The 280,574-nt window shown below is 54.1% G+C and overlaps 5 protein-coding genes across 10 annotated transcripts in view; 3 read left to right on the top strand and 2 right to left on the bottom strand.

Annotated features, from left to right (window-relative positions):
• Mpped1 (metallophosphoesterase domain containing 1) overlaps positions 1 to 13,189 on the bottom strand; it is a 73,853-nt gene extending 60,664 nt beyond the window's left edge. The window contains exons 1-2 of one of the 4 annotated variants that reach the window (XM_046429714.2): positions 13,167 to 13,189; positions 1,445 to 1,749 (exon numbers count right to left, since the gene is read on the bottom strand). In XM_046429714.2, the coding sequence (XP_046285670.1) occupies positions 1,445 to 1,668 (224 nt within the window). In that variant the 5' untranslated portion in view covers positions 1,669 to 1,749; positions 13,167 to 13,189. Of the gene's footprint in view, positions 1 to 1,444; positions 1,750 to 8,480; positions 11,453 to 12,702; positions 12,983 to 13,166 lie in introns of those variants that run through there. The other 3 variants (XM_058574258.1, XM_058574257.1, XM_046429715.2) reach the window with 3 other exon arrangements.
• Positions 13,190 to 67,389: 54,200 nt separating this feature from the next.
• Positions 67,390 to 202,046, top strand: Scube1 (signal peptide, CUB domain and EGF like domain containing 1). Of its 2 annotated transcripts, XM_046429591.2 has the most exons (23): positions 67,390 to 67,523; positions 70,717 to 70,848; positions 88,257 to 88,385; positions 119,210 to 119,344; positions 142,818 to 142,943; positions 146,724 to 146,840; positions 149,283 to 149,372; positions 163,967 to 164,083; positions 169,197 to 169,319; positions 171,511 to 171,627; positions 172,884 to 173,006; positions 184,221 to 184,340; positions 184,666 to 184,770; positions 185,712 to 185,828; positions 186,502 to 186,639; positions 187,945 to 188,148; positions 191,003 to 191,164; positions 192,427 to 192,594; positions 193,488 to 193,649; positions 195,266 to 195,463; positions 196,473 to 196,625; positions 196,975 to 197,054; positions 199,571 to 202,046. In XM_046429591.2, exons 1-23 carry the CDS (start codon positions 67,436 to 67,438, stop codon positions 199,721 to 199,723), a joined length of 3,057 nt encoding a protein of 1,018 aa, XP_046285547.1. In that variant the 5' UTR covers positions 67,390 to 67,435; the 3' UTR covers positions 199,724 to 202,046. The 2 variants fall into 2 exon arrangements, with proteins under 2 accessions (XP_046285547.1, XP_046285548.1); XM_046429592.2 differs by lacking the exon at positions 149,283 to 149,372.
• Positions 202,047 to 216,536: 14,490 nt separating this feature from the next.
• Ttll12 (tubulin tyrosine ligase like 12) lies at positions 216,537 to 233,656 on the top strand. The gene is made up of 14 exons (XM_046429193.2): positions 216,537 to 216,759; positions 220,046 to 220,215; positions 222,286 to 222,484; positions 223,354 to 223,513; positions 223,600 to 223,733; positions 225,988 to 226,064; positions 227,377 to 227,493; positions 227,592 to 227,786; positions 228,096 to 228,207; positions 228,989 to 229,140; positions 229,477 to 229,558; positions 231,005 to 231,073; positions 231,578 to 231,716; positions 232,078 to 233,656. The coding sequence occupies exons 1-14, from the start codon at positions 216,598 to 216,600 to the stop codon at positions 232,227 to 232,229; spliced, it is 1,920 nt and encodes a 639-aa protein (XP_046285149.1). The 5' UTR covers positions 216,537 to 216,597; the 3' UTR covers positions 232,230 to 233,656.
• Positions 233,657 to 235,256: 1,600 nt separating this feature from the next.
• Positions 235,257 to 243,524, bottom strand: Tspo (translocator protein). The gene is made up of 4 exons (XM_046429194.1): positions 243,400 to 243,524; positions 237,897 to 238,101; positions 236,369 to 236,507; positions 235,257 to 235,664 (listed from the first exon to the last, which is right to left on the bottom strand). Exons 2-4 carry the CDS (start codon positions 238,076 to 238,078, stop codon positions 235,476 to 235,478), a joined length of 510 nt encoding a protein of 169 aa, XP_046285150.1. The 5' UTR covers positions 238,079 to 238,101; positions 243,400 to 243,524; the 3' UTR covers positions 235,257 to 235,475.
• Positions 243,525 to 251,919: 8,395 nt separating this feature from the next.
• Mcat (malonyl-CoA-acyl carrier protein transacylase) lies at positions 251,920 to 259,981 on the top strand. 2 transcript variants are annotated; one of them, XM_046429192.2, is made up of 4 exons: positions 251,924 to 252,397; positions 253,570 to 253,657; positions 256,752 to 256,969; positions 258,827 to 259,981. In XM_046429192.2, the coding sequence occupies exons 1-4, from the start codon at positions 251,978 to 251,980 to the stop codon at positions 259,274 to 259,276; spliced, it is 1,176 nt and encodes a 391-aa protein (XP_046285148.1). In that variant the 5' UTR covers positions 251,924 to 251,977; the 3' UTR covers positions 259,277 to 259,981. The 2 variants fall into 2 exon arrangements, with proteins under 2 accessions (XP_058430284.1, XP_046285148.1); XM_058574301.1 differs by lacking the exon at positions 256,752 to 256,969 and having other exon boundaries at positions 251,920 to 252,397; positions 258,827 to 259,137.
• The last annotated feature ends 20,593 nt before the right edge of the window (positions 259,982 to 280,574 follow it).

The following is a 280,574-nucleotide window of genomic DNA, read 5'->3' as shown; positions in this document are numbered from 1 at the left end:
CCTAGACCCTGGGTGTCCACCAGGCCAAGACAGAGGTGCAGTCAGTGACAGCTCTGCGTGGTGTCATCCCTGGCCCAGGGCTCCTCAGAGGGGTGACACGGGCACAGACACACACCAACGTGGCCTGCTCTGTCCGAAGGCTGGTGTTCTCCCACGTCACACCGGCAGGGCTTCCAGGACCTCAGGCACAGTCACCTCAACCTCCCGGCTGGAGAACCCGCCTCACCCACCCTGGGGCAGACACCTCGCGGCAGCCGGGTCAGGCCTCAAGGAGCAGGGAGCCTCAGCCCAGCCTCCGTACTGTCCAAATCCACCAACCTGGCCCCAAAACACAGTCAGAGACAGTTGCCCAAATCCACCAAAAAATACAGCAGGCAGCCTCCAACCACAGGCCCTGTGCCCCCACGGAATGAGCACACCCAGAGCCAGCGCCACAGGTGACAATGACAGCCTGCCTGTGCCCACCTTCAACAGAGGCCAGGGCCTGAGGGAAGGAAACCACGTGAGAAGGAGCAGAAGCCCCCACCGCACCCGGCCAGGTGGGGACCCGCGGCGCCTTCTCAGGAGGTTCTCGTGATGGCTTTTCCAGTCTCCCCAGGGGACGGCAGCTGGGACCCCCACATGAACACTCTGCCCAGAAACGGTGCCACCCCATAGTGGAGGCTTGGGGCCTGTGTCCCAGGGGTCATCGGATGCAGAGGTGCTCAGGAGGCTTCCACGGGGACCCATGGCCCTCACCCTCTGTGCTCTCCTCCACGAGGGCTCAGCTGGGCCCAGACCAGCACAAGGACAGGAGCCCAAGGTCCCTCTACAGACACCATGCTTAGCCCTGCAGAGGGGCAGGGGTGGGGGCCTGCGGTCAGGCAGCCCTGGTGCAAGGCCAGCATGGGCCCGGGTGGGGCTGGGCGGGTCACCTCACCTGGGCCCCTGGTTCCTCATCAGGTAGGGCCTGCAGCCCAGGGCAGATGGGAGGGGTGACAGGGGTAAAGAAACCCCGGGAGGGGCCCAGAGCAGGGGTAGGAGTTCATCCACCTCTTCCAGGTCCTCAGAGAAGAGCCAGGGAGGGACAGAGCCCAAGGGCAGTGTTTGGTGCTGGGGCAGGGTCTGGCTGGAGAAGGTCGGACTGGCAGAACCCGCCGGCCCTTGGGGTAAGGCACCTCTGCTTTCCCACAGCAGCACAACCGGACGGATGGCCGGAACCCCACGCCCAGATGCTGCCCCAGGACCTGTGGCCCAGCTGCCAGGCCTTTCAGTGTTGCCCAGCGAGGCCCGAAGCCTGGGATTCTATGACCAACTGCCCAGTTTTTAAATATTTGCAGAACATGGTCCAGGTCAAATAGAGCAGGACTCAGAGCCAGCACCGGCCCCCAAGCCACCCATCTGCCACTTCCCTCGGCCCCCCAAGTCCCCCGACCCGGTGCCCGCCCCCCTGCCGCCCACTTACATCTGCACGTGGGGCGGCTGGAAGCGGCCCTGGTTGATGTTGTAGAAGGTGAAGGCCTGCGTGGGGTTGGAGCTGTACTCGTCCACCTCGACCATGAGCCGGCTGTGCTGGTGCCGCCGCGCGGCCATCACGTGGGACTGGGAGAACGCCATGCCCAGGCCGCAGGGCAGGAGGGCCAGGGCCTCGGCCTTCAGGACACCGGCATCCCACCTAGAGCGCCACATGGACCTCCGCGGGCCACCCGGGCATCTCCCGCTGCCACCGCCGCCGCCGCCGCCCGGCCCCCCGCCAGACCTGCAGACAGACTGAGGAGACGGAGCAGAACCGTGCGACAGTTAATCTGTTTGGGATTTGCTTTATTTAATGTCAGATGAAGATTTAGAAAGAGGGAGAGGGCGGGGGGAGAGGGAAAAAACACAGTCGTACGCCTCAAAAACTCATTACAAATCTTTCCAACTCAGCAGTTTGATGAATATACTTTGGTCAAAAGAAAAGGGAAGGGAGGGAAAGAAAACAAACAAGCCGGGCGGCAAGGCCGCACCCCCAGACCCCGCCACCGGGACCGGACAATGGCTGGTATTTTGTAAACAGGGAAGTGAAGTTTTACTTTCCACAATGGGGGGACAGGAAGGATTCCCCTGCGGCCACACCCCTCCCCTCAAACCCCCAAACCCACCCACCGGGCCCCACACGGCACCTGGCAAGCCCGGACAGGTGCAGAAATTCCTTCCTCCCTGTCAGTTGTCAGTTCTGCCTCAAGAGCCTTTAGCAGCTCGGCAGGCGGGGAAGGGATTTTCCCAGGGACAAGTGCCACTCACCTCCGCAGCACAGGGCTGCCGCAGGGTGAGGGATCACTTGAAAATAACCCTTCCTGCCCCAGCCCAAGGCCCCACCACCCACTGCCCATCCGATCGCGGGAATCCTGAGGTTCCGTCAATCCTGGATTCCTCTGAAATCGCGGTTTGCAATGCTATGATTTCTAGATTTTTTTCCCTCTCCTTGGAAAACACAGTTTGCATTTATATTTACTGGGCTAAAAGGCCCCTCTGGCAGATTCCAGGTGGACTTCAGGAAAGGAGCCCGGTGAGACCCCTCCTACCCCGACACACCCAACGGTCTGGCCGATGCCTGGGCACTCACACCACCAATTTCCCTCTTTCTTTTCATAATTATATATATTTTTAACTGCGTATGTAGGAGATGCTTTGAAGATTTTTTTGTCGTTGTTGTTTTTCAGGTTTTGGTCGTTAAGACCCTCTGACAATTCCATTTACACTGTATTTAACCAAGGAGAAAATAATGTAATTTAAACTAGTCCTGGACAGTCGGATCCCAATCACGTTGAAGAAGGAAAAATCCCCCTTGCTTTGCGCTTGGTAGAAGAATCGACACACTCGGAAAACAAATTAGATAAGGAAAACGACAAAAATTAGAGACTGGAGAACATTTTAATTATGCGCAAAGGAGAAATGGGTTATTAATTTTTTTTTAAATCTCGGCCATCCTCATACAAGGTAAAAATGAAATGATGTTGTCCTCCCCCTCTCCAACCCAGCCCCCCAAAACCCACCCCAACTCACACCACCCCCTTCCCACTCAGGAAGTCCAGGAGAAAAAATAAATGTGTTTCCCCGATGAATTTGCTCCTTCTCTTTGTCACTAATTGTCCCTAAGTGGACGCGTGCATTGAAGGCGGGGGAGCCAGGTCTCCTGACCGTGGTGCTCACAGAGGCAGCCTGTGCCTGTCCGTCTGTCCGTCTGGAAATGCTGCCAGGCACCAAGAAGCTGGGGGAGAGGCCAAAGATGCCAGAAGTGAGGATCTACCTACTCTGAGCCAGTCCCACCTGGGTGTGATGGGTCTTGAGCCCCAGCATTGTGCTGGCTTGCTGTGTGCCTTGGGCCAACTTGCTGACCTCGCTGAGCCTCAGCTTCCTGTTCTAGAAAATGGATTTGATAATAATAATGCCACCATCCAAGGTGGGTGTGCCAGTTAAAGAGGAATTCAGCCAGACTCCTGAGCACAATGCCTGGCAGGCACCAATACCTGGCTAAAACTGGCTGGACGATTGTAATCACTACTCAGTTTAGTTGGCTGCCTGGGCTCAGGGCCTGCTACGTGCCAGGGCTGCCCGGGTGCTGGGACACCCAGCACGGGGCTGTGGAGCGTGAGCCCTGGGGCTGGCTCAGCTGCAGAAAGCACCTGTCGGGGCCAGGAGCTTGAGTCTTCCTCAAATGCACGCCTGATGTGCTTGGCAGGCCTCTCTGATGAGGACCCTTGACCACACAGCCCCGCGGGGCCTAGTCCACCCACACTCGGCCACCCAGGCCAGAACCCCGCACACTAGTGCTCCCCGTGGTCTTGGCAAAGAGTGCCGGGCTCTTGTTCCAAGCCACCCTCTGTGAGGCTTCCACCTATGAGGCAGGTACCGTCCTAGCCCCTACTTTACAAGTGAGAAGGCACATGGCAGGAGGTGGCAGAGCCAGGACCCAGCGCAGGCTGCCTGGCTCCCCAGGACCAGCCCCCTCCCACCTGGGCCATTCTGCCCTCCTCTCAGCCAGCTAGAACCAATGTGCCCTTTTCTCACACAAGGCATGGCCTTGACCAGGGCCCTCATTCCAGGGCCTGCGCAGAACCAGGATGTCCCCTGAGGGTAGGGCTGGATCCCCTTCACTCACCCCTGTATGTCACCAGCTCTGTGACCCTGAGCAACTGGCTTAACCCCCCAGAAGTTGCTTCCTCAACTACAAAATGAAGAGGACAACACTCCCTAACGGTCAAGAAGATTGAATGAGGTGGCATGTAAACAGCCTGTCACAGGGCCTGGCGTGTAGTAAGTGTTCAATAAAGGTCAGCTATTATTCTCACATAGGGTCACCCTAGAGCCCATCACACATGCTGAACGAGTGAATGTCCAGATGGAGGGTGGATGGAGGATGGATGGAGGGATGAAGGAAAAGGAGGATGAATGGACAGGTGTGCGGATGGACGGAGCTCGACCGCTCAGCCTGTCCCTGATGCCACCGAAGGCCTGGCAGAGGGTAGGGGTGCAGCCAGTTGTCTAAATCCCGAGGAGCCCTGGGCCCCTGCGCCTCACCTACCCCAGCAAGGGGGCCGGCCAGGCTAGGCATAGCCCTCATGAAAGGCAAGTCGGGGGACCCAGGGGACAGCGGTGGTGGCGGGACTCCGCACCAGAGGCCTCAGCCCGCAGGCAGGTGCGGGTCCCGGGGCGCTGGCTCCGCAATGAAACGCGGCGTTTCCACATAAAGAGGGTTCGCAGTGGCCCCGCTTGGAGAAATCAGGGGGACGGGGAGCGCAGAGCCTTCTTTTAATTCCCATTTAATATTTATGGAGCCGCAGCAGCCGCCAGCCGCGAGCGCGCGTGCGGGGAGCCGCACTTCCTCCGCCGCAGCCGTCCGCGGGGGACAGCAGCATTTCCAAACAAACGGCTTTTAGCTGGGAAGCGTTTACACCTGGTCCGCGAAAGACCGCAGGCAAGCGCGGGGACGCTGAGGGACACCGCGGGGCTCCCGCCCTCCCGTCCAGCCCCGCGGAGTGACCTTGCGCAAGTCACACGCCCCGGTGCGCGACAAGCGCCTCCCTAGTGCGGTGGGGGAGGGCGAGGCGGGAGGGCCGGCCTTGCAGGAACTAGGCACTTCCGTTCTCGGGATCACCGCCAGAGTGCTGCAGGCTGTCACCGCTCTCCCTGCCCAAAGGGTGTGACAAAACTAGGTCCTGCCTGGAGGAAGATGGTGGGGGACATAGGTCCATAAATATGCAGAAGGAGAGCCTGCAGGTGACAATGTGTACATGGCAGACAGCAGGAGGATGAGGTGCCGAGTGACCAGGGCAGGACCTGCCAAAGGAGTGCCATCCCCTCATACACAAATGGTGAGAGGGACAGCAACAACCAGATCCGGGGAGGGAGCCACAACAGGGGGCGAGAGCAGTTTAAAGGCTTCCTCCTGGGCTAGCCTTGCACGGGAGCCTCCATAAAGGCCCAGGAACCCGGATCTGGAGGCTCCCGGGCTCTCCTGTCCAGCACCTGTTGAAAATCCCATTCATTTTCAGGGCTTGCTTTTCAAAAGTCTTATCTTTTTGCAAGCAGCTTTCCTCTCAGAGGCTTCCATTTGCTAGTCCTGAGGTGCCAGGAGTCCCATGGGGCCGGGCACTTAAACAAGAACCTGGGTGTTAGCCAAGACACGAGGCACAAGCAGGCATCAGGCGCCGAGTGTCCGGAAGGACATCTAGGGAGGAGGTCTGGCCTCACCCTCCCCTCTGACCACACTCTCCAACCTTCTCTGGGCTCTGCTGCTCCGGGCGCTCCATTGCCACAGCCACCCACACCGGCCTCCAGGAGGGTCCTGAAACTCTTTCAGAGCGTGCCACTCCTCAGGCACACCCCAGTCCTCAGAGCACCTGCTGCCTGCAGAAAGCCCGGCCCTTGGGCCAGCCCAGGAGCCCACGTCAGCCCCAGCTGGACCACACGGGGCTCCCTGACACACCTGGAGTCCCATGGGAGCCTCCACAGGTGCTGTTCCTCCTGCCTGGAGGACTCTTCCTGACACTCCTGCCCCTACAGCTGCCCTCTGGTTTCCAGGCTCATGCCCACTCAGACCCAAGGCAGCCCAGGGCCTTGAGACATGGTCTCTGACCGCCCCAGGTGGGATCAGAGCTCCGCCCAAACCCCCAGGGCTTCCCTTACCAAACCTCCCAGCACAGGGCCTGCTTCTGTGTCTGAGCTAAATGAGCAGCCAAAGAACAAAGGGATATAGGAATGAGTGCGTGAGTGCGTGAGGGTGCGCGAGAGTGAGTGAGTGAATGAATGAATGAGTGAGTGAGTGAATGAATGAGTGAACGAGTGAATGAATGAATGAGTGAATAAATGAGTGAGTGAATGAATGAGTGAGTGAATAAATGAGTGAGTGAGTGAACGAGTGAATGAATGAATGAATGAATGAGTGAGTGAATGAATGAGTGAACGAGTGAATGAATGAATGAGTGAATGAATGAGTGAGTGAGTGAGTGAATAAACGAGTGAGTGAATGAATGAGTGAGTGAATGAGTCCCACAGCCCAGATTTGGAAAGCAGCTTGAACCTCCCTATCTGGATTTTTCATCTGCAAATTTTCAGATGTTAAAGCGTCCCTCCCCGCCTGTCAGGAGATTAAGGGACATGGGATACAAAAACCACACAGCTGAGAGCCCAGCACACAGTAGGTACTTACTAAATGTCTCTTCTATTCTGCTCAGAAAGTTCTGATGAAACTCAGGAGCCCTGCAGGAGACTTGTGAGAATCCAGCAGAGGTTTCCAGATGGTCAGGCAGCCCCCAGCTCCCCTGCCAGAACCCCAGGTTTCCTGAGCCCCTCTTTCCTACCGGGAAGCCACCAGTTATTCTCCTTCCCAGGGTGCAGTGGCTGGATACACCCAGCAGGACCTGCCTCTGCTCATCCTCTGGGCGCTGGGGAACACTGGTGAGCCCCTGAACATTCACTGCTCCTTTTCGGGGAGCCAAGTGACCCAGACCTGAGACCAGCCCTTGGGAGGCTCAGGGCCCTTCAGGAGCAGCCGAGCAGATCAAGGGACCTCTGGGACTCCCTTGTTAAGAAGCACGGTGTAAAGAAGTCTGTAGGCCCAGGGAAGACCCCCACCCAGCTCCAAGGCTGTATATGCCAAAGGCCCCGAAAGGAGAGAGCTGTGAAGAGTCCTGACACGTGGACCAACTCGGCAGTGGATTTCTGCAGAAGAGCCACCTAGTTCGTCCTCACAGTGAGGCCCACCCTGCACCCGGTGAGACAGGCAGTAAGCACCTGTCTTGTCGTGCAAACAGGACAGACCTGTTCTGCCGAGTGGCCTGAGGCAGCCACCTCTACCCAACACACACCCCTCAAAGTCAGCGTGGGTCAAGAGCAGTGCTGCCTTGCGGCTGTCCACCGATGCCCTTGTTATCAGCACCTGCTCTGGCTCTCAGAAGTGCTCCCATTTGGAAAGCGAAGGTCACTCTCACCAGAGTCAAAGTGAGGCCATTCAAGCCACCACCACAAAGCCTCCCGTCTCTCACTGGCCGTCTCTAACAATAACTGTGAGTGAGGGCGAAGCCTGTTGTCCTCAGTCCAGAACTCCAGAGAATCGAAGTCTGCACGGGGACGACAGTCTGACACAGCACAGAAGCCACCAGAGCCTTCTCCCGGCTGCAGCGTTCCAAAGAGCCAGCATTGCGCAGGCCCTTCTCCAGGAGTTCAGCCCTGAGCAGGCGGCCAGCGGCCCCGGGCTGCACCCCCTGCCCCAAGCACGGTTGATTGTCCTCAGTCAGGGAAAGCCAGCCCAGGGAAGGCTCTGCCTACCTACCGAGGCTTTTGTTGCAATGTGGCAAAATGACATTAAAAAAAAAAAAACACCAGCCCCCACCCCGGGCACATGCAGGAGATAACATTTAATGGAGAAGTGCCACAGTGTGGGGTTGGGGAAGAATTCTTCCACCTGCCACCTTCCCCACAGTTTGAAAACCACTTTTAATTCTTATTTCCTTCCCTTGTTTTGCTTGTGCCTGGATATATGCAACTGATCGGTTGATGGTTGGGAATGTCATAAGGGGCAAAAATAAACAGATGAACCCAAAGGAAAGGAAAGAGGCAAATAGCTCAATGGGGAAAAATCAGACCCAGGCCCGCGAAGCCCTAGTACAATCCGGCCCTCCATTTCTCCTCCCTCTGCTCCACCAGGGGTTTCCACGAAAAAGAAAATACCGACCAGAATCTGGGATTCGTGGCTCAGCTGAATGAGCCAATGAGCTGAGTAGATGAAGGACTCCACGAATATACTGAAAATTAGACCATATTCCTTGAAAAGGGATCAACCACAAGTGACTTTAAAGCATTTACCACTTAAAAACCTTTTAGCTGGGCCCATTTTGAATTATGACTACATGATTTTAAATTACACTTTCTAATTCCTCGCCCCCCACCCCCAGCAGTTGCTGCTACTCCATTTCCCAATTATGTACTTTTATTTCAGAATGATAAAGAGTGCTACTTACTGGATCATGTCCTGTCTGCCACAAATAGCTGCTCACTTATCCCCTTAATTTTAGATATGAATGCAGTTGGTTCACTGGGCTCATCTTCAAATTCTGAATATTCCCCGATCCCAGTGCACAGAACGAGGCCCGAGATGCAAAAGAAACCCGCAAAGCTCGGGCAGAGAAATCTGCTTGTAAACCCGGGCTCCACTCCATAAATTATTATAATTCTTGGTGCTTTCTATATCCATCTAGCAGATCAGCAATCACATAAATAATAGTGAGTGGACTGATTTTTTCTTCTGCAAAGTGCTATGTCCTAGTTTTCAAAATAAAGCTCTTGGAGATTCACGTATCTGTGGAGTTGCAAGGGGAAGCAGCTCAGATCCCGTTCACACACACACACACACACACACACACACACACAGGCATGCCGCACACAAAAGGGAACCAAGTGAATGTGGAAAAGTCGGCATCCTGCGTCCCCTCCCCACAGATCCACCCGCTCATGCTCAGTGGCAGTGGGGGCTCAGGACTTGGGTGGCTAGGGAGGGGGAGAGGCAAGAGGGTCTGGCTCTCAATATTCAAATAAAATTTGCGAAGAAAGTCAACGTGGATCTGCAGTTCTCGTGGAAATCTATTCAGCAGATGTCACCGGAGCACAATCAAGTTGGCCCTATGGTCATTCCACACTTCGGTCTGCAGTTGGGGTTTGGCCATTTTTACGATCAGTTCAAGTATATTTTTTGTGGTCATGTGGGAATTTGCAATTGAGGATTCAACCTCCAAAGTGTGATCAATTAACTGATGTGCCTGAATAACAAACTCATTCCCCCACTGCACTGCACTGTGCACAGAGCCCAGGCGGCCGAAGCTGCGGGAGAGGGAAGGCGTCTGCGCTTCCTTGTGAAGAGGGAAAGGCAGGGTGTGGGGAAGGGCCTGCATTTCTCAGGTAGCCAGTGCAATCTGTTCTGCAGTCTTGCAGGCTGCAGAATGTGCAGAAAACACGGAAGAATGCACTGGAGGGGAGAAGCGAAGGCAGGCGCGGGACGTTGGAGGGAAGCATCATTTTCTCCTGAAAGTGATGACATTAGCATGGGAGATGCCAAAGGCTTCATGTGCATCAACGCTGAGCCTCAGATCCCCAGAAGAAAGGCGCGAGAATGCGAAGATGAGCTATGGACAAGCTACCTGACAGACATCACCTTCAGATGTAGGTGGGGGCGAAAGGGAACCTGTTATGCCTAGCTCTGAACTGGACACAGAGCACCATCAACCAGAGGGAGATTTCTCCCTCTCGCCCTCCCTCCTTTCCTTCCTCCCACCTTTCCTGTCTTCTGTCTGTCCGTGCTTCCTTCCTTCTTTTTTTAACTGCAGCTGCTCCTATTTACGATGAATGACCAGGTTCTGACCTCAGGCTGGTCAAGCTCACATCCAAGAAAATTCCCAAAAGAATACTTTGCAGACAGGCATGGGAAGACCCAGGAGCATCTCAAGTCACTGTACAAGTTCAAAATTGGTATATGAATCTCAATTTGCTAAGTTTTTTTTGTTTCATGAAATTGGGCTGCTTTGTCGGCCATAGATATTTTAAATGGAAATAGAGCATAACTAAGTCTTATCTCATTACGGGGGGAATATTGTGCCGGCAGCAGATTGGTGGGGCCACAGCGAGCACCAGGAAGAATCACGCTGATCAAGACACTTCCCCCCGACACCACCCCACAGAGGGGCCCCTTTTGACTTCCTTGTGTGTTTCTCTTTTCCCTGGGATTTTGCTTTGCACACTTTAGTCATCTCTTCAGATCCAAACCAATTTCAGTGGCCGTCTGGAGCGGGTGTGAGTTGGCCGTGTCATTGTGGGGACATGCACACACCAGGAACCAGGGGGTGCAGGGAACTGCCTTCCCAGCTCTCCTCCAGCCCCGAGTATGGGGTACATCTTGCCCTGGAGAGCAAGGCGTCCAGGCCAGAAGAGCACCCCACAGCAGGCCTGTGCCTCCCCCAAAGGGCAGCAGCCTTGACAAGAGCAAGCCCAAGACCCAATTCTCAGGCTCTGTACTGGGGAAACCCAGCCCTGGTCCTTCACTCCAGAGGTGCTGACAGACAAAGGTACCACTGCTGAACAGAAAGATCTCAGAGAGAAGAAAATGGAAAGGGGATTTGTGCAAAGACCCTTTTTTGTTCCCAGTGAAGGAGGGGCAATGGGGAGACATGTCACATTGTCACTTTAAAGATTTTGACAGACGATTCTGGGATAAGGCAGAAATTCCACCCCTAACTGCAGCTCCCTCGACTTGAAAGGCGTTGACTAACCTCCACTAATTGCGTGTTTTCTATGCATAATATTTACTTGTTAAAAGTCTTTGCCCGACCGATTAATTTCCTGTGCCCCGCTATTCGTGATCAGTTCACAGGCCTGAAATTGGAAAAAGGAAGGCATTTGGACAGATTGAAAGATGACTGGGGAGGATTTTGTTTTTTCCAGAAGTCCAGCACCCACACCCAGAATGCTGCTTTTTCTCCTTGCAGACTCCCCTTCCCTGAAACCCAGCACCCACCCTTAATTCCTCAAATGAGTGGAAAGAGATGGGCACAGGAGGGGCTGTGGCTGCCTGGCTGGGAAGGCAGCAAGTTCAAGGCAGAACAACGGAACTCAATCACTCTCATCGGAGGAAGGTCTCGTAGTCCCAAGGCTGGACTCGGAAATGTTGAAAAGCAGCTTTTCTTGAACAATCATTCCATACATCAGTCTGTGTATTTCTGATGCCGTTTGGGCACTAGGAAAAACACCCCCAAAATCCCATCTGTTACCTAATCTAGACCTGCCTATTGGTCCATAAGTGCAGACCCAGGGTACCGGCCTGGGTGGGTGTGCCATTCCAGAACCTCACACAGGACCTACATCTGAGGTGCTTCATCCCACATGTGGGTGACCTCGGAGACTGCCGCATCAGAATTTTGAGGATCTACTTCAATCCAGATCTTCTGAAATTCCTGGGGCGAGGCATAAATCGGAAAGCAGCCCACGTTGAGCCACTTCCGACACACGATTACCCCTCAGTGCCTGGATTAGGCCTTTTGACTAGCCATCAGCCAATTAATGTACCTCCAACGAGCACTCGAATAGATGTAACCATTTCACAGAAATCCATCTTGAGAAAAAAGATTTTACAAGTGTTGAGGGGCTGCCACTTGGAAAGCCAATTTGCAGGGAGCCCGGCATCTTGAAGCACAGTTTATTACGCATGGCTCCCACACAGCGGGCCCCTGTAGTCTGCACCTGGCTCCAGATGCCTCCCTGTCACCAACAGCTCACAGCCCTGTGCTCTCCCCAGCCTCAACCCAGGCAGAAACACAAGCCCCCCTCCCAGAATGGTCTCCTAGACCTTTGGCTCCAGAAGACCAAGGCACCACTCTCAGCTGGGATGTAGCTAGCGGTCAGCTGGTGGCCTCTCTGGCATCCCCCAAAGCATTTTTAGCCATGTGACAGATTACTCATGAAGTTGGTATAATTTTCCCCCCTTGGTCAAGGCCACTTAGGGTATGGAGGGTATTAGTGTCCCCACGGCTTGGCATCCCACCCCCAGTGCAACAGAACCCTGCCAACAAGTCCCCCACCATGGTTCCACTCCTGTCCAACCAGCTCAGCCCCACTTCCTTCCCCCAGTTTAATTTCATAATTGTTGGCCACTTACCAGGCTTCCCTCTGGGCCATTCAGGGGAGCAGTGGAAATGGGAAGGGGAGCAGCTAAGCTCCTAGAAGGTGCTGGGAGAAAGGCCCCGAGAGGGGCATCCCAGAAGGGCAGCTGGACACTAGTGGGGGCCAGTAGCAGAGTGGAGCCTCCTGACCCCACTGGGCCACCCAGCCTGAGCCTGGAGGTTGGGAAGGGAGGGAGGAGGGTGGGTCCCAAACTCCAGGTTAGCCTGCGGACTCCTGGACACAACATCTCTTCTCTGTCCCTACCCAGGCCCAGGAGACTGTGCAAGAATTCTCTCTCTCTCCTAGACCACGTCCCAGAATCAACACACAAGAGACAGAACTGCTCCCTGGCACCGGCAGTCCATGGAATGCTGCCTTGGAGGACTGGGACCTGTCTGGTTAGTCACTGAATCCCAGGCCAGGCACACTGCGGGCAGCAGTAAACAGTGTCCAGTGGGTGAGTGGATGGAGGGATGGATGCACGGGTGGATGGTGGATGGATTGATGGCTAGAAACGGATGAAGTTGCCTTCGATACCTAGTAAAAGTGGCCATTCGAGCAGCATCAGTCCCCGTCTCCTCCCAGTAAGCAGCGCCAGGGGCTCCGTGCGCACAGTAGGCTCTCCAGGACCCGGGGCTGCTATTGTTGTCACCGTCGTCATCACTTGCACCCCACCAGCCCGCTTCTTCCACCAGCTACTCTGCCAACTGCCGGCGGCGACCGGCGAGCCGGGGAAAAGTTTCGTTGACCCCGCGGCCCCAGCCAGAGTCCTGCGCCCCGGCCGGCCCCTCCAGCCCGCACCCGCTGGGCAGGCAGGGCAGCGGGGTACTCGGCCCGGCCGCCGGCGCCCCGCACAGGCGGCCAAAGTAACTTTGCGGGCGCCCTGCGCAGCGCCGCGGGCGTCACCCGGAGCCTGGAGGGGGTCCCGGCCGCGCCCCCTCCCGGCCCGCGCCCCGGCCCGCCGCGCCTCGGCCCGCGCCCCGCCGGCCCGCCGGCCCTACCTGGCCCCGGGCTCCTCTTCGGCGGCCGCGGCGGCCGCGAGCAGCAGCGCGCACGGAGGGAGGCAGCGGCCCGGCTCCCGGGAGGGAGGCGCGCGGGGGCGGGGGCTCCTCCGGCGGCGGCCGCCTCGCCGCGCGTCCGAGGCTGCAAGTGGGAGCCAGACTCCTCCTTCGGGGGGCGGGGGGCGCCCGCGCACCCTCCCTCGCCCGCCCGCCCGCCCGCCGCGAGGCCGCCAGCCGCCCGGGCCCCTCCGCCGCCGCCGCGCCCCTCCCGCCGCCCGCGCGCCCCGCCGCCCCCGCCCGGGGCCCCGGCCCCCGCCCGCCGCGCCCGCGCCCGCCGCCCGCATCCCGCCGCGCAGGACGAGGAGGAGGAGCGCGGCCCGCGCTGCGGAAAGGGAAGCGGCCGCCCGCCGCCCGCCGCGGCCCGCGCCCTCCCGCGCCGCCACCCGCCCCGCCGGCCGCGCGGACCGGGGAGCGGGCGGGGCGCGCTCACCTCCCGAGCCTCCGCGGCCCCGCGGGCAGAGCCCAGGCCGCGCCTCTCCCCGCGCCGAGCCCCGCCCGCGGCTGCGACCCGCCCGCGGCTGCGACCCCTCCCGGGCCGCCCGAGCACCCGCCGGCCCGCGCACCCCGCCCGGGATTGCCCTGCCGGCCCCTTCCGGAGGGACGCGGACCTTGCTCCCGAGTGTGCATCGGCGGGGTCCTCCCCCAGAGCATCCCTCCGGTTCCCTCGGGTGCCCCAGGGCCCCAAGCCCTCAGCTGAGAGGGTGGCCGGTTGTGGCCTCACGGGACAGGGACGGGACTGGAACGGCCCTCAGAACTCAGCATTGACTGAGGAAGGCCCGGCCTTAGGCTGCAGAGGGGAGAGCAAGACCCTGAGCTCCGGTTCTCCACCGTTAGGGGCCCTGAGCTGGGTGCTTCCACTCTGGGGAGCTTGAGAGACCCTGAGGACCTAGCCCCGACCTGGGACAGGGAAGGGTGACCCTGTCTTTGTGTGGTCAGGGAATAGCTCCCTCTGGCCTGGGCCTCCCAGACTGAGAGTGAAGTCAGAAGGGGCTGTGGCCCCCTCAGAGGCCCATCAAAAACCCAAATGTGTGAGGGTCCCCCTGCCCCAGCCCACTCAGGCATGGAGCCACCTCCACATCTCATTATCAAATGAAGTCCCCAAGGACACTCAGGTGGACACTTGGGCCCGGGCTGCCCTTGAGGAGAGCACAGTCTGGGGGTGGGGAGGGCAAGGAGGGTGCAGGAGGCAAGGAAGGACAAGGACCTGGTGTGGCTCCCTGGAGGTGGTGACACACACCCCTACTGTGTGCCAAGGACAGGAGGGATGGAAAGGCATCCAAGCAGAGAGGATAGGGCTCCAAAGGCCTTGGTGGGTTTGGAATGGTGAGTTCAGTGGGGATAGAGAAAAAGGGAGGGCAGGAGGGGGCGGGGAGAGGGGGTGGGAGGCAGATCAGGAGCAGCTTAGATGCTTGGTTAAGGGGCTTGGAATTTTAGGGGCAGTGGGGAGCCATAGATTTTGAGCAGGTGCTGGGCTTGGTCAAGTTGATCTTCTTAGAGCTTCTCTGGCATCCCTGACCAAGGGGAACCTGGCCAGGGAGAGGCTGGGACTGTGGCGGATGCAGAGGCTCCTCCTGCTGCCCGGTCACACTCTACAGAACCCCAGCTCAGCCCAGAAGCACCCTCTCCTCCTGAGGCTGCAGACTTCCCCAGACAATGCCTGCCTGCAAGGAAGTGGATGGAGAAAATTGCCTTCCTGGGAGACAAGGCTTGGGTGCAGTGTCTCAGCAGCCTCACCTGCTGCCTGCCAGGGACAAAGGTACAAGTTGACCATGACCTTAGGAAGTCTGGAGGACCAAAATCTGTCTTCCTGTTCCCTGGGATGAGAGCAGAAAAGTTCCTGACTCTTGTCCTCCAAGGCTAGCTTCATCATACCACCATTCTACCAGAATTCCCCTCAGCTCCCAGAATACCATCTCCTATTTACCCTGGACATGCACTTATTGAGTACCTACTGTATGCTTGAATTCTGGCACTTCCTTTGGAGCAACGCATGAGCTCCCCATCAAAGGGCCTGTGTCACCTATGCCACTTAGTCCCAGGCACTGAGCTCTGAGCTTGACCCACACTGTCTTATGGAACCCCCACACCTCTCCCAGTCTAGACTGCACCCAAGGTCAGGTTCCCCAGAGCCCAATGCTGCATCTTAGGGCCTGGATCTCAGTCTCTTCTTCCATAAAGCTCAGTAGGTACCCTGGGAGTGGCTCTAAAAGACAGGGAATGAGGAGTGTGGGCTGGGCAGGATAGACCCGCTCCTAAAAGAGCAACCAATCTGGCAAACACAGCAGACATTCTGCTTTTGGAAAATTTAATAACACAGTGGCACTCGTTCATGGAGACTGATAGAAACACCACACAGCCCCACACTGCTGAACCAGCCGGGGATGGCTTGTTCTTCAGAAGCATTTCTCAGGCACCTACTATGTGTGGAGACCAAGGAGAAGCAGGTTATGTGTCCTAGGAGAGGCATGAGGGCTGCAGGTGCTCATGATGCACAGGAGTAATGAAATGCAGAGGGCATGGAGAAGCACCACAAATGCAGCCCCGGACGCTTCAGAGGAGAGGGTGTACCCTCTGGAAGAATATGACCTCGCTGTGAGGATGAAGGGGACAGGCAGTCCAGCAGAGGGACCAACCTGCCCCCAAAGGCTGGGAGCCTCCAAGGAGCATTGTGACACCTCTGGCCAAGATGCCACAAAGATGTGCAGGAAGCTGTCACAGGGCAGTAACTGCAGGATACTGATAACAACCCCTAATTAAAATCAACCTAATGCCCAGCCAGAAGGAATTGGTTTTTGAAATCACGGTGTGTCTAGATAACTGAATCATGTCGCTGAGATGCAATGGTGGCCAGAAAATGACGTTCATGCTCAGCACGTGGTCAGTGAGCACGTGAAGCAGATTTTACCAGTGAGTCTGATTCTGTGTTTTGAAAAATGAAAAACAGAGGGAAGAATGGAGAAAAGAAGACAGGAAGTAAGTACTGCAAAAGGCCGATCCTGGTGATAAGATTATTTTTAGTTTATTGATGGGAATTTTTTGTCTCCAACTTTTCTGTAATCATCTGGGTATCATGAAGGATGGAGAGAGTGGCGCATTCAGGGCGGGGTGAGAGCAGAGTACAGGGTGTGCGGGGAGGGCAGGGGCTGGGATGAGCCAGAGGTGTGGGCAAGGCCTAGGCCACTGAGGACTTCCATTGCCTTGTCAACAGTGGCCTGCCTTTTCATGCCTTGGGACCTCCAGGTGACCAGCCCACAGCCAGCATGCCAGTACGGTTATGATTCAACAAATACTCGTAGGCACTAGGTGAGGCCCCAGGAATCACCATGGCACAGACGGCCGGAGCAGCTCAGGGGAGGCAAGAGTCTTCGTGGGCTCGGGTTTGGGAGAGGTGATCAGGAAGAGGTGACCCAAGCTGGGGCTGGAGCCTGATTTGATGGCCCCCCTCTGCCCCCTTAGGCCCTTCCAAGGTCTTTCCCATGTCAGTCTGGATCCAACCCCTCAGTCCAGCTCTCTGACCTGAGCCTCATTCCGGGATTTCCTCTAGAAGTCCAAGGTGGAAAATCCATTTCAGGGGCCCCACATCCTGCCCATTTGTTATAGTCTCATGTACAGCCTACAGAACCATGTCCCAACTGCAGGTTCAAATCCTGCCTCTGCTACAAAAGGCTTATGACTCTGAACCTCAGTCTCTTCTTCCATAAAGCTGATACCATGATCTCTCCCTCAAGCGTACATAGTGTGCATTCAGCATTTAGCAAGTGGTGGCTGTTAACACTGTCAGTCACAGATACTACGTTGGGACATCTGGATCAGGCTCTGTCACTAACTTCCTGGGTCCTTGGGACATTCAGATGTTTCTCCGGGCTTCAGATTTCTCATTTTGAGGAGAAAGGGAGGCCAGCTGGCCCTGGGCTGGCTCCTAGATGACACAGCAAGATGAGGAGAGAGCTGGGGCGGGCCCTCGTCCTGCCCGAAGCTGAGCTCCGGTTAAGCTGGTGTCCAGATGAGCCCCTGGCAGCCATTGAACTATCCCATGTGACCCAGGCCTGTCACTCAGAAAGCCAGGAGGACGCTGCATGTGACCGCCCCCTGGGGAGGGCTCAGCTCCTGGCCACTGCTGCCCTCCAATCACTGCTCCCGGGGACCCTCCCGAGGGCAGCCGTGCTGCCAAGGCTCTCAGCCCCAGCCTGTGCCTGTGAGCTCTTCCTGGTTTGTAGAGAACTTCAGGTGCCCTGCGGCTGGTGTGCTCACCACAGCGGCCTGGCTGGGACCTCAACTAGGGCCACCTTGCCTGCACGGGAGACCAGAAGCCCCAGTGTATGGAGCAAATGCTGAGGCTCCAGAGGCTTTAGGACCTGTCCAGCCCCAGAGCTGGTCTTCAGACCCCAAGACACTGCTGTCCCCTCCACCCAGCTGTGCTCCCCTCCCCCACTCCAGCTCCTTCCAACCCCACAAAAGCCCAACACATCTGGCACCTTCCCAGCACGCCAGACTCCTGGGAGGGTTCTTGAGCTGTCCAGGGTCCTGCCGGGCCCAGCCCTGCCCCACGGCCTCCTGTGATCCCTGCCTGGCTGCCGTCTCGCCCCCTCCTGGATAGCAAAGACAGAAAGCCGCAGGCCAGTGGGCTGCCCAGGGCTCCTGGGTCCAGGCTGCTTGCGTGCCCAGTTACCCTTGATGCCATACTTGGGCACCAGGACCTCAGGTGCCTGCCCTAAAAAGTGACCACAACGAGGGGATCCAGTGTCCCAGACGACTCGGCCACCTCCTCTAGATCAGGCCAAGCCAGAGACTGAGAGGGACTGGAGTAAGGGGCCGGGAAGGTGTGGGCCTGGCCACCAACCATGACCACACGCTGCTGAGCACAGAGGGACGTGGGCTGGGAGCACAGGGGCTTCTCATCGCCACACCTGGGGAAAGGGTGGATTTGAAAGTATTTGATGACGAGGACAGAGAGGTGCTTCTGGGAAGGGGGGCAAAATCAAGGCCTCCAGGCAGGAGCCACAGGGACACTGGCAAGGAGAGGGACTGGGAGGCAGAGGTGGCACCATCCTCAACTGAGCCCCAGCCACAGTGCAGGGCACTGGGAAGGGGGCTGGGCCAGGCTGGGCAGTGGGTAGAGGCTGATCCAGAGAGAGCAAGGAACCTGGGCAGGGTGGGGCCAAGGGATGGCAAAGGGGCCCCCAGGAGGTAGCAAGGCCAGGGCTCCGTGACTTCAGGGTAGTAGTGAGGACAAGGCTCTCACCCTGCTGAGCAGTGCTCCCACTGTGCAGAGCCCCACCTCGGTCCCTTCGTCCACTCCTCAGCCACCCCTGGCTCCATGCGGAAGGAGCTGGGACACCACAGGGTGCACAGGCTGCCAGCAAGCCCCGCACCTGAGCTCAGCGTCCCCACCCAGAGTGCCAGGGGGAGCATGGCCTGCCTCATGGGACCACAGGGGCTTCAGAGGAGCACAAAGCATGGACACCCTCTGACATGGGGACGTTTTGCTCTACTGTGGAGCCAACGAGCCCACAGCACTCTCCCGGGTGGCTCTGGGCATCTGTCTTCTTTTCAGGACAGAGTCTCAGGAACTGCCTCTCCTGATCAGCCATGGGCACTGCCACCCACCACCCCAGAAGGCCCAGGTGCCCACAGAAGCACTGGGTTCAAGGCAGGCTGTGTGAGCCCAGAGCCAGCGTGGGGCCAGAGCCGAACATGGGGAAAGAGGGACAGAACAGGGCTTGCCCCTGGGCCCAGGAAGGGAAGACTGAGTGAGAGCAAAAGCCATCCCTGGATGTCTGCTGACCTCCAGCGCAAACGCTGCCCCCACCCCACACTAGAGAGGCTGTAAGAGGCAGCGGGAGAGGAGCACAGGACATGGACCTGGGTCTCAGCACGGATCCTGAGCAAGGACCAAGCAGAGAGCAGGACCTGCTGGTGGGCACAGAGCCGGAGAAGCAGAGTACAGGAGAGTGGCACTAAGCCCTGCTCAGAGGGCAGGGAGTGTCCCCCGCTCCTGCTCCACATCCCTGCATCTGACAGCACTCCGCACCCTGTACCTGCCTCCAGTCCCTCTTGTCCTCCCACGACAGCCTCCAGGGGCCCCTGCTCCCCTGTCCACCTGTTCCCCGCCCAGTGGTTAGGAAGTCCTCCCCTGCTTGGGACCCTCGGTGGCTGCCCAGTGTTCTCAATCCTGCAGGGCATTTGAAGGATTTACTACTTACAGAGGCCACCTACCCCTCCTGGCCCACGGGGCACCTGGAGCCACTCTTTTCTCATCCTTGGTGCGTGGCTGGCTGTGGGGCCTGAGCCTCTGAATGTTGGGTGGGATCCAGTGCCCAGCGGGCAGCTAGACAGGCCTGGGGCCCGGTGATGCCTGCTGCCGGGGCCTCCTGGGCTCAGGTCCCCCTGTATCATCCAGAACCTGCCCCAACATCTCTCGCCAGAAGTCCCCTCCCTACCCTTCCCCTGGGCCGCCAGCTGGGGACAGCACAGCCTGAGGGGTCCTGAGCAAGCTTCTCAACCTGTGGCTTCACCTGCAGAGTGAAGATTAAGACCTCAGCCCACAGATGTGCTGACTACATGGGTCAAGGACTCAGAACTGCCCGGTGTGGTCTCCCACTCCCGGCAGGCACCAAGCAGCCAGTCCCCAGGAGAGCCAGCAGGGCCTGCCCAAGCCCTCCGGGCCACTGTAGCAGCATACTGGCCCCTGCTGGCCCCCAGCTCCACCCCCCACCAGCAGGCACTTCCCAGGATGGTCAGACACAGGAACCCAGGAAGCACCCCGCCTGTGTAGATGTCTGAAGTACCCCTGGGAAGCCATTATCCCAGGATGAGAGACAATATCCCTGAGAGGGGAGGCCAAAGAGCCGGGGTGGGGGGGTGGGGGGGTGGGAAGTAGAGCTGGGGAGGGATCAGAGGGCGGGGACAGTAGAGTTGGGGACCAAGAACTAGGGGAGGAACTGTGGAGCTAGGAAGGGACAACCCTGAATCCTGGAAGGTACAGCTGAAGTAAGGCCACGCCAGCCTCCCCAGGCACTGCCCCCCGGGCCTCTCCTTAGGAAAGGAGTCCCTCCCTGCCGCGTTCCTGCTGGACCCACGTGCTTCCCATAGACCTGCTCCATCTTGGGGTGTCTGCCTATCAGACGGCTCTTCCTCCTCTTGAGCTGGTAGCTGCTCCCTGTCCAACCTCCAGGGCTCCACAGCACCCTCGGGTCCCTCCAGGACACTCCCTGGCCTGCCCCTCCCTCCACAGGCTCCACAGCCCACCTGCAACTGTCCCTCTGCCACCCGGACCACGTGCCCTTGCCGTCTTCATCCTTCCTCCAGATGAGCCCCAGGTGTCTTTCCCCGAGTGCGGCAGCCGGACCAACTGAGACCAAGTGCAGCTCCTAGGTGCAGGGTGAGGAGGACCCAGCCCCGGTGCGCGCCGCAGGGCCGTGGCAGTCATCCACATCCTAGTTCAAATTTTTCCAGTTCTTTCCTAGCAGCAGAGTTGAGTTAGAGCTGGGAGGGACGTCAGAGCTCTTCCCTCAGCCCCAGCCTCCCTCCCGCTGCACAAACAGGGAAACTGAGGCCCGGGCTGAGGAAGAATGTGAGAGAGGGAATACTTTGCCTCCAGATTAGATGGAAGGATAAATGTTTCCTGAAGAGGAAGTCAAGGGCACGGGGTCAGGGCTGAGAGACTTTCGTGTTTTCTCTGCCCAGGATTATGGAGGCCTGGTCACCAACAACCCTGGAGGTCAGTGATGACCCTCTACTGCTCTAACCCATCTGGGTGACGCCCATGTGCAGATGGGGAAGGGGAGGTCAGAGACACAGAGAGATGCATCACCCCCTCCCTGACACCACTGCGGTGTTTGAGGGGCAGAAGGAGGTGTATGTGCAGGTGTGGTCCCAGGGCCACCACCCCAAGGGGACATCACTTACTCGGCCTCCCTCCTGCCCCCAATCCCATGATCCCCTGCAGGCTGGCCAGTGAGCCCACCACAGAGAGAAACGCTGCTGCTCTGAGCACCCCTGGGCTGGCCCTGCTCACATGAGACAGCGTTAATCCTCGTGCCTTGCCCTGGGGCTGGAGTGGCCCCCAGGCCTGGCTCCACTCTTCTGCTCCCAGGCAGGGGCCTCCCAGCAGCTGCTGAAGCTGAGGCTGGATGCAGCTTGGCAGTAGAGCGCTTGCCTCACACGCACGTGGCCTGGCTCCATCCCCAGCACCGCAGAAACAAACAAAAAGAAACAATCCAGGGGGCTGGGGCGGTGGCTCAGTGGTACAGCACTCGCCTGGCATGTGTGAGGCCCTGGGTTCGATCCCCAGCACCGCATATAAGTAAGTAAAATAAAGGCCCATTGACAACTAGAATATATATCTATATAAAAAGAAAAAAGAAGCAGCCCAAGCTCCACACGCTCCCTGTGTGCCCACAGCAGACATCAGCAAGCAGCCGCAGCACCCCCTTTCCACACCAGAATACTGCACCAGAACACTTGCGCAGGGCTCAGGCAGCCATGGTGAAGGGCGCCTTAGAAACAAGGTCCGCACGCCGCTCCTGGCCCAGGTCCTCCAGGATCAGTCCGCATGCTCCACACGGACCCTCTGTTCTTGTTCAGCTGGACAGACCCGCACCACTGGGCTAGCAGGGCCCTTTGGCAACCTCTGGGCACACAGGTGGAGAAAGAGGTGACCCGCCCCGGATGCAAAATAAACTGACCCCAGGCCAAGCCTGGAGCTCCTGCTCCCTGATCCCACCCCAGTGCCCATCACACAGCTCCTTCAAAAACCGTGGGCCCCGGGGCCTGTCAGCAGGTACCCCAGGGTCCTCATGCCCCTAGGGACTTGTCCACAGGCATAAAGGTTCCTGGAGGTTGATTATCTGGAGGCCATCAGAAGCTCACCACAGAAGCTGGCATCTCCCTGAGAGACCCATGAGCTCCTGACTGCCCACAGAGCCTCAGCAGGCAGCTCCATCCAGCTACAGGTGACAGAGGCTGTCACTTTCCTGCAGGTCACATCTGGAGTGGCCCAGGGCTCTGCTGCCCTCTCCCCAGAGAAAAAGCAACCTCCTCGCCTCTCTCTAGGGTGTCCAGCTGTCCAGTGATGGTGGCCAGACCCTCACCATCCTAAACCCAAAGCTGCAGCCTTCCAGAAGCCCCTTTTGCCTACCCCTCCACCCTCTGCTCCAGGGGGCCTCTACCAGCACCCTGCCACGTCTCCAGGACACCCTGAGCAGCAGCTCCTCTCCTCCCGCATCTGTACCTGTCCACACCGACCACCTGACAAGCCTCTGTTCCTCCCACTCACCTGCAGCTTCTGTCCCACCTCCTCCACACCCTTAGCCAAGTTCCTTTCTGCTCCCTGCCTCCTCAGGCCAGGCCAGGGTCACCAATGGCCCTTAGTGTCAGACCTCATCCTGCTCTCTTTTGGCCAAACGGGCCCCTTCACCTGCTCTGAGGACAGTGTCCAGCCTTCTGGTCATGACCCTCAGGTCTCCATGCTCTGGTCCCAGAATCCAGCCTCATCCCATGACCCACCATGCCTAGCCTCTGGCCCAGAGATGCTAACACCTTCCTCCATCAGCTCCGGAATTCCATGCTGGCCCAGTCCTCTGCACCCTTGGAAATGATAACAACAGGGCTATTGGTCCTCTAGAACAATGGGCCAAAGCATCATGCTGAGTGATTTAGCCAGCCCCAGCCTAGATGAACTCTGTTTATTTATTGACTCCAAAACATTTATTGAACACCTACTATGTGCCACATACTGCTTAAAGCACTGGGATACAGCAGCAAGATGTGCTGAAGGGATTACTGTCTATTTGTACAGGTGTGGAAACAGGCTCAGAGAGCCCAAGTGATCTGCCTGGGCTCAGAGCCGTGAGGTGGGCTCCAAGTCCTTTACTCCCTGGCCTCCAGAACTCTGCCACTCCCTGCCCCCTACCTCTTGATCACCTAGAGAGCTCAGCAGCCTCAGTGCTTTGTTCTCCTCCCTGAGAGCCCCCTCCCACCATCCCCACCACCCAGTCACCAGCCTGGCTGTTGCCTCCCTGGGAGCCGCTGCCAAGCCGACAGCTCCTGTCATCACCCCAAGGCAGCCAGTGGGAGCAATAGCAGCAGCCTTGGCACATGCCCACCTCTAGCCATTCCACAACCACAGGGCCAAGAGGCGGGCAAGGATCCAGCCCTCGCCATTACAAATCAGGAAACTGAGGTGGGCGAGGAAATTGGCTCCCTTAGTAAAATGAAGCCATCAGAGTGCGGATGACCAGAAGTCTGGGGAAGGCAGCTCCTCTGCAGGAGTGCTGGCCACCCGGGGCAAGGCTCCCAGCAGCACGCATGCCATCCCAGCAGCTGGGGAGGCAGAGGCAGGAGGATCACAAGTAGGAGGCCAACTTCAGTAACTTAGCAACTAAACAACTTCACAAGACCCTGTCCCCCACCCCAAAAGAAGTCTCTTCACAGGTGCTGTGCACCCACCCAGTGCCCAGCCAACAGTCGGCCCCAGCTGGGCACTAACAACTACAGAAGTTCAGGGCAGGGAATGGGGCTTCCCCAGGCTCCCCAACTGTCCACTTGCCAGAACTGCTTCTCTGGAGCTTGGGCATCTGGCTGACTCTTCATAATGGTTGTGTTTGCTTCCTGGTGTCCCCATCTGACTCTGAGTCCCCAGAGGCAGCTGAGGGCTAGGCAGCATATCTGACCCATGGAGTTGCCTGCAGCCTGCAGACGGCTGCCCCCTGGCCTTGGCGGGAGATGAAGATGTGAGTGCCTGAGGTCACACAGACAGGGACCGGCCTTGGCTCAGGGTCACAGGTGAGGGAAGGCACTCTTCCTGCTGCTCCTGTCCATGGAGAAAGCTGGCGCAAGGTAGAACCCTGGAGGGTAGGACCCTGGAGGGAGGCGGGCAGCCCACCTGCCCTAACTGGGGCCCGTGAGCATCTGGCAACGCCCCTCACTGTCTGCCGCTCCGGGGCGCCATGGAGGAACATAGGCAGCGCTAGGATAGACAGTACCAGGACCGGCAGCGCCAGGACGGGCAGCCTCACGGCACCTGCTGGAGAGGTCCAGGGCTGGCCTTGGCCTCACCCAGCAGCAAGTGAAAAGAGCGCCGAGCCGGGGAGCTTTTCCTGCTGCAGCGGGAACCACATCCGAGAAGCCTAGGAAAATGGTGGCTATCTGGGAGGACAATGAGTCGAGGAATCGGGGACAAAGAAGTGCGAGGAAGGGAAAGACCATCGTAGCTCTGAGCCCTGGCTGCGGTCAAGGAACGCTGCCTTCAGGCTCCAGGGCTTCTGCCCCAGAATTACCAGAGAGAATCTCATTGGGCCATGCCTGGGTCAGGTGTCCAGTCTGGACCAATCATTACAGAGGGCGGGGCCACAGCCACACACACAGAGAGTCTGGCCAATCCCAGACGAGAGAGGATCTGTGGGAGGAGCAGTCACTGATGGGTGGCTTCCCATTTTACAGGTGAAAGGTTGACAAGGCCCCAACAAAAGGTCCCTTGGAAGTGCGCCCCAGGTTACTACCAACCCAGGCAAAAGCCCTATGGGAGGGGACCTGCCTCGCTGTCACCTGGTGTGTCCTGGTGACCCGGAGGGAGGAGCGGTGGGATAGGGCCCCATGGAGAGGCAGGGCAGAGAATCAAGGGTGAACAGCTGGCCCCCAGCCATCAGAGGCAGAGGGGAGGCTGTCGGCCAGGCTCCTGGACTCACAGTGGCACATGAGGGTGACAGGGTGTTGAGGGAAGGAAGCCACCTGGGAGAGGATGAAGGGTTCAGTTTGAAAGACTCTCAGGGAGAGGTTTGGTGGGACACATGGAGGTAGAGGCAGAGGGCAGTGGCCACGGGGAAGTGAGGCCTGAGTTTCCATCAAGGAATCGGAGGTGACTGGCCTGTGCAGAGGTGATCCAGGAGACCAAAGTGGTAGCGAAAATCCCCTGGGAAAATGCCCGGGAGAGAAGGGGGCCGAGGGCTGTGCCTGGGGAACCCAACATCCAAGAGAAGCATTCAGAGAAAAGCGGGGAGAAAAACCAGAGAAGTAGGAGGATGGAGAGAGAGGAGACCAGGTCCCGGAGGAGAGAGCAAGAGGGCCCCAGTGAGAGAATGGGTGCTGCTGGGCAGCGTGAGGCAGGAGGATCACCTGAGCCCAGCAGTCCAGGGCCAGCCTGGGCAGCAGTGAGACCCACGGACTAAAAATAAATAAAACACAAACCTGGAGAACTGGGACTTGATCACAAGGTCACTGGGACTTAGGAAAGGCCTCAAGGGAGCTGGAGTGATGGACCTCAGAAGGGAATTGCTCCAAAATGGGGCACCTATCTCTCTGCCCCTCCAACTTTCCAGCCCTCCAAAGTGATGATCCATTATGTTGAGAACAGTGACCCCATGGTCCACTGCAGGAAGAGGTTCCTTTGGCTAGAAGTATCAGTGTCTGAAACCCTTCTAACTGGCTATATGGTGTCCCCTGGTTCCGCCAGCAAGACCAATATTTTCCCCTTCATACAGGTGGGAATATGAGTGGACACACCTCATGTCAGTGGCAGAGCTCGGGCCAGGATCAGGGCCTAGGTGTCCAGCCCTCTCTCCTCTAGGCCTTGACTGTGCCCCAAGTGTTGCTACCCCCAGATGTCATGGCCACTGCAGGAGAAAGAGACTCCTCTGGTCAGACTTTCTCTCCCAGGCCTTGGCCCCTCTTTCCAGGAGGCTGAACTGATCCCCTCTGCTCAGCTCTCTAAGCCAGCCTGGTGGGGCCAGGGGAGCCTTGACCTGCAGGTGTCCCCTCACTAGAGGCTTCAGGGAGGAGTCAGCCCCTGTAAGGCCTGAGATGTCCCAGGTGGGCATCTACTCTGGTTGGCATGAGCATCAGGACCCCGGGGAACAGCCACTGGACACACTGGTGACCCCTGGAAGGAGGCACAGTGCAGAAGGCTCCCGGATGGGGGAAGTTCCAGGGCTATCACGGCCTCCTGGAGTGCACACCGAGGCCACTGGGCCCAGGTCCACACCCTGGCTCTGCCACCTGCTGAGTGACCCCTGGGCAAGTCTTGAGCCCAGGTCAGAACACTGATTTCCTCACCCGTGAAGTGGAAAGCAGTCTCTGCCTATCCCCCAGGACCCCCTCAGGGATGGGCTGAGCTGCCTGGGGGAGAGGGGGACCCACCCACATGTTGCATTAGCACCAGCCAGGGGGACAAAGAGGAATCCAAGCTGGGCTTGGTGGCAGGCGCCTTTAGTCCCAGCTTCTTGGGAGGCTGAGGCAGGAGGATCACTGGAGGCCAAGAGCTCAAGTCCGGCTTGGGCAACACAGCCAGACTCTGTCTCAAAAATAAATTTTTTAAAGTATGAATCCATAGTGTCGGGAGAGGACAGACAGGAACCCACGCACTCAGTCACAGCAGTGAGACGCGGCCCTGTGGGACCTCCAGGGCCCGTGGCTCTCCTGAGTACACAGCAGCTTTTCTTCCCTCCTCCTCGCCTGGCCTGTGCTGCTGGAGTGCCCACATCCTACCCATCCCGGGGCTCTGGACCCTCGGCCCGCTCCACGTCCTCTGAGCTGACATGTCTTAACGTGCCCCATCGTCCCAGATGTCTTTCCCTCCTTGGCGGCAGTCATTGGTGCCACACAGACGGCCTCTCTGAAGCTCCTGTTGAAAACAACCAGCCACCCAGGGCTTGGGAGGCTGAGGAAGCAAGTGGACCCCCCACCGCTTGCTCCTGGCACCGCAGGAGGGCGGGCAGGACCGGGCAGCCTCCCGCGGGAAAGCCGGTGTTTATATTGCAAACAGAGGCTGGGGGGAGCTGGCTGGGGACTCAGGAGGCGCAGACGCTCCGGTGCCAGGCCTCGCGTGTGTCCCGGTTCTGACGGGCTCTGGCTGCCTGCAGCTCATCTGCAGCACCTGCCCTGTGCGCTGCAGGTGGCCCTGACTGAGGTCATTAGGGCAGCAGCCTGAGCCGGCTCACCCAGCGTCCTCCTGCTGGGCGACCGCATGTCTGGCCATTGGGCAGACCCCAGCCCTCCGCCTTTGACAAGCAGCCCTGGTGCCAGGCCCTGCACCTGAGGGTGAAGTTGAAGGAGACGAGCAAGCTGCCCGGCGAGGTCAGGAGCACAGGCCCTGGGGCAGCCGCCCGCCCAGGACCTGGCAGCAGGTGGCCTTGGGCGGTCACTGCACTGCCTCCCCTTCTCCTGGGTAAACTCCTGAGGATGATTAAGCAAGGGCAGGTGAGGTGTGCAGCGCGCCAGGCCCAGCCCGCCAGCTCTGGGGATGTGGTGCTAGGACCAAGGAGAAGCTGAGGACTGCAGATTCCACAAAGTGACCCATAGAAGAGGAACCAAGTTCCCCCAAAGCCACCAAGCCATAGAGCCTGGATGGGACCCATCACACCCAGGTGAGAAGGATTGGACAGAGGGAGGGGACTGCACCCAGTGCCACCCTTTACAGAGCAGCTGGATCCTGCCTTGGGCAGACCCCAGTGTCTGTGGCCCCACCTCAGGCGGGGCCAGGCAGTCATCTCCCCCATCCATCAAGCCCAGTACCCCCCTCCTCCAAGAGGCCTTTGAGCAGCCACACTGGACGTGGCCACAGGGATCCCCCTCTCTGAACTGCCTCCCAGGGGTCTCTGGCTCGGAGTGCCCTGAGGCCTCGCAGGGTAAGTCCACTCAACAGGAGGAGAGTCTGCCCGGCCTTCAGGGCAGAGAACCCAGCCCTGAGAGCCACACCACCCGGAGGAGGCAGGGCGCCTGGTCATCCCTGAGCCTCAGTCCCCTGTCCATAGAACAGGCTGACGACATCAGGACAGTGAGAAAACCTGAGACAGAGACCCTCAGGTGGCAGCAGCTACAACGTCTGTGCTCAGTAGAACTAAGGGCTGTCACCGCGCACGCCCCAGCTCTAATGTCAAGAAGCCTTTCCTGGCATACACCTCTACTCCCAGCAGCTTGGGAGGCTGAGGCAGAGGAATCAATTGCAAGTTCAAAGCCAGCCTCAGCAATTCAGCGAAGCCCTAAGCAACTTATTGAGACCCTCTCTCTAAATAAAACTAAAAAGGGCTGGGGATGTGGCACAATGGTTAAGCACCTCTGGGTTCTTCCCTGATACCCAAAGAAAAAAGACGACTTTGGAGAGTATGAGGGTCATGCAGTATTGTAGGGTCAGGAAAAGGGTGGTGGGGGGCACAGAGGCCTGGAAAAGTGGGAAGAACCCAACGAAGGCTAGATATGTGTGGATCTGAGTGCTGACTTCGTCACCCAAGAGCTGGGTGACCTCGGCAAGTTGCTTAGCCTCTCTGAGAAAGAGTGCACAAAGGGGTCTAGGAGGAGCCTGCACACAGTAGGAACTTAATCAATGCCAGTGTCAGTAATATGTCAGCCCTTGAACTTATAAATAGTGTAAAAGATGCTCATTCTCAGGCTTCCCCCTCCCCTCTCTCTGAAAACGCTGACCTGCAGGCTGCCGATTCCCTGGTGTAAATACCTCCACCCACCCACAGGCAGTGTAGGGTCAGCTGTGCCCAGCGGCTCCCCCAGGCTCCCTATGTTTTCCATCATCTGGCCCTCTCGCCCTCCCCCCCACGCCCTCCCCCCACAGGGGCCTTGCTTCTGGCCCCATGCCAGCGTGCCCTGCCTCAGGTCTTTGCCGTGACACCCTGGGTCTGCAGCCTCCCTCCTAGCATGTCTTCTTTCCAGACCAGCTCAAAGCTCACCTCCTCGCTCGTTGCCTCTGTCCCCTGCCACAGTGTTTGTCCCATCAAAGCAGGCCCCATCTACCTGGTCAGGTTGTGCCTCTGGTGTTCAGCACAGAGCCCAGCACATAATAGGTGCTCAGGCAATCCTAGCATGGGTGAATGAACGGACAGACACAGCCCACCTGGCCCCACCCGCCCTGTCCCTGCCTGGCTGACCACCCCTCCCCCACAGACACCCCAGCAGCAGCTCTAATTGGCAGAGGCCCCCCTCCCAGGCCCCATTGTGCAACCTGTAATGGCTGCCTCTTTCTCCCCCCACCGGGAGCTCTCTCTTCAGCAGAAAGGCAGCCCCCCACCCCGCCCTATTGTGCAGCCCTGTTGACACAGAGATGACCTCACCGGGGCCTCCTGAGAGGGGGCCCAGGAGGGGAAGGGGAGTGGGCCTGGAGGGTGGGGGGATGGCCTGCCCAGGTTGGGAAAGGCCTGAAGGCTGTGGCCTGGGACAAAGGGCCAGAGCGGGGGAGCCCTTCCCCAGAGAGTTTTCAGGGGTGAGACAAGGGCGCTTTTCATTAGAGGAATAATTGGGGGAGGGGGATTAATTCTTAAGAAAGGATCCCAGAGGAGTCTGGGACAGGAGGCTGTGGGCTCGAGGGAATGAATGCTGGAGACCCCGGGGCCGACAGGGACGGGCCCACAGCCTGCAGGTCAGGCAGCCTCGGGATCCTTGGAGCCTTGCCCTGAGCCCGGGTCCTCGACTGTGAAAGGACATGTCCGTGGGACTGTCACGGAGCTGTGGCAGACCAAGGACGGTGGGTGCAGTGTTCCCAGGAGCCCCCTCCTGCCAGGCTCCCTCCCCCTCTCCTTTCACAGACATTCCCTCCCTCAGCCTGCACCTCCCAGACTGCTGACCAGCCCACCAAGCCGCCTGGGGCTGGGCAGGACCCTGCCCCTGCTGAGGACCCCTGGCTGAGCCTGGCACAGCATGCTCCTGAGCCAAGAGCAAGGGCCTAGGAGGCCTCGTGTCCTCCCACAGAGCCGAGCAGGCCCTGGTTATTCCTCCAGCCTCGAGGGACCCCAGGAGGGAGCATCTGCCTCCAGGACCCAGGGAGCCCTGACTTCATCTCTGCCACCAGGCCCCTCTCCTCAGGAGGGGGACAATCCCTGGGACTGGGCAGCTGTTGAATGGAGGCCACAGCTGGCACAGACCAGGTGAGCCCCGGGGCTGGAGGGACAGAGCAGCCCCGGTGGGACAGGGTGGTGAGAGGGAGACTAGTGCTGGCCAGGCTCCAGCTCCCAGAAGTGACCAGAAGTGAACAGCGTCTCCGTCAGAACCGTGTCAGCGTTCCTTCACTTTCAAACACTTTTCCAAACTGAAGCTCCTCACATTAATTCTGCCCCTTGGCCCATCTTCTCTTTGGGTGCTGCAGTTATTCTAGCTGATATTTTGTACTTCAGGCTGGGATGCAGCTCAGGGTGGAGTGTTTGCCTCACGTTCCCTGGATTTGATTCTCAGCATGGCAAAAAATAAATTTGAATATTTTTATTTCTATTTTCTGCGTATTGAACATATTTTCATTGGGATCAATATTTTCCCTTAGTACATTTTCACTAAAAATCTCACTTTTCAAAATCAGTGTTCAGCCAGGCTGTATTTTTAAATTTTTTTTGGAGTTGTAGATGGACAGCATGCCTTTATTTGTTTATTTTTATGTGATGCTGAGGACTAAACCCAGTGCCTCACGCATGCTAGGCAAATGCTTGGCCACTGAGCCCCAGCCCCAGCCCCAGGCTCCATTGTGCCCCCCTAGCTGCTGATCCTGTGGGGTTTCTTGGTGGCTGGGATTTTCTCCCCAGGTCAGTGTTTCGCACACAGGTGTCCCAAGTGCTGAACTTGCTCAGCCTCCGAGTCGGGAGGTTTTCCTGGGTACAGGTCTGATTTGAAGTGGATGTTCCTCCTGGTGAGCTCTGTCCTGCCCTGACCGAGGTGGGAAAGTCTATGCTGACCCAGGGGAGGGTCCAAACACCCTTGGGGCAAAGTGCCCTGAATCTCCAGGCCTGTGTCCTTGGCAGCTCTATCAGGACAGGGAGGAAGTCGCAGTTCAGGCAGGACTCGGTGGGCCCAGACCCTTTAGGAAGGAGGACCCAGGTCGCCCCTAGGGACCACAGCAGCTAAGCACTCTGCCCGCCCGGTCACCACTTGGAGGGCAACGTCAGCCTCCTGGTCTTCAGGCCCCTCCCTCAAGTGTGACCACACCCTCAAGTGTGGTCAGGGCTGTGACTTGATTCTAACCCAGGGAATAAGGCATGGAGAACCCCACGGAATGTCACTCTGCTGAGGATGCGGAAACCTGCGACTCCTGCCTGGCTGCAGATTCGCTCCAGCGCTGGCTCCGATAAGAGAGATGCCGGGTTGGAGCTGCCCAGCTGGCAGGGCCACAGCAGGGGGCCAGCAGGGCTGATCCTGCGAGGTGTACATGGACTCCAGCAGGTCCTTCCAGCGGAGTTTCCAGGTAAGATGGCAGACCCTGTCCTAATGGCAAGTGTGGCCCCAGTGGGGACCCTTAACCAGCTGAACAGCACCCACAGAGGCTGTGCGATGGAACATGTGTGGATGTGTGGACATGTGGTGTCTCCTCCTCCTCCTCCTCCTCTCCCTTTTTCTCCTCCACCACTGAGCCACATCCCCAGCCCTTTTTTTAAATTTTATTTTCAGGGTCTTGTTAAATTGCTTAGGGCCTGGCTAAATTGCTGAGGCTGGCTTTGAACTCACGATCCCGCTGCCTCAGCCTCCCGAGCCACTGGGATTATAGGCATGTGCCACCGCACCTGGCAGCACATGTTTTAAGCCTCTAAGTATTGTGTTGATTCATTCTGCAGCATAGGCAACTAAGCCACCAGGCAAATATATAACAATAATTAGCAGCAGTAGTATAAAGATGTTTCTATCTGGGTATGGTGATGCACACTATAATCCCAGTGGCTCAGGAGGCTGAGGCAGGAGGATTATAGGTTCAAAGTCAGCCTCAGCAACTCAGCAAGACTGTAAGCAACCTAGTGAAACCCTGTCTCAATATAAAAAATTTTAAAAAAATTAAAAAGGGCTGGGGATGTGGCTCAGTAGTTAGTCAAGTGCCCTTGAGTTCAATCCCTGGCACCAAAACAAAACAAAACAAAAAAGATACGAGCACCTATGTGCTAGGTACCGTTCTAAGTGCCTCCCAGGCATTCTTATTTATTTCACATTAACCCTAACCATGCATGGCTACTACCCTTTACGAGTGGGGAAACTGAGGCCCAGACATATTTGGACTTTTGGTGTGCACAAGGGCCTGGCCCTGAGCTAACAACAGGCTGCCGGGGCAGGGGGCCAGGACCGCCGTCTCAAGCTCGTTTTCCTCCCCGGCCACACAAGTGATTGTGTGGACACAGCCTACCTGTGACATCTTCCTGCAGACAGATTTCCCAGAAACGTAATATCAATTTTACCTGCACTTTTAATAAGCATTTAATTCCTTCAATTGTCGGGTGGTCCATTTGCAGGGGAACTGAACTACCTGATTGTTTCTCTGTTCACCTGCCGTACGGGAAATAGATTCAATTAGAAAAAATCTGTTGCTAATTTGAAAGCTCTGATTCTATAATTTCCTACAGGGAAGACATGTAAATTGCGTGTTATTTAACACCCTTTCACGGCAGGTGAGTTCCGCGGGGGGCAATTATAACTCGCTCTCCACTCTTCTCACAGATTCCTGACAAGGGAAAGAGGGAGGAGGGAGAGGGAGGAGGAGGAAGAACAGGAGAAATTTTGAAGCTCGTCCCCAGTGGCTGCAGGGACCCCAGCTGGTCAGCACCCACTTCCCGCCCAGGCACACAGGCGGGGCCCGCCGTCCTCTGGCCTTTCCCTGACCACCTGGAAGATGACCGGGGTGGGGAGACAGTCAGGATGTCCCGATCTGCACCCTAACCCAGGAGCCAGATCTGGAAGCTCCCCCTCGGGTCTGGTTCCCACCCTGCCCTTCATCCTTGCGAGGAGTCAAGAAAGTCTTTCTCTAGAAGGGCCCAGATCTTTCTGGCTAAGAGTTTTTTCAAGATGGTTATTTCTTCCTACTCGGTGGGAGCAGTTCTGCGCACACGGTCCCCTTCTCTCTCTCTCTCTCTCTCTCTCTCTCTCTCTCTCTCTCTCTCTCTCTCTCTCACACACACACACACACACACACACACAGATGTCTCTGGAAGAAGGACTCTCCAGAAGCCAAGACCACGGGCAGAGGTGGAGGAGGAGCCCCGGGAGGAGAGCTGGGGAGGGGGAACCAGGGCGAGAGTCGCAGTTTTCCTTTGTGCCCTTTGTGCTGCTCGGATCCCCACCTTCTTCCCCTCCTTTCCTGTGGCATGTGCCCATCGCCTACGGGAAAGCACGATTTCATACATTTAGACATTCGTCCACTATTAACAAATGAAACGGTGAACTCTTGGCCCGACCCCCTTCCTCCCCTCCAACCCTCCTTCCTTCCTTTTGGCCACCCCTCTGAGCACCTGCCTGGGCTCCCATGATGTCCCCAGTCTAAAGGGGACATCACTCCCCCTTGAGGTGCCGCCAGCTCGTCCTTCAAGGAAAAGCAAAAGTCTTCGGCTCCCCGCAGAGGGGTTTGAGCAGACCCAGCCCAAAACGCATGCCCTGGGTCCAGGCGCCTCTGACAACCGCCCCACGAGAAGCAGGCGCCCACCCGCCGGCGGGAGGGCGGGCGCCACCTGCTGGGCGCAGGTGAGAAGTGCGCGCTGGTGCGGCCCTTGGCCGGGTTCCTTCCGGCCCTGCCCTCTGGGATGGGTCCTGGGCGCCCGGGGTGGTGCAGCCTCCTCCTCCCCAGGAGTTCCTCCCGATGCTGCTGTTTTCACAGAGGTGACATCCTCACGTTCGATGTATATCAGACTCTCTATAGATCTTCACTTACTCCCTAAAATGTGAACTGAGGCCAGCTCTGTGCAGTGAGGAAACCGTCTTGAGGTCCCTCTGGTTCTGAGAGCCCGGAGGCAGAGATTAAACCCTCCTTTACACAAGGAACCGGTTAATTCCAGCCATAACCGTGCTCCATGGAGGAGAGCGCAACATTGTTTCACGTGATCTCTTACCAGTTCTGCAAGGTAGGACTGATGGCTGTTTTACAGATGAGGCCCAGAAAAGTAAAGTGACTCTCCTGGTGTCACACAACAAGAGGAGGTAGGGCCCAGATAGGGGCCCAAGTCCGCCAGCGTACCTGCCAGGCCCACCACCAGGTTGTAAAAATAGCCCCCAAGTCTCCCTAACAAGCTCCTGTTTCTCCAAAAGTTGGTCTCAGCCACCGCTAGGGTCAGGCCAGGACCCTACCAGAGCTGCACTCTGCTTCCATCCGAAGCACTAGGGGACAGAGCTCTGAGTCCTCAGACCCCAGGGACCCCCTTCCTCCCCTGCATCCCCACCTCCAGGCACCAGCCTTCCCTAGGAAAGAGGCTGCCGTGGAATGTGGCCGTTCCTGGGCACGTAGGAACTGCCATCTCCCCGGGCCTCATGAGAGGCCAGCAGGAAGTCTAAAGGCCACAGTTCACCCTGACCCTTTCTGCCCGCCCCCCTTGGTCAGAAGTGCGGAGACGCACAGCCTCCTCTGTGCGGGCAGCCTCGGTGTCCCAGAGTGACCATCTTTGCGAGACCAAAGCCAGGTGGTCTGGCAGCTGCTGAGCTGAACAGGACCCTGTGGCCACAGAACAGCTCAGGATGCAGCCAGCGGGACAGCCCTGCCTCTCTCAGCAATGCAACCCATGGACCATGGGGGGAATCCGTGGGCCAGGTCACCTGGAAGTGTCCCTCCTTCTCTGGCAGACCTTGGGCTGGAGTCCGAGGCCCCTTATGGGTGGCTAGTGTTCTTCTCTCTAAGGGGAAACCAGGCAAGGTTCAGACCCTGCTGTGTTATGACCGTGTGCCCCAGGGCAAGTTACCTAACTAGCCCAGCCTCGTTTGTCACATGAGGGGGATGGTGGCAATTTCCTCTACAGCTGATAGGATCAGATGTGAGAGCACCTGGGGTGTGGCTAACACTCAGGCCAGCCCATCGGCCTCCCCAAGTGTGAAAGAAGAGGGGACAGGTAAGCATCACTGTGTGCACCTGTCACCTTGCTGGAACGGGCACTCTGCAGCCATTGCTTCACTGTTGACCCCCACAAAATCCCTATTTCCATTCCTGTTTTCCAGCCGTGGAAACAGGCCCAGAGAAGCGGAAGGACATTCCCAACACAACACCGGGGCAGCACTGGACTTAAACTAGGTGTTGCCTGGTCTCCAGAGAAAGTCAGCTCCCCTCCCCTGGAGCAGCCTGGACCCTGGACCTGCTCCTGGTGGGAAATCACCAGCCTCCTAACATCACAGCCAACACCTCCCCACTCTGGCCACAGGGGGGCAGCAGCGTCCTAGCCATGAGCGGCCTGGGCAGTGTGGTTCCACCACCTATGCCTGGGAATGGGGGCACAAGCAGAGGGAGAGTGGCCGGTCAGGTCCCAGGTCCTGGCGCCTACACTGTGCCAGTGTCAATATCAAAGAAAAAGGCAGGGAGAGTTTGGGGTGCTGGTGGTAGACAGGGTACCAGCCCCAGCTCTGTGTCTGTCAGGCTGTGTGACCTGGCCCAGTCCCTGCCCGTCTCTGGATCTTTTCCCCTGTGAAGTGTGGTCAGGGAATTGCAAACTGTCAGCCTGAAGTTTTTGTTCAGTCCTCCCAGGGATGTTCAAAACTTTAATTGGCTGGCTGCCTCTCCTCCCCCAGAGTGACCCAGCAGGCAGGAGGCTGACAGTCCCTCCTCCAGCCTCTGCCGCATCCAGGGGCAGGAACCAGGAACAAAGCTAAACCACCATCCCCCAGCAAGCAAGTTTTGGAAACCAGTCCCCTGGGGGCCACCGGCAAGATCCCCATCGCAGCTTCTTACCTCCCTGCCCCCAGAAAGACCACGAGGTCCAGGAAAGCCTGTCCCCTGGAGTAGGGAAGGCTCAGCCTTGGTCACGGGTGGCAACAGGCGAGGTTTTTTCTCTGGCTTCACTTTTTCTCCTCCGTAAAAATGGACATCACCCAGAGTGGTGGGAGTGGTGGTGGTGGTGTGTGTGTGTCTGTCTGTCTGTCTCTGTGTGTGTGTGTGTGTGTCTGGATCCTGGATGTCCAGTGTCCCCTGATCTCTCACCCCCACTGTTTTACAGAGAAGCAACACAGAAAACATATGAGTTCCCCCTCCTCTGCCAGGGAAACTTCCAGAATCACAAGGAACTGAATCTGCGTGTGTGCACACTTGTCACGGGGCCCGGCACACACTCATGACATATGAACACACCCATCACTCTTGTGCCCTCACCACCAGGTGGTGTGGGGGACCTCCCCGCCCGGCCCTCCGCTCCCCACCAGGACCAGGTCTCAGGTGCTGAACACCGACTCTGGGACAGCAGAGCAGAACACCAGAGGCCACCAAGCCCTCTGGTCCCTGGATTGTCCCCAAGATGAGTTCTGAGCCCAGCAGGAAAGACGTGGGGGAGTCCTCAAGTCCGTCTCTGTGTCCCCAATGGGGCCACCCTGGCTCAGTGTCCTAGCCAGACCATCTGCCAGGTCAGGGGAAAGCAATAAAGGGTCCTTGTATCGCTGACTGTTCCCAGCCTCCTTTCAGAGGGAGAAGCGGAGGCCTGGGGGGGTCGCTTCCTCCACCACAGAGCCTCCAAGGCCCACGGATTCGAGGCCGTAGGCACAGGGTCGGGACCTGGGGCCCTACTGGTCTGTTGTGCTTCTGGGGAGCACTGGGAACGTGCTGGGGGCTGATCTGCCCTGAAGCCCCTGGCATGTCCCTCAACCAGCCGCAAACTCAGTCCAGCCAAAGCCAAATCGCTGCTGTCCCTCTAGCCCTCCGCAGTGCCGCACACGACGGTCCCCGAGCCTGAAACCCAACATCACCCTCAACCCCTCCCCGAGTCCCCTCAGCCCCACTTCCCATGTCCAACCTACCACCAAGCCCTGTGGATCCTCCAGACCCACCTTGGAAGGGGACGGAAGTCTGTCGGGACCACGTCCCACTGTCCCTCTCTGCCGGGGCATCCTGACCCTGGGCCCGGGTCAGCTGCTGCCTGGTGCTGGGCTCCAGATGTGTCCCTGACAGTGGAAGAAACGCTTCTTTGCCCCATCAAGTGTGTGGGACAGAAGCTGTGCATCTTTCTCCTGCTGTTGTTCTCCCTGCCTAGTGGAAGAGGAGAACTTGGGGACAGTGTTCTTCAAGGCAGAGGAGATCTTTTGTAAAGAGCCATCAACCAAAAGATGTACTATGTGAAGTGCACCGTAGAGTGTGAAGCAGGACGCATCTGGGCATCTGTCTGACACCTTAGGCTTTGGAGTGGGCAACCTTGAGTTAGAGTAATCAGAGGAGAGAATCACAGTGGGGTGGGTGGCAGGAGGAGGAGCATCCCCTCCTCAGTCCCCATGGTCCTCCCACAGCCAGGGCCCTCCACTGTCCCCTGCCCTCAATGCAGGTTGTGCAGCTATGAGCTGTTCCCAAGCTCCAGGTGGATGGTGCTGCCCAGCAATGCTCAGGTCTTGGCACAGCCAGGAGATCTGCAGGGACAGGCAGAGGTTTCCTGATGGACACAGCCCCAGGTCTGGCTTAGTTTTGGTGTCCATCCCACCAACACACAGCTGGCTGCTCCTGCAGTTGAAGTCTGCAAGGTAGGATATTTGATCTAAACTCCCTGCCTTGTCCATTTTCTGTTGCTATAACAGAATACCTGAGACTGAATAATTTATAAAGGAAAGAAGTTGATTTAGGCTCCCATTCTGAAGGCTGGGAAATTCAGCATCAGGCAGCTGTATCCAGCGAGGAGGTCATGCTGCTTCATACCATGGTGGAAGTCAAGCTGGGGCGTGCAGAAGAGGCAGAACGTGAGGCGCAGGCCTCGCTTGAGAGCAACCTGCCCTCGTGGTGATTAATCCAGGCCCGGGGGACCGAACTCACACCACAAAAATTAACCCAGCCCCAAGAGAAAGTCATTGGTCCCCCTTAAACACCTCAGCACCCACTAAAAGCCCTGCCTCCCAACATGGCCTCAATGGCGGTTGGATATCAATGTCAGTTTCAGAATCATCTCTGAAGGAAGAAAGCGTCTGGACCCTGGATGTCCAGTGTCCCCTGATCTCTCACCCCCACTGTTTTACAGAGAAGCAACACAGAGAACATATGAGTTCCCCCTCCTCTGCCAGGGAAACTTCCAGAATCACAAGGAACTGAATTACTTTTGACACCATCTCTCTTATTATCCGTGGAGGGGGAGGACTCCAACTCGGCTGAATCCTTGGACTCCTTGCTGACCTTATCACTAACAGCTCAGATGCGATTCTGTCCCTCCCTGCCCTCCAGATCTGGCCCCGTAGAAAGTCCTCTGTACTCCTTCCTTTGAGTTCTTATCCTGAAAGACATGAGGCTGTCCTGCATATGTGTTAATTATTTTTTAACATGTAAGATTTTGATTGTGTTAACACACAGAAGAGTTCATATTACACATCTGTTAAAGAGTAGTAGTAGGACATACGCCCATGTGCTCACAACCCAGATCAAAAAAACAAGAGTGTTGCTCTCTCGAGAGTTTTATGTTAAACCTTTCTTTGCTTTTATTTAAAGAGTCACTCCTTGTGATGGTCTTGCTGGTTTGTTTTGTTTTAATTTCCAAGTTCTTTGCACACAGAACACAGAAGGGACCATCCTAACCTATGGTAAGCCCCCGGTGCAGTAGGACTGAGTCCACCCAGGACCTACAGCCAAGGTCACCATCCGCCTCCACAATTCTTTTCATCTGAAATGACATCTTTTTTAGATTATTTTTTTCTGACTGGTTGTTGATGGTGTGTAAAAGTGCAATTGCTTTTATGTGTGTGTGTTTCCATTTTGCACGAAATTACCAGACTCTTCGTGCTGATCATTTATTGGTCAATTCTTTTGGATTTCCGGTTTCAGTGATCGTATCATCTGCTAACAGCATTAGGTTTTATTTCTTCCCTTTGATCTTTATGCCTTTAATTTATTTTTCCTGTGTTCCCACGCAGGCGAGAACCTAGGTCACCATGTTGGGAGAGCTGGGATTTGCCGACACCGGCACTTAGCTGCCGACCTTAAACACAATCCCGGGAGTCCATTATCTTGTCAGATCCGTCCGTATCTGGTCCTGTGCGTTTACATACACACACATTTCATTCCCTTACTGAAAGGGAAACAAAGTTTCATTTCATTCTTTGTTAAGGATGTACAGAATTTTCATAGTGGATGAATGTTGAATTTTATGAAATGATTTTTTTCGTCTGTAGAGATGATTATGTCTTTCCTTTAAACTTTCCTTTAAGACCTTGTCCCAAAATAAAAAGTAAAAAGGGCTGAGGATGTGGCTCAGTGGTAGAATATCACTGGATTCAACCCCACAAAATTTAAAAAAAAAAAAAAAAATCTAAGGTATTGGCAAAATTGATTTAATCTATGAAGCATCTAGACTCATGTTCCTTCTCTCGTCCTTAATATTATTTATGCTCTCTTTTATCCTGTGAGAGATTTGTTCAATAGCTTTAGTCTTCTCGAAGGAACTGAATCTTTTGACTTGACCGTCTTCCCTATTTAAGTTTGTTTCTCTTTCATAAATTTCAGTTTTTGTATTAATATTGATTCCTTTTTCTAATTTTGAGGTTTGTTCTACTGTCCTTATTCATTCAGGGCGTTTCTTATTTGCTAATAATACAGGCATTTAAAATGATAAATCCTCTTCTAAATAGCACTTTGGTTGGATCTTACAAGTCTTAATACAAAATATTTTGTTAACACTCGGTATTTTACAATTGAGGTTGTGAGTTGTTTATAGGTGCAGTTTTTTCCAAAAAGATGAGCACCTTTTAGTTGTCTTTTCGGTTATCAGTGACTCACTTGTTTAGATTATGATCAGAGAGAACAGTCCTGTTCAAATGCGGCAGGCGCTCTGGTTGCGGATCTCCCAGCTTCCTCTTCCAAAACAGAGAACTTAGCACCTCCAGCTGCCGGGGAGCTGCTGGAAGACGGCCCTTGCTGCCAGCTCCCTCTGGAGGTTGCCTGGGCTGAAGAAACTGCCTGGCCCCAACCAAGACCACTCCTCCTTTGACAGGCAGCCTGGGTCCAATGGCTGGTCATCTTGGGAGTGTGAAGGCCCGACTCCCGGCCCCAGCTCAAGCAGGTCTGGGGGGACCACTCAGCTCCAGAGCCCTCCGTGGGCTTGGCCAAGCCTTCCTCTGGTACTGCATGGCCCTCCACTCTCCTCTGTCCACACCACACTGACCCCAGGAGTGTCCCTAATAAGACACCTGCACTCCATCTCCGTCTCTAAGTCAGGCCCCCGGGACATCCAACCTGCAACTCGGGTCTTGAGATGTGCTGAGGTCAACCTCACAGTCTGGCACGCGTTCTAGACGCCCGAGCCTGTAGGAAGGAGCCGACCGGAGGTCCCATGTGTTCTGTGTGGATGATGTTAAATTTGTAATCCTGTTCCTCAGATCTCCCGAATCTCCACTGAGGCGACCTAAAAATATCCCATCGAGAAGACGGCTCGGTTTATTCTTCCTGTTCTTTCTACTCTTTGTGGCCATGAGAGTTGCTCTGTGGGCCCTTTGTATCCGCAGGTTCTGCGTCTGTGCATCCGACCAGTCACAGATGGAAAGTATTTGAAAAAAAATCTCTCCTTCTGTACTGAACACGTAAAACCTTTCTTCCTTCTCATTATTCCCTAAACACTAGAGTATGACAACTATTTCCATAGCATTTGCATTTTATTAGGTATTATAAATAATCTGGAGATTATTTAAAGTAGATGGGAGATGTAAGTGGGTCGTATGCAGATACCATGCCATTTATTTCAGGGACTTGAGCGTCTGCAGATTTGGATATGCACCAGGAGTCCTGAAACCAATCCCAGGTGGATGCGGAGAGCTGCTGCTATGTTAATCAAGAACTGTTAGAGCTTCCCGGTGAATTGAAGCTTCTATTGTTACCCAGTGACCATTGGGTTCCTTAAACGCTTTTCTCTCTTAAAGCCTGCTTTTACCTTACATTACCACAGCCGCAGATACCTTCTTTTAGATAGTAATTGCCTACTATAATTTTTTTTCTTTCTTTTCTTTTCTTTTTTTTTTTTTGCGGGGGGAGGGTGCAGTGGTGGGTGTTGGGATTTATCCCTAACCCTTGAGCAGGCTGAGTATCAGCTCTACCATTGAGCTACACTCTCAGCCACCTCTGCTGTAATTTGGAGAGATGACATAATTTGAACAGTTCTGGGTCCTCATATTTGAGGCACTTCTCTCATAAACAGACCATAATCTAGATGTTTGTAAAATTCAGCCAGATGATCATCTTCAAACCAAAGAGTTCAGTCCACTTACAATGTGTTACTGATAGCTCACTTGCTTAGATTAATTTATTACAGTCTTATAATCTATTTCTATTCTACTTCCCCTGCCCATGACCCCCTTGCTTGCCATCGCTGGAATCACTTGAGACTTATTTTCTTATTTTTCTTATCTGGGTTGTGCCTTCCACTGATTTAGGAGTCGGACGCTCTGACCCGTCCTTAAGTGTTTTCACGCAGATCGTTCGACTCACCACGTCTAAACTTAGTCCATGTATTTGCCTTCCTCCCAAATAATTGAAAGAATTTGAAAACTTTAATTTTGAACATCCTCTCCAAAATTACATGGTACTGACCAACATTTTAGTGCTGGCCTATTTCCCCTACCACAAATGGACCTTATTATTGAGGCGTCCTACAGTCCATATTTATTCTCCCCCAAATATTTGCTGAGGTCTTGGCCCACCATCGTCCCTCCTTATATAGCTGGCCTCCTCTCTGGAATAATTTTTCTTCCTCCTGATGAACATTGCATTTAGTTCTTCTTTCGTGGGGACCTTTCAGAATCTCTGCCTCTTTATCAAAGTGGTCTTTCACTTGCTGACTTTCCTCTCTGATCTCCCTCCCTCCCCGTCCTTGCCCTGGAGATCAGCTTGACTAGGGACCTTCTAAACTCCACCTCTGACCTGTCTTCCACTGGGGGCTGCTGGATCCTGTCACTGCAATGTGTCAGTGTGTCTGGGCGATTTGTCCCCTTGCTTTTTCTCGTTGTCTGTGTGTCTGCCATCAGACCGTGAGGATCTGAGCAGTAGAGTTTCTGCCCTGTGGACTTGGGGTGTCCCCGAGGGTTTCCAGGACCTCACTTGCTGAGAAGCTGCCTGTCTGCTTTCTTGCTTTCTTGCCACAGAGCAGCCAGGAAAGGCACCTTCTCTATTCTGCCACACCAGGGACCAGTGAGGACATTTCCATAGTGAAAACCTCAGCTGTCACCTGCCTGACTCTGCCTTCCCTTCACCCTCTTTCTGAAAGGATGGCGTTCTAAGCTGGCGGCCATGCCTCTCCGTGCATTAGAGATAGGATCCCGCACTCCAGCCTCCGTGAGGAAGTCAGCTGGAATCTAATTATGGATCCTTTGGGGAGAGTCTTTTTCTTTGATGCTTTTAACGTCTTCTCTTTGGCTCCTTATGCTCCACTCTGGTGTTTCTAGAAGGGGGCTCCTTTGCTCCCCCTTGCTTGGGCTGCCTGGTCTGAGGATGAGGATCCACACCAATCCCACAGAACCGCCCGCCGCGCCTCTCCCTCCGTGTGCGGCCCCCCATTCTGCCATCTTCTAGAACTCGGGACGGAGGTACACTAGGCCCTCTCGCTGTCTGCTTCCGGATGATCCCATCAGCTCTTCTACTTTACGGACTCTCTCCCGGAGCCTCGCCCGTCCTCTGAGCTCCACATTTCAAGGGCTCTGCTCTTCGTTTAAGGAAAGTTGCCATTCGTCCTGTTGCCGCTCATTTGTGCTCCTTTTTCCAAACTTCTCTTTTATTTATTTACTTTTAAAGTGAAAACCGTCCGATTTGTTCGTGGTCTGAGAACGATCATTTCACATCTGGGAGCCGCGGGGTCTACTTGACTCCTCTTGTTCCTGCTGGTTCTCTTTTTCTTCCCTGCGAAGGGAGAGTTTGCACTGCGATCCGCTCGCTGGCTTTCCTGGGAATGGGACTCCATGCGGACGTTGTAGTTCTGAGCTCCTCAGGGGAGGGGGAGGGTTGGCTTCTGCCAGTGCTGGGTGCTAGCAGGCAGGGGCCGCTTTAAATTAAATCCCCTACCTGAGTTTTTGGAACCACACGAGTAGCCTAATTCAAACAGGGAATCACGGGAGGGCCAGCTGTGGTGCCAGAGACTCGGAGGAGATTTTTCTTCTTTAACCCAATGTCAAGTTCAGGGCAAGCGGGTGGCTCTCTCCTCTCTTCTGCAGCGTGAGACTTACTTTCCATTCTTTCCCACACTCTGGACATCGGCCTTTTGGACTCCAGCTTTGCGGGGGGGGGGGGGGGGGGGGATGTTCCTAATGCATCCCCCTCAGGCCAGGAAACGTGCGACAGTGAGAGATAGGTAGGGGGAAAGCTGAGCAGCAGGAAGAACGAATCCCATGCTCACATCCAGCCCATGCTCACATCCAGCCCATCCTCCTGCACCGTCTGAGAACTTTAAGTACAGAGTTGGGTGCAGGAGCTATCAGGAGACTGAGGCAGGAAGATCACAAGTTCAAGGCCAGTCTGGATAATTTAGTAAAGATCCTCCTCAAAATAAACTTAACAAAGGACCAGGGTGTAGCTCAGTGATAGAGTGCCCCTACTCAATCCCCAGTACTGAAAAAAAGAAAGAAAAAAGAAGAAGAAGAAGAAGAAGAAGAAGAAGAAGAAGAAGAAGAAGAAGAAGAACTTCAAGTCAACCAATACCCCAGGCCTGCCGTTCAGTGTCTCCCAGCAGCCGGGGGAGCAAACAGTGTGGGCAGAGTGTTGACTCTTCATCCACTGTTAATCACAGCTTCTCCTCTCCTGGGGACCACATCCAACCAGGGTATGGTCACAGGAAGCTTCAAAAAGACCTGTAAAAACTATTTTAATGTCACAAAATGAAAATACTTCTTTTCAGCTGGAATCACACCAACCAGATTTGGGGCCCAGGGATCTTCGCAGCCCCAACCTGAAGTCCCAACCCAATTGACATCAAGAGCCCGGCAGAGGAAAACTGGACTGTGGGTGGGGCACGACACCCCAACCCTCATCTTTCTTAAAATGGAACCAACCCTGGTCCCCAAATAGCCACGGGTCTGGAAAACCGTGCTCCCTCTCCCACCTGGCCTCGCGCTCCTGACTCAGCGGGGAAGGTAGCCCCTCACAGTTCACCTCTCTGAGGGCTGCTGGCGAGCGTCTCAGTTTTTTTCACAGCTGAGTTATTTCTGACCGTGGTTCTGGCAAAAAGAAATCCAGAGCAACTGGGGCTGGGAGACGTTTGGAAGCCGTGCCAAGCCCAGCAGTGGCCATGAGTCTACATCTGAGCCGCCAGTCCTGGGAAAGTGTATTTTCACTAACAAAAACATCTAAAAGCACTTGTGCAAAATCAGTTAAAAAGGAGAAGGGAGACTCTTGTGACTCATGCAGTGAGGTGCCTCCAGGTCCTGGACCTGTGGCCGAGCACACCCCTTTGAGAGTATGGGAGGAATCACAAAACACTGGGGTCAGTAGGCCCCAGGGGCCCCTGGTGACAGAAAACCCCAGGCAGGTCTGTGAGTCTGAGAATGTTTTGAGGTCTTCCTGGCCACTGGGCAAGTCATCCAACCTGGATTCCATTCTTTGAACTGTAAATGGCTGATGACAACAAACCTGCCTCCCCAAGGTCAGCCTAACAACCCAATAGAGGCACTCGTGTAATTATAGAGCATCACAGTGCTTAGCAGGTCTCTGGAGTCCACTGAGTGCTCGTTATGGCACATGCCACATTTTTATTGGGGTATTGACACTCATGAGATGATGGAGATGATGGTGATGATGGTGATGGTGATGGTGATGGTGATGGTGATGATAGTGATGATGGTGATGGTGATGGTGGTGATGATGGTGATGCTGATGATGATAGTGGTGATGATGGTAATGGTGATGGTGATGGTGGTGACGATGATAATGATGGTGATGGTGATGGTGATGGTGGTGATGATGGTGATGGTGATGGTGGTGATGATGATGATGGTGATGGTGATGGTGATGGTGGTATGATGGTGGTGATGATGGTGATAGTGGTGATGATGGTGATGGTGATGGTGGTATGATGGTGGTAATGATGGTGATGGTGATGGTGATGGTGGTGACGATGATAATGATGGTGATGATGATGGTGATGTGATGGTGATGGCGGTGATGATGATGATGATGGTGGTGATGGTGATGGTGTTGATGGTGATGATAATGGTGATGATGGTTATGATGGTGATGATGATGGTGATGATGATGATGATGGTGATGATGGTGATGGTTATGGTGATAGTGGTGATGATGGTGATGGTGATGGTGGTGATGATGATGATGATGGTGGTGATGGTGATGGTGTTGATGGTGATGATAATGGTGATGATAATGGTGATGATGGTGATGGTGGTGATGATGGTGATGATGGTGATAGTGATGATGATGGTTATAGTGATGGTGGTGATGATGGTGATGGCAGTGATGTGATTGAGGGAGATAGAAAAGACCTTAGGCCACCAGGGTAAGAGATCGAGTGAGGAGGTCAGGGGCAGGACCAGAATGAAGGAGCATGAAAAGGGTCTTCTGATGAGGTCAACTTCCTGGTTGATGAAAGTGCTCATGGACATAAGCAGGGCACCAGTGAGACCGACACTTCCATACGGGTGCTCCTAAGTGGGAATTCCAACAGAAAAACTAAAACAGAGGCTTGGACAGAGGGGACACCAATCAATAATAGTGAGGACCATGTGGACAGGGGAGGGGATAAGGAAAGGAGGAAATTCCAGAGACCATGAAAAGAACAAACCCTAACTCCCCACCGGCCGGCCAGCTCTGGGGCCCACTCTCTTTAGAGGAGTCTGTCTCTGTATCTCTGTCACTTTTGCAATAAGCCTGCTGCTTGCCATCTCTGGGTCCTGTTTGACAATTCTTTGCCGATGGAGACGATGAACCCAGCACCCCTAGAAGGTCACATGATGATGGAGTAGAAGGAATTGGACCTGAGAAGGGAAGAGACATGATTAAGGCTATTTTCAAGACAGTCATCACAGAAGCAGACCAACAGCCATCTGCCATTGCCTGCTGCTGACACTGCAGTCACCCTGAAGAGACCTGATGCTCTCAGTGCTCCCAACCCACCTTCTAGGTTCTGTTGTATGTCGACCTTGCGAGATCATCCAGGTATTCCCATTTTCACCTGAAGAGCTGGATGCTGGGTAATACAGTGATTTGTCCTATCCTGGTAAGTTGGGAAGAGAATGGGGTCTGAACGGTCCGCTCTCGGCTTGAGGTCTGCCTTCCTTGCTAGACGCTCTAAAACATCAATTGAGATTTACTGAGGCCAGGTCCTGCATTTGCTCAGGGGTCTCAGAAAAGAATTGGGAATAGCTCCTTGCCCTAGAGACTCTCACAGGCTATCCAGCCTGGCAGATGCTGGAAAAAAAAAATAACAACAGGGGCCTCCAGTAGAGATGCATCTACTTTTTCTCCTCCCTAAACTCTGCCAGAAGGGCAGCAAAGGGATTTCTTCAGAAGCCAGAAACTCAGAGAAGAGGGCAACAACCCAATTCAGGAAGCCCAAGAGCATGCAGACTGATTTTGCAGGTGAAAGGCCAGACCCTAAGCTGACAGTGAGGAAAGTCAAGAAGTCACAGGCTAAGACCTCGAATTTCCAAAAGGCGTGGGGACTGGATGGGCTGGCCGGGCCAAAATGAACGGCAGAGATGACTGACCATGGTTCAAGGAGCAGTTAAAAGACCAGAGTCTCCTCCCCAACTCCAGGAAACCTAGCAACACAACTTGCTGGCAGAAACCTGCAGCTTGGCCATCTGGAGAGGTGAGACAGAGGGCCTCTGGACAGGTGTATGGGAGGCTGGGAATCCTAGGATCTCCCTCCCACCCAGGTCCCAAAAACCAGCTCTCAGCCTTTGCCTTCCAACAAGAGATGGTCCCAGCCTTCTCCAGGGAGGTCAGCAGCTAGGGAAAGATGTCACATTCTCCCAGCCAACCCTCCCAGCTAGCTGGCTCCCAGAGGAGCTCATAGGCCCATCACACACACAGAAAGACCCTGGTCCCACCAGGGATCATCAGACAGCAGGAGAGAGGACACGTGGACAAAGGATCCGAGAAAAGCAACTTGGAGGAAATAGAGGCTATTTTGAGTGGAGTAAAAATTATTTTTTTTAAATCTGCAGAATCTGAATATAGTGTTTCAAACTAGATCTCTTTGCCTAGCCAAGCCATCCATCAAGCGTGAGCATGGAAGGAGGATATTTTTAGGCAGGCGACATCTTGGAACACTTAGAGTCAGTCCTCGTCATTCTCAGATTCCATATTTAGGAATTCACCTACTTGCTAGAATTTGGTCAACACTGGCACAAGGTGTCCGTGTCATTCACACACGTGCAGCAGCAGCAGAACCTTCAGTCGTGGGATGTGCATGTGCCCTGCAGAGGCTGAGCCAGGCGACACTCTGCCTGCGCAGCTCTTGTGCCAGAAACAAGGGTGCTTTCCAGGACCCGCCTGTTGCCATGATTTCCACATCTGCTGGTTGTTTATGCTGTTTTAAATGGACCCCAACACAGTGCGGAAGGGCTGGCTAATGTTCCTAAGAGCGAGGCTGCTGTGCTTCCCAGGACGATACCAGGGACAGACGTGTTTCAATCAGCCTTGAGCTACGTGCACGTGGCCATGAGTTACAGTGCCTTTGGACTTGATTTACCTAATCTAGGCCATGAGTACAACACCCTTGGCCATGACTGACAGTGCCCTTGGACATGAGTTACCTGATCTTGCCCATGAGTGACACCAACCTTGGGCATAGGACAGTGCCCTTGGTCATGAGCTTCAGTGACCTTGGCCATAAGTTCCCTGATCTTGGTCATGATTTACAGTACCCTTAGCTGAGTCAGCTGATATGGCCATGAATTATAGTGCCTTTGACTATGACTTACAGAGCCCTTGGCCATGAGTTAGCATCCCTGACCCCAAGTTACAGTGTCCTTGGTGATGATTCAGCTGAATTGGCCATGAGTCACAGCGCCCTTGGCCATAGGTTATAATGCCCTTGGCCGTGAGTTACCTGACTGACCTTGAGTTACAGTGCCCTTGGCCATGAGTTACCTGACTGACCTTGAGTTATAGTGCCCTTGGCCGTGAGTTACCTGACTGACCTTGAGTTATAGTGCCCTTGGCCGTGAGTTACCTGACTGACCTTGAGTTATAGTGCCCTTGGCCGTGAGTTACCTGACTGACCTTGAGTTACAGTGCCCTTGGCCGTGAGTTACCTGACTGACCTTGAGTTATAGTGCCCTTGGCCATGAGTTACCTGAATGACCTTGAGTTAGAGTGCCCTTGGCCATGAGTTACCTGAATGACCTTGAGTTAGAGTGCCCTTGGTCATGAGGTACTTGATTGACCTTGAGTTATAGTGCCCTTGCCCATGAGTTTCCTGATCTTGGTCATGAGTTGTAGTGCCCTTGCCCATGAGTTTCCTGATCTTGGTCATGAGTTGTAGTGCCCTTGCCCATGAGTTACAGGATCGTGGCCATGAATTCAGTTTAATGAGCCAACAATATACATCCAGGTGCCTTTACACAAAAACAAACAACACCATGTTAGGTGTTGACCAGCTGACAGAAGCGTGTGACCACAGACTCTGGAACCACCTGTGCTTCCCCTGATTGCCCAGTTCCAGGGCCTCCGTGACTTCACGAACATAACTGCGTAATAATGAGAACAGACTGTGCTTCCCTCAGATCCTCCTGGAGAGATTACCGCGAGATTCTTCACCAGAATGAGAAAGTCAAGAGAGAGGAAGGCGTGGGACTCCAGAGACTGGAGAAGGTGCGTGGAACCCCCCGGGCTGCTGGGGAGGAAGACCCAGGACACAGCTGGGCCCAGCGCAGGCTCTTCCACTCTCCCGTGAGCGGGGAGGAGGCCTGGGGAGCCGGGAGGTAGGGCAAGGAGAGCTCAGGACTGGATGAGTAACAGTTGTCTGGAAAACTAGGCAAAGGAGAAACAGGACAAGTATCAGCTGGGATCTGGGGACACCGTGCAGGGAAGTTCACGGGAGTGACCACACGCAGCCTCCCTTCACCGTTCGAGGCAGGCGATGAGGGACAGCCGGGAGCCAGCGACGCCCTCACCTCTCCAAACGAGCAAGGCTGACAGCGGGTGCCGTCTCAGCGCACCTTGGCACAGGGTAGAAGCCACCGTGATTAGTGGAAGGAGGTGGAAGAGTCGCCTCTGGAGAGGGCGCAGGCGGGAGGAGAGTTACAGGGAACTGCTTTTTTTCCTAACAAACTTTGTAGAACTATTTGCCTATATAAACTTGATTAAGATAAAAGCTAAAAATAAAGGAAAGAAATAAACAACCTCCCTGATCCTAGGCAGAGCCTGCAAGCCAGGGTGGAGTGTGTTGCTGGGGAGCGGAGAGCAGGGAGGTGGGGGTGGGCATTGCTTTTCTTGTTCCCCCTCGAGACTGTTTGACCTGGAAGTCCCCCCTCTGGCCCTCCAGGGACATGGGACATCCCCCACCCCAGCATTGAGTTATGGCCCTGGATTGGCTGAGCATCTGAGCAGGGAGTCGCCTGCCTGGAACCCCATCTGCACAGCTCTCCTCCCTTGGGGGGCTACTGACCTGTTGAAGTCCACTGCAAATGCAGGGTCCTCCCAGGGCTGCCTTGAAGGCCCCTCCTCCCAGACGGTGCACCTGTTACCACACACGCTAATGACATGGGCACTGAACTCTGAGCCCTCAAGGGACACCCCCCAGCACCTGAGGCCACCAAGATGGGTAGAATCCATGTGTGTGGAGGGGCCACCTCAGGGAGGCAGGGGACCCCCACCTCTCATACCTATGCTGTTCCTCCCACCACAGCCCCAAAAAGGGACCTCCTGTTCTGGCATGGGATTTTCCTACCCTGGCTCACGGTTGTGGGGTTTTTCCTAAGAGTTCAAGGAGATGGTCCCCAGAGCACATGGTCTGAGGCTGAGTATTGTCACCACTGTCTACACATCCCCTGCCACCACCTGCTTCCTCTTCCCGTCAAACTCAGCCAGAGTTGATGCGGATGGAGACTCGGCCTCCCCAAAGGACTCTCCGTGGGGTCCTCCGAAGCGCACTTTCCCCTCACAGTCACCCTGACAGCCTGTCGTCCAGGCTGTCCCCACCCTTCACAGCCCAAGCACACACCCAGCGAGGGGACTAATCCTTCTCGCCTTCTTTACGGGGTTCTTGGGAGAGCCAAATGAGTCGTGCCTATTTTGGGAAATATTCGGGTGAGAAATCCAAAGAATATTTTGAGAAGCATGAGCAATCGGGCTCTCGGGTGTTAAAATAGATGGCCGAGTCCCTGATAGGACGGCCAAGCAGGCATGAATGGGACGGAATGGGGAGCGGGGGAGCTCCTGGAGAAGAACCTTGTAGAGGACCAGGTCGTCTGCTGGGGACAGAGGGACGTGGAAGGAGTGGCAAAGAAGAAACCAAACTGGAGCTTTCTTCCCGTCTTTCTCACAGGCTGAAAACGAGATGATTTATAGAGCCGAGTGAATCCCGGGAAGCCCGGCCAGGAGCGGGCGTGCAGACTGACCAGACTCTGAGGGACCGGGAGTGCGCAAGCTTCAGAATCGCAGCGGTTTTTCTCTTTTTTTTTAAGGAAAGGAGAATGCATTTGATGATATCAAAACAAAACAGAACAAAACATCTTCTGTCCCACAGACAACATTAACAGGGGAGAGACTGACAACCAAATAAAGGGCGAAGGGTTCCCGTCGATAACCTAGGAAAAGACTGTACTCACTGGTAAGAAAAGCCTTAGACCAGCCAGGTTTTTATTTTCTTTTATTTTTTTGGAACTTGACAAAATGATACTAAATTTCATCTGGAAAAATAAATACGTGAGACCCGCCAGGAAATTGAAAGAAAAACAAAAGTAGTGAAGGAGTGCTGGCTTCACCAGATGTTACAACGGACTAGAAACCGCAGTGAGTTTTAAAGTTACACAGAGCTGGAAAAGAAATGCACCGCTCCGTCCAGACCAGAGCACAGAAATGGAGGCGGACAGGCATGGAAACTCAGCATGTTAAGCAAAAGGAGATGTCTCCCATCCGAGGGAGAAGACGCAAAGCAGGGCACAGAGAAAACCAAAGTCAACCCTCTGGGAAAAATGAAACTGAATCCCTACCTCACACCTTACACCTGAATAAAGTCCAGATGGACCCAAATTTAAAAACAAAATATGAAACCATAAAGTTCTCCAAGAGAAAATACAGGTGAACTCTATTTATAATCTTGGAAAGGAAAGATCTTTCTAAGCAGGAGGCAGAATGCAGAAGCCATAGTAAAAATTCATTTAGAGAAACAAATGGGTGAGAAATCCAAAGAATAGTTAGTAAGAGATGAAGATCAAGTCCTTCCTGATTTCTTAAGATACGTGACTAATGCAAGAAGAGCAACAGATTTTCCTACCCAAGATCATTCAACACAGATTATCAGTGTTTTCTCCAGTCAACAAACAAGAGGAAAATAATGCTCTCCATGTTTTTTAATAGCTGTGTAATATTTCATGTCTAGATATAGCAAGTTATTTAACTTGTCCCTGTTTAGAGACACTTAGGTGTTTTTCCCCCTGGTTTTCATATGAAAACCAGTACTGCAATGAATATCCTTGTAATACATTTTTGTGTTCATATGTCAAAAGATTGGTAGGAATAGCAGGGCACGGTGGCACACACCTGTAATCCAGTGGCTCTTGAGGCTGAAGCAGGAGGATCGAGAGTTCAAAGCCAGCCTCAGCAAAAGTGAGGCACAAAGCCACTCAGTGAGACCCTGTCTCTAAATAAAATACAAAATAAGACTGGGGATGTGGCTCCGTGATAGAGTGCCCCTGAGTTCAATTCCTGGTACCCCCTGCCACAAAAAAAAAAATGATTTGTAGGAAAAATCCTTGGTAATGGGATTGCTCGGAGAATGGGTCAGGGCTGTAAACATTCGGATAGATATTGCCAACCTGCCTTCCCATGAGGTCACAGCAGTGGATGTGAGAGCACCTGGGGCCCTGCACCTTCCTGAGCACCAAGAATTACAACATAAATATTTTTAACTGTTAACTTTTTTAAAGGACAGCAGGGGTGAGCATGGGGTTGGAGGGTGAGGAACTGGAAGCCGTGGTGCCAGTGTGGGAAATCCTTTAAGCTCTGCCTCAGCCACAAGGTCTCCGGTGAACCCCGTCCCCTCTAGGGGAATAACATAGTTGACTGAGTGGGTCTCACTCTGAGGGTCCGGGGGGCAGGGCTGGTGGAGCTAGGCCCTCACCATTCTTCTCCCTCCTGCACCCCAGACAGACAGCTGCAGCAGGGGCCCAGCGGGCAGACAGGGCTCCGGTCTCCTTCCCAAGCTGAGGCCACGGAGCTCAGGAAGCCAATTGCTCCTCTGGTCGAGGGTGACTGCTTTCTGCCAGGAGGCAGGGGGGCCCCGAGCTGCCTTTCCGGGGGTCTTAGAAGGGGCCACTCAGCACTGATCTGGGCACAACCACTGGTCTTGCTCAGAAATCAGCAGCAGCTCCCCATCGTCCTGCGTAGGCTCAAGCCCTCGTGGTTCTGACCCGGAGGCCCAGGTTCTGGGTCCAGCCCCCACTCCACGGTCCCTGACACAGAGCTTGAGTGCGCGGGCAAGGGTTCACCTGCCTCGTCCTCTCACCTGCCTCCGAGGACTTCCTTCACCACCATTGTGTGTGCCCTGGAACACAATCTGACGGGGACACCTGCAGCCTTCCTCAACGCCTCCACTGGGTGAATCTTAGAGAATCTAAGAGGAAAAAAAAAAAGCATATTTATTCAAATAGCGCCTGGCGTCCCAAGGTCAGGTTGTGCGTGTGGAGAAAAGACCAGAAGAAAATAAAGCCCGGAAGGCTCCTGCCTTGGAGCACTTTAAGGCCAAGGCAAGGACTCGAGGGGCAGTGACTCCAAGCCAAGAGGGGCGCTGACGCTCTCTCCGTGCTCCTCACTCACCTGTTGAAGTTCTCTGCAATTGATTCTCATGACTTTTGTAATCAGAAGAATCAGCATTGCTTTCCATGGCACCAGAGTCCGCTGGGGATACAGGGAGAATTTGTGGATGAAGGAGGGAGCCCCGCCCTGAGCTGGGCCCAAGAGCTGCCTCTAAGTTCATCTAAGTTCACACCCTCAGAGCAGGGATGGGGTGACCCCATGTCCCAGAGTCACCTCCCTGTCCTGCTTCCACATCACCTGACGGCAGGGTGGGGGCCCCCGAGCTCAGGCTCTGCAGGTCAGAAAAGCCACCATCCTGCTGGACGCCCCTGCGGGAACTTGGTCCAGGGACCCCTTTCTCTGTGCCTCGGTTTCCCCCTCTGTCAAATGGCCATCACAGCAGTACCTGCCTCATCACAGACCTGGGTAAGAATGAAATGGGAAAAGTTAAGAAGAAATGCAGAACCCACGACCCTCAACAGGGTTATCCCGGTCATCATCACAGTTATCTGTTACTCATCAGCTGGGGTGTGGTCAGAGGCAGCAGATAGGCAGCCCCCCAAATAAGTACTTATGAAGAAGTCTCTGGACACAGGCCCAGGAAAGCAGAATGTTAAAGGGATAAATAAAGAGTCTCGCAGAGCTGGACAAAGTCTGGGCCACCAGAGGGGGAGGGGTCGCTCCTGGGAGCAGGGCTTAAGCCTGGGACAATGGGCGCTGTCTGAGCTGACCAGGGCCGCTTCTTTGAGTCGTGAGAAGAGCTATTTTCTTGTTTAAGGCCTTAAAGAGCTATTAAGTTGGGCAAATCACTGGTAAAACAGCTGGAAACCTAAGGAGCTCTTCAAACACCCACTGCCCCTCCAGCCGGACTTGGAATGTGAGCCGCTGGGGCAGGCCGGCTCCCTGGGACATTGTCAGGCCTAAGAGGATTGTGGAGACCCTTCCCCTTCCCGGGCTCTGAATGCTGAATGCCGTCAGGAGCTTTATTTAGCAAATCCACATTTCCACCCTGCCCCCTCCCCTCTTTTTTTTTTTTTTTCAGTGAGCAGACCCGACTCTAATTTTCCTCTTTTCTCTGGCGGCCCCTTGAATCGGCCCATTCTTTCATTATGTGGCCTAATGAAGGCTCGCAGGGCCCCTGCTCAGGAATAGGACCCTTAAAGAAAACATGTTTCATTGATCAACTTCAAAAAAGTCTTTGGCGGGGTGGAGGTGGGAGAGGGAGGGGGCTGTGGGGTGGGGGCAGAGCAGGGGAGGGTCTCCTGGGACGCCTGGGAGGGGGAGGGGGAGTTTGCCCCAGGCCAGTGACAGCCCTGGGGAGGAGGGGCCCAGGCAGCGTGTCCATTTCTGTCCCCAGGGTCTATCTGTTTGTTTTGTGGGCCAGATTCTGATTCTGCAGGTCTGGGGGCCTGGGCAGAGGGGAGGGCTGCATTGTTTTAAATTTTGTATTTTTTTTTTTCTTAATCTCCCTACAACCAGAATTCTTAGAGCAAACTCCCAGGGAAACTGACTCCAGCTTTAATCATCCCTAACATCCTTTCCTGCGACACCCGCGGGTGCTACAGCGCAGAGAGGGGGCCCCCCCCACAGGGCACGAACTGCAGAAGCCCTGCAAGTAGCCAGCGCTCAGTGAGCACCTACTATGTGCTTTTCAAGTCCATTTTACTTTTGTGGACTTTAAAAATTGTTTCAGTTGCAAAAGCAGTGAATGTTGATTGCAAAACAATTCCATGACACACTAGGGTAACAAGTCGAGCCCCCCCGGGGATTCTAAATCCCACTCCTGGAGGAAACTGTTAAGGTTGGAACTGGGATATATATGCTGCCCTTGGAGACTTAATGCACACAGGCAAGCAGAAAGGGCTGCTAGTTCCTTGTGATCTGCAGAATTGGAATCCCAGACGGTTTTAAGACTTGCTTTCGTCCCAGCATAGCAGAAACACTTCAAGACACTCTGTAGTGGCTACATACTTGTATTCCATTGGGTTTGTGCTTTGACTTAGCACCTCCTGGAACATGCTTCGGCTGTTTTCCAGTTTTTCTTATTACCAGTGATGGTGTCCTGAACATCCTGAACAGATAGATCTGTCCAAAGATGAGTGTTTCTACCGAGACCCTTGCAAGGACTGTAGGTGACACCAAGGCAAATGTATTTTATCTTTTCTTTTTCTTTTTTTTCATTTTTATACAACACGTAGAGTGAGGTACGAGGAATGTCTTCGTCTTAGAACTCAGCTGCATACATTTGACACATGGAGATTGTGGGTGTTCCCACCTAGATCAAAAGGTAGGAGAGACGCCCATTCCCCTTCCTGCACCCCAGATGCTCCCTTATGACCCCCGTCACCACCCGAGAGGTAAGGAAGGAGCATTGAACTTCACTGTATTGTTTTGTGGTGCTGGGGACAGGACCCGGGACCTCGCTCAGCTCCATCATTGAGCTACACCCCAACCTGTTGTGGGGGGGATTTCAAATTTCCACCAATGAGCCCTCTATAAAGGCTGCTCCAGTGACCTCCCCGCCAGGGTCCAGGATGGCCGTCTCCCACCACCCCCAGCACTGGACACTGGATGGCACGGTCTCTGTGGATGTTGACTTAGTTGACCCCTGGGTGGGAGCACAGCTAAACTTCTTTTCCCGCGACACAACTCTGCCTTCTAATGGTTCCCCTCCCTGGAAGTTGCCAGTTCCCGGCCTTTATGTTAGTTCCTTGGGAATTCAGCGCCATGGCCGCCCCGAGGTGTGGCGTGGTCTGAGCCCCTCTTCCCCGCACTGTGCTTTCTCCTCTGCACCACCAAACCTTCACTTCCCTGGTGAAAGAATGTCTGCTTCTGGGTGCCCACCTTCCCGGCATTTTTATCCAGAAGCACCTCAGATGAGTCATGTGACCTTTCTGAACCTCCTCTGTAAGACGGGGGCAGGGAGGGGGGTGTCACACCTTGGTGGCGAGGATGTTCAGGGAATGAAGTGAGATTTGAACAGCCAGGCCATTTGAAGAACTTACCCTCCCGGGCTTCCCCAGGCGCCACGTGGGGAGCCGCTGGACTGAGACCCCTGTTGCCGAAGGACAAGAAAAGGGTTAGAACTTAGAAGTTCAAGATCTACCGCAGGGAGGCCACTGGTGCTTTCCTTAAAGTAGTTTCTCAAACCCTGGGGTCAGAAGGGCCTAGACTGTTCCTCGGGTAATATTCCAAAGAATCTTCAATTAAGAATCTTAAAATAAGGGGGTGGGGTGTGCTCACACCAGCAGGGTGCACCAGGCCAAGCAGATGCAGGGGGCGTCTGCTGCAGGGGCTCCCAGAGCCCTTGGTGTCTGACAACTGGGGGGTCGGGTGCACGAGGTAGGTCACCCCAAATGGATCTGACCCTGATCCTCAGAGCAGCAAGAGGAACGGTTTGGGGGTTACAATGAAAGTGGCCTGCAGAGAACCTGGGACCTGTTCTCAGTATCCACACCCAGGCCAGAGGGACCCTTCTAGAACACAAATCTGTCATGTTGTTCCCTTGCCCAAGCCCTACCCTGCTCCCACCACTGCCAGGATAAAGCAGAAGCCTTCCTGTTCTACCCAGAGCCTGGCCCCCCGCCACCCCCCACCGGAGTATCTGCACTTTCTTCTGCTTCCCAGCATGCACGGTGCCTCTTCCTCCACTTAGAATGCTCACAACATTCTAAGTGGAGGAAGAACTCCTATCCATCCTCCTAAGTGCTCCTCGCCTCCCCTCACACACGCTCCTCCTAGGCCCTGCCAGGCCTGCTGAGTTCACCTCCCCCTTTACCACAAAGTGCCTCAAATCCAGACTCCTTCTCTCCGAGAGGCCACCATATACTCACCTCTGTCCCCCACTAGACCCTGAGTTCCTGCATCACCCAGAGCAAGGCCTGCCCTGTAGCAGGGGCTCAGGGGAACATTTGTCAAATGACCGGATGAAGGTCGCTCGGACAGGACATCCCAGAAAAAAGCGCTCTGGGTTTTCCCATCCTTCTCACTGAGTTCTGTGGATTCAGTCAGCCAAGACCAGGCACCAAGGAGGGAGTCGAAGGCCAGCCCTTGGTTCGGAGGGGAAAGCCCACCCAGATGCACTGTTTCAGGTTCAAGTGAAGCGACATCCTTCAGCAGGTTCTTCCTGGCCGGGTCATGATGGCAGAGCCTGGCGTTCCGGGTCCTACACCCCCTCTTCCATAATAACATCCTCCATGTCCTCAAGGCCCAGCGCCACTGCCCCCTCCTCTAGGAAGCCCTCCTAGATGCAGCCAGCACTTTCTCAGCAGGGGCTGCCTGTCTCTTCCCTCCCCCCTGGAGCAGTCACCCTTCCTGCCAGCAGAGAGGCCTCCAAGTCCCTCTGGCCTCCTTTGGAACTCCTGCCAGGCCAGGCACCAAGCCCTCCTGGCATGGGGGTCCCCCCCCTTGCCTCACTGGAGCCTTAAGCTTGACCCAGACAAGAGACTCACCAGAGTCGTCCTGGCCCTGGAGAGCATGGCCCCCATTCCCAAATCCCTCCAGTGTCCAGCCCATCCTTCTGAGGCCCAAGTTTTAGGTTTTCCTTTGTCCAGCGAGGCATCCACCTCCCCCTGACACACCTCACGCTGCCCAGTCTCACAGGGCCATAGCCAGTGTCCTCCTCATCCTGTGCCCTGTCCCTCCCAAGTTGGACCTTTGTATTTTTCCTGTGACTTGTGTATTTTGGCTCTTCCTGAGCCTGTCTAAACTTGATATCAGTGTTTATTGAGTGCCATCTGTATGCAGCCACCAGGCAGGAACCTCACGGGTGTCATCTCATTTCTCCCTCACCAAGTCCCTTTTTATTCTCATTTTAAATATTAATATATTAGGAAGTCAATGCTCAGAGGAGCTAAGGAACTTCTGAGGACACAGCACTGGCTTAGCTGGTCCACTCGGGTCCACACTGACTCATGGAGTCGGCTGTGGAGACTTACCACACAGCAAAGAGGAACAAGAGCAGAGTCAGGAGCAGGCCCTCTGGCTGGAGTCTTGGCCATCTCCTGCAGAAATCAGTCTTCGTCTCCAGCTCTGGGCTTGTCATGGGCAGGGACCAGGTCTCTTCCCGTGTCTCTGGACTGGCATGAAATCATTTCTTGGTGTTTGTTTTGTTTTGGTACCAGGGACTGAACTCAGGGGCACTCGACCACTGAGCCCCATCCCCAGCCCTATTTTGTATTTTATTTAGAGATAGGGTCTCACTGAGTTGCTTAGCACCTCATTTTTGCTGAGGCTGGCTTTGAACTCGTGATCCTCCTGCCTCAGCCTTCTGAGCCGCTGGGACTACAGGCCTGCGCCACCACGATCAGCTTGGAATAGTTTCCTATTAAAATTCTTTCTAAGTGAAATGAATTCCCCTCCATCTGTGCTGCGCACTGTCACAACAACTGAAGAACTCATTTTCTTTTCTTCACTGCTGAGCCAGGACCAGCACAGCCGGAGGTGGGAACACTGAACCTTTTTGATCCCAATTTTTCCAGCTGCGAAAAATAGAGAATGTGAAAGTCTCAACCTCAGCCTTTGACTAGGAAGATCAAAGAGAGGATGGAGTGACTAAGTCTAGTGACAGCAAGGTCTTGCACAAATGCCCATTGTCACCATTGTGGTGACCTGCCTGGCTATATGACAATTGTTAGTCTGGTTATCAAAGGACACAGCTGACCTTGGGGTCCATGGTCTCCCTGGCCAGTCTCCCGTCCCCAGCAGTCCTTGGAGATATGCTGTCAAGGCAAGAGGCCACAATGGCTCATTGTGTGTGAGGTGCTGTGTGTCTGTGACCTGGCTGGGGCAGTCCTGGAGAGACTTCCACCAAGGTGACACTCATACCCTCCTCCTTTGGGCTGGAATTGAACTAGACTAGGCCTGGGCCTGGAGCAGGGCCGAGCCCCCAGAGAACGGAAAAGCTCTGGTCCCTGGACCAAGCGTCTTTAACTTCTTTTTGCATCTTGGTGGCCTGCAATGTCACTGGCCAGGGTATATGTCACTAATTGTGGCATGCACCAGGTAGCCTAGGAAGAAAATGTTTGAAGAGAGTCCACGCAGATGTGTCCCCTGCCATGCCCACTTTCAGTGCCCTTCTGCTAGGCTACTGCCTGGGCGCTGGTGGGAAAGGGGAGGGCAGGCACCCGTGGCCCCTAATTCCCTCCTGCCCCTAGGATCACAGGGCCCCCTCCTGGGCCTGGTCTTAAGGCCCGGGCCTGGTCTGCAGCCCACGCCCTCCCCAGGCCTCCTGGTGTGCCACCTCCACGGAGGACAGGGTCAGTCTTGGGTTTAGAGGTTGCCTGCAGCCCAGGTCGTCATATGGGCCTGCAGGGTCCTGGGAAGAATGCAGGAAGGGGCCCCAAAGACAGATGAAACCAACAAGGAGAGGGCACCACGGATCCAAGGGACACACAGCGGGTGAGATTGACAGGACTTGGTGATCCTTTCCTGATCAGTGATTTGACAATAAAAACCCTATTCCCTTCCACGCCATTATCCCATCTCTACAGACTCATTTTAAAGAAACAATCAGAAAGTTATACACAACAAAAAGTTAGTCTGCAGGGGCACATCTAATTCCCTTTACTTGGGAATCTGAGGCAGGAGGATCCCAAGTTCAAGGTCAGCCTGAGCAACTTAGTGAGATCCCGTCTCAGAATAAAAAGTAAAAGGGACTGGGGGATGTACTCAGCGGCAGGCACTTGCCTGGCCTGGGTGAAGCCCTGGGTTCCATCCTCAGTACTGAAAAAAAAAAAGAAAAGAAAAGAAAAGAAAATGAAAAAGAACACATTAGAACCTGTCTAGACTAGTTAAGTAAATTTTGGTGCATCTTTGCAGTACAGCAGAGTTAAATTTTTTTAAAAATCACATTTTAAAAGATTTCATCCTTATGATTCTGAAAGAAATGAGAGAAAATTGGTGGCAAGAATGAATATGTTGAATGAAACTCAGAAAGTATGCTGGACGGAAGGAGCAGGCAGAGACAGATATGCCACCCTGCTGATTCCACGCATAGGAAGGTCTAAGAATGAGAAAATTCATCCAGAGTCAAAGAAGGCGGATGGGTTCTGCCCGGGTGGGCTGGGGGAGGGGGAGATTGGGTGCAAAGGGCAAGGGCAAGTGAGAATTTGGGGAGTACAGAAGTGTTCTCTGCCTCAACTGCAGTGGAAATTGCACAGGTGCGTTGCTGGTGAAGCTCATGGAATGCTGCAGCCACGGTGGAAAACAGCACAAAACAGCGTGGCCACACACTCAGCGATTCTGCTTCCAGACATACACCCAAAAGAACTGAGAGCAGAGACTCAAACCAATATCTGCATCCAGTGTCCGTAGCAGCATCATTCATCGTGACCCACAGGCAGGAGCCACCAGATCACCAATGGCTGAATAAACAGGATGAGGTGCAGCCATACAGTGAAGTATTATTCAGCCTTTAAAAAGAATAAAATTCTGTTAAGCTGCAACAGGGAGCACCCTTCAGATTTGCCAAGTGAGATCAGTCAGACACAAAGGACCAATTGCATAATTCCACTTATTTAAATTCCAAAGGCATAGAGGAGGGGAGCACAACAGTGACCCCCAGGGGCTGCGGAATGTGGAGATGGAATGGGGACCTGGGTCATTTTTTCTTTCTTTTTTTTTTTTGGCCCAGGGACACTTTACCACTGAGCTACCGCCAGCCCTCTTATTTTTATATTTTGAGACAGGGTCTCACTAAGTTGCCTTGTGATCCTCCTGCCTCAGCCTCCCCAGGTGCTGGGATTACAGGTGTGTGCCACCACTTCTGGATGGAAGTCAGTGTTTAATGGGGACAGAGTTTCAGTTTAGGAAGATAAAAAGCTCTGGGAGTAGATCATAGTGAGGTTGTACTTAACACCACTGAATTGTACAGTTAAATGGTAAATTTTCTATGTTATGTGTGTTTTATCACAAAAAAAATTAAAGAAAACCCATTGAACTGTGGACTTAGGATGGTGCCTTTATTTGTATGTAAAGTATGCTTCTATAATTTAAATAAAATAAGCATAGAAGCCAGAAATATATTCTGTATATGTAAGATAATCTTAATTTTATTTTTAAACATGTAAATGCTCATAGGAGAAAAACTGTGGTGAAATCCAGCAGAACCTTAATGGTTTTCCTCTTGGTCTTTGCCATATTGAGCAAATATGACTTTTTAGGTATTCCTCACAAAATAGCATCAGCAGGCCTGACCGGAAGTTGCACTTCCCTAATGCTCTTCACAATGCAGGCGTCCCAGTGAGAGGACTGAGTACAGGCTCTGCTGCAGCTCAGGGAAGGAAGATTCTAGAAGTCTGAAGATCAAGTCGGCTCAGTGAGCCTGAGGCAGATTCCCAGGCTCCTCCACCCCCGCCCCATCACCATCCCATCAGCCATGGTGGCTCCTTTTGAGATTCAGGTCCTGGCACAAATTTCAGTTCCTGGGAAACTTTGGATAACCACCCCCCACCTCCGCCCCCAAACACACACACACACACACTTGTGCACATGCGCGTGCGCGTGCACACACACACACACTCACATGTGCACACTGCATCTCCACACCCTGCTTCAGTTCTCTGCAAAGTCCTCATCACCACCTTCCGCATCTGTTGTTTGGAACCGTCCCATGATTGTTACGTTTGTATAAAGAAAAGATGGAGCAGAAATCATGGGGGTATCTGTCGGGGGCCGGGGGGGGGGCGGCGGCGGTCAGTAAGAGCATTTTAAAAAGACCTCGCTGACCGTGACAGCTGTGCCCTTCCGAGGGGTCAAGCTTGTGGACTCTGGAACTGCAGTGCTGGCGTTTGATTCCTTGTGCTGCTGTGGACCTCTCTGTGTCACACTGCACACCTGTCAGTGGGGACACTGGCCCCCCTCGTCAGTAGTTATGGGAGTGCATAAGTTAGGTGCAAAGGGTTAGGAAAAGCCACGGCCTGTGTGTGACAAGGCAAGCACGCCACCCAGACCGGAACGACGAGTGGGCAGGACCATTTTGTTTACAAGTGACAGAAACCAGAACTGTCTTAAGAGCACAAGGTGACTCACGCAGGGCCTTAGACTGTCCTTCCCCCTCCTTTCCTCTTCCCTCTTCCCCCTCCCCCTCACTGTGCCCTCTGCCTCTCTCTGACTGGTGGCTCCGTCCCCTCAGGCCACCTGTGCCCACGGCAGCGGAACCGTAGTGACAGGCAGGTGGACACCCACCCTTGCTGCTCGCTGCCACCCAGGGAAGAACACATGCTCCACCAGCTCCACTGAGGGAATCCCGGGCGAGGGTCTGACTGGCTTGTCTGGGTCACCAATTACACAGCTGTACCAATTACAGAGCTGGAGAGATGGTCACCTGTCCACTCCTGAGGCCTGAGGTCACGAGGTGACCAGGATGTCTAAGTAGCCCATGTCCTGCACACCCTGGCCTAGTGGGGAGGTAAAGCCACTACGGGGTAATTCTAGGTTTCAAACTGCCCCAGTGTCCATGGGGCAATGGTGAGACAGAGCATGGCTGGGGCCAGTGAGGACAGGGCACCTGCGTTGGGCCTGATTCATGGCTTTCCGGGAACAGGGTGCGGGGAGATGGCAAGGGGGGGAACAGTGAGCTGTGGCTCAGAGGTGGGAGAAGAAGGGTGGCGCTTTCCAGGCAGAGGGTGGAGGATGCGGAGGCCCATGGGCCCTGCCTCAGAGGATCTCGAGTGGATCCACCCTGGTCCCGGTGGGTTTGAGCCTCTGTGGACTCGAGCTGGTGTCCCGCTGACAAAGCCGGAGGCCCGAGGAGAGAGCAGACATGACCCGGGAGGCTTCGGCAGGCGTGGAGAGTGCGGTCAGCAGAGGCAACACATTCCGTCTTGGGCACCAGGGGCTGAGGGCCCACTTGGTGGAGTTGACGGGGCCCACGGGGGCACCAGGTCAAGGTGTCCAGGGGCAGTGGAAGCTGAGGGAAGCCTCCATGTCCCCTTCTGTCAAATGAGAAGCACAGGTTGGGCTGCTGCAGGATTCATTTGCAGATATTCCTGTCCACGTGGCCCTGAGCCAATTCCACAAGTGCACAGGACCAGGGGACCCGCGCCTGGTGGACTAGAGGTCACTCAGGAGCCACTGTCCTCCAGCTCTGTTCGCAGCTTCTTGGTGTCACCCCATCTCATGGCCTCCTGGGTTTGGCACGTTGGGGGGCAGTCCAGCATTTCCAGTGTTCGGAATGTCAGACCTCAAAACTGGGTATGGCCTGGAGCCCCTGGGCGCCCCGTTACGATTCAGCAACTACCTAGAGACCACTTTTCTCGATATGGAAAAAAGAAAAAAGAGTAAAACCCTGGCAGAGAGGCGAGCCCAACAGCTCCACACCTCTCAGCCCTTGGAGTTTTCAAGTGTGTTTTATTAACAGGTCTGGGTGCGAATCCCACCTCTGCCATTTGCTAGCTCTGTGATCCTGGGCAGGTGACCCGAGTCCCTGTTTTCCTCCATGTCAAGAGGGGATGGAGGTGGTTTGTACCTCACAAGAGTAAATGACACAGGGCACAGGACATCCCAGCACAGCACGAGGCACGCAGGGACACTTAACACCTGTGAAACACCCCAGGAAGAGGCCAGGGTGACAGCTCAGGAGACAGTGTCGCAATTCAGGGGGGGTCATTTTGGAGTGTGGATCATGAGCTCATGGGAGCTGAGACCCCCATTTGACAGTCCAAGCCAAGGAAAGGGACTGTGTGTGTGGCCTAGGGTCACCTAGGGGTTGGAAAAATACGAACACCATCAAAGGTCTAAAGAAGTGTGCAGCCCAGCCGCCAAGGGGTGTGACGCAATTTCATTTTTCATTGAAAAAAAAGAGGATGAAAGTCTAAATTCTTCAAGACTGAGGCTTAACATCCACGTGATGAAGTTCTGCACTCACAAGGAACTTCATGTTCTCAAAGAACTTTCATGACTTACTGCTCAAGAGGATTTTTCCAGGGGAATTTTTTTTTTTAAACTAAGGCATTCTTAACCAGCTGGGTATTACTATCATCTATCGTCACAGCAATCGTCTATTCAGGATGATCCCAGAGGACACACGGATGACACATGTGCCAGGCATGGTTCTGAGGCTCCGGGCTCAGTATCTCATTTAATCCTCCCTACAAGACAGTAGCAGCAGTCTGATGAGGAAACTGAGGTTCAGAGAGGTCCCACGCCATTCAGCCTGTGATTAATCTTTCAGATAACTCTCCAGGTTGGTTGTGCAGAGGAGGCAACTGAGCCCCACAGGGGTGGTAAGTGATTGAACAGATTGAATATGCACTCACCTTTTGAATGCAACTTCTATGGCTTCCCCACTGCTGGGACTGGGGTCAGTCGCTGGGGTCAGGGTTGCAGAGGGCATCCCCGGAAGGAAGGAAGAGGTGACAAGCTGATCTCTTCCCTCCTCTCCTCCTCAGACCTGTGCAAGGCGTCACCAGGGGGAGCCAAAGGGCCCCAGGTCGTGGGCTCTGGGCACCCACTGCCTGAAGTCCCGCTGCCTGGCTCAGCTTCCCACAGGGCGCAGAGAGCAGAAGTGGCCAGGAGATACTGGGCACCTGGACTCCCGTTACAAGGGCTTGTCAAATAGCCCCAGAATCTTTCCGCGGAGCAGTAAGAATTCCCGCTAACTGACGTCCCCCTCGTTTTCTTCCTTCCATTCATTCCCACGGGATGGTTTCTTAAATGCCTGCTGTGGGGAGTGGCCCCTACAGATCAGCCGAGAGCCCTGCCCCTGGAGCACCCCAAGTCTGGGAAGAGACAGAGGTGAACCCAGGGTGAGGGGGCTCTAATGAGGGAGTCCAGGGGTCTCCAGGAGCCCCGAGGAGAACCCACATCCAGCTGGGGGGCAGGGACTGGGAAGCAGGCAGACAGGGCTGAGCCTTGTGAAGAGGGAACAAAAGAGACTCCTGGCAGAGGGGGCCTTCAGGCTCGGTGTGAAGGGCAGGACCTCTGCGGGGCTCTCTTTGTCCAAGATTTACCAAGGCCAAGACTGTGGAGGAGGGGCAGGAGCCTTGTTTGCAAAGAGCTCTTGGTTGCAGAGAGCCCCTGTTCTTTTGGAAGGTGATGGCGGCCACGGGTGTTTCCCCTGAAGTCAGGGAGGCTCGCCCTCTGGCCTCCACTCTCCTGGCTCAGCCTCTCAGGCCTCTGCTCCAGGGGCAGGAGCTCCCCAGCTGGGGTCCTGGCATTCCCGTTCTCACCCCACCCCCCACCTCACCCCGGTACAGACACTTCAGCCCTCCATCAGGGTACTGTCACCTGCTGCACAGTGCGCTACAGCTTTGGTGCTTCCGGAACATTCGCTTACTCACTTTCTTGCTTGGTCTTCACCTTCTCTCCATCTACCCTTCCTCGTCCATCAGGAAACCCCCCCCCCACACACACACACACTGCTTAGTGCCCAGCTCCAGGTCACCAGACCCAGGAGGCCTCTCTGACTGCCTCCTGGGGTAGAAGTGACCTCCTCTCTCTGTGTCCCGTAAGCCACTTCCTAGAGAGCATGCCTGAGGGACTTAGAGGTGTGTCTTCACACCCCTCAGCCCCAGTCTCCTAACTCTGCCACATGGACCACATCTCCTTCTAGAAGGAACCACTTATTCTCCATCCACACACCTCAGAGGAGGCTAGCTCACTAGCACACCTGACCTGAGCAATTACTTGGGGGCAGGCTGGGGATGAGAACTTCGTATGGGTGAGAGGCCCCCGTGGGCTGTGGGGTCACAGTCAAAAAGGCCATCACCTGTCACCACCTCTGCCTTGATTTGGGGAGACAGAGCCTGGGAGGTTTCCTTGCTGCTATCAAGCTTGGGGGAACTGGCCCAGGGTGAGAACCCCTGATGAACAGGCACACAAAAGAGCATTATTTCTAGTAAGTCAGGGGTCCCTGAAAGGCCCCTCAAAACACATTCATTGTCCCATGCACAAGATAATAGGTGGTTCTGGGGGAGAAAGCCAAAGCCGTACAAAATAAAACCCTGGAGCAGGGTCTCCACAATTAAAGCACCAGTCAGGAGTGACCCCGCCAAAGGAAAGTGTGAAGTGATGGGGTGGAACTGGGGCTTAGTGGAGACCAGAAGCAGTGCTTCCTGCCTCTCTGATCCTCTCTGGTCCCCTCACCTGGGATGTGACTAGCCTCAGGCACAGGGCCAGTGCCGGAAGCTGGTGCTAAGCCAGGTGGGAGCAAGAGCTGGCAGGACACAGATTTAGATTTCCAGGCTGAGGAGATGCCTAGAGGGTGTGTGTGTGAGTGTGTGCGGGAGGGTGTGCGCAGGGGCAGGGAGGAGAGCTGGTGTGGGGGGCAACATGGGGTGAAACTGGTGCAGGCCGAGTGGACAAAAAGAGAAGTCTTGTCTTTGAGTCGAGCCGGGAGAGCAGGAGAAGAAAAAAGGAGCTCTTATTGGTGGTTGTCAAGGAGATGGGCCTTGGGGTTTGCTGAACTTTCTTCCCTTTTAGCGTCCTGCCTGGAGCTGAGAGGGGCCATTTATTTCCAACAGCGCCTCGCGGGCGGTCCGCGCCAGGCTCCAAGGCCGAGGGCGTCAGGTGGAGACCCCAGGGCAGACCCAAGCAGCTATGATGCCCCTCCCGCCTTGGCTACCGCCCCGCCGGGCTTGTCACTGGGAGGCCCAGGCCTGGCATTGGCCGATAGCAAGCCTCGCTGGCCAGGGCAGCCCTGCACGGTGGCGGTGCCTTGCGGGCTAAATGCAAGCAGCCTGTCAGCCACCGTGTTGTCGCGGGGGTCCTGCGGCTGTCCCATGACAAGCACACTTAAGAATCATTGCCCTTTGGAGAGTGGTAGAAAGTTCATTTGCTTTGAAGGTAAATTTTGAAACCATTTCCGCGAGTTTTTCCAAGTCCAGCTTGTTCGATGCTGCCTGGGCAGCGCTTGGCACCCAGTAGGTGCTCAGTAAAGGTCGCCAGAATGGCCCCGCGGACAAGGCATTGCTTTCACTGCTAAAGAACGCCGCGGGGCCCTTCGCGACCTGTTCGAAAGACCCCCACTCGCTCCGGCGTGCGAGAGCTGGGAGAGGAGGGTGCTGCCCCCAGAGGGGCGGCCACCCTGGACGACGGGGACTAGGGGTAGGGGCCCAAGAGCCTGCAGCCTCCAAACGAGGATGGGCAGAGACCCCGCACCCACAACCCGCAAGCAGGCTCCGGGCCCCCACCCCCCACCTGCCGCCCGCCCCGAGGGGAGGGGCGGCTCCGGACGCCCCCGCCCGCCCCCGCCCGCCACGCCCCCGCGGGCCGGCGCCCCACGCCCATTGGCCGTCCTCGCGAGACGCCCCGCCCCCTGGGGCCGCGGGCCAATGAGCGCACGGCTGTCAGCTCGTCAGCCGCCGGCTCGGTGGCTCGGGAGCCCGAGCGGTGGCCGAACAGCGAGCAGCTAGGAGCGCTCGCGGAGCGGCCGGTCGGTGGGTCCCGCGCCCGGCACGCCCGCACGCCCGGCCCGGCCCGGCCCGCAGCGATCATGGGCGCGGCGGAGGTGCGCTGGCACTTGTGCGTGCTGCTCGCCCTGGGCACGCGCGGGCCGCTGGCGGGGGGCAGCGGGCTCCCAGGTAAGCGCCGGGCCGGGGGACGGCGGGCGCCGGGGCGGGGGGGGGGCTGAGGCGCGGTCCCAGCGGGCCCCCACCCGCGCCGTCGGAGGCCGCGGCCCGCGCCGCCCCGCGCCCGCTGTGCCTCTCTGCAAAGTAACTTCTGAGGCCGACCCGGGGCGCCCCCTCCCCGCGGCCGGGCTGGTCCGGGGCTCCTGGAGCCCAGAGGGGGCCGCAGCAGGGGCGGGGTGGGCTGAGGCCCGGGGAGGGGAAGCGTGGGGCGGGAGGAAGAAAGAAAGCGCGGTGGCTGGCCGAGGGGCACCCTGCGTGCGGACCGAAGTGGGGCGGGGACCCCGGAGCTGAGAAGGGGCTCCCCAGGGAAGAGGGGAGCGGGCCGAAGGGAGGCCGGCGAGGAGACGGGAGGAGGTGAATGAGGGGAAAAGAATGGACAGAAAGAGGGAGGGGATAGAGGGACAGACGGACAGTAAAGGGGGTTTAGAGGGAACAGACAAAAGGACACAGGGCGAAGCCCAGAGAAAGACGCAGAAGGGTCGAAGAGGGAGCCTAACGTCCCAGGGGAAAGGAGGGACGCCAAGGGAGGGAGAAGGAGGCAAAGGGACATAGACAGATCAAAGGAGCTGACTGTGGCATGGACTACCCGAAGGAAAAGGAGGAGAGGTGGAGACAGATGGACACCAGAGAAAGCGACAGGAGGACGGGAAGGGAGGCACACTGGGAAGGACAGGGAAAGAGCAAGGATGGAGATGCCTGGCAAGACAGACATATGGACAGTGGGGAAGGAGAGAAGAGAGGAATGAGAATGCACCCAGAGCAGACCACAGGCACGGGAAGGTGAATGGGACCCAGAGGGAGACTGACATGGACCTCAGTGATGAGGACATCTGTAAAGAGAGGCAGGAGACACAGGAGGGAGTGGCCATGGTCAGGGCGGTCAGGCAGGCAGCGGAGGCGAGGTGGGGTGCCAAGTGGACTTCATAGGGACTCTGCCTCCCTCCCTGTCTTCTGGTCCTCTCTGGTTGCCTGAAAGGGGCTCTCAGGCAAGGCTGGAGTCACATTCTCTCCTTGGGTCTTCAGAGGGGCTCTCTCCCTGGGGAAGGGTCTTGCCTGCCCTGCTTCCTGTGCCTCCTGTGCATGGAACTGGGTTCCATGAGAAATGTGGGGTCTCTTCCTGGGAGTGACACCCTGCATGAGGGTGCCAGACATTTACATTCCACAGCTGGAGGGAGCTTTTCCCACGGACCCATCTTCCAGAAGCTGGGCTTTGTTGCCCACGCCCCTACATGTATGTGGGGGTCTCTCTCCAGTTTTGGAGTCCAATGCCCCTGTGGGACCATTCCCTTGTACCCATCTTTCCCTTCTGGTGTCTCTCTGTCTTCCTCTGTGTCCTGTCTCTGGCCCTCTTCTCCCCTCCATGGAAGCCCAGTGACTGAAATCCCAGCAGTTGGTCCCCAGCGTAAGAGAACCGTAATCAAAGTGAGCAGCCTGTGCTGGAGGGCAAGTTGCCCTGCACAGGGTTCTGCCACCCAGGTCAGGCAGAGTACGTAGCTTTGTGCGCAGAAAGCCCTGACCTGGGCTCTCCTGCTTTCTCCTCATCTCCCACCTAAGGTCATGTTTGTTATGTGGTGTGTTGGCAGACAGCCCCACCCACCCCTTGCCAACATGCATCTGTTCTCATCCTGATGAGGATGCATGCCCAGGTGGGAGATGGGGGTTAGAGGTGGGCACCAGACCCAAGAGCCCCGGGCAGTTTCCTGTCCCTCATTCCCATACACTCACCCTTGGGAAGCAGGAAGAGCCATACCCGTGGCCTGATGCCCCTGTTTGACTGCTCCCAGAAGTGGCCCTGGACATTGGCCCTGGCCTGTGATTGCCTGCCAGCTCCCTTCCCTACTTCCCTGGGGCAGCTGTGAAGGGTGGGTTGCCACCTCAGCAGATCCTGCCACCCTCAGAAGCAATGCCTCTGTGTGTGCACGCGTGCGTGTGTGTGTGCGCGTGCATGCGCATGAGGTCATTCTGTTGTGTTTTGGTTTGATGCCTCTCTTGTCCCAGGGGTGTGCTGGAACCTTGGGGGCTGGGGTTGAAGAAAAGGAGTCCTGCAGGGGGAGGGGGAATAGCTCAGGGACCCCCTACCTGCAGATTTAGAATCCAAATGCCAGCCAGGGAAGTAATTCAAAGTGGGCATTTTGGGGGACCAGAAAATCTAGGGTGAGTCCAGAGGCATGAAGAGGCAGGGATATTCTACCCTTTCTCTGGCTTTCCTGGGTCCTTCTGTCGTCTGCCTTCCATCTGTATTTTCTCATAGCCAGCTGGGTGAACAAGCCAGGTGAGCTTGTTCTATGTCAGAGTCTAGTCTCTCCCCTAAGGAGCAAGTAACCTATAGCACCATGCTGGGTGCTCTGGCCCCTCCCTCATCTAAACCCAAGAAATTGCCTGTGCCCCGGGATCCTCTCCCTGTGTGTGTGAGAAAGTGTGTTCAAGTGCATACACGGGAGCTGTTTTGCATCATGTTCCTGACGAGGTGTGTGTGTGCCTTGAGGGCTGAGGTGGGGAGTGCCAGGAGTTCTCTGAACCCAGGCTGAACTTGAATCTGAAATCGGGTTGCAAGAACCAGTTTCCCACCTAGGTTTTTGAGGAAGGGAAGAGGGTATGGGGATCAGAAGCATCTACAAGCCTGGGTTAGCCTAGTTAAACATCAGTTCTGCCCCAGTCTGGACTCCAGTCTGGGAGTGTGGAAGCCAGATAAGTAGCCCATAGGCTACAGCTGGTGGGATTCGGTGTCACATCCCCTGCAGGAGTTCTTGGGATGGTCTCTGCTCTCTGCTCTCCCACGTTGGTCTCCCCATCTGGGGGATTTGAACTCCTCCAAGGGCCCTTCTGGCTCTAAATTCTAGAATAAGGAGAGTGGAAGAGGATTGGAGCCATGTTTGTGGGGAGAGCAAGACACACAAAGATCCTCAAGTTGTCCCTAATCCTCAATTTCCCCATCTTTTTATCATGAAAATCAGTGATCCCTAATATGTTGGTAGCCGTATGCATGGCCCAGAGCAGCTTCCCAGGATGTTACCAGATTGTCATGTGGCAACTGTGATTGTCAGTTACCTCAGTGATCAGAAGAAGGGCTGGGGCAGGAGCTCCCCCCACCACCAGGGGCTGCTGCTTACCCAACCACACTTACCTGTTGCTCCTCCACCCACAGGGACAGTGGACATAGACGAGTGCTCAGAGGGAACAGATGACTGCCACATCGACGCCATCTGCCAGAACACACCCAAGTCCTACAAATGCCTCTGCAAACCAGGCTACAAGGGGGAAGGCAGGCAGTGTGAAGGTGAGTCTTCCCAGCCCTCCCAGCCAGACCCTATGCCTGCCAGGGACAAAGTAGGTGGCAGATGTCCACCCCCCATAATGCCAGCCAGGACTGAGCCCACAGCCCTGCTGCCATGGGCATGGACACCCAGCCTCCTCTCAGCCTTCTCCTCCCTGGAATGCAGGCTGCTTCCTGGGGGGAGGAGGGTTGGGGGTGGAAGTTGGAGACACAGGGTGCCTGATTCTCACCCGGTTTTAGACTTTTGTTTTTTTGAAAGAAATCAAGGGGAAGCATCTTATATTGATTTAATATCTGTCCCTAACTAGATGTGGGGTGAGAAGAGCCTAGGGTCCCCACTCCTCCTAACTCCAAACCAAAACCACCTGCATGGCCTGGAGCTCCCTCAAGGGACCGCAGAGCCCTCCACAGCTGGGAACTGGCTCAGGTCTCCTGGCTCAGGCTGCCGGGCTTGGGCAGAGACTATGGATTGTGCCGTTTGTCTGTCTGTCCAGCCTCTCCTCCCTGCCTGGGGGTGCTGGTTTGAATATCTGGCACTAGAAACTGGCTCCCTTTGAGCCAGCAGCCTGAGCTGGGCACGGTGACGCACGCCTGGAATCCCAGCAGCTGGGGAGGCTAAGGCAGGAGGATGGCAAGTTCAAAACCAGCACTGGCAACTTGGCAAGGCCCGAGAAACCTGGCAAGACCCTGTCTCAAAAATAAAAAGTAAATAAATGGGCTGGGGTTGTGGCTCAGAGGTACAGCCCTTGCCTAGCACCACATAAAAAAATAAATAAAGGTATTGTGTCCACCTATAACTGAAATAAATAAATAAATAGACTTTTTAAAAAATAAATAAGTGAATAAAAAGGGCTGGGGATGAGGCTCAGTGATTAAGTGCCTCAGGGTTCAATCCCTAGGACCAAAAAAAAAAAAAAAAAGGCCCAGCCTTGGTGGTGTCGGGAACCAGGGCTCTCTGGGGCAGACGGAACCTTTACCATCACCATGAGGGTCTGTGGGGCCACCCTGACCATGGGTCTAGGGCAGAGCTTGGCCTGGCGTGCAGGTGCTGGAAGCAGCTCTTGCCACACCTGATGTGAAGTCACTGACCCAAATCCTCCCTGTCTGCTGCTGTCGTACAGATGAGGAAAGAGGCATCTTTGACAATGTCCCCAAGTTTCATAGTGACATGGCAAGGACTGAAATCCAGGCCTTCTAATTCCCACTCAGCCAGTCTCTAGTGTCTCATTTTCTTCTCCCCGAACCCTGCCAGCTTGGCCTTTCAAAGTGTGAGGTTTGTGTCAGGAACACGCTAGTGAAAATGACGGGTGCTACTCTTTCTGTGCCAGACTCTGCAGAGGCCGAAGTTTTAAAGGACGTGGCAATGCCACCTTCAGATGCTGAGGTTGTTTATCCATCTCATTTATTGAGCATCTGCTCAAGGCCGAGTGTTGGGCAGATGAGGTCTTCCTGGATCAAGCCTGGTTTGGGCAAATCCCTGGCTTACTCGGGGCCCAGAAGCTAAAGAGGGGAAGCTAGTGCCTTCCCACCGAACTGTGGACAATGCCAGGCTGACAGCAGGGAAAGCAGGTCACGAGCAAGAAGTGAGAGGGATGGGCTGCCCAGCTGCTGGCAGGGCCTGGAGGTTAGCTCAGTGGTTCCAATGTGTAGCTTGGTGTGACCACTTTCTGACTCTCTGCTGGGCACCCCAGACCCAGTGCCCTGCAAAAGGAAGGCCATGGTTGGCACCCCCAACACCCATGGTCTCTTCCCACCTTACGCCACTGACCGGGCCTCTTCCTCTCCCAGCCTAGACCCTAAGCTGCCGTCCCTCCCTGCTCTGAGGCCCACATTTCTTCCTCTCGCCTATTCCCCTGAAGCCTTTCGGAGTCCAGTTGAGCTCCCCCCCCCCACCCCCGGCCTGAGCTAGGGGTCCGACTCCAGCTCCGGCTCTTGTTGACTTTGTGGGCCTCGTTCCTCCTGGGGAGGAGGGAGGAGGTCGGGTTGCCCCTCTGATGTGAGGAGGAGGCTGTGCCTTGCTGCTGGAGCTACAATGCCTCTCCAGGGCTCCAGCCTCTGCCCTTCACTTCCCGAAACTTCAAAGCCCCAACACTCACGCGCTGGGATCGTCCGTGTTTCCGAGTCCCTGTTTCTCTCCTCCTGCCAAAGCTCCTGTCCTCTTTTTGTGTCCAGGATAAATCTAAAGGTGGATCATTCTTTAATTTACCTCCTCCAGGAAACCTTCCCTGATAACCTCCTCTCTCTCTGTTACACACGTGTGTGTTCCTGTGTGCGTGCACACACACACACACACACACACACACACACACACACTCTCTCTCTCTCTCTCACACCATGCAGTAAGTACCCATTAGCTTCCCGGAGGCCCCTAGGGGTCCCGTCATTGCTGTTCTGACTCTGGGTTATAATGGTGCATCTTGCTCCCCAGTGAATCAAGCATGTGACATCCCCACACGGAAGCTGTCAGACTCAGCTCACGGTGAGCTCCTCAGCTACAGAGAGCCTGGCATGTCTGTCCTGTGCCTCCAGCTCCTGGGGCAGAGCCTGGCACAGCATGGGCATGCTGGATGTGTTGGTCTGAGTTGGCTCTTGATGGCCCAGGCTGGAGCTCTTCCTGGACCAGTCGCCTGTGAGAGCAAGTGTTGGCTGAGAAGCATGGAGCACAGGGTGTCTGGGGGTCTCCTTCCTGCCATGTCGACTTGACCCTGTGTCATGCACAAGAGCTGGGAGAGGCCTGGCCTCTGCATGGAGAGATGGCTGCAGCCACCTCTGAAGTGGACATTTAGGGGGTGGCTTGTCCTCCCCAAGCCTGTTTCTCCTTTAGTTTGGGGGGGCCTAAAATACTCCCTGCCACAGCTGGTCCTGGAGACTGAGATGCAGTACGGTATACTGGGACCCGCCTGCCTCGCAACCTGGCTCCCCATGGGCATCAGTATACAGTATGTGCTCAATATGCAGATGAAGATGTCACTACCACCACCACCATCCTCTGTTCCCACTACTTCTCAAAGAGGTCACAGGCTCTGCTGCAATTAGGAACAAGGAAGACCTTTGAAATCCTGCATGCAACAGAGGTGATGGTCATGGTCCTGTCTGTTCCTGCCCTGCAGGAGCTTGTCGGCTCGTGGTGTTGCACGGACTGAAGTTATTTATCCGTGGACATTCTTGTTAGCAGGTTTAGGATAATACCAGGGGTGCACCCGTGCCTGTTGATCGGCCTCATCAATGGTACATAGAATGACTGTTAGGAACAAAGAGCAGGATGCCGTTTGGTCACTTGCTCCCTAAACCCTCATGAGTGAACCCCCACATGCTAGTGTGGGTTCCAGAGTCCTGAGTGGACCCTATCCTACTTACATGAGGTATTCTTATTCCTGGGGACCACCCAGAGTTCTCAGTTGGTACTGACACATCCTGCTGGAGCCTTCCCCAAGGACCACCAGAACCCTCTCTGGCTTCCCCTGGAGGACTGTGCAGAGACTTCCAGGGCCTTGGAGACCACCTAGATGCTCATCTCCTTGCTTTACAGATGGGAAAATGGAGGCCAGTGAGGGTGGAGGTCTAATGGGGTTGGGACAAGAGCCCAGGTGTGGTGGGCCATTTCTCCATGCTGTGTCTATATGTGATTATGACCATGTGTCCCTTTTTGCTCCAAGAAGAGGAATGCACAGTCCTTATTCAGCTAAAGAGAGAAGGTAAAGCATGGACTCAGAGCCAGACTGCATAGGTTCAAATCTGGGCTGGGTAGCCTGGGCAACTTACTTAAGCTCCATTTTTTATTTATAAAATGGACATGCTACTAGTTCCTGCTTCCTGAGGGTTAAATGAGCTAATGTATTAACAATACTTTAACATCACCTGGCACATAGGACATCCCATATAAGTACGAGCTGCTGTTACTGTGATCATGATATTGATGGTGGTGGTGATGATAAGGGTGATGTTTGCTGTTGATAGTGATGATTGTGGTGATATTGTTAATGATGATGGTGATGTTGATGGTGAAGGTGGTGGTGAAAGTGGTGGTGATGGTGGTGGTGGTGGTGATGGGGTTGGAGGAGGTAATGGTGGAGGTGGTGATGATAGTGATGATGAAGATAGTGATGGTGATGTTGAAGGTGAAGGTGGTGGTGGAGGTGATGGTGAAGGTGGTGATGGTGATGGTGAAGGTGATGGTGATGGTGAAGGTGGTGGTTATGGTGACCATGATGTTGACAGTGATGTTGATGAGGGTGTCTTTGATATTGGTCATCCTTATAGTTTATGTTGATGAGTGTAAGTCAATGATCATAAATGTTGTGATCAAAATCTAAATAGAGATAAAGGTTTTGTCTTTTTCCACCAATCTCCAGGACCTAAAATGGCTGGGAAAAGAGGCTTGTTGGTTCCTTGACTGTTCATATAAATCCATGCATACATCCAATTCCCCATAGCGATGTGTGGACCTGCAGCATCTGCAGATGACCATCTACCTAGAAGATGCAAGTTAAAACACACAGACAGGCTTTCCTACGTGCGCCTGAACCTACTTCAGGAGTAACAAACATGCTTCCACCTTCCTTTACTGCAGACATCAGTAATTGATCCACGCCCTCCACGTGGTCATTTCCAGGGTTGAGGAAACCCATTTTCCCTCCCTGGGCTGCTGCATCTGGAGGCCCTGAGCTGGAGGGGGGCCTGCAGAGGTCAGAGTCTTGGGGGGATGAGCCCCCATTCTACACATCCCATAGGCTTTGCTGTTTATTGTGATGAACCCAGAGGATGGATTCTCAGTGAAGCGTGCCCTGGGAATGTGGCTTCCACGATCTCCCTGGTTCTTCATGGGAGACAGAGCCAGGTGGTGGGGAAGCCCTGCATGGGGCTGTGTGAGCCTCTTCTGTCCTTGACAGTGTTACCGTGGGACTTCTGCTGGTTGTGAAACACTTGTCAGAAAACTCAGTACCAGAGGCAACCCACCCACATTCTGGGAAGAGCTGCACCTTTAAGACCATCTTGCTGTGTGGCTTGTGGCCTCCACATGCAGAGCCACCGTGAAGCTGTGTTCTGGGCTTGCTGTAGCCAGAAAGAGTTACTTACCTTGGCCAGCTAGGTAAGGCTCTGAGAGAGGCAGGGGTCATGTGAGTGTTTGCTTGGCAATTTGCATCTTTACAGAATCTGAAGTTAAAAGAAACTTCATAGGGCATCAAAGTGCCCCCCTGTGTTCCACAAGTGACCACTGCTCGTGTTGCCCTCTCGGGACCTGTAAATACCTGTTTTAATCCAGCCATGCTACAGTCATGTTTTCCTGGAATGTGGGTCCCTTGAGGAAGGGCTTTGACCTATTCTTCTCCCCTCCCTGGAACCCAGCAGGTGTGGAGGGCATTTGTTAGAGGAAAGGGCAGGCAGATGTGTCCCCAAGGACACCTCCTCCAGGAAGCCTTCCCTGGTTCTCCAGACAGGTGAGCAATCCTCCAGGGAAGCTTCTGTCCTCCGAGCCCCTGCCATCCTGGTTGTGATGACCAATGTGGCTTCCCTGGAGTGGAGCCCAGGCTGGTGTTAGCACCCAGTGCTGGAGGTACCAGGAAAGGCCTCCCAGAGGCCTCACAAACTCTGAAGACTGTTGAGGGCCATAGCCAAGTCGGGATGATGCATGGCATTTTTGCCAGAAGTAGTGGTTGAGAGGTGATGCCAGGGAGCCATTAAGATGATGACTTTTGAGTTCTCGTGGAGTTCCCATTGAGTTCGCCGGTTGAGCTCTAGCGGGGATTCCTGGAGAGTTCGCGTTGGTTGGTGAAGTTCCGGTGGAGGGAGTTCCGGTTGGTGTGTGGTGTGTCCCCGAGAAGGCCGCGCGGGTGGCATTCGCGGGAGTTCGGAAATAAAGTTTGCTCCTGCTTGAGTGGCTCGTGATTTGTGCCCAGCCAGACTGCGGCAGAAGACTTTACAGATAAGGAAACTGAGGCCCAACAGGGGAGAGGACTAGGCTAAGGATGGCTGGTGTGTCCAGACAGGTGGCAGAGTTCACTTGGGGACACTGGCCAGTCTCCAGTCAGGTGGGCCAGCTAAGGCAGCAGGGCCTAGATTCTAGTCCCACTCAGCCTTGGGCTCCTAGCGGCAGGCAGGGTCCCCAGGTCTGAAAGCAGTGAGGTGGGGGGTCCTAACAAGGGAGTGACAAGAGGACACTACAGAAACGCTTTCCTTTTCACATGTCCCCTCCCTTGCTGCTGCCACCTTGTTTGACACCAGTTGTGAATGTGAGCGTTTGGAATCTCAGTGCTGGTTGCAGCAGGGCAGGGGTGCCCTGGCTCAGCCTCAGGCTCAACATGGCCACTTAGACTCTGGTTTGCTAGTCCTTCCCTTCCCCAGCTTGCCCAGTGCTCTTCTTTCTTAGTTGCTCAAAATCTCCTCAGGGCCTTTGCACATTCTGTCTATCTGTCCCCTTCCTTTTGTTAAGCCTGTGCAACCCCAGCTCACTGGACGCCTTGGGTAGGGGCACTTTGGAAGCTTCCAGGGCCAGCCTTGTGCTGGCCTTCTGGTCTGAATTAGCCAGGCCTGTTTGTGCTCATTCTGCCGGAGGGGCAGGCTGGGGTGAGGAGGGGGCACTTCATCCCCTTAAATGCTTCAACTCATTTAACCTTAATTGCCTTGTTTTCATAGACATTTGCTGAGGAAAAGGACCAAATTATAGCTTGAATTGGGTCTTACTAATCTTAATTAAAAGCTCTCGTTTATAATCAGGACCAGGCCTCAAATGAGGAGCAAACCGCCCTCAAATGGCTTGTTTAAATCACTAAGCCCTTTTTGCTAATCACTGTTTAGTCTGAACCAACAGCACACATCACCCCCTCTATGTGTACTTAATTTTTTTAGACCACTTATTCAAGTGGTTTATTCCATTTTCAAGTTCCAACGCAGGCCTTTCCCAAAATGCTGTAATTAAAACTCTTGGGGGAGATACGTTTTTGTTTTGGCCACAGCATTTTAAATGTATTACTATTTTCCTCTTTTTGTGTGTGAAAAGGAAAAAATGACAACCTTATGGCCATCAGAGATCACAAAATTAGCATGTATGTAATGAATGTAAATAGTCACTTCCTGAATTTTATATCCCTGGGGCCTGCTTGTCAATCACAGCAGTTAGGTAGATTACAGAGCATGTTATTAAAGCGTTTTGACAAAACTCCTAATAACATACCCAGTGATCCATTTAGTTTAACATCAGAAAAAAAAAAAAAAACTTCAAACCAATTGGCCTTCCTAGGGAATAATGTCTGTGACCTTATTAAATCATTTTCATCATTATTGCTGCACACTTTATTGAAACTCCAGACAAAATTCCGCTTTGGGGGCAGCCGGGAAAGGCCTGGGGAAGCAGGCTTTGGGCAGGGATGGGGGGGATTCTCCTTCAAGTCTTAAAGCATGCAATCGCACAAGCTCACGTGAGCTCTGCCTGAGATGAAAACTCAAGTCCTGCAGATCAGCAGGCAGGAAGAAGTTGGATGTGACTTAAAGTTCCAAGTTGCTGTCAGCTAGCAATTAGGCAGTGCTGCTTGCAACTGGTCCCAGCTCCACAGCAGAGGTTAGGCCACTTGGAACGTCCTCACAGCCCATGTCCATTTTTAGAAGAATAAATTGGAAATTAAGCTCATGCATATTGGCATTTAAGTGTTGGAGGCAAGTACACCTCTCTGCCTTGGTTTGCCCATCTGTAAAATGTATGCCCTGGACTGGATTCAGGGAAACATCAAGAATGTTTGCTGAGCTTCTACTCTGGGCCAAGCTTGGTGCTGGAGCTGAGGCCTGTTTCCTGCCCTTGACCTCACTGGTTAGGGGGAAAGACAAAGTGACAGCAGGGTTTGGAAAGCGATGGAAACAGAGAAGACTCAGTGGGGGCAAAGGAGAGAGGAAGGGAGGAACTTGGGGAGGGCTCCTTAGAGGAGGTGCCAGGTGAGGAAAGAGAGCAGAAGCAGGTCTCTGTCGTTCCCTCCAGCTCCATTTGTAGCAAGAAGGATTCAGAAGCCTCGATGACTCAGTGAGTCCCCAGAGTGATCATTATCTTGAGCCTGGTGTCCAGCAGCACCTGCCTTACAGAATGTGCATTTGGCCTGAGTAGAGGCTTGAGGAGGGTGAGGGGCCTCTGCCTCTGCCTCCCACCCCTTAGTATCTCCCAGCTCCCCAGGCAGCAGCCCCTCTCTGCCCGCTTCCGCAGGGCCCTCTCACCTCCTCTTGGCCGCTTCTTATTACAGTGGCTGTATTTGTTTTTCCATCAGAGGAATGCTAACCAGAAAAAAACCATTATTTCTAAAAAAAATAAACTGTGGGCTTATTGGCCTTTGAATGCTACTGAAATGGATGTTGGCCTTCTCCAAAGGCTTTGAGACAAAGAGGACCTGGGGCCTTGTGTGAGCAGGCAAGGTCAGGGGGTCTCGGAGGGTGCTCTGAAGGGGTCCTCCAGATGGGCCAAGGCTGCCGCCTCTGAGAGGAGGAAGGGTATGATGTCAACTGCCACGTGGGACTCTGGCCTGAGTTAACAGCTGCTGGGGTTGATCTTGCCCAGCCCTCCAGGATCCCCAGGATGCACCCCTCTCTCCAGAACTCCCAGGCCTCTGTCTGTTCTGCCCTTGTGCCAAAGGGTAGAGAGCTGAGAGTGGCCTTGGAGACCTGGCTTCCCGTCCTGAGTGGCCTGAGGCAGGCCTTAGCATGTTGACTGCCAAGTTCAGAGGAGAGCAGGCAATCCCGGCCCCTCGAGCACTCATTGTGAGAAGCTCCTAACTCGGGTGCTTTTCACCTCGGTGGGTCCTAATATTGGCTCAGTCTTTGGGGGTGGCAGGAGGAGTGTGCACATGCACATGCGCTTCAGCTGAGGTTAGCCACCTGACCCTCCCCACGGCCAGTCTGTGGGTAGCCAGAGCCCTCCTGAGGCTGTGTTAGTCTGGGTCATTCCTTCCCTCCAACTGAGCTGGTAGTTCCTTGTGGCCAGGGTCCAGGCTGAGGGCAAGGGACCTGGGGAAAGCATTGGCACAGAAGAAAGCAGGCAAGTTACTTGACCCCTGATAAGGATCATGGAGCCCATCCCTGATGGGAAGGTGGAAACTGGAAGCAGCCTGCTTGCATCTGAAGTTTGGCTTCGCCTCTCACTTGCTGGAAAATGCTGGGCAAGGGTCTGAAGCTCAGTTTCTTTCTTTCTTTTCTTTTCTTTTTTTTTTTTAGTTGTAGATGGACATAATACCTTTATTATTTTTATGTGGTGCTGAGGATTGAACCCAGTGCTTTACACGTGCTAGACAGGTGCTCTACACTGAGCTACAGCCCCAGCCCTCAGTTTCTTTTTCTAGGAGATGAGGAGAGTTGAGACCTTTCTACTTGGGTCACGGTAAGAGTGAAGCCAGTCACCATTAAGATGGTCCTAGTGTGAAATTGCCACTACTTTTATTTTTATTACTGTTGGAAAGAAAGGGAAAGAAATCAAACTGCACCAGGCCAGTTAGGCCTGCAGTCTGAAGGCGGAGAGAGGGAGGAAGCCTGAGCCCGAGTCCGAGTCGAGTTCAAGCTGTTGTAGGCCCTGACTTGCTGATGAGCTTAGTCCCCAGTTCCTCTCTCCTGGGCCTCAGTTACCCCTTTTTAAAGCCCAGGACAGTGAATCAGAGGCTCTCTAGGACCCAGGTCACCAATTCCAAGTAGTGACTGGATTTCCTTGCAACTGCATATTCCTAATTCACGGCTGCTAATTTCAGAGCACCCCTGACGGCCTGCGGTTCGGGTCTGGGGCATCTTCCCTGCCTTTCCCAAAGGGGATGGGAGAATGCCAGGCCTGTTCTTGGTAGGAGGGAGCAGCATGGGGCCTCAGTTTGAGATTGGCAGAGCCCTGGTATTCCTTTCACTCCATCTCAGACAACCAGCAAGTCAGTTTCCCTGGACCAGACTGTGTCCACACCCATTATGTCCATGTCTTGATGCCAGGACTCAGGAACAGCCCCCAGTGCAGGGTTAGGATGTTGTTGAGAGAGAAAGGAAGTAATTAGTAGGTTCTTATCCTGTTGGTTTTATGGGGAACCCTCCCTGGTCTTTGGGAACCATGCACCCCACCATGAACCTGGGCCGAGCAGGTAACATTGAGGTCAGTTCAAAGTAAGCATCCTGTGGTCTCCCCGCATTCAGGCAGATCCCTGATGACCTAGCCAGCCCAGGGGATAAGAGCAATGACAGCATTAATTTGTTTTTAAAAAAATTTAAGCAACTTCATTGAGATATAATCCACATACCATACAGTTCACCCATTTAAAGTCTACAAGTCAGGACCTTTTAGCAAATTCAGAGTGCTTGTCACCACAGTTAGTTTTACAGTCTTCTTATCACTAGCCAAAGGAAGCCCATACTCTTTAACTATCACCCCAAGCCTCTCCTCCAGGCCTCTAGCCCCTGTGGCCCAAGGAAACCACTAATAGGCTTTTGGTCTCCATATATCAGCTTTTTCTGGTGCCTTCATGTTAATGGAATCATAAAACACTTGGTCCTTTGGACTGAGGCAGCATTACCTTTGAGTTCAGGCAGCCTAATCAATTCCTTGTTCCTCGTGTATTGGCTGTGTGGTCTTGGGATGGGCAGGCAACATCTCTGAGTCTCAGTTTTCTCTGCTGCAAAGTAAAGCTGTGAGCACCCAGCTCCCAGGATGGTTGTACACACAGGGCCTACATCTTGCCTCACGTTATAGGACTCAGTCACCAGAGGCTCCAGTCATCTGCTGTTCATTCACTCAATGCCCAGTACACTTTTGCTGAATACCTTCTGCCATTTTTGTTTTGAGGCTTAAGCTGAACAGGACATGATTCTTGAACCCATGGGCTTGCAACATCAAAGGACACAAACACAAGCAAATGAGAGTATGATGATGTCTGTTGGTGGGAGTGTGATGCCCAGAGTGGGCAGAGGGGTCATGTCTACCAGAAGATGGGCAAGAGCTTCAGAGAGGCAGTGACACTGGAGCTCAGGGCCCTGGTGGGTAGGTGATGGGACAGGGGTAGGGGCTCCAGGCAGAAGGAACAGCTTGAGCAGAAGTGTGGTGGCCCAAAGCCACGTGGCAGACTGGAAGCTGCCAAGTGGCTAGACCCCATGGTTATCTTGGTTCATGAAGTGGGGTGAGGGGAACCTTCCTGCTTTCTGGCTTGAGCCATGCTCATTGTGTGCAGTTAGGAATGGGAAAGTCTATAGATGTGTGTTGGTTTTGCATGACCTTTGACTTTTGCTGTAATTAACTGCTGAGTCCACTTCTGGCATTGTCTCAGCAGAAGGGAAACCTGATCGATGGATGCCAGGGGCCCTCAGAAAGCAGGTCTCCTTACTCAGTCATTACAGACCCAGAGCTTAATCTTGCACCACTGGAGAGTGGGACTTAATCCTTCCTGCTAGGCCACTGAGAAGCCCCCTTCCTAGAGTGTAATTAGCCAACAAACCGGATTAAGATTTATCCATCAGTGAAGACTCAACTTCCTAAGCCGCGCATCCCGTCCAGACGGCGTATGATCTGAGGAGTGCGTGGTCTCCCCAAAGCAGACAAAGGGAGGCCGTGCTGGTGCCAGGCGAGAGGGGCCTTTGTTAGAACATTCGGGCTCACTGCCTTGGAGGAGTGTCTAAGAAAAAGGCCAACTTGAGGGGAAACGAGAAAACATTTTCAGTAATGATCTCTGAGAATGGAGGATGTGGTGCTTTAAAAGTCCACATTTTGAGGTTTTCAGTCCTGATTTTCAAGACCCGAAAATAGTATTGAAATAAAAAGGGGAGGTATTCTGAGTCACTGCAGAACAATCTTTTAGAATCTGGACAACAGGGAATAAATATATATTTTATAAGGCAGTGAGAATCAATTTTGAATTAAATGGAAAAAAAAGTCCTATTTGGGTTCCACTCCAGTGATGCTGGCAAGTCACCCAGCTGTGGGATTGTGTGTGCGCATGTTGCCATTTTAATATAGGAAAAGTGGAACTGTATGACCTTTTTAAAAATCCCATAATAAGTGGTTCCCTGTGCTGGTTTTCTCTGCTCTGTCGGGTGTTGGGAGCTGCCTTCTATTGGGAATAGTGTTCACTAAAAAAAAAAAAAAAAAAGCTGGGGAAGGAGCAGGGGTGGCTGAAAGAAGTTGGTGGGCTTCTCATCTCAGGGTGGACTTCTGAAAGCTGGTCAGACCTTTTGTCCTGCCCACCTTCTCTGTGCGTATCAAGTCCCCACCGAGACCACCTTCAACTGTCACTACCCTGTGGTGAGCCGCTTCTGCCGTTTCTGCAGATTATGGTCGCCATTACAAGATGGCGCTGGCTCCGCTGTGGTCGGTGACAAACAATTTCTTATCTGGGAAAGTTGGCACATGATTTTTCACCACCCTGTGAGAAAGTTCCACGCGGCAGCTTTGCATTGGGGCTTGGGATGCTTTATTAAGGCTGGGAGGGGCACCCGAGAGGAAGAAGAAGAAATATCCAGGGCCTGAATAAACTGTTGAAAGAAGATTCTCGAGTTGCGTCTTCCTTGCGGGCAAGGGGTCGCGACACTACCCCTCAAGGGTAGGTGCAGACATTGAAAATAAAAATAACAATACACATGATATCCTTCCGTATCATTTATCTTAATGGTTTTTTGGAGCATAGAATACTTTTTAAAAGCCTTCATCATATGCACCTTGAGGAAGTGGTTCCAACAGCAGAAAGAGAGCGTGCATTTGAAAGCAGCCACTGTCTGGGGGCCTAGTGACAAGGTCTCCTCTGGGTGTCTGTGTCCAGTCATTAGATTAAGGCCCACCCTTGATTACATCTGCAAAGACCCTATTTCCAAATCAGGTCACATTCTCGGGTGCTACAGGTTGGCTTCAACATATCTCTGGGCAACACAATGCAATTCGCAGCAGTCCTTTAAGAATGAGCATCCTTGGCCGGGCCCAGTGACACACGACTGTAATCCCAGCAGCTTGAGAGTCTGAGGCAGGAGGATCACTAGTTCAAAGCCAGCCTCAGCAAAAGCAAGTTGCTAAACAACTCAGTGAGACCGTGACTCTAAATAAAATACAAAACAGGGCTGGGGGTGTGGCTCAGTGGTTGAGTGCCCCTGAGTTCAATCTCCAGTACCACCCCCCTGCCAAAAAAAACCCATAAGAATGAGCATCCAGATCTCTGCCCTGTCCCTGACTTCCTTTACCTTCTGTGTGCCTGTTCTTTTTCTGATCCTAATGGTTCTTCAACAGATGTCTGAGCCTGATGAGTGTCTTGAAGGCCTGTGGGGCTTCTTCCATCAGGTGGTAGCTACTGGATGTGGTTTTTACATAAGTCCATTTGTGTTGACAGAGATTTTCCTTAGTTGGTTTCTCTTACATATTAAAGGAAGAGGCTTGCATGTTTTTAAAAAACAAAACTTCAAGACACAAATGGGAAATCTGGGAAGGTTTGATTTGTGAGCAAATGTCCTCCATCCTGGGTGCTGCAGGGGGGTCAACCTGGCTGTCCCAGAAGCTTGTGGGAGCATGTGAGTCCTGGGGACAGGAGAGGAACTGATGAGGCTAAGAGATGCTCAGGTCTGGGGGAATTCTCGGTGCAGATGAAGGGAAGAGACATGAGCAGTGAACCTCCCTGCACTCCAGCCCATTGGTGTCTACTGTGGCCTACCCTATGGGAGTCAAAGAAAGGAAAAGTCTAGAAGTTGTTTCACTGACTGTTCAATGATCATATGCCTTATGGCCATGGTGGTCAAATCATTTATCATCCCAATAATGAAAAGAGTACAGTTAGAAATGACACCCAGACAATAGGCATAAACTCTTACCTATTCCAGGGAAATTGAGGTTCATCATTATTCCTAATCAGGGGAAGAAAGACTCCTATTAGGAGGTCTGGGGATTCTCAGACCTCATCACTATTACTGGCTTACTTGCATTTTATGGGTGTGGCTATAGACTGTGTTTCTTTCTTTGCTTTGGCTCAGCCATATTGGTAGGTTGCCTTTTGTAATTGTGCTGGAATTACCAGACATATTTCTCCACAGTATTACCAGCTTATCTTACTCATCAACTGTCATTTTTCTTTGTCCTAACATCTTATTGGTTTTGAAGATCATATTGCATGTATATCTTAAGCTTTTTGGATTGTTGATGTCTGAAAGAGTGGGTGAGTGAGGAGCGAATAGAAATTTGGGTAGATTGAAGGGTGAAGGTTGGAATATTAGGTATATGGATGAGTGGGTAGGTGTTAGGATGTGTGTGTGTGTGGTATGTTTGATAGAAGGGTGGGTGTTTGGATCAATGAGTGGGTGGTTAGGCATTTGGATGGATTTTTGGATGTGGGGGTGGGTGGATTTTTAGATTTAATAGGATGGGCATCTGGCTGAATATTTGGATGGATGCATGTATGACTGAATATTTGGATATATGAGCAGATGTGTGCCTGAATAAATGTATGGGTGCATAGATAACTGGATGAATGGAGAGGTGGTGAAATTTAGATGATATATTTTAGCATAAATAGATAAATGGAAGAATGGTTGGATGAGTATTTGTATGGATAGGTTATGGGGTAAGTGGATGGATAGTGGGTGGGTGGGTGGCTATATTGCTGACTGGTTGTTTGAGTAGATGTATATGCAACAGGCAGGTATATGTGTATGGATGGATGGACAGATTGTCGGAAGGACGAGGAACAAGAGGAAGTATAGATGGGTACATGGGTGTTTGGATGACTGGATAATATTTTCTCAGTATATGGCATAAATATGTGAAGGGTGAAATAAAATGTATAAAGCATTTTGCCAATGACTGGTATGTGATGGACATTCTAACTTATGAGAAAGTACGTAGGCTTTGTAGAATGAAAGGCCTTTGTTCCAATCCTTACCCCACCACTTACTATGTGACCTTGAGCAACTGCCTGACCTCTCTGTACTTTAGTTTGCATAACCATAATGTAGAGTTAAACTACCTATTCCAGAGGGTTGCTGTGAGAATTAGAAAGGCTGGTGGATATATCCAGAATAGGCCCTGGCTTTCTTCCTTCTGAGGTACAGAGAGAGTGAGAGCTAGAGAGAAAGACAGGGAGTGGACAGGGAGAATTCTTTTACCTAAGTATGAAATAAAAGTCTTTTCCCTTAGTCTGTTTGATCCAACCCATGTCACATATATTCCATGGGACCAACAGCAATTGCTAGTGGCACTTTCTGTTTGGATTAGATTGATCAGACTTGGAAGCCGTGGGTTCTACCCGGCATGGAGCCAGTCTGCAGAGGATGGGAGGGGCCTGAAGGCCAGCCTCTAGAGCTGGACCTGGCCACCTTCCCCTGAGTCACTTGATTAAGAGAGGGAACAGTTCTGGAGCTACTGAGTCTTGAGCAATGAGAGATGAGACTCATGGTGGCAGGTAATAGAAAGAACTGACCACTGGGCAACCTGTCACCATGTTAAGGGTATGGAAAAATCACATCTGGTAGCTGATATGAAGATAATGTGGAAGGAAAACAATATTCACTGTGATGAGGACCCCTGAGGCATGCGCTCGTTGCATTAAGTTGGGCTGTAATGCCTTTAGAGTGTATGCAGATCTAGCGAGGGTGGTGCTTAGATTGGTGTTTCTGGGTCTCTGGAGACAGGCTGGGGCTTGGAGACTGGGAAGCAATCAGTATCCCTCTATTTTATGAACTTACGCACCCTTTCCACAAACCTAAAGTCTCGCATCCTCCTTTAATGTCACTAAGCGTACTACACATAGAGATTAAAATCAGTTCAAATGAGTTCCGAATCGAGTCTGCTTCCAAGGCTGATTTGATGGCCCCTGCGGGCAGGGAGGTGAAGCCTCCTATCTCGGGGACCTTTGGAGACCTGCTCCGCTTGGGGGGCTGGCTGAGTGGACACCAGGTGAGTGACCTTGAGCCAAGTCTCGCCTCGGCTCTGCGGTCTCTTGCAGACTGCGCTCCGACTGGGAACTGGTCAGCTGGCCTGGTGGGTCCCCTGCGGGTGCTGTCCTCTGCACCAGTCGGCGGCATGGTGGCCGGGGCCTCTGGACAGCTCCCCAGGCGGTGGAGGAAGCATCCAGGTTGGCCTTCGGGCCCCTCTCTCCCCGCAGGCTGGCCCCACGCCGGACCGAACCCACGGCCTCGAAAACCCCGGTCCTGTGGACTGCGGCCTTCTGCCCAGCTGCCTCTGAGAGGCACTTCCGGTCCTACTGGGTGCCGGCACTTCCGGTTCCGGCTGGCAGCGGCACTTCCGCCCCCAGCCGCCCAGGCTCCAGAGCGGGGCCGTGTGGTTGAAACCCGCTGCACGCTACCAGCCACCCGTAGCGTGGTGTGCCCTGGTGAACTTGGACCAGGGTCGGTGGCGCCCACGTCGCTGGGAGAACGACGTGGGGTTTGGCCGCGGGACTTGGGTGTGGAAGCGGCTGTGGAAGGGCAACCAGGCGCCCCTGAGGTTTCCTGGCCTTCTCTCTGGGTCTCAGGGCTGATGGCCTTGGGCCCCTGAGGGGAAACGTTGAAAAAGACTTATGACAGCAAAAAGGGTGACCTTTACAAAGGCCATTGACCATTGTTTAGGAGACAGAAGCCTTTGTTACAACAAGGAAGCCAGGCACCGAGGCTGAGATGGAAGGAAACCCCGGGGGAGCGTTTTAGTCAGCATTTTCACCGCTATGACCGCAGACCCAACCAGCACAATCATAGAGAAGGGACAGATTGTTGGGGGGCTCCCACGGTTTCAGAGGTCTCAGCCTCTAGATGGCTGGACTCCCTGGGGCTACAGGTGACATAGAGCATCCAGGCAGAAGAGTGTGGCAGAGGGAAGCATCTCATGGTGACCAGAAAGAGAGCGAGTTGGAGCTCTGCATGCCAAATGTAAATCCATACCCCGTGGCCGGGGCCCCACCCATGCGCGCCTTCAGTTTACCCCAATAGGTGACTAGCTCATTGATTGGATCAAGGCTCTCGGTAACTCAAAGTCATTTCTCGCTGAACCTTCTTACATTGTCTTACCATTACAGGGAGTTAGTGGACTTTTGTTTCGATCCACAGATTGCACTTTTGGGTGATGGGCAAAGCTGATTTTACTGTGGTCTCCCCTGTCTCAAGAGAGCCAGTTTCAGAGATTGTAAACACAATCCTCATGCATTCAGCCTCCTATTCATTGAGAGCCTTTCAAGGGAGCCAGAACCAGGTGCAAATCTTGCGTGCTTCACTGTGCTAGGAATCGGAAGGCACCGCACACGTGCCTGGTGCATGGCCCTGCTCTGAAGACTCGTGGCCGGCCTTGTTGCAGAGCCAGGATCATCATTTGTATAGCCCTTATGTTTCCCATTCCCCAGGAAGTCCTTCAGTGAATACCTGTTGAGTCCTTGCCTAATCACTCAGATCCAGTGGCTTCAGCAGTGGGGGTGAGGGAACCCCCAGCTCTTCCTCTGACACCTCTTACATCCTTCATTTTACAGACATTGACGAGTGTGAGAATGACTACTACAATGGGGGCTGTGTCCACGAGTGCATCAACATTCCAGGAAACTACAGGTGTACCTGCTTTGATGGCTTCATGCTGGCACATGATGGACATAACTGCCTAGGTGAGTAATGTAGCCATGCCATGCTCTCTGGGCATGTCCTGCCTACTTGTTGGCTCCAGCTTACAGAGCTGGGGGCTGTGGGAAAGCTTGCCCTCCTTTGGTTCTTGTGTTGGTTTGCTCAGGCTGCCATGAAATACTGCAGACTGAATGGCTTAAAAAAAATAGAAATTTATTTTCCTCACAGTTCTGGGGGCTGGAAGTTCAAGGTCAAGGAATTAGCAGATTTGGTTTCTTGGAAGGGCTCCTCTCCTGGATTTGCAGATGGCCATCTTCTTGCTGTGTCTTCACATGGTCTTCCCCTTGTATATGCATGTGTTGGGTGTTTCTCTTTGTCCTGATCTTTTCTTAGGAGGACACTGTGTCATATTGGAGTAGGACCCTCACTAGCAATTCTATTTTTAAAAAATATTATTTATTTATTTATTTATTTATTTATTTTAGGTATAGATGGACACAACACAATGCCTTTATTTTTTTTTATGTGGTGCTGAGGATTGAACCTGGGTCCCGCCCGTGCTAGGTGAGCGCTCTAGCGCTGAACCACAATCCCACCCCAACAATTCTAGTTTCAATTTACTTACCTCTTTAAAGATCCTGTCACCAAAGATAGTCACATTTGGAGGTTGAGTATAGAGGTTGAATTCCTTCAACATAAGAATTTCAAAGGGACACGGTTCAGTCCACAATCTTATATTCCTATGGCTCAAATATATTTTCAAGCTAGTTGTATAAAATGTATAAGCATAGTCTTTTTGCTGAATAAAATTGGAAAAATATAGAAGATTAGGGAAAGAACTTGGAAAGCATCTTATCTTCACATGGTCTTCCCCTTGTATATGAATGTGTAGGGTATTGCATCAGTCTTCTCTTGTGTCCAGGTATGCACTACCCGCTGTGATGGTTGGATGATCCTCATGTTTTTGTCGCTTGCTTCTCCTTCTAATGTCATATGCACCTCGGGTATTTTCCTGTGGCCCATGTTGCCACCATCTCCTAGTTGCTCCATGGACTAAGTTGCCAACAACCTAGCTGAGTTTTGTGGGGCCACCGTAACAAAACTGGGTGCCATAAACAAGAGAGACTTATTCTTTTACTCTTCTGGAGGTTAGGAGTCTACAAACAATTGGCAGGGTTGGTTCTGTCTGAGGACTGCAAGTGAGGATCTGTTCTAGGCCTTTCTCCTAGTTTGAGGTATTTGTTGGCTTCTCCCTGTGTCTTCACATGTCAAATTTCTCATGTTTCTAAGGAAACCAGTGGTGTTGGATTAGGGCCCACTGTAACTATATCATGTTAACCTGATCATCTGCAAGATTGCATTTCAGAAAAGGTTACATTCACAGTACTGGGGTTTAGGACTTCAACGTGTTTTGAGGGGACAGCATTCAACCCATAATAGGTGTTCGCCATCTGTAACAAGAGAAATAGCCTCTCATGGTAGAACATGCATGGCTGTTGGAGCATGCTTGCCTGTCCCCAAGCCTGCTCCTGCCATGGCTGCTGAGTGACTAGGAGCACAGCAGCTAGAGACCAGATTAACGGTCTGGATTTGGCAGGAGCATGACCAGGGATGAGTTATTTACTTGTTGGAGGTCTTGGTTACTGCTCACAGCAGTAATGTCAAGACATCTCAGCAGCAGACTGGCCCAAGTGCCCTCGAGCTTGTGGCTGGTACTGTCGTCATGGTCTCTGAGCCTCATCTTCCCATTCTAAAATAGGATCTCTGTGCCACCCACACCGTTAGGCTGTGTGCAAGGATGGAATGACAGTGTGAATGAAGTGACCAGCACTTACTAGGTGCTGTTTTGATAGGCATTATTGTTACTCTGGAGGACTTGGCTACCTTTCTGTTTGCTTCTTTTGTTAGTTCTCACCATCAGAATCCAAAGGTGATTCTCTTTCCTGTCTTCCCATGTGTAGAATCCTTCACATGAGTGGAACTAAGGAACCAAAAAGTCACTTGGATTTTTGATGGCCTTTGGTGCAACACTTTCTAAAAACTGAGCAAACCTTCCATCCTGCCACCTAGTTTTGGGGCACATAGTATGGACAGTGTGACACCCTGAGCACTTGGGGACTCTGCCTCTTAGTGGCAAGTTAGCCTGAGTTTCCTGCCTGTTTTTGTTTAATTCATGTTGGGTCTCAGATGATGTTATGGGAAACAGATCTGTGAACATGTAATTATACCCAAATCAGTGCCAAAACAGAGGCCTGGACAGCAAGTTCCTGTGAAAAGTTTCTCCTGGATGAAGTGGGAATGGGGAAGGGAGCAGGGTTAAGGGGTGGGGGGCTTCAAAGAGGAGCTAGTTCGAAGTGGGATCTCCTGAGGCTGAGGAGAAGTTGGCTAGGTGGAGGGCCTAGCCTGCATTGAGGGCTGCAGGCAGTTCATCGAGGCTGGGCTCAGAGTATATGGGAGGAGTGCTGGATGGTGGGGCCACAGAGCCAGGCAACTGCATTATGGCACACACAGTTAAGTATTGTCATTTAATCCTCCCAAAATATAAATGCTCCACTGTCCCAGTTGTTTGCGTATCCTGTCAGTAACCAGTTAGTCAATTCAGGCAGAGCTTACAGACCCTGTGGGACAGCCCATTAGAAGCAGGCAATATCACTCAGTAGCCAAGAGAATAGACCTTGGGAACTGCCATTTTGGGACTAAATCCTGGCTTTCCAGTTTGAGTAGTGTGACCTTTGCCTGCCTTGTGCCTGTCCATATCTGTAAAAAGGAATGCATAAGCCCTATCGTGTTGGGTTCTTGTGAAGTTTCAGTGTGAGCACAGATGTAGAGCAGAGAGCAGAGTGCCTGACACGAGACCCAGAATGTCGCAGTCTTTCAAATGACACGTGTTGATGTGAGCTGATTTGACACCCTGTGGACCTCACAGGGGCCAGGGCCCTGTCTGCACTCTCTGGATTGTGTCTGACCCACGGGGCTCCCCTGCCGGCCCCAGCACTACGATCTGTGCAACACCACCTGCCCATAAATGCTCTGCTGTTCTCCATGTCAGGAGTACCCCGGCTCTCCGGGCCCAACCCTACAGACCCACTGTGGAGTCTGGTGGATCTTTGTTTCAACAGCATTATTTTCCCAGCAGATATATTTTTTTTTATTATTGGTTGTTCAAAACATTACAGAGCTCTTGACATATCATATTTCATACATTAGATTCAAGTGGGTTATGAACTCCCATTTTTACCCCAAATACAGATTGCAGAATCACATTGGTTACACATCCACATTTTTACATAATGCCATATTAGTGACTGTTGTATTCTGCTACCTTTCCTATCCTCAACTATCCCCCCTCCCCTCCCCTCCCATCTTCTCTCTCTTTCTACCCCATCTACTGTAATTCATTTCTCTCCTTGTTTATTTTCCCATTCCCCTCATAACCTCTTATATGTAATTTTGTATAACAATGAGGGTCTCCTTCCATTTCCATGCAATTTCCCTTTTCTCTCCCTTTCCCTCCCACCTCATGTCTCTGTTTAATGTTAATCTTATCCTCCTGCTCTTCCTCCCTGCTCTGTTCTTAGTTGCTCTCATTATATCAAAGAAGACATTTGGCATTTGTTTTTTAGGGATTGGCTAGCTTCACTTAGCATAATCTGCTCTAGTGCCATCCATTTTCCTGCAAATTCCATGATTTTGTCATTTTTTAGTGCTGTGTAATACTCCATGGTGTATAAATGCCACATTTTTTTTATCCATTCATCTATTGAAGGGCATCTGGGTTGGTTCCACAGTCTAGCTATTGTGAATTGTGCTGCTATGAACATCGATGTGGCAGTATCTCTGTAGTACGCTCTTTTAAGGTCTTCAGGGAATAGTCCGAGAAGGGCAATAGCTGGGTCAAATGGTGGTTCCATTACCAGCTTTCCCAGGAATCTCCATACTGCTTTCCAAATTGGCCGCACCAATTTGCAGTCCCACCAGCAATGTACAAGAGTACCCTTTTCCCCACATCCTCGCCAGCACTTCTTGTTGTTTGACTTCAGAATGGCTGCCAGTCTTACTGGAGTGAGATGGTAGCAGATATTTTTTTTACACTGATTAATTTAAAAGAACTGGGTAAGACTCCCACCTTCCTGCTGCCCCACACTACACCATTACGTTTGAGTGCAGAGTGCAGCTTCATACGGCTCAGATGTACACATGTGGCAACCAAGACAAGCAGCTCCCTGTGGCAGCCCTACCTTCAACTGAGGGAAGATCCTTCCCATAGACTTCTTTTTGTTTTTCTTCTCAAAAAGAAACTCCAGCTAGGAATTAAACCAGAGATACTAAGCTCTAGGGTATATAAAGAACTCAAAAAGCTAAACACCAAAAAAAAAAAAAAAAAAAAAAACCAAATAACCCAGATAATAAATGGGCCAAGGAACTGAACAGACACCTCTCAGAGGATGATATACAATCAGTCAACAAATATATGAAAATGTTCAACATCTCTAGCAATTAGAGAAATGCAAATCAAAACCACTCTATGATTTCATCTCACTCCAATCAGAATGGCAGCTGTTAAGAATACAAATAACAATAAGTGTTGGCGAGGATGTGGGGAGAAATGTATGAGTATACATTGCTGATGGGACTGAAAATTGGTACAACCAATATGGAAAGCAGTATGGAGAATCCTTGGAAAGCTGGGAATGGAACCACCATTTGACTTAGCTATCCCACTTCTTGGTCTAAACCCAAAGGACTTAAAAAACAGCATACTACAGGGACACAGCCACATCGATGTTTATAGCAGTGCAATTCACAATAAACTAAACTGTGGAACCAACCTAGATGCCCCTCAGTAGATTAATGAATAAGAAAACGTAATATATATACACAATGGAATATTACTCAGCAATAAAAGAGAATAAAATCCTGGCATTTGCAGCTAAATGGATGGAGTTGGAGAATATAATGCTAAGTGAAGTTAGCCAATCCCCAAAAAACAAATGTCGAAGGTTTTCTCTGATATAAAGAGGCTGACTCATAGTGGGGTTGGGAGGGGGAGCATGGGAGGATTAGACGAACTCTAGATAGGGCAAAGGGGAGAGAGGGGAAGGGAAGGGGCATGGGGGTAAAAAAGATGGTGGAATGAGATGGATATTATTACCCTAAGTACATGTATGAAGACACAAATTCTGTGAATATACTTTATATACAACCAGAGATATGAAAAAATTGTGCTGTATATGTGTAGTATGAATTATAATGCATTCTGCTGTCATATATAACAAATTAGAATCAAATTAGTTAATTAATTAATTTTTTAAAAAAAGAAACTCCAGCTCAGGGAAGTCAGACCTCTGTTCCATCTGGCTCCAGCCCAGACTGAGCATGTGACCTTATGCTAGTCAGGTGACCTTTTAGAGCCTCAGCCCCCTCATCCATGAAATGCTGTGAGAATTAGATACCTGGTACAGCGTCAGGACATGGGAGCCAAAACACACACTGCCCACGGTCAGCCTGGCCTGGAGTTGGAAGATTCAGGGTCACACTCTGGCATCACCACTCATACATCACAGCCTGTGTGTCCCGCTCCTCGACCTTCCTAGCCTTTGTACCCCAGCTATGAAACAGGTCAGCGGTGCCAGCTGCAGAGGAGTCTGAAGGAGACGTAGAGAGCTCGGCATACAGATGTAAAGCTCTGTTCCAGTGCAGTCTGTTGTCACCGTATCATGGCAGAGGTTTCAGGCTGGCAGCCATAGCCCTCATCTGACCCACAAGCATGTCTGGTTTATCCACACAGTGGTGGTGTTTGTTATTATAATTATTGAATGACTTGTCAACACTTAAAAATTAAGAGATATCACATAAAAATTGTTATTTCCAGCATCACTCCTGCTTAGCCACAGTCACTCAGCCTGACATTTGTGGGACTTGGGGCAGGAGTATAAATGGAGGCCCATACCCACATGGATATATGTCTTATAGTAATGACAAAGCTCCAGACAGAATATCCCCTGTCTCTTCTGTCTGGACAAACATTACTTCCTAATAACTTGCAAGGCTAGACTTGAATTCAGAATTCTAGATCTCCATGAACTTTCATGCCAGAAAGAAGTAGTGTAGACAGTGCCTGCTCCTCTCCCTGCTCCCCCACTCCTGGCTCTATTCCACACCACAGTGAGCCTGAGGATACCCTAATGTGAATGTTGGAGCTGTGGCCATTCACTCCCAAAGCAGCTGCCCTTTTGCTGTGGCATAAACCTTAGTGTCATCTGTCTCTCTCAGAGCTGAATGCATGAGGCCATTTTGGCCAGGGAATTTTAGGGTCCTCAAATACCCAGGATTGGTCTGGAGCAGTGTGTATGTTCCAGGTGTCCATGAATCCCACCCCCTCCCCCTGGAATCCTTACTGCATAGGGAGGGCTGCAGATAGAGTTGGTACAGAGCAGGGACCTCAGAGTATGAGGTCCAGGACAGGGGCACCTCTTGCCCACGTATCAGTGTGGTGATGGCAGCAACTGAAATGGGCTCACTGCCCGACCCTTGGAGGGGATGTGTGCTCTCCTGATTACCACAATCCCCGCCACTCCCCATTGCTCGCCACTCTGCTTCAGTCACTTGACTACCTGCCTGGAATTGTGTTTGTGCCACCTGACAAAGCTCAGAGCCAACCCCAGGGCTGCTAGCTGGTGATGAGAGGCTGGCTGCATTGTAAGAGGTCCTCTGAGGTTGACTCAGCCCACAGCCCATCACGCATTGGGAGAGTGGGTCCGTCTGTTTTGACTCCAGAAGTCTGGGTCAAGTTTGGTCCAGTTGTAACATTCCTCTCTGAACCTCCACTGGATTCCTCAGGGCAAATCCTTGTCACCTTAGAAATCCATGGCAAGGGTCGAAATGGTCGCTGGTTAGGAGAGGAGGCTGGGGGCTGGGGCTCTTGCCTGAGTTCTCACAGTGGAACCTTTTCTTTCCCTTTCTTTTGAGGAAACGAGGCTCTTTTCTTGTGGAGATGGCTTGCCCATGGCCGTGTCCTGGAAGGTGGCCAGCTCTGTCCTCTGGGGAGCACAGCCCTCTCTCTATTTGACATCTTTATTGAGGAATTTCTCAAATATAACAGAAAATGACACCAGAGGGAATTGGAACCATGATGAGATCTTGCTCAACCCCAAATGACTGCTTTTAGCTGTGTAATTACTTGAAATAGCAGTGGTTCTGTTTGAAAAATATTATTCCACACTCGACGCACTTGGACAGCAGAGCAGTACATAGGCTAATAGAATAAGATTTTTTTCATCTTAAATTAAAACCAGCAGTGGATAATTTTTTCCCGTCTCCACAAAGCAAGGCTCCTTTTTCTCAAAAGCCATTAGTTCACTTAGCCAGATGTTTTCTTCAACCTTAGTCTTTACCTTGACTTACTGAAAAATACGTTTCTCAAGTTGCTCACAGTTTGAGTTTTGGACATTCAGCATTTTTTACCCCTGATGAAGAGAAGTCATCTGTACTAGGCTCAGCAGAACTGATGGATTAACCAGATCGCTCTGTAAACTCCCCAGAGCACTAGTGTGTGCCCCTCCTCACACTCATCTAAGTTCCACAGGGTGGGATGAGGGGTGTTGTCAGGTTCCTGTGCTGCCGGAGCCACCTCACGTGGTGCTCATATTCTTTCACTAAGGCGGAGGCCCTTAGTGTCCTCTTTTTACACATGAGGAAACTGAGGCTTAGGGAGGGCAAGCGATCTACTCAAGGTCAGAATAGCTAGTAAGAAGTAGAGCTGCGACCAGCGTGCAGGCCTGTGATTTTGCCACTTCAGGACCATAAGCCTGTAAGCCTGTGCCCACTGCCCAGCCCTGACCCATAGTGCCCAAGACAGTGCCAGCTGGCTGTGCTCAGGGAAGGCTCCCTGTCATATGATGTTAGACTGCCATCAGTCCTGAGTCCTGAGGGCATTCAGAAATCCATTAGGCTAGTGCTAGAGCACTAGAGGGAAAGAGGGTACCCCTCACTCCAGAGAGTTCATGCCAAGAGTACCCCCTCCCCCAAAGTCTTCTGTCTCCCTGGGCCAAGGAAAGAGCTTGCTGCCTTGTTTAGACAACTTGGATGACCCTTGGGACATTGTCTCACCCTGTCTGACTGTGTAGAGCCCTTTTCTCCCAGGGCCTCCTACAGGACTCCCATTGCTTCCAGGGTAGTGCCGGGTCCACTGCCTGACTCCCAAGGCCTCTCAGGCCAGGGCCCCCGCCTGCCTGCCTCTTCCCCTCTCCTCACACCCTGCCCTTCTTTCCCAGGGAGCCTTCTGCACAACTCTCTGGTGACAGGCTGCCCTATTACCCTGGCTCATCATGGATCTGACGAGACCTTGCTTGTCAGCACCCAACTCTCACCTCCCATTGCTCGGAGGCCTTCTGTGGCCTCTCCTTGCTGTACACTTCCATTGTGGCCCTGTGCTGTGATCCTTCTTCCCTGAAAGCAGGATTTGTCTTGTTTACTCTCCGCCTGCCTCCCAGAACCTAGTGCAGTATCAGGCAGACCGTGGGCGTTTAACTAAATATTTGTAGAATAAATGAATAAAAGAATTTGCAAAAGTAGCTTGCTACCTGGGACAAGTTCCCACTCAGCTGACCTCCATGCTGGGCACAGGACAGATAAAGATGGGTGGATGGAACACCTTGCTCAAGGCTCCAGGTTGGCGAGGAAGAGAGAAACATTATTCCTAACTGTAATGGAAGGTAGAAGCGCTGTGTTAGCAACACTAACACCTTTCATCTGGCATTCATTCATTTCCTCAAAACACTGTTTTGAACACCTGCTGTGTGCCAGGCAGTTTTTAGTGCTGAGGATACATATAATGTTGAAGAAAACCAACACTGTCCCCGTGGTTGGGAACTCATGGAGAGAGGAAAGAGAGACTCCCCACGTAGGGTGCAACCCAGGAAAGGCATCTCGGTCAGGTCAGATTCACTGAAAAGGTAGTAAAACAAAATAGTGTGAGAGAAGGTGCTGGGGGAGGGTAGCAGCTTTGGAGGATTCCATTGAAAACCGCCACACACTGAGCGGCACAAGATGCGTCTTACTCTGCTAGTGGATTCTGTGGGTCAAGAATTCAGACAGGGAACGGCAGGGATGGCTAGTCTCTGCTCCATGGTGTCTGGGGCCTCAGCAGGAAGACATGAAGCCAGGGCTGACCTGATGGCCAGGAGCTGGAATCATCTGGAAGCTTCCTGCTTCATGTCTAGTGGTTGATGTTGGCTGCTGGCCATGACATTTAAGGGACCCTTTCTGTAGGTCTTTCCACATGGGCTGGTGTGAGTTACCTTACAGCATGGTGGCTGGGTCCCCACAGAACAAGATCAAGTGTGTGGAACTTTTACAGTCTGGCCTCAGAAGTCACTTTCCCCAGACTCTTCTGTGAAGGTGGTTACAGAGGTCCATCAGGTGTGAGTGAGAGAAGGAACAGAGACCTGAGTGAGAAGGAAGAAGTGCCATTCAAAGATCTAGGGAAGATCCTCTATCTGGGGAAAAGGGGAACAAGTGTGTGGGCCTGAAACGGGAACAAGCTAGGTGAGTTTGGGACAGGTCAGTGTGAGGGAGTGTCAGATGAGGAGAGGAAGGGAGTTGAGTGGAGGAGGCAGCAGGGCCAGGCTCTGCGAGGTCTCACACGTGTTAGACAGGGGTTGGGGCTTTATTCTGTTAACTGGGAAGGCACCAGATGTCTTCACCAGAGAGTGACATTCTGATTGACAGTTTAATAAAAATCCCCTTCTTGCCTGCCCAGTAGAGATTGTGTTTGGTGGAATAAGAGGCAGAATGGCTTCAGCAATGAGACCATTATAGTGGTCTGGGTCAGATGAGTCAGTGGCTCAGTGCAGGGTGACAGTGGCAGAGGTGATGGTTGATCTCAGAGCAGACTTTGGAAAGAGTCGGCAGGAATTCCTAATGGGTTAGATGTAGGAGGCAAGGGAGAATGAGAGCGAGGCCAACCGCTGGGCTTTTCCTGTGGTTTCTGTGCGACTGTGCTGGTGTGGCTAAGATGAGGAAGACAAGAGATGGGCAGATATTAGAGTGAGGACTCAAGAGTCGGACTAAATTCTGTTTGCCATGGAAAACAGCCACCCAATGGAAATAGCACCCAAGTTCAGACATCTGCAGTAGTAGTCAGACCTGGAGGACCATGAGAGCCATCAACTTCTAGATGGCTTTGAAAGCCGGGATCTTGACATTAATTTGTTTTATCAAGTCCCACCCTGCCCTGTGCCAGGCCCTGAGTAGGAGCTTACGACCTGAAGATAGATGACACTCCCCACCTGCTGGCTTTGAACCCTGAGTCCATCACTTGTTGTATGACCTTGGGCAAGTAACTTAGCTTCTCTGGGCCTCTGTATCCTCTTCTGCAAGGTGGGGCCAGTGGCCATACTAATTTGCCAGTGAGGAGACAAAGGCCAAATGACTTAAGCTTCATAAACACATACCACAGTGCCTGGTGCATGATGGGCTCCACACTTGTATCATCTAATCATCCTTTATTTCTGCTCACGGCAGTTTTAAAGAAAGTGGATGAGTTTTTGAGCTGGTGAAGATGCAGGGGGTGAGCATTGGCCCAGGCTGCATGCAAAGCCCCTGGCAGGGACCTGCATCTCAAGCCCCATGCTCCTGTTAGATGAACTGCTGCTTCCAGACCTCCCGGTCAGAGAGCCTCCGCCTCCTCTCAGTTCTTGCATTCTTGGTCCATTGGCATGGGGGTCACATGACATCAGGGATTCTAGTTCCCTTTGTGGCCTGGGTCATATCACCTCATTCTGAATCTCATTTTGGATCTCTGCAAAGTGGGGATGTCCCTATCTGTTGGGATCAGTGAGGAGACAGGTGTGCAGGTGACATGCGTGGCTGCTAAGTGAGGAGGTGCAAGAGGGCACTCAGGAGACTGCAGCAGGCCTGGAGCCCAGCTGCACCTGGGAGGAAGTCGCCCAGGACACCCAGACACTCTGCAGGGGCAGAGGGTTGAGGTCCCCTTGCTGAGCTGGGCTGCTGGCTGGCATGATGAAAGGGCTCGCACCGACTCCCTCCTGAAGGACAGCTGGAGACAGTGCTGCTCCCTGGAGCCTGGTGGAGGCTGGAGCTGCTGCAGTTTATTTGTCTTTATACTTGAACAGCTCCAGTGAGTTTCCTGCTAGGAAAAGGAATGCTGACCGTCTAGTGTAAAACTAAACAGCTCCGGACAGTCCTGTGCTGGCTCCATAAACACCAGTGTTTTCTAAGGTAAACCGAGGAGGTTTCTTCCCATTCTCTTTATTTACACCCACCCTACTCCCACCTTTTCTCTGTTCTTGGCCCGCATTCAGGTGGATCTAAACACACTTGGCTGAAGGGATTTGCTGTCAAAGTACAAGTCAGACTCAGGGCCCCTTCTCCTCTTGGCTTTTTACAACTGTTAATTTGATGGAAATTCCTTGGCCTGAGAAAAAGAAACACCATGGACAATGCTGTGTGTCTTATAAATGAACTTTCTGCTTTCCCCAAGTCGCTGCAGAAATCGGGGCTTCTGGAGCTCGTGTAGGAGATGGGCCAATTTAGAACCAGGCTTGTTTTGAGGGGTAGTGGCTTTCCATAGCCTGTGCCCAGGGCCAGCTCAGAACTGGGGGGCCAGGGGCATTGAGTGCCTCTTCCAGAGCAGCCCAGCAGGCACTAGGCTGAAGGAACACTGGCTGAAAGTCAGCTTCCTCGGGCCATTGACTTTCTGGAGGACCCTTGGAAACTCCCTGCTCGTGCCTTGGTTTCCACATCATTTGTGACGTGGGAATGGAATTCAACCAGTGGTTTTCAGATTTTGTGGGGTTTTGTTTATGGCACAGAACTCCTTTTCTTCAAGCAGAATTGTGTGGTGGTCACATTTTCAGCTGAAGCAGGAGTCACAAGTGGCTGCTTACCCTGGAGCCACCCCCCAATCCCTGCAAGGCCCCTGGAGCCCTGCAGTACAGTCTGGAACCCCCTGGCTGTGCTGCTTCTCCCCCCACACACACCAGCATCTTGTGACCTGGTAGCTTGGTGTCCATATGATTTGGACTCAAGACCCAGTGGCCAGTCTCTTTTCTGTGTCCTCTGCCTGCTCATTTCCTAGGTCTAACCTCCAGCTTGCAGAACACCTTCTCTTTCCCTAACCCTCCCATCCTTTCTGCTCTCAAGTGCCCTGGCACCTGATGTTCCTGTCACTGGAATCACCCTTCTCCAGCCTCTCAATTGCTGATCCGTCTGGTTGACCCCACTTTCCCTCAGGTCTTGGCTTCTGGAGACCCTGAGCTCACCCCTTCCCTGGGCTTCCCTCTAGCTCAGTGCTGTGCATCTTGGAGCAGGGCTCCCCTACTTCCTTGGGAACTCCTGGAGGGCTGAGCTCCAGACAGACTTGGCTTCTTGTCCTGTGGCCTGTGCAGGCTTGTTGGTGTGATAGAGGGATGGTAGGTGGTCAGGTAAGGGGCAGAATATTTGACCCTGACCATCAGGAGGAGCACGACTTGACAGTGGGGGCTGCACAGATGGCACTCAGGCAGAGTGTCGCACACACCCAGCTGGGGAGACCTGCTGACCCCCAGGCTGTGCCTGACCTTATAGTCCCTGCCCTAGATGGGGGGAAAACATGGACTTGGGAATCAGACTCCCTGGGCTCCCTTTCTAGCTGGTAGTTTTGGGCCAGTTCTCTGCTCTCATTTTTCCTGCTTAGAAAGGAGGCGTGATGATGGCCTCAGAAGCACAGCAAGGATGGCACACCACAGGCGCCAGGGGCATTGGCCTCCTCCTCCTTCCCTCTCCGTCCCCACCCCCATGTGCATCACTCTTGAGGTGGAGTGTTTGCCAGTGGTCAGAGCGTCCTCCTTCCTCCTTCCTGAGCCAAAATCTGTTGTCACTGTGCCCCATGGCAGCCCCACCTTTGCAGAGGTCTGGATTTGGTGGCTTAGGGAAGAAGACCTGCTCTGTCCCAGGGCAGAGAATATAAGTCCATAAACAGCTAAGAAAAACACCCTGCTGTGGACAGAGGGCGGCCCGGCAAGCAGACACTTGCCTTCGCCTGTCCCCATTTGCAGTCCCTGTGCCAAGGGCTGGGTCAAACTCTGAGGAATAAACAAGAAGTAAGTGTCTTATGAAGATTCTTTTAAAATATCCTGCCACCAAAACGTCCCACACTAGACATATCCCAGACCAGACACCACATCATGGACCTAAAATGGAGCATTAGCAAGATGAGGGTGTCCCTGAGTCTCTAGTCCAACACCTCTCTGACAGCACTTCTGCTTGTCTTGGAGCAGCTAAGCCCTAGGCAGTACTCAGGGTCACCTGAATGGGTTACCCAGCTTCACCTAGCTGTATCTTGGCACATGCCGGTGTGACCCTCCTACCCCAGCACAGCCAGACAGGCCTTCACTATTTCTAGTGGCCATTAACCAGCCTGGTACCCAAGCTCCACTCCCTGTCACCCACCTCATCCCAACCACATGCAGCTATAAATAGATAGCTGGCAGAGACCCCTTATGCCCGCTGGTGCTCCTCATTTGTGAAAAGTGGGCTGCTGTGGCACCTTCCTGGCTGTTTGGTCTGGGGTCTCTTATAACCTCCCAAATGCTGCTTTAATGACCAGGACAGGATCCCACAGGCCAGGTTGCTACCACCAGTGGCTCATCTTCTGGCCCCTGCCAGCCACTCCAGCCCTACTTTCCTCCTTATGCTCCTAGAAAACTAAGTAGCAAGCAACCAGTGGGTGTCCAATAAGAGCCACCACTACTGGGACCATCTGGTTGGGACACAAAAATGCCTTGGAGAAATTACTTGTAACAGGTTCTCTCTTCTCCCCACCCCCAGGGTTCTGCCTGTACAGATCCCCATGCCTACAGAACCCTCTCTCCTCACCAGCCCTGGCACTTCACCACCCAGTCATGGTACCTCCTCTCTGGCCCCCATTTTGTTCCCCACACCTTCTCCGCCCTGCACTGGGACCCACTGAAGTCAGACCGAGCTGTGAGTGTCTGCTTACTTACCCATCTTCCACACATGGGATAATTAGGCCACACCACTCAGAAATCAAGAGAAAAGACAGAAAATAATTCTACATTATCTGGCCGCCTTTACAGATCAACAGCTCTCACATCCCGGTGTTCATGTCCAGTATTGGGGGGGTGTAGACATGACTTTATATGGTTATAATCATGGCACTGATGTTTGTATGCTGCTTCCCCCAGTATTCCATCTGGATTATTTTGCTGTTAATACATAATTGTGTGGCCAAGATGAGGGAATGTAATCAAAGCCCAGGATGTGGGGAGCCAGGGGCCACTGGGCTCCCAGTAAGCGCTGATGCCTCTGTGACCATCTGGCTGGGACAGCAACAATGCCCTGGAGAAACAGCTAGTAACAGGGCAGACTCCTGGGGAGCAAAGCCCCCTGCACACCCATGTTGCCAGGTCAGTGGTTCTGAGATTAGTTAGAGGTGATTCTTGCCCCAGGGAGCTCCGGGCCATGTGGAGAGGCTCCCAGTGCTGCGTCCTGTTTGTAATTAATACCGGGTGTGCACTCTGAGGGATGGGCGGGCGGGGAGAGCAACTGGCCCTTCCTAGAATGAGTGAAAAGTCCTCGGGTGGGAGGGGAGACCAGGGAGGGGAGGACATTTTAGGAGGTGGGAACAGCAAGTACAAAACTTGAATGTACCAGCTCGGCCAGGTAGGAGCAGGGCCTCAGGGGTAGGAGGCGGTGTGTAAAAAAGGTATAACAAATGCAAAGGCATTTCTGTCATAGGAGTCAGGCATGCCAAGTTCTGTCTGGTCAAAGACCTGGAGGCTTCAGCCTGCACGCATAGGAAAGGCAGACCTCATGGCTGCACGTTAGGCACTCCACACCCAAGCCGGGCTCCTAGCCCCTCCTGCCACACGGCTGTGGCCCTTCTGCTCCAGCCTCTCCACAGAGACCTTACATCTTTTTTTTTTTAAAGATTGATGTGATTTTTTTAAATACCTTTATTTTATTTATTTTTAATATGGTTCTGAGAATCGAACTCAGCGCCTCACACATGCTAGGCAAGTGCTCTACTGCTGAGCCACAGCCCCAGCCCTCTGAGACCTTACATCTTGCCGCCAAACATGCCTTTCCCCATGCTGGTCCTTGCTGCCCTAGCGAGAGGCTCCCTGCTTCTCGGTGGGGTCTGCCTCCCCTGTACCCGAGCAGCCTTCCAGCACGCAGAGCTCTCGCCCCCACAGGATTAACCAGTAATGGTCCCTAGCGCCCTCACCACCTCTCTGCACAGGATGTGGGCAGGAAGCTGAGTGGCCCAGATGGCATGTGCCCATGGTCTGGGTGTGCAGCTTTCACCTGCATAGAAATCTCTCAAGTGGGACCATGTGCCAATGGAGGGCACCATCAGGGAGAAAGAGCAGCCAACTGCTGGGGAAAGGCCTGCAGCTTAACACTCAACCGCTTTATAAGGTGGAAGAAAGTGCCAAGTTCCAGTGGGACAAATGGATGCCTAAAGATTCAGAATTCCAGAAAGTTCACCTGGCTGCTCAGGCAGGACAGACCGGCCAAAAGACCCTTGTCAACCTGTGTCACCAAGAGGTCGTGTGGAGCTCCCGGCACGTTCTTGGTGTAGGGAGCTTCTCTTTTGAGGGGTAAGGCCACCAGCCATCCACCTGTCACCTGCAGGCCTCCTAGGAGGCAGGCCATGCTTACACCATGTTGGACTTCCTCGACAAGGCTTGGGCAGGTAGATGAACATAGCTCCTCTCTCATACCTTCACAGCTCCAGACACACCTGTGGCCTCAGTCCCCTAACCCACCTGCCCAGGAGCCACCTGCAGCCAGGACACTCACTCGCTGTCTGTGCTTGATCCATCTAGTTCCTTAGCTGGATTCAGGGGATGTAGGCCCTCGTGGGCAGCCCCTTTGCAGCCCACCCTGTAGAATGTGACACCAAAGGCCAAGTAGCTGATCCCTATGCGACAGGCCTTGAGCCAGGGTCCCTAGATGGCTCCCCAGGCCTGTAACTATATCATTTAGTTACTTGGTCCACAGACATGTCAGGTGCCCCATGCACTGTCCCACACCCTGAGACGCAGCAGTGCTCAAGGCAGCTCCTGTTTTCAATGCTGTTACCTGGGGAGAGATGGGGAGGAACAATCCCAGAGGAAATGCCAGATGCTGGAGGTGCTCTGAAGGAAGCAGGATAGGGCTACCTGGTGTAGTGGCTTGGCGGATGCTTTAGGTTGATGTCAGGAGAGTGTCTCTGGGGAAGTGACTTGCAAGCTGAGGTCTGGAGTGGGAGTCAGTTATGTCGAAGCGAGGGGAGAACACTCTAGGCAGAGAGAAAGTGTAGAGGCCTTGGGTGGAGACAGGACAGGTATGGTTAAGGGAGCGTAGAGAGATGGGGCTAGAGTTAGCGAGCAAGGGTAAGATGGTAGGGACACAGCCAGAGTGTTCTGGAGGCCTTAGTGACCACGGAAGGGAGTGTGTGTTCATGGGGCCTTGTGGGGCTTTTAGGCAGGGAGTAGCACAGCTGGGTGGCACTTTGTGAGGTCACTGTATGGAAAAGGACGACTGGGTTGGCAGGAACAATGTAGAAGTAGGGAGTCAATATAGAGGCCAAGGCAGTGACCTAGGCCTGGGAGAGAAAACTAGCTGGCCAGCCCAGCCTGTGGCTGTGACGAGGTGGTTGTCCTTGGGGTTTGTATCTAGAGTTGCTGGGGCATAGATATGGGATGGGAAAGCAGTATGGAGACTAACTGCCAGGTGCTGCGGCCTAAGAGACTGTGGCGGGTGTACAGCCACTTGCTGAGATGGGGAGGCTGAGGACAGAACCCAGCTTCATTCCATCCTGCTCTTTTATAGGAGGTAGTGATAGGATGTCAGCTGGGGCCCTGGCAGGTTTGTAGTGTCTTTTGGGCACCCAAACACAGATAGCCCATTGGCTATTGTCTGAGTTTGGAGGTCAGTGGAGTGGAGATTTGGGTATCAAAGTGGCAGGGGAAAACGTAGGACAGGGTGAACTCGCCCAGGAGTGGAGCCCAGGCCTTGCTGCCCTGGCCCAGCCCTGCCCTGAGCTACCTGTGTCTAATGCTGGCCCAGGCCGTTTTAAAGGAGACAGTGTCCACACCATGGGAGGAAGTGTTCCATTTGCATATCTGATAAGGATTTAGCTTCTGGGTTATATAAAGAACTCTTCCAACTCAAGACAACCTAATTTAAAAATGGGCAAAGGATTTGAACAGACATTTCTCTAAAGGAGATACAAGAGGTCAATAAGCCTATGGCAAGATGCTTCCCATCATTAGCATTTAGGGAAATGTAAGTGAAAGCCATGTGGGAGATGAATTCACACCCACGAGGATGACTATACAGCCAAACACATGGGGGTGACAAGGATGTGGAGAATGGGATGCTTCATCTTTGCTGGTAGGGATAGACAGTGGTGTGGCCCTGTGGAAAACAGTTCCTCAGAAAGTCAGACACAGAGCTGCCATGTGCTCTAGTGGTGCCATTCAGAGGTGCATGTCCGAGAGAATTAAAGGCATGGCCAAACAGAACTTGCACACGAATGCTCGCAGCATTATTCATCATAGCCTGAAAGTGCCGCAGTCTGGCTGGGCACAATCAGGAGCCACTTGTCAAAAGAAACTAACTTTATTTTTAGAACCACACATGCCAAACAAAACAGCCTCTCAGGAAAAACCCTCAGAGCCTCAACTGCCACCACCGGCTTTCCACAAGCCTCTCTCTCCCACACAAGCTTCTCTCCACCTCCCACAATCCTCCTGCTCTTGAGGCCGATTGGCTGGGTCACGTGGGCGGAGCCAAAAAAGTCCCCCAATGAGCAGCTCCGTGGTCTGAAAGGGCAGGAAAACAGCCCAATGAGCATCACCGCAGAGGAGCCAATCAGCTAGATGTTGCTGGGGCCTCTGTGAGCCAATCATCAGCCAGCAGCTGGAAGTTTGCTGGCAGCTGGAAGTTTGCTGGGGCCCCTTTGGCTGTGGCTCTCAACATCTCCCCCTCTCTGTTTAAACAACAAGCATGTGGCTTAGGGACCGTGCCTGTTAGGCAGTCCAATTCAACATATGGTCCTTACCCGTCATCGGATGAACTGACCTCTAGGCGTCAGCCTCCTGTCTTAGGTTGGTACCACTGCAATTGGATCATACCCGTCACTGACTACCGGTCCAGCATACAGCCATACTTGTGGATAGGCCTTTGCACCTGTGGGGGGGTGAGGTTCTTTGCCTCACCTCTGTTGGCCCCCAAATTTTAGACCATCACTAGTAGAGGAGGATGCAAAATGCCATGACATTAAGCCAATTGAGGGCTCCTTTGAAAAATTGTACCACCGGTGACACCATCAGCAAAAATACTCCAGCACTACCACAATTCGCTGTACCAACAGATAGTTCACAATGCATACAGGTGAGCTCACAATGTGTCCAGGCAAGTTCTGCAAGCAGTTCAGTGATGGCTGTTGTAGAAGCTGTAGATTGGTTTTATCTTTGACTTCACCGGCACTGGGATGAAGATAGGAATTCTGGCAATAATGGCTAAAGAAAAAATTATGTAACATTACAGAAGGCACTAAAAGAAAACAATTTTCTTAACAATTTACATTGTCTTCACCGGCACTGGGATGAAGATAGGAATTCTGGCAATAATGGCTAAAGAAAAAATTATGTAACATTACAGAAGGCACTAAAAGAAAACAATTTTCTTAACAATTTATATTGTCTTCACCAGCACTGGGATGAAGATAGGAATTCTGGCAATAATGGCTAAAGAAAAAATTATGTAACATTACAGAAGGCACTAAAAGAAAACAATTTTCTTAACAATTTACATTATCTTTAAGAGAATTATTAAATATAATGAAAAGGAAAGGTGAAAGTAAACAAACAGATCTGTTAACCTTCTTTTTTGTTTACATATTAAAACAATCCTCAACAGTTGTTTACCCAATTTAAATTAAACCATATAAATCACGTGAAAAAAAAAATATTTGGATCCATTTTATCATGAGCGCTCATCATATATGATATATGGACATACGTACATTCAAACATATAACACAAAACACAAGTGTGCACACATAATATAATACATACAACACATAACATTATAGTAAAGGCCTTATAACTTTTTACAGGTGAAATCTCCATTGCAATGTTTAAAAACTCTATAGTCAAAAAATAGAACTGATCAGCAAAACATTAACCTAGGTCTGTATGAGCTCAAAAAACAAAATAGAACTTCATGATATGGCAAAGGACAATAATAAAATAGATATTGAAAAAAGCATCCTGGTTCTGTTGCAGATGTAAGAATAGCCAAACTGGAGTTTTGGATATCAGTTGTTATGGATTTGAGCCAAATCATCTTCTTTTTGGTCTGTAGAAATCGCTTTAGTTAATCTTTCTGGAATCCAAATCGGCTGCTGTTCTCCCTGTGGAAACACATAAACAGACCCCCGACTCCAGACAATCACTGGGTCAGGACCTTGGTTAATCTCTCTGGAATCCAAATCGGCTGCTGTTCTCCCTGTGGAAACACACAAACAGACCCCCGACTCCAGACAATTACTGGGTCAGGACCTTTCCATTGTCCTGTTAGAATATCCTTCCAAAGTACCTTGGGCTTATGCACATTTTTTGGACACATATGCCTTTCCGCAGCACTAAGTCCTGATGAATCCAAATTTAAAAAGTTTAGAGTAAAAAGGGTTATTTTAAGTTTATCTTTGGGGAATATATACCCCTTCCCAATTCCTTCTTTTTGCTTTAATAAGTACATTTTAATAGTTTGATGAGCTCTTTCAACTATGCCTTGTCCCTGTGGATTGTATGGGATTCCTGTTATATGAGTAATGCCAAATGTTGAGCAAAATTGTCTAAAAGAGGTAGAAGTATAACCAGGGGCATTATCTGTTTTTAACTGTTTTGGAACACCCACAGTGGCAAAATTTTGTAAGCAATGAGCTATAACATCTTTAGTTTTTTCTCCGGCATGAAGGGAGCCCATCAAAAATCCAGAAGAAGTATCAACTGTAACATGCAAATATTTTAATTTTCCAAATTCTGGCAAGTGTGTGACGTCCATCTGCCAAATATGGTTAGGTATCAATCCTCTAGGATTGACTCCAAGATTAACTTGTGGTAAAAAGGTCACACAATTTTGACATTGTTTTATTATTTGTCTAGCTTGTTCCTTAGTTATTTTAAAACGCTTTTGTAAAGTATTAGCATTGACATGGAACTTTTTATGAAAATTTATAGCTTCTTCTAGTGTAGAGAAAATATGTATGTCATGTGTAGTTTTATCTGCTAAATCATTGCCCAAACTAAGGGCTCCAGGCAATCCTGTATGTGCCCTGATATGTCCTATAAAGAATGGATCTTTTCTGTCCCAGATTAGACTTTGTATAGTGGAAAGCAAAGAGAAAACAGTAGAAGAAGGGGAAATCCTACCAGCATCTTCAAGAGATACTATAGCATTAACTACATACTGACTATCAGAAAATAAATTAAATACAGAATCTTTAAACATCACAAAAGCTTGTAAAACTGCATTAAGCTCTACCTTTTGAGCTGATTGTTTGGGTACTAAAAATGTAAAAGTTTGATCAGGGGTAACTACTGCTCTGGCGGAGGCGCAGATGTCCAACCCTGCGCTCCCTCTGGTTTGTCTGATGAGGGATCTGATGGACAATGTGTCCTGGGCACTACCCTGATGGGGTTGCTGGGTTCCTCCAGTGCTCCGTATATTTGTGGTTTTGGGCCCCGGAGCATTGGGCCCCCCTGTCCATTTTTTGGCAATGGAGCCCGATGCCTTTCTCCACAATATCGTGGATAAACACCTGGTCCTTGTTCGTTTTTTGATAATGGAGTACCCTCTATGGTGGTTTGAGAACGGCATTCATTAGCCCAATGTCTCCCTCTACGGCATCGTGGGCAAATACCTGGTATTCTACTCCTTTGATACCTAGTTTTGTTAAACCCTCCTCCAATGGGGCAATTCCTTTTAAAATGTCCTGTTTGTTCACAATTGTAGCATGTTCTTGGCCTGGCATCTAAAGCCTGTTTTACTGCAGTGCCACAATTTGCCCTTGTTCATTAATGTCTCTGGCATCTAAAGCCTGTTTTACTGCAGCTGCCACGACTTGCTCTTGTTCATTAATGTCTCTACATAATTTAATATATGTGTTTAAATCTTCATGTTTCCATGGTCTAATGATATCTCTGCACCAACGATTCGCTTGCTCATAAGCCAGGTGTTTTAGTAATGGCATTGCTTGTTCTGCATTCCCAAAAACTCTGGTAGCTGTTTGAATAAGCCTATCTACAAATTCAGCATAAGGTTCATTAGCTCCTTGTATTACCTTAGATAATTGACCTTGTAAACCTCCATGTCCTTGTAAAGTCTTCCATGCCTTAATTGCATCTGCAGCAATTTGTGCGTATACGCCAGGATCATATGCAATTTGTTGCTGCTGATCCTCATAAGGTCCCTTTCCTAACAACATATCTAGATTTCTCTGAGGATAACCAGCTGCTGCATTTCGCCTAGCCGTCTCCTTGCAAAATTCCTCATTGGCAACCTTCCATAACAGGTATTGTCCTCCATTTAGCACAGCTTTACACATATTAGCCCAATCTGCTGGCGTCATGTTCAAGTTGTTAATGGATTCGACCATGCTTACAGTGAAGGGTGCTTGAGGACCATAGGTTGTTACAGCCTCTTTTAGCTGCTTCACTGTTTTGAAATTTAAAACTTGGTAAAATCGCTGCTTTCCTGCCTCAAATACAGGGCATGTTAATATTTGAGATCTTGTCTCAGGATCCCAACTATCAACTGCGGGGGTTGGGGGCCTCCCAGCATATGGAGGTGGCGCTGTTGGTTGGACACTTACGCCCTCTGGTGATAGAAAGGTGTTAGTAGCAGTCTCCTGTAGAGGTGGTGCTGTTGGTTGGACACTTACACCCTCTGGTGATAGAAAGGTGTTAGTAGCAGTCTCCTGTTGTAACTTTCCCCCTGATGGCTTTTTCTGTTTTACACTTTCTTTCTCTGTCTGACTAGCTTGAGAGGCCTTCTCTTTTACTTGAATCTTTTCCTCTGTCTGACTAACTTGAGAGACCTTCTCTTTTACTTGAATCATTATGTCTTCTCCTTCCTCTACCATTGTCTGAACTGAAGGCTTTGGACTAAGCAAACAAGATATGAACGTCCACAATGGCAATGTGCCAACTGGCAGAGTCCCTGGGCTTTTCTTTTCTATTCTTTTTAAATCTTCACCATGATGGTTCCATTGTGATATATTTAACAACTCCTCCTTAAAAAGCCATGGGCTACATTTTTGTATTGTATCAACGTATGCCCTGATTGTTCTTGATTTTACTGAGATGCCTCCTTCCTCTAACAATTTACTTAACACTCTTTCAGTTTGTTTTTTACTAATTTCTGATCCCGTATTTCTACTATAATACAACCCAACAAGATGACGCCAAACAAAACCGAGACAGAATGAAATAAAAAGGGAACAACAAAAAGTCATTATAGCCTTTCTATCCTCCTGACATGTGCATCCGTCCTTTCTCCCTATCTGTTCCTCAGACGTAAATAGTTTTTCCTCAGATGTGAGCGGTTTTTCTTCCGTCTCACTCATCTCCAGGGACAGGCAACTTAAAACAAAAGTGAAGCAAAATAAAAGAGGAATCTTAAAATGGCTACCCATCCTCTCGCCCTGCCCTCAGGGGCGAGCAGTTTCACTTACCCTCAGTCGCTCCCCGTGCGAGCCACCAAATGCCGCAGTCTGGCTGGGCACAATCAGGAGCCACTTGTCAAAAGAAACTAACTTTATTTTTAGAACCACACATGCCAAACAAAACAGCCTCTCAGGAAAAACCCTCAGAGCCTCAACTGCCACCACCGGCTTTCCACAAGCCTCTCTCTCCCACACAAGCTTCTCTCCACCTCCCACAATCCTCCTGCTCTTGAGGCCGATTGGCTGGGTCACGTGGGCGGAGCCAAAAAAGTCCCCCAATGAGCAGCTCCGTGGTCTGAAAGGGCAGGGAAACAGCCCAATGAGCATCACCGCAGAGGAGCCAATCAGCTAGATGTTGCTGGGGCCGAGGAGCCAATCAGCTAGATGTTGCTGGGGCCGCTGTGAGCCAATCATCAGCCAGCAGCTGGAAGTTTGCTGGCAGCTGGAAGTTTGCTGGGGCCCCTTTGGCTGTGGCTCTCAACATGAAAGTCACCACAACCCTGAAGTCCATCTGCTGGTGGAGGATAAAGGTAGCATGGCACATACAGACGATGGAATGCCAGTCAGCCATGAAGAAGAGTGGGCTCTGGCACATGCCACAACGTGTGAAGTTGGAAAATATGCCATCTGAAAGAAGCCAGGGACAAGAAGACAAGAGTCATGTAATTCTCTTTATGAAATGTCCGAAATAGGAAAATCTGCAGAGATAAAATGTAGATGAGTGGTTGCCAGGGGCTTAGGATTAATTGCAAATGGGCACAGGATGGCTTTTTGGAGTAATGGGAACATTCTAGAATCAGTAGTGGTGGTTACACAGCATAGTGAATGTGCTAAACACCACTCTGGTACACATTCAAGGTGGCGAGTTTTATGTTAAGTGAATTTTATCTCAACAATAATAAAACAATTGAAGAAATACGAGCAGTAGTGTGTGTACTACACATGAGCAAGCCTCCAGCAGACCACAGCCAGCTGTGCCCAGTTCTGGGCCAGCTTTAAGCCTCAGTAGACTGGGGCTAGTCTGAAAAGGCAGCAGGGGTGAGAGCCCAGAGCTATGAGAGACAGGCAGCTTTAGGAGCCAGGGGTCTCACCTGTAGAACAGAAGGCTGAGGTGGGCTGCACACTGCTATCTGAGGTGGCTCGCTGTTGTGCTTCCACTCTAGAGGGACTCCACTGTCCACAGCCTGCTTCTATACCTGTGATCCTGCCTGTCCAGAGCCCTGCCCAACAGTTATTCACATGCCCGGATGGGTTTGTGTTGCAGGACCCTCTGCTGAGGCTGGACCACCATCATTTCCTTTAATTTTCTAAACACCCCAGGAACACATATTACCTCTGCATTGTAGAACAGGAAACCCAGGCCTGACATGGCAGAGTGGCCTGCCCTCAGGTGCAGAGCAAGTACTCACTGAATCATGCATCCCATCTGGTGTGGCTTGGGGGAAGAGCCAGGCACCGTAGGTTTTGGTCACAGGTTGACACCATATAGACTATTCTAAGAAGGTGTGGTCAATAGTTTAAGCTACACAGCAAATCCCCCATCCCTAGAGACCTTGAGCAGCAGGGTCTACAGGGCAGTGTCTGGGGTGCAAGGCAAACAGCCCTAAAGGCCACAGCTTCAGCACAGCCCTGCCCCTCTGGCTAGCTCAGGATTTGGGTGTGACGGGGGCCTGCTGGGCTGGAAAGCTGATCCCTTCTCATGTGCTTCATCTCCTAGCCCTGAACTCAAACTCAGGCCCAGCCCAAGGGGCTGCACACCGCTAACCTGCTGGAGAATCAGGACCCTCAGAGAGGGCTTCAGCTGATGGCCAGAGCAGCAAGCAGACAGGTCCCAGAAGACCGTGGTCATGCTTCCTGCCTGCCTGCACCACAGCTCTGAACAGCTGAGGGACTGCCCCAGATCTTCAGAACCTGAGCCCCAAAGCTCTGAGACCCAGCATATTTTACCCAAAATCGAATCCATCTGGTTCTCGTTTATTTACACTTAACTCATCAAATGCAATTTTGCAAGAGCCACTCGATAGCCAAGAGGCATTATGCTTCAGCTGCCCCTGCCCTTCTGAAGGGTGCTGGGCTGGGCCAGGCTACAGCCTCAGGACCAGGTGGGATCCCTCAGTGCAGTAGGTCTGGCTGCCTCCCAGGATACTCCTCTGCCTCTGTTCCTGCCCTCAGTGGGAGCTGGAGCCAGGCAGGCATGACACACAGTAGGCTCCGGCAGTCGTGGAGACACAGTGGGGAGCAAGCACATACAGTCTCTGTTTCAAATCACGAAACATTCATGGGAAACACAAAGCAACCAAAACTGGATCCAGAAGTAATTTTTAGTTATAAATAACTACAGACCTGAATTCTTGGTCCAAAGGAAGACAGACAGACAGCTATTAATCAAAACAAACACTAGCACCTTGTGCCAAAAACCAAACCTCAAGGGCAGACCACAGTCCTGCCCATAGAGGCCTTCTGGAAGCAGACGCCCTGATGGTCTGCTGGCGTAGCTCTGGGGACCCCTCCTGCTGGGAAACAACCCTCTCACTCAGCGAGACCCCATCCCTTGAGAGGTTGGTAGGGAGCAGGGTGGGGGCCTTAAGGCAGGTGCCTAGTGAGCAGATGCAGCAGTAGTCACAGCTAAGGCCGTCCACCCCCCACCCCAATGCCAGACCTGTGCTCACGCAGGGCACTGCAGAGTGAAGCCAGGGAACCTGATCCCAGAGACCCTGTTGGGACCTTGGTGCAGTGACACCATGTCCTTATTCAACTAGAGTCCTCAGTGGCCATTGGCCCATGGAGAGGAGATCAGGAAGGGGTGCTGGAGCCATGGAGAGCAGTGTACAGATGTACACTGAGGACACTGAGTGTAGGGGGACACTGAGTTGCAAGCCAGAGCTGTGCCCTGGGAGCTAGACGGACAGCTGGGCAAGGTGGTAAGCACAAGATGACAGCCCCAGTGATGGGTTGGGGAGGACAGAGGGAAGGAACTCCAGGGACAAGATGCTCATGCCTAGGTGGCTGGGTGGGGTCAGGGCCATGAACTGAGCTGGAGTGAGGCCCTCCTTTGCCCCGTGCCAGGCCTGCCTTAGCACCTTGTCTGTCTCCGATCCTCCCATCTGCACCTCCCTCAGCCTTTGGCTGAACCATGAGTGCCCTCTGCACACCAGGGGTATGGTCCCTCTGTCTGCCCTCCCAGGCTCCGCAGTGTTCGTCACTTGCTATGGCTATCTCCAACCCCAGCAGTTGAGGACCCCTAAGGCAGGGGCAGCCAGGGCTCAGATTCCTCTCCCTTTATTGCCTGCACCCCAGCCTGACCCAGAAGAATAAGGGGCTCCCTCAGGTCTGGTGGCACAACCTTAAAAGAGAGCTTATGTGTCAAAGGAGGGAGCTTGTCCACTCCTGGAGGTGCAGGCTGAGAAGGGTGACCTGCTGGTCTCTCACAGAGCTGGGGCCTTGGGGTCCTCTGCACTCCGCATCTTTCAGCTTTGCTGCCAGTCAAAAGGATTTCCTGCAGGGAGCCTCCTAGAGTACGCTTTATAGTTGTGTCCCCATGCCTCGGACTCCCTGCCTTCTGGGAACCTTTCTCTGTGGTTATAAATAAAGATAAAGGGCCGTAAGCTGCCGGCAGGATTCAGAGGCAGAGTGCTGGCCCAGATCCCCTAGGGATCCTGAACCCTGAATTGGAAACAGGCCACAGCCTCTGTGGTTGGTGACACCGTCGGGCTACACAGATATCTCCCTGCCAACCAAACCAAGGGAGAAGGGCCAGATAGGGCTGGTGTTTCAAGAGTCTTGGAGGGTCACAGGCCACAAAGCAGTTGGAGCCTAGGGTGGCATCATCTCCATGCCAAGTCTGGCTCTCCTTATCACCTTAACCCAAGATTTAGGACTCAGCCAGCCACTTTCCCTAATGGCTTCCAGAATTCTCTTGCTGGAATGGTCACAGGCTCTTCCGCTCCCTAGGTCTTATCCTGCCCCTTCTTCCAGCTTTTGCTTCCAAGCACCTCCTCTTCCTCCAGCCTCAGGTCACAGAGCTCCTTGTGCTCCTCCCTCCTCACAGGAAGCCTCTGATCCCTGTGCTATGGCCCAAAGCATCGGTGGCCCAGGGAGGGGGCTGTATCCATTTTGGTAGGTGTGCCGTGCTTATTCCTGAATGAACAAACAGAGACATTGAAAGTGGACTCAAAAGGGCAAAAAAACTTTGGCAAGGGGGACTAAGGCAGTAGGCAGGCGTTCATATGAACTCGGGCACGTGTGAACCAGGGGTTGTGTTCAGAGAACAGAATCCGGAACAGCGAGCAGGCTGTGGTAGCCTAAACTGCACCCCTGTATGTGCCCCGGACCCAGGACATGCTCTACTGCGGTAGGCTGCCTGCCTGCGGGGAGTGAGCCCCTGGCCCCGCCATATGCAAGCACAGACCTTCCATGTCATGTCCCACCTCAGCCTGCCTCTCTGCTGTGAGCAGAGATATGAAGGAGATGCAGGTCTGTCCCCATCCAGGGCAGAGACTAGACAGCCAGGTCCTATGGTAAGGAAGAAGAAAATGCCACCTGACCTGGGAGTCAGGGAGGATGAATTCTGCCAGTCCTAGGAAGAAGTCACAGAAGGGTCTTGCTGGGTTCTGGAAAGATGAGTGCTTAGGGACAGGGGAGGGCAATTAGCACTGTCACCTGGGCAGCCTGCTCCTCCATGACTGGCCTGGACACTTTCTCATCCGCTCTGTATGGGCCCACTGGGCTTCGAATCCCCTTTCTGCCTCTACAGGGCCATGGGCAAGTCTCTTCCCCTCTCTGTGCATCCATGTTCTCTGAGAATCAGGAACAGTAAGAACTCTACCCCTAGCATGGGGCTGTGTGTGCTTTAGCGAACCAGCGCCCAAGCCCTGAGCTGGGGCCTGGTGGCAGCGCGTGCTGTTGTGTGGGGTAATAAGGCCACAGTGCACCCAGCCAGCCCTAAGCTCACCTCTGAGTATGGGCATAGGGTGGGCAGGGTTCCCACACAGGGGCAGCCACCCAGGCCCATCAGTGCTGGCAACAGCCAATTAATTTACGGCAGAAAGGAAAGAGCCTGCTCATGCCACAGCCCTCCAGGAGAGCTTCCTGGAGGACAATTTGCGGTCCCCAAGCTTTGGAGCACTTCCTGCAGACAAGGCACTGCCAGGTCACCCTGGCAGGTCACTGCCCATGGGCCTTCAGGCATTAGGGGAAGAATTTGGGGAGCCTGACTCCCAGGTGTGGGCCCTCTTCTCTCCATAAGCACCCCTCTCATACAGAGTACTCCAAGTGCTGGGGGACCATGAAGCAGGGTGCGCTGATCCCCCCCATTCCCACTTGTCAGAGCCAAAGACTGTTTCCCACAGTGCCCTGCTAAGCCTGATAGGGGCCTCCCAGTGTCCAGTCTGCCCTGGCTGGTGGGCAGCCATCTCACAAGCTCATCTACCCCAGCTGGCTGCCCTCTAGCCCTCACTGTGGTCCTTTGTGAGGGCTAAAGACTTGGGGTGCAAGAGGTGTGAGGGGGACCCCAGGCCTGAAGGGACTCAGCATTCATGATTTTCGGCCCTATTAGGGAGCGTAGGGTGAGGCCTGTTTGGACACAGTGGAAAGGGTGCAGAAGGGCAGCCCCTCTTCCCGCCTGCTTAATCTCGGGCTTTATCATTTGGGAGTGAGGAAGAGAAATGTTTACACGGCCTTGCGTTTGTTTCAAATTATTCATCAGTGTTGGCGAGTCATTGTTCCCTGCTAGTGTAAACAGCCATGTCCCTAAGGCCAGCCACCCTGCCAGGTCACTGAGGGTTTGTAGATGTGTTACGTCAACTGCCCTTTGTGCTTTCAGTGAGGTGCAGAGCTGGGCCAGGCCAGATGGCTGCAGATGGGTGGCTCCAGGGGCAAAGCAGCATTTCTGCACTGAGTCCAGCGTTGGGGAATCTGGATCTACTTTGTTTGCCTCTCAGTTGAACCTTTCCCTGGGTGGGGAAGACAGGACACCAGGCAGAGAGCCTGAGAGCCCCGGGAAGAGAGGCAGCAACCAACTGCAGAGGCCCATGGCTACGTATGTGCCCTACCCGAGCATAGGTGCCTCCAGGGTCCTGTTGGGCCACTGATGCTGCTGAGTCACTCAGTACTACTTGTAGCCAGCTGCCCCTGGAACTGACAGCCATGTGCTCAGGTTGGCACCCAGGTTCAAGCTTGCAGGAAGAGAGCCATTTCTTCATAGCATTTGTCTGAACACATGCACAGTAGACCTGCCTTCACTTTGCCCATCTCATGGCTTGGCTCTGAGCCTTTGTGTCCTCATCAGTAACAAGATGTGTCACATGGGTTGCTGAGAGTCCTGGTGAAGCCTCCGCCTGACACATCCTGACCCCCAGGGGAGGTGAGCTTTGTGTTACTAAGAGATGAGGAGGAAAAAGTGTCAGACCTAGAGCTGTTCATGTGCAGGTTGAAGGCCAATGCCACTGAGATGTGGAGGGGAGTCGGCCACTCACCGTACCTTAGGCCTGGTCCCAGTAAAGGTGCCATTGGCACTGGGCCTGCAGAGAGCCATCAGCAAGACTGTGTGGAGAAAAGTATTGAAAAAATGAATCCCCATCCCTCCTTCCGGGCTTCCCTGGGTCAGACTGTCAGGCTTAGGGTCTGATCACGCTGTGCCTCTCAGCAAGAGCCGCCTTTACATTTGAGCCTCAACCCCTGGTGACTTTTAGAGTTCAGAGCTCTGCTTCCCTCCTCTGGCTGCCACACGGCTGACATCTGAGCCTGCCAGAGAATAATGACAAGCCTCGCCTAGGGCCTCAAAGGCAGCCGCGGTCTCCTGGGTGGTAAAGTGCTCTGCTGTTCGAGGGCCTAAATAGGATCCAGCTGACACTGCTCCAGAACTGCGCTGTGCCAGGTTCATGGAAGGTCACTCTGCCGGCCTCTTCCCTTTCTCACATCCTTTTGGTCCCAGGAGTGAACGATGTCAGTGTTAGAACCGTCTGAAATCCTCAGTGCTGAAGTACATGTGCACGCGTGTGCTTATATACATGTGTGTGCATGTGTGCCCGCGTGTGAGTGTGTGTGTTGGGCATGGGGGACTGGCTAGAAGCAGCCAGTAGCTCACATTGTCATTGTGGTTTTATATATTTGCCTATTAAAATGACAATACAGCCATGGAACATTAAGGTTTAAGAAGCCCTTCTTTCATTAAACAAACTGACAGAGCGGGGCCTGTGGCTCCGGTAATTGAAACATGCTGCTGTCCAGACCAGAGCTCCATAAAGACTCTTTTCAGCCAGTCACACCCTTTGTGCCAGCAGCCTCTGGTCAAAAATGAGTGTCGGCACTGAGGTTTGTCCTCCCTCCCTCCCGGGGTGGGACAGACCTCTCAGCAGCCTCCCCGACAGTCCCAGCAGCCAGAGGTCAGAGTCTTTTCAAATCCTCCCCACCTTCTGGGCTTTTAAAATCCATCTGCCAGCCTGCACCTTAGGGTGGTGCAGGCCACCCTGGCCCCAACCTCCCCTTGGCTCCAGGGTCTTGTGCAGCTGGTTGTGAACTTGAGGAGGGCTGCAGAGGGGTGATGGCCGTCTGTGGTCGGCGAGGCTCTGTGTTTTGTGGGAGACAATTTGAGCTCCATCGTCTTCCTAGAGAGGGGGGATCCAGTGATGTCAGGGAGAGCCAGGGTTTGGGAGTCAGTGTACTAGGTTGGAATCCCATGTGGTACCTTGGGCAAGTGACTTTGCCTCTCTCTCTCTCATTTCATCAACTATAAATGGGTTAATATACAAACATGGCTGCAGGGTTGCTGGGGGATTAGAGGGATGGATATGGGGGAGACACAGAGCTGTGCTAGGCACCCAGGAAACCACTAGGGTCCGCCTCCTCACAGCCGTTGTCCCTGACTACTTCTGTGGAGTCACTCTGGAGAGCACCGTTGTGGAGTGTAACTGTGGCACCATGGAGTGCCTCGGTGATGCCATGGCATGTGTCTGGATACCCCCACGTGAGCTCCACCATGCAGCACACCCAGGGGTGCCCCTCTGGCAGCACCAAAGTCCTCCCTGGGGGGGTCCTTTAGCACAGTCTAGAGAAATCGGTGACATCAGTGTCCCGCCATCTCAGGTGGTGATCTCTCTCTGCCTTCTCTTCCTCTTCTCACAGACGTGGATGAGTGTCAGGACAACAATGGTGGCTGCCAGCAGATCTGCGTCAATGCCATGGGTAGCTATGAGTGTCAGTGCCACAGTGGCTTTTTCCTCAGTGACAACCAGCACACCTGCATCCACCGCTCCAATGGTGAGTACAGCCTCTTTCGAGCAGGCACACCGCCAGCCCCACAGAAACAGGAGGCCCCCAGAATCTCCCTCTCCACATGTGCACTCCAGGGGCCCCAGAGTCAAGGGAGTTTGGACAGGTGGCCTGTCTTGTGCTTCTGGTGTTGGAAACCTTCTGGGCTTCTTTCCTCTGCCACTACACCAGGTTGTTGGGATTTCCACTATGTGTGTATGGAGACAAGGGGACACAAATGGCAAATATGACCACAAAAGCCATCTTCCTTTCTGGATTGGGGGCCAGCTGTGGCCAGGAAGAATGGAGTCCCATTCTCAAGGATCCCCTTCTCCAAAGGGGGCTCGAGGTCTATAGGCTGTGCCACCTTCCTGTCTCTGAGTCTGCATGCTCACTGGGGTACCAGCCTGCTGAATATCCTTGTGATTGGGAGCCTGCTGCCCTCTGGAGGCCAGGTGGCATGGCAGGCCTGCCTGTGAGGTACAGAGGGCCCAGGAAAGATTCTGGCCAGAGGGGGAGCAGGCCTCGCCTGGGACAGAGCCTGGCCACAAGCCAAACCCAGCACGTGGAGATACTTGGTGTCAGGGCACTGGTGATCAAATCCTGAAGTTTGGGCCTAGGAAAGTGGGCCTGTAGGACAAGCTCCCAGGGAGAGGGGCCTTATGTGCAAAGACAGGGGATTTTCTCTTGGCTAAGACAGAAGTAAGCGCCAGAGTCCCTGGTAGGGCTGTGGGTTGCAGCAGAGCCAGTCAGGAAAGCAATGGCCAGAGCCAAGGCTCTGGAGGCCTGGCTGTTCTGAGTGGTCAAGGAAGATGTGAGGAAAAGGACAGGCCAGCCCCACTGCCCCTTCCCCATCACTGACCCTCTAGCAGGAGGCTGGAAGCCCAAGGCCGGGGCGTGGGCTCTCTCTAACACCAGACACCCAAGGAGTGGCTCACACAGAAGGCAGGGTTCAGAGAGGGCCACGTTGGACTAGCCAGAACGCAGCCCCCACCCCATCCCTGCCGTTCCTCAGGCAACTCCCTGAACTTCTCTGAGCCTCAGCCTTGTCCACAAAACAGGCCCATGGTGCTGACCAGCAGTGTCGGAGCTGGAAGGAGACCTGCATCCAGTGGAGGGTGCAGGAGGCCTGGGTGCTCTCTGGGAACCTGGGTGTAGTCTTGTTAGGAAAGGTCTTGTCCTGAGAAGGTGAAGGCGAAAACATCCAGAGTGCAAAGCTCGGGCGACAGAGCACTCATGCCTCAGGGAGCGTCTCAGAATCTATTTGTTCTGGTATTTCTTCACAGTCAAGTCAGGCATACTGGTTGCTGACCTGGCAGTGTCCCCAGGAGGACCTAAAAGGTGAGCTCCATGGCTCCCAGGTCCTTGCTGCACCGGTATCATGCAGATGCCCACAGCCACCCCACAGGCCCATGGGCACATCTGGGCTGGCAGCAGTTCATTGGGCACCTTCCAGACCCCAGCTATGGCACTGTAGGGTGGAGCTGCCCACGATGGAGTCCGACTTGGCATTAGAGGCGTGTTAGAAGCATGTCTGCGGAGAAGGAGTGTGGGAGGGAGAGTCCAGCTTTCCTCAGGGAAGGGGCTTCCCCAGGGTGACTGCTTCTGGTAGCTGTGACACTCCTGAGGCCAGGCTCCTGAGCACCTTTTTAGCACACGCAGGTGGTGTGTGCTTGTTCCTCTGAAGAGCACCTTTCTCCCTGGCAGATGCTGGAGGGAACTGAGACCCCTGGTTAAAATCAGATGGGCAGGAAAGACGCAAGCAGGAGACCAGAGGGCCTGTTTGTCACAGGGGCCTGTTTGGCCTGTCGGCATCACTGGGCTGAGGTGTCAGCAGGGGCAGTCAGGGGAGTTGTTGGTGTGGGGAGCCCACCAGGAGTTGCTCCACTGCTGTGAGGCTGAATGCTCCAGCTTCCCAGCTGCCCTCAAGGGAGGCGGGCTCAACCCTGTTGATGGGGAGGAAATGGAAGCCAGTCAGGTTAGGAAGACAGAGTTGGAGGGGAGCCCAGGCACTCTTGCTATGGGGCTCGCTGTCCAGGACGTAAGACTACTGAGGAAAGAAACAGGTAGTGAGACACATTAGCCAGAGTTTCCTCCTTGAAGAGGAGGCCACATTTGTGCAGAAATGGAATGTTGAGAAAGCACTACTTGGAAGTTTAGGGGCAGTATATAGGCAGGGCCTGTGCAAAGGCCCTGAGGTGGGAAGTCACCTTGTGCAGAATAAAAGGCATGCAAGATGGTGGAGAGCAGTGACCAACAGGAGAAGAGCCCAGGATGAGGGTGCTAGAGGGGCCTGAGCCCCGGTGTGCTGGTAGGCCGTGGGCAGGAGTTTGGTTTTATGCATAGGGCAGCCATGAGGAGTTTTTGAAGACTATAGAAATTAGGCCATAGGGAGAGTAGAGGGATCTATTTAGGAGGCTCTGGAACTTCCAGGGGCTGGGCCTCAGGTGAACTGTGCACTAGCTGAAGTATGGTGTGACCCTGGGCATGTGGATCACTCTACCCAAAGGCCTCTGGGGGACCATATCCTGATTTTTAAGTGAAACCAGAAATCCATATTTAATCAGAATACAGATGTGGAGGCTTCAACCCCTCTCTGCATTAACTGATGTGTTAGTTTCAAGAAGACATTTCTTTCATTAGGATCTTTGGTGGAATCTCCAATTTGTAAATCTGAGCAACAAAGCAAAAAGAGAAAAACAAAAAACCCAGAGAATTTCTTTGGTGCCTCCCAAAGCATAAGCAGGAGCATTTCCAGGGTGGCAGAGGCTGTGTGGAGGGGCCAGCGGCTCAGGACGAGCTCACTGGACACAAACCACCTGCTCAGCAATGCCCGGGAGAAGACAGGGACTTGGGTGCCTGGCAGCTTGCCCACCTCTCTGAGTCTGTGCTTTAATCAGCGTTTTTATTGCTGTGACCAAAAGACCTAACAAGAAATAGGAGAAATTTTATTTCATTTATTTTTCAGTTTCAGAGCTTTCAGTCCATAGATGATGACTCCATTGTTCAGGCCCGAGGTGAGACAGAATATCATGGCAGAAAAGTGTATAGGAGAAAAGCAGCCCAGAACCTGGCCACCAGGAAGCAGAAAGATCCCCTCTCACCAGGGACAAAATATAAACCCCAAAGGCACACCCCCAGACCTGCCTCCTCCAGCCATACCCTCCCTGCCTGCCACCATTAACCTCCCAGTTAATCTGTATCAGTGGATCAGTTAAGTCTCATAATCTATAAGCATTTCACCACTAAGGTTCTTGTGTTGTCTTGCAAACGAGCTTTTGGGAACACCTCACATCCAAACCATAACAGCCTCTCTGTGGTTGTGACAGTTGCTTACTACCAGTGCCAGTCACAATAAAGACTGTTATAGCTCAAGATCAGAGCCTGCCTGGAGGTGCTAGGACTGAGCTTGTTTTGCACTCAAGTGACCTCTGATTCTGTGGCTCCTGAGAGTGATGGATCCAGAGCCTTTTGCAAATTAGATTCCCTTGTGTCACTTGATTCCTCTAATGCCTGTCTAGCTCTCTGGGGCCTCCCAAAAACAAGGTGGGGCGGGGCACACAGGCTGGTTTTGTTTACATGGAGCTAATGCATGAGGGGGATCAGGCAGGGTCAGTTCAGACTGCTGGCTGAAAAACAAGGTCATGGACTGAGCCTTCTGAGTGGCCCCACTTCCCAGGTGCCAGCACGTATTACCTGAGACTCTAGAGCTGGCCCAGGCTCCCAGCTCTAACTCTCTGTGCAGTCTCTGCAATCACTCCTGCTTCTTTGGGTCTGTTTCCTTTAAGAGGGGCCCAGGTACCCCTCTGTGGCCAGAGGGTGCCATCAGGGAAGTGCTGGCGGCAAGTACAGCACATGCCTCTAGGGGTAGGACACATGTAGACAGTTTCTCCAGGTCTTTAGAACTCAGGTTTGATTTGGGGACACACTCAGGCTGCTCCCTGTCCTTATTAAGTAAGAGGAGACCCTGAGTTGTTGAGTCTTGGCCGATCCCTCTGCCCAGCCCCTGGCCCAGCAAGTGCTGGCTACCCTTGGTTTGGCCCACAGCCAAGACCATGAGGGCCAGCCCTGGCCTCTGCTGCCCCTGGCGGTGCCTGGTGGCCCAGAAGCCGGTCCCTCCACCTCTCTCCCTCTCTCACACTAGCTCTCTTATCTTTAAAATATGTCGTATTTATGCTCCAAAAAGACTTTGCTTTGGGGATGAAGGTTCCCAGTGAAGAATTTCTTCTCAGGATCTGCCAGCATCCATGGGGCTGGAGAGTTCTCTGGAGACCTAGTGACAGCAGGCTCAGACTTCCTTCTCCGCCCTTGGTGCACTCACTCGCCATCCGCCAGGTACTCAGCGACCTCCAACCTCAGGCTTGGCTCTGGCGAAGCTCAATCTAGTAGGGGACGGAGTGCTGAGTAAGGGTCTGGGAGTTAGGATCTGGGAATCAGAGCCAGGAAGGCAAGCCCCAGAGCTTCTGTGGTTTTGTGGCTTCAGTTTTCTCAGAGCCCTCATTGTGAGTGGGGAGGGAGGGAAGAAGAGTACCAGGTGACAGGCAGTATGGAGCGTCAGAACAGCACTCAGCTCACCACAGTGCCACTGCTCTCCTGGGCATCTGCCCAGGAACAGGGTGCCTATACTGCACACATGCAGGCTCCTGTTCCTCCGGCCAGGACACTGCACATTGATCTGAGTGTGTTTCATGGTCCGATTAAAGTTCTGCTGAGTTTGTTTAAACACTTGTATAAACTCCGGTAGGAAACTCCGTTGCCCCTTTTCCACGGCACTCCTTGTGGGACTCAGGGCCATGTGTCCACAAAGGTCAAGGCTTGGCATCATGAGTGACACTAGCTCTGGCCAGATTCAGAGGGGTCCAGGAGTAGGAGAACCTGGCTTCCAGAACACCTCCCCTGGATGGGCTGGTGGTGGGGAGAAAGCTACCCAGTAAGAGCAGTCCTGAGCACAGTCCCCGTGTTCCCTTGCCACATCTTCATGGTGCCCCACTTTCCACAGTAAGTAACTGAGACTCTGAGATGTTGAGCAGCTTACACAAGGTTACCAGAGGCATTGAGGGACAGTGCTCTGCCAGTCTGGCCCCAAGGTCCAGGCTTCTGAGCACCTGCTGTGCAGAGAGCAGACACTGCAAAGGCTCCAGGAACCCCTCTTGGTGCCTGGCCCACGTATAGTGAGACATCACAAAGCCCTGAGGTACAGTGGAGACACCCCTGTGCCTCTTTAAGCACCAAGCGTTCCAAAACCATTTTGTGGTAGAAATTTTCTGGAATGTCTCATTTGCTTCCTTTCTCTCTTTGGGCAGCCTGAGTTGGCTTGGCCTCTTTTTTCCTATAATTTGCAATTTTTATTATGAACTTAGAGACAGCCACCCCTCTTAGAGACAGAGAGTATTTGTTAATGTTGGTCCCCATGCTGAATGTCCTCAGACCTTTGGGAATCACTTTTCTTTGGATATTGCCATTGCTGGCTATCTCTTGCCACTGTCCTGTGGCGGATCTCCCTCTGAAGATTGGCAGCCACCTTTTCCATAAACATCCAGATCAAAGACTAAGGAGCTGCCAGCTTGGCCAAAGTGCTGTGAGCTGTGGAGCCAGCTTCACGGATTTCCGAGTATCTAGGTATGCTGTGGATGGCCGGATTCTGAGACGATGGCCTCTGGTTAAATCAGACTAAGTTATGGTGCTTATTAAGCCATGGAAGAAGAATTTTGGAGATCTCTTCATTTTATTTGTAAGTTTATTAGGGTGAATACCCCAAGTTTAATTGGGGAAAAAATAATAGGAATCTTTAAAACTTTTTATTTGTGAACAATTGTGAATTCATAAGAAGCTGCAAAAATATTAAAGCTGGACTCCCCGTAGCCTTCCCACACATTCCTCTGAGAGCAGTGTCTTGCTTACGTCACTTGAGCACTGGAAACTGACTTTAGTGTGTGTACATGGCTCTGTGCTGTTTGTTTGGCTTTGTGGGGGTGGGGTACTAGGAATTGAACTCAGGGGCACTCAACCACTGAGCCACATCCCGGCTCTATTTTGTATTTTATTTAGAGACAGGGCCTCACTGAGTTGCTTAGCACCTCACTGTGGCTGAGGCTGGCTTTGAACTCATGATCCTCCTGTCTCAGCCTCCTGAGCCTCTGGGATTACAGGCCTGTGCCACCACACCTGGCAGTACTCTGTGCTGTTTTATTACACATGGGTTCACACAGCACCATCATTAAGAATTCATGTTTTAGGAATGACCAGATACTCTTTGCCAGGCATTGTTATGAGCACTGGGCTGGGACTAGGAGGGCTGTGTCATTTAATGTCCAAGCCAGTGCACTGTCAAGCGTGAAAGGAGGCACAGTGAGTAGCCCTGCCAGGTAGCAGGTGTGAAGTGGGTCCAGGCAGGCCCAGGGATGATCCCCTAATATCTCTGCATTTGACCCCTTGAGCCCTAGGAGGGGGGCACCAGCCACACCCATGCAGAATCTGTGGGTCAGAAACAGGTAAGTACTGTGTGCCCAGAGTCACATGACTCCTAGGGGTGGTGGTAGAACTAGGACCCAGGTGGTCTGGGTTCAAGTCGTGATCACCTCCCATGGCTGCACCCCACTGTTTAAAGGAACTATAGCTATCTTCTTCCCTCCCCATCCCTCTTTGGGTGTGCAAATTGAGTTCTAAAGAGAAGAATTTCCTCACAGCTTGGATTCAGGAGGTGGAGTCCAACCCTGCACAGGCCTGGACATGGTATGCTGGGTGGTCAGCATGGGCCCTGAGGGGCAGGGCCTCAGGCTTCAGCCAGTGGGCTGGTTAAGGCAGAGGACACTGAGCTCTGAGGGACTGAGAGGATGGGAGCCAGAGCAGGGAGAGCCCCCAGACACCACCGCTCGGTGGCTGCCCCAGGGCCGGGGAGGCTGGCAGGACGACGGTGCAGTGCTCCCCCCTCCTCGTTCCTGTCTGCACATACTCTTCTCACTGGAGGCTCTGCTCAGACCCCTGCCTGGGGCCAGGGCTTTCCTGGCATGGTGCGTTTGACTGTCTCCAGAGGGGCTGCCGCGCCAGACTCTCCTGCCCGGGGCCCTCCTCCCCTCGCCCTGTTGATGGGCCAGGGGCTCTTCTGTCCAGGCCAGCCTGGCCTCTCACCATGGCTAAGATTTCATCTGGGTCCTGGCGTTCCAGAGGCTTCTTGTCTATTGTAGAGGGCGGCCCAGGAGCCAGAGCCACTCCCACGGCTGGCAGAACCGAGAGCACCAGAACCCATGTTCAGGAGGACTTGGACCTTGCTGCGAAACGGGCACCTGTCAGTCGTGGGGAGAGGGGCGTGGCCCCGTTTTAAGATACCACTTGACTTGGACAGAGAGGAGCGTGCGTGAGAGCAGGATGGCCATGGGGAGGCAGGGGCATCAGGGAAGGTGACAGGAAGGTTACTGAGGGAGAGGTGACAGGAAGGTGGCTGAGGGGAAGGTGACAGGACGGTGGCTGAGGAAGAGCTGATAGGAAGGTGGTTGAGGGAGAGGTGACAGGAAGGTGACTGAGGGGAAGGTGACAGGAAGGTAGCTGAGGGGAAGGTGACAGGACGGTGGCTGAGGAAGAGCTGATAGGAAGGTGGTTGAGGGAGAGGTGACAGGAAGGTGACTGAGGGGAAGGTGACAGGAAGGTGACTGAGGGGAAGGTGACAGGACGGTGGCTGAGGAAGAGCTGACAGGAAGGTGACTGAGGGGAAGGTGACAGGAAGGTAGCTGAGGGGAAGGTGACAGGAAGGTGACTGAGGGGAAGGTGACAGGAAGGTAGCTGAGGGGAAGGTGACAGGGAGGTGACTGAAGGAGAGGTGACAGAAAAATGGTTGAGGGAGGTGACAAAAGGGTGATGGAGAGGGGAAGGTGATGAGGGTGACTGAAGAGAAGGTGACAGGAAGGTGACTGAGAAGGAGGTGACAGGAGGGTGGCTGAAGGGAAAGTGACAGAAGGATGACTGAAAGGAAGGTAACAGGAAGATGGCTGGTGGAGGTGACAGGAAGATGATTGAAGGGAAGGTGACAGAAGAATGGTTAAGGGGAAGGTGAGAATAGGACAGCTGAGGAGAAGGTGACAGGAGGGTGGCGGAAGGGGAGGTGGCAGGAGGATGACTAAGGGGGAGGTGACAGTATCTGTAAGGAAAAGATGACAGGAAGATGTCTGAATGTCTGAAGGAGAGGTGACAGGAGGATGGCTGAGGGGAAAGTGACAGGGTGTCTGAGGGGAGGGTGACAGGATGAGGGGAAGATGACGAGATGAAACGGGAGAATGGCTCGGGGGGAGGCGAGAGGCAGGCTGGCAGAACTTCAGCAGAGCCCTGTGTGCCTCGCGGCTGCTCTTGAGACTGTCCTGTGCCTGTCACGTAGGTGCAGAACACTTCAGTGGTGGGCTCTCTGGTCAAGGTGAGCCTTGTTCTCTCTGTAACATGGGAAGCAGGGGTCAGCGGAGCCGAGTGCTCCTTTCTGTTTTCCTTCTTACTGGGCCGGGGGTGACCACAGGGGCTTGTGCCTGCTGGGCGGGTCTCTGCTTCTTAAGAAGCCGAACTGCTTCATCTCCCCCACTGTCTCACTCAGCGTGTGATTGACGGTGTTCAGGAAAGACTTGTGCAAAGTGTCGATGCCACTCTGCCTCTCCTGAATGGCTGGCTCCCCCCTGGCCCCAGCTGGGTCTGAAATGATCACAGGGACTTGGCATGTGAGACAGGAAAAGCTCAGGAGTTAGGGCTTCACCGAGTCAGGAGCTTGGGCTCTCCCTGCACGTGTTCTCAGGGCTGGGGGAAGCAGGACTCTGCCTGGCATAGGTAGGCACTCAGATGACCCTGGGCCCAGCTTCCTCCATCCCACCTCTGCATATTGCACTTGGAAGCCCCACCTTCATGCCAGGGGACACCTCGAGATAAATAAACCTGAAGCAGATGCCCACCAAATGGTGCAGGGAGGGCTCTGGAGGTGCATCACCAGAGCCACAGGAGGCCAGGCAAGAGCTAGCCAGGCCCGTCTCCAGCTCCCTCCGCCCATCATTCAGCAAAGAAGACTGCAGGCTGCTTAGACCCCGCTGTGATAGCAGAACACCTGAGAGTGGGCGTTTGCTTCTCACTGATATGGGAGCCTAGAAGTCCAAGAACTAAGCACCAGCAGATTCCATGTCTGGTGAGGACTCTGCTTCACAGATGTGCCACCTCTTGCTGTGTTCTCAACGTGGTACAAAGAGGCCTAGCTAGTCCCCTTCAGCCCTTTTACGGGGTACCAATGCTATCTATGAGGGCGGAGTCCTCAGCTTAATCACCTCCGGAGGCCCCGCCTCTTAATCCTGTTGGTTGGAGAGTCTGTTTCCATGTGAATTTTGGAGGGGACACAAACATTCAAACTAGAGCACATACTTACTGCATGGTGGGCTTCAAAGTGAAGTGTTTCCTGGCCGGCATCCAGCTCCTGAGGACTTGGAGGCAAGGCCTCATGTGGCACAGGCGCTCCAGTTGCTGTGGTCAGAGCTTCACTGACAGCCAGGCACGCCCTGCTGAGTCCTGAGCCCACAGCTCCAAGCCCACAGCAGTGTCAGGACCAACTGGGGCTCCTTGGCAAAGGTCACTTGAGAGGTTCTGGGTGCAGACTTTGTGGGTCTGGATCGGGGCGGAAGGCTGGTGGCTCTCACCACAAGAGCAGTCTCTGTGGTCAGCTCATTCTCAGCCCTCCCACCCCACCTCCTCTGGGCCGGTCCTTGATCCTCTTCTTGACTTTGTGTTCAGCTCTGCCCTTCCTCCTTGCCCTAGTCCTGGGCCTGCAGGCTGACTGGACACCACCCTTGCCCAGCCCTTCCTCAGCCACAGGTACCCTTGCCAGGCCCAGCTTCACCTCCCTTCGCTGTGGTTTCCCGCCTAGGAATACGCTGATGCTTGAAGCCACCCTGTGAAGTGTGTCACATGAGCACTGCCATGCCCCTGAGGAGGGAAGCAGCTTCCCCTGCTGCTCTGCGAGGGAGCACTTCAGGATCAGGAGCTGGATTTCTGAAGTCAAAGCCAGCTCTTTTTCTCCTGCTCTCCCAAGTCCCTCTTGAGCTGCCCAGCCACACGGTGGCTTAGCATTCCGTCAGTGGGCCGTTCGGGCTTCTGTTGGCTCCCAGAATGTGATTCCCACATCACGGAGCTAGACCAGGCCTGGGTTCCAGGGGCCCCTGTGTGTCCCCTGCAGGGTCAGAACATCATTTCCAGGGCTTTCCATCATCACTTGTGGGGGCTGGGGCAGGCCACGTGGGGCTGTAGCCTGCTGCTGCTGCAGACCAGGTGGGCGGGAGAACAAACAGCTCTCACGCTTAGCTGGGAGATTTATGGAGCTACTGGAGGGGGCCTGTCCTGGCCCTGTGAGGTCCGGAATGGCCCTCAAGGCGGGGACAATAAATCCAGCCCATTATTTTTTACGAGCCTCCCACCCCATAAACAACTCCCTTGGCTGGTAAGGCAGCTTCACGCACTTCTAGCCTGGCCTCGAGCCGGCGCCAGGGGCACCCTCAGTGCTGACTTCTCAACTTTAGAGGCAGAAATTTCCCCCAAGCTGTAGAACCTTAGGTCTGGAGGAGTGGATGGTGTGGTGTGAAGGCGAGCCATAGCTGAGGGCACAGGGTAAGAGTTGGCCTGGCCCTGGATGTCGTCTCAGCAGCAAGTCCTAGGGCCTTGGTTTCTTATCTGTAAAATGGGACTGACCTGAGTATCTTCCATTACAGAATGGTTGTGCGGGTTAGAATGAGACATATCCAGCACCATATCTCCCAGGGTGGCGGCCACCCCAGGTGGGCAGAACCGGGCCCAGCTGTTATGGGCATCACACATCATCCTAGGCACCGCAACTGAGCACAACCATGGGCCCAGCACTGTGCCTAGACCTTGGTACCAGTCATTGTACCTGAGTACAGTCTGTAGGTGAGAAGACAGAGGCTGAGTTGTGAAGAATTTTGCCCACAAGAGTAAGGAGCAGAAGAGGCAGAATTTGACTCCACTCTATCTGCTTCGTGTCTGCACAGTGGCTGGAAGACAGGAGCAGAGGTTGCTCTGTAGCCTGGACCCCAGGGACACAGGGAGACCCCACCTCCCCACACCACCCTCCTCTGGGGGCCTGGACTGCCAGCGTCTGGCCGAATGGGCACAGCAGCCAACACCAGGTCCCCCTGCCCTGTCGAACCCTCTGAGGGCAGCTGGGGCCAGTGCTCCACCCAGCCCCTGACCACATTGTGCCCCGCTGGACCTCTCACGACTCCCCACAGGGCCCTGGCGCAGCCCTCTGCAGCCCTCTTGTGTTGCCAACAGAGCCCTTGCTGCTCTGCCACCTGTCTCCGCTCCCACTGCCGCCTCTGTTTGGAACATCCTGCCCACCTGGCCGTTGCACCCCTTCTCTCTGCAGGCCTCCTGCTTCCCCAGGCAGAGCCAGTGGGCCCTGCCTTGACACCCCTTTCTGACCCCACCTCAGCCTCCCTGCACTGCCCACTGTGGCTCTGCACCAGGCTTTTCTTCCCCACATAATGACCCCTGCACCCTGCTGTCCAGCATGGATCCTGGTTGGGAGTGGGCAGTCAGGAAAGGCGAAGAAAGAGTGTCATCAGAACCCAAAGGGCCTTTCCTGGGCCAAAAGCTGGCCCACATGCCTGTTCTAGGAGAAGGTAACAGTGGGTGGCCTGTCCGCCAACACGCTGATGGCAGAGCTGGGACTTGCCCTGGGCCTCTTGGCTCCAGGGCACATTACAGCCCAGGCCCAGCTTCCGCCCGGAGCTTGTGGTCATGGCCCAGGGTGTGAGGAGTTGTGCAGATCCAGGGCTTTGGATGTAAAAACCTCTGGGCAGAGGCCTGCTTGGCTGTGGGGAGCCAGCATGGTCATCCGGGATCGTTTGGGGTCTGATTCCTCTCCAGACTCTGTGGGCCTTTTTGCCAGCCATGAAGTCTCAGGCTGATCTGACAGGCCATCTGCCCAGCATCCCCTCCCTGCCCCTGAACCACCCCCAGGGCCTCATCCCCAGCCAGGACCAGCTCCGCAGACTCCTATCTCCAGTTGGTGGCCACTTGATCCTCTCCCAAGGCTCCTTCTGTATGTATGTCCCATCCTGTTTTCTCCTGTTCCTTTTCAGTCCCTGCCCAGCCCCTCCTGGGCCTCCTCCCCCTCCTGCCCCTCCCTGGCTTCTTTAGTCTCCCCTGGCTCCCACCCTGACCTGGGAGCAGCCTGAACAGGGTCTGCTGTCCCACTTACTCAAAACCTAAAGCATTATCTTCCCATCCCCCCAGCCTCAGTGAGGAGGGGCCCCAACACTGGACCTACCCTTGGCCCCTGCCCTTTCCTGCTGCCCTCCCTTCATGACCACACATTGCCTCTCAAGCCCAGCACCTTCTCACCCCCTCACTCCACCTTTTTTCTTTAAGCACCCATGAGTACCAGCTGGCCTCCCTGCCTCTGCCTGTCCCCTCCCCCACACCATAATGAGGTGCTGTCTCCAGAGCCCAGCTCAGGTCTGCCCCACCCTGCTGCATCCCACCTTTGCTGCCTTCTGAGGACTTCCAGCCACTCCTCCTGCCTGCCACCCTCCCTTCACGCACACATACCCTCGCCCATGGTGAACCTGGGCATACTGGCTCTGGACTTGAATGCCATTTCCCATCCCCTCTCTTTTTGAAAAGCTCTTACTCCAGTGCCCAGCTCAGTTTCACCTGCTCTGCGCAGCTGGCTCTGATTCAGGCAGCGCATCTTCCTCCTGACTCGGACTCCTGTGGTTCAGATGGCTCCATCCTCTGCTGGAGGGCTGGCCTGCAACCGCCTGAGAAGGGCAGGGACATTGTCCAAGTTGTCTCGCATTTCTCATGTCAGATATGGGGCTGTGTGCGGAGAAAACCCATCAAGTAGAAGAGAAGAGAACTCGGTTCATGTCATGTGGGGGATGACACCTGCCGTGTGTGGCATCAGTTTTACAGAATGCTCTTTTGTCCCAAAGCTGAGCGGTGGGGCTCAGGCTGCCCAGGTCTTGGTGGGATGCCACTACTGTTTTCTTGCCTGGTCCCCCTCGGCCTGCCAGGCTTCTTTCTCCTCCCCAGGCCCCTCTAGCAGGGCAGTCCAAGTTCATGTCAGAAGTTCAGGGATTCCTCAACCTCCCCTGCCCAGCCTTCCACTGGGTGAGCCGACTCCTTGAAGAGAACCCCTTTCCTTCCCTGCCCAGACCCTGGCTCATGTACCCAGGCACATCACCATGTGTATCCACACACCGGTTGACTGAGTGAAGTGACAGGTTATTGAAGACTGGCCTCAGTGCCCGAAAGTAGTTGTTCCTTCCCTGTGGAACACTGACCCATGCTCTTGAAAAAAGAGCAAGGTCCTCCATGTAGATGAAGTATCTGTCTACTAGGCCCCAAACCCTTGGAGCTCTTTAATCCTCAAGGTTCTGGGAAACAACAGCTGCCCCTGTGGTGCTGAGGGGGCAGGCAGAGTCGGTGGGGCGGCAGACAGCCCAGCCCTGCTCCATGGTGCAGCAGGGTGCTCTCTCCAACTCCTGGGGGCACAGTAGTGGACAGTCACTGCTGTAGCTCTAGGGAGCTGCTCACACCCTGAGAAAATCTCCTAGTAGTGTAGCCCTGCTGCTCTTGGGTCTCCAAGGACCACCATGGGAACCCTGATGGGGTGCTGCCATAGGGACCCCATGCCTGGGTTTTGTCCTTCTGGTCACTTATTAGAAAGGAGAAACAGACTTGTTTCCTGGTCAAGGCCTAAGTGTGGCACTGGACAACCTATTCCCCATAACATCCTTTAGGGTGTCCATGGAAGGAGGGGTAGGATTGATGTGTCAAATATTCGGTGCCTATTTAAACTAGGGCTTCGGATAAACCCGATTTTTTCAGTATCACCCATGCAACAATGGGAGCATACTTATCAGAAAGTATTTATTGTTTATGTGAAATCCAGGTCTAACGGGGCAGGCTGGATTGTTATTTGCTAAATCTGGCAACCCGAAGGAGGGAAGGACAGCTCCCGCCACCTGGCCTGAGGCTGCAGGAGCCCAGTGTCTCAGCCAGGCTTTCTCTGAGGTCCTATCCTGGGAGGCTTGGACTTGACTGTGGTGACACCTAGTGACTAGCCTGGGAAACCTCAGGAGGGGCAGGGGAAGGACGTTAGTCCTGGGAGAGGCCAGCCTTCCTGGAGCAACCCCTGCATCTGAGAGGGCTGTCAGGAAGCAGAGCAGGGTGCAGTCCCTCGTGCCTGCCTTTAGCCCTACAAGAGGCCTTCGTCTCCCTGCTTCACAGATAAGAAACAGCAAGTTCTGAGACCTCACACCTCAGAGGGCCAGAATGGGGACATAAGCCAGTGCTGAGTTCACAAAGCCCACCTCAGTGCCACCCACGCCCACAAGGCCCCAGGCAGCTCTGCAAATGCCCATCCATATGTCTGTGCAGACTGCTGTCCAGTCCTCAGGACTGGTCAAGGCCCCAGGGGGCGGGTGTGGCCACCAAAGGCCAGAGATTGGCGTCTACTGCTGCTTCCCAGAAAGCAGGGCCAGCCCTCCACTCTCATCCGGCACTCCAGGGGCCAGCGCAGGCTCCGTTCTGTCTGGCCATCCACCTGTGGCTACAGTGCCTGTCCCCCTGGGGGGCAACCGTGGCACTGAACTTGGTCCCAAGCTGAAAATGAACCTGTGGGTCGGCGCCCTTGGTTCTGCTGTCTCAGGTGGAGCAGCAGAGCTTTGGGAGCCACCCCTGGTGTGACAGGCAGAATGCTGAGATGCTCTGTGACCCAGGACAGCCCTGGTAGAAGAGGAGCGGCTCCATCAAGATAGTCTCCAAGGCTTCTTCCAAGCCAGTGGCTTGCTAGTGAACATGAAGCAGAATGTCGGCTTTTAAGCTGCCCAGGCCCTTCACTGGGGCATCAGCCATGCAACCCGCAGGAGTTTGGTCAGCACCTGCCATGGCTGCCCCTGTGGTGCTGTGGAGCAGGGCAGGGTGAGAGGCACGGACAAGGGGCAGATGCACCTAAGTGGGATCTTGGGGCTGAAACAAAGAAGCCCCCCCCCCCGACCCCTGTGGGATGGAAGGCACAGGTGCAAGTGAGCAGGTAAACACGGGGGCAGCTCTCGGGGCAGAATATGGCGGGGTGGGGGGGCTAGCCAGGCAGCTTCCTGGGGCCCTGATGGGGCTATGAGACCCACAGGAGGGACTGGGGGATAAGGACAGCAGGGCTGGTGGGAAGGGAAGAAGAAGAGTGGGCAGATCAGGTGACACACCCAGCTGGGACCTAGGGCCCCAGATGCCCCAGGGGAGAAACTTTCCCCTTTGTTCAAAATGGTGTATCAACCAAAGTAGGTGGGGTAGTGAGGAGGAGGATGGAAGGAGCAGAGTCCCCAAGGACTGACAAGTGGGCACCAGGGCTGGTGGGAAAAGATGTGAGCACTTGAGTGTTGGTATGGCTGACAGAGGTTGGAGTCCCTCTCCACCCACAAATTGGGAGACAAGTGCCTTTACCTCTCCAAGACACAGCATCCGCACCATCATGTGGGACTGCAGATGGTCCCTGGCAATCAGCTGTGGAGATGTGTTCAGGTGGGGAGGTTTGCTGAGAGCCAGCTCCACTGAGGAGATCTGGGCAGGTGAAGCCCATGGTCAGCAGTCACTCATTCCCAGGTGGTGCTATCTTGGGCTCATTGTCAGCTGGGGGTCTCATCTGAGGTACACGGCTGCTGGTGCCCCTCCAGGCCTGAGTTTTTCCCAGAGGAGGTAAGTTAGGGTTCAGGATGGGAGGTAGAGCCCTGGTTTCTGCTGAAGCCCAGGCTGCATAACAAAAGGCTCTGGACACACACTCCAGATGTTAACCTGCAACTGGCAGGGGAGCTGCAGGTTCCCTGCATCCAGGACCAGCCGGGGCCTGGAGACCAAGGCACTACTGTTGCCTGAGTGCCAGCCTCTCTTCTGATGAGAGTCCAAAGCCCAGAATGGCTGCACCCAAGTCCTCAAAGCATTTGCATTCGACAAATGTTCCATGTGTATTCCCTCCAACATGAGCAGCTCAGGCCCTGCCACCTCAAAGTGGGGACAGTGTGTAACTAGCCAGTTATAATTAGTGTGGCAGGCTCTGTGATCGAGGAGGGAGGTCAGAGAACTGTTGGGGGAGGGTCAAGCACAGCCCCTAATACCACCAAGGGACTTGGGGAGCAGATGGGAACAAAGAGAGCTGCCTGGAAGAGGTGACCCCAAACAGGATCTCAGATAACACATCAGATATTGCCAAAGAAGGGAGCGGGAGTGTGACCTCGCAGAGGAAAGCACATTCACAAGGAAACTTGGCAAGGAGGGAGGGAGGCCGAACAGGGCTCTGGTACCTAGGGCTTGGGTGGGACATGCAGACAAGCTAGAGGGTAGCTGGCAGGAGTCAGAGGACGGAGTGCCCGGTCCTGTTGGTCCTCGGCAGAGGCTTTTGTGTGTGTGTGTGTGTGTGTGTGTGTGTGTATGTGGTTTTTTTGCTGTGGGAGGACATAGTCATATTTATGCTCTAGAAAGCTCCCTGTGCAGCTGGAGACAGACTGACCTTCCAGTCAGTCAGACCCAAGCTCCTTTCCAGTTCTACCATGTCCTACTCAAGTGACCACAGGCAAATTGCCCCACCTCTCTGAAGCACCTCTAACATGGGCAAAGCTGCTAACCTGGCAGGGTGGTGCCGTGGAGGTCTCTGTCTTCACTCAGAGCCGTGTGTGGGACAAAAGGGCGAGCTCTGGCCTCATGTAGCTCTCTGTGTCTCTAAGGAGCCTGGTGGCATCGTTCCCTGGCTGGACTGGGGCAGGGTCAGAATCCAGGCGCATTGCAGAAGCTGGCACTAGAGATGGTCTTGGAGAGATGGAGTGTGGGAATGGCCTTGGGCAGGAGACAGCTGAGCCATTGTAGTCCTTACATGGAACTGTGGGGAAAGTTCCCAGGGCTGCCTGCCTCACTGTCTCCTGGAAGCCCACTGGAAGGGCAGGTTCTGAGTCAAGGGTGGCTTTACAGCTCACACCTCCCTTACCATGCTCCTTGAGCAAGTGACTGATTCTTTCTTTGTCCTACTCTGCTCACTTGTCAAGTGGAGGTAACGGTGTCTTTGACAAGTGGTCCTATGGCCTCAGGGTTATTCACTTAAGTACTCAGTGTGCAGCAGGTCTCAATAAATGGCTATTCTGGTTGTCATCAACCTGTCATCACCACATTTCTTGTGGGCCTGTTCTGCAGCCCAGAGCTGCTGCCATTCTGTCTTGCAAGTCTGTCCCCGAGACCCAGCCCCTGTGCCTCCATATTCCCATCTGGTGGACTGCATAACCCCATGCCCCTCCCACCTCTGGGCTCATCTTGGGACACTAGCCAGGCAGTCGGTGGCAGGATATGGAGCGGGGCTCTGCACCCAGGCAGCTGTAGCCACAGCAGTGCTTGTTGTCCTCTCCCACGGTCCAGTCCCCTAGCTGCTCCTGGGCCCCATCTTCACAGGGCCTTTTCTTCAAACTCTTTGGAAGCTTGCTTTTCCCTGCGTGGCTTGGACTGAGCTGGGAAGGGCAGCAGCCTCTTCCTGAATCGCAAAGCCCCTGCCTGTTTCTTGGCGCCGTCATTTTCTATTGACAATGTGAAAGGGAGGAAAATCCCTTCCTCACATGTCTGGGAATGCGGGGCAGAGCAAGGCCATTGGATGGGTTTTTGGTTTTGTTTTGCTTCTTCTCTCTGCTCTCCCTTCCCAGCTTGCCCTTTTCCTGTGTGTTTGAACGTGAACACAGAAAGTGATGTTATTGATGAGGTTTCCATAGCAACAGCCCTCAGGAGACACACGTTCCAGCTTTGTTATCCGAGCAGGGGGCTCCTAAGTACAAGCAGACAGCATGCCTCACGCCCACTGCAGAGGTATGATGTATGCACTGGTTTCAGGCATGCAGAGTTTGCTGTCTCTTTCCATGTGCACCCTGGGCCAGTGTCCAAAATTGATGGCAGGCCTTTAGGGAAAATAGGTCTTCCTGGAGAAGGGCTGCGAGCCCATCAGAAGGTTCAGGACAGGCGACGATGTGGGGAAGGGCCATTGAAGGGAGACATTGGGTGCTTCTGACTCAGTCGTGGCTGGGCAAATCCTTTCCCCACGCTGATCCCCACTCCATGTGTCATCTATGCAGCGGGTAGCACAGCACCTCCCAAGCAGCACCCAGAGCTGCTCCTGCCACAACTCATCACTGGCCTATGAACAACCTTTTGTGGCTCCTTCCTGCCCAGGAGAAGTCCCATGGCAGTTTTATGTGCACCCTCAGCCTGCTACTCCCCTCACCCAGGACTGAGGGCCACATGTCGTGCAGCATACCTGTGACACAGGTCCTGCAACTGTCTGGTTTTACGCAGGTGGAAACCAGGCTCAGACATGAAGGAAACTGCCCAAGGCTGTAGACACTTGGCAGAGTCCACGTGTGGATCTGGTGATGCAGTGACAGAGCATCGTCTCCTCACTGCGCCCAGCCCAGCCCAGCCCAGGCACCAGGGAGACACTCAGCCAGAGTTTGCAGCACCTAATTGGATTTGGATGGGTTATGTCAGATTAGATTTGGCGTGGTGGGCAGCCTGGACTGGCAGGCACCAGGCCTCTGAAGACCAGGGCTTCTGGAAATAGCTCTGGAGTTCTATCTGGACTCCCCTCAGGGAGGAAAAACATTCAGAGCCTCTGTTGAGCTTGGTGCTCCTGGTTCCTCCATGTCCAGATGGAGGGAGAAAGAGGGTGGATCTTATAGTTTGGTTCCCAAGAACAGTCATGGCATAAGCAAGGAGATGCAGAGGACAGAACTCACTCTTGCAGGAAGCTGCTCTGTGCTTGGCCTGGGCTGGGGCTGGGAGTGGGCTAGGTCTGCATCAGAGGAACATGCAGGCTGGCACAGTGAGGTGTCTGCTGCCATAGCAGACTGGAGCAGGCCTGCTGCTCAGAGGAGTCGGGCAGGGTTGCAACTGCAGATGAGGTGAGGACTTCCCAGCTGGAGCTCAGGACCACTCTTCTGGAACAGAAGTGTCTGGTCCCAAGCACCTCTCATGCCCTGGGGTTTATCTTCACACACTCACTTGGCCATGGGCCTCTCATGGGAGCCATCTGCTACAGGAGAGGACAAGCTACCTCCCTGCTCTTGCTCCCACCTCAGGTCAGCACAGCCCTGAGAGAGGAGATGAGAGGACATGCTACAGCTCTGCCTGGAGGCTTGGAGGGAGGCCTGTGTGCCACCCCAGTCCTGTGCCCCACTGCCTTGTCTATAAAGTGAGACGCTGGAGTGGGCCACCTTAAGACCCTTTTAGTCCTGGGGTCTCTTCAAGTCCAGGACACCATGTCGAATAAGGGAGACAAGACTGTTCCACAGTGAGTGCACGACTTCCTCAGAACTTTTAATGTGTGCCATGAATTTTCTCCCATCAGGCATCTGAAATACCTGAATGTGTTTCTAGAACACAGAGCCAGAATGCCCCAATAGTACTTTTAAAATTCTTACCTTGCCCCCTATTATAGTAGACAGTGGGTTGATCTGCTCCTAGGTAGGACAGCCTTTATTCCTCTTTTCCCCCTCTTCCTCCTCTCTCCTTTTCCACTCTTCTTTCTCTTCCCCAGCCACTCTTTGCTGAGCCCCCACCCTGTACCAGGCCCAGTGCTGGGAACTTGTGCTACGGAATAAAGCTCAGGTCTCCCTGTAGGTTACCCATGGCTGGCAGGGGAGAGCAACATAGGCAGCTGACCCTTCAGCACAGGCCACAGGAAGCAGGCAGAAGCAGAGGCAGAGGCAGACGCTGTGTCCACGGCGTGCTTTCTGCAGGAGGTGCTCTCTCGCGCTCTTCAGTTTCCTCTGCAGCAACACTCCGGGGTAGACTCCTCAGCCCCATTTCATGGCTGACAAAACAAATGCAGAGAAGGTAGCAGTCCAGTCAGAGTCTTTGATGGTGGTGAGCATGGCTGGGCATCTGAGGACCTGGAGCTGGCTGCTCTCCGTGGCTGTTTGTGTGTTGGCTTGGTAGGCACTGACCTGGAGTGGGCAGTGCACAGCACGGTGCTGGCACCAACCCCAGCAACGGGACGCCCCCACCTAAGGTGCCCAGTTGGAGAGACGCACGGAGCTGGGGTGGGGTGCCGAGCCACCCCATCAGGGGGAAGAGCTCAGAGCCATGGGGCCTGGTCCTGAGCTGCTCTGGGAAGAAGGCTGCCTCAGCAGGGCAGAGGCAGTGTCCAGGCCGTCCCCAGAGAAGAGGACGCTGTGCGGGCCAACCTCCTGTGCTTCTGCCCATGCAGGTGGGTCTTCTTTGGCCTGTAGGAGCCAGTGCTGCTCCCAGTGGAAGTGAGGTAGCACAGCCACCCAGGAGCCAAAGTGACAAGCAGAGGTGGCTGCAAGTTGCCCCCAGGCTGGGCAGTTGTGGCCATCTTTGGAGTGGTTGCAAGGGTTGCTTTAAAATGTGGTGGTGATGCTGGACGCCACTTCTTTCAGGGGAAGGCCCCGGAAGCCCTCAGGCCTCCTCTTCCACTCCATGCAGCAGGGAGCCCAGCTCCACAGGGCTACAAGGCTGCTCCTCTCAGGCCTGCCCTGCCCTTGTTTTGAAAAATATAGTTTTTGGTAAAAGTACATTATTTAAATTCTTTTCTGTGTGGTAGACATGGGTAATATAACATGTGGACTCGTACACCTGGGCTCTTTGGTCTCCTCTGTCATTGTTAGGAATGTAAAGAGGACCGAAAGCCACCCCAGCTGACCCTGGGCTGGAGAGGCAGAGGGGCCTTCAGGACCTGGGGCAAAAGGCAGAGTGCTCAATGGCTATCTGGAATCTGGTGAGGGGCCTCCAGGCAAAGGGTGGAGGCCAGCCCTCTTCCCTACAGTTGCCAGAGAAAACCCAGCCAGGACCTTTGAAACCAGACTCCCCCTCCCCAGCTCTGCAGCTCCACATGCTGACCCTGGGTTGCTACCGTAATGCTGGATTATGCCCCCAGGTTACCCTTTGCCAGCAACTATGGCAACTCTTGGCTCATTATTAAAATCCACGTGCTCAAAAGGAAAGATGATTAGATGGCAAGTTGTGGAAGGGGAGATGGAGGGAGTTCTAAAGCTCATACTCTTTAGTCCAGGGTTCTTGGATGCAGCAGTTCTCCAGGGATGAGTTTTACAGCGGGTGTGATCAGCAGGGCTTCTCGTAAATTGCTATCCTTTGACTGGAAGTGGAAATTCAATCTCCCTTTCTTCATCATGTCCAAGCCTGAGGGAAACAGGGGCCCCAGACTCCTCCCGCTCAAGAAGCAGCACAGATCTGCTTCAGTGTGGGCACATGGGGCAGCGCTGGGAAATTGACAGGGGGAATTGACAAGACTAAACTCGGGGATCGGGAAGTTTGCTGAATTGGTGGGGTTTGAGATGCGCCTAGGATTTTTTTTGTGGAAGGCAGGAGAGAGAGTTTCCCAGGAGAAAGGAGAAGCTTCTCAAGGACGGTACCAGGTGTGTGGGATTGGGAACTTGGGGAGTATGTGCAGGGGGCAGGGCTGCAGTGTGGGTGGAACAAGGGAGCCACAGGAGCCTTGTGAGCAAGGAAGGAGGGGTCACCCTAGGCTCTGAGCCCACCGTTGACATTGCCCATTAATGATGGTCATGGAGACTGCTTGGTGGCCACCACTCACTGGCCAAACCTTCTCAGAGGCTGGAGTCTCCCAGAAGACCTGCTGAGAGACTGAACGTGTCTAAATGTCTAAGAAAGACCCTCTCCTGAAAGCCACCTCTGAAGCGGGGTGACTGGCCTCTCCAGGACCTAGCAGGGAATCCCTTTCTCCAGATCTGCAGGGGGAAGCAGCAGCTTTCAGAAGTCAGGCTCCTGTAAGGATGTCTGGTCTGTTAGTGAACACCTTCAGCAGGCCTGGCATCTGCCCGTCTGTGACCTCATTTCATCTCTCACCTACTCCAGGACAGTCGTGCCAGCTCGGAGATCATGAGGCTCAGAGAAGTGAAGCAGGTATCCCCAAGGGCAACAGCTGGTAGGGAAGCCAAGTTCACACCTACATCTGCCTGCCTCTGCAGGGCCTTTCTAAGAAAGCGATGTGCTAGCACTGGCTAATACCAGCTTCAAAGCCAACCGTGTACATGGCGTCCCTACTCCAGTGGTCCCTGTGGATACCACCACACCCCCATAGCTTGAAATCAGCCAAGGGGAGGGTTTGCACCACAGAACTTTGCAAAGACTGCAGATCAGCCCTCCACCCTTTGACCCCAGGTGTTAAGCCTCCATCAACACTCCTCCGTGATAGTCATGCATCAGAGCCAGTGGGAGTTGAGAAAGGAGAGAGCTGGTCTCTCCACCTGAACTTGAAACCTCCTGTGAGGCACAGCAGCAGTCAGGTACTGTGCATCTTTAATCACTGGCTGGTGGGTAGACTCTGCATCATGCAACAGTTGGACAGGAAGAAGTTGAGAAGGCAAGGTGAAGAATGGCCAAAAGTAAAGAAGCAGATGAGACCAGGAGTTTGGGCACTGGGCAAAGTGCAGGCTTCACTCTTTTCCATTTTGGGGGTTTTGAGTTTAACATTAGACTTTTAGGGGTGTTGCAGATTGACTCCAGGGCCTGTGTGCACTGGGCGGGCACTCTACCACCCAGCCACACCCCACCCCTATATTATTTTAAGCTGTAGTATGACTGCCACGGGGTTTGTGTTTTTACATGTTGCATTGCTGCATGCTTGTGTTTATGGTGTGCAGGGTCAAGATGGAGCTGGCCCTCTCCTAAAACAAGAGTCCAGTGTGTGCTCTGGGGAGGAGAGGCCACCTGTGTGTTCACCCACCAGGCCGGATTCCCGCCTCTCTCCAAAGCCGGCTTCGCTCCTCCACAGCTTCTTGCAGGTGGAGATGGAGTCAGGTCACAGAGCTGAGGTGCAGGCTGCAGCTCTTCCCTTTCAACTGCCTTTGGCCTCTTGATGGACTTGTGACCCACAGGCTCTCACTTGACCCCTGACCTCATAAATTCTGGAAGCTCCTCACAAAACACCAGGAAGATAAACATCAACTTGGGTCAATGGAAGGAGGTCTGAACTACTCCAGGCAAACAGGGAGGGGAGATGGAGGGAGGGAACTTTCTGGGACCGTGGGGGACAGACCAAATGGCCCTGACCTGAAAGCAGTTCCGAAGACCTAACCCACAATGTGGCTTAGGGCAGGAGCCTTGCCAAGTTAGTCCCCAGTTTTCATTTACAGTGCAGCTCACAAAGCACCAGACCTTGGTTGGCATAGTGTCCTTGGCCACTAGGACCATCCTATGTGTCTCCATGTGGATTACCAGTCCACACCTGTGTGTGTATGTGTGTGTGTGTGTGTGTATGTGTATGTGTATGTGTGCGTGCACGTGCACTTGCACTTGCACATGTATGTACACACCAGCATACATGGTGTGCAATAGCAGTCCAGAGCCTATCATTTAATCATGACATTGTTTCTCTCCCTCTCTCTCCCTGGTCCCCAACCCCTCTCTTGTCTGTCTCTCTTCCCAGAGGGTATGAACTGCATGAACAAAGACCACGGTTGTGCCCACATCTGCCGGGAGACGCCCAAAGGTGGGGTGGCCTGTGACTGCAGGCCCGGCTTTGACCTTGCCCAAAACCAGAAGGACTGCACACGTAGGTAGATGGAGGCAATGGGTCAGACACCCCATGCGTCTCCCGCCATTGCTTTGTAAAGGGTCTGTCCAGTCTGCTGGCTGTTGGCCAGGGAGGACTATGAGCTCCATGGGGTGGAAAGAAGGGCAGCTCTGCTGAAGGGCCCTTGGTGGGCTGGAGAGGTGGGCTGTGAACCCTGGGTTTGGGGTTTTTCCCTACCTGCTGTGACACTACCAGCACAGCCCCAGGAGCTGGCCTGGACTTGTGAAGGTCCCTGAGCTGAACTCTGCAGTGGGAAGGAGGGGCTGTGGTACTAAGATCTAGATGCCCAGGTTTCTGGAAGGGCCTGGCAAGCCCTCAGGAATGGGAAAATGTGAAGAAGCAGAGGAATGTCCTGGGGTCCCATTCCAGACTGTGCTGATGTGACTTCCAGGCTCAGAAATCAGCACTCACAGTGGCTGACTACAAGTGGTAAGACCCTGGGAGGCCACAGGTACCACAAGAATGGCTGGGGAGTTGGCCTGCAACATTGAAGTGTCACCCAGCTCTTAGCATGACCACTCAGCTCCCCATCAGGAGTAGGGCCAGGAAGCAAAGTGGGACGGGGGCTGAATGCACTCGGCTGCCCTTCAGAGCTTCACAACGGCTACCAGGAGACAGCAGGATACAGACTCTGCCCACTGGGAACAGGGATGCCCAGGTTGGCACCACATTTGCCCTGGGTCTGCCAAGAGCCAAGGAAGGCTGTGGTAAGCACTTCCATCTCAGCCAGAGCCACAGGCTTCAACATGCTCACTTTCTGATGCAGAAAAATAGGATGGAAGAGTCTGATTCCAACCCTGAGAGAAAGCGCTCCTTGCTGGGACTGTGGAGTGGGGGCCTGAGGCTGCCTGCTGGTGTGAAGGAAGTGGCCTTCCTTCCTCTCCTCATTCTGTACAGAAGGTACTCGTCCATGCTGGTCCACCGTCCTTTGTCATTGTGACTTCTTGTCACCAGCTCACTGGTGTATGTCTCACCACAGCTCTCCCAGTTCAGGGTCAACTCAAACAGTGGCCAAAGCCCTGGGGATCCACATGTATCAGACACTGTCCCCACCTCCAGGAGCTTGTGCTTCAGCGCCAGGGTACCACCATGTGTGCCCCAAAGGAAGGGACTTCCTTGTGCTTCAGCGCCAGGGTACCACCATGTGTGCCCCAAAGGAAGGGACTTCCTTCTGCCCAGGTGTAGCCCCAGAGGAGGACCATCCTTCCTCTCTGCTTCTCGTTCTTTGCCATGGGACAGCAAAAAAAAAAAAAAAAAACAACATGACTGTGTCACCAAGTCAGGACAAATGGGGCAACCTCAGGAGTCCAGCCAGGGTCCCTCTCCTTTAACTGCAGAGAAACCACCTGCCCCCTGGCCACTTGCAGAACAGAAAATGCTACCTCTGGCCTCCTCAGTCCTCCTCCTTGAGTGATCTGAATTTGCTCATGAAAAAGGACCCGAACAGAATGCAGGCAGCCTTCAGCCAAGTACGCTTCAGTCAGAGGACAGGCTGAACTTCCCTCAGTGCTGGACCTTGAGCCAGGAAGGACTGGGACTGGCTGGTAACTAATTCAGTAATCCATCTGGGACAAGAGCCTCAAGGGCATAGTGTGCTCGGAGAGCATCTCCTGAAAGGCCGACTTGGTTGGAAAAGTCAGGGACAAGGCAGGGGATGGAGGGTCAACAAGAGAGTGACGGTCCTGCGGCCTCCTGGGAATAGACTGCCTAGCCATTCCAGGCTTGGGTTCTTCTGTGGTTCATGAGGCAGGCCTATTTAGCTGAGACCTGTGCCCTAACCTTTTGAAGTCACTTTCAGTTCAGGAAATTCTGGCTCTTAAGTTAGGCTGGGGCTAGGACCTGACTTAGCAGCCTCTCTGGACCCAGGAGCCAGGATGGGAGGCTGTGGCAGGCCTCTGCACCAAACTCTTATCCCTCCAAAGACAGCCATTTTCTCCTTCCACTCCTTGTATTCCCAGACCTGTACTTCCATGTACGAGCTGAAGGTCTGGTCCTTGGGGGTGCTTGAGATGCTCAGACGCCTGCGTAGAGGGAACAAGGGAACAGGAGCCATTTTGGGGGTACAACCCATCTCTGGGAGCCCAGAGCTTGGGAAGGACCATCAACACTGTTCTTGCTGCCTACTCTTTATCTCTACCCAGACCCATGCTGAAACGGACTCTTTTCAGTTCCCTAAAGGCATATACTGTCCAGCCCAGGTCTGCCAGGATCTATGTAATCCGGCAGCCCTGAGCCCTTGGCTCCCCGGGTCTCCTCCTGGTCAGAGAGACACACTGTTTCAGAGCTAGGACGCGGGGCCTGCAGGAGGCGGCTCACCCTGGGATGAGGAGATACCCTCCTGCAAAGAAGGACCAGGTGCTTGTGCTCTGAGCCCTGTTAGGTTCCTGAAGCATTTCAAGCTCCTTGAAACTTCATGTTGCAAGTTAGGTCAAGAGGAAGCTGCCCATTCGAGCTTCTGTTTGCTAAGGACAGTGTCTGAGATGCTGGGAAGCCATTCTTTTTATATCCTTACCTACTGTGGAGACTGCATGCACTGAAGGCTGAGGATCACCACCTCTCAGGACAGGGAGTGCCCAGGTGCTCCATGGCAGTCTCCATGAATGGAGAAGCACCAGTGAAGTGTAGCTGAAGAAGTCCATTCTGAAAGGTTTGGGTCCCTCCTCAGGGAGCTACCACCAGTGACTTCCCTCTGTCAGCAGCCATGCCAATGGGCCTTCCTAACAGAATGTGATTGATTCAAACTCAGTTTGGGATTGGGGGCTGCTGTGCCCATAGTTGGTCTGAGATCTGTTCTTGTGTATTTGGTCTTCAAGGTGGTTTGCCCAGTACGTTTGCCCAGTACGTTAGCGTCTGTCTGGGAGACACACTGTATCAACTTGGTATGCATGCACCCAAAGAACACACATTTCCACACCGGCTTCCTGTGGGGCAGGGCAGGGCCAGGAGGGCTCCACAGAGATCTTGACTCCCCTTGTACTCCTCTAGCACTCTCTCTCACCCTGGAAACTCATAATGTGGTTTCTTTTAAATAAACTTGAATTGGCCATTTCTCCTAGCCCGGGCTGGCTCTATTTTGTTCAGCCCCTTGTGCGCGAGCCAGCTGGCTGACGGACATCAGGTCCCCTGGGCTATAGGCGTTGCCAGCTTTTGACGCTGTTTAGGTCACTTTCAGCATCACACCTCAGGTGGCAATAACTGCCAAGATCTACCTGTCTAGACGTTCCTAGGCCCAGGGGTTGGAAAGCTATGAGGGGGAAGAGCTCCAGCTGACTGGCCAGGGAAACCAGAGCAGGTGACATCCTTGAGAACATCCCTCTACATGCTCCAAAACATGCAGAAGACAGACAACTCTGCAAGAACTAAGGAAATGAGTGTCACCTCAAATCATGGCTACCACCTCTGCCCTCAGCTTTGGAGAATGTCCTAGTGTCCACAGACATTTGCCCCATTGATGTAGTTGGAGAGGATGGGACAGCAGCCACCCCACTCTCTAACCACCACCATCCGGCACAGCAGCTGTGCACCTCTGTTCCCAGCTGAGAGGGCCAGAGTCCACACCCATTCAATTCTAGGGACAACGTTGGGTCTGAGACCCTGGAGGGCACAGGACAGGGAAGCACATCTGCTGCCTGTGAGCCCAGCAAGCCCAGTTCAGGCCCTCGCGTTCCTCCCCCACCCCAGAAGCAACACCAACGCCCACAGACTAACCCTTCTGTTGTTCTGTTTATACACCCGTGTGTACACTTTGGGCCTAACTAGTAACCTGTAACTATGGAAACGGAGGCTGCCAGCATAGCTGCGAGGACACGGACACAGGCCCCATGTGTGGCTGCCACCAGAAGTACGCCCTCCACTCAGACGGTCGGACGTGCATCGGTAAGTTGACACCGCATACCCGCCTCGCTCCACCTGCCCGCAGGGTAAGGTCGCCTACAGTCCCCATCACAGAAGGAAGCCGAGGGAAGCAAGAGAAAGCAGGGGTCCCCAAGTGTCAGCTTTTGTGGACACTTACCCTAGGTCCCATAGACCCCTGGGTCCAAATCCCCAGCAACTCCTGGTGCAGGGCAGGTGGTCTGCGGGGAGGAGGAGCATGTGTTCCTCAAGAGGGCTTCATCGGCACCTCGGCACCAGGGTTTCTCTGAGATGGAAAACCCGTGTCCAGATCTGTTTAGTCTCGTGGCCACCATTAGTTCCACGAGTGCCCAAAGCAGTCTGGAAAGCCCAGAGGTGTCCTCAGAACACAGGTGGTGGCGGGTGAATGGTGTGCATCCTTGTGGGGCCTGGGGTATGGCTGCTTTGAACTGCTTCTCATTCCAAGCTGACGGGGCTCTCGCAGTACTTCCTCCCCACCTGAAGTCCCTCCTCAGTGACACCCCACCCATCACCTCACTGCCACAGGAGTCCTGATCTGAGTCTCGGCCACTTGCTTCCTCCAGGCCCATATTTCCAAGGGGAAGCTTGAATATTTGTGATTGTTTCATGCCATGATCACTAGCAGTTTTTCCTCCTACTCAAAAGTAACAGCAGATTTTTTAACTGAGAAGAAGAGGCATTTCAGAGCTGCGCCCAGAGTTCTCCCTCCTCTCTGTCCGCAGCGCTGGCGCACTAGCACGAGTCAGTGACCATGGTTGTTATTGTTTTGAAAAGGCCCTGTCTCTGATTGCCGTCTCTGGGAAGTGTTTCTGGAGGGATTTTCGAGTGACAGAAAGGGGGGTTGTTTAGCAAGATAAGCACACAAGGCCTGGGGTTGCTGTAGCACTCCGTCCCCTGTGGCTGCTCCCTCGTGTCTTGGAGAGCTGGGTGCTGGCCGGGCGGGGACACCGGGCTGTCACCTCCCAGCCCAGGGCTGTGGTCATGGGCGCTGCTGCCTGCGGTGGTTCTCCCTCTGTGTGGTCTCTCCTCTCAGATAGCCGTTGTTATTTCATTTTATCTCATCCCTCCTGCTTCTCTGGTGATGGTCCCTGATTGCCTGTCTTGTCTGACAACTGACGTTTGTTAATTATTTTCAGAGCCAAAAGCCAAAACCAAACCAACCAAACAATCAAAAAACAAAAAAAATTAAAAGCCAAACCGGGTCTCAGACCAGTGTCTCTATTGCAGCCTGATCCCGTCTAGAACTCCTGTCCTCTGGCCTTTCTCCCTCACTGTCCCCCAGGCTCTCCTGGGCTCTGCCTCCCTCCTGTCTTGTCTGCTCCTGGTCTCCTGGGGTTTGTGCATCCAGTGGGGCCACAGGCCACTGGACCAGCGCAAACAGCTGCCCGACCAGATGCACTCCCAGCCCGTCTAACCCCTCTTGTCTGTGTCCTCCTGATTCATTCCGACTCATTTTTTAAAAATGCTCTAACGCCTGCTGCACGTGGCGGTCCCTGCTTGGATCTCTTTCTGAAGTAACTTCCCAGGTCCTCACCTCCCTCCCCCCATTAGACATTTCTGACTCAGCTTTGCCGCAATGGCTTCCTTCCTTCCAGGATGAGAAACCTCTGTCTTTGCTCATGTCACCAGCTCCCCCTGGGGACAGTGTCTTCACACAATCCAGACTGAGCAAGGGAACCAGCTAACCTCTACCCCTACAAGAAGCCTCCTGCACAGCTTTGCACCCGGAGGCTGCCCGGCTGCCCCAGGCTGTTCCTTCTCCCACTCCTACAGCAGCTGCCCCCTCCTGCAGCCTCCTGTTGAACTTGAATGCCCAGCCCTCATCCTCTAGACAAGCAGGCAACCAGCGCTGCCCAAAGCAACCCCGGGGTCCTGCGTCTGCTCGGCAGGATCCACTGTTCTGTGTGTGCGCTTGTGTTTCTCCATGTGTTTTGGTCTTAATTTTGCATGAGTGACACTTTCATGTCCTTGTGACAGGGCATCTGCTGTCCCAGGCACATCCATCACCGGACCTCGCGGCCCTGTCCCCTTGTCCTGTGCCTTGTCCTGTGCCTGCCTCTCCAGCCTGAGCTATGGGGGTCTGTAACCACTTGTCTCCGTGAGCACTGCGGTGCTGGTGTCTGCACTGTGGCCTCTGCAGAGCATCCTCCTGCTCTGGCCTCAGCCGCCTCTCCTATGTTGTTGCACATGGGACTGTGTCCATCTGTCCTGGGTCGTGTCACAGTCACACCCTCTTCTGCACGCCCCACCCTTGCTGCCTCTCTGCTCTGCCTGAGCACACCTACCCTGGAGGTCCTGGGATGGGCCCCTTGGCAAGGACAGTGCGCTGGCCGCATGCTGTGTTGGCTTCGTGTGCGCCATGCTGAGAGGCTGGCTGTCTTGGGCCGCAGGATGTGGGCTCTCATTAACCTCTGGCTCCGTGTTTGTCCCTTACTTGTGTTTTAGAAAAGGATGAGGCTGCAATTGAGCGCTCTCAGTTCAATGCCACGTCAGTAGCTGATGTGGACAAGCGGGTGAAACGGCGGCTACTCATGGGTAACACTTTTCTTCCACTTCCTTTGTCATGCTTGCCCTTGTGTGTGCTCGTGCAGGTGAGCGTATATATGTGCATGTGGGGTGAGTGCACTGGTGCGTGAGGGTGAGCGTGTGTGTATGTGCGCATGTGTGTGTGGGTGGACCCCTGCGTGGAATGGTGTGTGCCCCTGTGTGCACAGTCACATGTGTTGTGTGTGTGAGTGTGGGGGGCTCCGCTGCAGATGGGAACTCATTTTTTTCCTTTTTAAAGTTTTTACCTTCCATCAAACGCACTTGTTTCTTTGTTTGTGTGTTCGTAGCACAGAACCCAGCGCCATGTCTAATGGGCTGAGCATGTCGGGAGGTGTTTGCCGTAAGCCTCCTCCCGAGTGTAGATCCCCACGTGTGCATAAGCCCGGCTGGCACAGCGCACGGGACTCAGAAGCCAAGGAGGCCTTGGTGGGGAGGGGCCCGCAGCCCAGGCCTTCTCCAACTCCTCTCCTGGGAGGGAAGTCACCATCCAGTCCTCTCGTCCTCAGGGGAGTCACCTAGTTCTCAGGGTGCCCTGGGAGGCCTGCTGGCTAGTGTGAGGAAAAAAAGAAGGAAGAGGAAAGAATGGCCGCCCTTGGACCGAGCACGGGATGCGGGACAGAAAGCGGCACCCGCCGCCACTCACGCCTGGACCCAGCAGCTGCTTCTGCAGTTCGGGGTCGCCAGTCTGAGGGCTTCAGCCGTTGCCTGGGGCCTCCTGGGTACAGCTGCGGACTCTGGGGGTACAGCCTTTCTGGTGATGCTCTGGTGGCTCACATCAGCCCTGGGAGCCATGGACTTAAGGATGTAGTCCCCATTTCTCAGAGGAAGAAACGGGTTCCTGGGGTCCCCAGGCTTGTCCAAGGTCGCACACTACCCAACACAGCCCAGAGGCCATGGGTCCTCTCAGTGTTGGGATTGCTGGAGTCAGAGCTGAGGGTCCCTGAAAGGTCACCTAGTTTTGTGTTCCTCATATGAACCTCCAAGGGGCCCGGGCATCTAGAGAGGAAATAGGAGGGAGGTCTGGGGCACAGGAGGGACATAGCCCTGTGCTGGCCAGAAGGCTGGAGGCCTGCAGGCTGTGCTCAGTGAGCACCAAACACCTGCACTGGGAGGGTAGGTGTCACCCTCCTCCTCAGATGCACGCTCCAAGACCAAAGAGGTATGAGCACTCATCCTGAGCATCTGGGCTGACAGGATAGGCCCAGGCTGGAAGCCGTCCTCCACAGAGTCTCTGGAGGGACCATCTTTTGGACGTGGGTGTGGCCTTGGAGGCTTGTCCAGGCAGTCATGACCACAGCCTCCAGGAGGTGAGAGTCAGCATGTTGGACCCCTGGAGTGGTGACAGAGGTGGGTGCCAGCGGCCCCAGGGATCAGTGTTGTGAGGCCACACTCAGGACTCAGGACCCAGACTTTCACCTCACTTCCTAAGTGCTACAGGTACTGTTGAGGCCTGAGCCCCACAGAAAGCCTCTAAAGCCCTCCCCCCTCCCTCCCCCCCCACACCTCCCGCCACCACACACACACACACACACACACACACACACACTCTTCCCAGGAAGGAGCTAGGTGGCAGAAGAGGCCAAGCTGAGCTGGTGCTGCAGGGGTGGTGGGCAGGGTGATGGGGCAGGGCCTCTGCACTTGCCTTCTGTGATTAGAAGCAATGGACAGCCACCCCAGCCAGATCCTGGGGGGCCAGGGAGGCGAGGAACCCAGCCACCTCTCTTTGGGCTTGGTAGGCAGAGAAGGGGAGCAAATCAAAGGGTGTGGGCCAGGATCAAGGTGAGGACCACAGTGGAGTCAACCTTCCCCACATTCCCACCTCTCCCATCACTGAAACCTGCCATTCACCCCCCAAAAGCCTGTCCTCATTCTCAGAAGAGGCCTCTCTCTCCTCTGGTGTCCCTACAGCTCTTGCCATGGGTGGATGGGCCAGTGTCCTAACTCACACTCTCAGAGCTTTTCAGAAAAAGTCAGTCTTGGGGCCCAAAATCTAAAGCACAGTTGAACCTCCAACTCAAGAGCCCTGTCTTTGAAAGCAGCCTCTGAGGTAAAGATGTAAGATCTTGTTGGACTTTAGGCCCTAACTGTTAAACCCCAGGGAGGTGTCGCTGTTCCCAGGCTGTATTAATAGAGACAAGGTATGGAGAATAGGAGAGGTGAATACCCACATTCTGCCTTATGCCAGTCAGCACATACCTGGGTATCAGGTTCAGAGCCAGGTCCTGCAAGGAGAGTGTCTAGACAGTGAAAGGAATCGGAATTGGGTGAGACTCGCTTATTAATGCTACTAGAGTTTTTGATCTCTGAAGAAGCACCAGCACCTTATCCTGGGAGATCCTCGGGCTTGTGGGGCTGGGGCTGGGAGAGAGTAGGACAGGCAGAGGAGGAGGTACCCATCAGCAAATGAAGAAGCCGATACCCCCAGGAGATCCATGACCAAGTTAGACCCTGGACCACCTGGCTCTACGGTCTGTGCCCGTCACCACTGCACTGGCCAGCTCCCCACCCGCCACCCCGAACCAGTGAGTGCTTGTGAGACACCAGGACCTGAGTGGTTGGTCTCCTGTGAGCAGGACCTGGTGAGGTCCTGTCCGTGCTCCTCCAGAGCAGGGCACCTGCATTGCAGGACACCAGGGCCAAGAGGCCTCACAGGCATCTTCTGAGAGGCCCCCTGTCTTTTGTGTGGATGGGCTTATTTGCAGAGCAGGTAGGAAAAGACAAAGGGAAAGGGCTGCTTCCCTCTGGAGTGAGCAGGTGCTGGGAGCTCCTGCCCACCTCTGGGGTACCTATGCATCTTGCCATGCTCCATGGTGACCACACAGCTGGAGCAGACTTATCCTGCCGGCCCAAGTGAAACCTCTCTCCATGAGTGTCCATGGCCACATGCTCCCTCTGGACAATGAGCCATCAGAGGCCCCTAGAGGGACAGTGGCAAGCTCTTCCCTGTGGGCTCCCAGATGAAGGGCAGGATTCAGATTCAGACCCTCTGACCAGCTGTTTGACTCAGAATTCTTCCAGAATGTTTTGTGGCCCGACTGGCAGAGGTCACTTCCTATAGATACACGCAAGTCATTTAACGAGCTGTCTGGCCTCTTAGTCCGGCCCAGAACTGGAGAGGAGCAAACAGCAGAGGGTGTGAAACTCCGGCTAAACCCAGCGCTCTCCCATCATTGGGCCTCTGCGCTTCTGCATGGAACCTGCCTGCTTTTCCTTTACCAAAGCCCAAGCTGTCATTTTGACAAGGGTACGAAGTCTAGAGACCAGAAGTGATAAGACACTAAAGCCTGCAGCGGGTCCTGCTGCTTTGCTGGGCTCAGAGCTTCTGGCAGTGCCGGGCAGAAGAGGCAGTCTCTGGTGGAGACCACACAGCAGAGGGCCCTGTGCCCCCAGGTCAGTGGCTCTAGCCCTGCCTCTGGCACAGTGGGGTGCTGGCCCCAGTGGGGGAGGGAGTGCTCCAGCAGTGTCCTGTCCCGCTAGAGTGCACAGAGCCCCAAGCAGGACTGGTGGTGCTCCATCTTCCTGTCAACCCCAGGCTTTGAATCAAGTTCTTTCCAGAAGCTTAGGATGGGTGTGTGTGTGTGTTTCCGGTGGTTGCTCTTAACACACTGCCACCATCTCAGAGCAGCAGCATTGTCATAGGCTGCAGGTCAGAAATTTGACACAGAGCTCCTGGGTCAACGTCAGGTGTCTGCAGGCCCGGGTTCCCTCTGGAAACCTAGGAACAGTCCCTCATCTTGCCTTCTCCCATTTCCGGAAGATGCTGTGTTGGGTAGCTCACTGCCCCTTGCATCTTGAGAGCCAACTGCCCTGAGACTGACCCTCCTATGTTGTCACAGCCCTCTCCCTCCTTTCCTCTCCCCTCTCTCCCTGTCATGGTTAAAGACCCTCGTGATCCTGGGGGTCCTCTCCAGATGATCCAGGTTTTCTCCTGTCCCAAGGCGTTAACTCAGTCATATCTACAAAGCCCTTTTTGCCATGTGGGGTCACAGGCTCTGGTTTCAAATGGGGACATTTTAGGGGCCTTTATTTGGCCTAAGACAGATGGTTCAACTTGGGCTGGGAAGAACTCCACTAAGATGGAGCCCACGCCCTCTTTACTGGCTTTGCCTGTCCCTCTTCCAAAACCATTCCCAAGTGTATGGGATGTGCTGGCCAACATGGGCTAACCTGCCGCTTCAGGGGACCCCTCACCCTTGTGTTGGTGCCCTCCGTTCTCAGCAGCCTCGGTGTGTCTTTGGCCCACCCCTCTGCCCCAGCCCTCCAGCCTCACCTGTGCCACTGCCTCCTCCTGCAGTTGGCCCAAGTCTTCCCAGTCAGCTGTCCCCACTGTACAGATGAAGAACTGAACCCTGAGAAGGGAGGCCACACAGTCGGTAAGCAGCTCCCTGGGCCACAACTGGGCTCATGGACTTCCAGGGCCCCGGGTCAGGAGCAGAGTAGATCTGAGGGACGCAGTTCTGCAGGTTCAGTAGCCTTGACAGCCATCCCGGCTCCACTGTCCCCTCCTGAAGGGAGCAACAACAGAGCCTACAGCCAGTCCTTCCTACGGTTTCCTGATGCCCGTGAGAATAGCACACCTGATAGACAGGTCAGTGATCCAAAGTGACTGTCAGACCTGGCTTGGAGCCTCGAGCACTCCCCAGACCCCGCTGAGGGCTGGGGCTAAAGTGTTTCATAGATGAGAAGGACAGTGAGGCTAGAAAGCGGGGTGGGAGTTCCTCTCCTCTACTCCCAGAGCTAGCACTGCCTGGCACCCTGCACCTCTGCCTGGCGCCCTGCACCTCTTCCTGGCGCCCTGCACCTCTGCCTGGCGCCCTGCACCTCTGCCTGGCCTGTGGGGGCCCACACTTCCCTCCCTCTTCTCAGCAATGGCCAGGAGTGGTGCTCAGTGATGGTTACAGAGGTCACAGCAAGTGTGGACAGTGCCTGGTCTGCAGGGCCTTGAGTTCCATAGGGACAAGGACCACCAAAGCCTTACCTGTCCATCCCAAGGGCCCTCTTCACTAAGCCTCCCCATTGCTGGACAGACCTGGGACCAACCCCAGAACCCCTGATTCCCTTGACCAGCAGACTTGCGTGAGCCTGGAGCACACATACAGCACTTTGGCCTTGGAGCCGACTGCCCAGGTTCCTGTTCTTCCCACCAGGGAGGCTGTGCTTTCTGGGGCAAATTTCTTAACTTCCCTCTAAGCCTATTTCCTCATCTATAAACGGGGAGCATGTAGCACATACTTCCTAGAGCTGGCATAAGAATGGAATGAGCTGATGATAAGAAGTGCCCAAAGCAAGGCCTGGCACATAGGCAGCACTCACTGAGTGCCAGCTATTGGCACAGGTGGGGCTAGGCACAAACATGGGAGAGAGAGGCCACCATGAGCTCATTTTTAGGAGAGTAGGCCACACAGGTCAAGGCTGGGCCACCCCTTGAGCCTTCCCCATCCTTCCCAGACCTGTTTTCCCAGCCCTGTGGCCATCTGTGTGTGTCCAGTCACCACTACCCAAGCCCTTTGGTGTAGGAGGAAGCAACTGGCCTTAGGGCATGTGACTGCTCTGGGGCCCAAGTTCTGCTGGGGGGAAGCCTTCCTGCCCAGCTCAGCCCCTCCCTGTGATCCCTGGGGTTCCTCTCCATCAAGTGGGCATAAGCCACACACATAGGCATGTGCTCAAAGGAAGCAGGGGTGAGAGAGGCTAGGCAGGGCCTAGAAGGCAGGACAGGGCACCATAGGGGCTGCTTCATCAAGAGCTCCCAGAAGAGCAGGGAGAAGCGAGGAAGGGACCAGACTCTACTATGCACTGTCCCTGGCCTCACGTAAGGGCACAGTTACCCTGAGAGATCTGGACACAGTCACACCCCTGCTTCTCTCTACCAGCTGCCTGCTCCCTGCCAGCTCCTCTCCACTGAGGGACCACTCACCTGCGCTTCCTTTTCCCGACCCCACACATCCACTCACCTTCTAGACCCCCTCCCTTACCTGTCCCTCCTGCCTGCACACTTAGCTGTCTGAAGCTTCCTGCTGTGTGGCTCACGCTACCCATCCCCTCTTTCGGTGCCATCTCCAATGCTTCCTCCTGGGAAAAGCTGCCCCATCCTCAGTGGCCTTCTCTTTCCCCCATCTCCACACCCTCCCCTGCCAACCAAGGGCAGATGCCAGGTCTGCACCAGAGAGACGCTCCCTTCAGTGTACAGCAACAGCACAGGCCTTGCCCAGAAGGGGCACAGCAGGGCCAGTTGTCTCTGTGGTGTGAAGATCCCTGGAGGATTTCCCAGGATGGGTGAGCTCTGCTGCTTACGCAGCCAGGCTCAGAGAGAAGGGACAGGAGGGTGCCCATATGCACCTGGCAGGGGAAGGATCAGGCAGATCCAAGTGCATCCAGTTTCCCAGGCCATGCGTCCAGCACAAAAGGATCACTTGTTCAAGAGCCCCATCATTGGCCTAATCCCAAATGTGACTGTCTCTGGTCACCTGGGGCCCTTGGCAGGGACTGATAGGGAGGCAGGTCAAAGTGACTCACTTATTGTGGGGTTAAGTGGGTGGACAAAGTTCCCAGCAGGGTTTATTAGTGAAAAGAGGAGTGGTCAGGGCACTGAGTGGCCCCAGAGAGGACTGAGGCATGAAGGGATGTGATCTACCCCAGGCTACCCTGCGATGTGGATAGGATTTCTGGGACCTGAGTCTTAACGCTTTTGGAGACCAAGCCTGGCTGGAAGGGAGCCTCTGCTGCCTAGTCGCCCTTTACAGCAGCTGATGGTAGAGCTGAGCCCCATAGATACAGGTGATTCTGACCTAACCCCATCCCAAGAGGGACTGGGAACACTTGACCTTCACACTGTCCTGGGCTTCAGGCCTCTAGTGTCCCAACATCCAGGCCCTCTTCTCACTGCCCAGCCTCTGTTCTGTCTCCCAGCTCCACTGGTGAGAACATGGTAGCTAGAGCCATCTTTCTTTCTTAGGCCTGAACCCGAATGTGTCCCAGCCCTGCATTAACCTCCTTCCTAGGTTCCTTGGCCTCTCAGACTTTTGTCTAAGTGTCTTCAATGCCCTCTGCCACCTGAGTATCCCACCTCCATTCCCGATTCCTGGTGTGTTGGCTGCTCAAGTCCCGGCGCCAGCCCTGCAACATTCAGGTGGGCTCTGTATGTACCTTCCACCGTAGCCACAGATGGAAGGTGCCAAGGAGCACCACAGTCCATCACCTGCCATCTGAGGAGGAGCCCTGTGTAGAAACAGGAAACTGGCCAGGTCCCTTTGCCACCCTTCCACCTGCCTGGGCAGGGTAGCCTGTTCTTGGCACGGCCGCCAGCCCTGCCTGCTTCACCTCCCCACCCCACCACCCAGCTTCTCTCTAGCTAGATCCAGCCCCGAAGGTGACTGCAGGCCAGGGTGGACAGTCACCTGTTGGCAGGAAGCCAACAGTTCAGAACTTCCTGAGGCAAGACCACTTGGGCTGACCCAGGGAAGCTGACGGCTTATTTGCTTGCCTAGGCCACATCTTGGTTCTGAGGACTGAGCAGGGACACCTGTAATTGGACCAAAACTCCAAGCAGCTGCTCCTCTTTCTGGTTTTTCCTTACCCAGGTTCTGGAGTGAGACCTGGGTTCGGTCCTGGCTTCCAGGTCACCAGATAGGTCAGTGCCCCAGGGCCAGCTCACATCCCTGAGCTTCAGTTTCTCATTCGCACAAAGTGGCTTGTAGCCCCAGAGAATCTTAAAGGAGCCACTTGGTGAGCAGGTACCTGGTCCCCTGTTGCACTGAGCAGGTACCTGGTCACAGCCATTCTCTTTGTCATCTTCCCTGGCCATTTTCACTTTGTTGGGGCACCTGGTGTGCCCATGAGAAATCAAACCTGGCCAGAGTCTGGGTGGTGGGCTAAGAGGCCAGGCCTGCCTGGCCTTGCTCAGATCACACTGGGGGCTGATGGGAAACCTGGAGAACCAGCAGGATTAACAAGCGCCTTCCAGAAGCCAGCCAGGTGTCAGTAATCATGACCCTCCAGGAGGCCCCCATCACCAGGAGGCCACGGGGTAGAGGCTATGCTGCTGCTGAAGGCCCACCTGGCAGTACAGAGGTTTGTGCTCAGCACCTCCCTCTGCCCAGGAGTCATTTAATCTGTCCTCAGCCAAATCCCCAGGGCAGCCGTTAGAAACCAGGGCCAAGCCTGTCTACTGAGCAGCTTCTGGGCTAATGCCAGCTGCACAGTCCACACCACGCCCCTCTGGGGCAGCTGGGTGTGGCCCTGTCTCCCTGCAGGTTGCACAGGGTCTGGCAGAGGCATGCTCACTGAGCATTCACTGCTGTGATGGGGAACTCTAGACAGGGGTCTGACGACCCCAGAACTCCCAGGTAGCACATGGCAGGAAGGGTAGCCCAGTATGATGTGCAGCTGGGCCTCTCCCCAGCTCTTCCTCTGAGCCTTCTGTGGAATAGGCACAGTGATCCCATCTGCCTGTCTCCTAAGGGCCAACTCAAGGGGGAGTCTGCTTTTGAGCTGTGTCTGCCCTTCAGAGTGGAGGTAGGATGCAGAGTGCAGGAAGAGGCCTCTGCCAGTGGCTACTCCGGTGCCATGTGCTGTTGTCCTTCAGTGGACAGGGCATTTGAGAGCCCTTAAACCAAATGAGGACACCTGTCCTGAGGTCTGCCTGCCTGGCTCCTGGCACCTTCCACACTTGGGCCTCCTCCACCTCTTGGCAGGTCCAGGTACTTCTGCTTTCTGAGCACTGGCATTGAGGGGATGGCTTTCTGCACTCACAGCATGTCCCTGAAGTCCCTAGGGGACAGTTCCACTGACAGAAATATACCTCACAGAGAACTCCCCTGAGCAGGTGGCACTTGGGGAGGTGGCACTTTTCATTCATGCAGCAGTTTCCTTGACTGTATGCTCTCCAGGCAGGGTGACCCTTCTGCCCAATGTCCTAGGCACAAGCATTTTGTTCAATGACAGTATCAATGAGCAGGAACTCTGGAAGCCCCATGAGGATTGACAGGAGACAGGGGGACTTGATGCCTGCCCTGTGTCAGGCTTGGCAGGAGCTAGGGAAGGTGGTACCAGAGAGTGGGACTCCCCTGCTGAGAGGGGGCAGTGCTGCAGGCAGCCCCACCTGGGCCAGGACAGAGGGCTAGGATGCCTGAATTGAGAACCAGCATAGACCCGTTGGCCAGCACGCCAAGGCATGCTGTAGCTTTCTGGAGCACTTGGTTGAGGGACTTGAGGGGGGCCTCATGGTCCCCTCTCTAGGCCTTAGGTTTTCTAAGACTTGTCAATAGTGCAGAGCTTGCCCCTCCCTCAGAGGCTCTGACCTGGTGTGACACACGTGGGCCCAGTGCTCTACATCTGCCCTGTTCCTTGAAAGCCTGACCCTCATAGGGGAGTGGCCCATGCTAGGACCAGCTAAAGCAGCTGCAAGGCATTGGCCATTGGCTTTCGTGGCTTTCTGACCTCTGACCCTCTCCCTTCAGCTGGTTGCTGGCCCTTCCCTGGCTCCTGCCACTTTGGGATAAAAGGCACTATGGCCCTTACCCAGGGGCCCTGGTCTCCCCTTGCCTGTCACCTCATGGCTCTCTGAACTCCAACCTGTCATTAGTATCGTGTGACCATCTGTTCTGGGCACAATGAGCAAGGTCTCATGCCACCTCCTGTGGCTCAGCAGGGACTGGATGAGATGGGGTGGCTTGCTCATCTCCTGAGCACTAGCACCATGTGGCCTAACCACATGGCACAAACTACCCACCCCAGCCTCTCCCTGCTGCCTGGAGTGCCCTGCTCCGCCTCCAGCCTGCGAGATCTACTCCTGAGCGCCATCTGCTGAGGTGGGGACTGGATAAGCCCACCTGGGACTGTTCGGGCCTCAACGTGGAACCAGGCTGGCGACAATGAGTGCGTGGAGACAGTGAGGGGAAGGGGCCAGTGCAGCTGAGGCAGGAGGCTGCTGCCCTGATGAGGTGGGGTCCCTGTAGGGGAGGGGAAGAGGTGACCTTGGAAGGCTCCATCCAGATCCAGCATCAGCTGTGCTCAGGACAGAGGTCAGATCCCTCTGCCCACTATGCTCAAGGGGCATCCTGAACCTCGGAGGCAGCCTTAGGTGTGTCCTTAACTCTGCCTTGGTAGCACAGAGGGGGACTCTGAGGCCTTTTCTGGGTTGACAGTGCCATCCCAGGTATCAGAGGCCCAGGATGGGACTCCGGAGAGCATGGGTAGGCTAAAGTCCATCCCTCAGTGCTTACAAAACACTGATGCAGACTGTTGTTTCTGGGCCTTGCAAGAACTACATAGTAAATATTGTCATCTCCACCCACACATGGGGACCTGTACCTTATCAGGGCTGCAGTCCTGGCCTCAGCAGCCTCCCTGTCTCAGCCGCCCTGGTCCCTTCTTAACCCTGCGCTCTCACACACACTGTCGCCAGCTCTTTCCATCCCCATCAGGAAACAGATTCCCAAAGCAATGAGACTTGGCCTTGTTCACGCAGCCAGATGTTTGTTCAGCTCATATTTGTTCCACTACACTGTGATTGAGACTGTCCTTCAAGGACTTGCTGGAGACTGTCCTTCAAAGACTCGCTGAACCTGGGCCGGTGGGGTGCCATCAGGCAGTGTGAATTCCAAGGGCTGCTCCCAGGCAGCCTTCCGTCCTCTACTCCTGTGTCCTGTCCCTCTGGTAGAGCTCTGGCCTGCTGCAGGCAGGGGTCCAGTGTTGCAAAGCCAGCCCAGCATAGGGCTTCCCTGAGGAAGGTCCAAAGACTGGGGCTTTCAATTCTTCTGCTCTGCTGCCTCACTGGGAGCGGCCCTGGGCTCCTCTGCCAAACCCCAGCTCTCCGGCCTGCTCCAGCTCGCTCATCAGCCTGGAGTCCCACAACCTCAGGGCACATGCTGGCTCCTCCCCTGCTCAACCTGGGCAGTCACCAGGAGTCCTTCCCTGGGATGGTCCCCAACTAGCTTAATGCCCTACTGACTCTGTCTTGAAGTTCTAAACAATCTTGGAAAAGGGGGCCTTCATTGGTATTTTGCATTGGGTCCCCCAAAGCAGGTAACTAGTCTTGCCTGGACAAGTTACTTCTCTGAGCCTCAGGTCCCTACCTGCAAAAGTGCCCCATGGGTGAGGCCTGCTGAGGTGAGTGGCTGACAAGTGCTTTGTCAGGTGCTCAGGGGTAGGCAGGGCAAGGTTTGCTGTCATCATTGCTCCAGAAGGAGCAGGAAGATCTTTAAGGAGAGCCCTGGCAGCTCTCATCTAAAGTCGGGGTATAGGAGAGACGGGGCTCACAGAGTCTGAAAGGAAATTCTTCCTTCAGATCCTGGGAGAAACTCTCTGAGGTTTAGCTTTGCCCTCTTCTCCTTTGCCCCACTTGCCCGCAGTTCTGGTGACTGGAGGCAAACCTGCAGTGGGGTGTGGCCTCATGAGGCCGTCCTGCAGAACCCCTTTTACCCTCTGGCCCAAGCTCACTCTTAGCCTCTGGGAGGGACAGGAGCCGTGATGCGACCCTGAGAAGGAGGTGGAAGGTCCAGAGACCCAGAGAGATGTCCTGCTGCCATCTCCAGCTCACATTGGGGTAGCCTGCAGTTAGATGCCCACTGTAAGAAGGACAGAGCTGGTTTTTGAAGCTCTTCGAGACAGTGGTGATCCAGCACCAGGTTTTGGCAGCCTCTGGTCTTGGGGGGCAGAGAGGTAAGGCAGCTTTCCAAGGCCCTCAGAAATGGAAGCTGGGCAGTACCCCAGACTAATGGCCACTGAAGGCAAGGGATCCCCTCAGCAGCACCCAGGAGCCTCTAAGGGAAACCTCCAAGGACAAGATGCTTGGCACCTCCCAGACCAACCTTCCCTAAGTGCAGATTTCAGTCCCCCACAAAGGACCTGGGTGGGCTTCAGTCTTGCTCTTTATACATATTGCCTTTGGTAGCAGAACCTCCGTCACCTCAGAACAGCACTGCTAAGGTGGGCAAGGCAGGAACTGCCCCACGCCACCGTGTTGTAGCAGAGGCACTAGAGCCCCCAGCACAGGACAACCTGCCCATGGTCCTAGGAAGGCAGAGTGGAGGACAGGCCAGCTGCCAGACTGCTCCCTGCACTCACCTCCCCGCCCAGCACAGGTCTGGTTCAGAAAAGCCCTGGGGAGCATTGAAAGTGAGGCCATGAGCTAGGGGAGGAGCCTGGGAAGCTGTGGAATCGCAGAGGACTGTGGTGGCCTGGTCCCAAATGTCAGCAGCAAGAGCAGGGGCTGGATTCCAGAGATGTTAAGGAAGCAGCAAGAGTGGGCCCAGGGGTGCCAGAAGGTGAGGGAGTGTTCTGGACGGGGTGGAGCAGGGGCTGCAGGAGGAAGGGGGAGTTGAATGCAGTGAGCAGCAGGTCTAGGCACAGCTGCCTGGGTCCCTGGAGCTAAGGGTGGCTGGAGACAGATTGAAGGCCTGCCTTTGGGTCACTGCCCTCCTGGCACTGTAGAGTGGGACCAAGCTGATACCTCCAGTGCTGTCGCTCACTCTGCACAACCTTGGCCCCACTCCTGGTGGGGGAAGCAGTGGGCCCAGGAGCTCTGAGGGCCAGGGCAGGAGACAAGAGGCAGAGTCGGGCCTGGCATGCGGTGACCACCATGATGGGGCACTGGCAGCAAGAGGGATCTGCACCCAAGAGTGGCCCACCAGCCCCCAGATGCTGGGGTACTCAGAGCCCCTCACTCAAAGCCTAAAATTTATGCACCAGCTGGGGCTACTCAGAGAAACTGAAATCACCCAGTGGGGGAGAGAGCCCTGCAATGGGGTCCAGAGAAGGGTGGACATCCGTGCTGGCCCAGCCCCCTCCCAGCCTCAGACTGCCCAGTGGGCAGGTCCCCAAGACCCTCTTGGGTCTGAAGGGTCGAGTTACAAGTGCCACCAAGGGGAAGAACATACCAGCTGTCAGGTATGTCCATTTCTCAAGAACATAATCACCAGGGCCCCCACCCACTTCCACCAGCACAGAGAGACCAGGCCTGGCCCAGCCCTCAGTGCCTGCTGCTGACCCCTAATGCCCCCTACCTCAGAGCCTTAACTACCTACACCTGCAAAACAGGCAGGTTCTCAGCCCCCTCCATCAAGGGGCCATCACACTTGGAAGGCTGAAAGGGCTCTTCGGGGACACTGGCTCTGCTGTGGGCTGGGAGGCAGGATTTCCTGGTCTGGCTTTAAGCCCAGGAGAGGAAACGTAATGAGCAGCCACTGCCTGGTGCCTTCAAGACTTGATCTTCACCTCAGCCCTGGGAAGGAGGCTTCCCCAGGTGTGGGCCAGCTGTGGCCCCAAGGGAGTCTCCCCATAGATGGTCCCGTGAGAAGACGAGAGGGCCAGAGCAGGCCTGGTGCCAGACAGAACTGGCCGTTTGGGCCCAGGGCCCGGGCTGCCCCAGGGCAAGGAAGAGCTGCAGCCTTCTCTCTGTGGCTCTGCAGAGGTGCTCCTGGCAGAGGTGCCCTGGGAGCCGGACCTGAAGGCTGAGCAGGGAGGAGGTGTGCAGCCAGGGCCAAAGCACGGCAAAGACCCCGGGGATGGGGTGGGGGTGGTCACAGAAGCTGCCAGGGCCACCAGGGCACTGAGACAGACCAGAAAGAGCATCAGGGCCAAGGAGACACCTTTCAGCAAACTACAGCCAGCCCCGTGATGGCGGTGGGAAGTCACTAACCCCGAGGCAGGCGGGCGGCTCTCATGCAGATAGCCCCAGCAGCAGGACGCCCACCCTGGAGGCCCTGCAGAATCACATGCTCACCCTCAAGGTGAAGGTCAAAGGACGGGCACCACGAATCTAATTAGCAGCAGGGACTGCTGGCAACTGTACATTCATTCTCAAACTTCTAAGGAAGGCAGGCCCCCAGGTGAAGCAAGCTCAGGCTGTGCCCCCCAGGCCCTGTACCACAGGATACGAAACCAGGTGGCAAGGACTGAGGTCCGGGAGAACAGCACCCTGTGGGTGCACTATGGCCCTTCTACAGCCAGTGAGGACCACTCACCGCAAGCTCTGGTATCCCCGTTGTACCTCAGCCACTCCAGCCTCTGAACTTTTCAGACGTGAAAAAAGAGCACTAGACAGACTTCAAGTGGACAAAACCCAGACACCTTTGGTGCATTCTGATGAGAACAGTGGGTCAAGCCTCACTAGGGTGGTGGTGAGTGCTGCGCAAGGCCCGGGCCCCACAGCCAGGGCTGCAGCCATTCCCCACTGGGGTGAATATGGCTGCCTCCAGCCACCACCTGATGGACTTGGAGTCTAAGAGCAGGTGGGGCAAAGGTTCAGGATCCTGGCCGTGGGCAGTTAAGAACCAGCCAGGCCAATCTCAGACCCCAGATCGTGGTCTTCAGCTGTCAGCAGTAACCTCTAGCCAGTACTGCTCTCTGTCAGGTTTGACGAGCCTCACAGCGACCCCATGGGAATGGAGCCCATTCTCCCATTTTATAGATGGGGAGCCTGAGGCTCAGAGAGGCAGCACAGGTTCCTTAGAGTCCCATAGCAGGAGTATCAGCCAGAACTTGAACCCAGGTCTCCTATCTCACAGGAGATCTCCCCATGGCTGGGGAAAGCCGGTAGCTTCTGCCCAAGGAGACTGAGCATCTCTGTGTCTTTCCCTCCCCAGAGACATGTGCAGTCAATAACGGAGGCTGTGACCGGACGTGCAAGGACACAGCCACTGGCGTGCGGTGCAGCTGCCCTGTTGGATTCACACTGCAGCCAGACGGGAAGACATGCAAAGGTCAGCACAGGGAGTATGCTGGTGTGTCCCCACCTGGCCTCTGAGCCCCATGTGGCCACAGAATAGGGGCACTCGGCAGTCACTCACCTTGGTGCTGGGAAGGCCAGGAGAAGGGAGGGTCCCAGCAGGGACCAGAGAACACAGGTGTGTGGTACTTCCATAGATTCCTGGATCAAAAGTGCCTTTACTCTGGAACTCCCTGGGGGCAGAGGTGCTGGCCCAGATGCTGACCTGTAGTGGGGGTGATTCTCAGAACAGATGGGGACAGCCCAGCTCTGGGCTGTTTGGGAAGTGTGTAAGTCATTATGTGTCACTGTTGGAAATTTGTAAGGGGATTTGTGTGAGTTCTGTGCTTCACTGAAGGAAGAAGGATGCAGAGGAACTTTGTCATAGAAAAGGAACAGGTAGCTGAAGGTGGAGGAAGGGGCGGGGGGGGGGGGCGCAGTGAGGGAAGGGGAGCTGCAGGTTCCACAGAGAGAGGCTGGGCTCCAGGACCAGCCTGCGTGGGGACCAGCCTCCCATAGCAGGGCCAGGCCAGGCAAAGGCCGGGGGCCATTGCAAAAGCCCATGCCTGACTGGCAAAGCCGCACACAGAAGGGGGCAGCAGCCAGGCCGCCCTCAGGCGCCTACCCCAGGCCTGACCAAGGAGGGCCTCGAAGGGAGCAGGAGCTGGAGAGTGTGGCCAGCGAATGTTTAAGACAATTTAAAACTGACTGAGGTGGGCTATTTTTAAGTCTGACAAAGTAGCTTCTTCCTTCCTTGCCCCCTTGCTAGGAAGAGCTGCTAATTGTGACAGCAGAGGCAGATCTGCCAGCTGCTGATGTGAAGTGAAGCCCTCTGTAGCCGCCGCTCGGCCTGTCAGTAGCCCTGATGTGTTCCTGGCAGGGTTGTGGGCAGACAGGTGACATCTGAGTCCTCGCCATGTGGACTCAATGCCAGGAGTGGGTGGCAAGGGAGCCAGAGGTCAGCGCAGATCTGGGCATCCTCAAGGCCCAGTAATGTCACCTGTCCAGAGACCCAGGGCCTGGAGAGGTAGAACCAGTCCTCACTGCCTCGCCAGGAGGTGGAGGCTGGACTGGGAAAGGGGGCCCTGCAGGGCTGAAGTCCTGAGAGCAAGGCTGCTGGAAGGAGAGCTGGAGCCAGCTCACCACTGGGGACCAGAAAGGGCCTGGGAGTCCTGTGGCCCCAGAGGGAGCAGCCGGGAGAGGACTCCTGCTGCTGCTCCCCACCCCTCTCTGGGGTAGCCCAAGGGGGCTGGTGACATTTCCAACTGTGAGTGCCGGGCAGACCCCAGTCAGTACTGGGTGGGTTTTTATTTTGAAATGGTCCCTGCCAGCACCTGGCCAGCAGTCTCTGGGCAGCATCTGGAAAAGCAGGGAGGAGACTGCTGCCATCCCCTGGCTCAGGACAACATTTTTGCTTGGGCCGGATGGTGGCAGAGATGGGAAACTGGGTTGAGACTTCCCCACTGGTACTAGGAATGGAGGGGCACGGGCTGGCACAGACCTGTAGAGCGAGAACAGCTCAACTCAAGGAGGGAAGCCTGAGAAACCAGATGCCCCCTCCAGACCCCAGGGTTGGTGACCTGGGTTCTCAGGCTCTTGCTGGAGAGATGCAGGCAGGGCTGGGGACTTGGCTGGGGCAAGCCCAGCAGGGGATTCCCAGTGAACCCAAGACCTTGGCCTCTGGGGTTTTGGGTTTCACTCCTCAATTCAGGGTGCACACCCTGATCTTGGCACGGGTCCAGGGAAGAATATCAAAGGAGTGATTTCAAAGGTTCAGTGTTTTCTGGAAGCAAAAAAGACATTGTCAAGCAAGATAGATCACTGGAGGGGAGATAACAGAGGGCTGGGAAAATCCAGAGCTGAGAGCCCAGGCAGGCGGGGTTCACCAGGGCTGGTGGGGATCCCCGGGGGTAGGCGGCAGGGGTGGGAAAGTGGGATGCAGGTTTTAGAGGATCAAGAGGACTTGCCCCAAGCCCAGGCTTTATCAGTTTGGAGCTGGGTCCCCCTGTGCTGTTGGGAGGCGGCCTCCTGATGCTGGACTCTCCCCAGAGGGTAAATTTCTGAGCTGCAGCCGCTTTCCCTCAGGGAGACCCCTCCTCCACACACCTTCAAGAACAATCTAGGAGAATCCCCACCCACTGCTGCTTCCCTGTGCCCTGGGCCAGACAGGCCACCTGCTGGGACTTTTATCTGTGTGGGAGCAAAGGTGCCCTCACCTGCCCTCCACCTGGCCAGCCCACATCCTAACTCTCCCTCTGCCCCTCCCAAAAGCCCTTGTTCATGGGCCCCACAGTGTGCCGGGATGGCAGAAGGGAACAGAAATAGCCATCCTGTGCATTCCTGGGGCACAATCCTCACCTGGCAGGCACCCCCATACCCACACACCTGTGCTCCACCGTTGGGTGGTACAGTCAAATAGCTACTTGATGGGCCAAGGTCCCACCCTTCCCTGGACCCTCAGGCCCTTTTCTGTTTCTGGACCACCCTGTCTCACCTCCTGGCTCATCTGTTCATTCAGTCGCTCACTCTGGGCCTGGGGTGCCAGACAGGAATAGGTACCCACCTCTGTGGTCTAGTCCCAAGGCTGTCTCCTGCCCCCGGGCAAGCCCTGTGACTAGGGAGAGATGGACTCTGGAGGGAAGGGCAGGAAGGCTGGCCAGAGGAAGGTGGAGAGGCCCTGCAGAGGGCCAGCAGGTGAGAGCCAGCTGCAGTGGTGCAGCGGGTGGCTGGAGCCTGGGCTGCGCAGCAGAGGCCAAGGCTGCCCAGGAGAGGAGCTGCGGCGGGCAGGCCAGGCTGCAGAACGAAGTCTGTGACCACCACCAAGGGCTGGCCTTTACCCAGGAGACCCAGAGGCCCCCACAGACTTGTCAGCAGGTAGGGGCATGGCCAGATTTGCTGTGGAAGGTGGAGGGTGTGTGGACACAGTCGAGGATGGGAAGGGGACAGAGGACCTGAAGTGCCTCCCCAGTGTTGGTTCATCAGAGGTCAAGGGACCTGGGAGCCCAGCACCCCCTTACTAGATCCTGGTAGAGAGGAGGGGCACCCCCACATCCCTCCAGGCAGCCAGCTACTCCAGCCTGGGCCCAAGCACACATGCCTCCCTCTGCCTGTCTGGTTGCTGTGACACACCCTGGCTGGACAGATTTGGATGGGGAAGCAGAAGGGGTCAGAAGTCTCAGGAGGCCTGAGGCGTTCTTGAGGAGGCAGGGGTCCTGATAATGACCACAGGACAGCCCCTGTCTACTTAGCAGAGTTGGCTTACTTAATCCCACTAACGGCGCTAGGGGAGGTGCTGGTGGACATCCTAGTTTGTAGATGGGGAACCTGAGGCTCAGAGAGGTGTCTTTCCCTGCCCAAGGTCACACAGCTGGCAAGGCAAAGACAGGCCTCTGCTTTCCTGCCTGAGGCTTTATGCTAGAAACTCCCAATTTTCCTGGAACCTGGGGTGGAGACACCTCAGCTCAGGCCACAGCTCATTTCATGTCTCTCTGGTGGCCACAAGGCCGGCATGGTGTGCTGGAGAAAGCCATCCTCGAGACAGACGGTGCTGGTGGAGGTCAGCTCTCACCTGGAGCCCTGTGACCACATTCTATGAAAACGGGGCTCTGCTCCTCCCACCTGTCGTGGGGCTGGAGGGAGATGCCCCAGGAAGAGCTTGGTTCAGGCACCTCCCCAGGCTCCCAGGGTGACCCCAGGGAGGGCTAAAGAGGGCTGTCCTCTGATATGCAGGAGCAGTGTCCAGAGCTGCTGGGAGCACTCCATGGGAATGATGCCTGGGGACGTGGGCAGGCGCCCGTCGCCTGTCTGGTTGAAGGAAGAAGCAGGAAGGTGGCTGCTGAGGCTCTGCTGGGGTGGGAGCTGCTATGGGAGGAGCGAGGCTCCTGTCCCCCATCTGTCAAAGGAGGCAGGCTCACCCTGTCACTGGGTGCCCAGTACACAGGACAGGGCATCCGGCACCAGCCGAGCACCCACGCTCAGGGTGGGCTCCACAGGTGCTGGGCCCCTGCCTGGCAGTTGTGCCAGGGCGGGTCTGACGACCATAGGGGAGGTCATCCATTTCCTGGCTGGGAGGGTCTCGGCGCTTCCCTTTTACTCCTCCACACCAGGGGGGAGTGGGACACCTGGACAGGGAGGTCGGCATGGGGGCTGGAGACCATGGGGGCCCTGGAGGAACTTTGAAGTAGCCAGAACATAGCTCCTGGAGAAAAGGACCCTCAGGGACAGGGACAGGGGGCCTCTGATTGGCACAGAATGCCAGGCTGAGCTGGAGCCCAGATGAGCAGCTTGAGGGGTGGGGACAAGGGGCTCAAAGGAGTCAGACTGTCTTGGGGCGAGAGGGACAGGCATCCCTGAGGGGTCAGCAGCAGCCCACACTGTGAGAGAGAACTCTGTCATTGAGGTGCATGAGCTGCAGCCACCTACTTAGCAGTGTTGCCTGCCACTCATTAACTATTGACAGAGAAACAAACAAACAGGCGGGGAGTGGGGGTCCCTCAGGCGCAGCTCACACCCCGCCCCCCCTTTAGCAAAAGGCTCTCGCACCAATACTTGACCCTCTGAGCCTCAGCCTCCTTACTCAAACAGGCCATAAAACCTACTTTTTAAAGTGTCCTCACAGCTGACTGGACTCCAGCGCTTGGCAGCAGGACTTCAGGTCCCCCTCACTACGTCTTGCACGAGGGCAGGGGTCGGGGCGCTTCTTACCCATCTCCCACCAGGAATCCAGGAGCCTGCTCTGGTCACCTGAGGTGGCCCCTGTTCCAGCCTCACTGCCCCCCAGCCACCTCCCTGGAAGTGTGGGTTGAAGGACCACAAGTGGACATCGCCGCCCTGTCTCACCTGGCACAGCAGATATCAGCTCCTCTGCACAGGGCATGATGCCAGGCTCACCAGTCTTAAGGGGTGAAGCCTCAAAGGCTGGGCCCTCACAGTGTACTCCAAGCCCTGTCCCACACTTGTGGGCCAGGCCCCATCCTGTGGTCAGCTGGAGTGCAAGCCTCTGGGCAGGGCCTCAGGCCAGCCAGGCAGATAGGGAAGGAGGGTGCTGCCCCTCCCTTAAGAGCCAGAGCCCATTCCCCTTGCCTTGTTCCTCCCCCTCATCCCTGCAGATATCAATGAGTGCCTGGTCAACCATGGAGGCTGTGACCACTTTTGCCGTGACACTGTGGGCAGCTTCGAGTGTGGCTGCCGCAAGGGCTACAAGCTGCTGACGGACGAGCGGACATGCCAAGGTGAGCCCATGCCAGGCCTGGGCAACCCCTCCCCATCGGGTCCCAGCAGACCAATGTCCCTTCCCTCCTGGGCTCATGCAGGCTCCTAGAGGAGAAGGTGAGTGCGTGGATGTCCACTCTGCCAGCTGGGCCTGAGAGAATGGGCGTAGGTCTCCAGTCCTTGGCATGTGCTTCTGTCCACCCTGACTTCCTGTTCTTTGTTTCTCGGGGCATCCAGACCAACCAGTCCCCTTTATAGATGAGAAACTGAGGGCTGGGGAAAGATCCAGCAGCCCTCCCCTGACCTCCCTCAGTATGGGGACGGCTTTGGCTTTAGAGGTGGGTGCTGCCACCTGCTGGAAGGCATTGCACAGGCACTCTCCCACAGTCACCTGCTAGGGAGAATGATGGACGGCAGGAGAGGGCTGGGCAGAAGCCCAGGACCACAGTTTATGACAAGTCCAGGATGAAGTGGGAGCCCAGAGGGTGGGCAGTGGACAGGGGTGGTTCAGGAAAGGCTTCCTGGGGAGGGGCCTTTGGTAAAGTGCTAGGAGGAGTGGCATTATCACCTACCCAGGAGATGGCACTGTTGGACCACAGGAGCTTGGTGGGGTGTCCTGTGGGACCAGCTTTGGGAGAAAGCGCAGAGGGAGGCCAGCTCTTGGGTTGTGCACTGGTTGTTTTGGCCGTGTAGTGCACGTGAGGACTCTGTCGCCAGGTTCGGTTTTGGGGTCTGCACCTTCTGCCTTATGGGTGCAGCTTGAGGGCCAGCCTGACCTCAGGCTCCCCACGTGGCCAGTGCAGTCACTTCTTCTCCTAGGCTCTGCCTCACTGTCCCTGAATGAGCACCAGGGGCCCATCTTCCTCTCAGGGTATGAGGGCCAGTCAGGAGCATGGCTTTCATCCAGGCCCCATCGGTGCTCCTCTGTGCTTTCTTTGTTTCTGGGTCAGCCTTGCCAACTTCAGTAGAGGGCTGGGGGGCCCTTGACCTTGCATGCCCAGCTGCCCCTGAGAGAGGAGGGGAGATGGCACATCTTCTGCTGGGCTCTGGGCCAAGTTCCTGTGCTCACTTGCTCCCTACTCTGCCAATGTCTCCACCCTCTTCCAGGTCACCTGAGGTCTGGGGCCCTGGACCCCCCAGATACAGCAGAGAGGGGTCCAGTCCCCTGTGGTGCTCAGGGCTCTCAGGACAGGAACCCCGGGCATCTCCCCAGTCCTCCCTTGACCTTACACAACCTGCAGGCACCCTGTACTGCCACCTCAGCCTCTGCCTGGAGCACCCTTCCTCCATTCCAAGTTGGCCCCATCCTTCAAGGTCAGGGGCCACAAATACCAGGAGCTCTTCCCAGATCCCCTGGGAGGGATCGCATCCCCCTGTGAGGGTCCACAGCTCAGTTCCTCTTTGCATTAGTGCTCTTGTGAATGTGTAGACATCATGAATACGATGTGCATACATCACGTGAGCAGAGGGACTCAGAGAACAAACTCAATCACTGTGCTCCCAGAGGCTCAGGCTGATATTGCTGTGCCCGCCAAGGCCCATCAGCTGCCCCATAGGAGCCATTTTCCTCAGAATTTATGTCTAGGGTAGACTCGCCTCCTGGGAGCATCTGGCTCATTTCATCCCTTCCAGTAGCAAGCAGTTGGTGATGCTCCCTTTTCCTCAGCCACCAGGAAGCTCATGATCAAATGTCACATATGATCAGAGTCTTTTTTTCAGTCTTGTGGGTAGCGCATTCCCTTACTTATTTGTGCTGTTTTCCTTATTTTCTCAAGAAACTTCTTGGGTCACTTTGGTCAGCAACCAAGAGGCCTGGGTTCATGTCCCATTCAGCTTCTTCCTTGGGGATCTTAGGCAAGGCCCAATCATTTTCCTTCCTGCAGGTGAGATTAAACACTTCTCCTAATCACAGTTGAATATGAGATGTTAAAATGGCAGAGTCAGAATCTCTTCTATTCGAATAGCTCTGCTGCTCATCTCTGGGAAAGACGCAAGATGGCTTCTAACCCATAAGCAGGGTTAATGGCGGCTCAGTGGAACGTCAAGCAGCAATGAGAGTCTGACATTTGCTGAGGGCTGGCTCTGCACTGAGCCTCAGCACCCAGGGACTGTCCACGCACAGATGCGTGTCATGTGGCTATTTGTGACGGGCCATGCCCACCCACCAAGTGCTGAAACACTCCCCCATATTGTCTCCTTGTGGCCACACAGACATCGACGAGTGCTCCTTCGAGCGGACCTGCGACCACATCTGCATCAACTCCCCGGGCAGCTTCCAGTGCCTGTGCCACCACGGCTACACACTCTATGGGACGACCCACTGCGGAGGTCTGCAGCCCACCTGCCAGGGCCACCTGCCCTTTGAGGCATGCACCTGACTGCACAGCTACCTGCACTGTACCCCACACCCTGACCTTGACACTGCTGGGAAAGGGCTTAGCGACGGGCAGATCAGGGGAAGCCAGAGGAACAGGGAGGCAGGAAGGCCAGTGGGTACCTGCTGGGTGCCACACTGGTGCCAGTTTAAAGGCAAAAGCCTAGAAACTGCACCTACTGGAGAACCCCAGTCCAGCAGGGGGTGGCCCACACAGAAACTCCCACAGTGTGTTCTAGTGGGAGAGAGGCAGTGACAGAGAAGAGCAGTGTCAAGACCATGGGGACCCCAAAGGAGAAATGTGTGGGCTGAGAAGAGGGGATCAGTGTTTTCTGCAGTCCCAAGGCTGAGGGGCAGAGGCAGCAATGCGGCTCGAGCCCTGGGGCTGAGGGTGCGAGGTGGGGAGCAGGCAGGGAGGTGCTGGCCTGGACAGCATAGGGCTCTGTGAGCCCAGAGGGGACTTGAGGTCCTGTTCCCCCTGTGATGAGACACCTTCAGAGGGCTTACGCAGGGCAATAACAGGACCAGGTTACGTAACCAGACGCTCTGGCTACCATGTGGAAAGGAGCGTGGACTCCAGGGTGCCTTGGGGAGAGGCCCCAGGCTGGGAGCTTGAGGAGTAAGGCAGGGCACAGGGCTGCAGAGAAGGTTCTAGATATATTTAGGGGCCAGAGGTGAACCGAGGGCTTTCTGGGGCTTCTGCTCACTGGTGTGCAGATAGGCTGAGTGTAACAGAGCAGGTCTACCCCTGCCGCCCAGCACCAGCGGGAGATTTAGTCAGAGGAGGAAGGGCCTTGGCAGTGCTGCTTTTACCCTGGTGCCTACTGTGCAAGTGGGAAACTGAGGCTGGGAAGGGGCTTGTACAGTCCCCTGGTGAGATCAGGCCTCACGATCACTGGGCCAGTGCTGGCTCCCGGCCCCACCAGGCTGGATTGAACCTTTAATTGTGTGCCACCTCCTCAGCCAGGTCCCTGGAGAAGGGGTGCATTTGGATGTCCAGGAGGATATCCATGTGTGTGTGTGTGTGTGTGTGTGTGTGAGTGTGATGTTCAGCTACGTGTCAGGGTCAAAAGATGGTGTCAGGCAGGGGTGTGGTCAGTAGCTTCTCAGCCCTCTTGCCCTGACTCCTTGACCCCCCAGCCCCAAGGATGTGGCCTGAGCTGGCTGATCCAGGCTCCCCTCCTGCCCTTACTCCCATCTGTTCTTCCAGATGTGGACGAGTGCAGCATGAACAACGGCAGCTGTGACCAGGGCTGCGTCAACACCAAGGGCAGCTATGAGTGTGTCTGCCCCCCTGGGAGTCGGCTCCACTGGAACAGGAAGGACTGTGTGGGTGAGTGGTGGCAGGGCTGGGGGAGGGTGGGGAGGGGTCCGGAGGAAGGGGAGCGGGCTCTTCCTTTGGGCCCTGGGCTCGGCAGTGGTCCTGTGCCAGGTCAGTGTGGCTGATGGGAGTGAGCCTTACCAAGAGGTGAGAGCCAGGTACAGGGGGAAGGGCCAAGCAAGAGATCAGTGACAGCCAGGGGCCAGGGGGTGCCTAGGTGCTGGAAACTTGGGCAGAGGGATTGTTGGCCTACCTTGCCCAGCTCCCCCCATCCTGCTGGGAAGCTGAGGGCGCAGGCGTGGGTCACACAAGTGTAGCAGCATTGGAGCCTGGACCAGGGAGAGGGCGCCTGCCTGTTTGCCAGCCTCCTCCCGCCCAGCTCCCAGCTCCACTGCAGCTCCTGTGTTCCGCATGGCTGCCCCGGCGCCAGGGGGCCTCTAGGCTGAGCTCTAGATGACCCCAACTAATTTGTTCCACAAATACTTCTCACTGCCTGCCAGCCAGGGCCTATATGCACTGTGGCCTGCCCCCCTGGGCTTTGCTCTCTGACCCCCTGCCCCGCCACACTCTGATGTCCCCAGACAGAGCAATCCTTATGACTCCAAAGCAGGAGGTCCCTCTATGCTCAGATGCCTCCAGCAACCCCTTCTTCCCTTCACTCAAAACCACAGTTTGTCAAGTCACCTTCCCCTCATTTGCTCCATGCCAGCCTCACCCAGTGGCAGCCAACCCCCATGCTGCTCTCACCCCACCTTGGAAGGAAACCTGTGCTGGTCTCCTGTTGGCCTGGAGGGCTCCCCCAGCCCCTCACTGGCCCTTGCTGTGGTGTCTGCTCAGCAGGACAACCTAACCACCCTCCACAGCAAACAGCCCAGCCGCCTCTGACCCACTCTGGTCCCCTGGCCTTCTGCTCTCCTGTTGTCCCATTGCTCTTGGAACTACCAGCCAATAATTGTATTGTATAGGCTAGTGTGGGCTTGTGTCCACCTGTCTGTCCTCACTAGAACAGAAGTTCTGCACAGTTGAATGGGTTTTTTTCTCTTGTGCTAGTCACTGCTATATCCCAGGACCTGGAACGGAGTCTGGCATCCCCAGACACCAAGCAAACATTTGTTGAATGAGTGAATGAGCATATTAAAGACTGGAGACCATCACTAGATATCTGAAATCTAAAGGCTGGATTTATCACTTACCCTGTTTAGACAGTGTCTCACTGAGTTGAGCAAACTGCTGGTTTTGTGTAGAGTTTGGGGAAAGAACTGTTTGGTGGGGGCAGGGAACATTGGCTGCAGGGCGGGGAGAGATGATGTCAGTCTGAGGAGCATGGTTTGTGCTGTTACAAAGGGAAGAGTGGGTCGACAGCCGCCTTGGCAGCTGCTGACTAGTGTGAGTCTTTCCCAGGTGACTGACTAAGCCAAGACTGTCATAGATTGATTGGCTTCAGAGGCTTGTCCTGCCACTCAGTCACAGACCTGCTGGGGCCTCGCTAGTCCTAGTATTTACAAGGAGTCATTGATGCATTGGAGTTGCGCTAGTTCTAGGATTTACTTGTCGTCATTGCTGTAGACTGACCGTCTTCCCCCAAGGCTGTGAAAAGGTGTTCTTTGGTCTTATTTCTCTCCATCCCCCTTTTTGTCTTTTTGTCCTCCCTCCCCCAGTCAGAGCACTAGGAGGGACCACCAGGGTGTGTCCAGGTCTCCATGAAGTGTCCCATAGAAGTCTCTCTTTTTTTTTTTTTTTTTTAAGAGAGAGTGAGTAAGAGAGAGAGAGAGAGAGAGAATTTTTTTAATATTTATTTTTTAGTTTTCGGTGGACACAACATCTTTGTTTGTATGTGGTGCTGAGGATGGAACCCGGGCCACACGCATGCCAAACGAGCACGCTACCGCTTGAGCCACATCCCCAGCCCCTATAGAAGTCTCTTTGTCAGGTCATGTCAGTCAGCATGACTTTATCCCACTGTTGTCCCATGTTGCATTAATGTCCTGGAGAGTCAGCACCAGGTGACAAGACAAACTAGTGTAAATGAAGGCATTAGGTGGAAGATACCAGAAGGCTTTCAAGAACCAGGATCTCCGGTTTCCCAGGCCTCACCAAGAAACAAGTGCCACAATGCCCTGAGCCTGCCTTGGGTGTTCAGGTGGCCGTCACTTTGGCCTCTGTGGGGTTTGTCCTGCCTCACGCTGCTGCAAGTCTAGGTTCAAAAGGAAGTAGATGCCAGCCACAAGGCGGACAGCCCCCAGTCGGCCACAGGAAATCCAGGACTGTGCTGCTCTCCACGACTGCCTGGCTGGATTATTTACTATGTCAAAGGGAGGGTCACTTTTTTTTTCTTTTTTCAGTGATGGGATGGAACCCAGGGCTTCACACGTGCTGGGCAAGTGCTCCACCACTGAGCCACATCCCAGTCTCCATCAGGTTTGTGATAACCACTTTGGGTTGTCCAATATCTTCAGTAGTTCGTTTCTCTCATAGTTCTTCACAGCACTAGGAAAGAGTTTATACCTTCAGATTTCTTGTTAAAAAAAGCATAGTTTATACAGGGTATCAGAGTAGAGGGGTCAGACATTGGAATAGTCTTATGGCCCCAAAAGACAGACAGCCTTAGTTCTGGGGTGGCATCAGTGTGCCAAAGTACCCTATAAGAGATGTGACTGAGCTGGGGGTGGCGCTGTGATAAACCCTCAGATGCTGGTCAGGGATTGCTGAATTCATCTCCCCCAGTCTAAGGGCTTTTCCTTCTTTTTAAGTATTGTCTACAGAGAGTTTTGTTTTAGTGAGCTTTTGCATTGCTGTGACCAAAAAACCCAACAATAACAACCTAGAGGAGGAAAAGTTTATTTGGGGTTGACCATCTCAGAGGTCTTAGGTCATAGCCAGCCTGGGCCAAGGTAAGGCAGCACATCTTGGGAGAAGGGCCCACAGAAGAAAGCTGCTTGCCTTGTGGTAGGGTCAGGAAGCAATGGGGGAGGGGCTGAAGTGCAGATGCACCCTTTCAGGGCACTCCCCCAGTGACTCACCTTCTCCAGCCTTGTCCCACCTGCCTGTAGTTACCACCCAGGCCATTCAAACTAGGACTGACTGATTAGGTTACAGCTCTCACAATCTAATCATTTCACCTGTGAACATTCCTGCATTAACAGGAACTTTTGGGGGACAGTTCATATCCAAACCATAACATTCTACTCCTGGCACCCATAAAACTCATGCCCATCTCACAACGCAAAATGCATGTAGTCCATCTCCAGGGGTCCCATAGTCTTAATCATTTTAGCACTACCCAAAGTCTCATCTGAGACAAAAATCAAACTCTTTTTGCTGGGAGACCTTATAAAAATCAAAAGCAGGGCTGGGGTTGTGGCTCAGTGGTAGGGGGCAGGGAACATTGGCTGCAGGGCAGGGAGAGGTGATGTCAGTCTGAGGAGCATGGTTTGTGCTGTTACAAAGGGAAGAGTGGGTCGACAGCCGCCTTGGCAGCTGCTGACTAGTATGAGTCACTGAGTTCAATTCTCAGCACTGCACATAAAATAAAATAAAGGTTCATCAACAACTAAAAAATATACATTAAAAAATCAAAAACAGCATATATTCAATATACAGTGGCACAGAGGAAACATTCCTGTTCCAAGAGGAAGGAACAGGGACATAGAAAGAAAGGATGGGGGTGGGGCTGGGGTTGTGGCTCAGTGGTAGAGTGCTTGCCTAGCATGCTTGAGGCACTGGGTTCGATCCCCAGCACCACATAAAATAAACAAATAAAATAAAGGTTATTGTGTCCATCTACAACTAAAAGAAAAATTTTAAAAAAAGAAAAGAAAGGATGGGGCCAAAGTAAGACTAAAACCCAGCTGGGCAAACAGGGCCCCTAACTCCACATACAGCACCAAGGACACTTGGCTATAAAACATGCTCTCAAAAGGACTCGGGCAGCTTCACCCTTTTGGCCTGCTGGCAGTGCACATGGGCTCCCTTTTAGCCTGTTACACAGCCAGTAGCTTTTGTCAGCAGACAGTCCACGTTACTGGCATTTCTTAATTCTCAAGGTCTTCTTTCCAGCTTCAGGTTCACCTTCACACTTGACACATCACCCTCTCGGGAGCAGCCCACAAGGACTCTGACTTTGCTACACTTTGCATGGCCTCCCAGGCCTTACTTCAAAATCTCAATGGAAGCTTCGTGACCCCTTAACTTTAGCATGGTGCATTCCTGTAGACCCAGCAACATGTGGATGATGCCAAGATCACTCAGGCAATACCTGGGCCCCTGGAATTGTGGCTGCAGCAGCCTCTGAGTGCCTGCACAGCTTAGCCTGGTAAAACATCTTCCAAGGCTCCCCTGTGTGAGTAGCACACACCCCTGATCTCTTCTCAAAGGAATTTTCCTCCTCTAGACCCTTGAGCCTGCAATGAGTGTGGTCCTGTGAATTCCTGTGATGCCCTTACACCATCTTTTCTCATCTGAGACAAAAAATCAAAGTACTTAGCATGTCTTTAGGGGCTATAATCTCTTCAATAAGCACCTTCCTTGGCCCCAGTTTTACATGTACTTTTCTGGCCAAACTACAAATTTTTAAAATTCTTTAACCCTGTTTATTGCTCCCATTTCTCCTAGTAAACCTGGCTAAAGCTGCCAGCAATGTTCATGACACAGATTGAATGCTGTGCTGCCTTGAAATTTTCTCCACCAGATTAACTAGTCCATCACCTTTAAACTCAGCCTCACAGGAAAGTCTCAGGCCATGAGCCAAATGTAGCCAAGTTCTTTGACACATGAGTGGCCTCTAGTCCCATTTCCCATAGAGTCCTCATTTTCCTCTGAAACTTCATGCTCACTGTCTGCATTCCTAAGGCCAATCCTGTTAACTGAGCTCCCATCAGAATCACCCATTAAGCTCCACTTACAACATTCTAAGGCTTTTCAACTTGCATCTCTAACCTTTTCAAAATTCCCCCTGCCAACCAGTCCAAAGTCTTCAAAAATCATGTGTCGGGTTAGTCACAACAATGGCCCCATTTCCAGTATTAATTTCTGTTGTAGTCAATTTTTGTGTTCCTGCGACCAAAATACCCAACAAGTACAACTTGGAGGAGGAAAAGTTTACTTGGGGCTCATGTTTTCAGAGGTCTCAGTCCATAATCAGCTGACTTCTTGGCTTTGGACCCAAGGTGAGGCAGCACATCATAGAGGAAGGGTAGGGCAGAGAAAAGGGGCTCAGCTTGTAGTGGTGTCAGGAAGCAGGAGAGACAGGGAAGGGGCCACAGGGCAGATGCATACTTCCAGGGCACCCACACACACACCCTTCCTCCTCGAGCCACACCCCACCCGCCTACAGCTACCATGCAGTCTTTCCATTCACCCTGGGATGGAATGATTATGCTACAGCTCTCACAATCCAATCATTTCACCTCTGAACATTTCTGAATGAACAGGAGCTTTTGGGGCACATGTCATATCCAAACCATGACAAATATTATTAACAGGCTTGTGGAACATACTTTATATCAGTTTTCAAATTGGCTACACTACAATAGCTTGGGAAGGCTGATTGACAGGATGAGTAGTGATCCCAGTAAAGGCTAGATCTAGGTAGGCTGTTGTCTGTAAGGAAAACACGGTGGGTCAAATCAAAGCATAAAACCTCAAATCCACAAGGTGGGAAAACGTGATCCAAGCTAAAGAACAGCAGTCTACTACCAGGGAGGGCATGGGAATCAGCAGTTGCAAACATCTAAGAGAAGTCTTCCCCATGGTCTTTGGAGAGAGCCATCTTCTTGGTGTGCCAGAGGCCTGTTCTGATCATCTTGGGTAGCAAAACTTCTGTGCAGTGTCTTCTCTTGAGAGTTTTCTGAAGAACCTCAAGGTAAGACCTTTAAATGGTAACTTTACAGTTCTGGAAAATTCATTCCTGGTCTTCCAAAAGAGTAGGGGTAATAAAAACAGTGGCATTTCTGAGTAATTTGCAAATAACTCACCCAGTAAAATGTGCCTGCATATTACTAAATAAAGAAGTTGGAATATCCCACACAAGGAAGACCAAGCCTAATGTGCTAGCCCCTGTGAATGCTGGTGTTGTTTGCAGAAGAGACTGTTTCAGTTCATTCAGAAAATGAGCAGCTGTTACAAGTACCTGCTGACAACCATGAAGTCCACGGGGAAGACTCAAGGGTTCCTCAGCATTAGGGTTACCCAGGGTCATTCTGGTCACAGATGGTCATGAACTAGTCATTTCCTCTGTTACCCTGGGAGTCTCTCAGCAGCATTGTCTAGTAGCACAGCCAGTTTGTCCTCCTGGGTATGTTCACCCAGGGAAGATGTTAGTAGCCCTCTATGTGAGGTGGCCTGGTGGGACCAGGGGCCCAGCCTGGCCCAGGCAGAGCAGCCTCTGGGACCATTTCTCTTAACGATTAGCTCTTTTGTCTTGGGCCTCAGGGTTTCAGTTACAGACAGTAAACCTCTGTGTTCTAGTGTTCCAAAGCCACCCTTTTATTGTTAGCAGTATCACATGCCTAGAGAGACACAGTTGGGCCATCAGAGCCTTGGGCTTGATTCCAAATTCTTGCACATTCAGCCTGGTATTATCTCTCTTCATTTTGTTTTCTGACTTTTGTTTTTATTAGTAGCATTAGATAGAAGATTTTCATACATTCTGAGTAATCTTTTCATTTTCTCGACAGTGTCCTTTGAGTCACAAAAGTGTTAATGTTCTTGAAATCAACTTATTTTTCCTTGGTTGCTTATGTTTGTGTCACTTCTAAAACCCAATCCCTAACTCAGGGTCCCAAAAATTTAAACCTATGTCTTCTTCTAAGAACTTAATAGCATTACGTCTCACAATTAGGTCTTTGGTCCATTTTGAGATGATTTTCAACATGGTGTAAGGGAGATGGGAAAATGTCAGCTTACCTGTGCGGCCAGACAATCATGGCAACGCCATTTGTTGAAAAGACCATTCTTTCCCCCTACTGAATAGTCATGGCATCCTTGTCAAAATCAATTGATCACAAGCATGTGGGCTTATTTTTGGATCCCAATTCTATGCCATTGATCTATATCCGTCTGAGTGCTAATACCCACTCTCTGGATTATTTTGTCGTTATACTAGGTCTTTGAATTAGGAAGTGTGTCCTCCAGCTTTGTATTTGATGCTCAAGATCAGTTTAACTGTTCCTGAACTTCCCTTGAATTTCCATATGAATTTTTGGCTCTGTTCACCTCTACGATAAGTCCTAGCAATAACAATACTAAGTTGGGATTTGTTGTAGAGTGCCCAAAGGATCCGTTCCAGATATGAGCACTTCTGTAGTACCAACATGGTACTCCCTGAGCTTGGCCCTCAGGGAGAGGTAAGAGAGCTGCTCAAAATGCAAGATGGAAGAAGGAGTCCCCAGACCCCATAATTAATGACTAGCAGAAGAAAATAACGGGTGTTTTCAGTTCCCTAGAGAACACAGTGCAAGTGGCACCCTGGGGTGAAAGGATAATCCTAGCTCAAGAGCTGAGGATGGCCCGCTGGTTTCAGTAATGCTGCAGTTGCTCTGAGGCAGGAAGAACATGCCCTGGCTGCTGGGTCCAGGGGACATGTATGCCACCAATGCTCACCATCTTGTTGCGTCCACACTCCAAGCAGGGCCTAACCGTGGTGTTTCATGCAGAAGAGTTGAGGGGGACGTGGAAGTGCTCACTCTGGACTCTTCCTCTGCTCTCTTCCTATTGCTCCACTGGGGTCGTAGGAGCTTTTGCCTCAGGGATTCTGTTTTCAGATCTGAACAGTGTGTGTCCATTGAGGTTCCTGTCAGCTCTAATTCAGTCATGTGCAAAAGAATTATTTGGGACTTCTGTGTGCTTTTCCTGGCAGTTCCAGTGGCTGAATAGACCCCTCCCTGCTGTATTGGGAACCTTTATCCCAAAGAAAGGGCGAGTGTCTTCAGATAAAGGTTCCAGAGGAACAGTTACAGGCTGGATCTTGGGACAGTGGAGGGTTTAGAAAGTCCCACGACTTGAATGGTTTTAGTAAACCTCAGCGACTCAGTGCCCAGCCCCTCAAGCCGTCTGCAAGCTCCCTTGAAGCCTTGGGTTTTCTGCTGTCATTCCACACCTCCCCACCACATCCCTTCACTGTGCCCACCCATGCCCTTCACGGTGCTGACACCAGCAGGCCTTCTTACTTTGAGGTTGAAGCACTTTTTGCTTCCCTCTTGCTTTTCAGCCAACTCCAAACCATCCTGGAGGGGCTCAGTGCTCTGCAGCACTGCCAAGCGTAATTGTGGGCGGTGGACTCAGGCCTGGGACCTTGCTGGGTCAGCAGGCTGGCTTCTGTTTCGTGGGTGCCGGCACAGGTCACAGCCTCCTGGGTAAGGCACAAGGACCTCACTACCCACACCCAGGAGTGGTGCTCGTTTGCTCCCCTGCCCTGAGTCCTGCAGGAACGACTGGGAGGGGTCCACGAGAGTGGTGCCACGCGGGGATTTGCATCCCACGGGGGCCTGTGTTACCTCATCCTTCAAAGGCTGCAAACACAAGGCTAAGAAATGGCCCAGGGAAAGGGCATGGAATTTGCAGCCATTGTAAGCCCAGCAGAGCATGCAGGATACTTGGGCAGCTTTGTGTGTGGACTGTGCAGCCTGACAGTGCTCACAAGCCGAGAGTCCAGGACCCCATGCTCACATCAGCCACAGGTGCTCTTATCCCCAGGCTCTGGATTCTTTAGGAACAGAGCACTTTGGAAACCAGATGTTTTCATTTGGAGGAACATGAGAGGTTTTGTTTGTTTGTTTGTTTCATTATTTACTTTCTCAGACTCCTTGAAAATAAATATTCAGCCATGCCAGGCACAGTGGTGCATGCCTGTAATCACAGCGACTCAGGAGCCTAAGGCAGGAGGCTCAAAGTTCAAGGCCAGCCTCCGAAAGTTAGTGAGGCCCTTTGCAACTTAGCAAGACCCTGTCTGAAAAATTTAAAAATGGCTGGAGGTGTGCCTCAGTGGTTAAGCACCTCTGGGTTCAATCCCTGGTACCTCAAAAACAAAACAAACAAACATAAAATGTTCATTCACATGTTGGGGATTATTTAAATTGGCAATTTCCCATTCCAACTTATTTCCCAACTCACCCCCTTATCTCAGGCATACCCATCTGCAAAAGAAAGGACAAAACTCCCTTTATTTTGCTTTTGAGTCTGCTCAAAATATCATTGGCAAGTGTAAAGTCTGCATTTCAAGTCACCAGTTGAGTCATATTTACTTTGTTTATAATTTTTTTCTTTATTCAACTTTTTCTTAAGGGAAAGCCTTCCAAAGCAGCCTTGTGTGCAGTAGTCCCTGTTTTTCTGCTTCTCTTAAGGCTGTTTTTCTGATTATGCTCACCTAGGCTGGGTGTTTAAATCTTCCCCTTGTACTCTATTGTTTGCTGCTTTTCATCTTTTTTTCCAATCCAAGATACTAATAATTAAATGAATTATTAGTGTCATGGGCACAGATCTGATCACTTAGGCCAATAATTATCAAAAAAAAAAATAATAATAATAATAATCCTGCATTCTGAAGCAAACGCTTGTCCATCTCCTGCGGTTCAGAATTTAATTGACCCTTTGTAGCACTCGGCTTGTGGCCACGCTTGAATTTCAACATGGTAACTCTGGTTTATGGGTGAACTGTTCTAGTGGAATTCTGTACAGTGTGGTTCTTCCTTTCCTGAGCTAAACCTTAGGGAAGAAGGGCTTGTTGAGAAAAGGTCAGGGTCCGGAGCAGAGGGAGGGAGGGAGGGTTGGCAGAAGTGGAGCTGGAAGAAGGGGGATTCAGAAGATGGGGAGGAAGCTGGGGCCGAGCTGACTATGGAAAGAGGGCGTTGCCTCCTGCCTTTCTGGAGCTCCTGCTACGCACATCAGCTTATCATTCTGAGGTGGCAGAAGCTGCCATCATGACCCGCGTTGCTCCCAGGTGGTGTGGAGGTAGTGCCTGGGTTTTGTGCAGCCAGCAGAGGGCAGTTTTCCATTTACTGACCAAGCAGAGTTGGGGTTACAGTCTAAATTTGTAAGGATGCTGCTCTTATCAGGAAGGCCCACCTTGTCGACTTTGGTGAATATGCCTCTGACCGTTGGCCTTGGGGGCCACCTTGCACTGGGGTGGAAGTGAGCAGGGCCACATCTCTGTCTCCTCCCCCAGGAGCACAGGACAGGTGGAACAAAGCAGGGGAACATGGGGCAGCCGTGCACTCCAAACCGAAGAGATCTCTTTGAGGGCTGGGGCTGTAGCTCAGTGGGTATCCCCAGCAGTACAAAAAAAATAAAAATAAAAACTCAGAGCTCTATGTGACAACATCAACAAGTGTGAGCACTTAAGGCACAGCAGGTCATCCCTTGTTGAGCTGCACTCCCCCAGAAGCCTCTCTGAAGGGTGGCATCTGCAGGCCCAAGGCTCCACAGGACCCCAGGGGACATCTGGGAGGAGCCTCCATAATTGCCAAAGCAGGAGATCACCATTGGTACCTTAAACAGGCAGACAGAATTGACTGCTTAAGCAAGCGAGGGCTGCGTTTCCAGCAAGATGCTGAGTGTCCCGAGGGGAAAGCCAGATTTGGCAGTATCAGGATCAGGTCCGTGAGTCTTATATGAGTATGGCCTGTGCCAGCTGCAGAGAGCATGTGGCTCCATCTGGTGACTGACTCACTGTGGGACGCTCTTATGATCTGGCTTTCAGGGCCACTTGTCACTCACTCACCATGAGATGTCTGCCAGATCAGTTCTGATGTTGATGTTGCAGGTGGCTTGGAACTACCGGTCTTTTCCTAGGAATCTGGGGACTTTTTCAAACAAACCCTCAGGAAGTTGTGAAGAGCTGCTGTGGACATCTTTAGACACCCAAGGGGTGTGTTGGGCTGCCCCATCCTGTGCCTCCAGGCCAGGAAGCCCATGTTCATTTGTAGCTGCCCCTCTCCCCAGACAGGCGCTGTCCTGAGGGCCCATCCCTGTCCCCGGAAACTTCCTCTGGGAATGGGTGTGAGCCACCTCACAGACAGCTGGAACCAGTGTCTGACGCACTAGGTCGGCTCTCTGGGGCTAGCGTCCAACCTGGCCAAATGGAACTGGACACTGCCACCTCTGAGCTCCTTCCCACCAAGACAGTCTGGCCCTGTGAGGAAGAGCTTTGGAAGACCCCTGCTCGGGGCCCTGTCAGCCTTAGGAAGCCTCCACCCTGGCCTCTCAGGCCCTCTCTGTCTTCCTTCTCCTCAGAGACAGGCAGGTGCCTTTCCCGAGCCCAGGCCTCTGCCCAGGCCCATCTGTCCTGCAGCAAGGTGGGCAGTGTGGAGAGCTGCCTCCTTTCCTGCCCAGCCCACACCCTCTTCGTGCCAGGTAACCCAGGTGGCCCCAGGGAAGGGATGTACTGGTGGGGGGCTTCTTCCTTGGGTCAAGGTCCTGATCTCTGCAACTCTCTGGGAAAGAGCCCCACCAGGGATGAGGGAGCCCTGGTCACAGTGCCCCTGGGCAACTGTTTGGACCTCCATAGGTCTAGGCCTCTTCCTGCCTGGCCACTTACCTGTGTGCATGTGGCAGAAATAGACTGACTTACCGGTCAGTCCTGACCTTCTTGTTCAGCAACCTCTTGGAGGCCTCGAGAATCTGAGGCCCTGGAAGGGAGGTGCACGCAGGCCCACCTCACCCACTGGCCTCTCCACAGACTCAGAAAACAGCTACGTCCTGAGCTGTGGTGTTCCGGGTCTCCAGGGCAGGACACTACCGAAACGCAATGGCACCAGCTCTGGCACCGGACCTGGCTGCTCAGGTAGCCCCTGACTGTCCACACTTTGCACACCTAGGTGGCCCCTTGACTCTCTGGTATGTGGAGAGGGACATGGGGAGGGAGGGACACAGCCCCAGGGGAGAGTTTCCCAGTTTGGGTCCTTCCAGGCCTGGCTCAGGGTACTGGAGACAAGGCAGGCCTGGACCTAGATGCCAGCAGCCTGAAGGTCGAGTTCCAGCCCAGGGGCACTGGCTTTTTGGATCTGAGGTCGTAGTAGCAGTAGCTGAGTGACTTCAAAGTGCTTCTGTGTGTACAGATCTCAGGCTCTATTTTCGGGGAGTGTGTGGCCTCTCCCGAATGACTCGGTGGGCAGCCCCGCCTCAAACGCTGCCTGAGGGGTGCCAGGCACATCGTGCTCCCTCCCTTGGGACCAGCCCTGCCCAGCAGCCTCTGTTCAGCGTGGGAGAGGGTATCCCCAGCGCTTTTTTGATCCTTGCTGTCAGAGTGGCGGGGGCGTACTCAGGTGCGCAGAGGGTGTAAAAGGCGTGATTCGGAGCCTGTTGGAGCGCAGGACTGTTGAGTCCAGAGAGCTGGGATCTGCTCTCTGAAGGACTCTGCAGTTCTGGTCTCCATGGTATTTCCTTTTCTTGCTCCCCTCTTCCCTTCTGCCTGCTTTCTAAAATCTCCAGCCACAACTCGGGCCTTGGCCATGAGACAGGCGGAGGCTGGGAATCCTTCCCCTCTGCAGAAGACTCTGGCCAGATGCCCCTGGGCTTGAGCTCGACCCACTGTCCCTGATTTCACCCTTTCGGGCCTTGCAAGGAGAGGAGGGAGTGGGGCAGGGGAGGTTCCCCCGCCCTGGGAGGGCCATGGGACAGAGTTGCCCACACCCAGACCCACCCCAACCCCAGGTAGACTCATTCTGTGGCAGTCCCCGGCCCCACCACTTCCTTGCCATAGGAGAGAATTTTGGCTTTTTCCAGATGCCTCCAGTGCCCCCATCAAGCAGAAGGCCCGCTTCAAGATCAGAGATGCCAAATGCCACCTCCGGCCCCGTAGCCGGGAGCGAGCAAAGGAGACCCCACGGCAACCACTGCTGGGTGAGTAGGTGACCCAGGGGTGGTGGAGGAACCCCCAAGCCTGGGACTGGGGCCCAGAGTCCAGCAGGGTGGATTTCTAAGCATCCCATCTGTGGCCCTCCACCTTGCCGCCCCCACCCCTGGCCCCTTACATTGAGTGGGAAATACCCAGCATCCTGAGGGCCACTGTCTCTGCCACACCAGGGTTAAGTGACACATGCACCCAGCAAGGCCTTTCTACGTAGCCTGGTTGTTCCTAATTGAAGGAGCTGCAGGTTTTACTCAGTAGTTCTTTCTCGAGAGAGTGTGACCAAGAAGGACTTCCAGGTTGAGGGCTAGCAGAGAACAAGCTTTCCAAGAAGGGCCCAGCCGGGAGCTTCCAGCTCTAGTTCCACGAGACTCCTTCTGAAACTGGTCTAAATGCTCTGCATCGACAGGCCTGACTGGGGCACTGGCCACACCCTCAGCGGCCTGAACAGGTGCAGCAGCTTGGCCTGTGCAAGAGGGGCGCCTCTTCTGGCGGCGCTGTGGTAGCTCGGAGGGCTGGTTCCTGCATGAGGCCCCAGCAGCCTGGCCTGCTGCAGCTCCGCTCCCCGTCTGTCCCTGCTATTGGGCACGGAGGGCCCTGCAAGGGGCAATCCAGTGCAGGCTGTGCACAGGGCTGGGATTGCCATAGTGTTCCCATCCTTGTCAGAAAACTGCCACGTGACGTTCCTGACCCTCAAGTGCGACTCCTCCAAGAAGAGACGCCGCGGCCGCAAGTCCCCATCCAAGGAGGTGTCCCATGTCACTGCAGAGTTTGAGGTGGAGATAAAGATGGAAGAGGCCTCAGGTGGGTGAAGAGTTCTCTGATGGCTGCAAGGACCTGAGGAGCAGCTGCAGGGCAGGATGGGGGTCCTCCACCCCCAGGCCAGGACCACAGGTAGCAGAGGCTGGTGAGAGGCTGGCAGGGGGAAGGCCCTGTCCAGCATGGAAGAGGCGGCTCAGAGAGCCCCGGAGACAGACGGCCACACTCCCACCCTCCTGCCCTGGCTGGGGCTGGAAGGGGAAATGTGTGCAGCCCCCAGAATGGTCACGCCACGGACTGACTCCCAGCTTCCTGAGAGGCTGGTGGTGCTGGCTGCTTCACACCAGCATGTTCCTCTTGGTGTTGGACTGAGGCCAAGGAGGTGAGAGTGGTCAGCAAATGTATTCAGTGTATGCCTGACCTGGGCGTAGACACCATGGAAAAAGAGACCAGCCATGGCCCCTGCCCTGGCAATGCTCCCAGCTGCAGGGAGGCAGACAGGCCTATTAGCTGCCCAGAGCCAGGTGACACCCTGAGTAGTGGGGGTATGGGAACAAGCAGGGTGTGGAGCTAAGGTGACTCCCAAGTGCAGGGCTCAGGAAGGCTTTCAGGAAAGGTGACATTTGAATTTGAATCAGTTTGAAATCAAAGTTTACATGCATACTTGTGATCCCAGTGACTCAGGAGGCTGAGGTAGGAGGATTACAATTTGAGGCCAGCCTCAGCAACTTAGCAAGACCCTTAGCAACTTAATGAGACTGTGTCTCAAAATCCAAAATAAAAAGGACTGGCTCAATAGTAAAGCACCGCTGGGTTCAATCCCCAGTACCAAAAAAAAAAAAAAAAAAGTTAATAGGGTAGAAGAGGTGGCAAGGAAAGGCATTCAGGCAGAGGGAATAGAACGGACAAAGGCAGAGAGGTCGGAGGGTAGGGTGTAAGAGGAGGGCAGGGCAGCTGGAGGTGACACTAACAGTGTTGGGGCATTGGGGCTGAGGCTGGCAAGGTGGGCGGAGCCAGACCTCGGGGCATCCTGGATTCAAGACAGAGAGTTGGACACTGCTCTGGGCTCAGTCACAGTCCTCAAGAGTGTCTGAGCTCCCACGCAGTGAGTGGTGCCCTGGATGACATGTGGCAGCGGACACAGGCCTGGTCTGTACTCATATCTGCGTCGGGCCTTGGGCAGATCCTCAGTCTCCCCAACTGCCTGTGGGGACTCGCCCCAGGGCTGCTGTGCAGATGGCTGAGGGGTCCGACCGGCCCACCCGGGGCAGGGTCTGGCACAGGGAGCCTTCTGGAGAAGGTGGAGGCTCACCTGGCCGCGTTACTCTCTCACATGGTCTCTCCCACCAGACACCTGCGAAGCTGATTGCGTGCGGAAGCGAGCCGAGCAGAGCCTGCAGGCCGCCATCAAAACCCTGCGCAAGTCCATCAACCGACAGCAGTTCTACGTGCAGATCTCAGGCACTGAGTACGAGGTGGCCCAGCGCTCAGCCAAGGCCCTGGAGGGGCTAGGGACGTGTGGCACTGGCCAGGTGCTCCAGGACAGCAAATGTGGTGAGTCCCTGCCCGTGGCCACTCAGCCACCAACTTCCTTGTATGTGCAGCCCAAGCGAACCCCAGTGAACACACGGGAGACAGACTCGTGGGGGGACAGGATGCAGAGGCCTGCCCTGGAGAACCGTGGCCCTCGCATCATCTCTGTCATTTAAAGTGCACTCCCTGGTGCAGGGCCCTAAGCCTGCCATCCTCACCACAGTCCTGAAGGACACAGCACAGACGGGGACAGAACATGACGCAAGGCCATGCTGCAGTGACCAGAAAGGCGTCTTAAAGGCTTCCCAGAGAAGGGTGAACTGAGGCCCCTGGGCTGACAAGAAGCCAGGAAGCTGAGTCAGGGTCAGGGAGGGCGGAGTGTGATGGCCACAGTGCCCAGCACCACTAAGGGGTGGTCTGCAGGGAATGGGGAGGCCAGCCCCTAGCCCCTGTGGGCTTTGTCGGGGAGCCTGGAGGCCAGCCAGCCAGGGCAGGTGACCACACCTTGGGGGTGGCTTGTGACGAGGGGTGAAGTCAGAGACGGCACTGGGGACCAAGCCGGGGCAAGCAGGAGTTGTACTGTTCTCGTGGGGAAGTAGGCTGTGAGCAAATCAGCCCACCCACAGGCACATGAGGCAGCCATAGACACAGTTCTGGGTTCTGCTGGGATGCCCTAGGCGAGGGACATCCGGGTCCACTCTCTGTGACAGGAAGGCTGATTGGAAGGAGGGTGGATGGGGGAGAGAGGAGGCCATGTAGGGGTGGGGGTCCTGGAACCAGGGCAGGGCAAATGAAGAGTCAGACAATTCCAGGAGTGCTCTGGCGAGTGGGGTTGGGCAGAGAGACTTCCGGGGTGACTCCAGGGCACGGCCACTCAGGTACTCACTGTAGATTTGGGATACTTACAGAGGGCAGTTGGGGAGGTAGAGAGTTCCCGCTACAGGGTGCCCTTGAGCCGTCCAGAGGCCTGGCCTGTACTCATATCTGCTTCATGGCCTTGGGCAGATCAGGCCTCTCAGATCCTCAGTCTCCCCATCTGCAGGTGGGGAGGGGTCCGATAGGCCCACCTGGGGCAGGGTGAGTAGATAATCGGACCACAGATCTGAAGCCCAGAGAGCAGGCTGGGCCAGGGTGCTGCTGGGAAGCGGGTGGCAGGTGTGCAGCTGTCGCAGGGACGTTGACCCAGACTGCAGTGGGCAGAACTGCTCTGACATGGGACACAGACCAGGGGCTCGGTGACATCACTCTCTTATTTGGAACAACTTACTTGGAAATCATTTCCAGCTTTCAGAAAGCAGAACAGAAACTTCCATTTTCCCTCACCCAAGTCCCCAACTGGGAACATTTTTCAGCATTTGCGGGAGGGTGGGGTGTAGGGTTCCCCATCCAGCTCATGCTCCCCATTGCAACTCCGCCATCCTTCCAACAGCGTCCCTCTTCTCTCTCTGGTCCGAGCTCCTACCAGGAATGAGTGTCACTCTCCTGTTGCGCTTCTTCAGGCCCCTGAGCTCTGGGGCAGCCCCCTTGCTGGCCTCTCTGGGCCCAGGCACACCCTCGTTCAGTATGCCCACCGGCTGTTCCTCACCAGCTGGAGGCCTGTGTCTGCAGGACAACCACAGTCCCGAGGCCAGCTGTCCTGCCTGTCAGCAGGTACAGAGAGGCCTCAGCTCCTCTCTGGTGGCTGAGGAGTGTTTTCTGGGGACAGATGCTGAGTTGATTCCTGATGCTCCTTTGACTCCACCACCCCAGCTTCCTATGACCCCCAGCAAATCTCCCACCTGGTGGTGGCTGCCGCTGGGCTGTCCTGTCTGCGTTTCAGAGTTAGAGTCTCCTGTAAGGAAGAGCTCTGCCCTGCCCTGTCTGTGTGTCTGTCAGCAGGGGCCCAGAGAGTCCCCTAGTCCACACTGAGTTGTAATCCCTTCCAGCACCACTTAGGTCAGTGCTAATGCTCAGACTGTCCCCATTATGCACTGAGCACCCCTAAACTGGCCCCCGTGTCCTTCTGACTGGCCCCTGTCGCTCTGTGAGGCCTCCTGTCCTTTTTCGTGTCACAAGATGTGTGGGACTTCATTTGTACCTCCCTGCCTGAGCCTGGAAGCAGCCAAATCCCCAGCTCCTGTGAGAGGAGAGGGCCATGCAGAGACCAGCCCCTGGAGCGCTCATTGCTGAGGGAGCAGCATTGCCACAGGCCCTCCCATGAGGGCTCTGGAAAGTGTAGGCATGTCGCACCGGCTCCTCCCCAGGTGTGTGTCTGAGAGAACACCTCACGCTGTGCAGTCCGCCCGTTGAAGCCCCGGGCTCTCTCCGTCCCTCACAGCCTGTGTGGGAACACCTTCTCAGCTGTGGAGACATGGCTTCCTTTCCCCTTAACTTACCTGCCTCAGTTTCCTTATTTCCTCACATTTTCCTGCTGGCCCAACACCGCCCATCCCGTAGACTGTCCCTTCAGCCTCTGTCCAGGCCCCTGGCCCATGCCCGTGTGCAGTTTTCAAGGCTCCACTGCCCATCCTTGGGGCCAGATCCTCCTGCAGCAGGAAAAGGAGAGACCGGGAGCTTGGTTTGGGGTGAAGTGGCTTGGGTGTCCAGCTGAAGAGCCCCAGGAGGCAGCTGGTGACAGGTTAAGTGGGTGGAGGACAGGACGTGGAGGGGAGAAAGAGCAGGGCTGCAGGGGCCTGTGGAGCACTGTGGAGGGGCCACCTCGGGGAGAGGAGACCAGGGCCTCAAGGGTCCTCGTACATGGCTGCCACCCAGATCCTGTCCCCAGCTCCTCTGGGATGAGGCTGGGCCCCGCTGGGCCATTCCAGTCTGCTAGGGGAGAGGCGGCCCCAGCCCTCTGCCGCTGTCCCCCAGCAGCCTCTCCACTCTGCCTCTGCAGTGACCTGTGGGCCTGGCACCTACTTCAGCGGCGAGCAGGGCCAGTGTGTGCTGTGTGTGTCGGGGACCTACCAGGACATGGAAGGCCAGCTCAGCTGCGCGCCATGTCCCAGCAGTGACGGGCTTGGTCTGGCTGGTGCCCACAACGTATCTGAATGTGGAGGCAAGTGCAGGAGGGTGGGGTGTAGGGTTCCCCATCCAGCTCATGCACCCCATTGCAACTCCGCCATCCTTCCAACAGCGTCCCTCTTCTCTCTCTGGTCCGAGCTCCTGGTGGAAGGGGGGCTGGTGGGGAGGGGCACAGGCAGGGCCCTCCTGCCTCCCGAGGCTCCCAAAGCAAAGGTGGCTGCCATGTGCGGCCACAGAGCCTGGCATTGGCTGCATTCATTGCCATCCCAAAGTGGCTCAGTTTCCACACAGGTACCCCCACGAAGGACGTGGGGCTATGAGGGGTCCGCTCCTGGAGGCCCCTGGAGTCCTGAGCTCTGCATGCCACATCACTGCACCGTGTAGCCCACAGAGCACGCCAGTGTGCAGACACGTTGTCCTCACAGACGAGGTGTGGTCATAAAGGGACAACCTAAGTGCTTTATGGTTGACCCAGCACTGGGCCTCCTGGGGACAGTCATCAACAAGTCACCAAGTGAACCACGTACTTTTGTGAGCAGGGACTTTGCACAAAGAGTGCTAAACCTTACCCTAAGCTGATTGAGATGGCACTTTTTACTTAGCCTGTGCCGTTGGTTTGTGGAGATGGTCTCCATTGGCTACCCCCACTTGGCCCCGTTTATGCAACAAGTCAGTCTCCCTGTTGGTCTCTCCCGGGGCTCAGCTGGAGGGTATGCAGGAAAAGCATGCACATGACAAGGCAGTGCCGTGAGGGTGGGCGAGTGGACACTCAGGTGAGTGGAGACCTCTGCCTTCTCTCAGGGTCAGAACAGCCCAAGTCCTAGCCCAAGGCTCTGCAGGCTGCCAGCTGCTCTGGCCCACTGCCCCTCCAGAAGGGTGGTGCCCCCACCTGGCGGGTAGTGACTTAGAGCACAAGGTGGCCACAGGTGGGAGACTCATCACTTGGTTAGGACCTGGGCCAGGAGGACACATGAGACATGAGGCCTGCCCCCTGGGGAGAGGCCTTTGAAAGAAACCCCCTCACCTGGGGTTCCCACTTCCCAGCTCAGCAGGGTCACTGCCCTTTTGCCCCCAGCCCTTCCTGCTGTGGGAGAAGCAAAGGTGGCCTGGCAGGCCACACCGGAACGCTGCCAGCATCCAGACCAAGCCTCCCACCACCAGGGCTGTCTTGCTGTCCCCTACCCCACCCCAGGTGCCTTCTCCTGGGGTAAGCGAGACTAAGATCAGGGCCTTGGGCCACTCATGGCCCAGCCCCAGTAGCGCCCTCCCACCTGAGCCTTGACCTCTGACTTCCAGGCCAGTGCTCTCCAGGCTTCTTCTCAGCAGACGGCTTCCAGCCCTGCCAGGCCTGCCCCATGGGCACGTACCAGCCTGAGCCTGGGCGCACCGGCTGCTTCCCCTGTGGAGGGGGGCTGCTCACCAAGCTGGAGGGCGCCACCTCCTTCCAGGACTGCGAGGCCAAAGGTGAGCAGGCCCTACCGCCCCCAGCTGCACTGCTCAGGGACACTTTCCCCAGAAGCCCTCATCTCCTTGGCATGGCCGAATCAGAGGAGTAGCCTGGAGACACCAGGCATGGACATGGTGACGAGCACTGTGCCATGATTAGGACAGGTTGCGAGCCTGCTGAGCACCAGCACCTCAGGCACTGGGAGGCTTCTGGGAACCTCTGAGCCATGTCTGGAAGGAAGATGGGAGGACCAGGAGGTGGCAGGGGCTGGACCAGAGCAGACACCTTCACCAGCCCCTTCAGGGCCATCCTGCTGGGTGTCCGCCACTCCCCTCCTTTGTCCAGCCTGCCTGTCCCCCCAGCAGATGAGCCTGCTTCCTGTTCCTCAAGCCCCCTCATATCTGTCAGGTATCTGTGCTGCCAGCACAGGCCGGTGGCCCGGGGCTCAATCCCAGTCCCACAGAGTCTGCCACATATCCAGATGGTCCCCTCTGGGGACCTGCTGTTCTGAGGAGCAGCTTCTCCCCTGGGCCCTGCCCTCCAGCCTCCCCTTCCTCCCCGTGCCCTCACCTGTGGAATGACAAGGTACAGCCTTGCTCCCTCCCCTTCCTCTTCTGGCTTCTGCCCTGAACCCCTTCAGTCACACTGTTACCCCACGTCTCCCCAAAAGTTGCTCCCTTCACAGTGGCCTACACGTCCCTGTGTTGCTGGAGCCCATGGGTGTCCTCAGTCTGTGTCTGACATGGGCCCCTCCTAAGCCATTCAGTCCTGGCCGTGTCCTCCCACCTGTCCCCTCATGGTAAAGAGGCGGCACTGGGTGGGAGAGGGCCTTGAGCTCTGTCTGAGCTGCACCTCAGGAGCAGGGGAGGCCTGGCCTTGCCACTAGCACCCCTGCCACATGTCTCTGCAGTGCACTGCTCCCCTGGCCACCACTACAACACCACCACACACCGGTGCATCCGCTGTCCTGTGGGCACCTACCAGCCTGAGTTTGGCCAGAACCACTGCATCACCTGTCCAGGCAACACCAGCACGGACTTCGATGGCTCCACCAATGTCACACACTGCAAAAGTAGGTGCCTCTCTTCCCTCTCCAAGGAGCAGGGGTGCTGGGCAGGGCCCAGGAGGTCGGGGAGGCAGGGTGACAGCTGATCTCCCACTGCCTGACTGAGGGTGCTGGTTCCTGTCTACCACCTCTACTGGGGGACAGGGGTGCCTTTGTGAACCCTACGTCCTTCTTGAGCTCAGTGGCAAGGAGGGGAGGCCCTGTCTTAGCCCCCTCTGCAAGCAGTATGGCGGCACCGAAGTTTACCAGTTCCCTCTACTCACCAGCCATAGCCCAAGTCTCGGCCCAAGCCAGGCCCTGCTCTGATTTCTGGGTCCTGGGGAGAAAGAAACCCATGTTAAGGGGCAGCTGCAAGGCGGTTGGGACAGCTGGCAAGTGCCAGCCCTGCAGCCCCAAAGGCTTGTGCCTCTTAGGCCAAGTGGACATCCAGCTGAGGCCTGAGAGCAGCAGGACGCAGGGACCTAGGTGTGGACAGGCATGAAAGGGCCGGAGGAGGGCCATACAGGCTTCGTGGTGCCCAAGAGTCTCAAGTCAGAGAAAAGTGGTCATCTCAGACAGTCTGGGAAAAGAGGGGCTCCGGCCAGCCCCTTGCCCAGTAGGTCTTAGGGGGTAACAAAAAGGACACCATATCATTTTAAGTATTTTAAATTCATTTTTTCAGAGTTTCTGGTTTTCCCCTCTCCTGGTCAGTTTTAGTTCATTGTCCCTCTGGCCATGTTGGGAACTGCCTGAAAGCCGGTGAAGGGGTTAGCTAGAGGGGGCAGTGGTCTCCGTCCAGGCTTCCCAGGCTGAAGAGCAAGGCAGAGGAGGAGCTTTGCAGAGGCAGGGCTTAAACATCCTCATAGGTGAACACGGTGAAGCCGGGAGAGAGGGAAGCTTCTAGAACGCTGGTAGGGAAATGAAATGTTCCCCAGAAGTTTTGAAGTGAGAAAAATTTTTAAATGAGAATGCAAAGGAATTTTATAAACATTTAATATTTACTTTCAATTCTTTTTACAGAGCTAAGGCCATTTCCTTATTAATTAAAGGCTAGGAACAATTTGGCTCATAAAAATGTCAGGTTCAGCTTCTTCAAGGATGTACAGTTTAATTAAAAAGGAGACAGAAGGAACACGATTCCTTTCCTCCCTTTGTGGACCGCTTGCTCCTCCTGCTCTGTGAAAAGGGAGACCGTGTGGCACTGGCATGCTCAGTGAGGCTCACCAGGTGAATAACCAGAGAGAGGTGCCCGGGGGCCTCACTGTACATTCACACCAGACCTGGCTGGGCCAGCCAGGGGGGCTGCCAGTCTCCAGGGACACAAAACGGCCCGTCTGAGTGGCCAGTGACATGATCAGGCCCAGACACAGAAACAGGATGGGCCTGGCCAGGCAGGTCCGCCCCCTAGGTATCTGCTCGGGCTCAGAGAACCTACAAGAGCAACTGGGGACCTGCCCTCTAGCTGAGGGGATAGCCCAGGCAGGGCTCCCACTAGAGGTCATCTCAGGGCCTGGCAGCTGACACAGGAGGACTGGGTGGAGGCTGGGCAGAGGAGGGGACAGAAACACTTGCCTGAGGGCCCAGGAGGCCAAGACACCCAGCAGGCCAAGCCTGACCAGGCCCTGTGGCCATGGTGCCCACAGACCAGCACTGTGGTGGTGAGCTTGGTGACTACACGGGCTACATAGAGTCCCCCAACTACCCTGGAGACTACCCGGCCAATGCTGAGTGTGTGTGGCACATCGCACCGCCCCCCAAGCGCAGGATCCTCATTGTGGTCCCCGAGATCTTCCTGCCCATCGAGGATGAGTGCGGTGATGTCCTGGTCATGAGGAAGAGTGGTAGGTACTGGCCTCGGGATGGGGATGGCAGGGCCACACAGCCTCAGTCCACGTTCATGCCCACCTTAGTACAGCCTCACCAGGAACAGGAAGGAGGGCCCAGGCTCTGAGAGCAGGTCACTTGGGGTTCCGGGAGGCAGGTGGGGACCCACTGGGATCTGGCCGCCAGAGCTGAGCTGTGCAGAGCTCTGTGAGAAGGCCGTAGGGCCAGGGAGAAAGGCCAGGAACCACACAGGCCCAGAGCACGCCCTCGTTCAGGCCTGACTATCTCTGGTCATAGAGGCAGGCCACAAGAGGCGAAGGAGGATGCAGGAGGGAGCCGAGGGGTTTGCTCAGTGCCACGTTCTGTGTGAGCTTTAGCACCATGCACACACTGCCTGCGTCTGCCAGGAGTCTGACCGCCCTAATATGCAAGTGGGGCTGTGGCTAGAAAGGGCAAGGGGCCTGCCCAGGGTCCCTGAGCAGGTCAGAACCCAGCCAGGAACCACCTGCCCCACCCATTCCCATCACCAGCCCCAGGGCCCCCACCCACATCCTTCTTTCCACTGTCCACCCACAGGGCTGAGCTCCAGGGGCAGCCTCTCCTGTATCAGGGGCACCTCAGGAAGAATACCCAGGGAGCAGTGAGGAGGTGGGCACCCCAGGGGACAGCAGGTCCACCCCTCCTTGTTCACTCACAGGAGCCCCTGGCTCCTCTCCCACGGCCTGCCTGAGTGCACCCCCCATTCCTGACTGCTGGGCACAGGCGTGAGCTCTGTCATGGGGGAGCAATTGGCTGGAGGAAGACGGAGCCCCAGCACAGGGGGCTGCACGCAGGGGTCCACCAGAACTCCAGGGGCAGAGGGCAGCGAAGGGCAGAGGGAACCAGACGAATCTAGAGGGTGCATTTGGGCAATGGGCACTAGGGCCCTGGCAGCCAGCTGGGTTGGGGAGGTAAGCAACCTGTAGCAGGAGGAAGGGTCAGTGCGGAGCATGGCTCGGGGCACCTCAGTGAGGGCGTCTCCCCCAGCCTCGCCCACATCCATCACCACCTACGAGACCTGCCAGACCTATGAGAGGCCTATCGCCTTCACCTCCCGCTCCCGGAAGCTCTGGATCCAGTTCAAGTCCAACGAAGGCAACAGTGGCAAAGGGTTCCAAGTGCCCTACGTCACCTACGATGGTAAGGCACCGCTCATCATGGCCCGCTGGGTGCCAGGAGTGGAGACAGCCTCACGCCCCAGCCTGTGGCAGGGCACAGACCCAGGACCAGCATGCCCCAGGGGCCCCCGCTGCAGACAGGCCTCAGGGTGTGGGGGTGCAGATGAGGACACTGTGTCTGCAGGCGGAGGTGGAGGCACTGCCCACGGGAGGACACGGCTAACCAGGGCAGCCAGGCGGCCCCGACGCGAAGGCCAGGGGCAGCATCCAGCACTCGCCGACAACCCGAGGCTGGAGCCAGGGAGGGCAGAGGCGGGGATGTGAGGGTCTCAAGTTCCGGCCTTCCCCTCCCTTGCTGACCCGCTTCCCAGAGGACTACCAGCAGCTGATAGAAGACATCGTGCGCGACGGGCGGCTGTACGCCTCGGAGAATCACCAGGAAATTCTGAAAGTGAGTTTATTGGAAGGGAATCCACATGATTCTGGGAGAGTGGCCTGGGCCGTCCCTGCCCCCACCCTGGCCCCTGGAGAAGTGAGACAGAGGGTGTGGCAGGGGAGGAGGCGGAGGGCCTGGGTCTGGTATGTCTGTCCCCTCAGACCAAGAGGCTAAACCAAGCTGGCTCCTGAGGAGATGGGGACCAGGACCAGGGGAAGAGGCTTTGAGCAGGTTCCTTGCCTGGCAGCCTCAGCTCTGCCTTCCTCGTCTGGGAGAGGAGGGTAGTTGGACAGGGTGATATCATAGAATCTGGAACCCACTCATGCTGCTGTCACTCCTGTCATTGGGACGGAACCCCTCCATGTCCTCTGTGGCCTCGAGAGGCAGAGCCACATTCTCACAGAGGGGAGGCTGCAGCTGTCTCAGTAGGCACTGGCCAGAGGCCCAGGGACCCAGTTCTTCCGGAGTAAGGCCAGACCTGGGGATCTGCTTGGGCTGGTGTCAAGGACAAGAGTGGGGCTGGGGCCACATCCACCTGGCTGACCCTCGTCAGGTATCACTTGACTGAGATAGAGAGTGGTCTGCATAGTTGGGTAGTCACCTCGAGACTTCCAGGCCCTTGCCTGGTGACCCTCGAGCTCATAGTAGGTGCTTTGTCAGTCATGTAGCTTGCTTTTAGCTGCTGCTCTCAGGCTCCTAATGTCCTCCTCAGGCCACCTCTCTGTCTAGACAGAAACCAGAGAGCCACCCTGGCCCCTCCACAACCTGTCTGGCCGATAGCACCCAACTCACTCCTCACCCTGCTGTAGCCCAGCTGCCACCTCAGCACCCCTGCAGCTGGGAGCACCCTTCCAGAACTCAGAGTGTCCTGACACTGCTCTTAGGACATGGGGGCCCACCCCTCAGGACCACCTGCCTGTTCTCGCTGCACTCTCTGCCCAGGGCTTCCCAAGTTGATCTCCCCTGCCTCTCCTCAGTGAATGTCCACCGTCCCTCTGCTCTGTGCCGAGGTGCCTGTCCTCTGGGCAGCCTTCCTGGACCTCCCTGATTGGACCCCACATGTGTCACAGACCCTCAGAGTCCCACGTGCCACTCCTTCACAGCCCCTGTGAGGACTGCACCTTGGATCTGTTTCATGACTATGTGGTCCCGGGCTCCCTGTGAGAGGGGCTGCAGGGCTTCATGCCCCACAGCTGGTGCCCAGCATGAAGCCCTGAGGCAGAGGAGCAACGCCAGGGGTGCTGTTCCTCAAGGGCAGCAATGCACATAGGAAGGACCTGTGGTGCGTGTGTGTGAGCGAGGTGCCGTGTGCGTGGCAAGTTGTGTGCACGTGTGTACGTGTGGTTGTGTGAGAAGGGTTAGAGTGTGTCTGAACAGGTCAAACCCAGCAGCAAGCGTGGCCAGAGGCAGTAAGCTGACGACCTTCCAGGCCCAGAAGCGGGAGGTCACCATTTGTGGAGGCCTTGCAGAAAAAACCAGGCTACAGGCCTCTGCCAAGAGCCCACCGCTGGGCCTGCCCTCCAGAATACCCCAGCCAAGTCTCAGTCCACCCCTCAGTGCTTCCTTCTGGGTGGCCCATGATGGCATCAGGTGGTAGATTGTGCATGCTCCTCCAGAGGCCACTCAGGGAGGAGGAGCCAGGTGCCACCTGCACCCACACTGGAGAGCTGTCCTGAGCCCTTCTGTAGCCAGGCTCTGCTGGGGGCCACACTCTACGTCTTCACTGCAGCCCTCAGAGTGGGGGTCCTGACCCTGCTGTCCAGGGGCCTCCTCGAGATGTAGAGCTGCCGAGGGCTTTCCAGGGTCGAGGAGCTAGTGACCAGGGAACTGCAAGCTCAAGGTGCAGCTGTGGCTGCGAAGCCTTGCTGGGTCCTCAGCACGCTCTGGTTTTCAGAGTGTTATATTACCAACAGATGCTCTTAATAAAAGCATTCACGCCAGTAGGCTGCTAAAAAACCAGCCACATGGGGCTGGGGATGTGGCTCAGAGGTAGAGCACTCGCCTAGCATGCGTTAGGCACTGGGTTTGATCCTCAGCATCACATAAAAAATAAATAAATAAATAAAGATATTGTGTCCACCTATAACTAAAAAGCAAATATTAAAAAAAAACAAAACACAGCTACATGGGGCTGGGGATGTGGCTCAATGACAGAGCACTTGCCCAGTGGGCACTAGGGCCCAGGTTCCCTCTCCAGCACTACAAAAAAACTATTAAAAAATGTAAAAATGATGGGCTGGGGTTGTGGCTCAGCGGTACAGCACTTGCTTAACACGTGCGAGGCCCTGGGTTCTATTCTCAGCACCATATATAAATAAATAAAACAAGGTTATTGTGTCCAACTATAACTAAATAAATATAAAACCAAATGTTAAAAGGAAAGAAAAAAATACAATTACACTGTTAAACCCAAAGGACTATCTGTAGTAAGCGATTTGGGGAATCCCGAAACCCTGCTCCCCATCCCTTCCAGGCCCCCAGTGGAATGCCCTGGCCCCACCTCATGCACCTCATCTCGCCATGTCTTGCAGGACAAGAAGCTGATCAAGGCGCTCTTCGACGTGCTGGCACACCCGCAGAACTACTTCAAGTACACAGCCCAGGAGTCCAAGGAGATGTTCCCCCGGTCCTTCATCAAACTGCTACGTTCCAAAGTGTCCCGATTCCTGCGGCCCTACAAATAACACTCAGAGCTGTCCTGCTCGGGGATGGCCAGGGAGCCAAGGAAGAAGAGCTCCTTCCCTCTGTCGTGGGGCTGAAAGGCAGCTCTGTGGGCCACCCCGTTGCCTGGGGAAGCCCATGATGCGTGCACTTCAGGAAGGCCACCAGCCCCTGGAGGGCCAAGGCTGAGCTGGGCCCCCATGGGACACTGCTTCTAAAGCCTTTTGCCCTTTGCCTCTCATCCCCAGACACCAGTACTGCTTCCCCTGAGCCGGCTCTGGCGCACGCTGCCTGGCCAGGACACGCTGAGGGCACCAGAGAGCATGCGCTTCTGCCTGATGCTGTGGGAGAGAGGAGAGTGGCACCCTCCCGGTGGCTCTGTGAGCTTGGCCCCTGTCACCCACAGGAAGCCAGCAGAGAAGGAAGGACATGTGGAGGCACCATCTCTGAGGTGACAAGCCTGTGTCAGCACTTGTAGGGCTACTACACTGCCAACTCCTCCAGCCAGGATCGCAGGACATGGTGCCATGTCATTGGGCTCTAAGGACTCTGTGACAGATGGAAGAGAGCTGCTGAGGGAGGAGTGGAGGTCTTCACCAGCCCTGCTAGAACGGCTGATGAAGTGCTGTATACATATGTATAAATATAAATACAAATATATCTATATATATACACACACTTCTATTTGTGGGTACTGTAGGGGTGCTCTCTTCAGCAGCTGTAAACACTCAGTGCCACTACTGTCCCCCCCAGCACTCACCTGTGTGGGAGATAGGAGCTGCCGGGCAGGTGCAGCATAGGCTGGCCCTGGACACCTTGTGAATATGAACTTAGGGAACTGAGCTCCCATGCTGGATTGGAGGGTTGGCCCTGTCCCAGTCCCTTCACAGTGACATCATTGCCCTCAGGACACAGTGGAAGGCAGACTCCCCTTGGGCCCCTGAATAAGGGGTGTAAGTATCCAGCCATAAACTTAGGAAGGGGCCTGTGGCCATGACCTTGGGGTCTGAAGTGTGCCTGCATGTCACCAAGAAATAAGGCTGTGAGGCCTGAGGCCTACCCAAGAGGAGGTGGCCCAGAGGCAGAGGCGGCCTGAGGCAGAGGTGGCCTGGGTCACAAGGCCTGGCTTCAGTGCAGCTCCCCCGTGGGCCTGCCGCCTCCCTCTCAGAGTCTCCTCAAGGCTGCCTTCGTCCCACCAGCCAGGAAGCCAGAGCCCAGGATGGAGCCAGCTGAGACCTCACACACCCAGGGTCTGCGAAGCCTCAGACCGCCTGCTGCCAGCAAGAGGACGAGCAGAGGGAATGTTCTATATTATTCAGGTTAACAAACTTTAAAATTCCCAGGAACATGGGAGCATCTTACAATGAACTCCAACTACCGATGCCAAGTGGCCTCAGGTCTCCTGATCCCCAGCCCAGCCTGGCGGGTGAGAGGTGAGCAGTTTGAGAAACACACGTGAAACATAGGACTGTGGACACACAGGCCAGCAAGCAAAGTCTCAAGATCCATGGCTGGTGACAGGCAGCAGGGCATGGCCCCTCCTCCAGGCCACAACAGGGCTTGGGATGCAGGCGTGAGTGGCCCTTACCCTCGCTGCGGAGCTGGGTGCCCAGCTGTACTGACCCTGCTTTCGGCGCCATCTCTCAAGTCCAGCTCGGGTTTGTGGAGAGCAGCAGACAGGTCAGGGTCAACAGCACTGCTGGGGACTGCACCACCCCCGGCTGGCCACCGTCCCTGCAGATCAGCCTTGGTTTCCAGAAAGAAGCCTCCCTCCCTTTGTCAGGCCATCAGTCACCCCCAGAAGTGAGAGACAGATGCCCTAGGAAGGGCACAGAGAAGGGTCTGCCTCTTTATTGGGTTCTCTAGGAAAATGGGACCAACAGCGTGTGCACATGGACATAGTAAAGGGGACTTATTATGGGAGATCAGAGATCATGGAGGTGGCCTCAAAGTTCCCTGAGGTGCTCTCTGCAAGCCAGAGAGCCAAGAGAGCCCTCGGTGGGATGCAGGCTGAGCACAAAGCCTGAGAAGCTGTGAGCAGGGACAGTCCTGGAGTCTGAGGCCCAAGAACCAGGAGCACCAGTGTTGGGGACCAAAGAAGAAGGACACCCAGCTCCAAGAAAGCAAATTGTGCCCTTCCCCCACCTCTTTGTCCTGTTGGAGCCCTGGGACCATCAGAAAATGCCACCCACACTGGACAGGGCCTGATTGGCTCAGCCCTCTGATAACAGGCTGATCTCTTCTGGTCACACCCAACAGTCAGACCACCAAGAGCACTTATGGTTATCTGGAATCAACCTAGCACAGTCAAGTTGCCACATAAAATTAACCACTGCACTTCTTAAAGGGTTTCCTCCTTTAATTCTCTCAAAAACCAGAGAGAACAAGAAAGAGCTCTTCAGATCCCCTGAGTTCTTCCTGCAGATGCAGAGTCACAGAGACAGGCAGCAGGGCATGGCCCCTCCTCCAGGCCACAACAGGGCTTGGGATGCAGGCGTGAGTGGCCCTTACCCACGCTGCAGAGCTGGGTGCCCAGCTGTACTGACCCTGCTTTTGGTGCCATCTCTCCTCAAGTCCAGCTCGGGTTTGTGGAGAACAGCAGACAGGTCAGGGTCAACTGACCAGCCCTCCTGGGGACTGCACCACCCCTGGCTGGCCACCGTCCCTGATCAGCCTTGGTTTCCAGAAAGAAGCCTCCCACATGCCCACTAGGCTGCCCGCCACATCCTCTCATGTTCCATGGCTCTCACTACCACTGTGGCCACATCGTGCCCAGTGACCCCAGGGCAGAGCAGGACAGGGGCAATACAGAACCCTCTTTCTTCTCTTATTGTCAAGCCCATTTTTAGCTCTTATCCCACAAAAGAGGACTTGAGGACCAGGTAGTCAGCAGCCCCAGTTTACTAGCTGCCCTCACAGGCCACCACCCTGGCCTCCCTCTCACTGCCACCCTTCACCATCTGGATGTCTTAAAGTCCAAGTAGGGTCTGCCCTGTCTCTCCACACCAGCCTCACCCTGGGAAACTCTGGGTCCCAGCTGTTAAACCCAAAGCCAACCCTGGTCCTCAGGGCCTGGTACTCCCAGGGGACCTTCCAGGATGTCAGGCCCATCTCCTTGAGTTCACACGTTGCAGCCAGAGGCAGATCGGCTACATGGCGACCGCTGCACTTGCTTCATGCTTCATGGTGGAGGTACAGGGGAGACGTGGGCACGAGGACTGGGCCCAAGCAGGGCAGACGTATGCTCTAAGGCCTGAAGAAGGACGGAAGCTAAGGACAGGGTGCGGATCCTCCCGCACTGTGGTGGAGAAGCCAGCACGGCCCATGCCCGGGCTCTGGCCTTGAGCAACCTCAGATCCTGCTTCAGTGGCCATTTAGTAAATTCCCAACAGCCACACTGTCCCCTGTGCTTCCAAGGAACAGGACCCACGAACAGCTTCTGGAAGCAAAAGCTCTGCCACTCGGACAGGAAGTGCAGACTATTGGAGCCAGAGTACCAGTGGGTGGTCAGTGACACTCGAGAAGAAAGTACGACTCCGGTGTCTCCACCTGCCCAGCACAAACCAGGTATGAGTAAGCTGGGTCCTGTGGCAAGCACTGCCTGAGCACCTGCTGTGTGCTGGGCTCCTAGGAAGACAGGGAGCCAGAGCGCTGCCACAGACGCAGGGGCGGCAGCCTGCCTGGACGTCTCTACCCCACGTCACCACTGGCCTCGCCCACACAGTCCTGACCTGCGGAGAGAGGGGACTTTCTTTTCTCCCAGGGGCGCCAGATACCACACCTCCTCCTGGAAAGTTTGATCAGCCTGGCAAACTGCATTTTATAGCAAGACCCCTTAGCTTCACCAAAGACACTCATGGTGGCAGCTCAGCCCTTCCAACCAAGGTGACAACACCCAACTGAGGTCATTCAGAGCAAAGGCCAGAGGACTTAGAAAATGCCTGGAACACTTTGAAACCAGCAAGTGGTCTCTTGGAAAGGCAAGTGTGGAGGTCATCCTCAGAGCCCAGCTGACTTGGGTGTGGCCTGCACCGCCTCCCAACACCCTGCTCAAGCAGCCCCTGTGGAGCGGACCCTGCTTCCCCACAGCCCCCCACACCAGCGTGGCAGCTCCTGCGCGGGTCCTTTGAAATCATCTGTACACCCAGCCTCAACCGGAAGAAATGATGGGGGCACAGTGAACTTTCACTCAGGGGCTCCTACATCCAGATGCTGAGCCCAACGCTCTTCCTTCCACAGAGACTATCCCTTCAGCCCTGCAAGGTTGGCGGGGCGCAACCTGTTCCCCGGTGTGGGACATTAGGACTCTGGGAGACCAAGTGACACACCCAGGATGAAGAGTCAGAGGTTTATGCAGCTGGAAGTCAAACCCAAGCCTATGGAAGCCAAGCCCACCCAGTGCAGGAAATGTCTCTGCAAAATGTTGGCTGAGCCGGGTGCAGTGGCGCACGCCTGTAATCCCAGCAGCTCGAGAGGCTGAGACAGGAGGATCACGAGTTCAAAGCAAGGCGTTAAGCAACTCAGTGAGACCCTGTCTCTAAATAAAATACAAAATAGGGCTGGGGGTGTGGCTCAGTGATCGAATGCCCCTGAGTTCAATTCCCATTGTGTGTGTTGGCTGAGCTGAATTTTACAGATTGGAACCTCAGCTGAGTCAGCCAGGCAGCAGGGAGTTGGGGACACGAAGGGTGGAGAGGATAGCACAAGCAGGCAGGGTAGCCTTGACCTCAGTTCCCTCCCTTCTTACCAAGCACTGAGCACTCACTCAGAGAGAGGCCAGACTTTGTCTCCTCTTGGGGAGGGGACAGGCACTCACCATTCAGACGCAAGTTGGCACCATGCCCTAACCTGCCACAGGTGCCCATCCTGCTCTCAGGGAGGCAGTGGCAGACCTGGAGGCCCCCAGGTGGCTCAGGAGAGCACCGCTATGCCTCAGCAGAGCCCTGTACAGAGCAAGAGGAGAGAGCAACTGGCCACGAGGAGTTTGTTTCAGTCTGAAGGCCAAGGACACCTGCAGGGAGGCCCAGACACTGAGCAGCCGGGCCACAGCGCTCCGCAAACAGACCACAGAGGCTGCACTCTGCCCATTCCTTCTCCTTGAGCCTGTGAAGGTGCCTTCCAGGACAGGCCCTTGGCAACAATCCACTGTGAGGGTGACAGATACCGTCACAGCCACCGTGTCCTTTTAATTGCCTCAAGTATTCAAAGCTGTGTTTTCTCCACCCTATTCTCTCATATGCATGTAATAAATGTTTGTGAAAATCACTTTAATAATAAACAAAAAATAAACCTAAATGTTGCTCTTTTCTCTTATCCACTGGAGGCCACCATAGTGGGGGTGGGGAGAAGCAACTGGAATCAGAAAAATACTAAGAAATTGCATGGCTCTGTTGACAGCTGGAAGTAAAGGGGCTCCAATGTCCTCCCCGGGCGAAGCAAGGGCTGGAGCCTGCATGTGGGGAAGCAGAAGGCGCCCCACAGCCGTGTTCGTGCTCCTAAATGAACTACCAGGAAGTAAAATGTCCGTCTCAAATCCATTTCCCCTCCTAACTTACATTTTGCTCTCTTATACAGAGGCTTTAATCCAGAAGCCACAATCACCATGAGCCTCGGGGAATCTGAGCTCCCCCAGAATAGATGCCCAATGCTGTGCGTGCACCTCTCTGAGACTATGGCCCATGGCTTTCACCAGAATCTAGAAGAAATCCAGAATCCCGTAAAGGCTGGCAATGACCATGCTCCTCAAAAATAGCCCTCCAGGTGTCACACACTCAACAGGAGAAAAACAGCTTCATAATATACCAAGCGATGTTCTAAATAAGTGATAGTTCATTCCTTGGTTTAACAGAATGGTTTAAAGTCTGAGGAGGGATTGGCTGGGGGGTAGAGCACATGCTCAGCATGTGCAAGACCCTGGGTACCTCCGACAGGACTACCAAAAACATTCAAGACTTCTCCATATTCTTCTCTTATTCCCAAAAAAATGGGAAGAAGGGACCTGAACAGGCATTTGCACACCCGTTTTCATTCACACCAGCTAGTCACAATAGCTAAAGGTAGAAACAGCTCAAGTTTCCATTGACAGATGAATAGATAAACATAATGTGGTCAATCCATACAAAGGAATATCATTCAGCCTTAAAAAGGAATGAAATTCTGACACATGCTACAACATGGGTGAACCTTAAGGAATTATGTTTACTAGAATAAGCCTGATGCAAAAGGGCAATTACTATATATTCCACTTAAATGCCTAGAGTTGTCAAATTCATAGAGACAGAGTGCAGCCAGGCATGGACGTGCACACCTGTAATCCTGGTGACCCAGGAGGCTGAGGTAGGAGGATGACAAGTTTGAGACCAGACTGGACAACTTAGTGAGACCCTTTCTCAAAATAAAAAATGAAAAGGTCTGGGGGTATGTTAAGTGGTAGAGTGCCCCTGTGTTTAATCACAGTAGCACATAGAATGGTGGTCCCCAGAGGCTGGAGGAGGAGAAAATGGGGGGTTAGTGTTTAATGGGTGCAGATTTTCAGTTGGAGAGAGAAAGTTCTACACACAGATGGAAGTAACAGCAGTCTGATAATGTATAATGCCACTGAACTGTATTCTTTTTTAATTGCTAAAATGATAAATTTTATATCACTTCTATTTTACCATCATTAAAAGAAAGTTGCAGGAGGGAGCATTGGTGTCCTTCTTTAAGCACAAGGCACACTAGACATTTCTACAAAAGACCCCATAAAGACAGGGGCAAAAGGTCAGGCCTCTGCAGACTGGACAATGGGCTGAGACAGCCCAGCCTCGTGAGGTCCTGTGGACGGACCTGATCCCCCAGGTCCCAAAATACAGTGAACCAGATTCCTTATGAGCAGACGGCCAGCTCATATTCCAGCCCTGCTCCACATGCTGTGGCGATTCAGGGCTTCGCCTCTGGTCAGTGTGGGACCAACCTGTTTCATATTATAGTATTTTTGAACTTCCTCTAAATGCTGAGAGCTTAGTGATCAAATGGAGGCCATTATTTGTGGTGAGCCGTGTTTGTAGACCGTTGCCGCCATTAGAAGATGGCGCCGGTCTCCGTTGTAGATCTTGGTAAACAACTCCTTATTAGGAAAAGTTGGTGCGCTGTCCCTCAACACCCTATGAGAAAACCCCGCGTGGCAGCTTTGGATTGGACTTGAGTAAGCTTTATTAGGCTGTGTGGGGGTGCGTGCAGAGAGAACGCGCGCTTGAGAGAAGACTAGAGTTAAGGCCTGAATAAACCGCTGAAAGAAGAATCCTGTGTCGTGTCTTCCTTGCTGGCGAGGGGGTCGCGACAATTGGTGGCCCGCACGGGGAACCGAATACCTCTCAATCCCAGGATCCAGAACTTTCAGCGGTCAGTGTGGTGCACCGGTAAGTTCCCAGGTAAGTGGGAATCCGCAGAAAATTAGCGGGTCGCTCCTCTGTAAAAAGAGAGAGCGGGGATTTTTTTTTGGACTTTCGCTTTATTTCTTTGCTTTGGCTTTCTGCATTAACGCCATGGGCGCCTCTGCTTCTAGCCCTATTCTGTTAGCCCTGGATGGACTGCTACGATCTAAAGGTTTAAAAGTTAAACAGAGTACTTTGCAGATGTTTTTAAAACAAGTAGATCTAGCGGCCCCGTGGTTTGCTTACTCGGGCAGTCTCACGACCCCCAGCTGGGAAAAACTAGGCAGGGATTTAGATTTTGCATACGAACAAGGGACCCTCGAAGGTGGGGTGATCCCCTTATGGAAGTTAGTAAGGGGTTGTTTATCTGACAGTAGATGTCAGGATGCCCTAACCAAAGGACAGGAGGTTCTTGAACAATTGCATGAGGAGAGGTCCGAGGGAGCTGAAAGTATTAAGAGTGGGGGAAGTGATAGAGATGATAAACGTTCAAGCCAGCCAAAGACTAGACTTTATCCAGATTTGACTGAATTGAAAGCCGTTGAGGAAGACAGTAGTTCAGACAATGAGGAAGTATTGGAATTGCTATCACGGCAAGCTAGAGAGAAAAGGGGAAAAGGTGAAACTAAAGGGCGAAGTGATCCCCGTAAGTCTGTCTACACAGAACATAAGTACCCAGAGACAGATGTGGGATATGAGGAAGAGGGGGAGGATGCTTTGGAGGTTCCTCCTGACCCTCCACCCTATCCTAACCCAGGACTCAATAGGACGTTTCATGCACAAACATGGAGAAAGGTTCATTCGGACATGGGTCTAGCATTCCCTGTGTTTCAAGATGCCAATCGGGGGCGATATCATGAACCTCTTGACTTTAAAATTGTCAAGACATTGGCTGAATCAGTCCGAACCTATGGTGTGGATGCTGCATTTACACTTACCCAGGTGGAGGGCCTTTCTCGCTTTTGTATGACTCCGTCTGATTGGGCGAGCCTAGTGCGCGCCTATGTTTCTCCAGGAAAGTATCTGGATTGGAGAGCATTTATGTTAGAGGGGGCAGTAGAGCAGGCGGCCCAAAACCATGCGGCGGGACGCCCTGCCTGGGATAAGGACATGCTTTTGGGACAGGGCAGATTTGCCAATCAACAAACAGGGTACCCACCGGAAGTATATGAGCAAATCAACAACATCTGCATCCGAGCCTGGAAGTCCTTGCCTAACAGAGGGGAAGTATCTGGTAATTTAACTAAGATCATCCAAGGCCCTACAGAGCCTTTTTCTGACTTTGTGGCTCGGATGGTAGATGCAGCGGGGAAAATATTTGGGGACCCTGATAGAGCTATGCCTTTGATCAAACAACTTGTTTTTGAACAATGTACTAAGGAATGCAAAGCAGCTATAACCCCATATAAAAATAAAGGAATAGAGGCATGGATGAAAGTCTGTAGGGAAATAGGTGGGCCCCTTACTAATGCAGGGTTGGCTGCTGCCGTTCTCCAGCTAACCCGAAAGCCACCCCCTCATACAGGAAAGTGCTTTAGATGTGGCCAGGAGGGACATTTTAAGCGTGATTGTCCCCGAACATGTCAGTTACAAGACAAAAAAGGGTCATCCTCAATTGTTCGACAGCCGGGACTATGTCCTCGTTGCAAAAAGGGTAAACATTGGGCTAATGAATGCAGATCAGTCAAGGATATCCATGGACAGCTAATATCAGATAAACAGGTGCCAAAAAATGGCCAGAAGGGCCCTCGACCTCAGGGCCCGCAAATATATGGGGCAATGGAGAATGGGACCATGGAGAGCGAAACATGGCCATCTCTACGACATCCCAAAGACCGCGGAGAACCACTACAGGTGCCGCGGGACTGGACCTCTGTTCCGCCTCCAGACTCGTATTAACACCAAAAATGGGAGTCCAATTGGTGGAAACTGACTTTAAAGGACCTTTGCCACCTGGTACTGTAGGGTTGTTAGTGGGGCGTGCTTCTTCCGCTTTACAAGGCCTTTACATCTTCCCTGGAATTATTAATCTGGATACAATAGGAACAGTAAAGGTTATGGTAGAAGCTCCAAAAGGTATTGTGTCCATCTCCCCAGGAGACCGGATTGCTCAATTGTTAATTTTACCCAGTCTACATACCCGTTTTCCTGCTGGCTCCCATTTGAGATTAAACGATAAGATTGGAACTACGGGGGGAAATTGTGTATTTTTGTCCTTAGAAATGGATGACTGTCCCACATTAAAATTAACTATAGAAGGCAAATCAATTTTAGGATTACTGGATACTGGAGCAGATTGTAGCATAATAGCAATGAAGGACTGGTCAAAGGGGTGGCCGGTGCAACTCTCGAATCAATCGCTGAGGGGTTTAGGATATGCTCAAGCTCCACAAGTCAGCTGTAGACATCTATCATGGAAAGATTCTGAAGGACATTCTGGCATTTTTCAACCATATGTAATTGATCTTCCAATCTCCCTATGGGGACGTGATCTTATGAAGGATATGGGGTTTCAACTTAGTAATGAATACTCAGCAGTTGCCCAAAAGATAATGCAAGACATGGGATATAGACCAGGTCTTGGATTAGGTAAAAATTTACAGGGACGTAGACGTCCCATACAATCAATACCAAACCTTAACAGACATGGGTTGAGTTTTTCTTAGGGGCCGCTGAGGATCAGGTGCCCATTACCTGGAAATCAGGGGAGCCAGTATGGGTGCCTCAGTGGCCACTCTCCTCTGAGAAACTGACTGCAGCACATGTTTTAATTCAAGAACAGTTAAAGTTAGGACATATAAGGCCATCCACTTCTCCTTGGAATACACCCATATTTGTCATTAAAAAAAAGACTGGAAAATGGCGGTTGCTGCACGATCTACGGGCTATTAATGCTCAAATGCAACTCATGGGATCTATTCAGAGAGGGTTGCCTTTGCTTTCTACTATCCCTAAAAATTGGCCAGTGATATGTATAGATATTAAGGATTGTTTCTTTTCCATCCCATTGCATCCTCTAGATTCAGAACGTTTTGCTTTCACCTTGCCTTCGTGTAATCACGAGGAGCCTGATCAGAGGTTTGAGTGGGTGGTTCTGCCGCAGGGCATGGAAATAGTCCTACTATGTGTCAAATGTTTGTCGGTGCGACTATTGCTCCACTCAGACAAAAATATCCATCATTAAGGTGTGTACATTATATGGATGATATTTTGTTAGCAGCAAAGACCCAATGTATGTTGGAGGCTGCTTATACTGACTTAGTACATTTGCTACAGTTAAAATGCTTGCTTATTTCACCTGATAAGGTACAGATAGGGGACTCCATTAATTATCTTGGTGCTACTATCTCTTGTAAAGCTATCACACCCCAAAAGATAACTCTGAGGACTGATAAATTACAGACGCTAAATGATTTTCAAAAATTATTGGGTGATATAAATTGGATTAGAAGCTACCTACATATTCCCAATGTTGAATTAAAACCTTTGTATGAAATTCTTAAAGGCGATTCAGATCTTACTTCCCCTCGACATCTTACTGAGGAAGCCAGGTCAGTGTTGGTTAAAGTGGAAGAGGCTATACAACATGCTAGCCTTTGTAGGTTTCAAGAGGATAAACCTCTCCAACTATGTGTGCTCGCCACTGTGTGACAACCTACTGGAGTTTTATGGCAAGATGGTCCTTTACTGTGGATACATCCACGTATGTCCCCTGGAAAAACCCTTGAGTATTATCCTGATGCCGTTGCTTCCTTAGCTATGTTAGGGATACAACAAAGTGTACAATTTTTTGGTTTCTCTCCAACGTCTGTGATTGTTCCTTATACATGTCAACAAATTCTGGTCTTATGTGCTAACTTGGATAATTGGGCTATATTACGATGCTCTTTTCTAGGAGAGATAGATAATCACTATCCATCACATCCTCTTATTACATTTATTAAGGAACATCCTGTCATTTTCCCTAAAATCACTTCTTCCACACCTATTCCAGGAGCTGCAAATATCTTTACAGATGGATCTAAGACTGGTATTGGAGCTCATGTGATAAATGATCAACCTCCTATCCAACATCAGTTTGCTCCTGGTAATCCACAATGGGTGGAGCTTCAAATTGTCATAAAAGTTTTTGAACAATGTCCATTTCCTTTTAATTTGATCTCAGATTCTGTTTATGTAGTTCAAGCTTTAAAGGTGTTGGAAGCAGTGGGTCCCATACACACATCAGGAGTAATGTCTTCCCTTTTTCTCCATCTTCAAACATTGATTTGGAATCGTTCCGCCTGTTTTTACCCCTTGCATATTCGAGCCCACACAGGTTTACCGGGTGCTCTTTCTGCGGGCAATGCCCAGGCAGATCTTGCTACTCATCCTTCTTGGGTGTTCCCTATTTCCTCCTTAGATCAAGCTAGAGACTTTCATAGTAAGTTTCATATTAATGCACGAGCACTTCAGAAACGTTTTACCATCTCCCGTGCTGATGCTCGACAGATTGTGTTGGATTGTCCTAATTGTGTGATTTTACATCATCCTCCCTCTATAGGCATAAATCCTCGTGGTTTACGGCCTTTAACTATATGGCAAATTGATGTTACTCATGTTCCTGACTTTGGTAAACTTAAATATGTCCATGTATCTGTAGATACTTGTTCTGGCATTATCTATGCTTCCGCTTTGTCTGGGGAAAAAGCTGGAAATGTTACCACACACTGCTTGGAAGCTTGGGCAGCCTGGGGATTACCACAGTCCATTAAGACGGACAATGGTCCAGCATATACTGGGCGACAATTTTCTTCCTTTTGCAGCAAGATGGGTATCCAACTTGTCCATGGTTTACCTTACAATCCACAAGGCCAGGGCATTGTAGAGCGCGCTCATAAGACTCTAAAAGAGATGTTACTAAAACAAAAAGGGGGAATTGGCTTAGGCCACTCCCCGAAAGAGCGCCTCTCCCTGGCTCTATTTACTATCAATTTTTAAAATCTGGACATCCAAGGGCACTCTGCTGCAGATAGGCATTGTTCGCCCTCTGCCCCGAATTTTGGGTATGTTAAGTGGAAAGATGTCCTTTCCGGACAATGGTATGGGCCTGATCCCGTGCTGGCATGGGCACGAGGTTCTGTTTGTGTTTTCCCACAGGACCGAACGGAGCCAGTGTGGATCCCTGAACGGCTAACGAGAAAAGTCTCGAAGACAACTGACCAACAACGGGGGACCCTACGAGAGTCCAATGATGAGACCCTTCATTCTGCTGAGTATCCTGGCCCTATCACAGACGATGATGGTCCAGATGTTACCGATGCAGTGGTGGGCGGTAGCTCGGACATGGCCAATGCCGATGCCGGTCCATAAAAATTCTAGTGTCCTCCCCACTCTTTTTTCTACTTCATGTGAGATGTCTGCCCCTTGTGTCTCCCCTAGAGGAGACGGGGAACGGGTTTTCAACTTTTCTCGTGTTAATCTCACGGGAGTTTTCTGCTTCAGTTTCTTGAGAACCCGTTGTATTCGCTTACAGCGCAACAATTTGACCAATTGGGAGGACCCCTTACAGAACAGTAGGGTCTCACTGGGAATCTTGTATGCGGCGCTTAGCCAAGTGAGTGAGGGGAGACAGAGGGGCTCAGGAGAGACTACAAATTCGACCGAAATGAATATCACCACTTTGGCTATAACTTCCCAGGTGTCACTCCCGGTGGCTCTTTCTAACGTTAGTAATGCCACTTATTTTAAGGCCTCTCCTTATTGTACCCCGTACTATTCTTTCCCCCCGACATTCACGCCTTGTCAAGATCATTCTTGGGAGAAGCGCCAAGTTGCTGTGGGTTTCTCTCTTTCCCCTTCTCTTAAAAGGTATTTGTATAACTCTTCCAAGGCTAATTCCACTACAGGAACAGGCTGGTCTTGGTTTCAATGGTTGATTTCCAATGAAAAGGGGGCCACAGCCGATGTCTCTGCTCTGGCTCAATTGAGAGGAGTCCAGAGTTGGCTGTTTAATGTGTCTGGCTCTGTACAGGACACTGTTAATGGTAGGAGGCTTAAAAACATTTCATACAATTCTCAGGTGTCCAATGCTACACTGCCCTCTGCAGCAGTCTGTCTTCATTCTCCGTTTCTGTTCCTTTTGATCAATGATACCAATACTACAGGATCGGATATGATTGACTGTTCTAATTGTACATGTGTCTTGTCTGAGTGTTGGAATGGATCCTGGAGCACGGCAGTTGTTATGAAGGTCTCGACTTTCGTCCCGATTCCGGTTACTGCGGATCCGGACTCCTTCCCTATTATTGAGGTGCTCAGGAGCCGTAGGGATTTTGGAATCACGGCAGCTATTGTGACAGCGGTCGCAGTGTCTGCTGCTGCAGCGGTCACTGCTGGAGTGGCCATGGCTAGTCAAGTGCAGACTGCGGCCACAGTTAATCAGGTCATCCAACAAACTTCCAGCATTTTAGAGTCTCAAAGTAAAATCAATCAACATATTTTATCAGGAATTTTGGCTGTTAATCAAAGGGTGGATCTCCTCCAAGCTCAGATTGAGGAATTGTCAGACCTAGTACATTTGGGTTGTGTTGATCATAGTGCACATCTATGTATAACATCTCTCAGATTTAATGATTCCAGAAATACCTCTCAAATCATCGGACAGTACCTGGCCGGAAACTGGTCCATGGAAGCAGAGAAGTTGATCCAGACACAACTGACACAAATTGCCATGTTGAACAACACTCGTGTGGACCCTGTGACATTGGGCCAATTTACGAATTGGCTGTCTTCTGCCTTTTCTTTCTTTAAGGAATGGGTGGGAGTAGGCATTTTTGGAGCGATGTGTTGTTTTGGGGTTGTCCTTTGTCTGTGGCTTTTCTGTCGCCTAAGAGCTCACCATAGCCAAGAAAAGGCTATGATCGTCCAGGCTTTTGCAGCCCTAGAGAATGGTATCTCTCCACAAGTTTGGCTTGCGCAACTTAAGCAATGATTTCCTGGGTTTTGGCCATTGCACCCCAAGTCATCTTTGACATTGCACTGGGTTTGGCATGCCCTCCTCTTCCTGCCTTCCCAGTTTTGGAAGGCCCATGCACTCTGCAGGCCTTGTTGCCATTGCACACAGGTGGGCTTCCATGCTGGTGCTGCACTTTATGCTTTGGACCCTTCGTTTTCTCAGGGGCTGAGGGATGGTGTTGCCACTTCCAACCTCATAGTCACTGACCGGCTACTTGTAAAATCCCCTTTCTTTTTCACCGTCAGCACGATGCAGGATGCGAGGCAAGGCACTGCACTTGAGTGATCCGATCTCCGGACCTCAAGGGAAGCATGTCCTATTGCATATGGGTTTGGCGTCCACGCCCCAACCCACGAAAAAAGGCGTCGGCTGATATGGTGTCAGATCTAGGGAAGGCGCCTCCTTGGGACTGAGCCATACATTGCAGCCATGTTTGCACAGTGGGATAGGACCTCTACTTTCGCCTGCATTGTTTTTTAAGAGATAAGGGGGAACTGTGGTGAGCCATGTTTGTAGACCGTTGCCGCCATTAGAAGATGGCGCCGGTCTCCGTTGTAGATCTTGGTAAACAACTCCTTATTAGGAAAAGTTGGTGCGCTGTCCCTCAACACCCTATGAGAAAACCCCGCGTGGCAGCTTTGGATTGGACTTGAGTAAGCTTTATTAGGCTGTGTGGGGGTGCGTGCAGAGAGAGTGCGTGCTTGAGAGAAGACTAGAGTTAAGGCCTGAATAAACCGCTGAAAGAAGAATCCTGTGTCGTGTCTTCCTTGCTGGCGAGGGGGTCGTGACAATTATTGAGAATAGAGCCTGGGAAAACAGAGTAGCCCAGAGCCTATCCTAAGGAAATGTTAATGAAGCAGCTCCCCAGCAAACCTGAGGTGCTAATCAGAAGGGGCCCCAGGCCTTCCCAGCCCAGATTACTCCTCACCCAAGTGCCCCTCACCTTTTGGGCCTTCCCACCTACATTTCATCACTGCAAGATAACATAACAAAGGACAGGAATGCGGGAAAGCTGAAAGTAAACCTTAGCTGTAAAAAAGGAAAGACTTCCCCTTGCATGGATTCCACCTCTTGGGTCCCCTTCTTCCTCCAGGGAGAAGTCTTTTCTGCTGTCCTTAATAAAGCTTCTACTTTCCACTCTAAACTTGCTTTTCTGGTGTTATACTTCAGCATTGGGGAAGCAAGGACTTGTCACCGGTAAACAGTGGTAACAAAACTTCCACAAAATGTTGAACTTGACCCTCCACCATGAGGGCCAAAAAGCTCACTAACCACTAATCAGATGATGTAATTCTGATTCGGAAGCACTGCATATACTTCCAAAGTAAGAAATTATTTTAAGAAGACTGCTCTTGAAAACAAATTAACATGTGGAGCTGTGCAAGCAGGTTTACCTTCCATTGTGAATCATGACTATTCATTTAAATCAAATTGCTTTGTCTACAAAATGCACTTCAATGTGGCATTGAAGGTTTATTGTTGTTTTCCTCTGCACCCTCAGCAATTGAAGTTTGGAAGTCTGAGCCTCTGCAGATCAGCCTGAGTCCCACAGTGACACCGAACAAGTCCTCTAAATTGGGGCATTTTGTTTAAAATTAGTTTTTTTAAAAAATTAATTAATTTTTAAAATTTTGAGACAGGATCCGGTTGTTTTCCAGGCTGGTTGAATTTGCCATCCTACTGCCTCCGCCTCCAGAATAGCTGGGATTACGGACGTAGATCACTAAACCTAAGAAACTGAAGCACCCCCAAAATTTCAGGCTTTGAGCTATTTTTAGCAAATAATTACTACAAAGTTCCAAAAACCAATGAGCGTTCAAAGGCGACTGATTTTTAAATGTTTTTAAGTTGCGCTTTATAACATCTCAACGTGTTTGTTTTCGGGTTTCTTTGGTTTGACTTTTTTAAGGTGGTGCTGGGGATCAGACCCGGAACCCATGCCCCCGGCACCTCCTGCACCACGGAGCTTCCTCTCCAGCCAACACCTCAGCTTAGAGGGAAAACACTTCCGACGGCACGCCCAGCTTTAATGGCTCAACTCATCTTCCGAATCCGAATATAAGGAAACTGGGATGGACCACGACTTCTCAGCGCTTAAAATTCAGGGAAATTAAAAGGACCAGAGAACCCCTCCCACCCCGGGACGTTTGCAAACCTGGCCAGTGCGGCCACCGCCCCACCTGCCCCCCCACGGCCGCCCCTTCCGGTTCTGAACGCGAGGGCGCATAATCCCGCCCTCCCGGCATCCCCTGGGGCAGCCGCAGCAGGAGTGAGAAGAGACACGCCCCCCGGGGCGCGCGCGCCTACGCCAGCAGCTCCGCGGCCTGGTCGCGGACGCACGCGGTCCTCTGGGTCCGGGCCTCGCGCGGGGCGGGGCGTAGCAGAGCGGAGGCGGAGCGGCGGCGGAGCGGCGGCGGCTTGGCTGGCGGGCCCGGCCCGGGGGCGGCGGCTCCACATTTGCGCTGGCTCTGGCTCGGGCCGAGGCGCCATGGAAGCCGAGCCGGGGCCGGAGCGCGGCAGCCCCGGCCGGACACCAGAGGAAGGCGCGCGGGCCCTGGCCGAGTTCGCGGCGCTGCACGGCCCGGCGCTGCGCGCCTCGGGCGTCCCGGAGCGGTACTGGGGCCGCCTGCTGCACAAGCTGGAGCACGAGGTGCGGGCCGGGCGGGGTCCCAGGCCGGGGGAACCCGGCTGCAGACGGCCCCCGTGGGGCGGCCGGCCGCTCCGGAGCCCGCGGGGAAGCGCGCGGCTGCGGCCGGGCCGAGGGCGGTGGGGCCTGGGCGCGCGGCCGCGATTAGCCGCGGGGTGGAGGGCGGATGCGCTGGGTCGCGTTGAGCGACCTAGACTGTGTCCCTCGGCGATTCAGCAGCGGCTTGGAGTTTGGGGCTAGAGCTCCAGGGAGACATACGCCTGTGTACCCCGACCCTCCAGGCCCAGGCCGGCCAGGGTGGCGCCGGGAACTTAAGGTGGACTAGGGCGTGTGTCGTGTGCCCAGCCCTCGGCAGCCCTGTGAGGAGTGGGACCCGTCGCCCCTTATACAGATGAGAAAGCCGAGGATAGGAAGAGACCTGTCAGGCTCAAACCCAGAAGCTGCTCTCAGCCGTGAATTTGTGTAGCTTTAGCTGTTTGGTTCATAGAATTCCGTGGTGTTTCTTCATTTGGTTCAGGCACAGATCACCTTCATTTTGCAGAATAAGAGTTGAGACTGTGGAAGATGGAGAAAGAAGGTAAAGGAGAGATGAATTGTGTAGAGCTTTCTGGATTTTCTCCCTTTTGTGGAGTCCACTCCCGTGTGCCTGCCTCTCTAAGCCTTCAGAGTCTAAGTCTAAGACTTCAGAGGTCTCCTGCTCCTTCTGGCCCAGAGGCCAGATGGGGCCTTTTCCCCCTGGAGCCAGGCTCCGGCCGGGCTCAGCCTCTAGAACCTGGGCAGGCTAAGCGGTGCAGGTGACCCGGGCCAGGAACTAGGAGCCCCGGGAGCCTGACTGCTGAACAGACCTTGCCCTCTCTCAGCAGTTTTTGTCCCTGAGTATTCATTCCCCGAACACTTACGGGTGAGCTGCCCTTTGAATTTTGAATTTGCCCATTTCCTGAGCTAGATATGCAACAGAATCCTCTAAAATACTGGGCAGTGCCAGCAGGCCCCAGCTCCATGGCAGCCCAAAAACTCAAAGGGAAAGGGCAGCAGCTTAGGGCATTGCTGTGACGTTCGGTGGGTTGGGGGTGTTGGATGCGTCTTTAGCCTTTGATGTTTTCACCTCCGTGCGGGTTTCAGCCGTAGCCCCATCGTAAGTCGAGCATCTGTGCTTGGTGGCAGTGGCACTCCTCTCAGTGCATGTGCTCTGGAACAGGATTTCCTTCCCCCATCACCCTGGCCCTTAATTCTGCCACTGTTTTCTGAGGACTTCCCAGACCTGTGATGGGGATTGGGGCAGGGAGGACCCCAGTTTGTTAAGGTCCTGTTGTGTTGGATGAAAGGAGGATAATGTGGCAATGCCCTGGCCCCTGCCCAGCCCGCCTCAGGAGTGGTAGACCCTCACTCGGGCAGGTCCCTCACCACGGGAGCTCTAGCCTCATGTGGAAAGCAGGAGTAGTGGGAAAGGTGCACCTGGCTGACTGGGAACCTGGTGGGGGAGGGGAGGTGAGAGCTGAGGATTAAGCCACCAGTGTCCAGTATGTAGAAGATGGTCACCAGTGTCATGTCGTTTCTTCCCTGGCCACCCCATTGCTGTGCCCTACCCTGGGACAGCCAGTGTTTTTCCATTGACCTCCCAAGCTGTTACCAGCAGAGCTGAGTCACCAAGATGCCAGACACAAACCTGCAGCCATTGTCACAGAGTAAGACCAGGTCTGGGGTGGGAGGGAGCATGCCACCAAGACCAGTACCTGCTGCACACAAGGGCCTCATCCTGTGACCCTAGTGCAACTGCCGACTCCTGCTTGAGCTTTCCACTGGTGACCACTCCCCTTGCTGTCTCCCTGGGGGCCCCTCAATATCTGTCAAGTGCAGGCTGTGGTCACCTCATTCCATAGCAAGGGAGAAGCCAAGCCAGAATGGGGGTGGGCCCGCTGACCCCCAGAAGGCTGGCAACGGAAGGCTGAGGATTTGGGAGTACTTAGGCGAGCGAAGCCAGGCTCCAGCCCCTGCCTTCTTAGCAGAGAGCAAGGTAGTGGCCTTCCCAGGGCTGCGGCCAGCATTAAAGCAGGACTCAAACCTCTGCCCAGCTCTCTGGGAGCCTATTCCAGGTGATCTGTCTGCCGCACCCTGCTGGGCCCTTCCTTGCCCTTCCCCTGCCTGGAGTTCTTTCCCCCACCTCCCCAGAGCCAGGTCCTTTGGAGTCCACCTATGTATCTTCACCCAGAAACTTCCTCAGGCTCTGCCGCTGCCCACCTGGTACTTGGATGGCCTAGCCCTTCCTCAGCTCTCAGCACCATGCTCATCCTCTGTGACCATGGAGTGCCAGTCCCCACCAGCATCCCAGTGCCGCCTGTGCCTGAGTAGCTAGTGAGCTGCCCCTGAGAGGCTAGAGGTTTCAGGGAGGACTGGAATCAAGTCCCCTCTGGGTGTCGGAACTTAATGTGTGCTGTTAGATCTAATTCCCAAAGCGGTCCTGGAAGATGGGTGGTACCCCTTCACACAAGAGGAGACTGGGTCACAGAGCATGCTGAGACCAAGTGCTCACAAAACTGTCCTGTGGTCCAGGTTCTGTTCTAAGCCTGTTGGTGTGTGGGTCACCTAACCCTCCCAACACCCCCCTGAGGTGGTCCAGTTGTGTCTGTTGGACAGATGTGTAGGAAGTGGAAGAGCCGCCTGTGCCAGGCTGCAGAGTCTAAAGATACCGCCCCCACCCCCATCACTGGCTGGTGGCAGGAGCTAGGACCAGCCTGGCTCCAGGCACAGGAGAAGAGGCCCACTCTACCCTGAGGATGGCGCATACCCCTCTGTTTCCTGCCGGCCCTGGGCTATTGGCTGGTCTGGGCGAGTGACGGGGGGTCTCAGCTACTGTGGTGTGCAATTGCTTCTGGTGAGAGGAAGTGCTCCCCAGCTACCAGGACCCTGACCCCCATTCACCTCTAGTGTGACCAGAGCCACCTTCTGCCCTTAGGACCTTATTTTTCCTGGAAAGCAAGAGACCTAAACTAAAGAGCATTCCCCTGTGTACATAGTCCATTTCCAAGAGTGGTGTCCCATGGGGCCAGCACCTTGGATGATCTCAGCATAGATTATGCCCCTGTGAAGTTCTAGGAGGCCTAGTTTCCCCATCTGCCAGGTTTTTGTGGGTAGGTCGGGTAGTATATAGGTCCTACTCCTTAGAGGAGTCAGGTTCATCCTCAAGGCCTTGATGTGGCCCTCAGTGACCCTGTGGCAGCAGTCATGACTGTGGTGAGGGTCGGGGTAGGGTCTCCTGCCCCACACTTGCTGACCCATGCTCTGGCCCCAGGTCTTCGACGCCGGGGAGATGTTCGGGATAATGCAGGTGGAGGAGGTGGAAGAGGAGGAGGATCCAGCTGCCGGGGAGGCACGAAGGAAGCAGCCCAACCCCGGGAGTGAACTGTGCTACAAGGTCATCGTGACCAGTGAGAGCGGGCTTCGGGCCGCAGACCCCAACAGGTAGGATCCCAGGCCCTCCATCCAGGGCCCAGCCCACTCTTACAAAGCTACAAAGCTTGCACCAAATGTTGGCTGTTAGGGCAAAACTAAGTGCAGACACTCTGCTTCCTGTGTGCCAAGCAGCATCTTGGTCCCAGGACAAGCCAGTGCTGTGCATGCATGGCCAGTGCTGTTCCCACAGGGCTTCACAGTAGTGTCTGTTCCAACATGGTGAAGTCCCCTGAGTGCCTGCCTGTGATCTCACCATTGTCACAGTGGCCCCCTTGCAGGGTGTAAGACTTTGGTTTTGCTGAAGCTTTTGGGCATGGTTGCCCAGTTGGCTGAGGCTGGGTGCTGCAGGTGCCTGCCTGTTCCTAAGCATGGCTTCTCCTTGGACCCTTTCTTGGAAACAGGAACCTCTGAGACCCAGAGCAAGGCTGGTCCTGCCCACAGCTTCCTGTCTCCCAGGGACCACACTAGAGATATCTCCTGCCAAAGTCCTTGTTGGAATCTTAAACTTGTGCTGCCCCCTAAGGCTTACAGGGTCTGTCTCCTGGGGAGCTTTTTCCGCCTCTTCCACCTGCCCAGCACCCCCACCTATCATGCAGTTGGGCCCAGGCTCGCCTCCTCCCCCAGGGCAGTGCGGTGAGTCAAGCAGCCGCCTCAGCTTGGGGCACACTCAGCCCTCGTCACACACCCCACCTACAGCAGGCCTGGGAGGGGCTGGGGATCTGGCCTGGGTTTGGAGCCTTGGGTGTTAATTTCAGCTTCAGCTTTCCCCAGTTGCCCAGCCCCAACAAGCTCCTAGGCCCTCTCTTCCTCAGCACCCATTGGGTACAACATCTTGTCACGTTGCCCAGGGTCACCCCTGCATCCATCTTCAAGGGCCTAGCTCCGCCCTGAGTTCTGGAGTCTTCAAATCTCTGTCTCTGGATATGTAGCAAACCAAAAATCTAATATAAGCACAGCAAAATAAACTTTCCTGAACTTGCCCTGAACTTAAGGACCAGTGCGTTAGCTGACCCTTTCATTTTAAAGGGGTTGGATTCAGCCAGGAACAACCATGCCCATGAGCCACTTGAGTGCTTGGCCCCTCCTAAGCTAGTAGGGCCTCAAACCCGGGCAGCCCCATCCTGGGGGTGGCAAGAAGGCCTGGCCTCAGACCTGCAGGGGAGCACATGCCTGCCATGCTCTTGCAGGAGCTGTGTACTGTGTGCAGGGCTCAGCTCTCCCTCCAGAGGCCTGGTGTGCATGGGCACATTCTGTGGGGCAGCTCCTTTGCACTCCCACTTGGCCTCCTGGTGTGGGGACCTTTGTTTTAGATGACCGCCTGCCCCTGTAGGGAGCAAGGTGGGGAGCCCAGGCCTGTTCTGCACCCACTTAGTCCAGCCATGGACTCTTACATGAGTGACCACTGTTGCTTTTCACCAGCACTCAGCCAAGTCAAGAGTGCTGGCTATTTGGAACCTTTTTTTTTTTGCACCGAGGATTGAACCAAGGGGCACTTAACCACTGAGCCACATCCCCATCCCTTTGTAATATATTTAGACAGGATCTTGCTAAGTTGCTTAGGGCCTTAGAGATGGCTTTGAATTTGGGATCCTCCTGCCTCAGCCTCCCAAGCTGCTGGGATTACAGGCATGTGCCACCCCACTGGTTCCAGTTAGCACATTTAATTAACAGAATGATGGGTTTCATTGTGGCATGGTCATGTACTCAAGTAACACTCTAGTCATCCCTTTCTCTTCCCCATCCCTGCCCTCCTATCCCCTTCCTCTCCAGTAGCCTCCCTCATGCTGGATCTCCAGACCCGTGTGGTGCTGACATCCACCTGGTCATGGGAAATGGGGAACCCCAGTGACCTGCATTAGAGCTCAGAGGAGGTGGCTAGCTGGAAGCCGTATACTGGGTGACAGAGCTGGGGTCTTGGCCAAAACCCATCCAAAACCATCCATAACCATGGTGGTGGGTTAACTGGGTCTCAGAAGGATGGGTACAGGACCTAGCCTTGGGTGTCTTCTCCCTTCTGGTCCTCCTCTTTCCCCCTTTCCCTTTTGCCATGCCTGCTCGGCAACTCACATGTGTCTACAGCATCTTCCTCATCGACCACGCCTGGACGTGTCGCGTGGAGCATGCCCGCCAGCAGCTACAGCAGGTGCCAGGGCTGCTGCACCGCATGGCCTCCTTGATGGGCATCGAGTTTCATGGTGAGCTGCCCAGCCTGGAGGCTGTGGCTCTGGTGCTAGAAGATATGTGGAAGTTCAACCAGACCTACCAGGTGGCCCATGGGGTAAGCCAGCCACTGGGTCCCAGGGAAAGGGAGCACAGGCGGGGCCTTTGGGCCGTCAGGGCTGGTGGGAGCCCCCACAGTGAACAGGGGTCGGAGGTGGAGGCAGAGGGCCGCACCTGGCAGGGCTGGGTGGGCAGCCCAGGTGTGGAGGAGCTGGGCCTGCCCTGCCAGCAGGCCCAGGGCAGCGGCTTGCACCTCTGGCCCAGGGTCTGCCTCTCTGTGGGCTCAGTCCCGGGCCACCTCCTTTGGAAGGGGCATTTTTTCATGTGGTCTCATCAGGAGAGGCTGGGCCCCAGGTGCTTGCCCAGGCTTGGAGCTCACAGGACCCAGCTCTCAGACCCCTGAACCTGAGCCCAGACAACTGAGCTGCCTCTGCCCTGTTCCCTTCTGTCCTCTGGTTCTGCACCAGCCTTAGGAGGGGAATCCAGGCCCTTTGGCCTGACCGGGGCCTTCACTACCACCTATGGCCTCTCCAGGCCCCAGCCCCTCGCCACTCTTAGTTCAGGAAGTCATGCTTGCTCCTCCTCGGCGCCGCTGCCTCCAGAGAGCCTTCCCTGAACTCAGACTCCCTTCCCCACCACACGGAAAGTCCAGACTGTCCGCATGCGGATGAGCCAAGTGCCTTTTTACCACACAGGTTGTCACGCTGTGTTACATGGGCTCTGTCCTGGTCCACAAGGGCAGGGCCCCTGTCCAGGAGGGACTGAACTGTCCCTCCAGACTCAGGAGAGCTGGGCATAGGAGAAAAGTGACAGCTGCAATCACTCCATGCTTCTGTGGGCCGTGGTGGGCAGCCCGGTGGAGGGCACAGGGCAGAAGGAGCAGGCGGTGGACATGTGGGTGAGGGCTGCCCTGCGCCCTGCCCACAGACAGCTGAGGAGAAGGTGCCGGTGTGGTACGTCATGGACGAGTTTGGCTCGCGGATCCAGCACGCAGACGTGCCCAGCTTCGCCACGGCACCCTTCTTCTACATGCCCCAGCAAGTGGCCTACACGCTGCTGTGGCCGCTGAGGGACTTGGACACAGGCGGTAAGTCAGAGCCTCCCCACCCTGTAGGACGGGCCTCGGCCAGCTCCTTGACGCCCCCACTGATGGGCACGCGTGTCTTGGCGCAGAGGAGGTGACCCGGGACTTTGCCTACGGAGAGGCAGACCCTCTGATCCGGAAATGCATGCTGCTGCCCTGGGCCCCCACCGACATGTCGGACCTCAGCTCCTCCACGCCCGAGCCGCCCGCCGAGTACTACCAGGTGTGGCCCTGCCTCCACCTCCAACCCAGGCCTGTTGGTCTGGTGGCTGCTGGAACGTTCTCCATCCGTCACCACGTTACTGAACACTGCTGGGTGCCAGGCGCCGAGCTGGTTACTGGGAGCGGGAAGGTGTTTGGGGCCATCTGAGGCAGGTCTTGCTGGAGCACGAGCAGCCTGCAACCACATGTTAAACACTAGGTGGTAGGAGCTGCTCCTCGCAGGACGCCAGCAGATGCTGCTTGTTACCAAGGAGGCGCGGGCCTGCTCTGTCCCATGTCTCATCTGGAGAGATTTCCCTCCTGGGCAAAAGGACACTGGGCTTCCCTGGCTGTCCTCAGGTGACTGGTTCTGGGACCCTCATGGATTCCAGAATTTCCAGGTGCTGCAGTCCCTATGTCAGGTGGTGTGGTGTTCCCGTAGAACCTACACTTGTCACCTAAGACCGGAAGTGTTGTGTGAACCCTTGTTCATGTTGTTAGGGACAAGGGAGAGTCCACATATTCAGGACAGATAGAAATTTTTGACTGACCATCTGTTGGTTGAATGTGAGGAAGCAGACCCAGGGATAGGAAGGGCCGACCCCATTCAACACGACACAGCCCCTCTCCCGCACACGGCAGGCCCTTGTCACTGAAATCAAAGTGATGCTCTGACTGGGCAGCTCCCCGTCAGGCCCCACCAGGATGTCGCTGGCCCACTCGAGCATCGGGCTGGTGGCAGGAGCTCATGCAGGGCCTGATACCAGGGGCTGTGGGTTAGGGACTGAGGGTCAGTGAGGCCCGGGGAGGCGGGTCCTATAAGAACACAGCTTCTGCCAGAGCCTCCCTCTGCCTGTGGCCTGCCACTGTGTCCCGTCAACTGGATCCAGCACACATGGGAGCTTGAACCTAGCACCACAGAAGCTCATTCTCCTGTGTTCCTTACAACCTTACAGTCCTGTTACATCTTCATTTTATTGAGGATGGGGAAGTTGGGGCACAGAGAAGTTAATTAACTTACCAGAGGTCACATAGCTAGTGCAGAGCCTGAATCTGAAACCAAGGGCACACGTTAGCCCACAGGCAGAGGCCACAGACCTTGCCTCACTGTGTTGGAAGCTGCTGAGCCACACAGACTATGGTGCTTGGTATCTGGAAGGCTGCGGATGGGACTGAACAGGGCAGCTGGTGTTGGAGTGGTCGCTGCTATTGGCAGGGGTGGGCCTGGGCCTGAGCCTAGCAACACCTCCGTGGACATCAGTGGTGACCAAATGGCCCCTGCCAAGGGACTGCCCTTGTCTGTCCAGAGGCATGTCCATGCCCACGGTGTGCTCAGTGAGCTCGGGCCTGTGAAGCAGGGGTGCAGGGGACGAGGTGTGAGTCTGCCTTGGGGACAGTTGCGTCCTGGTCTTGGCTGTTAGTGGAAGGCAGATCTTTGCCTAGGGGCTCTGTGCTGACAGGAGCCAGGGCAGCCCCGCATCTGAGACATCCGTGCTTTCCTGCTGGACTCGGCAAGGTCGGGCCTGCGCCCAGGTTCACTCTGGGTGCTGACTGAGCGGCCCAGACCCTAGCAGCTCACAGCAGCAAACCTGTCACCTCACACAGTTCCCTTGGGCAGGAGTGGCTCAGTGCTGCTTTCCGGCCCGGGCCTCGGCATATGGGCCTCGGTGGGCTGCTGAAGCCTTGCCCCACACGGAGACCGACTTCCTTGGAGCTAGTGGCTGAGAGAAAGTGAGGCGGAGCCACAGGGCCTGTGGTCTGGCCGGAGCAGCACACTGTAGCTGCTGCCTTCCCTTCATTAGCAGTGACTCCCCGGGTCCAGCCCACTGAGCTAATGGACCAAGAGCTGCCTTGTAAAGGGAGTGTCGGCCCCAAGTCCTCCACTCCTTTCCTAAGGCCCAGGTCTGGCTGTGACCCCCTGCCCCGCCTCCCCCCCTAGTTTTGTGGGCAGGCTGTAAACCATTGCAGCATATGCTTGGAGCAGCCCTGCCCGCTGGAGCCCCCCAGCCCCTCCTAGGACAGGCCTGCCACCCGCTTACTCCCTGTGATCTGGAGATGATCCTGAGGAAGTTGGAAAATGTTTGCCTTGTTCTTTTGACACCAAAGAAGAACTGCTGGGTACCGAGGGGCCATGAGTTCCAGAATCCCAGATGGGGGTGGCCAGGGGCAGCGAGTGCCCAGCTCTGCAGGGCCCCACCTCAGGGCCGGGCTGGGAGGCACCTTCTCCTGCTCCCTTCACTAAGGTCTGTTTCTGCCTTTGGTGTGTTTCCTTCTAGGCCATTCTGGAGGAGAACAAGGAGAAACTGCCACTTGCCATCAGCCCTGCAGCCCATCCCCATGACCACGTCTTCAAGTAGGTGCCCCTTCTCTACCCTGGGGCTCCTGAGTTGCCAGCTCCACACTCCAGGCCCAGGCCCAAGCCCCAGAGCACTGCCAGGCTCATGAGCCCTGAGTCCTGGCAGCTTGCTGTCTGCGCAGAGATCATAGAGGAGATGCAGCAGAGCAGGGAAGGCCCTGGACTCTCCCTTGGGATTCAGGATGGAAGGAGGCGTAAAAACCCTGGTGGGGTGAGGACACTCCAGGCTGAAGCTGGGGCCACCACCAGTCCCGGCTCAGCCATGCAGGGGCACCCCCAGGTATCTGTGTGCATTTGATCTTAGACCTGAACAAAGGCTGGCCACTCCCCAGAATGGGTGCCTGTGCTGACTGAGTGTGCTGGGTGCTGGAAGAGCCACCTGGGCTGCCAGGAGAGGCCCTTCCCGGGGCCTGCAGGTGTAGACTAGTGGATCATAACAACTAAGCGGGCAAGTCCAGGCTGGGCCCTGCAGATAGGTAGCCCTTCCGCTTTCTCAGTCTTGGATGGCTGAGCACGCTTGTCCTTCCAGGAAGGTGGGAACTGTCACTCCGGCTTACAGGTTAGAAGCAGAAGTACAGGCACCGTGCCCACCTGGTGCTGAGCAAGGCCTGGGCAGGTCCACCTCAGTCAGGACGGATGGGTCTCTGCCTTCATGCAAGCCCTTCCTGGAAACCCCCAGACACCTCCCTGGGCTGCCTAACCTGGTCCAGCCAGAAATGGACAGCACCTGCACTCTGCCCCCACAGAGCCTCCACCCCTTTCCTGAGGACAGAGGCTGCGCTGGCCTTTCCTGAGGCCCCAGTCTGGCTATGACCCCTGCCCCTCCCCTCCTTGGGGCAGAAGCACATGGAGGCCCCACTTGTGGTCCTCCTGCTCACAGTCACTTCCACCATGTGCCCTGCCTCAGAGTGCTGCCCGCCTGGCTCCCCTGCCCTGTGCCCCTCCCACCTTCACATTCAGCTCCACCCCTTCAATGAGCAGGGTCCACCCCTCCCCCAGCAGGGGCTCCAGGACTCTTGTCTTGACCCCACACTGGCCTGCTTGGCCCTCAGCTTCAGAGGAGCGTTCTGGGGATATCAGCCCCTCTCGGCAGGCTCTTAGCACGTCCAGGGGAAATTGGCCCGCTCCATCCTCCTTTTCCACATGGGGGAGGCCCAGCCTTCACTCAGAAGGACTATTTCATTCTGAAGACAAACAGGAGGCAGGCCATGTGCCATCCTGCAGTGGGACATAAGAGCACGGGCTGTCCCTGTCCTTCAGCAGATAGTAGAGGGAGCAGGTCTAGACCGCCCTGCCTTCCCCTCCCCAGGGTCCACACGGACGTGCAGCAGGTGCTCAGCCACCTCACCCACCCACGCTTCACCTTCACCCCGAGCGAGGCAGACGCCGACATCCTCTACCACTTCTCCCACTTCAAGGACTACAGGTGGGGTGCCCCCGGCCTCAGCAGGCTCCCGCTCCCCTCCCTCACCCACCCAAGCCCTCCTTCGCCCTGAGCCCACCCGTTCCTGCTGCCACCTGCAGGAGCCTCAGCCAGGAGCGGCCGCAGGTGCTGCTGAACCAGTTCCCCTGCGAGAACCTGCTGACCGTGAAGGACTGCCTGGCTTCCATCGCACGCCGGGCAGGGGGCCCCGAGGGCCCCCCCTGGTTGCCCCGGACCTTCAACCTGCGCACGGAGCTGCCCCAGTTTGTCAGCTACTTCCAGCAGCGGGAGAGGCGGTAAGCCCCCAGATACGGCGCCTGGAAACAGGCCCCTGTGGCATCCCATCCACAGCTGGTGCCGGCAGCTCGTTAGCTGAACACCACCGTGTGCTGGTGTGTGCTGACCACAAGCACCCTCACCTCTCTAAGGCCTCTGCACCCAACCTCTGAAAGCCCCCTACTCCTGGGCCCGCCTCCAGTGCCACCTCTGTGACATTCCTAGGGCCCCTTAGGAGATGTTGGCCTCCCCCTCAGTGGCCAGGGTCCTGGGGTGCTTGGCTGGGAGGGCAGGCCTCAGGGTGTAGCCTGGCCGTGCCCTCCTTGCAGGGGAGAGGACAACCACTGGATCTGCAAGCCCTGGAACCTGGCCCGCAGCCTGGACACCCATGTCACCAGGAGCCTCCCCAGCATCATCCGGCACCGGGAAAGCACTCCCAAGGTGGGCAGCCTGGCGGAGCTTGAGGGCTGGGACCCCTGCAGCTAGGTCCAGGTGTCGGCAGTGACTGGGGTCGCCGGGCACACAGGGATTGGAACTGGGGCAGGGCCCTCTTGGAAGCCCTGTCCTTCCTTCCACAGCCACTGCCAGTGCCAGTAGGGGAGGGCCAGTGTGGCACTCCAGGTGGGAGCAGCGGAGACCCTCAGAACTGTCCAGTGTAGCCAGCCACAGCCAGGCGCAGTGGTGCACTGTAATCCCAGCAGCTCAGGAGGCTGAGGCAGGAGGAGCGCGAGTTCAGAGAACTTGCTGCGCCACGTAGTGTAACAGCCCAGCAGGAGCAGTGGCCAGGCATGGAGCCCCTGGGCCTGTGGTGGCCTCCAGGGGCAGCACAGGGGGTCACAGGACTGGAGACTCATCCAGGCTGTGGCTGCCATGGTGGGTCATGCATGTGGACAGGGCTGGAAGGCCCACAGTGGCAGCTTGGGACAGTGGGACAGAATGGTAGAGTCTGGGGGAGGATCTGTGTTGTTTCAAACGCTGAAACGGAGAGTTTTTTTCCTTCAACTAAAGTCGAGATGAACATGGAGACACTAGCTGCTGGCTAGAGCAGGGTTTGCAAGGCAGATGTGGGGTAAAGTGCCACTATGACTGGCCCTGGGTGCCAGGTGCAGGGGCCCTCGGTGGGCAGATGGAGGAGCTGGCCCACAGGTGCAGGAGCTCAGGGTACTGCGTCCCACGCAAGGGAGGTAAGAGTGGTCAACGAGCCGGCATCTGTGTCCTCCAGGTGGTATCCAAGTACATCGAAAGCCCCGTCCTGTTCCTTAGAGAAGACGTGGGCAGCGTCAAGTTCGATGTCCGCTATGTGGTGCTACTGCGCTCTGTGAAGCCGCTGCAGCTGTTCGCCTATGACGTGTTCTGGCTACGCTTCTCCAATCGGTAATGGGCTGGCTGGTGAGGGCCAGTGGGGTCTGGGCCCGGGACCTTCCTTTATGGTGGGTCACAAAGCCTGTGCTGGGACTTCCCACACCCACCCAGCCAGCAGCCCCTGTGTATCGGGTAGTGATGACGCGCCTTGGTCGTCCTGAGTGACCATGCCTTGGCTGTGACCTGTGACAGGTGACAGCGGGAGAGCCAGGGTGCGTCACAGGGAATCTTCACATCATGCTGCCCACCAGCCCCCACCCACTGGTGAGACAGGTGCAGAACTGGGGGCCACTGGGGAGCCGCTGCACACTGGGAGCCCACAAGCCGGCCTGTCTGCTTGTCCCCCAGGCCCTTCTCACTTGACGACCTTGACGACTATGAGAAACACTTCACCGTCATGAACTACGACCCAGACGTGGTGCTGAAGCAGGTGGGGCAGCCACGAGGCACCTGCAGGGTTCCTGTGTCCCCTCGGGGTGTCCTGTTCTCCCTGCCACCTGAAGTGCGCTGTGCCTGAGGGTGTGGGGGCAGGTGGGCGGCCTGTCCCAAGGCTGGTCACAGCAGAGTGGGGCTCAGCAGGTTCCCCCCAGGAAGCTGCCTCGCCTGGGAAGACACAGCTGTCCCTTCAGCACTCTGAGCACAGGAATGGAGGGGGCCACGGAGGTGCCTGTTGCCTGGCCCCACAGGAGACAGGGCAGCCCCCGCCCCGTGCCCACCTGGCTCTGCCCCTGCCAGCCTGTGGCCCTTCCTGGAGCCACATCTCCCATCTTCCCTGTGCGTCTGTCCCTCCTGGCACACGGTACATGGCAGTGGGGCTGGGGGTACTGGCAGGAGGCCTCAGGCGGTGCACCTGAGCCAGGCAGGCACAGCCTGGGCAGAGCTCGGGTCCTCGGAGGAGGAAAGGAGGACCAGGCCACGGCATTCACTGCCCCAAAGCTCTCTGCCCTGCCGGCTGGTTGGCAAGGGTTGAAGACAAGCCGTTAGGCGCCCCCAGCTACCTGCCTGCTCCCTCTCCTGAGGCATGACCACCATCCAGGCACCTGGACTCCTCAGCATGTGCTCGAGCACGCCCCCCCCGAATCTCTGCCACCAAGCGCCATGCTCCTGGATGGGCTTCACTAAGTGCAACCCCAGGGCGCCCTGTGGCTTCCTAATTCCCACAGTTACTCACCTGAGCCAAGTGGGGCATTCTTGGAGGCATCCTGCTGACCCTACCTGAGAGGGACCTGCAGAACGGGAGCTGCTGGGTAGCAGTGCTGGGCTCATGCACACCCGGCCAGGGCCATGTGGTCCTGCTGCTGCTTGTCCCTCTTTCGTCCTTGGTCACGTTGAAGGCCAGCACCCAGAACAGCCATGAGGGCCCCAGAACGTGGTTGGTGCCGAGTCCCTTCTCTGCACTGTGAGGGGGTCATCTCCAGAAGCCCTGTGCACGAGAACTCGCGTCCTGTCCACGTGCTGGGCTTCCTTGGGGCTCGCCCTGTCTTGCCCTTCTCAGCTTATTCAGGCCCTTCTTGGGGTGGAGTCTTGGTCTGGTGGAGATCTCGCTGGTTTTCAGCAGTGCAGGGCCACAGGTAGGGCCCTGAAGACTGGGTCCAGGCTCTGTTTCAGGTGCGCTGTCCTGGTCTGGGTGCTGGGCTGCCCTGACCCTGCTGTCTGACTCAGCCTCCCGACAGCCTTGAAATCAGCTTGCTGTGTAGGTGTGCTCCCCGTCACAGGAGGAGACAGGCTTGGAGGTTGACGTGCTTTGCCAGAGTCTCACAGAAGCCAGAGTTTAAACCCAGTCTCTTTTCCCCTTTGTAACCTGGGGGGCTTGGGCCACATGCTGTCCTATTGCCCCAGCAAAGCAAGAGTGACCGCCTGGCCCTGTGTATTGCAGGTACACTACGATGAATTCATCCCTGAGTTTGAGAAGCAATACCCAGAGTTCCCCTGGAGTGGTGTCCAGGTGAGTCCCAAGCTCCATTGGGGGCGGGGCCAGGCTGCACACCTGCAGGAACCACCCCTCACACTCTGGGACTGGGTGGCTCTGAGCACGTGGGTCAGCCAGAGGGCAGCAGGCTCCATCTGCTAGAGTGACCTGAGTCCCCTGGAGGCAGGCTGGGCCTGTGAGTCCCTGGTTGAGCCACGGGGGTGCTAGGGCAGGAGATGGAGCAGGTTTGCTGAAAGTGGACCTGGGGGCTGAGGTGTAGCTCTGGGGTAGGACATTTGCCTGGAAATTGCAAGTTCCTGGGTTTGATCCCCAACACCAGAAATAAAGTAGACTCCCAGAGAAGGGAAAATGTTAGGTAGAGGTGACATGGATAGGTCTAGAGACAAAGGGTGTAGGGGGTGTTGACTTGGGCCATTTAGGGCTAGGGTTCAGGCAGGGACAATGAATTGAGGCAGCTCTGGGAGGCCAGTCCCGGCATTAGGACCAACAGGCCCCTTGACTCACCCTCCCCATCCCTAGGCTGAGATCTTCCGGGCCATCATGGAGCTGTTCCAGGTGGCATGTGCCAAGCTACCACCCCAGGGCCTCTGCGACTACCCCGCATCCCGGGCCGTGTACGCCATTGACCTCATGCTGAAGTGGGACAGCCGCCCTGATGGTGAGGAACCACCCAGGCGCCCTGAGCTGGAATGAGCCAGGAGTCTAGACTGAGCGGCCTGGCCCTCTGGAGGGGGGACACCTGCCATGCAGAGGGCAGAGGGAGCCCCTGTCTCCCTGGCCCCAGCCAGGCCCTCCTGGTGACAGCCCACCCTGCCAGCACTGCTTCCTCTTCCCCTCTGGGCTGAACTCCGCGTCTGCCCTTGCTGTGATGCACTCTCATCCCCAGGGCTACAGTCTGCCCCTGCCTGGCCATGGGAGCAGGTGGCAGTCCAGGCCAGCCTGCAGAACCAGGAGACTTATTTCCAGGTCCCCATCCCTTGGTCCCCTGCAACCTTTTCACCTGCTTCCCTCATCCCCAGGAAAGCGGGTGATGCAGCCCCAGATCCTGGAGGTGAACTTCAACCCAGACTGTGAGCGAGCCTGCAGGTACCACCCCAGCTTCTTCAACGATGTCTTCAGCACCCTGTTTCTGGACCAGCCCAGCGATTGCCATGTCACCCGCCTCGTCTAGGGCCTCCCACCTGTTCTTGCTGGCCAGGTTGGGGCCTCAGCCCAAATCCTCTGCCTTCCCGGCCCTGTCCCTGTATCACCCACTGGGATTGAGGGTCCTCCTCTCTGCTATGGGTCAGTGAGGACACCACTGGGGCCAAGTGGTACCCCAGCCCCCTCTACACCCCTCACCACTGACTACGTGAGTGAGTCCCCAACTTTATCAAGGGCTTTGTTCCTGGCACCGGGAGAGTGTGGATCCTGGGCTGCTGTTTCCAGAGGTTAGGGGACAAGGGTTCCTTAGAAATGGGGCTCTGAGGGAAATGTTTGGGAACTCTGCATAGAATGAGGCCTCGTTGGGTCTCTTTCCACAGTGTGCCCTCTTGCCTCATGGCTCCCCCAAGCGGGGTGACAGATGCCCCAGAAAGCCTGGGAAACCCTGGCCACCAGCCACACTCCAGCCCCCACCAGCAGACCTCTGCCCACGGCCACGCAGGAGGGCCGGCTTCTCCCTTCTCATGTTTGAGAGTGGCCTGTCCTCTGGAAAGTTGGCCTACTCGAGTTCCCACCAGGGCCCACCTGCTCACCAGGCACCTCGCCACCCCCTGAGATGGGCTGAGGTGCTCTGGAGAGGGTCTCAAGGACGAGTGTGGGTGGCAGGGCACCAGGCAGGAGTGGCTGAGAAATGGCCGTGGCTAGCAAGATGATTCCAAGGAGGACCTCACTTCAAGACAGGTGCTGTTGTCACTAAGGTCCAGAGTCAAAGTGTGGGCATTTTGTTTTTTAACTTATGGGAAGAAAATGTAAAATTTTAGTTCTTTCCTAATTTTTTTCTGGAATTTGTGGTCACGTGCCAGCGTTCCTTTGTTTCATGGTCTTGGAGTGTTGTTCTGTGGTCCTGAGATGGAACCCAGGGCTTCTCACTTGCTAGACAAGTGCTGTACCACTGAGCTCATCCCCAGCCCTTTTTCATTTGGGGACAGGATCTCACTAAGTTGCTCAGGCTGGCCTTGAACTTGTGATTCTCCTGCCTCAGCCACTCAGTAGCTGGATCACAGGTGTGTGCCCAGCAGCTGCCAATGGTTCCAGTGTAGCTGCAGTGCAGTGGGCAAGTCTGTGTCCAGGTAGGCAAGAGCTGCTTCCAGAACTTTCCAGCACACAGGAGGACAGGACAGGGATGTGGTGTCTGTTTCATTTTTGAAGCTAAAAGCAATTCTTTTCATAACAAAACTGGGTGTGATTCTGCCCACCATCTGTCTCCAGGCACATGGACCACCACTCCCCTCACCCTTTAGCTGGACATGGCCCTCCCTCCGCCCAGCAGGGCCATGGCTGTGGAGGGCAGGGTTGATGCCGCCTCTAGTTTCCTCACCTGGAGGGTGGGCTGCTAGCCTCCCAGCTCTCACCCTGCTTAATTTGTACTGCAATAAAGTATGGCTTCTTCTTTGATGGCTGCTCCTTTCTCTGGGGTCCTGGAAGCACAGGCCTAGGCTGGTGTGGCAGCTGTGTCCCCTAGAGTCAAGACTGTAACAGGGTGTGGGTGAAGCTAAGACTGCGTCCAGACCGCCGGGTCCTAACAGGTGGCACTCATGCTGGCTCCGGGTTCACCTAAAACCTGTGGCACAGTGGGCAGGGGTGGTCACCGAAATCAGGTCCATGTGTCCCCTGAGAAATAGTGACCAAGCACGCTTTTCTGTTTCTAGATGTCTATGCAAACAACCCCCAAGCAAGGCCACCAGCAGGGACTCCATGTCCCAGCTGAGGCACTGACATGGAGATGATGCTGGTCCCACGGAATGCTTTCTCCTGGTGCTCAATGGCACCCTAGTCACCCTTTTTTAGGAATTCGTTGAGGGCCAGAATATGTCGGTGCTGAGCACGTGGAGTTGCTGGAGAGGCCTGGTAGTGGTGGCCTGTACCGCAGACCTTCGGGGCGGTACTGAGGAAGTCCCAGAGGTCCCTCTGCATGCTGTTGGTGGAGTCGGCATGGTGGCGCTCTGGCTGTGTGGGATGCCCACCTGTGGCAACTCTCCCAACAAGGGTGCCGCCCACAGTAGTACAGCAGAGGCCTGTCACCCTAGTCCGGAGTACCTGTCCACAAGTGTCTGATGGACTGGGGTCATCAATCACTGGGGCCTCCATGTGGACAGCAGCTGGCCAGGCCCTCTGGCTGTGCAAAGGCCTGGTGTGATGCCCTGCTAGCAAGGCTCTGCCCCTTCTGAGCCTGGGCTGAAGAGCCTTTGGGCTCCTGCAGGGCACCAGCACGTTCCTTGGCCCCCTTCCTTGGCAGGCTTGGGAGGGACGCTGGAGGTCCCCTCTGTGCCAGGAGAGCCCGGCCCATCCCCTGAGAGGGAGCCCTGTCACATCTGCCAGAGCGAGGGCGGGGTTTCCCAATGCAGTCCTGCTGATTTAACATCAAGAGCCAAAACCAAAAAGGCCCCGCTCTCAGGCCTGGCCCTGGGGAGTGGCCACAGCCAGGTTTTAGGAGGCTGCCGCCAGGCTGTAGTAGCTGGTGGCAGGAGAGGCGAGCCCTTGGCTGGTGCACCACACTGTCTAGTCTCAGTACTCCAGACAGCTGCCTGGACAGGTCAAGGTCACTCACTTGGAAGCCTGGGGTGCAGGGACACCTCCAAATCCTGGTGGGTCTGGGCCAGCAGAAAGCCTTGTTTGCTGGGGTTGGCCTGGTCCCCCGCCCCCATCCCGCCAACAGGGTATTTCAGGGCCACCCGGAGGGGAGAAGCTGGTGCCAAGCAGGTCAACTGGCATTCCCAGCCCTGCCAGTGTTGTCCTAGGCAAAGCCGGTTGAGGACCCAGGCAGGGCCAGCATGGGACGCTGGGCCTGGGCTCAGCATCATGGGAGCTGTGGGAGCTCACGTCCTCAGGGCACGACCCACCCACCCTCAGGGTCTGGAGGGTCCCAAGAGGGTGCTGAAGCCTGGCTGGTACAGCCTCACCTGGTTGTGCAGCCCAGAGCCACCCACAGAGACATCCTGTGTATCACAGCCCATCCCCTCCCCACAGTCAGGGGTCCCATAAAGGCCACCGTGTGGAAGGTTAAGAACTTTACTCGGCTTGTCAAGCCCTGTGCTCTGAGGGCGCAGCGGAAAGCGCAGGACACTGCCCCGGAGGTGGCTGGGCTTGGACGACCACCCCCAGAGCCGCTGGTGACCCCTAGGCGGAGACCCGGACAGACCAGCAGGCCCATGTAGTGGCCACGCCAGCAGGGGCACCTGACGGGCAGCGGGGCAGTCCTCAGCAGGCAGGCGCCTCACTCCTGGAGCCGCCCGCCACCGCGGCGGCCCTGGTTGTCCCGCCACACGCAGTAGTTGAGCGTGGTTGCAAAGGCCAGCCAGGCCAGGTAGGGGTAGAGCAGGCGGGCGGCGGGCGGGCTCACCCGGTGCCAGGCCACGGTAGTGGCTGTCGCCGCCCCGCTGATGAGCAGGAGGTCCACCAGGGCCTGCAAAGACAGGGACAGGGTGGCCTGAGGCTCCACAGCCAGAGCGTGTGCCCAACAAACCCTCCAAGTCAGCCGGTCTCAGACCCGTCCCACCCCTTGTCCAGGCCACGCCCCTCCTGCTACCCACCATTCCTGCCTGGCCCGCCCTGAGGGGGTAGGTGACAGCACCCTGAGGGGACACAAAGTTCAAGGGGGCGTGGAGGCTGGGAGCCTCCAGCCTCCACTGAGGGCTGCCCTGGCCTCCAGCATTTCTGCAAGGCTCCAACAAACGCCCTGTCCCTGTGCAGCGCTGTCCATGAGGTGGCCCCGAGTGGGCCAGACTTCCCGGGTGGATTTCACTTCTCAGCAGGAGCCGTTCGGAGCAGGGCTGGGGCTGGGGGCCAGCACGGGCGCCTGCCTGGCTCCGTCTGTCCCCAGCACTGCGGGAAGAGCCGCTGCCACTGGGAAGCTCCAGGCCTAACGGGGGCTTTCCTCCAGGACGACCCCGAGCCCCAGCTGGCACCTGACCACCCTCAACAGGGCCTGCAGGGCTCCCTTCCTCCTGGGTGGAGCATCAGCCCATGGGAGGCCCCGGGGCAGGGGTCCTCCAAGAGCTACGCCCACAGACCCCCGCCCCCCAAACTCCACCCGTCTGGAGGGGATGTCCCAAGTGCTCAGAGGGGACATCTCCAGGGACCAGGAAGGAAGGCCAAAGGTACACTTACCCAACCCATTTGTCGGGCACCAAAGAAGATGGGGGGCCATGCCCAGTTCAGGGCCAGCTGCCCAGCGTAGAGGCCCAGGGGGACCACAGCCTCGTCTGTGAAGCCCCCCAGCTCTTTCCAGACCACGTAGGAGCCGTACCTAAAACAGAGGCTTCTGGTCAGGACCTCACCGACCTCTCAGATGACAGTGATCGCTGCCACTGACTTCTGTGTAACTCAGGGAAACTGCTTAACCTCTCTGGGCCTTTGTTCCTCAGAGGATTGCTGTGCGGATTCAGGTCAACACTTAGTGCAGAACCTGGCATGAGGGACTCTCAATAATTATTTGACACTGTCACCTTCTATGCCATGAAGGAGAAGCACATGGGCTGAGTGGGTGCAGAGGAAGCTCTTAAGCTAGCCAGGGGCAGCCCAGAGGATGGGCCATTTGGGCAGGCCTTAGAGGATGAGGCTTTGCAGGGGAGGGGACAGGACATGCAAAGGCCCTGAGGCAGGTGTGAGCCTAGTCTGTGTGCCTGCAGGGTGGGGTCTGGGGCCCAGGGAGGGCAGATGGCAATCTACTGGCAGAGGCCACAGGGGCAACAGCCACATGCCACACCTGCAGGCCCTGCCCTAGCACTTCCCCCGCACTGGCCCATTTCATCCTCAGGACATTGCTGTTTGGTGGCAGTGTCATCCGCCCACTCCACATCAGGAAACTGAGGTTCAGGATGAGGACGGATCTCTCGCAGGCACTGGGGGACAGTGCAGCAGGCGACCATGGGGAGCCATGGGGTTGAGGGGCTGGGCCAGGTCCATGCTGCATTTGGATCTCCAAGGTGGAGGTGGGTCAAGGGCTGGGGGAGCCTCAGGAACTGGAGCCAGGATGGGGGAGGGGAGAGCAGAGACCCGGAAAGTCCTCAGAACCCGGCCCACTGGCCTTGAGGGCCCTGGTGACACCCAGATTCAGGGTCATATTCCCATCAGAATCCCTAACACTGGCCCAGCCTCTGCTACCTGCCTTGTGTACCTGGTGCCTTCAGGACCATCCTGTGCTGGGAGGGCGCAGCTGGGATGCAAGGAACATTCCAGAAAGGGCAGGGAGCCATTGGGGCCTCCAGGGGACGCTCTTCCCCACCCACCACTTTCTTCCCTCTTCAGAGACTCTCAGGCCTCGGGAGAGCTCCTGAGGGGATCCCCACTTACGAGCCTGTGTTCTTGGGCAGTCCCTGGTCAAAAGGAGGATTCTAGAAATCAATTCGGATAGTGCCTGGCACCGGGCAGCTCAAAGGGAGCTGCCATCGTGGCTGCTGTTGGCCACCAGAGAAAAGCACCTGCCACCTGACCCAGCTGGCCTTTATACACTGCAGCGGCCCAGACAGGGGTGGCAGGGCCTGGGCGCCATGGGGCCAGCCGCGGGCCACCCTCCCAGGGAGCCCAGGAGAGGGAAGCTCCCTGTGCAACCCGCAGGACTGAGGCCCCCTCCCTGCTCCCCTGCTGGGGAAGGGCCATCCTCTGAAGGGGAGATGCCCCCCAGCCGCACACCTACCCCATGGCTGAGTAGAGAGTGCCCCAGACGGGAGCCAGCGCCCAGCGGGGCGGGTGCCACGAGGGCTTCTGCAGGGTGGCGTGCCAGCGGAGGCCCTCCCCGCGCACAAAGTAGGAGCCAGCAAAGCCCCCCAGGCTGGGCAGCAGTGTGAAGCCCACGGCGGGCACCCAGGGTGGAGCCATGGCTACTGCTCTTCCAGAAAGCTCTGAAAGAGAACACAGGGCTGGGGTGAGAGCCGTCCACTCCGAGGAGCCCGGGTCAGCCCACCTCCTGCAGGGTCTCTGGCGTCCCGGCTGCGCGATGCTCCATCGGTGTCCGTGCGGTTCAGAGGCGGTGGGGCCGAAGACTGAGGCCAGGCCATGCCAGCACCGAGCCACCTCCCAGCCCTTCTCCTCTATTTCTATTTTGAGACAGGGTCTCATACTAATTTGCATAGGACCCCACTAAGTTGCCCAGACTGGCCTCAAATCGGTGATCCTCCTGCCTCAGTCTCCTAAATTGCTGAGGTTACAGGCCTGGGCCTCTGTACCCAGCTCAAGTGGACCTGTCTCCACCTGAACTTATGTTCCCACCCAGAAGCCCCCAGCTGGCCGGGGGCTCTCGGGGGCTCTCAGGGGCCCTCTCTCCCCCAGGCTTCCCCTTAGCCACTGGCCAGCTTTCAGGGTCTCCTGTCCTCTCAACCTTGATCTCGGGTCTCGGGCAGGGACCTCTCCCCTCCTCCTTGATCAAAGCCAGTTCGGGTCCCCTCCATCAGGAAGGCCTCTAGGTCTGCCTCCTCCTGGGCGGGTGCCCACCGGGGCCCCGGAAGGCAGAGCTTCCGTCCTGCCTCTCACAGCGTACCCCTCTCCCTCAGGCAGACGGCGGGGCTCCCCCACACCTCTCCTTCCCTCAGCCTCACTAGGACCTCAGCAAATCACTGACTCTCTGGGCCTCCGTTTCCCACTCTGTAGACAGGACATTGGCACTGCCCACCGTGGGTCCCTCCAGTGGGCAGCACCAGGGAGTGGCTCTGTATACAGATGTCTCCCCACCCAAAGGGCCCACCCTCAAGCCACTGCCCCTTTCCTTGTGTACAAGAGATATAAAGTAGGCTGCCCTGCGTCACACCAAAGCCTGCCCAGGGCACAGTGCTGCTCCCACCCTGATACTCAGGACTGAGGGTGGCAAAGGTTCAAGGCTGGGGAGGTCCCCTGGCCCTCTCCTGGCCTCTCAGGCCAGATACTGCCACCCTGAGGGCCACAACCCTCCCCCTTTGGCAGGGGCAGAGGGAGCTGGCTTCAGGCTCCCCGTGGTGCTGGCAGGCCGTGCCCCCTTGCTCAGCCCTGGGCTGAGGACCTAATGGCATCCAGCACTTTGCAGGGCTCACAGCTGGGAGCCAGCCAGGCAGCAGGGAGCAGGGGATGGGCGTCAGGGGTCTGGATGGGGTTGAGGAGCTCAGCCCTCAGAAAGGGCAGCACTGACTGTGGCCAGGAAGGAGAGGCTACAGGAAGGTCAGTGAGCCCTTCCTGCAAAGGGGCACCAGAGGGACAGGCAGCATGTGGGGAGGAGGAGGTGGCCCACGAGGGCTGCAAGTGAGGGAGGGCAGGAGGGCGAGGGGCTGCAGGGTGGCTGGGAGGGGGAGTGCCTGACCAGGGCTCCGGAGCTCAGTGAATATGGAAGCAACCTCAGTGCCCAACAACTGGGGACTCAAAGACTGGTCAACCCTCAAGTCAAGCTCTGGAGGACCTTTTATTTCACTGACTTTACCTTATTCATTTTTCAGGGATAGGGATCAAAATCAGGGCCTCGAGCATGTCAGGCTAGAGCTCCATCACTGAGTGACATCCTGGCCCTTCTGAATGGCGAGACAACTGTTCTCAACATGACCCCAGCAAAGAAGGCAGAACATGACCCTGGCTGCAGGAGGACCCAACTGTGGCAAATAGTAACAATGACATAGACACCCACTGCTTAAATTTAACAAATGCATTAAGACAATGTCAGAGGTCATGGGCATGCTGACCATCCTGGGAATGGCCACCTGCCAGGCCTGGCGAAGCTCGCACTGAACTAGCATCCTCCAGCCCTTGCCCAAAAGGGAGCCAGGCCACCGGGTCCCTGTCGAGGAAGCCCCAAGGCACAGAGCTGTGGAGGCTTGTGGCCAAGGCAGTTAAGAGCCTGGCTCACCACTGTATCACCTCAAGCAAGCTGGCCACTTCAGCGGCTGCTTGGCTCTGCAGTGGGTCATGACCCCTGCTCTGCCTGCTTCATAAATGCCTCAGCAAAGTGACAGTATGTGGGGACCATAATAAGCCCTGTTCGGTGCATCCAGACTCCCCTGGAACTCGGCAGCCTGGGCACCCAGCGGGCCTCAGACACAGGAAGCAGGCGCGGAGGGGCAGGGCAGGGCTGCCGAGGGGCGGGGCAGGGATGCCAAGGCAGGAATGGAGCTGCCCAACCTCGGGTCTCCTCGTGGTGACCCGGTGCCTCTTCCCAGGTGCACCCAGGTTATGTCCACTCTGCCCCCCACTCAGGGCCTCCCCCTCTCACAGTCCCTTCCATAAAGGTTAAAGCCGCCACTATAAGACAGATGGACGTCAAGACCCCTTGATCCACCCTCAGAAGTAGGCACACTTCTGCCCCCAACACTAACTGCCCGCCCCAAGCCTGAGGAAAACCAGGGGACCCTGCAGAGGCACATTCTAAGCACAGGGGACCCGCACTCTGTACCCCACGAAAGGCCACAGTCACGAAGGGCAAAGTCAGACACAGAGGGCATGTCAAGCACAGTAGGGGTCCAACTCTGCACCTGGAGGGCCATGTTCAAAGCCAGCCTCAGCAACTTAGGGGGGCTCTAAGCAATGTAGCAAGACCCTGTCCCAAAATAAAAAATAAAAAGGGGCTGGGATGTGGCTCAGCGGTTAAATACCCCTGGGTTCAATCCCTAATATCAAAAAAAGAAAAAAAGAAAAAGAAAGAAAAGGCGGCAGCATCCCAGTCTGGATAGGACGTCACACATCACCCAGTGCCCCCACGCTGCCCTCTGTTAACAGAGTCAGCCCTGACCCTTGGACATCCTGCTCCACCTGCTGCCAACCCACCAGCCTCCGTGCTCCTGCCCCGGGGCCTCCCGGGCTCCTGCAGGCTAGTTTTTCTTAATTGAGGTGAAATTCACCAATTTAAGACCAACCCGAGGAAAGTGCACGATTCAGTGGCCTTTGGCATAATCCCAGAAAGTTCCCAAACATCCTCATCACTGCTTGCCCCTGCCCTGAGCCCCTGGCACCCAGCGATGGTCTGTCCTGGACACTCGATGGCCACAGGATCCTGCAGCATGTGGCCTCTGTGTCTGACTAGGGGTCTGTCCACCCTAACCAGGTGGCGGCACTTCTCCCTGCATTCTGAGGACAGAGGCTCTCCTGTCGCCCTGCCACAGCACCCAGTGGGGCCAGGCAACCCCCAAACAGGACTGGCTGTGGATGCCCCTGCCAACCCACCTTAGAGCCCACCACTCAAGACCCCGATGTACAAAATAAGCCAAGGCCAGGCAGCGGGTGGCCTTCCAAAGGCCCCAGTCAGAGGACAGGGTCTCTAATTGGGGTCCACAGATGGGGGGATGAGCCCCTGGCTCCCACCCCACTGTCTAGCTGCCCCACAAGGGCCACACTGTGTTTATGCTCGACAGGCCCCGGGGTATCAGAGGACCTGCCCTTGCCCTGCCCAAGATCAGGCGCCCCGTGTGGAGAGAGCCAGGCCCAGGACGTTTCCTGGGGCCTCTTGGGGACTGCCAGCTCCTGACTCACACCTGCCTGGGGGGACAGGCAGCGGTGGGTGGTGCCCACCAGGCTGAGTCACCCTGGGCTGGGCTGGGCTGGCCAGAAATCAGCTCTGAGATGGGGCCCAGTGGAGGGTTAGGGAGGGCAAGGTAAACCCCTGGCAGGAACCGGATCTGCTCCGGCCTCGGCTGCCTCCTAGGTCCGGGGGCATTTTCTGCCCTGCCCACTCCAGGGTTCCTGGGAGGCCCAGGGGAAGGAAGAGCAGGGCAGCAGGACCTCCCTGGAAACTCCAGACAAGTGAGGGGCCCTGGGCATCCCTGTGGGGGCTGCCCGCCCCACTTCCTGCAAGTAAAGAAGTGGCCTCCAGGTTCAAACCCAGTAAGACCACAGCAGTCAAAAAATCCCCTGGACTCTCCCTAAGACCTGGGGCCACTCACCAGGAGCACCCTAGGCAAAGCAGAGGACCCAGGACCTGGGCAGGGGCAGGTCCAGGCCTTGCTCAACTCTGGCTACCCGCAGGCCTCCCCAGCAGCCGCAGGGCGGGGTCGTCTGCCTCTGAGGCTCACAGCTGCTTGGCCCCCAGGGGGGTCTCACTACTGGTCCCACTTTCCAGATGAAGAAGCTGAGCCTCGAGAAGTCACAGAATAGTCTAGGACTGTGTGACTCCAAAGCCCAATGCGGCCCTCCCTCCGCCCAAGCTCTGGGCCCCATGGCCACTCAGTGCCTATGTCATGTCCCCTCAGGCTGCTAAAGGCAGGATCTCGCTGCCATCTTCACAGGGTCAGGAGGTTCTCAGGGCCAATAGCATCACTGGCTCCGGCCACAGTGCCAATGTCCCAGCTTCTGGGAAGGCTAAGTAGGGGATGTGAACTCTCCCCAACTGAGGGTGGCACCCAGGATCTCCTGTTCTGGTGATACCTCACTTCTGGCCCGGAGACCAGACAGCTCCTGGGTCTCAATTCCTGAGCCTCTGTGTCCGCATCAGTGAAATGCCTGGGCTACCTCCTGTGCTGAGGCCTCCTTGGAGAGTGACCCAGAACAGAACGGAGTGGACCTTTTCTGTCCCATCATAGTGTCCCCGTCCCCCCCCAACCTGGCCATGTGCCCAGCTCTCCTGCCTTGTCTGCCCTGAAGCCATAGCTCTCCTGGGGACTCGATTTTTAGAGTCAAGGCTAATCCCCCTGATAACATTTGTGAACTTTTTCATTGTGAAAGTAACCGGTGTGACAAGCAACAGGCCTAGAAGCCCCACGGCCAGCTGGCCACGGGGAGGTCGGCGCTGGGGAAAGGGACTTTATGGAGAGTGACCCATTTTTCAAACAAAGAGTGAACCCAGGCACGGCTTGCACGACCAAAAAGTTCAGTGTAAGAAAGGAAACAGAACCCCCAAATCCAAGTCATGGGAAAGCGGGGTGTGCAGAGGGTAAAGGTGGCTGGGCCCGCGGCTCACCGCCCCCAGGGCCCCGGTCCAGCTGATCCGTTCAGTCCGGGCCGCGGGCACAGGCGCGCAGAGGCGGCGCCGGGAACCAGACCCGCGGACCTCGGGCTGCCCACTCCCCTCGCGGCCGTCAGCCTGTCCTGCTGCTCCGCTGTCCTGCTGTCCCCTCGGGCCTCCCGGAGAGGCGGCGTCCCCTGCCCGGCGCCCGCCCCCTGGAGTCCCGCCTCGGTTCCCCTCGCAGCGCGCGGGCGGGACACCCACCGGGTCCGCGCGCCGGGACCCCCGCCCGCCGCCCCTCCGCCCCACTCACCCGCGGGCGGCGCGGGCTCCTCCCGGAAGGACGCTGCGCGGCGAGGCGGCGGCTGCTGGCTCCACCCCGTCCCTCCTGGCCTTGGCCTTGGCCTGGCCTGTCGCCCGCCTACCCGCGGCGCGCCTCCGCCAACCCCAGCCGCGGGCGGGTCCCTGCGCTGGGCGTCGCGCCAGCCTCGCTGTTCCTGTCTGTTCTATGGGGCAACAGTCACCCGTCTCAGGGGGCATAAAGGACAAAGCCAGCTTCGCCCCGGTTCGCTCAGCCCTGGCCCCCATCTCCGCGGGGGCAGCCCAGTGCCTAGAGCTGTTGCCCCTGGGCACCCCAGTCCTGGTCCCCGACCGCTGCCTGTTTCTCTATGCCCCATCTCCTCATTGCTGAAATGCAATGATAGGACCAGGAGCGCGCCAGGCCCTCGTGCCCCAACACAGGGCAGAGGGGAGACTGCCATCCTCACAGGGCACAGCTGCGCTCCAGTTTGCCTGGGTCACCCTCACTCGCTGTGCCTGACCTGGCGTCCACCCGGCAGTGCCTGGTACCTGCACCAGCCACTGTGGTTCATGGGGGTCCTCCTGGGGCCCAGGAGAGCTCCAGCTACATCTTCCCAGGCACAGCAGCCTGGAGCCTCCTTGGGACCAGCCGTGGGGGCAGCATCACTTTCCAGGGACCTGGCATCTTCCTCTTTGTGGCCCCTTTTTCCACTAAACACACACACACACACAGTTTTTGACTGTTAGCATAAGCACAAGTACAACCTGGGTTTCATTCACTCCTCCTTCTTCTTAAAAAAAAAAAAAGGAACATTTGTGTACCCCAGGAAGTATGGTGGCCCTCAGCCCAGTGCCCTGTGTTCCTACTGGAGAGGCTGCCAGCCCCGCCCTCTTCCTGTAAGGAACTGAGGGCTTGGCAGGATGACAGACACCTCCCCTCAGGCCCAGGGGAGGAGGCAGCACAGCCCTCCTTCAGCCTCACCCCCACTCTGCTGGGCTCTGTGCAGTGGGGCACCCTGAGAGGCAGGGATTGCTGTCCCCACATAGCTGCTCTACCCCAGGGTCAAGGGGCGGCGCGGAGGCCCGACCCTCATTCCACTCACAGATGAGGCCGCTGCAGGTCTTAGGAGCCAGTCACCCGTCTCAGGGGTCATAAAGGACAAAGACGCAGACGCAGGTGCTGAGGCCATTCTACTGTGCGTGCAGCCTCCCATGACTCCGCCTCTTGCCCTCCATCCCTGCAGACCCCACCTGATCCTGGAGCAGGGACAGCCCTCGCTGCCCCCAGCTCCCCTCTTTCCCTCCAGCTGCGTGGGATGTGACCACACCCTCCTGTAGTGGAATCTAGTCAACACCTGGCACTTGAGAGTCCGCTCAGCTGGCGCCAAACTGACAACCCGCCCTCCCCACCCCTGAGCTTTTGCGCACACTGCGCCCCTGCCTGGAGCGCCCTTCGCACCCCCTGGACGTCCCCACGTGCCCAAGCCTGCGGGGGCTCCAGTGTGCACCAGGAAGCTCCTCAGAACTCTGACTCCTTCCCGCATTCTAAGGAGATGGCGACCTCCTCCCCTGTAACTACAGAGCGCTGAGCTCAGGAGCCTGTCTTAGGCACTCGGCCTGTGCCCACCTTGAGAGATGTCCTCCTGGGTGTCTGGCTCTGGGTTGAGCCGTAGAGGATGTCACACACTCAAACCCAGACCCTGGCTCAGTACATGGGGAAGGAGATATGGAAAACTCCCTCGAAATTCCCAGAGGATTGACTCTTGCTCACATGCTCAGAGGTGAACCCACTTGCAAACAGCGTGCACTCAGGATTCATACCCAGGAAGTCCAGCCCACTCTCAGCTACAGTGTCATTGTTTTTTTTTTTTTTTTTTTGGGGGGGGGGTCTGAGTGCAAACTGAACACAGTGTTTCCTGGTATTTATGTATGTGGTTGCTTTATCACATAAGTAATCCATGTTTATTATAAAAGAATTAGAAAATACAAAAAAAAGAAAAAATTAAAACCACAGCCACCCACTTCTCAGCACCTGGACGGAAGCCCTGTGAGCACCTGCGTGAGCCTCTGTGAGCACAGGTGCAGCTTCCAGCAGCAGGACTGTCCCCTGGAAATAGTTTTGTAACTTCTCTTCTTCCCCTTACAGTAAATTAGATCTCTCTCTCTCTCTCTCTCTCTCTCTGGCAAGCATTTGTCTACATTGTTTTGTTTTTACTGTGAAATGTTCTCAACAGAAATATATATAAAATGTAACAATAGGAATGCCAGGCTGGGGTGCCAGAGCCCTGCATTGTATTTCAAGGCCCTGGGGTCAACCCTCAGCACCCCCTTCCCAAAATAAGGATGCTGGGTGTGTCCCCCACCCCTGGTTCCTACACAGACATCACCAGTGGCCTAGGAGGCTAGGGTGCCCTGACTAGTGATTCTGCCCACCCCTCAAAGGTCACCTTGGCCCTGATTTGGGGGTTGAATATGCCCTTGCCTCTCCTTACAGTTTTGTTTTATACCAAGGATTGAACTCAGGGGCACTCAACCACTGAGCCACATCCCCAGCCCTGTTTTGTATTTTATTTAGAGATAAGGTCTGAGTTGCTTAGCACCTTGCTTTTTGCTAAGGCTGGCTTTGAACCTGCGAATCTCCTGTCTCAGCCTCCCGAGCTGCTGGGATTACAGGCCTGCACCATGGCACCCGGCTCCTGATGGTTTTATTAGTGGCACCTCGGGACATTCCCCTGCTTGCTTTTGAGCAGCTGAGGAGCAGCACCCACCTGGCTGGGGAGGAGCCAGGAGGTGGTCTCCTGGGAAGGCAAGACTCAGTTAAACCTCAGGGCACAACCGGCCTCAGCCTCCAGGAGCACTGACGTGAGTCCCCAGTGGGGCTGTCAGAGGACAGGGCTGTGGGTATCCTTGTTGGGATGCCCGGGGACCTCTAGAACTGTCTAAGGACATTGAGCAGGAAACGGTCAGGGGCCTGCTCTGTTTTGTCTTCTTGCTTCTGAGTTCACTGCACGGTATTCGGATCTCAGGAGCAGGGTGTGATGAACCCAGCCTAATTCCATCTTAAGAGTCGGAGCCGGGGCTGGGGATGTGGCTCAAGCGGTAGCGCGCTCGTGCGGCCCGGGTTCGATCCTCAGCACCACATACAAGCAAAGATGTTGTGTCCGCCGAAAACTAAAAAATAAATATTAAAAAATTCTCTCTCTCTCTCTTAAAAAAAAAAAAAAAGATTGGGAGCCTCTCGCCACAAAGTTAGTTTCTGTTTTACTATAAATTACTGCAATTTCTAAACTTGTTTGGGATTCCTGCCTATGCCTTGACTCACCCATGCCTGGCTCCCCCAACCACATAACAACCCTCTGAAACCTCAGCGGCGCCTCATAAATTCTGATGTTGGGATCTGAATTTACTCCCTACCTTGAAATATCAAGCCATGTGGATCATTAACCTCCTAACTTCGTATTATGCTTGTCAAAATCCTGTTAGCTGTAAGGTCTCAAGACACCCCCCCATTTGCAACTTTTTGTGCTATAAAACCTTGTTCCTGGAGAGCTGGGGGCTGTCTCTAGCTCAGGGTTTTCGGGAGAGACAGTCACTGGCCAGCTTTTGTGTTCATAAATACAAGCCTGCTTTATTTTTATTTAAAATCAGAGTCAGTGATCTTTTCTTTGCGTCAAGGTTCAACAGTGACATTGCATGCTTCTGGACCAGGTAGACCGTGTGTCCTCAGCTGATCCAGGCAGCAGGGCACAGAGTGAGGAGGACAGGGCGCCATCAGGCTGTGATGAAGAGAGGCCAAGTTCAGACAGGCACCTGGGTTGGACTCACCAGAAGTTCTACCTTTTTTTTTTTTGGTACCAGGGATGGAACCCAGGGGCGCTTAACCACCGAGCCACATCCCCAAGCCATATATATATATATATATATATATATAGAGAGAGAGAGAGAGAGAGAGAGAGAGAGAGAGAGAGGGACAGGGTCTGAGTTGCTTAGGGCCTTGCTAACTTGCTGAGGCTGGCCTTGAACTCGCGATCTTCCTGCCTCAGTGACCCGAGTCTCTGGGATTACCAAGGTGTGCCCCTTTACCTCTCATCCTGCTGCTCAATGGGCAGCACAGCAGCAGGGACCTTGATAGTGACAGCTCTGGACACATCCCTGAATCATGCTGTTCCCAGGTGCCTGACATGCCCAGAACACACGTCACCTTGGGGTCTCCCTGCGCCAGACCTCTGGGATGTCCTTGCCCTCTCTCCTGAATGGATCCTCATTTCCTGGATTTTATATCTGCTGTTGTTTGAGCATTCCCACCAAAATTCATGAAAATTAATCCCCATTGTGAGATATGAAGAGGTGGGACCAGGGGACATGGGGGTAGAAAAGATGGTGGAATGAGATGGACATCATTACCCTAAGTACATGTATGAAGAAATGAATGATGTGACTCTACTTTGTGTGCAACCAGAGACATGAAATGTTGTGCTCTAGATGTGTACCATGAATTATAGTGCATTCTGCTGTCATATATAACAAATCAGAAAGGTGTGGTGGTACACACCTGTAATCCCATTCTTGTGAGGCTGAGGCAGGAGGATCACAAGTTGGAGGCCAGTCTGGGAAATGTAGTGAGATCCTGTCTCAAAATAAAATGAAAACGGCTGGGGATGGAGCTCAGTGGTAGAATGCTTGTCTAGCATGCATGAGGACCCAGGTCTCCATCTCAGCTCTGGGCGGGGCAGAGGGAGACAGAGAGAGACAGGAGAGACCAGATGGGAGCTTTAGGAGATTAGTAGGTTTACTGTCTTCATGGTCTAATCCATTCATGAACTAGTACATTGCAGGGTCGATGGGTCATCTCAAAGGTGGGTCTGTTACAAAGGGCAGTTTGACTCTGTCTCTTCCATGTTCCCCTCTTGCCACGTGAAGCCCTGAACCACTCTGGGACTCTGCAGAGTCCCCACCATCAAGAAGGCCCTCACCAGATATGGCCCCTTGACCTTGGGCCTTCCAGCCCGGAGACTTGCAAGCTGAATAAACCTCTCTTCTTTATAAAGAACCCAGCCCAGTCTGTGGTATCCAGTTATGGCAACAGAAAACAGATGGACAAGATCATCCTCGTTATTGGTTCCCCTTTGGGTTAAGCCCGTCCCCCAGGAGTTCTTGATAAAGAGTGCGTGCAGGTGACCACTGTGAACCTCATGTTCTTCCCGTGGGGGAGATGAGCACCCAGGACTCTGAGGGTTTGCCATGTGCTAGGGCCACCTGGCTGCTGAGCCGGCTGGGGTGTTCTGTTGCTGCAGACTTTGTGTGTAACCCACTTGGTTCTTCCTGGAAGTTTAAGATTTGGGCCCCAGAGTTTGGAAAGTTCACATGGCTCCTCCCTCGTGTGGTCTGATTCGGTCCGTTGGGCCAGCATTCAATAGGCCCTTTCAGTTTGGAAACCCCTCTTCTTTGTTTTTCAGAATTGGATAATTTCCTTCCCTCTGTTTTCTCACTTCTCTTTTTGAATCCTGTTACTCAGGGTCCTGAGCTTCCTGGGCTGCTCCTCTGACTTCCTGTTCTTGCCTGTTTTTCAGGCTTTGCTTTTTGTTTTATCCTCAACTTTCTCTTCAGGCCTTTTATGGAGTTTCTTCAATTCTGCTCTCTAATTATTTTATTTTATTTGTGGTACTGGGGATGAACTCAGGGGCACTCTATCTCTGAGCTACACGCTCAGCCCTTTTTATTTTATTTTGAGACAGGGTCTTACTAAGTGGCTGAGGCTGTCTTGGGACTTGTGATCCTCCTGGTTCAACCTCCCAAGTTGAGGGATTACAGGTGTGTGCCCCCACGCTGGGCCTGCTCTCTTATTTTCAACACACAAGATATTTTTGTTGTTGTTGTTGTTCTCTGAATTCTCTTTTTTTTTTAACGTGATTTCCTGGGGCTGGGGTTATGGCTCAGTGGTAGAGCCCTTGCCTCGCATGTTCAAGGTACTGGGTTTGATCCTCAGCACCACATAAAATAAATAAATAAAATGAAGGTATTGTGTCCATCGGCCACTTAAAAAATTAAAGTAAAAATAAAATGTTGTTTCCTGTTTCTGTTTCACAGATGCAGGGTCTCCTCTTACCTAGAGATATCAGCCACAGTTTTCTTAAAAGCAATCCTTCTGTCTTCATAGTTTCCAAATTCTACGGGTTGCCTTTTTTCCAGATTATGAGGGCTTTCAGATGCTTGGGTATCTTTGGCTGGATTCAAAGGAAGGAACAAAATAATCTCTCGGATGATATTTGTTAGTTTAACTTCAATATAAGGTGAACATCATGGGCCATTTGTCCCTGCATTGCCAATATCTAGGCCTTTGCTTTGGACTGGTCAGACTCCACAGTGTCCTAAAGTTCCTGGCCTAGAGAGTCAGGGTCTGGCTCCAGGTTTCTGGGTCCTCACTGGGGGAGAGACTGGAGCAGGGTTCTCCAATCATCATTCAGGGTTGACTGTTTCAGCAGACTGGGCACTTCACTGCTGTCCCTGGCATGCCCAGTCCCCTTTGGTTCGACCTTTTCCAAGCTAGCCCAGATGTTTGCCAGAGCGGAAAGGGCTCATCCAGTGGCCAGGGAGAGGGAGGGGATCAAAGGACCTAACCATTTTTTTTTCCAAGAGTATTCAAATATTCCCCTTTGCTTTACCTTCTTTGACTCTCAGATCTAGAAGCAGCTGCTGCCACCAGTTCCTAAGCGTTTGAGGACTCTATTGCAAGACGAAGGGTGGGTTTTCTGCTTTCCCCACTGCTGAGAGGGATTTAGCCATCTGAGGTCACCAAGTCAGCTAATACCAGTTTATCTGCTTTTCAGCTTTCAGAGATCTTGTTGATGGGGTCCCTTTTCCTGTTCTCCCTGTCCTTGGGGGGTTAAACAATCCTTTCATGGGATTTATGGGCTTCTGGAGGCAGTGTGTGCTCAGTGCAAGTCTCAACTTGAAGATCTCTTCCACATTTTTATGACCACAGCATTCTATATGTTTGCAATATGGCACTTAATTAACCCCCCTAGTTGGACATGCAGTTCACCTCCACTTTTTCCTTGTCAAAAACAAGGCTGGCTGAACATGGACTCAGGAGAACTGAGGCAAGAGGATCCTGAATTTGAGGCCAGCCTTGGCAACCTAGTGAAACCCTGTCCAAAAAAAAAAAAAAAAATAGTACTAAGCATGTACTCAGCTATAAAGCACCTCTGTGTTCAATCCCCAGTAACTTAAAAATAAATAAATAGGGCTGGGGTTGTGGCTTAGCAGTAGAGTGCTCACCTAGCGCGTGCAAAGCCCTGGGTTCAATCCTCAGCACCACATAAAAATAAATAAAATAAAACAAAGGTATGTGTCCAAATACAACTAAAAAAATAAATATTTAAAAACAAACAAACAAGGCTTCCGTGGACATCCTGAGTATTAGGTCTTTGCTTATTTGATTCTTCAGACAAACTCAGTGAAGTAGATTTGCTGATGTGGTTTTCTGTGGACTGAGTGATGTGTGTCCAAACATCATCTGTTGAACCCCAATCCCCCAGGGCCAGGATAGTTAGAGGTAGGGGTGGAGGCCTCGTGAAAGGGATCAAAGGGATCAATACCCTTATTTAAGAAGAGACATGGGAGTTCTCGGTTTCTGCTCTCCATAATGGAATGAAGATATGAGAAGACAGCCATCTCACCAGACATAGGATCTGCAAGGACCTTGATCTTGGACTTCCCAGCCTTCAGAATTGTGAGAAGTTTCTGTTATTTGGGCCCCTTCCCCAGCCTATCCATTCTTCCGCAGCAGCTGGAGTGAACTAAACTAAGACACAATTCTACCTAGAACTTCTCACCATGAAGTGGTGCCTGCGCGCCCTAGGTTCTCTACAGGAGGATGTCAGGAAACGAGTGCAGAGCGGAGGGGAAGGGTGGAGAGAGGTAAGGTCAGAATTGGACTCTCTCTCTCTGACCTGGCCTCACAGCAGCTCTCAGAGCTGGATAACCCCAACTTCAATCCTCCTGTCAGAACCACCTGTCACTCAACCTTTGAGCCTTTGTCTACTCATCTGTAAACTGAGGACAATAATTGCACCTAGGCATCGGCTGCTTGCTGTGAGGAATTAAATAAGGCTGAAAAATATCCAGGGCTTTGTTGAACAGCAGATTTATCGAGTGCATATTACGTGCTGGGAATCCTGTGTGGTTTGCAGGAAACATAAAAGAGAGCTGGTATCTTGCTTAGCCTTGGCAGAATCATGTGCAAGAAAAAATGTAGAAGACTTTCAAGTGCTCTTCACATTCTAGGTAGAAGGAAATATTACATTGCGTTGCATTATTTAGTCCATAAATATGTGTTGAGGGTTCGCTGTGGTGTGGTGCTATGAACTATTCTTGGCTGTAGAGGTTTAAGGAAACACACGGGTTAGGGTCCGGTCTTCCAGCCGCACAGTCCCCAGCGGCGGCGGAAACGGTAACGGCGGAACCTTTCTCTTCCGCCCCCGGGTGCCAGGGTGAGCACGGCAGGAAATGCGCGAAGGACCACGCGGCGCCGCGCAGCTGCAGTGGGGCCTCAGTCGCCACGGTAACAGGCGCTGAGCCGGTGTGTCACCATGCGCGCCCGGGTCGCGCGGGCCACTTGGGCCTGGGGCTGGAGTGTCTGCTGCCGTCGCGGCGTATCTAACTTCCCGGTACCTCCGCCGAGCGCGGTGGACGTGGCAGAGCTGCTACGAGGCGCGACGACAGCGGAGGAGCAGCCCTGGGCGGCGGCGGCGCGACGGGCGCCCGGCCAGTGCTCGGTGCTGCTCTTCCCGGGCCAGGGCAGCCAAGTGGTGGGCATGGGCCGCGGTCTGCTCGGCTACCCGCGCGTCCGCGAGCTCTACGACGCCGCGCAGCGCGTGCTGGGCTACGACCTGCTGGAGCTGAGCCTGCAGGGGCCGCAGGAGGACCTGGACCGCACGGTGCACTGCCAGCCCGCTGTCTTCGTGGCTTCGCTGGCCGCTGTCGAGAAGCTCCATCACCTGCAGCCCGCGGTGAGGCCCGAGGGAAGGGGGTCTGCGCCCGGGCTCCCGCCTTCCAGGCCGGTTGCCTCCATAGCTGATGCTGGGCAGGTTCTTACCGAGTTCCGAGTTCTCGTGGGTGCCTTGCGCTGCTGTAGGCGGTGGGCGCGGTGCTCAAAAGGAGAATCCCTACCCAAGGGGAGGCGGTCCATAGTAAGAGCGCTGTGTCAATTACGTAGCATGTCAAAGATATCAGTTATAAAAGGAAATATAGAGTAGGGAAAGGAGTTGGGACCCGAAGTTGGTCCGTAATTGTTGAATTAATTATTGAATGATTCGTGTCATTGTCCTGGTGGTGGAATCCAGGGCCTCAGGAATGGTGGGCAAGTGTTGAACCCCACAGCTACACCCCCAGCCTCTATTAAATGATTTTAAAAGGATTAAGCTTCATCCTTAAATGAAGGATCATTGAGAAGATGACATTTTGAGGTGGCTTCACTTGAAAGTGGTAGATCCATGGCTGTTAATATTGAATAGTATCAAGACAGTAGATGTTAAGCTAATACTTGAGGGTCTTTGTTTCAGTTTTACAGCTACCTTGTGAAGTAAATACTGTTATGTTATAGATGAGGAAAGGAGACTCAGGGATATACATAGATTAGTTAAGATGGCCTCTTGAGTCTTGATAATAACATTTACTCAGTGCTTACTGAGGTCCAGCTCTGTGCTGAGCTCTTTATAGACAACATCTTCACGAAATTCCCTCGGCAGTGACATGAGGAAGGTCTTTCTTGCCTCCATTTCACAGAGGGGGCTCAAGAGAGATAGGGGAGCTTTCCCAAGCTAAGAAATCCAGTCTCTGTGACTCCAAATTCTTGCCTTTAACTTCTGCACTTAACTTTTACATACCTTGTGGCCTGGGAGGCTGCTTCAGGCTGGAACAAGAAAATCCAGAGGCTTGGGTTGGGCTGTATGTTACCAGACATGACTAGGCTTTAGCCTGCCTTACCAGGAAATTTCCTCATCAGTAAAAGGCTGGACGCAGTGAATGTCAGGGCCACCTGTTGACCATCTTCTAGGTAGAGCACCACGCCAGCAGAACTTGGGTTATGATGATGCTAAATACTCTCATCCCTCAGGTGCAGAGCCCTTGAACTAAGCTCTCCCAGAGAATTTGACCTCATTTTTTGCATCTCTCACTGCAGGTTATTGAAAATTGTATTGCTGCTGCTGGATTCAGTGTAGGAGAATTTGCAGCCCTAGTGTTTGCTGGAGCCATGGAATTTTCTGAAGGTACACAGACAGGGGCTTAGCTTTGCATGTGTGGGGAGATGATATTGCTGGACTCACTAGGATAAGGGACACTGTCAGAAATGATACTAAACTTACTCAGGAGTGATAGGGAAGGGAACCCAGGAATGGGGTGACACTGGATCTCAAGGACCCTATTTCACCACGATTCCCTTTGAAGCCTGAAGGACTCAGTAGGGATTTCCTTTCTGTTTTGTAATCTCATGAAATCTGCATGCTCTGCTGTCTTTCCCCCCTATCTTGTACCTTTGTAGGCCATTCACACATGCCCATGCCTGTCACTCCTGGTAGATGCTCAGTAGATCTTCATTAAATAAATGGAATAAATTAATATCAGATCCTCGCTGGGCATGGTAGCCAGCCTGTGATCTCAACGACTTGGAAGACGGAGGCAGGAGGATCGCTTGAGCCCAGGATTTTGAAGCAGGCCCAGGCAACATAGTGAGACCCCATGATAGAGAGATTTTTGCTTATGGTCAAATAGGGAAAAGACTTGACATTTCTTTAGAGAAGACACACAAATGGCACACACACACACACAAAAAAAACCACGAAAAGATATTCAACATTACTAAATATCACGGAAATACAGATCAGTACCACAATGAAATAGTACTTCATACCCATGTATGGTGGTGCATACCTATAATCCCAGTGACTTGGGAGGCTAGATAGGAGAATGGCAAGTTCAAGGCCAGCCTTAGCAAATTAACGAGACCCTGTCTCGAATAATAAAAATGAAAGGACTGGAGATGTAGTTTCGTGGTAGAGCACTTGTCTAGCATTTGTGAAGACATGGATTCCATCCCCAGCACCACAAGAAGAGAAAGAGTATTTTATACCCACTAGGACAGTTTTAGATTAAAAAAAGAAGAGGAGGAGGAGGAGGAGGAAAGAAAATAAGCATTGAGAACAATGTAGAAAAATAGGAACCCTCATACATAGCTGGTAGAAATATAAAATAGTTCAACTACTGTGGAAAACAGTTTTGACAAACATGTGACCCAACAATTCTGCTCATAGATATACACCTAAGAAATTAGAACATGTCCACACAGAAAAACTTGTACACAGATTTTTATAGCAGCATTATTTACAATAGCCAAAAGGTAGGTTGATCAGATGAATGTGGATAAACAAATTGATTCGCCAGATGGGAGAATATTTTTCAGTCATAAAAAGGAATAAAGAAGGCTGGGGATGTGGCTCAAGCGGTAGCGCGCTTGCCTGGCATGCGCGCGGTGCTGGGTTCGATCCTCAGTACCACATACAAACAAAGATGTTGTGTCCGCCGAAAATGGAAAAATAAACATTAAAAAAAAAAAAAGGAATAAAGAGCTGGATGTGGTGGTGCATGCCTATAATCCCAGCAGTTTGGGAGGCTGAGGCAGGAGTATCCCAAGTTCAAGGCCAGGCTCAGCAACTTAGCGAGACCCTGTCTTAAATTAAAAAATAAAAAGGACTGGACTGGGGATGTGGCTCAGTGGTTAAGTGCCCCTGTGTTTAACCCCTAGTGCCCCCCAACCAATTTTTTTTTTTTTAATAAAAAGGAATAGAGTCCTGGTATGTGCTGCAGCATGGCTGAACCTTAGAAACATCCTAGGTGAGAGAATCAGACCTAGGGGATGGTGCCTTTTATAAGAAACATCCAGGAGCTAGGGAAGGGGCTCAGGGGAAGAGCACCTGTAAGGCTCTGGGTTCCATCTCCAGCACTGCAAAAATCGAAACTAGAAAAAAATAAATGTCCAGACTGCATGAATCCAATCCTTAGAGACAGCAGGTTACAGGTGACCAGGGGTGGAGAGAGGAAGAAAGGGGAATGGAGTGTGGTGGGATCCCCCACCCCATACTGGGGATTGAACCCAGGGTACTCTACCGTAGCCCTTTTTGTCCTTTATTTTGAGACAGGGTCCTGCTAAATTACCCAGGCTGGGCTTGGACCTGTGATCCTCCTGCTGCAGTTGGATTATCATCTGTGACCACAATTTCAATTGTTTTTTATTTTGAGGCAATCTTGCTAAGTTGCTGAGGCTGGCCTGGAACTTGCAATCTTCCTGCCTCAGCCTCCAGAGTTGCTGGAATGACAGGCGTATGCTACCATGTCCAGCTCTACCACAGGCTCTTAGTAATATATGTGCTGCACAGTTTCTGGGATGAGGGACTAAACCCCATACACGTGTCTTAAGCGCTGAGTACATGAGGCATATCACAGAGAAAGCTTGTGGACTTGACCTTGGGGACCTCCGTTGCCCGGCAAGCCTGGGTGGGTTCTTTCATCTCTTTTAGATGTAGTCTGCCCTTCCCTTCCCAGGAAGTAGACCTAGGACCTGCAGGGGTGACTGTAGTCACAGCCATTCTCACATCACAGTCACTGGCCCTGCCAGTGGGGGCAGAGCCCTGTTCTCTCAACATTTTTATTCATGTTTTATTGAAATTCATTTACTTGTTTATGCTTGTACAGTAGCCCATGTATCTGTTGGTTCTTGATTGTTTTGTTTTTTTCAATATGATTTCTCTTAAACAATAATAGAAATTCCTAGTCTTCACAACAACCCAGGCAGATGGGGTGTTATGGTCCTCATCTTACTAACCAGAAATTTCAACCAGTCAGAGGTTCTGGGCAGTGCAGCTACCATTTGCTCTCTGTCCTTACTGGGCTGCTCAACATGGCTGAGATGTTGACATCAGGGACCAGACAATTCCTTGTTTGAGGGGCCCTGTCCTTCGCCCGGTAGGATGGTCTCTCCTGGCCTGTACCTGTCACCTGTCAGTAGACTCTCCCCAAGCTGTGACAAGCAGAAAGTGTCTCCCGACCCTGCCTGAGGTAGAATCACCCTGGTTGAGAATCCCTGTCCTCCACCACCCAGGTTTCCAGGTAGGAGGCCCCTCAGGCTGCCACGTAGTGCCAAGGAGGACCCCTTGCTTTGGACAGCAGAAGTAATCCCTCTGCATACAGACACAAACAGGTAGAACTGCGGCCCTCTGGGCTGTAATAAACATCAGTGTCAACATCTGTCTGGGCCTCCCTCCTTCACTGTGTGTTTTGATTTTTCCAAATGCATCTCTTTCTGGGTAGGTCTGTATGCAGTGAAGGTTCGAGCTGAGGCCATGCAGGAAGCTTCAGAAGCTGTTCCCAGTGGGATGTTATCTGTCCTCGGCCAGCCTCGGTCCAAGTTCGACTTTGCCTGTCTGGAAGCCCAGAAGCACTGCAAGTCATTGGGCATAGAGAGTCCTGTGTGTGAGGTGGCCAACTATCTCTTTCCTGATTGCAGGGTGATTTCAGGACACCTAGAGGTTGGTGTTGATGGGAACCACCTTCATAGGGCCCAATCCAGCAGGGCAGGCAGGAGTCGCTGTGTACCTGTGAGGCCCCCATGCTGGAGTGGGTGCCCAGCCAAGCGTGGTGAGGGGTCTGTGTGGTAGAGAGTGCTGCAGAGGCAGGGGTCAGGAGGCTAGGATATAGCCCACTGCACCCCAGTAGAAGGGGTCCTGAAGAAATAGCCCAGTCCGCATGTAAGCTCAAGGGACTGGATCAGGCAATCCCCAGGGCCTCTCTGGACGCTTCTGACCTGGTTGCTTCCTTTGAGGAAGAGCTGCTCTCTGTTGGATTGCTCTGCCTCACCCTGCTTTTCAGTAGGGGGGGTCTGGTTTTGCCCACAGTTGAATTTCCTTCCCTCTTTCCTTTCACTTGCTGTTTCCCCAGACATCACTAATCAAGCATCTGCTGTTTAACAAGCACTGGGGGCACTGGGACTGATTAGTCAGAGTTCCTGCTGCTAAAGACCTGCAAGGACAGGTGGTTCCAGGCCAGGGGCAGAGGAAGCATCAGGCTGAACTAGGGCGTGGGGCACAGAATAGGCACCTAAAAGACAAGGAGGAACTTGCCAGGAGGGGGCATCCTAAGCAGAGGCAGGAACCCCAGGGAAAGGATAACTGGGGACCAAGTGTCTTTGGCCTCTGAGTGAGTGCAGCAGAACCCACATGAGGGCCTGGTATGTGCAAGTCTTACCTAGTGCACCTCCCCTCCGCCCTGTGCCACAGGGAAAGGAGTCTCTCTCGCTCTCTCTTTTTTTTTTTTTTTTTTTTTTTTTTGATACTGGAGCTTGAACCTGGGGCCCTCTCTAGCACTGAATTACATCCCATCTTTTTTTTTTTTTTTCCTTTTGTTAAACAGGTTCTAACTGAATGACAGAGGGTCTTATTGTGTTGCTGAGGCTGACCTTGAACTGATCCTCCTGCCTCAGCCTTCCAAACTGGAAGGATCCTTATTCCCATTTCACACTCAGGAACCTGAGGCAGGAGGAGATGCAAGTGTTTGGAGATGACAGAGGCAGATGGTTTTTTGAGAAGGTTCTTGCTAAGTTGCCCAGGCTGACGTCAATCTTGTAGTCCCCCTGCCTCAGCCTCCCCAGTGGCTGGGATTAGAGGCATACACTACAACACCTGGCTAGAGTTAGAATTTGAACCCAAGTCTTTCTCACTGTGGAATCAGTGTCCTCCACCTGATCATGCCCAGATGGTCCCTTCTGAGGGCTTGCTCTAGGCCCAGGTCCTCAGATGCCCCTCTAAATCAGTCAAAGCCCACAGGGCCTCTTATGACTGTTCTGACTTGATGGGCAGGTCAGTTAATTGGGGAGCAGCCCCGAAGTGTCCAGGAGAGGCCCCTGGTCAGACAGGAATCTCTTCCACAGTGTCCCTGCCACATCCTATCTACTCTAGGTAACGACTCCTGGAAGTCCCAGGTTTGTTCGGCACCCAAGGAAGTGCAAAGGACTCAGGGAAGAGAGGGCACCTGAGCAAGAGGCCCCTGTCCACCAGTTGATATCGGGAAAACTCCTTGAGTCTGCTAGGCCAATGCCTGGGCCAGGGGGCATCCGTAGAGTAGCCTGCTGAGCCTTTTGATTGAGACTTTGACTCCTGTGGCCCTAACCTGGGGCTTGAGTTGGCTTAGCAACCTTGAGCAGGTTCAGAAACCTGACCTGGAATGTGCTTGGAGACCACAGATGCCATGGAGGTGCCATGCGTGGCTGTCCACATAGATGCAGGTCATAAAGACAGCTTAGGCGTGGTGGACGGCTACAGGGTTCTGGAGGCCTCTGCCCCTGGGGTCCTTCCCAAGACCTCCTGGCTGAGCCTCTTTCCCCCCCTCAGGCCCTGCGGTTTCTCCAGAAGAATTCCTCCAGGTACCACTTCAGACGCACCAAGATGCTGCCTGTGAGCGGCGGCTTCCACACCCGCCTCATGGGGCCCGCTGTGCAGCCCCTGGCACAGGTTTTAAAGACAGTGGCCATCAGGAAGCCGCTGGTGGCCGTCTACTCTAACGTCAGCGGGAGCAGGTACCTCCACCCCACGCACATCCGGCAGCTGCTGGGGCAGCAGGTGGTGTCCCCAGTGAAGTGGGAGCAGACCATGCACGCCATATACGAGAGGAGGAGGGGCACCGAGTTCCCCAGCACGTGGGAAGTGGGCCCTGGCCAGCAGCTGGGGAGCATCCTGAGGAGCTGTAACCTGAAGGCCTGGAAGGGCTACAGCCACGTGGACGTGCTGCGGGCCAGCGAGGACCCGGACGCGGACCTGGACCCCAGCGAGTCTCCCCGGTGACTGCTAGGGGCTCGAGACCCTGGGCAGAGCCGATGAGCTGGGCCGGCCCTCCCCGCCGCCGGCTGCCCCGGGATGGAGAGGGAAGGTGGGCCCGTGTCCAGGGCCATGTGAGGAGCACTGAGAGGGGGGGTTCTTTCCATGATGCACCCCACTCCTCCTCCTCGTGAAGACCAAGGCCACCTGGGCACTGGGTACCTGCAGAGCTGGATGCCTGCCGCCCCTTCAGCCAGGCAGGGTTTGCCCCTGCCCTGTGGATGCTGAGGACACGCCAGCATGGCTTCAGCCAGGCCGGAGCCAGAGGGGCCCTGCACTGCCCTGCAGCCTGCCAGTCACCCGGGGCCAAACTCCTGGCTCCTTTGTCCCTGAATCTAACAGGCTTAGGATCTAAGTGACCTTGGCAGCCACACTTTCCACCCCTCACTCAACTGCATTCCTATAGCCAGGGAGCACATGTTAAGTCCTGCCATGTGCCAGAGAGCAGGTGGCCTGGGCCCTGGCAGAGCTCCCTGAGCAAGCTGGGCACTGTGGTGAGCTGAGGCAGGGAGGACGGCTGGGCCCTGACCCCCCCCAGCGAGCCCCAACCTCTTTATGAAGTGCCATCCATGGTCACACTGGTCACTGTCTGTGGCCCCAGGAGCCGAGCAAGACTCTCTGATGTCCAGCTGTGCAAGCTGACATTAAATACCAGCCACTCTGAGCTCTGCACCTGGTGTTTCCATCTCTCAGTGACAGGGGGACATCTCAGTGGGAATGAAGTCCCTGGATTGTCTTAAAACACGACTGTTACTTAGGCACAAGTCACACCCTGGATGGGGGCTTCTCATTTTCAATTCTATAGTGTTTCTGCCCAGGACCCTGTTGGCCTCTGGGCAGAAACCGTCCATGTATGGGCCAGTCCCCCTCTGTCCTGGCTCCAGGCCACTCCATGCCTGAGCAGTGCTTCCAGGCATCGTGACCTCAGAATGCCCCCCAGGTTTCCCTGCAGCCCTGGCTGAGGACCACTGCGGAGTCCCCCCAGAACTCAGTTCTCATCTCGGCCTCCTCTGAGTATCATCCAGGGCATGGAGCCCTTTAGAAAGGACTTTTTATTTCCTCCCTTTTGTTTGAAGTCGGGGTCTGGCTGAGTGCAGTGGCGCTGCCTGTATTCCCCACAGGGAGTCAGGGTCACCTTAACCCTCTGTGGGCACATGATGGGCCCCTCATGCCTCCTTGGTCTGAGGGAAGTCCCTCCACTGTCCCCAGACAGCCTGCACCCCAGCAGGCCCAGTGGCCGTCCCCAGGGCCAGGTCCATTCCACCACCTTGGCTGGCCTAGGGCCTGCTCCGGGCTCTGCTGTGTGGAGGGCTGCAGGAATCGAGGCACTAGGTGACCAGTGGATTTTCTGAGCCATTGTTCACCAAGACCCGCCTCCACACAGGGCTGGGCTCTGTGTGAGGTGGGTCAAGTGTGGAGGGAATGTGCAGTGTCCCAAGGCTTGGGGACGGTGAAGACTGCTGGGCCCTGCTGCAGCCAGGGATGGGTGGAAGCAGCCTGAAGCCAGATGTGCAGGCTGCAGCTGGCCTGTGAAGGGAGCAGCCTCGCAGGCAGCCTCCTGGGCTCTGCCTCTTGCCCTCTGGTGGGTGCACTGCCTGGCATGAGCACCAAGGTGTCAGCCCAGGGTCACAGCTGCGTTGGTGAAGAGAGGCTGCAGCCACCTGCCTGTGTCAGAGGCTCAGCCAGGTCCCTGTCCTCGGATGGTCTGTGGGAGATGCTGTGGTAAGACCCTGGCCTAAGTCAACTTCTACCTCCTTTGCCATGCCCAGGCCACAGTAGGAATTAGGGACTATGGGATGTCTGTCTTGAATAATCTGATTTATTGCCCTCAAATTTTTGGACTAATCTGTAAGATCCATCAGGTTTTCTTACTGGTAAAATCAGGGTATTGGGACCACAATTGTTGCTCAGTGGTAGAACTGGTCGCCTAGCATGTGTGAGACACTGGGTTCCATCCCTGGCACCACATAAAAATAGAAACAAATAAAATAAAGTTACTGTGTCAATCTACAACTAAAAAATATATATTTAAAAAACATCGGGTATTATAAAGGGGCATGCTGGGTTCAAGGAGGCCATCTTTAAGCAGTCCTGTATTGCAGGTTGTAACCCTAATCTCCCTTCAAGAGAGATCAAGTATTGTTTTCTGTTGTTTCTCCTATAATTTTTAGTTCAGTGTGTATTGGGGTAAACTTTAATCCCTTTCAATTTCTCTCTTTTGTCCAGATCTCAGGAAGAATCTTTTCTTCCTCCTTGGCAGTTAGAAGGTCAAGGGGAACTTGAATTTCCCTAGGACTAATTTTCAGTCTGATTCCTAGATGGCCATTAAGTCTCCCTAAGAGATTGTCCCTGTTTTAGGCACAAAGAGGAACTCTTTTTGGGTCTATTTTTGTATCTTACTTGGGTCTTTTAAAAAATGGAGACATTAAACTGGGCGTGGTGGCCCTCGCCTGGAATCCCAGCAGCTCTGGAGGCTGAGACAGGAGGAGCTCAGGTTCAAAGCCAGCCTCAGCAACAGTGAGGCCCTGTCTCTAAATAAAATACAAAATTGGGCTGGGGATGTGGCTCAGTGGGCGAGTACCTCTGAGCTCAATCCCTAGTACCCCCCCTCCACAAAAATGGGAACATTAAATCTTTCCTCTTCTACTCCCAACACGAGCAGCCATCTGCTGGACATTGGTATATGGGTAAGGTGACGTGCTTAAAAGGAATGAGCTGCCCCAAGTCAGTCAGGAAAGGCCTCTTTTCCCCTTTGGTTCCCAGTTCTTGGTAGAAGCCCTTGGGTGGGGGAGCTCCTGGCCTCTGTCATCTTCACAGGTCATGAGGGGTGTCACCTTGTCCTCCCTTTCCCGTTCGGGGCTTTCCTTCCTGAAGTGCCCTTCCTTCAGAGCAGCTGTTTTCTCCTTTTCCCTTCTGAGGTCCTTTGGCCTGTGTCTCCTAGGGTATCTTGATTAAAGCCCTTTTTGTCCCCAATTTTTTAGGGCCCACTTTTCTTTGGCTTACTTGTTCTCTGGTAGAGAGGACAATTTGAGCCTTTTGTCTGTTTCTCTTCACTCTTCTTTACATATAGTTTTTGTGATTCCCTCAATAATTAGTCTAGATTTTATCCTTCCAGTTTTCTAGTTTCTGGAATTTTCTAGCAATATCAGGCCAGCCATTAGTCACAAAGTGTAGTTTTAACATTTTTGCCCTAAGGGGCCATCAATATCTACTCCAGAATATCTCCTCATCTGCTCCTAAAATCTACCCAAAACTTCTGCTGGCGCTTCATCTTTCCCTTGCTGAACATCAAAGCCTTGGCTTTTCCCTTTACAGTTAAATCTCTGTGATCTCCTGTGGGCCCTGTGTATTTCATAATTATTACCCCAGCAGGGCCCTTGACTTGGGCAGGCAGAACCTGATCTGGCTGCCGACACTGTTCTCCAGATCATTCCCTGTCCCGTCCAGAAAGTAAAATACTCAAGATGGACATAAGCTTGGTCCAGGTGTAAAGCTGGGGGCCGTGGAATTGGTCTAAGTGGTCTGTAGCCCCATGGTGTGGGTCTTCTCACAGACCCTTTGGTTCCTGTTTTAAATGTCTCACCTCTACAGTTAAGGCAGCATTTACAAATCGGATTTCTCCACCCCTGAGGGAAACTTCCCCCTAAGGGTCCAGTGGACAGTACCAGGGAAAGATGAGATGCTGGTTCCACATGACAGGAGGGGGTTCTGAGTGTCCTTTTATCGTTGTTTCAACTCCTTCCTTAGCTTTCACAGCCAAGGATACAGAAGGGTGGAGGCCCCTGGATGGGCTCAGATTCCTCCAGCTTTCATTGTTGGACGATATTGGCCTTGAGGAGCGCTCGGGTTTGAGCCAGAATTTCAGCCACCAGGCTAGGGTGGTGGAAGATTGGCTGGGGATCCCACTTGTTTGGCTCCCCCTCTGGCTTTTAGGAATCTTAAGGGGGAAATGACCACAGGTCCTTTTCTTTAGGAGAAGGTAGAATCTATTTCCTCTGGTAGAACTATTTTTTTTAATATTTATTTTTTAGTTGTAGTTGGACACATGCCTTTATTTATATATGGTGCTGAGGATCAAACCCAGGGCCTTGCCTTGCTAGGCTCTACCACTGAGCCACAGCCCCAGGCCTAGAACCAACATTTTAACATAAGGCCCAGAGAACTCTCTAGGGGAATGTTGATGTCTTTCCCCTGCCAGTGTTCTTTTTCTCTAGAATATATTCTTTATTCCCATCAAGCTTTCCTGGGGCTGGCCTCCTGTCCCTGAATAGAGTTTCACCCTCCTGGCTACAGGCTCCCTGCACTCCTCCCCCAGATATCTGGCCAGATGTCCCGACCACCAAGGAAGTACATTTTTTCCTCCCTTAGTCTGCTGATGGATCTGGTCCCCACGGTGCTTGCTGGGCCCTTCCTGGTATTGCTGATCCACTTTTGCTTTGGGGTCTGGCCTCAGAGATCCAGGTTTCCTCCCCCACCCTGGCCCCCTAGGCAATGTATGGAGCCCCACGTTACACCCCCAAATTTGCTAGAAATACCGGATGCCATGAGAAATCACACATACTTGGAAGTAGCTGGGCAGGGCAAATTTTACTTCTGCAGAAGGGTGTGCTAGGAACAGAGACCGGCAAGCAGGCACACCTGGGTGGAAAATCCCAGATTTTATCCCTAAGGGAAGCCCTGCCCCTTGTTCTGCTAGGGATATAATCTATAGGACTGTCTAATTTAAAATGGGGGGGGGCAAGGTGAGGTCTCTAGTTAAGGCATTGTGACTGGAAGATGGGGCAAAGGGAGATCATATCTGTGGTCTGCGTTCCTGCCCACATATAGCATAGCTGCGAGGTCTAGGCTGGGGAGCGCAAAGTGGTTACAGTTTAACCATATGGTTTGTGGCTTAAAATGGCTCCACCTAACCACACATTGTGAAGTTCTAAATCACAGGAATGGGATTTTGTTACAGACTGAAAAACTCAGATACAGGTTTAACTTCCACAGAAAAGATCATTAATCTTACAGTTGAAACGGGGACCGAATCCCAGTGGGGACAGGTGCCCTATGCTATCTTCCTTCCTTTAGTAGGCACAGAGCTGGGTCTTCTGGGCCCCGGGCTGGAGGGGCACTACCGAGCTCAGGACCCGGTCTGCATACAGCTAAGGTCGGAGCCCCGAGGGATCGGAGCCCCGAGGCCGCGCAAGAGGGCGGCGCGAGGGTGACAGCATCGGGCTTCTGGACTGAGCGCACAAGAGCCACCCATTGCACAGATGCGCAGGCTGAGGCACGCGGGGCCGCGGCTGGCACGACGCGGGGTGGGGACATGGAGCCCCCAGCCAGATGGGACTTTTAGAGCCAGGGTCTTCAGACATCCTCCCTCAAGGGACTTCCTAGGGACATGCCGGTGTGGAATGGGGAGGGACTTAGGTCCTGAAAGGAAAGTGACCACAACACTCGAGCAACCAAGAGATCTTTTTGCAGAAGTGCAACAGAGGAGAAAAGAGAGAGAGGAGAGCATGCGCGCAAGGGAAACAAAGAGATCAAGAGAGACAGCAAGAGAGAGAGGGGCCCAGCAGGAGGGAGTTTTTATAGCCCAAATCTAACGGGGCCTCTGGGTCTGCAAGCTGCCTTGTTGGCACAAGGGAGGGTTGAGTGTTCAGCCTTGAGTGGGGGTTGAATGTTCAGCTTTGATGCAAACAGGTGATAAAGGACCAGACAGAGTGGGGTTTGAGTGCGTGGGCCATCCTGCAGCTAACATTTGTTCAGCCTGCCCTGCAGATAACGTAGTTCAGCCTGTTCTGCACCCAACAGGTCAGAGTCCCCGGACCTTGGTACATGCCCTGGTCTGCCATCAGCGAGTGCGTTTGGCCGGTGCCTGGCTGCGCTCCCTGCGCCCAGCACCAGCTAAGCGCGGTCTCGCTGAGTTGCTTAAGGCCTCACTTAGTTGCAGAGGCTGGCTTTGAACTGCCAACCTCCTGCCTCAGCCTCCCGAGCCACTGGGACAGGTGTGCTCCACCGCGCCTGGCTAGCCCTGGGCTTTTTTCATGCCTGTTTTACCCACATGGAAAGAGGCTCTGCGAGGACCCAATGGCTAAATAAAGAAGAAGCCAGCATTCAAAAATCCTTGCCTTTAGGCTGGTACTTGTGGGAATTCGAGTTCTTTAAACCCGTGTGCAAGGTCAAAACTGCTTCAAGCTCCTTAGAAGTAGTGCAGGGCGCACCTGCCCTGGAGCCTAGGGGCTTCCGCTTGGCAAGCGCCCTGCTGCCTGGCTGTCCACACCCTGCCCTCTGCAGGAGCGGGGCCAGCTTGCCCTGTGCTGGGCCGCGGGGTCGGGGAGAGCACGGGCAGATAGCCCACGTGGAGGCTTTGAACTCAGGATCCTCCTGCCTCAGCCTCCTCAGCCGCTGGGATTACAGGTGTGCACCACCGTGTCCAGCCATTTCTCCACTCTCGATGCTCAGGCTGCATCTGCAGCCTTGAGAGAGCATCATTTTCTACCGTGTGCTGCAATCCTCTCAGGAAGACTGGATGAGAGGCTGGCTTTCTTTCAACAATCGTTTCTGTAAAACTTCTTATAATGCTGATTAGGAGGGGCAGGGGACAAGGAATAAGTAGGCACCCAACAAATCTAGCCATAATCACCCCATAATTGTTGTAATTCCTCCTATCCAAGAGAACCACCCTGTGATGAGGTCGTTTGTGTCTGGTCCTCTCGTGGGCAATTTTTATCACACAACCTGTGATCTCCAAGATATAACTCTCCCTGTGTCACTATTTGCAAGTGATAGTTATTCAGGTTGACTTTTCCACTGACCCCTCCAAGGAAGTTATCTAAGACCAAATGGTTCTGGCATGACTTGTCTTGGTTGAGCCATAGTATTGAGGGCCTTTACAGGTTTATTTGTTATAATCTCTAAAACAGCCTGTAGTGTGACAATGGGATTCAGCATATAGATAGGAGTACAATATCCCCCAAACCCATCTTCTGGCCATGTGGCAGGCCCATGGTGTTGACCGTACCGTATGTCCTGGGGGCCAGTCATATCTTTCCAGTCAGTAGAGCCCTTTAGTTTCTCTGGGTGCCCTCTGTTTTACATGTTCTCCTTTAGATAATGGGAGCAGGAAGAAATATGGTCAGATTGTTCCTAACACATTCCCCAGAGGAAGCACAGAGCACAGAGCAGGTGTCTTTCCACAAGTCCAAGATAATCCTTCTGGGGCTCGCCATTGGATGTCGGCACTGCCATTATCCCATGCGTGTTGGAGGTGAGAGAAATTAGACAGGGGTTAGGTTTGGGCTCTGGGTGGTTTGGGGAGCCACCTTTGGGTCTTCTGAGCTGTCATATTGTAGAACCTTTGGTGTGAGCACATCAGGTTCCCAGTAGTGGAGTTTGAGGTACTGTATTCCGTCAGTAGATTGAGGGTGCCTAATCCCATTGTGAGGCTCCAACTGTTATGGACTGATTTGAAAACTAGGTCAGACTTACCTCATTTTGTTCATACACCTCATCTTGTGTGAAATTGGCCCCCTTCCCCATGAGTCCATTGCATAGAAGCTGACTCCACCCCACCACTTGCACCCTGACTGCAGTGGTTTTGAACTAAGGAGCTAATACAAGTTTGTCTTCCGATGTCCTGAAGGGCAATTTCTGAGAATATGTAATTTTCCACTTTATGAAATATGTCTTGTGATTATAACTGCCCCTCCCGCCCCCTTCTTTGTGGTGGGTGGTTCAGTCCTTATAAGCTGCTTTCTACCCCTAATCAGAGTTGAGGGGGGCAGAACTGCTTGCTTCCTGCTTCCTCAGCTCTGGCCAGCATAAATCCTTTGTCTTTCCTTCAAAAAGAATGGAGTTTTCTCTGGGACTTTGGAAGAGCACCATGACACACAGGTCTACTTCTCTAGCCTGCCAAGGCCACATGCTCCCATATTTGTTCCTCCACATACACAACAAGAAGTCTTTAAGCTTTATGCACTAGTTTCTGCTAGACCTAAAAACAAGCTTTTAGTTTTGACAGAGATGGGCAGCGGGATATTTTCTGTCTCTCTCTAAACCAAATGAAAGATTTGGTGAGAGGCAGTCTGAAGTGTGATTGTGACCCTCTGGAACTGTAGCAGAGTTCCAGGGTCAGTGCCTCGCCTGTGGGGTATGCCAATTATTCCAATTAGGCTCACTTGTAATGTGAATGGTGAAATTAACTGGGTTGTAGGCTTTAGTTTGGCAGCTATTTTGAAGGACAGCTATTTTGTCTCCTTCATTCCAGGAGTCCAGGACTCACATCCAGAGTAGGTACAACAGAATTCATCTGCATCGCACCCTCTCCAGGAGGACAGGACACAGGTAGCTCACACATATATTTACTTTGGAGCCTGAATTCTTGTTCCCAATGTTATGGTTTGGATGTGAGGTGTCCCCCAAAAGCTCAGGAGACAATACAAGAAAGTTTAGAGGAGAAATGATTGGGTCATAGCCTTAAGCTAATCAGTGGGTTGATTCCTGATTCGATTCATTGAGTGGTAACTGGAGGCCAGTGGGGTGTGGCTGGAGGAGAGGGTTCACTGGAGGCCTGGCAAGTGGAGATCTCTCTGCTATCTGGTCACCATGTAGGCTACTTCCCTCTGCCACACTCTCCACTTGATGTTCAGCCTCACCTGGAGCCCACCTTCTAAGGACCAAGACCTTTGAAACTGTGAGCCTTCAAATAAACTTTTCCTCCTCTACAATTGGTCTGATCAGGTTCTTTAGTCACAGCATTGAAATTGCTATTACACCCAGTATAGGATTCCACATGGTATCGTGGAAGGCCATGAATTATTCACAGCTTTACAGTCATCAAAAAGAGTTGACACTGGTAATTTCAGATTGGTGATTTGGGTCCAAGTAATTATGATGGACAGACAAGGCTAGACACCCGAGGAATTTTCAGGAAGCAGGTTTAATTAGCCACAGCCATCTAGAGGGGCTATTGCCAGATTTCTAAACCCTGGGTCTGGAAATTGAGATTTATGCTCAGTGGGTGGTTATAACAATTATTTTTTGTTCCATATTCTTAGGTTGGACAAATTTGCATAGCAAATTCTCTCTCTTGAGACAGTCTATTACCCCATTTGTCTGCAAACCTGGCATTACAAACCACAATGAGCTCTCTGCAAAAAACCCTGTTGACATTCTTTGCAAAAATCTTGCCAACAAGGAGAGAAGCTTGTAGGTTAGGATTATAATAGGGGCCTTTTGGGGTGCTACATCAATTAGAGGTCATCTTTCATGATGCCTGACCTCTAACCACTACACAGTTGGTGAATATCATGGATCAAAGCATATCTATTAGTCCCCACGTTTACAATGGAATACATAGTTTTGTTGCGAGTGCAACTTTTTGGAATTTCTCTCAGGCAGGAGAAATGAGTGGAATAGAGCAAAGTTCATGAAACTCCCTAGTCTGACCTGACCTCCGTGCTTGGATACATGGGTCACATGAGAGATGGTGATATCGGTCAACCGCTCAAAAAACACTCCAGTCCAGATTTAAAGCAAATTTGAGAGTCTTTATTGTCTGGCCTGAGACCTATTCCTCACATAGGTCCAAGTGACCCTATGGGAGAACAGCCTCAAACTGTCTGTGACCAGTGTATTTAACGAAGAAAACCACATCCTATGGAATCTGCAAGTTGCAAGCAAGCAGGACACAAGGACTAAGAAAGCAGTTAGCAGAGCAAAACCAGAAAACCACATCCTGCGTGCGAATACAGAAACACAAACTTTTTTAACACCTTAAAAACAGCAGATATGACAAGTTCACAGGGGGATTATAAAAATGGAGTCACTATGATTATACCACTACATCAGGAGCCTGTCTGTCCTGGGGAGGCATGTTAAATCAATATAGCCATGAGCCTGTATTTGCTCATGGCTATATTGATTTAACCTTATTTTTGCCTAGTTTAAACTATTAGCCTATATTTATTTAGAACTATATTGGCCTACTGACTCATACTTATCACCTTACTCTGCTCTACATCTTATTTCCTACAGCTTAAATCCTATGTCTTACAGTTACAGGGCTATCCTGCTACTACTTACGCTTACTCCTGATGAACCTATTATGTTCTATGCTTCCTTCTAACTTATCACCAGGGCAGTTTAACATTTCTCATCACATAGTACTTATTTTTATCATCCTATTTATCTTATCTTACTTATTCTACTTACCAATATCTTATACCTATAACCTATAATCTATATTGATTAGACTCAGACCATAACAGTGGAATCTGGCAGGACTGTGGGGGACCAGGTTATTAACAACAAGGAACAGCAGTAAGCACACACACTGAGAAGAGGCAGCAGGATGCAACAGTGAGGAGACATCTGCAGAGAATAAAGCAGTTTTTTTTGAGCAGGTGGTCGACTCCCCACGTTCAGCCTTGAGATCACTGACCAGCTTCCAGCATGGCCAGAGCAGAGCCTTGAGATCGTTGTCTCCTTTGCAGTGTCAGGCACAGCGGTCTCTCCGAATTAAGGACTGTCCTCCATTCCTCTCAATCCTCAGTCACGCCAGTGGGTTTGGCTTTGAGTGGTGGATCCAGAGCCGCTTTGAGAGCACTGGGGTGGTTGATGTTACAGTGTGGGGCCATCTCCACATTGGTTTTAAGGGATCCTTTTTCCAGTCTTATCTAAACCTGGTCCCCAGGTTTGTAGGGGTGAGCAGTCATGCCCAAGATATGGACTTTCTCTCTGTGATCCACTGATGAACCTGTGAGATGGAGGGCCCCAGTCCTTGTAGCTGCTTAGGTAAATCTAAGTCTCCTAATTCTTTGGTGTCTCCCTTTAAGCTGACCATCAGGGTGGACACCCATACAGGATTTCAAATGGTAAAAATCCTATGCCTGCCTGGGGCGACCATCTCACTTTTAAGAGGGTGACAGTCAGCATGCCTCCCCAGGACAGACAGGCTCCTGATGTAGTTGACCTCATGTTTGAGGGTTTGGCTCACACGCTCTACTTTCCCTGAGCTCTGAGGGTGACAGGCAGAAGGCAGTTGCCACTGAAGTTTTACGGCCCTTGCCTCCTGCCGCACCGCCACAGCCACAGCCACTGGTGCCTGGTCTGAGCCCATGGCGGGAGGCATCCCGCGTCTGGGAGTAATGTCTCTCAGGAGAGCTTTGGTCACTTCCCTTGCCTTGTCAGTATGGGTTGGAAAGGCTCCCACGCATCCTAAGAAGGTGCAGACAAAAACGAGTAAGTATTTGTATCCTGCGCTCAAGGTGATGTCAGTGAGGTCCACTTCCATATCTTTAAACAGGGACAGTCCACAGTGCTGTGTTCCGCCAGTATACCAGGTCCCTGGCAAGCACTGTTTGTTTTGTAAGCAGGCCACGCGACACTGGGAGACAGGAGCAGAGGGCAGGCGGATGAGCAGCAAGGCCCCCTGGCCTGGCCAGGTCTCAGGACAGCTCTGCCCGGCTACTTGGCTCCTACGGCTGGCAGGCCAGTCTATAAGCTGCCTGTTCTGGAACATGAAGTCAGGAGAGTTGGGTGAGATGCCAACCTGTCTCTGCCTTGGTCTCCCCTTCTTTTGTATCCATTCTTCTTCCTCAGGAGAGGACCTGGGCACAGCCAGCATCTCTGGGACTAGCAGGCATTTGGGTTGTCTGAGAGCTGCCTCTGGACAGCCTGATAGGCAGCACAGCAGCATGGCGGTTCCCTTTGGCCACCCTGTGGTACCTCTATGGTAGCCTTTGAAGTGGACAACTGCTACCTCCTTTGGCTCTCAAACTGCTTCCAGAAGTTTTAAGATTTTGTCTTGGTTCTTGGTCCTTTTTCCTTCTGCAGTGAGCAGTCCTGTTTCCTTGTATGAGGCTGCGTGGACACGTACAGCATCCAAGGCGTACCGTGGGCTGGTACAGATGGTGGCTCACTGGTCTTGGCTGAGTTCCAGTGTTCATAATTCTGCTTTGTGCTGACCACCCTCAGGGAGGTGCCTCTGCTTCCACCACCCCAGAGTGGGACACCACAGCATATCTGGCCGTACTCTGGCCATCTACCATGAAACTGCTTCATCGGCATACAGGGACCAGGGCTGGGTTTCGGAGTGGCTCTTCGGTCACTTGCTGGGAAATATGTCACCCAGTATTTCTAAACAGTTGTGGGCTGGGGACCCACCTTCATCTGGCAGGAAGGTAACTGGGTTTAGAGCTCCTACAACTTCCAGTTTTACCTGCGGACTTTCACAGAGTAACCCTCGATAGCGAGCCATCTGAGCAGGCGTGAGCCAGTGATGAGCTCTGCTGTTCATCAAGGTGATGAACGAGTGCGGGACCTTAACCTCCAGGCCTTGTCCCAGTGTTAGCTTCTTAGCCTCCTCCACCAGCAAGGCAGTGGCATCCAGAGCTCTGAGGCCCCAGCCCTAGGGCTTCCAGATGTAACCAGGGGTTTCAACCTCTTTGTTCATGAGAAGAACGGAACTGCCTTGGGGGTCCTGACCCAAGAATTTGGACCTCTGCAGAGGCCAGTGGCATATCTGTCTAAAAACATTAACTCTGTTGCAGCCAAGTGGCCACCCTGCCTCAGAGATTTTGTCCTTGATTGTTTGAAAGGCCACTTTCTGGCTTGTTCCCCACTTAAGGGGAGCCTTCTTTTGTCCTTTTAGACTCTCATACAGGGGTCTGGCCAGGTCTGAGAATCCAGGAATCCACCTTCTGCAGAACTCTATCTTTCCTAGGAATTCTTGGAATTCCCCACGAGTGGCGGGGGTGGGGATGGCGCAAATTTCACGTTTCCTTTCAATCCCCAGCATTTGCTGTCCCTGCGTGATATCGATGCCTAGGTATCTCACCTGCCTCTGGCAGATCTGTGCCTTTTTCTTTGATACTCGATACCCAGCCTCTGTTAGTAGGGAAAGGAGGGCCTTTGTTCCTTCTAGGCATTGGGCCTGCGTTGAGCTGGCCAGCAGAAGGTCATCCACATACTGTAACAAGACACAATTTAGTTCCTGTGCAGGGAATCCAGCCAAGTCATCAGCTAAGGCTCTGCTTAAGAGTGTATGGGTGTTCTTGAACCCCTGAGGGAGTCTTGTCCAAGTGAGCTGTTCCTTAGTTCCTGTGTGTGGGTTTTCCCACTGGAAGGCAAACAGTGGCTGACTGACAGGTGCAACCCGGAGGCAAAAGGCAGCATCCTTTAAGTCCAGGTAAGTAAACCACGCGGCAGTAGAGGGGATCCGGCTAAGCAAGGCGAACTGTTTTGGCACTGCCGAGGGTAATGGAACTACTACCTTATTTATGGCTTTTAGGACTAGAACTGGACGGTACTCCTGGGTCCCTGGTTTCTTTATAAGCTTCAATGGAGCATTCCAGGGAGACTGACATTTAACCAAAATTCCATGTTGACGCCATCTGTCCACATGAGTCTGGATTCCTAGCAGGGCCTCCGGGGGAATGCAGTACAGTGGTAACTTCACAGGCCTAGCTCCTGGTTTTAGGTCAATCACAATGGGAGAGTGGTTTTTGGCTAGGCCTGGGGGGTTCCCCTCGGCCCACACTAGTGGATATTCAGCCTCTAATTCAGTAAGAATGATGCTCTCTTTGGCAGGGGTCATAGTCAAAGAGGAGGGCCATCCTGCTGATTGTAGCTGGGATGACCCATCAGCAGAGAAGGAAATTTGGTTCCCCGTCAAGGGAGCAGGGCAGTCAGGTGGGTAAGGAAATTCATGCGCTCCTAACTGGCACTGTTGGGGGCCATAGAAGGGCCTATGGGTCTGAGTGCCTGTGGCCCTGATGTCAGTGATTTCCTTTCCAGAGAAAGGGGCTAGTTGTTGAGTGACCACTGAATGTTCAGTGCTACTATCTACCATAAAGTCCTTTGGTTGGCCCCCTACTCGGATTCTGACCGGAGGCTCCAACTGGAGAGAGCCAGTTTCTCCCTGGTGGGGCCTTGCCCCAGCTGGGCTGGTCAGGTTTGTGCCGGGTGGGTGCGGTTGATAGTGCCCTGGTGGGCCTGCAGCTTTGGTTCTCTTCTTGAGGAGGTGGGGACATTCACTTTTCCAGTGTCCCCTTTCCTTGCAATATGCACACTGATCTCGACGGAGGGACTTCCTCTTTCCTGGTGGGGGACCCCTTGGCATTCGGGGCGGTCCCACTTGGCGTGTAGACTTTGTCAGGACATCAGCTAGGAGCTGAGCTTCTTGTTTCATCCTTTTCTCTGCATCTTGGCGAGCTATCTGGTCGCGACTGCAAAGTTTCTGGTTCTCAGGGGAGTCAGGGTCAAGGCAGGTGTCCACCCGAAAGGCTTCACATAGCCTCCCATAAAAGCTGGCCAGGCTCTCATCTGGTCCTTGCAGCTCCCCTGTGGTCCCTGCCATATCAGTGGGTTTCTTAGCTCCAGCTTTTACTCCTTGTAGGAGTGCCTGCCAATACCTCTCCAACTGGCTCCTTCCCCACTCTGTGTTGGGGTCCCAAGGGGGTTCTTTCTCCGGGAAGGCCCCCCACGCCCAGTTTTCCACATCTAGCTGACCCTCTGGGGCAACAGTTTGGAGCCACTTCTGAGCCTCGGTTTCGATCCATCGCCGTTCCTCCGTGTTGAACAGGGTGAGGAGAAGTTGCTGACAGTCCTCCCAGGTGGGACGGGAGGTGTGGAAAATAGACTCCAAGAGATCGATCAGCGCTTGGGGCTTTTCAGAGTATGAGGGGGTGTGAAGTTTCCAGTTGAGGAGATCCGTTGAGGAAAAAGGTTGGTAGTGACAAACAGGTCCCCCTCCATGGAAGGTCCCCTCGGCAGCAATGTGCTGTGGGTCTCTGCCCTCTGGTGAGAGCATCTGCAGCACTGGGGCTGCTGCTTCCTGTGCTGATTGGAGCTGCCTGCTCATTGGTTCAGGTGAACTGGGCAGTGGGGGCACAGTGGCCTCAGGATCTTGGGGAGGGGGTGAGACAAGGGGCGGTGGGCTGTCTGGCAAATGTGGGCCTCCTGCCCCCAATAGGGAAACAGTTAGCACATTAGCTGGGGACATAGAGGGTGGATTCTCAGCTTCCCCTAGGGAAATAGGTGGCTCTTTCTCTTGGTGTGTGGTCTTTTCCCTTGATTGAGCTACTAGGATCCTGTATTGTTCCTCTCCTGAGCGGCAGAACCGAACCCAGGTTGGCCTCAGCTGGGCAATTTCCAACCATTGATCGATATATGGGAACTGATCTGGATGGCCAGGGTCTCCTGTTACTACTTTATATACAGCTTGTACAATGGTCACATCTAATGTCCCATCTGAGGGCCACCCCACCCCAAAGGAGGGCCATTCTAGAGTACAAAGAGTGCGCAGTTTCCCAGAGCTCAGTTTTACACCATAATCTCCAGAGAATCCCTTCTTAAAGTTCTTAACCATACATTCTAAGACAGTAGTGGGTTTGGAAGCCGAGCAGCCCATTGTGTGAGAGTTCCTCGGGAACACACTTCAGTGCCTGGTGCCAGGTGGCTCTCTTTGCAGAGATCCAGGTGCCTCTTTGCACTGACCCCTGTCCCTCGCAGGGAGGGACTCCTGATCCCCCAGGGATTGGCACTGCCTTAAGCCTCAAGGTCACCACGGAGCCCTCCAGGTGGACTCATTTGGACTCTGGTCCAAAGACGGTGGCTGTCCCTCGCTACAGTCACTCCCACGCGCAATTCAGGACGGACAGTCAGTAGCAGGCTCTATACTGAGTGACCCTCCGGTCACTGGGAATTCGTGGGCTTCCCCTTCCGCTGGATGGCGGGTCCTGACTCGGGCCGATGCTCCCGGGAACTCACCGGCCTGATGTCCCGTCCTGGAATCTGCTTTCCTTCTCCTGAGTCCGTTCGGAAGCGGTGAGAGCCGGGGCCAGCGCGGCTCCACTGGGAGTGCGGCTCCGGCGAGTGGCCCAGCGGGGCCTAGGCGGTCACCAGGCAGGCGGCGCGGCGTTCTCCGGTCCCCACAGCGGTGTACCAGGGCCAGCTCGGTGTCGGCTTCCCGGCCGACGCACCACGATGTTAAAACGTGTCACAGGAAACTGTGGCAGCGGGGAGAGACGGAGACGAGACGCAGCCGGGGGGGGGGGGGGGGGGCGTTCAGCGGCAGGGTCGCCCGCGTGTCCTCCCAGAGTCGGGCGCCGGGCTCGGCTGCCCCGCGGGCTTCCGCGGTTAAGACTTTCGCGCTCGCAGCCTGACCCCGCCCTCCCCAGGCGGCGCCGCCCGCCCGGCCGCGGGAGGAGCAGGACTGGGAGGCGGGACGCCGCGGGCAGCAGCTCGGGACCCGACCGAGGAAAAGGCCACGTGGAGGAGGGGGTCGCTGCTTCGTTCTCATTTGCAAAACGGTCCCGCAAGGCCGAGGGAGAGAAGTCTGGTAAACTCGGGCATAAGGTAACCAGCAGGGGCCCTGCTGCCCAGGGATCTTCGGGTGGCCTCGGACCCCCACCCCCAGCACAGGTGTTTTGCGGGTGGAGGAAGGCGAGGGGACCCAGTAACGGCCGCGGAGACCCCCAGGGCTTGTTCACTGGCCGCACCTGCCAGGGCCTCGCCGGGGTGTCCGCAGGGGCTCCCCCGCTTGGGTCCTCTGCCGCTCTTTCCTCCCACCCCTGGAGAGAGGTCAGTGACGCCGCTTGAGCCTCGGTGTTCTCATCTGCGAAATGGTCCTGCAGGGCCATTGGCGGATGAGGAGAGAAGTTTAGTAAACTCGGGCAAGGATGGCGATGGCAGTGTGCAGCCGGGATCTGCTGCTGTCTGTCGGGGACCTGATAGGCGAACCGCCCCGCCTGCCCCGAGGCTGACTGACCGAGGCTGCCGAGCCGCTACGGGAGCTTCGGCCGCCTTGCTCACGTGCCCGCCCTGCCCGTCCGCGAGTGCCCTCCCTGCGCCCAGCACCGGCCGCGCCCGGGAGCTCGTGTGCAGGGATCCGCAGGCCCCGTCCGCGTGTCAAGCCCAACGAGCCTGCTCCGACCTCTCCAGACTCCTTCAGGGGCTGGGGCCGGGGCTCAGGTAGAGCGCTTGCCTAGCATGTGTGAGGCACTGGGCTCGATTCGCAGTATAAATAAATAAAAGTCCATTGACAACTAAAAATAAATAAATAAATAGGAGAGCATCACCCTGGGCTTTTTGTTTATTTGTTTGGTAGGCACTAAACCACTGAGCCACACCTCCAGCCCTTTTTAATCTTTTATTTAGACACGGGGTCTTGCTGAGCTCCTTAGGACCTCACTAAGTTTCTGAGGCTGGCTTTGAACTGCCATCCTCCTGCTGTTGAACCACGACTGAAAGAAAAGACCACCAACTCCAATTTTAAACCAAATTAAAAGCAAGCTTATATTACAAAGAGAGCCGGCCAGCGACTGCTAGAGAATAGCCCAGCTCTCGGGGAAGAAAAGGTTTTTATAGCACAAAAAGTTACAAAGGGGGGTGTCTGGGAACTTACAGCTAACAGGGTTCTGGCAAACGTAATCAAGGGCAGTTAGCAGGCTGATGATCCACGTGGCTTGATATTTCAAGGTAGGGAGTAAATTCAGATCCCAACATCAGAATTTATGAGGCGTGGCTGAGGTTTCAGAGAGGGTTGTTATCTGTGAAAGTCCTAAGCAACCTCTTTCTACTTGGAACCTCACTTTCCTCTGGAACTTAACCCCTGACCTACTGCAGTCCTAAAGTCAGGAAATACCACAGAAAGCTCGGTGCAAACCATTCTGGAAAAGCTGCAGAAGGTGATCGCCTAAGACAGGCCAAGATATCGAAATATCTGAAATTCCAGACGGCCCCCACCTAGCTGCCCCCCACCTAGGTGCGGTGACCAATATCTAAACCAGAAGCCCTGCAGCTTGGCACTTAACCCCCTTGCGACACCCTTTGAACTAACCAATAATCATTTCCAGATTCTTTCCCGCCACTTGATATGCTAATCAAGTTTTAGAGTTGTTGGATTTTCCCGCAGTGTGTGATGATTTGCTAAGAGATGCTATGATGTATATGGGGTCCCTGCCTTCCCCAAAGAGTGTACAAAACTGCTGCAAACCCTGGACTCGGGGCCTCTCAGTGTCACCAGCTGCTGTGTGCAGAAGGACCCAGCTAGCTGGCAATAAATGCCTCTTTGCTGCTTACATGGATCTTGGTCTCTGGTGGTCTTTTGGGGGTCCTGAACTCCAGTTTATCAATCTGGTCATGGAGAGTCAGATTTATCAGGCGCCACTATGGTTTTAGGGAGGGTCCTTATCTGGTCCTGGAGAGCCAGGCCTGGGTGAGGTTGAAACCCCGGGCAGGAATTTCAAACAAGTTTTGAAATCTCAGTAACTGGTTCCGCCAACGTCAAAACCGTTTCTCGCTCCTTAGAAGCAGCGCGCAGCGCACCCGCCCTGGATCCTGGGGGCTTCCCCAAAGCGCCCAGCTACGCGGCCCTCCGCACCGAGGGGGGCCTGCTCACCCTGCGCTGGGCCAGGGGCCACGGGGAGGCGGCTGGGAGACCCTGGAGGGAGGAGAAATCCGGAGTTCCAGGTCGGGTGGGCGGGGTAGTCTCCGATCCCAACCCCCAGCCGGGGTGTTTCGCGGGTAGAGGGGGGAGGTGCTGGGCGTGAATAACAAAGTAATCACCTCGGAGAACCGGTCCCGCTCTGACCAGGGCCCTGGGGGAGGGGTCGACAAGGGCTCCCCTCCCCCTAGTGTCCTTTGCCGCTCTTTCTTCTGTCCCTGGAGACAGAACAATGAGCCTACTTGGGCCTCAGTGTTCTCATCTGAGAAGTGGTCTTGCAGGGCCGCCGGGGGATCAGGAGAGAAGTTAAGTGAACTCAGGCTGTGGGTAACCAGCAGGGGCCCTCCTGCCACAGGGCGTCTTTGGCCTCCACCTTGAAGTACTTTTCCAGGACCTGCGAATTACATCAACTCCAAGCCAGAAGCCCGGCTCTCCCAGAAATGTATTAATAGGCACAGGCGCCCTTCCGTCAGGAGTGGTGGGGTAGGGTTAGGGTCTCTTGGGCCGGAAACCCCCCCTAGGATGCTAGTGGAGGGTCTGGCTGGAAGGCACGTTGCCCGGCACTTTGGGTGTTCTGAAAACATTAGCAAAACATGGAGAAGGAGACAGGTTGGAGAAACATGGGGAGTCCAAAGGCTCAGGGGAGCTTGGTATGGTGGTGCGGACTGTGATCCCAGCCATTCTAGAGGTTGGACAGGAGGATCACAAGTTAAAGGCCAGCCCAACCAATTTAGGTGTTATGAGCCAGGCTGTATGGGCAAGGACCTACCTGACTCCACTCTCAGGGTGCTGAGACGCAGTATCATGTAAGAAATGTTTTACCTTTGTTCCAACCACACCTCCGCACCTTTCCTAATTGCCTAGCATAGCATACTTGACAACACAAGATAACAATGTAAAATCCTACTCATTGAGCTTTATTTTATTGAGCTTGGGCCGTGTACCTTGTCGGGAAATAATAATTGAATAATTAGATGTTCCGCCAAGGTCGCAAGTTGTGTCACAAGGCAGAGCGCTTTGCTGGTACTCAACTGGAAACATTTTGATCTATCTCTTTTAATTGTGGTTATAAATATGATTCAGTACCTTGCATTGTTTTGCTAATGGCTCTACTCAGCTGCTGCTCGTGTTATGCCAGATTCCTGGGACCCCAGTAGACCTCCAGGAGCCGAATCCGATGCAATCACACAAGAGTCTTTATTGCAAGCTCAGGCTCACAACCTTTCAGACACAGCGGTCCCAGGGAGTGAGCCCTGGTCCTTTGTTCAGTGAGATTTTATAGGTTTGGGGGGGATACTCTATGCGTCACAACATCACACAGCAAATCATTCCATACAGCGGGAAAGTCAAACAATAACTCTTAACATTGATTTGCACATTCAATGGTGGGAACAAGTTGGGTAGGGGTGATTGGTTAGTACAGAGGGGGATTCATTTGAACTGATTGGTTTAAGCCATGAGGGGTGTTCGTGCTGAACTACATGGTTTCCCAACATGTTATCAACCACCATAAACTACTTGGGGGTCATCTGGCGTCCCAGGTATTTTCCCTGTCTCATGCTGATTGGAGGTTGCTAGGGGGGTTGCCTTGGGTCCTCACCTAGCCTGACTGAGTCAGGGACACCTGGCACCGCAGACCTCTCCTGTTATTTACAGACAAACAACTCAGCAGGGTGGGTGTGTGCTTAGGAGTGCTCTGTGGGTTTTTCCAAGAACAAGGGTCACGCCTCCTTCCTTAGGACAGGCCTTAGGTAGAAGCTGCTGTTATTTATTTATTTTAAAAAATGGAGCCACATTAGTTTCTCACTCATGGCTGGCTTGCTGGTTGCTACTGCCAGCCTAACTGCATTTTTGCAGTCTTGGCCTTTAAATATCCTGATGTGTTAAAGGTGGGGGCTGCTTTTCTGAGGAGACAACTTGGTCCTGCAGGAAGCAGTCCTGACTGGTCAAAATAAAGACATTTTTTTTGGTGCTGGGGATTGAACCCAGGGCCTTGTGCATGTGCCGCAAGCACTCTACCAACTGAGCTATGTCCCCAGCCTGGAATAAGGACTCTTTAATATGGCAAACTTGGGATTTGGTGAGTTTTCTGAGTGACTTGCTCCACAACATAGGGAGATCCTGTCTGGGGAAAAAAAAGATGTAAATAGAAAAAAAAGGCTGGGGCTGGGGTTGTGTGCAAGGCCGAGCACTTGCCTGGTGTGTGGGAGGCACTGGGTTCGATCCTCAGCACTGCAGAAAAACAAAATTAAGGTATAAAAAGAACATAAGGGGGAAAATGGCTGGGAACGTAGCTCAGTGTGGACTACACCCGGGTTTAATCCCTAACACCACCAAAATAGATCAAATCCAGGGTCAGAGTGGGTGAAAGTGACACCACCGGTTACCGGTGACGAGTTCTCCCCGACACATTGAAGTTTGAACATTAGAGAAGCAAGCAGATAAATCGGGGTTTATTTTGAAAGGGGTAACTTAGACTCCTTGGGGGAGGAAGAAGGGGCCAGAGCTGGTGTCCTGGTGTCCCCAGATTGAGGTGCTCTGCCTTGTTAGATGTCCTAGGCTTCCTTTGTTCTCCCGCCCTCTCCCCTTCATCTCCTTCCTGCGGATGTGACTAGGCCCAGGAATGCTCCGTGGGAGGGCCAAGAGGTGGGAGCCCGGTGGGTTGTAGGGGGAAAGGCAGGATGGAGCAGCCCGGGACACATTAATGAGCAACTTTACAGCTCCCCTTAGGGAGGCCCAATTCCTGGGACAGGTTGCCTTAGCAACAGGTTGGAGCAGGGGCAGGTTCTTGATAAGGGTAGAGGTAGGGCTCTGAGGAATTAACATTTC

This window comes from Marmota monax, unplaced genomic scaffold (genome assembly GCF_021218885.2).
Source record: "Marmota monax isolate L192 unplaced genomic scaffold, Marmota_monax_Labrador192_F-V1.1 WCK01_AAM20220418_F8-fsc00051, whole genome shotgun sequence".
Classification (NCBI taxonomy): domain Eukaryota; kingdom Metazoa; phylum Chordata; class Mammalia; order Rodentia; family Sciuridae; genus Marmota; species Marmota monax.
Note: the sequence above shows the minus strand (reverse complement) of the source record. Positions and strands in the feature narration are given on the sequence as shown.

What these genes read in the sequence shown, in the direction of transcription:
- Scube1 (XM_046429591.2), top strand. Translation starts at nt 67,436, where the DNA reads ATGGGCGCGGCGGAGGTGCGCTGGCACTTGTGCGTGCTGCTCGCCCTG. An exon ending in GAACAGGAAGGACTGTGTGG is followed by an intron (nt 173,007 to 184,220) that starts GTGAGTGGTGGC and finishes CCTTCTCCTCAG; the next exon opens with AGACAGGCAGGTGCCTTTCC. An exon ending in CCACACCCTCTTCGTGCCAG is followed by an intron (nt 184,341 to 184,665) that starts GTAACCCAGGTG and finishes GCCTCTCCACAG; the next exon opens with ACTCAGAAAACAGCTACGTC.
- Mcat (XM_046429192.2), top strand. Translation starts at nt 251,978, where the DNA reads ATGCGCGCCCGGGTCGCGCGGGCCACTTGGGCCTGGGGCTGGAGTGTC. An exon ending in AGCCATGGAATTTTCTGAAG is followed by an intron (nt 253,658 to 256,751) that starts GTACACAGACAG and finishes CTTTCTGGGTAG; the next exon opens with GTCTGTATGCAGTGAAGGTT. An exon ending in TGATTTCAGGACACCTAGAG is followed by an intron (nt 256,970 to 258,826) that starts GTTGGTGTTGAT and finishes TCCCCCCCTCAG; the next exon opens with GCCCTGCGGTTTCTCCAGAA.
- Ttll12 (XM_046429193.2), top strand. Translation starts at nt 216,598, where the DNA reads ATGGAAGCCGAGCCGGGGCCGGAGCGCGGCAGCCCCGGCCGGACACCA. An exon ending in TGCACAAGCTGGAGCACGAG is followed by an intron (nt 216,760 to 220,045) that starts GTGCGGGCCGGG and finishes CTCTGGCCCCAG; the next exon opens with GTCTTCGACGCCGGGGAGAT. An exon ending in TGGCTACGCTTCTCCAATCG is followed by an intron (nt 229,141 to 229,476) that starts GTAATGGGCTGG and finishes CTTGTCCCCCAG; the next exon opens with GCCCTTCTCACTTGACGACC.
- Tspo (XM_046429194.1), bottom strand. Translation starts at nt 238,078, where the DNA reads ATGGCTCCACCCTGGGTGCCCGCCGTGGGCTTCACACTGCTGCCCAGC. An exon ending in ACTCTCTACTCAGCCATGGG is followed by an intron (nt 236,508 to 237,896) that starts GTAGGTGTGCGG and finishes CCTCTGTTTTAG; the next exon opens with GTACGGCTCCTACGTGGTCT. An exon ending in GTGCCCGACAAATGGGTTGG is followed by an intron (nt 235,665 to 236,368) that starts GTAAGTGTACCT and finishes CTGTCTTTGCAG; the next exon opens with GCCCTGGTGGACCTCCTGCT.